We start from the raw sequence: 288,358 nt of genomic DNA on the forward strand, positions 1-288,358 counted from the left end.
GTGACCCTCTCCCTTTACCTTTGAAGCCAGTAGCATAGCATGTCTCAGACCTTGCCCCATTATCATATCGCCCTTTCTGACTGCTTCTTCCATTTTTAAGGTTTCTTATGATTACCTTAGGCCTGCCCACACGATCTAGGCTAATCTCTAATTTAAGGTCAGCTGATTAGCAACCTTAATACTATGTGCAACTTTAGTTCCCCTTTGCCATGTGACCTGACATATTCACATGTTCTGGGGAGTAGGACATAACTTAGTTAAGGGCCAGAGAGGTGAATGGAGTTTTGAGTTGCAACTTGTTGCAATTTAACTTTAATCAAATTAATTGCCTACTAAATCACACACACAAAAAAATCAAAATTCACCAGAGATATTTAACAACTCTAGGTATCAAAGACACAGCAATCACAATGAAGAGAATATGATGTAAAGAACCAGAAAAGTCAGTCCTAAGTGGAAAAACAGTCAAAAAAGTCCAATCCTGAGATGAGTTGGATGTTGAAGTTATCAGGCAAGGATTTTTAAACAGCTGGTATAACTATGCTTAAGGATTTCTTTCTTTTAAGGGCTTAAAGTAAAAGAGAAAAATCATACCCAAGAAACAGCATATATGAAAAATAGCCAGGTAGAAATTGTGTAACTAAAAAGCCCAGTATCTAATTTTTTTAAAATGGGCTTAATAGCAAAATGGAACTCATATAAAGAAGAGTTAGTAAAATTTAATATGGATTAATATAAATTAGGCAATTTTTAAAGAGAGAAAACATAATTTAAAAAGAAAGAACAGAGCCTCAGAAATCTTGTAAGAGTATATGAAAATTTCTAATATTTATAATCAGATTCCCAGAAAAAAAAAGGCAGAGAGAAGTGGTAGGAAAAAATCTGAAGAAGTAACGGATACACTTCTCAAGTTTTGTAAAAGTCAGTATTTCACAGGTTCAAGAAGATTTGCACCACCTATCAAAAGAAATATGAAGAAAGTCACACTCTCAACTCATCCTCATCAGATGGCTGAAAGCCAAGGCTAAAGAGAAAATCATGAAAGCAAGCAGAACAGAGAACAACAATACATCACACAGAAGGGAACACAATTCAAGTTTATGGGAAATCTTTAAAAATATTTATAAATTGGAAAGGTGGGAAAATTAAGTATTGACAACCCAGAATTCTATATCCAGCAAAAATATCCCTCATAAGTGAATGCAAAATAGTATATTTTTCAGATAACAGAAAACTAAGAGAATGTGTTGTCCTTGTCCATGCACCAGGAGAGAAGCTGAAAGTTCTGAGGATGAAGAAAAAGTAGGTAGTAGAAAAAAATTCATATATTAAGGAAGAAAGAAAACATCATTATAAATGATAAATATCTGGGTAAATTTAAAATTTTTTTATCTGAATTTAAAATAAATGAATGTGACTATATACATACAACATTTTCTTGTGGGATCTTAATGCGCAAAGAAGCACAAGAAACTTGGGGGTAATTAACATAATTCATACATTGTTTGTCGTGGTGGTTTTATGGATGTATTGGTCTGTTAAAATTAGTTGAATTGTACACTTTAAAAGCTTGCAGTTTTGGGGGGGCATGTAAATCACATATAATAAAGTAACTTAACAGAAGATCCTGAGAAGAAGGTGCATGACAAGTTATAAATGCAATAGTAATAGCAGGTGTGACTCTCATATGCTTTGCTTCCTTATGTTTTTCCTTTTATGGTTCCAGGAACTCTAAATGTAGGGAACTATGTCATAATATATCACTGTGGGAATATTAATCAGAAAAATAATTAGCCCTTCAAATATGAGTACCTTTTTTATTATTATGAGGTAGAATTTAATTTATCCATCTAAAAATTAGAGTATGGTTATTATGTATTTACTAAGCCCAAATATTTTAGAGTCATTCATTCTTGATTCTTCTTTTATTTGGAATTTTAAAAGTGTAAGTTTAATTGTCAAAATATATCTTAAATCCATCCATCTCTACACCCGGTACTCTGACTTGAGTCACCAACATCTGTAGTTGCTGCCTGGTAAACTACAACCACTTCTGAATGGTCTCCTCTTTCCTGTCTCGGCACAACCAATTTATTCATCATTCAGCAGTCACAGAGATCTGCTTTAACTGTGCCTAAACCCCTCCAATGGCTTTCAGTGGACTGCACGTAAAACCCAAACTCTTTATTATTTCTTACAAGGCACTAAGTTGCCTGATCCAGGCCCTGTCATACTGCCTGAGCCACTCTCTTTTACTCACTGGGATCTTGTCACACTAGCTCATGATAAGTTCCAAGATATTATCAACCTATTTCTTCCATCAGGGCCTTTTAGCTTTCTGTTCTCTTGTCTGAAGCGTTCTCTCTCACACTCACCTTCTCATTTTCAGCATGGTCAACTTCTTTTCATTCTTCAAGATTCACTTCAAAAGTTGTTCCCACTAAGAAAACTCCTCTAAGCAGCCTTACCTAATCAGTTCTCCCCGGTAACGTATACGCACAGTACTCTATTTACATCTTTGCTAATATTTATTACAATCTTTCAATTTTTTAACGTATGTGTTTAGTCATTTGCTTCTATTCTTTTTCACTGGAATATAAACTTTATCAGACACACTGTGAGTCTTTTGTGCGTCATTGCATTTTTTATTCTAAACTAAGTTTTCATTGTGTAGTAAATATTCAATAAATATTGAATGAATGAGAATGGAACAATGTTTAAGTAAACTAATAAATACATATTGGATCAATGCTATTTGTAAACTAAATTCTATAATTTTTATTCATGAAATATTAACAATGCTTTTTTAATGAAAATTTCTTATAAGATTCTTCCCTGTTCTTCCTCTTATATCAGTTGCTCAAGAACTGAAAGAAATTATGGTGGAGCTGGAAAAAGTCCAGGAAAATTTAAAACTTGCACATAGCGATCCAAATGCAACAGTATCCCCATGGAAGATGATGTCTTGGGATTTGGATGTAGAAACAGAACAAGAGAATAAAAACAAACTTACAAATGTAATCTTTTCTCATGGCTCTAGAATAACTAAAATAACTCGTAATAACATTAGTCTGGTTACTTCAAGTAAATATCCTTCTGATATTTGAGTTTCTGATGCACAAGGCAGTCCACTAACAAACTGAAACCATCATGTTGATTGATGTTCAGAAGGAATATATTTGAAAACATTTATTTCATAGATACCAAAATGCCTATTTGCCATTTACTTTTAGGGGTCTTTTTTTTTTCACTCATGAGGATTTAAGAATCACTTCATAATGTCATATTGAGATATAGATTCTGGCTGTTAGATAAAGCACATTTTCTAGGTAAGTAACTCACTAGATTCATATTGTGACTTGAGACTCTTCAAAACTGTAGATGCTGTATCATTGAAAGAGGAGACTATTCTCTCTGACTTTTGTAGAAAATAGCCTGACATGTATATTGCAATCTAGAGTTTTATTGAATCAATGATTATAATTAAGATAAAACATGATCTTGAGTGGTAATGATCAGACCAAATTTTAGGGTGAACAGGAGAGGAATAATGCAGTAAATGAAATAAAACCATCATTAACTTCATAAGAACTTTGAGTAGTATTTTGAAAGCTCTCAGAACCTAAAATAATTGTACATATATATTTATATGTGTGTGTGTGTGTGTGTATATATATATATGTGTGTGTGTGTGTGTTTTCATGATACTTGTGGCTAGCCAAGATCTAGGGAAAGAATACAGTGGAAAAGTGTCTTAAAATGTGTGTGTGTCTGTGTGTGTCTGTGTGTGTGTGTGTGTGTGTGTGTTAAGAAACAGGCAAGTTACTTTGCAGATATGGTTCCCTAGCCATCCCTTCCCCATGCAGGCGCTTATAAATAAGTTATCTCCTATTTTAGATTCTTTGAATGGCTGATCCCCATTTGATACCATGTCATAGCAGGCATAACTGACCGTGGAAACCAAAATCCAAATTAACAGACAACATGGGAATATTCCTGTCCATATGTGACTCACTGTTTATTGCTCCTCTACTTGACACTCACTCCAGCTCCATGTCCAGGTACTCCACATTTGCTTTTACCTGTGAGAGACCCAGTCCTGAAGCAATGACACATCGAGTTGGTCCAATTCCATTCATGAGCTCCAATCACCTCTTTCTTTCTTACTGGATTTCTGCTTCCCACTTACCTCTTGGAATGTTCTTTCCCTCAGCGTGAGAAACTACTCTTGCCTGAGGCACCTCTTTATCATGGGTTGAGTCAATACGTAACCACCTCTTCTACCCCATCCAGACCTGCATCCACACCTATGCACGCGCAAACACACACACACACACACACACTTTCTTAGGAGATTAGGATTCAGTTTCCTAGGACCATATTTTTTATTCAGGAGCCTCTAGCTTAGAGTCAGACACATGGTAGATGCACAAGACACACTCATTTGTGGCTCAGCCGTAAAGCCCCATTGGGCTCATAATCACAGGTTATTAATTACTTTTAAGGTAGGATAAAATGTTTTCCATATTTAATTTCACATGAGATAAATTTTCTCTGAGTTTTTTTTTTTTTTCATTTAGAAAAAAGTTGGTAAAAATATGTAAGAAGCATATATCTTAAACAGATCTTGGGATTAAAAGCCAGTAAATAACCCACTTTTTATAGAACACTGCATTTGACCTAAGGGGAAAAAAATCACACAATTATTTTTACTCCCAGTTGAACTACAGGAAATCAGAATGATGGAGGCAAGCAAGCCAGAAGCAATAACCATTTTAATCAAGAGTATCATTTTTAAATCTTGTTCTACTTTTTATTTTATTGGCACATAATATTTTACATGTTCACGGGATATATGTGAGAATTTTTTACATGTATAGAATGTGTAATGATCGAGTCAGGGTAGTTAGGGTATCCATTACTTTGAGTATTTATTCTTTCTATGTGTTGGTAACATTTCTAGTCCTCTTTTCTAGCTACTTTGAAATGTTGATATCCTTTGAGAGTCATGAAAAAAGTGGGAGGACATTTCAGTTGCATTTTCTTCTTCATCAGTGCTTTTTCCCCTTCAATGATAAGTATTATAATTGATCTTAATTACTAGTATCTTGATTTTCAGTGGTGAAATGTAATCATTAGTTGTCGTTTACAAATTGTCATTAATTTTCTTGTTATATTTAAATTTTTAAATTCACTTCAATGTAACAAATATTTACTATAATCTTACTACCACCACCTTCTCAGATTTACTTTATTGCTTACAAGATTCCTGTCTATAAACAGTGTCCTAGTTAGAACCTCAACTGTTCTGTTTCCAACACCTAATGTACTGAATGAATGAGTAGATAGTATGAAGAATGTTCCCTATCTTGGAAATGTAAGATGAGTGTAAATACTTATCTCTGATACAAAAGAAAATATAAAAAGAACTTTAAAGAAGGTAGGCTGGGTGCAGCGGCTCACGCCTGTAATCCCAGCACTTTGGGAGGCCGAGGCAGGTGGATCACGAAGTCAGGAGTTCAAGACCAGCCTGGCCAAGATGATGAAATCCCGTCTCTACTAAAACTACAAAAAATTAGCTGGGCATGGTGGCGGGCACCTGTAATCCCAGCTACTCTGGAGGCTGAGGCAGAGAATTGCTTACACCTGGAGGGGTGGAGGTTGCAGTGAACTGAGATTGCATCACTGCACTCCAGCCTGGGCAACACAGCGAGACTCCATCTCAAAAAATAAATAAATAAATAAAAGTATTGTGAAAAAGTAATCACATTATTTCTGAGAATATTTGTCCCACAAATGCATCTTAAAATGAATTAAATATTTCTCTGCTTTTAAACTCTAAAGCAGCTAATAAATCACCACAGATTCCATAGAAAACATTTCAAGATAACTTGCAAATTCATAAATCAGTAAGCTAGGTTCCTCAAAGCTTAAGTAATCCATGAAAATATTGAGAACACGGAACATTTGACTTTGCAAATCTTGAAAGAGAATTAATTTTATGATAAAATTAAAGTATGTAATTCTAAATATGGATTTTAATTTAACTTACTTTTATCTTCTGTACCCCATGTTCTAGTTCCACAGTTCTTTAGAACACTGATATTTCATAGCAGCATGGCAAATTAAACACAAGAACAGTTAGCTAAAAATCACTTGAACTCGCTATAACAAAATATCAACTGTAGATTTTGACTTCAAGAAGTATAAAACTATGACTCCCATTGACTGTAATATTAATTGTTGAAAATGTTATTAATGTAGAACTTATTATCAATCTAGGCAACTAAAACTTACAGTGATATAGTGATATTCCTCTAACATTCAGACCATTAATTAAAATAATTAATTTTGTGTTCTTTCTGGGAAAATAATTTTATTTTAGAAGACAAATGAATGGTGGACATGGTACACATTTTGTTCTTATGATACTCTTGGACATCCAAGATCTAGGGAAAAAATACAGTGAAAATGTTTCTTAAAATTATGATTGAAAATGCAAAATCTTCAAAGCCATCTTCAAAATCTGAAGTAGTAGACATTGCTATGGCTTAAATATTTGTGCCCTCCAAAGCTCATGTTGAGATTTAATTGTCATTCTAACAGTGTTAAGAGGTGGGGCCTTTCAGATGTGATTAGGCCTTGAGAACTCAATCCTCATAGGTGAGTTTAAAACCTTAATAAAATGGGTTTTGGGGAGTAAGCTCTCTTTCTTGCCCTTCTGTTCCCGGAACCTAGCCAGGTCCGGCTGCAATTTCTCATGGCCCAATAAGGAGAAGCAGAGAAACTAGGAAAGAAGGGAATTTACTGCTGTAACCAGGCTCAGGGAGTAGGTCAGACCAACTCAAACCAACTCAAAGTGTGACTATTTTCTTAGTGCTTATCTAGGTTGGGGTCATGTGCCAACATGTAGCATTCGCCTAAGTCTATTGGTAACTGATTTTGTTTCAACTAGAAGGTCAGAGGCAAAAAAGTACTTGCTAAGTTTGATTAAACAGGTCCCCAGTACCTTCAAGCCCTGTCTACTGTGGTACTGGAGTGATTATCTGTGGTACTATCCTACTCCTTTTCACCTTGGTCCAGAGAGCTGCCTTAGACTCTCCAATAAATCTGTTCAAAGAGCTGCCTCCGTTACCTTGACTCATCTCAGATTTCATCAACCAGAGACGGGTCCTGGAACTAGGAATGTAAGGCTGTCTCTATCATTCTCCCTTGCTCCAGCACGGGAAAAACCCATGCAAACCTCCTACTGACCGTGTGTTTCATTTCTAGCTTTGATGTCTGGGCACCGCTTTCCTTAGGTTTAACTATTCACTCAATGTTAAGGCAGTGCTGTGGAAATTTGTCTGTGTAACTGGGGTGCTAGGCAGGCCTGTCTGTGTGACTGTCATGCAGGCCTGTCTGTGCGATTGCCAGGGAGAACTGGTCTGCCACACTTCCACCTTCGACCATGGGATAGTGGTAAAGTTGCCAGGGGCCAACTCCTCAAGCTTAGACTTCACAGCCTCCAGAACTGTAAGAAAATTAATTTACATTTATTATTAATTACCCAGTCTCAAGTATTCTGTTACAGTAGCACAAAATGGGCAAAGCAAAAAATTGGTGGCCAGATGTGAGGCTGTTGCTAAAATAAATACCTAAAATGTAGAAGTGGCTTAGAACTGAGTAAAGGGGTAAAGCCTGGAAGAATTTGGAGAACAGGCTAGAAAAAGCCTAGATTGATGTAAATAAAGAGTTAAGGACAATTCTTGTGAGTGCTCAGAAAAAGATAATTGTAGAGAAAGACGGAAACTTCTTAGAGATTATAGTTGACCTTCCATGCCCATGGATCGCACATCTGTGGATTCAACCAAACATGGATAAAAAATATTTGGGAAAAAATTCACAATGTTCCAAAACACAAAACTTCAATTTGCAGTGTGCCAAGTACAATGTTGAATACCGTACTGTTGAAGTAATGTGTAAGCTTTGTATTAGGTAGTATAAGTAATCTAGAGATGATTTAAAGTATGCATATGAAAGGATGTGCATAGATTTTATGCAAATACTATGACATTTTACATAAGAAACTTGAGCACTCATGAATTTTGGTATCAATTGAGGGTCTTGGAACCAATTCTTTATAGATACTGAGGGACAGCTCTACTTAGTGATCATGACCAGAATGTTGCTAGAAATACAGACAGTAAAGGTAATTCTGATGAGGTCTCAGATGGAAATGAGGAACAAGGTATTGCGAACTGGAGAAAGAATATCCTTATTATAAAGTGGCAAAGAACTTGGCTGAATTATGTCCCTGTTCGAGTGGCAGAATTTATGAGCCATGTACTAGGATATCTGGCTGAAGAAATCTATCAGTTGCAAAGCATTGATGGAGCTGCATGATATCTTCCAACAGCATATTGCAAAATTCAATAAGAGAGAAATCATTGAAAGACAGAATTCATAATTAAAAGGGAAGCAGGCTGGGTGCAGTGGCTCATGGCTGTACTACCAACACTTTGGGAGGCTGTGGCAGAAGAATTGCTTGAGCGCATGAGTTCAAGACCAGCCTGGGCATCATGGAAAAACCCTGTCTCTACTCAAAAACAAAACAAAATGCAACAAAAATTATCCAGGTGTGATGGTGTACACCTGTGGTCGCAGCTACTCAGGAGACTGAGAAGGGAGGATTGCTTGAGCCCAGGTAGTCTAAGCTGCAGTGAGCCATATTCATGCCACTGCACTCAAGTGAGACCCTGTCTCAAATAAATAAATAAATAAATAGGAATCAGATATATATAAAAAAAATTGAAGCATCCCCAGCCTGGCCATGTAAAGAATAAAAATATGTTTGGGAGAGAATACAAAGGGTATTCAAAGGCCAAGTAACTCTTTGATGAGATTAGTATGAATAGAAGAAAGATTCTGAAGGCATTTCAGAGATATTTTAGGCTGTCCTTCCTATCTCAAGCTTAGAGTTCTAGAGCCTTGAGGGTAGAATGGCTTCAGGGGATAATCATGGGGAGCCAATGGGGCCTCAGGCCTTGCTGCCTTGACCACTCCAGTTATGGCTCAAGTAGACCCAGATGTAGCTTCACCTGCTACTCCAGAATGTATAAGCTGTAAATCTTGGCAGCGTCCACCTGGTGCTAATTTTCAGGTGCACAGTACAAGAGCTGTAGAAGCATGGCTACCTCCAACTAGATTTTAAAGTACATACTAAATAGGCTGGAGGCCCAGACAAAAAACTGCAGCAGCAGTTGGAGTCATTCCAAAGAGTCTCCACTGAGGCAGTGCCTAGTGGAGCCAGCTCCAAATCCCAGAACGATGGAGCTACCAGAGTGCAAAGCCAACCTGGGAAAGCCACAGGCATTCCACTCCAATATACAAAAGCAGCTATGTGGGCTATAGTCAGCAAAGCCACGGGAGCGGGGCTCCCTAGGACCCCAAAGGCTCAGCCCCTTCCACAGTGTGTCCAGGAGGTGAGACATAGAGTCAAGAAAGGTTATTCTGGAGGCTTAACACTATCAAGCAACCTGTTTCATGTTGTTTGCCCTGTTTGGTTTTAGACTTACTTGGGATCTGTTTGTTACTTCTTCCTTCTTGCCTATGAGAATGTCTATCCTATGCCCATCCCACCACTATATTTTGGAAGCATATAACTTACTTAATTTACAGGTTCACAGCTGAAGGGGATTTGCTTCAGGATAAATTATGCCTTGAGTCTCACTCATGTCTCATTTAGATGAGACTCTGGACTTCGAACTTATGAGTTGGTGCTGGAACAAGTTAAGACATTTAGGGATGAAATAAATCTATCTTGTATGTGAGAAGGACATGAGTTTTGGGGGGCCAAGCACAGAATGCTATGGTTTGAATGTTTTTCCCCTCCAAAATTGATGTTGAGATTTGATTGCCATTGTAACAGTACTAAGAGGTGTGGCTTGTAAGAAGTCACTAAGCCATGAGGACTCCAGCCCAATAGGTAGGTTTAATGCCTTAATGAAAGTGTTGTCAGGAGTTGGACTTTCTCCTTTGCCCCCCTGCCTTCTGCCATGGAAAGATGAAGCAAGAAGGCTCGCTCCAGATGCCAGCCCCTCAATCTTGAACTTGCCAGCCTTCAGAAAATAAATTTCTCTTCTTTATAAATTACCCAGTCTCAAGTATTCTGTTATAGCAGCACAAAACAGACTAAAGCAGATGCTTACCCATCTATTCATTCCACAATTATTTATTAAGTTAATGTTGACTATTCCCTAGGAACATTGTAGTTAATAAAATGTTCCTTTTGTATTTACCTCGTTTTGTCTTTTGCTTATTTAGAGTGCAGGTAGAAATTGTGAAACATACTTCCAATTACCCTTTAAAAGCATCTATTGTGTTTTGTAAAGTAACTCTTAAAGGTTTTCTCCTTCCCTCAAATAGGCACTCAGTTACGTTAAAGAATTAATGACAACAGAAACAAACTCTTCAATTTAAAGTTTCAAACAATTTACCCCAACATTTCTGGAGCAGTTTAAAAATATATATATTTTCAAAACACCTATCAGAATTTAAGTATTTGATATTTTTACATACTTAGCTTTTCATAAGTCCATTTTAGTGGTGCTTTTTATCATATGATAGGATGATACTGTTTGCTCTACTTCATAGATTAAAAGACCAAAACATTATTATCCAGAAATTAAAACTAAACTTGTATTCTTTTTGTCCAGGCTATTAGCCCAGTGGAGGAAAGAAAGAATATTCTGTTAGAACAACACATAACAGGGTCCTCTGTCACACTGGAAGAAATGAAATAGGCTTTATCCAAATAAGAAAGTGCTATTAAAGATATCTTACAAAGTGAAAGTGAACCTAGGAGATTGAATGGTCCTCAAGAAACAATCCACTGCTGCAAATTTTAGTTAGCACAGTAAATATTGGTGATATTTTCCATATGAAACTGGTGATTAAGGAGACGAGAGGGAAGGTGTTTTATACATTTTCTTTTTAATTTCCTGGATCCAGTGTGCTGGGGCAAATGGCTCATCAAATCAGAATAAACCAGAACAGAGAATTAGTGAACTAGAAACAGTGCAGCTGCTATCTCGGACCAGTGGTTTTCAAAACCTTTTTATAAATTAGAGGCTTCTTTCTTCTAAGAAAATCTTATCCCTAAAACCGCAAAGGTAAAACATATTGAAAAAAATAATAATGATAAAAAACAGAGATGCTTCGTTGATGCTTTAGATAGAGTAATTGGAGGTCTCAAAAGGACAAATGCTTGAAAATTCATTAGGAAACCAAGCCCTTTGGGGTTCACTTTGCAAGATGCTCATGGGGTCCAATCCTCTTATTCTATTCAGGGAAAAGCAATGAGCTTACGTGACATCACCCACAGTCCTGTAGCTGGTGAGTGGTGAACTAGGTTTCCTCACCTGTGAACTAGGGTTCCTGAACTTTCCATCTCATGTCTTTTCAGTACCTCTGATTTCATCCTCTCTCTCCAGAGTAGACAGGTGTTGTAAGAAAACATTTAACTGATATGCAGACAGCCCACATTTGCCTTCACAAATTCAAATTCAATTTATAGCAAGAAAAATAATCAAGAATAAACGTTCTTCTTATCTTTTATAAGAGGAAAGCATTGTTAATACAATAATGTGTTTATTGGAAGGAATGATCCATAGCAGGGTCACAGGCAAATAATTGTAATACAGACTTTTTTTCTGTGTTCTTCACCATCATTAAGACTGTGGTTTATGCTACAGTGCAGTTAATTAAAACATTGAGATAATCATAGGTTTGATTTTTGTGTGGATTGCATTGCATGTTCCTCTTTGGCCTTTAATTAAAGGAGCTATTATCTTTCAGATACTAAAGACAAGAGACTGTTGATGGATTGGTATCTTAAATATTGAAAGCCTGTTAAAAACAGATACTGTAATTATGATGGCTGTTATCAACTTTACATATAAAGTATTTATATAGTATCCTGTTGTTACCGTGAATAATAAATACTTAATAAACAGTTAAATGTCATGATTCTATTTCAATTTTTATGCATTTTTAGCCCCCTCTTTTCTCTTCTTTATTTTTCTGGCAATACTTTTAAAGTTGGTCGTGTTAATGCCAAGTTAATGGTCAAGTTTATTCTCAGAGTTAGTATTTATTACTCTAATTACCTAAGTACAGGAGTGGTGAGTTCTGGAGCCTGAATAATTTAAATGATTGGGGCCTGGAGGACAGCCATAGACAAAATGATACTTATTTAGAAAATGTCAATAATAGGCGTATCTTAAAATAAAATTATTGAATTATTTATTAAAACAATATGTCTGTATGTATTTGCAAAAATTATTCACTGTGTAATAAGAGAAAATGCAAGGAAGTTAAAATACACAATACAAATTTTTTACAGCTTACAAGAAAGAAAAATGAAATTTTAGAAAAGACGTCCACTATTTACAAAATGTAAATATTTTGCTACAAAAAAAGTCATGGAAATAAAAATTGTATTATAACAATGCATAACTGAATCAGAAAAAAACACAGCACTTCCCTGAAGTTCCATGGGGTGAGTACAAAAAGCTTGTTGTTTCTATAGCACCAAGAGGTGCGTAAACCAGGGTGGAGCATTAAACAAACAGTCTTAGCTCACCTGTTTGGATTTATTTAAAAATTTATAAGCCAGTATTTAAGTGCTACGTAAATATGAAATATAATTAGTCAGTTTTATATGCACATTGAGTTGGGAAGATTAAAAACGCATTCTGAAATCAGAATCTGCAGAATCATAGCATCTCCAGCCACAATGAACTTTAAACGGCATTTAATCCGATGGCCCCTGATTCTCAAATCCTTCTCATAACTTACCAGCCTATTGAGCATTTAACCATTGTCCGAAAACCTCTAATGGTGGAATAGAACAGTTAAATAGAGGCAAGTGCAGGGTTTAAAGTTTCTGTCAATAAAATTATCTAATCTTCATTTTTTATCAGGTCCATATTATATACTGTGATATTCCAGCTGCATAGCAAAGAATCCATCATCTGCTCACAAAAAAAAAAAAAAAAAAAAAAAGATGCTGAGAGGTTTGAGCACAATAAAGTAGATAATTATACAAACACTTTTTCCCATGAAGCATTCTTTAAGGATATGCCAGAGGATCTTGAAAGATCTTTGAAGAGCTATGAATTGATAGAAATACAATTTTGGATTTATTTTTTAATCATTTACTAGTTAATACAATTACTGCTTTCAATGTAGAATTACAGCTTTTAATTGATCCTACTTTATTGTAGATTTGCATAAAGAAGAAGACAATCTAATGTAATATCTGAAAGCAAAACAAAGAGAATAATAATAGTTTGAGGTCTGAATTATATTCCTCTGCATTTTGATATGCATTGCCAAATTTCCTGTAAGATATCCTAATATATTTATTTAGAATCTGCAATTCTATGTAAATATTAACTTTCTTAATGTTGTGATTTACTTTTAAGAATCTGGCAACTTAAATTCATGACTACTTAAAGAATCACTTTATCCTTATGTATCTAAAGACATGAAAGTCTTATTTCCTAAGGAATAATGGGACAAAAATTTTTTCAAGCCACTTTACTTAAGTCATTATTTTCCCTGTAACTCAGAATACATTACCTCCAGTATCAAAATGTAACCATTATGATTCTTCATGTCTTCATGACTCTCTAAACTGTGTTGTTAATCATTTTGTGGTAAATCTTTTCAACAAGACTATAATGACCAAAGTTCATTAAAATCATCAAGATGTGGAAAAAAATAACACTGGGTTGCATTAAAAATGGAAAACACCCCAAGTTAACTCTTGCAGATAGCCTATTGTCAAAGAGATGTGAGATAAATAATTTAGGATATTCATTTTACATTTTCAAATTAGTAATGTATATTCTGTGGCTTTCTATTTATATAGAGATCCATATGGGCTACTGTGAAAAATACATTTGTTAAAATACATTATCAAATTATTTAAATAATAAAATTGACTTTAAGTCAAGTTTTGCTCATTCACACGTATTTATTGAATGTTTCACTATATACCAGCTACTGTTTTGTTAATCAGCTTTTTTGAGGTATATGTTACATTCACTAAAATAAACTCATTTTTAGTGTGTAGTTCAATGAATTTTGACAGATGTATAAACTTGTGTGACAACCACCACAATCAAGAGACAACACATTTCTAAAATACTTTTCACCCCCACCCTCTGCTCCAAGCAATCATTGATTTACATTCTCTTACATGTTAGTCTAGTCTATTCTAGAATTTCATAGAAATAAAATTATTCAGGTGGTGTTATTTTATACATGGCCTTTTTCTATATTTCTCTTTCCAAGCATAATATTTCTGAAATTAATCCATAGTTTTGCATTTTGGGAGCTCATTTCTCTCTGTTGCTGAGTACTCCCATCCTATGAAGTTCTCTATTCATCTGTTTTAAGATATTTTAATTGTTTCCAATTTTAAGCTATCATGAACAAAGTGTTATGAATATTTGTGAATATATCTTTGTGTGATCATATGTTTGCATTCTCTCGATAAATACTTAGATTGCTGAGTCATATAATAAACTTGCTTTTAGCTTCCAGTCACTGCTTTAAGCTCCTAAAGTGCAGGGGTTTATTTGTTTGTTTTTAAGAAAAAGCCGATGTTTCCGCTCTTATTCAACTTACATGAAAACTTAATTGAACTTACATAAAAAAATTATCCAATGCTTTATATATATATGTGTGTTTGTATGTGTATATACATATATATAAATACACTCAGACATATGCTATATCAGTAATAAAATACTGAGCCTAGGCTAACTCAACATAGCCTTTGCTTTTTCTAATTGAATGAAATACAAGGTATATTCATTTTTTTTTTTTTTTTGAGATGGAGTCTCACTGTATCACCAGGCTGGAGTGCAGTGGCGCTATCTCGGCTCACTGCAACCTCCGCCTCCCAGGTTCAAGCAATTCTCCAGCCTCCTCCTGAGTAGCTGGGACCACAGGCGAGTGCTACCATGCCCAGCTAATTTTTGTACTTTTAGTAGAGACCGGGTTTCACCATGTTGGCCAAAATGCTCTCAATCTCTTGACTTCGTGATCTGCCCCCCTCAGCCTCCCATAGTGCTGGGATTACAGGCGTGAGCCACCACACCTGGAGGGTATTTTAATTTTTTTATTGCTCCATAATAAACTACCACAAATTCAATAGTTTAAAGCAACACATATTTAACATCTCAGTTTCTGTGAGTCTAGATACAACGTAGCTTGAGTTTCTTCTCAGGATCTAATAAAGTTTAAGGTGTTTACCAGCCTGCATGTCTTTCTAGAGCTTGGGATGCCCTTCCAAGTTTATGTGGCTGTTGACAGAAATTAGTTCCTTGTGGTTGGAGGACTGCATTCCCCATTGTCTTGCTGGCTGACACCTAGGGACTGAGTTCAACTACTAGAGGGTGCTCACGGCTCCTTGCCACATGGCACTCACAGGACAAGGCAGTTCACTTTCTAGAGATCAGTATGAGAATCTCTCTGACCCCAGGGAGGGCCCCAATCCCTCTCTTTAAATTACTCACCGGAGTAGGCCAAGCCTACCCAGGATAATCTCCCTTTTAATATACTCAAAATCAACTGATTAGAGATGTTAATTTTATCTCAAAATGTCCTTTGCCATAAAATGTATCATAATTATGCCAGTCACACCCTATCATATTTACAATCCTACCTATATCCAAGGAGAAAAAAATCATACAGGGCATATACATCCAGGGGCGGGTATCCCAGGGATCATATTACAATTCTGCCTGCCACCCAAGGTAATACGTTGAACTTATTCAAGTTGGTTTACCCTATTCTCTCCACTTTTTCTCTTAGTTTGAATGGTTACATTTCTGAGGTGAACCAAACAGAGTGGTAAGTTTGCCACACAGGTGAAGGACTTAAACTTCCATTGACCTAGAAGGATCATGCCACACATGTCCTTATTCTGTTTTTAGGGTGTTCATTGTAATCACTTCAACCAACCATCTTAAGAAAAGCCTTTTGAAAATATATATGAGTCATTTTCTAGTTATAGTAATAATGTTTTATGACATTAAATTTATTTTGGGGGGTTGTTCCTTTTGGCTTGTCCTCTGAAAGTTATTGAAATGAGTTTAAATCCACTCTTAGTCATCTGCTACATTAATAATATTGTCCTCCTTTATGGCATATTTATTACACACATATCAAGAGACACAAGTCACTCTGGATGAACCAGCAGGCTACAAAAGAAATAGCAAGTAGCTAAAAGAAGACTGAAAAGATGAACCATAAAGAAGTCTCTGTCTCTCTTTCTTTCTCAATACTAAACATAAACCAAGTAAAACTCCGCCTAATTTGAAACGTGATTAGATGGTTTATTTCATAAGCAAAATCCTTAATATCATCTGGTTAAACACATACATAAAATTCTGAAGCATGTCTAGGGAGTCTTCATTGGGTCCAAGAGATACAGTTTATCCCAAATAAATTCTGCACATTGGTAGAGATTTGGAAGTGGCTTCTTTAATCTATCCAACGAATCATAAATGCTATGCTAGGCCTTAATGTTAGGTTTTTGGATCATAGCAAGCACTCTGTTTGGTCTGTCCATATCTGCTTCTGTTCCTAGTTTGGGAATAAGTTTCAGGTGTTGTGTGTGAAAAAGAAAAAGAGATAACAACCTCCAAAATTATCTGGCACCAAGATACAGTTTCAGAAAAAAAAGAAAGTCAAGTCTTTTCAATACAATTAATAACCTCTTCTGATATAACTCTTACAACGTATTATATTATTAAAAATAACCTGATCTAAAACACTGAAAACTGACTTCTATTGGGAAATTATGAGTATGTGAGGAAAGAGGTATAAGGAAGAAAAGAGAATCTAATCATTTTACCACAAAATGTTAGAAATTCAAAACAATTATGAATGGAAAGACCCAACTTCATAACGAATGCCCAGGAATCGTTTTAGAGACCCCCTTTTTTTTAACTTAAGTGTTCTGAACTCTTCAAAATTGAATCAACAATGGAGGCCACGTATATGTCTGACCTTTTGAAAGTGTAACCAAAATTATTCAACCAGGAACGAAAGATTTCACTATGGCAGACTGATAAGAATGTTGGCTTCCCAGTCTTGCACATCTGCTCCTTATGACCCCATGCACATCCCATCCTGCCTATGTTCCAAAACATCATCACAAAGATTCTTTCTGCGCCTAGTAAATTTGGCACAAATTGAGACAAAGAATTTAAAAAGTACTTTTTTTACTTTTATTTTATTCCTTTTGTCTATTACATGAAAAATAGTCAACGGGCAAACAGAGACTATCAATAACAAAAGAAAACAAATATAAAACAAAAACAATAAACCACCAAATCAAAGCAGAATTACCTAAACTGAATGGACATGATCTAAAAGGACTGTTAAAGGAATGTCTATGGTTAATTGAAATTTGATTTTAATTTTCCTAATTTTCAAATACCTACAAATTATAATGCCACAGGAATTAAAACACATGTAAACTGAATCCAAAGTATGCATCTGAAAACCAGTTCCATCACTTCCTAATTACGTAACCTCAAATGAGTTTGATCCTTTTGTGTCACAATATTCTCATTCTAAAATGAGAGTAAAAGAAACCTACATTACAGGATTGTTTTATAATAATATATAGAAAGATCAAGGGAATACCTGGTTGACACTGCATATCAGTGCATACATTTTAGCTATATTATTTTTTAAACATAAACTTAGAACTGTATTAAAAACATTCTAAGAATTGTTAAATGTTGGCTTTTAATATGTTTTCAGAGTTTAGAAATAGATGTATTCATGCCCTTTTAATTTCTTTCCTAATGAATAAACATATTTCTTATATATCTAATTATAATTTTATTAAAAACTCATGCATTACTTTAAACTTGTATTTTTGTAAAAATAAATACATTTCATAAAATTTGGAAAATGGAGAAAAAATATGATCATCTTATATTCTAATGAAGATAGTGGGAGACAGAAAAGACATGTTCTCTTGCAAGGTCTGACAGGAGCTAGTTTTCCTGGCACAGTATTCCCTCTTTTTAAGGGGTGTCACTAGCTAACGAGAGTGCTGCCCATCTCTTTAGGTTGAGTGTAGGAATATGTAAAGAAAAACCAAGTAGAACTTCTAGAAATAGAAAAATATTGTCTCTAATCATAAAAATTAATTGAGTGGATTAAACAGCAGGTTACACAACAGTAAGTAGAGTGAGAGTACTTGGAGGTACAGCCAAAGAAGCCATCCAGATTACAGAGAGATAGAGGGATACAATCTATAAAAGAGAAGTTAATAAAAAAGGACAATAGAGTAGAATAGAATAACAGAGTGATAAAATTGGAGTGTCCAAGAAAAAAGAGTAGGTAAAGGACCTCATAAGAAGATATAATGACTCAAAAATTGCCAAAATTTATGAAAAATATAAATCTTTAGATCCAAACATCAGTCAAATCTAAAACAATATTAAAATACATGTATTTAAAGATAAATTATATAGCTCTATATATATTATAAATAGATTAAATTCATCTGTATACACCACTATATTACGTATGATACATTGCATTTCGCAGATTGTATCCTATATAAAAAAGAGATCAGAATCAAACTACCATACTTCAAAGATAGTATCTCTCTGAAAGAAAAGAAGACTACCCAAAAGAACATGGTACAATTATCACAAAGATACGCTAAAGGTACCTCAGGAAAATGAAAACTGAATGAGTACCCAGAAAAATCTCGCTAACATACCTTCTCAAGGATAAACCACAGGAAAAAAAAAAAATCTGACCCCAAAGGAGACACTGAAATTCAAGAGGTAACATCAGCCAAAGTAATTAGTAAATCTATGGATAATTTTAAGTAAGCATTGAATATATAATAATAATAAATAAAGTTGGAGAATCATAACGGGATTAAAATACTGGATAATATTGACTTGCCAGTCAGGCGGCATCTGATCGGAGTTAGTATGCTTGGGGTTTTGTTTAATTAATTTATACACTTTAAGTTACATGCGTTCATTTAATTTTAAGTTCAGGGAACAAAAAATTCAGTATATTATTTCCAAACCAATAGAGAAAATATGTAGTAGTACAATCATCATTAATTTAAAAGAAAGGAGAAGGGGAAGAATGAACAAACATCAACAAAGCAGGACAAATACAAGATAAAATGATTTAAATAAGTCTAAATATACCAGTAATGAAAAGAAATTAAATAGACATGTTCATTCCTCTTGTATTTGAGAGTAGAGAAAAATGTGTAAAATGTTATATTACCAATGGCATTGTTAAATGATCTACACTTTGGAAGAAGGCAGTTAGTAATTTGACAAAGCAATTTGACAACTCTTCTGATAGTTTATTTGATAGAAAGACCCTAAAACACAGAGAAAGCCATAAATACAATGCATTATTTAAAATTCTGAAAGAGGAAGGAAGGAAGGAAAGGAAGGAAGGAAGGAAGGAAGGAAGGAAGGAAGGAAGGAAGGAAGGAAGGAAGGAAAGAGGGAGGGAGGGAGGGAGGGAGGGAGAAGAAGGGAGGGAGGGAAAGCACAGAAGGAAAGAAGGGAGAGAGAGAGGGAGGGTGGTAAGGAGAGAAAGGGAAAAATGTAATGCTCAATGATATAGATGGATGTTAAAATAAATTATATGATCATTTGCTAGATAAATTTGCAAGCATTTGATGCCTATAGAGATCATGTAACAATATGCCAAACTGTAATCAAATAATAAAACTAATTCATGCATACTATGATTACTATATATATATATGCATAGAAAAATATGCATAGTAAGAAATATTTTTAACTATCAAAGCATTCGTTTAGTGTCATGTAATTATGGGTGACTTTTTCATATTATTTTCAAGTTTTCTACAATGTAATTTAAATTTAGACTTAAATAAAAAGGAAAGAGGATTCTTGTTTTGAAAATCCCTCCATTATGCTATACCTCAGAATATTTCTGAGGATGCATGTTATAAGCTAGATGATCTTAGCCTTTTTAGATTTGCTGAGGTCTACACCAAATCTAATATTGTGGATTTTCTTAGGTTGTTATTTGTGATATGTATATACTTACTCATATTTTTACTGCCACACTATATTCTCCTTTGTTTCTATCCTGGAGAAACTAAGTATACAAAATCCAGGTGTGCCAGCTCTTCCAAATTTTCTGGGCTAAACTCTTAATATTGGTACATCTAGTATTAGGATATTGCGCAGAAAATATTTCACCTTTCTGTGTGTGTTTGTTTGTTTTAATTTTGCTTACCTGTGAATGGAGGTTGGCTAGATGACCTCTGATACCTCTTGTTCTAGTTATCCATAATTCTTGTTTCTTTCATTTTAAAATGGAAAGAAACAGAATCCCAGCCAGTATAATTGCTGGATCATACCCAAATCTAATTTTAAGGCTGGTACAATTATAGTAAAGATAATAGAGCTGAAAGAAATTTTAGAGATGGTATAGCCCACTTCTTACTGAAGAAAACTAAGCCCTTGGGAGGAGTGCTCAAATTTTACCTAGAGAGTTAGTTATAAAATGGAGTGATACGGTTTTGCTCTGTGTCTACACCCAAATCTCATCTTGAATTATAATCCCCACATGTTGAGGGAGAGACCTGGTGAGAGGTGATTACATTATGGGGGCAGTTTCCCCCTGCTCTTCTTGTGATAGTAAGGGAGTTCTCACAAGATCTGGTGAGATGGTTTAAAAGAGGCACTTTCCCCTGATGTCTCTCTCTGTCTCCTGCCACCTTGTGAAGAAGGTAATGCCTTCTACCATGATTGTAAGTTTTCTGAGGCCTCCCCAACCATGTGGAACTGTGGGTCAATTAAACCTCTTTTCTTTAAAAATTACCCAGTCTCAGGTAGTATCTTTACAGCAGTGTGAAAACAGACTAATACACTGGAGAGTGGAAAAAAAAATCAAGATTCTGTATCCTCTATCCAGTGAATGAAATGACACCCACAAAGTGCATAGCAGAGTAGCTAGCTCATAGTTGTGGCAATAATGGTTTATTTTCTTCTACCGTACTCTACACATTTACTTTTCCAGTATATATCAAGACATCGAAGGTAATATATAAACCCTCTATTATTATGCACTCTGAACTACAGGGATGAATGAAAACATGAACTTTGTCCTCAGAAGAGTAATTATAATGGAAAACATTTATTGTGCATTTACTGCATGAAGGGTGCTCTGCTGAAGTATGCATACATCACATACCTTTGAGAATCACATAATTCTCAAAGCATTCCTATCCAACATGTATTATTAGCATTGCTTTTTTATCAAGTGAGCAAATAAAGACTTAGGGAGGTTATACAGCCTCCTAGCTAGTTAGTGGAAGAATTATGATTCAATGGATTCTTGAGAATATTAAATATTAATATTAAGTATATTAAGTATTAATGTTTAACATGTAAGATAATGCATTATGAATTTAATATCCATGAATCATCATTTATGGTGAAGACATATGACCTAAAATAGACCTGGTTTTTTTTCATCTCCAACCTTTCCATGTGCTATAAAAGCAGTTGTTTTAGGCAATTGTTTTAGACAGTTGTGTATGAGAATTCATTGAGAAAGTTGGAGTATTTATACTAGAGAAAGGGAAACAAATAAAAATGAATAGAAAATCAACAGAAAATAAAAGAATAGGAAAAGAAGAAAAAGCAGGAAAATAAATGAAAGTTTTGAGAGAAAGCATCAGATTTTGAGTTTGGGTTTCTTGTAATTTGGGGGACTCTAAACCATTTCCCAGTAGGTGGTGCTAGAGTATATCAGTTCCAAAATCCAAAAAGGCTGGCTTGGACCTTTTACTACACTCCACATACAGAAATAAAACAAAGCAAAACCCCTCACAAACAAATACCGGAAGTTGAGCATTGACTGACTTTTTGCAGTGATGTCAACTTTAGAATAAATTATACTTTCCTCTGTATTACACACAAAAAGAGACTATTTGAAATGCAGTCCCCTTGTGAGGAAATACTGTAATGCCAGCAAGAGTTGAAACCTTTCATTCAGTATTTTTCCTCTGAGATTTTGTCTTACATTCACGAAAGATGTTTTCTATAGCCACTTAGTAAGTACAAAGTAAAAGGAGTTTCAGAGAGTCCCAGTTCCACATAATAAACGCAATATAAAAAGAAGTTTGCAAATGCTCACCTCCCCAACAATTTTCTCATAATGAAAGGAAATATGAGAATAATAAAATGTCAATATGAGTTAAGAATACACTGAAGGAAAACCCTTTAATTTCTCAACGAAATAATACAGAGTTATACATACCCAGGAAACTAAAGACCTGATGGAACTAGCAGAGCCTTTTCCATTCTCAGCCTGGGCTAGTTCCCCCCTGGCCCCCAAAAAAATACATTTATTAAAGTATAGTCTCTTCCTGACCCATGGATACACTGAGATAGACTTTCTTGTATGTTGAGAAATTATCACTTGTCATTTTCATTCCAACATCTTTAGTTTAATTATAAATGTGTCACTGAAGACATGTATAAAAACGAGGTATATAGGTCAGCTGGATGCAGTGGCTCACTCCTGTAATCCCAGCACTTTGGGAGGCCGAGGTGGGAGGGCCACGAGGTCAGGAAATAGAGACCATCCTGGCTAACACGGTGAAATTCCATCTCTACTAAACACACACACACACACACACACACACACACACACACACACATATACATATTAGCTGGGCGTGGTGGCGGGCTCCTGTGGTCCCAGCTACACTGGAGGCTGAGGCAGGAGGATGGTGTGAACCTGGGAGGCAGAGCTTGCAGTGAGCCGAGATTGTGCCACCACACTCCAGCCTGGGCAACAGAGCGAGACTCTGTTTCAAAAAAAAAAAGAAAAGAAAAGAAAAGAAAAAGAAAAAGAAAAACTGTGTGAAGAGACTGGGCATGGTGGCTCACGCCTGTAATCCCAGCACTTTGGGAAGCCGAGGTGGGCGGATCACGAGGTCAGGAAATCGAGACCGTCTTGGCTAACACGGAAATCCCGTCTCTACTAAAAATACAAAAAAAGAAAAAAGAAAAAAGAAAAAAAAGTAACAGGGCGAGGTGGCGGGTTCCTGTGGTCCCAGCTACTCGGTAGGCTGAGGCAGGAGAATGACGTGAACCCGGGAGGCGGAGCTTGCAGTGAGCCGAGATTGCGCCACTGCACTCCAGCCTGGGCGACAGAGCAAGACTCCGTCTCAAAAAAAAAAAAAAGAAAAGAAAAGAAAAGAAAGTAGAAAGAAAGCAGGTATAGCTCTATCGGTTTCTTCTCTAAAGCAACATTCCTCTGCCTATTATGCCCAGCAGTATCTTGCCATTTCCATCTTACCTGTCCATGGGAGTCAAGAAATGATTTTATTTCTTTAATGTGCTAAAGAATACAGCTAGTGCAAAGGGCTTGGAAAGATTGCAAGAGAATATGAAGCATCTGCATATACAGAAGGAGATAATTTTTTCAGTAAATGAGTGATGACTTTGTAATTTAAGTTTTCTCCTTCGGGTTTAGATTTCAGGAATAAAACACTGTGAGTGTAAGATTATAAAGGCCAGACCACCGATGGAGGTTTGGGGCACTCCTTCAACCACTCACAAATTGGACAGTATGTTTTGATGGAGCATGCCCTCCTTTACCAGGTATTTCAGGTTATGAGGAGAGGCTGCAAGCTGTGAATCAGCATAACTAATCAAGACAGAATTTGTGTTTTGTACTTCATGGATCTTTTTTCCATTCATGTCCGCTTCAAGAAGGCAGCCAGCTCCTTCATGCTTTTAACCTCACAGGAGGTTTGTGCTGTAGGACAGAAAGGCTAATTATCCAGCAGATGATCTGCCTTCCTGGCACTCCTTGAGGGAATTATGCCAGATAGGGGAAAGGGAGACATGTGCCTTGTGGAAAAGAGAAGGTGGGAGGGGAGGAATGGCGCAGAAGACCAGGATGGGAAGAGAGATCTGCAGACTCCCAGGGAACCTACAGCTTGCTCCTTCACAGCATTGCAGGAGGTGAGCAGAGTTTGGGATTAGGTGGGAGGGGTGTGGCTGCCTAGTATGCCTGAGGGGCTGGAGATTAGGCTGTTTCACAGCCTTTGCAAAATTTACTGGGCTTCCAGATGACACTAAAACCCAAGGCTCTCAGATTTTAGTAGCCCTTATAAGTTCAGACAAGGCATCTCAGTGGTAACCGGATGGGTAAAAGACCCCCAAATGCTTTGGTTTTCATAAGATGGATGTGAGTGAGAGAGCACCAAAATAAATTGAGATTGAATTTTCACGGGATTTGAGCTTAAAAAAAGATCTAAACTTACTTTAAATAAATACATTTGATTTCTCAGATTTTTTACTAAGACTTATATTTATTTTAGTTCAAGTTTAGTTTCTTATTCTGAGATTTTTCCCTAAAAATGTAACTAACTGTCCATGCCAAAAAAAGGCAAATAACATTTTTGTTCCAAAGAAAATAAAAAATGCAAGAAGTGGGGAGAATTGTGTAAGAACACCTTTTTAAAATAATGTTCTTTTCTGGGTAAACATACTACTTAATAAAAAGTCAAGGAAATATCTTTATTATATAACAGGCCAATTTTTGCAAGATGAGAATTAGGGAGGGGTGGGATGCGTAGATTTTAATATCCTTGTGCCTACAAGTGTGCATGGCAACAAAAGAATAATGTTTGGGCTTTTGTGATGTGAATCAAGAGAGAGCCTCGTGGCTGAATTATCCAGTGAAATAGAGAAGTTATTGTTCACCACCTTTTATGTTAGGGTAGCAAGGAATTGACAGCCGAGACCTAACTAAAGTCATACCACAATTCTTCCGGTTCAGTGTTCTGGCCACATCTGCTGTATCTCAGTTCTTCAACAAACAAGGTGTGTGCCACCTTGTGGTTAGAAATTCTCAGCCGATAATTGTTCATCTTTTATTCTGGCTTATCTAGAGCTAAGTTCCGGACAGCAAATATTTCCGACATCTCCATTTTAAAGCAAAGTCAGGTTTTTGCCTTGAGATTTTGCCACTCCCGGCATTATGCTGGGGATCCCACCAGAGCTCTAGTCTCAAGCTTTGTTTCCTGTCCCAAGAGCTCATGACCCTCCACATTAGCAGATCCAGTACTCACTCACCCCTCTGGATTGCCCTCTTATTTTATTTTATTTATTTATTTATTTTTGTGAAAGAGTGTCATTCTATCGCCCAGGCTGGAATGCAGTGGCGCAATCTTGGCTCACTGCAACCTCCACCCCCCGGTTCAAGCGATTCTTGTGCCTCACCCTCCCAAGTAGCTGAGATTATAGGCGTGCACCACCACACCTGGCTAATAACTGTATTTTTAGTAGAGACAAGGTTTTGCCATGTTGGCCAGACTGATCTCAAACTCCTAGCCTCAAGTGATCCTTCCACCTCGGCCTCCCAAAATGCTGGGATTGCAGGCTTGAGGGACCGCACCAGGCCTAGATTGCCTTCTTATATCAAGCTTCTAGATTCCCTTACTTTTACTTTCCTACCATAATTTAAAAAATTGCTAAAGTGTGTTGAGATTTTTCAATGTGCTTTTACCAAAAAAGGTTTTTCTGAATATCAAATTAACCATCTTGACCCCATTTTCCATTTTCTGTCAAGTACATCTGAGCCAGTCTTTTGCCCACATCACCACACCAATGCTAATGTTAAAAGATAATTTTCAGAAAAAGGTGAAATCATGACCGTAATGCAGATATGAAAATGAACATGTGTTAAATAATTTTACTTACATAATATGAGGGAGCCAGGGAGATGTTATAACCGATTCAAAGGAAAAGTCAAACAGCACTAATTTATCTAGAGCACAGGAATGTTGAAATTAATTGGAAATGCAGACAAAACTAATTTTTCCACATTCATTTAGATCACTACCAAACTGGACACAGAAAGTCAATTAACATCACTACCCGACAAGTCAGAATTTGTTTATCAGTTACCTACTACTTACAAAGATTTGCAAAATAGCTCAAAGACAGTGAGCAGGAGTAGAATCTGATACCCTAAAAGAGCTGTCAGACTATGTATAGTTGCCCACTGAAACACAAAATGTTTTTCATACACTGATCTTGTCAAGGTCATTAATGACTTCTACACTGAAAAATTCAGTGTCCTTTCTTCATAATCATCTTGCTTAAGCTATTAATAGCTTTTGATATAACTAATGACTTGCTTTCTTTTTGGAAAAAAAAATTATGTGCTGTCCCCTTTGCTGATTTCTCTTTATTTTCATAAACTCTTCTCCATCTGTACTCATTGTGTAGGTGACTTCATCCAATTCCAAGTATTTAATACCAACTATATGCTTGAAATTCCTAAGATTATATCTTTAGTCCCAACATCTCCTGGATATACCTGACTAGACACTTTTTTGGCTCACATCTATTGTCAAGTTGCCATCTTAAATTTCTGTTGTCTGAAACTGGACTTTGATTTATTTTAATCTAACCCTTTTCAACACACACTCTCTCACACACACACGCAAACACCCACGCCCACAAACACACGCACACACACACCCCTGATCTTCATGCAGTTCTAGTTACTCAAGCCAAATCTGCAGAGTCATTCTGAGTATCTTCAATTTGTCCATCCAGGTTCATTCTCTTCTCTAAACCCTGATTCATGACACCAAACTAAACTGAATGCCATTTCTCAGTAAACATCTTGCAAGCGTGTAATAACGTTTTACACTTGCCTTTCTATAATCTATTCTCATATGCAAACAGAGTAAACTTTTAAAACAAATATCATATCCCGCCCTTCAGACCTTCTTGCTATTCTTTGAATATACTTAGAATATTCTTGTTTCAGGGTACTTACTTGCCTGGAAAATATGTCCCTTAGATACTCAGTTTGATTTCTCCTTCACTACAACTTCATGAATAAATGTGACCTTATTAGAGATTTTCCTGACTCTCATATGAAAGGGCATCCGTCCCCCTCTCCATGATCATTCTCTATCCCCCTTACTCTACTTCACATTACTTCACAGCACTTACCACCACTTTACATAATTTTTATATCTGTAGTGTATTTATATTTGTTTAGGGTTTATTTGATATCTTTCCTTCTCAGAATCTAAGTTCCATGAGAGCAAGAATTTTGTCTGTTTTTTCCAGTGATGTTTGTGCTGTGTATATAAACATGTCTGCATCATAGTCACGCCATACTGGTGTGGAGTGAAATGAAAGATTGAATAAATGAACTGACCAATGATGCAGAAGTTATGTTACAGCACCCTGAGTGATACATGGTCAGTCCTACTTTTATTTGAGTCCCAACCATTTTTCAACAGGAAGAAAAGAAGTTCCCTACGTATAATCACAAATATAATCAAATACTTGAAAGATGTTCTTTGGCCTCAATGTGACTTTAAAGCTGAAACACAAACAAAATCAGAGTTGAGCAATGATTTCTTAAGAAGCCAATAATGAAGAAACAAGTCAGCAGGATAAACAAAGATCTATATGGAAGAAACTTCACATCACTGTGGGTTCAAGTTATATTTTCTTTGAGTGAAAAATCACAGTTATACTATTGATAGTATAATTAACATCTTGTTTAATTCATAAAATTGCCTTGAATAAAGTAATGATTGTCTAGTGAATTTCTAAGTTCTCCATGGGAAAAGAAATATAAATATATCAAATCCATAATATGTAAATTTGATATAGAATATAAATTTGATATATTTATATTTCACAAGCAATAGAGTAAATGTTCTTCACTTTCCTTTCACACAATTACCTTATTTCATTTTTATAGTTTTGCATTTAGAGCCTTCTATACTTTTATTGTATCAGTAACTATTAAAATTCAGCTCTTTAATGAAGCAATTTCAGCTTTATCCGATACATCTCTGATAACATTGAAGCAACTCTCTTATGGTCAACTCTATACCATTAAATTATTTTTCAAAATATTCTCATGATAGTAATAGAGTGTATTGGTCCTGGTATTTTTTTCTGAAGATTACTGGCATAAGAATTATCCGGGGAAGCCAAATTGAAATTTCCATACCATCTTATTTGGTGAACAATGAGAAATAAAACCTATTTAAACCTACTTTTTTTTTTTTTTTTTGAGATGGAGTTTTGCTCTCATTGCCCAGGCTGGAGTGCAATGGCATGATCGTGGCTCACTACATTCTCTGCCTTCAGGTTCAAGTGATTCTCCTGTCTCAGCCTCCTGAGTAGCTGGAATTACAGGCATGCACCACTGCACCCAGCTAATTTTTTTTTTCTTTCTTTTTTTTAAGTAGAGATGGAGTTTCACCATGTTTGCCAGGCTGGTCTTGAACTCCTGACCTCAGGTGATCTACCCACTTCAGCTTCCCAAAGTGCTGGGATTACAAGTGTGAGCCACTGTTCCCAGCCTAAACCTATGTAAATTAAATGAACACAGGGAATATTGTAAAGGATAACTGGTAATGGTTTCAAATATGGCTTATTCTAGGAGTTCAAATAATAGCTCCAGAACCTGCCATGTCTCCACCTTTAGATTCTACTTTCCTTCATGTTGAGTGAGTCTCAGACTCCTTAAGACAAGATGTTTGCCAAAATCTCTGTTCCAGGGATAAAGAATGTCTACGTCTCTTTCCAGCAGCTCTTGAAAAGCCTTAGAATTAACTTTGTATACCTTAAGCAAATCAGTAACTTTTTCTCTGTCAATAGCAAGGTTGAAGCAAAAGAAAAAAAAAGAAAGATTCATCTATAATAGGGACTAAACATGAAAATTCTTAGACTTAAATATAGCAAGAGTAGCATGAGATTTATATAAAAGTTAATTTATAAAATCCAAATGAAATACATAAAATATTCCTAATGATATGACTATTATAGAAATGTCATTACTTCTAAAATTAATATAGAAAGGTTATGCAACTTAAATTACAATCTTGATAAGCTTTTCTGTTGAACAATATAAAGTGATTCTAGAATGTATGTGGAAAAATATATCTCTAGAAATAGTCAAGAAATTTATGAATACTGAATAATAATAAGAAGGCAAAGTAGGAGACTTCCAGATACTAAAATAACTGTGAAGTAACTGTAATCAAAGGTAAGTGTATAATATTAGCACAGGAATAGGTAAATATATTAGTCACATATGCCTGAGCATCCATAGAAAGATTTAGTAGTTATAGGATTTTAATCAAACTTAGTGAGAGTGTCTAATTTAATAAACGATGCTTGTATGTTTGATTATCCATGTAGAAGAAAACTGAATCCTTGCTCTAAGAAAAACATTGAAAGAAAATTTAGAAGGCTATTTGTATAAATTTGAGATGGGAAAGATATTCCCAAGTTTAACAGAAACCACAGAAACCATAAAGGAAAAGCTAGATATATTTGGCTATTTTAAAATTACATATTTCTGCAAGGCAAAAGATAGCAGAAACAAAATGAAGAAACAAATTTAAAGATATTTAAAGTGTTAAAAATTAAATTAAGTGTAGAAAAGGTTTATTTTTCTAGGGCACTAGTTATTAAAGGATCATTACATGTGAATTCCTTCTGTAGAATTCATAGGATTATCAAACTGTAAAAGCAACAGAAAGAGAAATTACAAATTTTATCAATAAAACTATTTTACAGTTAACACTTAAGCTTTTATTGTCCAGAAATACCTTTCTAATGAAATGGTATTTCTAGAAAAGCATGAAAAATCACTCCAATTCTTTATTTTAAAACTAAGTAAATAAGAAGCAGAATGGTTCTCATTCGAAAAGATACAGAATAAAACAGAGCAAAAGAAACACAAAGGCGATGAAAAATCATTAATAAGAACTCAAAAATGTCCCTTTCAAACAAAAGTTGAAAGGGTCAACAGACTTGCACTTTTGACCAAGAAGGAATTTTAGAAATGTGAGTCAATAGAAAAAAAATCCTGTTTTTCAGTCCAATCATGGCAATGAAAAATAGGATTCTCAAAAACATAAAAGACGCATACCACGATAAACATAAGTTATTACTCTTAGATGACTCTTAAATGATGAACAAAATGTAGACATTGTGATCATGGAAATGTATTTCAGATGTAGAGTTTGATCTGATTAATGGAGAAAATCCCACAGCATCTCTACTGAAAGAAACTATAAAAAGGAAGTACTGGTAAAACAGCTTTCTCGGGGGCCATGGTAACCGTGAGCTAATATCATTTGTATTTGGTAGGAGGTGGGGAAGAATGGGAGATCATTAACTTTTGAAGGACTTCAGTGGATGAATGCACTCAATCTGTCCCAGATGCATTTCATTAAGAAAGAATAAACTAGCTAACATTGCCAAAATTAAGTTCACTTAAGGTAGCAGGTCAGGGATGTTTTTCATGATCTGTGTCTTTAATAAGGAAATGTTTTCCATCAAAGTGGCTCAAATGGGAAAGACAGAAAATATCAAACGTTGAAGAAGGTGTGGAACAACCAGAAAGCTGTTTTATGGCACTGGTAGGAGTGTAAATTGGTACAACAACACTGAAAAACTAGCTGGCAGTTCAAAAATTAAACAAATGAGTGTTCGTGACTCAGTGGTTCCAGCCTTAGGTTTATATGGTCAACAGAAATGTGTACCAAAGAATGTTCACCAAAGAATGTGCACAAGAATGCCTAAGCAACGCTATTCATAATAGAACCAAACTAGAAACTGTCCAAGTGATTACTAGTAGCAGAACAAACTCATAAATTGCTTTATTCACCTAATGGGACACTACAACAATGAGAAGAAATGAAGTGCAACTATGCAACAAAACAGGTCTTGCAAACACAACATGGATGAATCTTCAAATGCAGTGTGGCACAAAGAAGTCAGGCACAAAGAGCATGTGTTGTTTACTTCCCTTTATATACAATCAAAAAACAAGCTAAACTATGGGCATTGAAGTTCAGGATAATGGCTGTCTTTGGAGCACAGAAACCAGAGACTGTAAGGGGAATCAGAGGCCAGAGGGTTCTGGGCTGCTGATAGTTCTCAGTTTGTAAAAATTCATCAAGCTATATAGTTATGTTTTGTATGCTCTTCTGTATGTATGTTATTTTTTAATAAAGATTCCCAACACAGTTTTATGTGTGTAGTACAGAGCTGGAAGCAATAAGTAGGAGAAGTGAGCAAGTTAATTTTCCTTAAATAGAGGGAATCATTTATAAAAATTTATAACTAAAATGCAAACAGCAACTTTCTCTTTATAGGATAACGGACTTCATATATATGTTGTCCAATAGCCTGGAAAAAACAACATCTTTGGTTCTTATCTCAAAGCCAAAGGCTAATATTACACCTGCTTCAAATAATAGTTTTCATACACTCGATTCTATTATGTAAAATAAGAATATTGCTGTATTAGTCTGTTTGCATTGCTATAAAGGAATATCTAAGACTGGGTAATTTGTAAATAAAAGAGATTTAATTGGCTCACAGTTCTGCAGGGTGTACAGAAAGCATGGCATCTGCCTCTGCTCCTGGTGAGGGTTTCAGGAAGCTTACAATCATGGCGGACGGCAAAAGGGAAGCTGGTACATCACATGGTGAGAGAGAGCAAGAGAGAGCAAGGAGGAGGTGGCAAGCTCCTCTATTTTTTTTTTATTTTTTAATGTGTATTTTTATTTATTTATTATTATTATTTATTTTTCATTTATTTATTTTCTATCTCAACAGGTTTTTGGGGGACAGGTGGTGTTTGGTTACATGAATAAGTTCTTTAGTGGTGATTTCTGACATTTTGGTGCACTCATCACCTAAGCAATGTACACTGTACCCCACATGTAGTCTGTTATCCCTAACCACCCCCAACTTTTTCCCCTGAGTCCCCAAAGTCCAATGTATCATTCTTATGCCTTTGCTTCCTCATAGCTTAGCTCCCACAGATGAGTGAGAACATATGATATTTGATTTTCCATTTTTAAGTTACTTCGTTTAGATTAATAGCCTCCAATTCCATCCAGGTTGCTGCAAATGTCATTATTTCATTCCTTTCTATGGCTGAGTATTATTCTATGGGGTGGGTGTGTGTGTGTGTGTGTGTGTGTGTGTGTGTATCACATTTTTTTATCCACTCATTGATTGATTGGCATTTGTGCTAGTTCCATGTTTTTGCAATTGCAAATTGTGCTGCTATAAACATGTGTGTGCAATATCTTTTTCGTATCATTACTTCCTTCCCTCTGGGTAGATACTCAGTCATAGAATTGCTGGATCAAATGGTAGATCTACCTTTAGTTTTTAAGGAATCTCCACACTGTTTTCCAAGATGGTTGTACTAGTTTACATTCCCACCAACACTATAAAAGTGTTCCCTTTTCACTGCATCCCCACTAACAGCTATCTTTTTTTTATTCTTTAATTATGGCCATTCTTGGAGGAGTGAAGTGGTATTACATTGTGGTTTTGATTTGCGTTTCCCTGGTGATCAGTGATGTTGAGCACTTTTCCATATGCTTGTTGGTCATTTGTATATCTTCTTTTGAAGATGGTCTATTCATGTTTTAGTCCACTTTTTGATGGGATTGTTTGTTTTTTCTTACTGATTGGTTTGAGTTCTTTGTAGATTCTGGATATTAGTCCTTTGTCAGGGGTATAGATTGCAAAGATTTTCTCCCACTCTGTGGGTTGTCTGTTAACTCTGCTGATTATTTCTTTTGCTGTGCAGAGCTTTTTAGTTTAATTAACTCCCATCTATTTACTTTTGTTTTAGTTGCATTTGCTTTTGGGTTTTTGGTCATGAAGTCTGCCTAAGCCAATGTCCAGAAGGGTTTTTCCCACCTCATCTTCCAGAATCATTATGACTTCATGTCTTAGATTTAAGTCTTTGATCCATTTTGAGTTGATTTTTGTATAGAGTGAGAAATGAGTATCCAATTTCATTCTTCTATATGTGGGTTGCCAATTATCCCAGCACCATTTGTTGAATAGGGTGTCCATTTCCCACTTTATTATTTGTTTGCTTTATTGAAGTTCAGCTGGCTGTAAGTATTTGGGTTTACTTCTGGGTTCTCTATTCTATTGTATTGGTCTGTGTGCGTATTTTTATGCCAATACTATGCTATTTGGTGACTAAGGCCTTATGGTATAGTTTGAAGTCGGGTAATGTGATGTCTCCAGATTTGTTCTTTTTGCTTAGTCTTGCTTTGGCTATGTGTGCTCTTTTTTGGTTCCATATGATTTTACCATGTTTTTTTCTAGTTCTGTGAGGAATGATAGTGATATTTTGATAGGGATTGCACTGAATTTGTAGATTGCTTTTGGCAGTATGGACATTTTTACAATATTGATTCTACCCGTCTGTGAGCATGAGGTGTGTTTCCATTTGTTTGTCTTGTCTATGATTTCTTTCAGTAGTGTTTCGTGGTTTTCCTTGTAGATGTCTTGCACATTGTTGGTTGGGTATATTCCTAAGTATTTTAATTTTGTGCAGCTATTGCAAAAGGGGTTGAGTTCTTGATTTGATTCTCAACTTGGTTGCTGTTGGTGTATAGCAGAGCTACTGATTTGTGTACATTAATTTTGTATCCTGAAACTTTGCTGAGTTCATTTACCAGTTCTAGGAGCTTTTCGGATAAGTCGTTAGGGTTTTATAGGTATATGATCATATAATCAGCAAAGAGCAACAGTTTGACTTCTCTTCATCAACTTGGATGCCCTTTTTTTCTTTCTCTTGTCTGATTGCTCTGGCTAGGACCTCCAGTACTACGTCAAATAGAAGTGGTGAAAATGGACATCCTTGTCTTGTTCCAGTTCTCAGGGGGAATGCTTTCAACATTTCCCCATTCAGTATAATGTTGGTTGTGGGTTTGTCATAGATGGCTTTTATGACCTTAATATATGCCAGCTTTGCTGACGGTTTTAGTCATAAAGGGATGCTGGATTTTGTCAAATGATTGTTTACATCTATTGAGATGATTGTGTGATTTTTGTTCTTAATTCTGTTTGTGTGGTGTATCTCATTTATTGATTTACCTGTGTTAAATTTTCCCTGCATCCCTGGTATGAAACCCATTTGATCATGGTGGATTATCTTTTTGATATGTTGTTGGATTTGGTTTGCTAGGATTTTGTTGAGGATTTTTGCAGCCATGATAATCATGGATATTGGTCTATAGTTTTCTTATTTTGTTATGTCCTTATTTTGTTATGTCCTTTCCTGGTTTTGGTATTAGGATGATACTGATATTAGGATTATAGAATGATTTAGGAAGGATTCCCTTTTTCTCTATCTTTTGGAATAGTGTCAATAGGATTTATGCCAATTCCTCTTTGAATGTCTGACAGAATTCAGCTGTGAATCCATCTGGTCCTGGACATCTTTTGTTGGCAATTTTTTTATTACCATTTCAATCTTGCTGTTTGTTATTGGTCTGCTCAGAGATTCTATATATTCCTGGCTTAATCTAGGAGGGTTGTATATTTCCAGGAATTTATTCATCTCCTCTAAGTTTTCTAGTTTATGCGCATAAAGGTGTTCATGGTAGTCTTGAATAATCTTTTGTATTTCTGTGGTATTAGCTGTAATGTCTCCCATTTCCTTTCTAATTGAGCTTATTTGGATTATCGCTCTTCTTGGTTAATCTTGCTAATGGTAAATCAATTTTATTTATCTTTTCAAAGAACCAGCTTTTTGTTTTGTTTATCTTTTGTATTTTATTTTGTTATTGTTTCAATTTGATTTAGTCCTGCTCTGATCTTTCTTGTTTCTTTTCTTCTTCTGGGTTTGGGTTTGGATTGTTCTTTCTCCAGTTCTGTGAGGTGTGACCTTAGATTGTCTATTTGTCCTTTTTCAGACTTCCTGATGTAGGCATTTAATGCTATGAACTTTCCTGTTAACACCACTTTTGCTGTATCGCAGAGGTTTTGATAGGTGGTGTCACTACCATCGTTCAGTTCAAACAATCTTTTAATTTCCATCTTGATTTTGTTGTTGATCCAACAATCATTTAGGAGCAGGTTATTTAATTTCCATATACTTGCATGGTATTGAGGATTCCTTTTGGAATTGATTTCCAATTTTATTTTACTATGATCTAAGAGAATACTTGATATAATTTTGATCTTCTTAAATTTACTGAGACTGGTTTTGTGGCCTATCATATGGTCTACCTTACAGAATGTTCCATGTGCTGATGAATAGAATGTATATTCTGGGGTAGTTGGGTAGAATGTTCTATAAGTATCTGTTAAGTCCATTTGTTCTAGGGTGTAGTTTAATTCCATTGTTTCTTTGTTGACTTTCTATCTTAATGACCTGTCTAGTGCTGTCAGGGGAGTATTGAAGTCCCCCACTATTATTGTGTTGCCATCTATCTCATCTCTTAGGTCTAGTAGTAATTATTGTATAAATTTGAGAGCTCCAGTATTAGGTGCATATATATTTAGAATTGTGATATTCTTCTGTTGGACTAGTCCTTTTATTATTATATAATGTCCCTCTTTGTCTTTTTAACCGTTGTTGCTTTAAAGTTTGTTTTGTCTGATATAAGAATAGCTACTCCTGCTCACTTTTGGTGTCCATTTGCATGGACTATCTCTTTCCACCCCTTTACCTTAAGTTTATGTGAGTCCTTATGTTGTAGGTGAGTCTTCTGAAGACAGCAGAAACTTGATTGGTGAATTCTTATCCATTCTGCAGTTCTGTATCTTTTAAGTGGAGCATTTAGGCCATTTACATTCAGTGTTGGTATTGAGATGTGAAGTACTATTCTATTCATCATATTATTTGCTGCCTGAATACCTTGGTTTTTTTCACTGCATTATTGTTATATAGGTCCTATGAGATGTATGCCTTGAGGAGGTTCTATTTTGATGTATTTTGAGGATTTGTTTCAAGATTTAGAGCTCCTTTTAGCAGTTCTTGTAGTGGCACATTCTCTCAGTATTTGTTTTTCTAGAAAAAACTGTATCTTTCCTTCATTTACGAAGTTTAGTTTCACTGGATACAAAATTCTTGACTGATAATTGTTTTGTTTAAGGAGGCTAAAAATAGGACCACTATCCCTTCTAGCTTTTAGGGTTTCTGCTGAGAAATCTGCTGTTAATCTGACAGATTTTTCTTTATAGGTTACCTGATACTTTCGCCTCACAGCTCTTAAGATTCTTTCCTTTCTCTTGACTTTAGATAGCCTGATGACTATGTGCCTAAGCAATGATCTTTTTGTGATTAATTTCCCAGGTGTTCTTGGAGCTTCTTATATTTGGATGTTTAGATCTCTAGCAAGGCTGGGGAAGTTTTCTTTGGTTATCCTCTCAAATGTGTTTTCCAAACTTTTAGATATCTCATCTTCCTCAGGAATACAAATTATTCTTAGGTTTGGGATATTTAACACAGTCCTAAAATTCCTGGAGGCTTTGTTCATTATTTAATATTCTTTTTTCTTTGTCTTTGATGGATTGGGTTAATTCAAAAGCCTTATGTTCGAGCTCTGAGATTCTTTCTTCTGCTTGTTTGATTCTACTTCTGAGGCTTTTCCAGTGCATTTTGCATTTCTCTAAGTGCCTCCTTGACCAGAAGTTGTGGTTGTTTTTATTTATACTCTCTATTTCAGTGAAGACTTTTCCTTTCATATCCTGTATCATGCTGTTTATTTCTTTAAGTTCGACGTCACCTTTCTCTGGTGCCTCCTTGATTCTTCCTCTGGCAATTCAGAGATTTCATCTTGGTTGGGATCCATTGCTGGTGAGCTGGTATGATCTTTTGGGAGTATCAAAGAACCTTGTTTTTCATATTACCAGAATTGTTTTTCTGGTTCCTTCTCATAGTCTGGGATAGACTATGTCAGAGGGAAGATCTGGGATTCAAGGACTGCTGTTCAGTTTCTTTTGTCCCACAGGATGCTCCCTCTACGTGGTGTTCTCCCCCTTCCCCAAGGGATGTGGCTTCCTAGGAGCCAAACTACAGTGATTGTTTTTGCTCTTCTGGTTCTAGTCACTCAGTTGAGCTACTGGGCTCCAGGCTGTTACTGGAGAGTATCTGCAAATAGTCCTGTGATGTGATCTGTCTTCAGGTCTTGCAGCCCTGGATACCAGTGCCTGCTCTGGTAGAGGTAGCAGGGGAGTGAAGTGGACTCTCTGAGTTTGTGTTGTGTTTTTGTTTAGTGCACTGATTTTGTGTTGGTTGGCCTCCAGCCAGGAGGTGGCGCTTTCAAGAGTGTATCAGCTGTGGTCCTATAGGGAGGATGCAGACCTTCCCTAGGGACACCTGGTTGAGTATTCAGTTTTCTCAGGCAGTGGGCAGAGCCATAGAGCTCCAGATTATGACTTTTGTCTTCAGCTACCAGGATCTCTAGAGAAAGACTACCAGGTAGGGGAAGAAATAGGCATGTCTGAGCTCAGCCTTTCCTTGGGCAGGGCTTGCTGTGGCTGCCGTGGGGAATGGGGGTGTGGTTCCCAGGCCAATGGAGTTATATTCTCATGGGAATTATGGCTGCCTTTGCTGAGTCATATAGGTCACGGGGGAAGTCGGAAAAAGCCAGTAGTCACAGGCCTCACTCTGTTCCCACACCACCCACAGTCTTAAAGGCCAGTCTCACTCCTACTGTGCCCCCCAACAGCACTGAGTCTATTTTCAGGCAGCCAGTTACCAGGGCTGAGAACTTGCTCCAGACCACCAGCCTCGCTGTTGAGAAAGCAAGCCGATTCACAGTTTTTCAGTGTCTCATGCAGCCTCCAGCAGTGATCCAGTTCCTTCAAAAGGTCTGTGGTTTCTCTCAGCTTTGCTGGTATGTTCCTGCAGTAGTTTTTGGAGCAAGTCTGTGATATGAATCTCCACACACTGGTGTGTCCGTCTGAGAAGGAGCTGCAAGCTAGCCCTGCTCCTATCCACCATCTTAATCCCCTCTCTTGCAAGCTCCTTTCAACAACCAGCTCTCATCATCACCAAGGGAATGGCACCAAGCCATTCATGAGAGATGTGCTCCCATGACCCAAACACCTCCCACCAGGCTCCACCTCCAGCATTGAGAATGACATTTCAACATGAGATTGCGAGGAAACACACATTCAAACCATATCAATTGTTAAATCAAGAGATACCATCTTCTAAATCATTTCACTGCCCATGGCAATTTTACCCTTGGAAGCCTTTACAAGCAATATTATTCTATGACCCACAAAGGCCTATTGAAGTAGATTGCCAATCAATACATATTTTAAATGGTCATGAATTATCCAGTACATGTTCAATGACTTTACACTTAAGTCACTTAGCTAAGTACTGCTAAGACAATAGGTGACATTCTGCCTTTCACATGTGTTAAACTCTCTTCCTAATCTGCTGGATTTCTAAACTACCCTGTTTTCACCTACTCTGAGATGGCAAAAGCCTTTAGCAATGCTAAACAGATAGACAAAAGTCAAAATGCCAGGCAGAATGGTAAGAGGCACACTGAGGCCCAATGAGGACTGCAAGTATGGAATGCTAGGAAATAGTGTAAGCTAGGTGAAGTTGGCATGGAGGAGTCAAGGAATGAAGACTCTAGAAAAGTGACCATCTGTGCAAAGAGGTAAATTGGTAGAGCTATACAAATATGCTTATCAAAGAAAAACCATCTATCATGTTGAGACGGTATAATTCCCTTGACCCCCTTCGCCAGTTGGAACTGAAGTGGCTCATTTCCCTCAGGCTGCCACTGGCTACTCCTTGCGCGAAGAAGCATGCGAGCGAGGAAGTGAGGGAACCGGAGTGAATGAACTCTAGCACCAGTCAGTTGCTCCTCTCTGGAGGGGGCAGGATCTGTGTGGGCCCCACAATGGTGTCAAATCATGTTGCAACCAATGGTCTTTCAGAGCTGCAGACCGGCGACTGCCAAGTGCCAACCAGCTCAGTGGAAGGTCAGAGTGGCAGCTTCTGTCCTCTTAGCACTCAGGTTCTTGTCCGGCATCCAGGAAGAAATCAGGTCACACAAACTGAAAGGTGATAAACGCAGAAGACTTTATTGAGCGGTAGGTGGCTCTCAGTGGAAAGGGAGGCGAGAAAGGGAATGGGAAGGTGATCTTTCCCTTAAACCCAGCCATATCCGGCTGGGCCCATCTCTGAAACTGCACTGTCTGAAGCTAGCCACGTTTATCTGTTGTCTCTGACGCTTAGGTGCTTCTCTGTTCGTCACTCAGCTGCTTGTATCCTTGATACTCAACTGCTTGTGTTGCTCTGCCAGCTGAAGTATTTTATGGGCACAGGATAGGGGTGGGGCAGGCCAAAAAGGCAACATTTGGGTGGGAAAAATGGGGTTAGCTGTTTTCACTTAGGGCTGAGATTCCAGCCTTAAGGGTGGAGTTCAGCCGGGAGCCCAGCCCTACTGTACCAATGTCAAGGTCTGTTTTACAAAAAGAGGTTATTGCAAAGCAATTGTCAAATGCATACCCCATTTATATGTGTAAGGAGGGTAGGAGGAAGCTTGAATATTTATGACCAGTCTTAGAAAGAACAACTAAAATATGTGTATGTAACTGTAAGACTATATATACACATTAGGTACATGTATCTGTATATATAAATGCATATATATATAATTGTATTATCATTATTTATGTCTACTGTAAGGAGTTTTGCAACTTAGGGATAATATTTTAGTCATCTTTTTTTTTTTTTTTTTTTTGAGATGGAGTCTTGCTCTGTTGCTCAGACTGGAGTGCAGTGGCGCCATCTCGACTCACTGCAAGCTCTGCCTCCCGAATTCACACCATTCTCCTGCCTCAGCTTCCCCGCCACCACGCCCAGCTAATTTTTTATATTTTTAGTAGGGACGGGGTTTCACCGTATTAGCCAGGATGGTCTCGATCTCCTGACCGCGTGACCCACACGCCTTGGCCTCCCAAAGTGCTGGGATTACATTAGTCATCTTTTTTATGCTTGGCACCTAAAGTGCCTGGCTTAGACTAGGGGCCTGAAAACACTCATTAACACAAAATAAAAGTGTTTTGGAGGTATGCAGAGTTTCTTGACGGATCAATGAATAATCTCAAATATCTAAGGTTTCATACTTAACAGTTTTTTTGTCTTCCTGTATTCTCAGTTGCCAGCTTTTGTTTTAATTTAATTAATGCAAAACTTCTATATCCTGCAGTTTCAACTCACAGTTTGGTTGCCTAGTCTGAGAGTCTGAAGATTCATTCTCCCTCTAGACCAGCTCCACTAACTCTATGACAGATACTTGCCACCCTTAAACATTTCTTTACCATATACATGAGTTCACAGATGTGAAGGGAACGTATAATCTTAAATAAACACCATATGCTCTATATTAGGCTTATGCTCTAAATATAGAACTGTATTTATAGTATTACGTTTTTTGAAAAAAATCATAGTTTTGTCAGCATTCTATTTACAACACATTGCTACATCTTTCTCTTTTCCTATATTTTTAACAAAATCAATGAAAGTGTACACACAGTATTTTACACTTGCTATTTGTAATATATTATCCCTTCATTCCAAAAAATAAACTTCCACAACAATCATTAAATAGCAGGAAATATTAACCATCTGCATGCATGCATCACACTTTAGTTTTAAATTTTAGTTTGGGATATTTCAAACATAGAGAAAACTAGAATAAAAAATGTGATGAACAGCCTTCAACTCATCATCAAGTTCCATGAAATTACATACTATATCATTGAAACTCTGTGATACCCTCTCCGTCTTAAATCCTTTCTCCACAGAATACTGGATTTTGTGTTTATCATCCTCATTTAAGCATTTATTCCCATAGTGTAAACACTTGAATATGTCCACACAAAATACAGCATGATTTTTCAGGTGTTAAAAAAATTTATGTAGGCCGAGCATGGTGACTCACTCCTGTAATCCCAGCACTTTGGGAGGCTGAGGTGGGCGGATCACCTGAGGTCAGGAGTTGGAGACTAGCCTGGAAAACATGGCAAAACCCCATCTCTACTAAAAGTACAAAAAATAGCCGGGCATGGTGGCAGGCATTTGTAATCCAAGCTACTCAGGAGGCTGAGGCAGGAGGATTACTTGAACCCGGAAGGCAGAGGTTGCAGTGAGCCAAGATGGTGCCACTGTACTCCAGCCTGGGTGACAAGAGCAACACTCCATCTCAAAAAAAAAAAAAAGTAAATATTGTAATATCTTGCTCCATATGTACTTCTGCAATGTACTTTTTTACTGAATGTTTCAGCAATGTATTCATGTTGATTTACATAACACTAGCATGCTTGTTTACACTACTGAATTCCATTATATGACTACAACATAATTATGTATATCCAGCATCTTACTTATGAGCAGTGGGTTGTTTCTAGTTTTTCACTTTTATAAAAAGCTGGAATGGATAATGCATGCCTTCTTTTGCACATGTGTGAGGATTTCTCTAATGGAATTGCTAAATCCCAAGCAAGTCATCTTCAAGTTTATTAAAAATGTTCAAATGTTTCTTCATATTTACATACCCAATCAGAGTAAATGCAAGTTCTCATGTCTCCGAATACTTAGCAGTATTTGTATTGCCCTATTTGTAAATTGTAGATTGTTTGCCAACCTGCTATGTGCAAAATGGTATTGTAGGTTGCTTTAATGTGTATGTCACTGATTATTACTGCGGTAGGTACCTTTTCATGCTTGTTGGCCCTTCCTATTTTCACCTATTTATAAGCCTTTCCCACTTATTGGGATGGAGATTGGTGACTTTTTCCTTATTAAATTGAATAAAGTCTTCTTAATTCTGGATACTACTCTTCTGTCTGCTCTATGTGTTCCAAATATCGTTTTTCACTCTGTAGCTTCTTTTGCTTTTGTGTATTATGCCTTTTTTTGAGTGGAAATTTAAAATTTCAATGTAGAAAATGAATTATTTTCTTATGGATTACATTTTCAGTATCTTGTTTAAGAAAGTTTTCTTTATTCTTCTAAACATTTAAGGCTTGACTTTTCTTATGAAGGTCTTTAACCTACCTGAAATTGATTTCCTGAATGGTATAACTTTGGAACGTACTACAAACACAACTTTATATTTTGATATGTTGCCAGAATTTCTTTTAAATTAAGGCATATAGTGTTGAAACCATTGCCATTATGGAAACTACATAAGTATTGAGTTGAGTTTGATGTAGATTTTAACTCTGCAGTAAGCCTTACCTGAAGAGTATCTTGAGCATATTCATCTTTCTGAGCCTCTTTTTCTGTGAAAAGTTAGTACTAGGCCAGGCGCGGTGGCTCATGCCTGTAATCCCAGCACCTTGGGAGCCTGAGGTGGGTGGATCACTTGAGCTCAGGAGTTTGAGACCAGCTTGGCCAACATGGTGAAGCCCTGTCTGTACTAAAAACACAAAAATTACCCAGGTGTGGTGGCACATGCCTGTAGTCCCAGCTACTCAGGAGGCTGAGGCAGGAGAATCACTTGAACCTGGGAGGCGGAGGTTGCCATGAGCTGAAATGGCACCACCTCACTCCAGCCTAGACAACAGAATGAGATTCTGTCTCAAAAAAAAAAAAAAAAAATTGGTACTAATGCCTGTTCCATGGTTTGTGTTAAAATTAGTAATTCAGAAATATCCACTGTATTGCCTGACACACAGAGTATACTGTTAGGGACTTGATCTCTGGCAGTGAAAGGAAATAGCAATAGCTTGAGAGAACCAGAACAAATCAAGATGAATGCTTGCTTATCTAATTTTGGCATAACAAGATGATGACAAATAAAAATGAATATCCTACATTTTGGAAACTAATAATATGAATATCTGTTGAGGTTATAGGATCAGACTTTCCCTCTGTGAGTCCTAGATAATCCTAGGTCAGGAAGTGAAGATTCAGAGTTCTGCCCAGGACAAGGGCCAGAAGAGACAGTTCTCTGGGGCTGAGAGAAGGCTCCTTTGTTTCTTTATTTTACCAACCTCAAAGTGTTCATCAGTTGGAGTGAACAGCTCTAGTGGGGATTGTATTGGCCAGCATAGGGAGTGGGTCGGGGAACCTATTCACAGGGAGAAAAGAATGCAAGGAACGGTTCCAGGATGCAGTCTGGGAAGAGTCTGTGCTTAAGCAGTAGGCTACAGAACTTTTTCGTTTTTCTGGAGTCATCCTTTCCAATAGCCCCAAACCTGCAAGTAAATTTTCTTCAAAATTACAGGTAAATCTCAGTTACACCCTTGAAAAACAGGTAAATCCCAATACCCGTGCTTAGATACAAACTGTCCAGGGAGAGAACAGGGATCCTTCTCTCCTTCAGAATAGACAGAAGACGTGGCAGATGCCATCAGACAACAACGTTTCTGGTGGAGCTGATGACACTGTCAGCTACCCATGGATTGGTGTTGGCAAGATGCAGTGGGAAGAGAGGGAGAAGTTCAGTGACATTTTGGAACGCACTTGAGATGCTGGCTTTGGAAAGTTTCCTAAATACCAAGGACATACTTTGATTATGGTTCTGGAAAGACACATGAGGGCTAATTTCCATTAAAATGTGCCATAAAAATGAAAGGAAGAGCGACAGATCCTGGAGCAGTAGTGTGCACTTGTAATCCCCAGGAGGCTGCGGTGAGGGCATCACTTGAGGCCAGGAGTTTGAGATCCGCTTGGGCAACGTAGCGAGACACTGCCTCTAAAAAAAAATAAAAATAAAAATAGCTGGGTGTAGTGGCACACACCTGTAGTCTCAGCTTCTTGGGAGGCTGAGGCAGTAGGATCACTTGAGTCCAAGACTTTGAGGCTGCAGTGAGCTACAATTGTGCCACTGCACTCCAGCCTAGGTGACAAAGTGAGATCCCATCTTTAAAATAATAATAACAAAAAACATTTTAAAAAATTAAGGATTTCTTTGATGAGACTTGGACCTTGGATCTTGTAGATTAAAAAAGTGTGAGAAGACTGAACAGACTTTTAGGCCAAGGAGTTGCAAGCAACACAGTAGAAATTAAAATGTGAGCAGAGATATCAGAAATACTATCTTTACCAGACATTCTTAGACACTTCCTTTTTGCTAAAGCTTTTCCTGTTCTCTCACTAGATCCACTCCCTCAATCCAATGTGAATGGATTGAATGTTCGGCCTCCTTGTAGCCAATTCAATCCAATTAAATGTGTACTACATGCCTCAAATAGTGCTAGATACTGGGGATACAATGGGAAGCAAAACAGACTTGGTCCCTGCATTTGCGGAGCTTGCAAGGTGGTAGAGATCAGCCTTAAAATAATAAATGGAACCAAGTATTGGGGCAGGGATGGAGGATGTAATCAAGAGATCATCAAATGATTACACTCCAGTGCAGTACCTTATAAAAATGAATGGCACTATATTGTCTGGAAAAGAGAAAATTATGTTTAATAAAGGAATCTTAAAACATTAGAAACTCAGGAAGACTTTTAAGAGCCATTAAAATGAACATTTCGTAAGTTGATCATCTCACTATGCTGGGAAATGTATTCACGCACCATGCATCAGTACACGGGGATAGCAGATGAAAACAATACTTTTGTGTGTAGAGTTTACTCTTTGTGGGGCCTGAGAGTCAAACTCAGTGGAAGTACACTATTCTCTGGAAAGAATTTGAAGGATAAAAGACCTATAAACTTTTATTATTTTTATGTATTTTGACTCTTCCAGTGTTAACAATGTAGATGATAGAAAATATGTTGCCTGCATCCTGCATTTTTTGTTTATCTAAAGAGAAATGCAGTGGAGGTGTCCCTCACAGGGAATTTGTTTTTATAGCTTCTTAAACCATAAAAACAACTCCCTTTAGCTATTTCTCATTTAAAGTGCATGTAGCATAGTGGTTTTTTTTTTATTTGTTTATTTAAAGCATGACTTGAATTTTGTGAGGAGATCCCATGTGAATCTGAAATATTAAATTGTGTATCTACACTTCCAGAGTCCTGGAACCATCTGCAAACCAGGACAGATTTCACAGCCTAATTAATAATTATGTAGATAGTAAAATCCCCAAAGACCCCTTCTGCCTTTCTTTAAAATAGTTCAGATTTCTTCTTGTGTTAATATGGGTTGATATTTCATCTGAATTATAGGTTTAACTGGGAATAAATTAGAGAATTTCAATGTAGGAGGCGATCCTGTTCTTTTAAATTTTGGGTGCAAGTTTTCTTCTTTAAAAGACTTGAGAACAGGCACATCCTGCACTCATTTGCATCATGGAGTGGATAATGTTTCCAGACTGATCTTTGTCTTTATAATGTTACTAAGAACCCCCAGGGGTTGTGGCTACAAGGAGGCCTAGGAGATATGTGTCTGCATATACTTGTGTGAAGCAGGGTATTTAATACCTATAACTCTGCTTTTGTACTTCATATATGTTGACTCTAAGACTTCGCTCGTCTTGGATTCTCAGTGGATGCATATATCCATATATTATAAACTTCTCTATAGTCATAATGATTTCTGTGAATGGTTTCCAGATTATTATTCAATGTATCTTTGTTAGTACAAGTATATATATATACACACACACACAGAGAGAGAGTTATACTATGTTGTTTCTGATTACATGTTACATGAAATAAATTATTACTTTAGGATAAGCATGTACACATAATTAAAATGAACTTATCATTACATATTAAATGACAAAGAAAAGCTATTCTTATTTTACTTTCACACTTTCTTTCCCTAGTTTTATTCTCATCCTTGTTTCTAAAGATACATAAAATACAAACATAAATTATACAAAAAGCCCAATAGTATACTATTTAATTATGCCTTAGGAGCAGAGGAAGAATGCAAATAAGCATTTTACAATACAAGGTGTTGAAATTCTATGCTTTGTTTATTTATATATAAGGTGGTTAGAAAAATGCAATTCCTTAAAGAAAATATCAGATAAATAGATACCAAGATTTTTAGTTTCTAGCCACTCCCATTTTTCTTGAGTATACAGAAAATTTCACAAGTTTCTTATGGTAAGAATATAAGAATAGTTTCATTTTTGACACACTGCCATAAGGGTAATACAAATAATTTCAAAAGTTCTTAGAGAAGCACAAGCAATTCAGTTATTCATTTGCAAGGAGAATGTTGAATTTATTTATATTGGAAAAAAGACAAGCATTGACTTTAATTTTTTTTTTTTTTTTTTTTGAGATGGAGTCTCACTCTGTCGCCAGGCTGGAGTGCAGTGGCATGATATCGGCTCACTGCAAACTCCACCTCCCAGGTTCAAGGGATTCTCCTGCCTCAGCCTCCCAAGTAGCTGCGACTACAGGCGTGCACCACCAAGCCCAGCTAATTTTTGTATTTTTAGTAGAGACAGGGTTTCACCATGTTGGCCAGGATGGTCTTGATCTCTTGACCTTGTGATCCACCCGTCTCGGCCTCCCAAAGTACTGGAATTACAGGCATGAGCCACCACACCTGGCCCTGACTTTAATTTTCATTGTCTCTGAATGGCTTAAAAGTTCTCTACTTCCATTGTCACATCTTGGCCAAGATCATCATTATCTAGAGAGGCACACCTTGAATTAGACCCCAGATGTTCTCTTATCTCCTAGCTTGTATTGCACATCCTTTATGATGCAACTCCACCTCAAACCTTCAATCTGAAATACTAGTTCTTTCACTGTCCGTTTTAAGTTCACTTATATGCCTTAGCTCATTAACAAATTCACTGAATAAAGCATATACTTAGTGCTGAGTCTTACATTTAAAAGCATTTTTAAAAAATCAACATGTAGTTTTATTTTCATTACATGCTATTATGGGCTCAATTGTGTCCCCCACCCCCTCGACTCTGAAATTTATGTGTTGACATCCCAACCTTTAGTACTTCAGAATGTGATTGTATTGGGAGATAAGGTCTTTAAAGAATAATGAAGTTGGCCAGGTGCAGTGGCTTGTGCCTATAATCCCAGTACTTTGGGAGGCTGAAGCGGGTGGATCACGAGGTCAGGAGTTCAAGACTAGCCTGACCAACATGATGAAACACCACATCTCTACTAAAAATACAAAAATTAGCTGGGTGTGGTGGTGCACACCTGTAATCCCAGCTACTTAGGAGGCTGAGGCAGGAGAATCACTTGAACCCTGGAGGTGGAGGTTGCAGTGAGCCGAGATCGTGCCACTGCACTCCAGCCTGGGTCATAGAGCAAGACTCCATCTCAAAAAAGTAAAGAAATAAAAATAAAAAAAATTTTAAAAGGAATAATGAAGTTAAAATGAGACTCGTAGGGTGGGGCCTTAATACATTATGACTATTGTTCTTATAAAAAGAGGGAGAGACCCCAGAGTTGTGTGCACACAGAGAAAAGGCCCTGTGAGGACACAGCGAGAAGGCAGCTGTCTGCAAGCCAAGGAGGGAGACCTCAGGAGAAACTAAGTCAGCTAGCACCTTGATCTTGCATTATCTGCCTTGAGAACTGTGAGAAAGTAAATTTCTGTTGTTTATACTACCTGGCCTCTGGTATTCTCTTATTATCACAGTCCTGGTAAACTATTAATAATACAAATATATATATATATATTTAGTATGTACCAAAAGAAGTTGGTAACATTGTGAAAACACCAATTTGCCTTACAATTAAAAATTTAATACACAAAAATACGTAATCTGATACAAAAATGGGCTTGAGGCAATCCCTGTCATCTCCTTTTCTCTACTCCTCTAACTCTAGCCCAGCTCATCTACTATGACCATGCAATGCTCTCTGCTAGGCTACTCTAGCTCCCTTCTCTGGCCCTCCTGAGCATCTATGCCCAAGATCACTGAAAATATCTAACATCAGAACCTTGCTCTTATTCTGAACCCTATATTTAAAGCAACGATGAGTATGTCTGTTTATCTGAAGCTAGCGTAAAAGGAAGGTAGACAGAGTCCTCTTGTCCGTCTGGTCAATCTGCCACTCACTTTCCCTTCCACTCACATCCACATGACACCTGGGACACCACTGTGTGAGATCTGGATTTAAACCCCCTGATTTACGTCACACTTCATTATTATCTTAAAATATGCTCACACGACATTAAGTCTCATATTGGAACTAAAGCTATACCACATACTTTATAAAACACGTCACAGAGTTGAATTCATAGCATAGCTCAGGGGAATAAACTACACATTGCTAGTTAAGTAAATTCAAATCATCTATTTTTCTGAATTGAGTAAGGAGCCCTCCCCTCAGTCTGAGAATCTAGGCAGATGCACTCCCTGAGGAGCGGAGTTCCGCTTGAAGTTGGTATGGTTTTGGCCTCATGACTAACCCGTATGTAGGAGTCAGGTCTAGTTTGGCTCTGGGGCATTTTTTCAGCTTGAGCTGCTGCAGAACAGCAGTGATGAAAATGAATATCTCATTGCGTGCAACATCTTCTCCCAGACACTTCCGGATGCCCATTCCAAATATCAAAACTTTCTCCACGAGGCTTTTATTCAGTTCTCTGTTTTCGTTTAGAAATCTGTCAGGTCTAAATAAGCTAGGATTATCCCAAATAGTTCTGCATAAAATAGACAAAAACAACATGTAAAAAGAAATTATTTTCTCATTTTTGCTATTGTTGGCAACTTTTCCACAATAATTTTGTTTTGCATAAACTACTTTAAGTTCAGAATATTCCTTATAAATTATATATAGAGAAAGGAAGTATACATAAATGAAGTATATATACACCTATATGTATAAGTACTTATGGAGACATATGATTATATATAATTATGAATATGTCACTTTTTCCTTTAATATTTGACAAATCTAGTTATGATAAAGATTTAGTACAATTACACCTAATTTTCACTGAAATGACTACCAATTCATTAGTGAATAAAATACTTGAAAATCTATTTCATCAATTTTTCTGAATTAAATAAGAAACCTTCCACTCAGTCTGAGAATCTAAGCAGGTGAACTACCTGAGGAGTGAAGCTCTGCTTGGAGTTGGGATGGTTTTGGCTTCATGGCTAACCCGTACACAGGAGCCAGTTCTAGCTCGGCTCTCCTGCAAGCTAACTTCAAGGTATGGGTTAGCCATGAATTTAATTATTTTAAATGAAGAATTCCATAAAATTCTCATAAGAATATTCCAAAATGGTGACATAAATAAAAAGTAATACATATTCAATATATTTTGCTTTAAGCAGAATGAATAAGAATGATGAGACTGGGCCACATCTCTCACTCTGGTAAAAAACATGTTTAGGAAATGGCCTTTGTACAACAATACAGAGAGGATCTGGGTCTCCAGAAAGCAGCTCTAATTGAGGGATTGCCCACAGTTCCCAAATCACTGTGTACCTGATTCTTTCTTCTATCTCTATCTTTTGTTACATGCACCATATTTGGCTTATTTATGACGACCAATGCTAGCATGTTTTCTGTAGGCCTAAACCGTATATCAGGGACCCACCTGGCTTTACAAAGAACTGGCCCTGTTTGTGTGTAGATGTCATCATCTCTCTAGAAGGAAAAACTGGTTTCTGTCTGTACCAGAGGCCACAGACCTAGAGGATTAGTTCTCTCCACAGTCCTCCAACACATTTTGGTTTTCTCTCATAATCTTTTAAAAATAATTCATTGTCGCTAACATTTAAAAATCAGATTTCACATGAAAATGTGCATTTCCAAGTTCTCTTTTATAATCATAAAAGCTGACAACATTGGGACAATGTCCTGTTTGCCAACAGTTTACTGAGCTGAGTTAAATGTGGCAGATGACCTCCCCTCTTCACAATGCTTCACCAAGTGCAATTCACTTATTTTTGGTATTTTTTATTGCTCAATAGGTGCTTGAGTTTGTGACCTATGCTTTAGATTAATTAAATATGAAGAATTTTTCCATAATATCAAGTCTTAAATTACATACTCATTCAGCTTAAACAAGTGCCTCCATACAAATGGTATTTCTTTAGTAGCACTCATGTTAACTCAGTTTGTTTGCACATTACTCAATACTCTTTATAATCACCAGTTCTTAGGATATTATTAATAGAATACTTAGGATTATACTAAGAAAGAATAAATGTTATTAAATATACATTTGCAGTATTTCTTCTTATAATGGTTTTAAAATGCCTAGGTGTGGAGAATGGAAGTGTCAATCTCCGTGACAGTAAGTGTTGCAGTGGGACAGCATATGCATTGTCTTCTACCACCTTTCTGTTCACAGAGATTGTGAAGCTGCCATTAGGTACACAGGATAATCACTTCCCTCTCTAACAGCTTGCAGCCTGAAACATCAGTCAGATGAGATCTTGGGTGAAGAGAAAAGACTGTGTAACCTATTTACTGTCTGCTGAGTGCATAAGAATGCAGTCTCTGCCAGTTACTGGAGACATCAAGCCCTGACCATGACAGGAAGCGCTTGGTTTCCATTATATAAAATTTACACATTTGGATTTCAGTCCTACCTCTGCCACCTTCTGAACATGTGACCTTAGGCAACGTGTTTAACCTGGTTGAGGGTTTGTTTATCTGTAAAATGGAGATTGTGATAGCACCAATGCATTGTGATCAATTATCAATAATAATTGAGGCTCAGGAAAGATACTGCAAGGTTTTGTGCCTTGCCCACAGTAGGAGTCTATAAATATTAGGTGTAATCATCATTCTCACCACCACCACCACCATCACCACTGTGATTATCCTCACTTTCACTGCATTAGATACTCTCATCTCAGCCCTCTCTTTCACAGCTGAAATGGATGAACTTCTAACTTTATTTTATTCAACAAATATTTATTGTGTGCCAACTATGTGTGAAGCAGTGATCCAGGTGCTGGGGTAGAGGAACAAGTAAACAAACAAAGAAAAAAAAAATCCCTGCTTGGTGGCTTACATTGCAGTGGGGGATTTCAGACTCCATTTCAATGTACTAGCCATGACTATGCAAAGTCCTCGGCCCAAATCTCTCCTAATGAGCTCATTTTTGAAATTGGAATTGCCCTATATTGAATTTTTCCTCAATTTGTGTCAATATATCACCATTTGCATTATAGATAAGGAGAGAAACTGAGGAGAGAAACTTTCCAATATCTTTCAAGAGAAACAGGAGTGAAGGTTGGCTAAGAAGATTGTAAATCTTTTCCAGATTAATAAACAGTAAACAACCAAGCAAGCAAGCAGATTTATCCAAAGATTAATTCTGGTGACTTACTCATCGTGGTTTACTTGATACATGTTAATAAAGGTGCACGTTTTCCGGGGAATGAAATAGCCATTCAGAGTGGTGTCCGCTGTAGTACTAAGAAAGCAAAAAACAGCATTACAGCATATCCTGTCAGTTCAAATTACCCATCTCTAAACTGCCACCTGCAACTCACAGACTATTTTTATTTATGTCTTTTTTTACTATAATAATACATCTTTATACATCTTCATTCTTTCATTAATTAAAACAATTTCCACTTCTTGTCAAATTAGTAATTTATTTTTCTTGCATGTGTTAAGCACATTGTGCACTTAATATATTCAAAGCACTTCTATGAGCTACACATTTCCATAGAAAATTATCTCAATATTTCTGTGACAGAGCTGACCATAAGCAGGCAGATCAAATTACATCAGGAAACGATTAAGAGAATTATTCAGTACTTCTGTGTGCTCACTGTGTTTGTGTCTATTATTAATAAATTAGAAAGACAATGTCACACCTTTGAGTACTGGGTAGAAGGAACAATGGAATTGAAGCAAGGAAATCTGAACTTTGGATGCTGCCCTTAGTGGGATATTGGGCAAATTATCTATTCTGTGACTCCATTTCCTAGCTATGAAATGAAGGTGTTGGTTGTGTTGGATGGTCTCTAAGTTGCCTCTAAAGAAAATACTCTATTTTTCTAGTCTGATACTCAAACTCCTTCCTGAAACCTGTTTGCCTTTCCCCTTTATGCCTCTATAATTATTCATGGATTGGATTCAATCATTTTATGTTTCCCTGTGGCACTCCCTACCTTGCTAATCTTCTCTCACACTTACTTCCCCAAGAGAAACAGAAACATTTCAATTTGATGAGTTTGAGAGAAGGCATTGTTTCACTACTTCTGGGTTCTCTCTTCAGATTAGCCAATTTGTAATGGAGATACATCTTATCTACAATCGGAAAGAGGCTGAGCTTAGAGGGTCAGATTTTGTCCTTCCACAGGAGACCTGAAAGTGTTCAACCTAGCCGGAGACTGAGTAGAGAAGTATGTCAGTTTCGAGGTCTACTTGAACTAGTTCTAAGCCACATTGTGAAAACTAGCTCTGATTATTTAAAAAGCTAATAATGTAATTTCTATTTTACCTGTGTCTATTTTGTGGCTGGTACTGAGCCTTGTCAAATAATATGAATGTTATTTATTGAGTTGCTCAAAACCCAACAAGGGGGAAGACCATACAAGCAATAGACTCGCTTTTTGGAAGGGTTACCTTTTCTCATGCATAGCCACTTGCCTATCTCAACACATCCCAGTCCACACTCCCTCTGTGGATTCAGCTGCTCAGATGCTACTCACAGAAGTTACATGCTTCTATTTTATGGAAACCTGGTATGTAAAATTTTATTTCATTGGTATTAAAACATGAGTGAATTATACAGTTTCTCTTTCTCCTTTTATGTCCCTTAAATTTCATGTGCATATGTGGTTTTCCACACAACTTTTAAGAAATGCACATGCAATAAATATTTATTAGGATATGGTTTGGTCTTTCCTGTGTGTTTTTGTATGTGTGTATATATGTTATATGTAATAGCAAACTTTTGCTGCTTTTACTTAAGTTTATTTCATTTTGTTTGTTTAGATTTATTTTATCATATTTTGTGCCTTTTCATTTTAAATGAAAAACAATAAACGTCCAAGTGTAATAGAATACATCAGTCCTGAACAATATAAGTAAGATAGCTCCTTTATGTGCACAAAATTCCCGGTTCGTATCACTCCGCTTTCGTTAGCCAATGCAGTAGTTCTTTTAATTTCACATTTTAATGTATTTCCTTACTTTTAATAATACAATGAATATCTATGTCCTAATACATATTTCTCCTTATCACTTAGACCCTCAGATGAGTTTACAGGGCCCTAATTAGATGACCACTTTCATTCCAAATGATGCCTATAAACTTAGCAGAGCCTCTCTGTTCCTGGGTACTTAGCGGAAGTGTGGATAATACTCTTATGAAGCACCAAAGTCACCTAATAAAAGTTATTGGGACAGAAGAGTTGCTTTTAAATAGGTAGGGATTTTTAATTTCTTTAAAAACTTACGTTAAAATGAAATTTGCTTTAACTGAGAGAGGATCTGACATAGCAGCTAGAAAACAAAATGGATCACTTGAAAAAATAGCAAATAGCCACTGTGTGTGAATAAAGAGAGCAAACAAGGGGCAAAATACAGGGAACTGTCACTTGCTGTCTGGCCTTGACTCTGCTCAGCTGGCGATCTTGCCCTTTGGGACACTTAGCTAAGGACACTGCATGCTGTCACACCAATTACTAAACGATTACATCAGTTTCCTGGGAAGAGAGATATTCCCACTCCTTCACTATTTAAAGGGAGAGAGAAGAACAAACACTGAGAATTCCAGGTGTTGTTGTTTTTTTTTTTTTTAAATAATTTTTAATTGTGTGGAATAAAAACAGAACAAACTACTGGAACTTTGGTTCCCCACATATGTATTTAATGAAGCTATCTACCTAATCTATGCTGGCATGCATTTGTGTGCTGGAGATTCTGGAATAAGATTCAGTAAAGTTTCAAGTATCTGCAAATGAATACTCTGTTTAATCTCATTGTGATAGCATTAGCTTCCTTAGTTTACTGTCCAGCAAAATTCTGGGCTACTAAAAACAAATCCATACCAGAAGGAAGCTAATTCTGCTCCTCAGATGAAATTAAGCAAGTTTGCATGACTTTTCGTAGCCAAATACATATTATGGTTGGATTATCTGTTGTTTGGACTTTCCATATCTTTCTGACACTGTGATTAGTGCACATAAAATAAAAGTTAATGACAAGATAGTTTAGTAATGAAAAATGTTCACAAAATATGCTTTTGCTGAACACAAAAATTTTATTATAGTGTTTAAAAATAAACTAAGATTTAAAGTAATATTAAAACAATAATACAATGTACATTTTTAAGTACTTAAAGTATTCCAATGTCTAAGATTCTTCAATGTCTCCACCCCACCACTAGTGGCTGTTTTAAAGGAGAATTATATGCTTACCAATGTGGAATAGTAAATGGAAGAAAAGAGGCATGTCTGAATACTTCACTTATGAAAGCTTCTGTGTATGGCAAAATTTTCCTGTCTTCAAATCTGGGTGGTTTCAGCCCAATGTTTCCATCTTTAAAGAAAATTATTTTTGATTTAATAAGAAAAATGATAATTGTAAGAATTATATTTTTCATTTGAAAGCATATTACCAATTTCTCCTTGAATTTTGGCTTGAATTTCTGGATAGTGTATCAAATAAAGAAAGCTCCAATATAGACATGTTGATACTGTTTCAAACCCTAAAAAAGAACCAAGAGACCAAGTGTCATGGAAAAAAGCATAGTTAAATCAGTTTGCTCACTTTATTTCCTATTTGACTGCTAAGAATTAGCAGAAAGAAATCTAAAGAAATTAGATTAAGAATGTAGAAGTCAGATAAAGAATAAGAATGAACAGAAAGAAATCTAGCCAAAAAACAATAGAATCACTATAAAATTATTATTAAGTTTAATTTCAAACTGTAGTGGTAACTTCTCACCCATTAGGATAGTGCAAAATGGTGTGGCTACTATAGAAAACAGTATGGAAGTTTAAGTTTAAAAAATTAAAAATAGTATTTATATATTATCTAGCAATCCTACTTCTGGGTTATATATCCAAAAACAATTTAAAGCAAGATCTGTAAGCTACATTTGCACATTCATGGTCATTGCAGCATTATACACAATAGCTAAGAGGTAGAGGCAACCCAAATGTCCATTGATGGATGAATAGATAAAGAAACTGTGATGTATACATTGTGGAATATTATGTCGTCTTAAGAAAGTAGATTCTGTCACATGCCACCACATGAATAAACCTTGAGGACATTAGGCTCAGTGAAATAAGGTAATCACAAAAGGACAAATACTATATGACTTCACTCACAAGAGGGTTCTAAAGTAGTCAAAATCATAGAAACAAAGCATAAAGGAAATTGTCAAGGGCAAGAAAGGATAGGGGAAATTAGTGTTTAATGGGCACAGGATTTCAGTTTTGCAAGATGAAGAAGTTCTAGAGATCGGTTGCACAACCATGTGAATATGCTCAATAGTAGTAAACTATATCACTTAAAAATGTTGTATATTTGTGAACATGACTAAAAATAAATTAAAATTTTAAAAATATGTATGTACTATTTACAAGACTAGTGAAAACATAGGAAGCATTGTATTACATAATAAACACCATTGATGTAGATAATAATAATGGCTATTATCTGTAATAAAAATAAGAAGTTATTGAGTACTTACTCTAATCCAAAAGTGTGTGCTCTCTCTCTCTCTCTCTTTCTCTCTCTCTCTGTGTATGTGTGTGTGTGTATACATACACTATATAACATAATATATGATACATTGACACACATATATAACATATTTTATAAATTATAATATAGATACGCAATGTATAACTAACTATGTTGATTTTACTGAGCCTCAAAGACATTATGGGTTTTGCTCAAGGTGAATGAACTCATAAAAGGCAGAGCCAATACTTAAACTTGGACATCATATGAGCACATAATGAAGGATTGACCAGATTCAATTTATCTGAATAAGTTTTAATGTATATTTTATAGTTTCAATTTCACTCTTTAAACAGAGCATCTTTCTTTTTGAGATTATCCATACCTCAGCTAAATGGTTTCATTACTGAAAATAAAAGCAAAGAACTCTGTATGCCAAACTTCATCTTTTTTCAAGGACTGCTTTATGATTACTACATCGAAGAATGTACTCAATCAATTCTTGAAACCTAAAACTCAGAAATGCCACATTACAAACTCTTCTAGACTGTTTCAATTGTAAATTCACCTCTATGATGACCTAATGCTAAAAGCAATGTTATTTGTGTTTTCTACTCAAATCTTATAAAACTAGTAGCAAAAGATGAGTTTTTAAATCAATATATTTAATTTCTAGATTTTCCTGATGATGATGACAACACAGGTAATGGTGAATATGTTTACCAAACATTGACCACTTAAATGCATTGTCATCTGAGATGAGGGCCACAATTAGCGTCACATTAAAAATGAGAAACTTGCATCATAGAAATGGTAAAATATTTTACATGGGTCACACAAGAGACAAAGGTAGTTGTTTTATAAATAACTTGCAACACAATGTGCACAATAAGTATACCCAGATATAGCTGCAGAACAGAGTTAGTTCCTTTCCAAACTTCACTTCTTAAGTTTATTTTCACATCTGTTGAACATGGCAGTCTCTCATAGTGAGCCAGTGGCTTCTTCAGTTCTTAACTCAGAGAATTTCTAATATGACTTCATACTGTAATAATTTAATGTAAAAGTAAACTGTTCAAATAAAGTTACTGACCATGATGTCTACAGCAGAGTACAGTGTAGTGTGAAAATTTGGACTTCTATGTGGAATATATCAACTCTATTCTCTAGCATAAAGAACTTTATTCTCTAAAATAAACAACATGCCATGAATAGTACATGCAAAACACTGCTTTCACTCACGGTAGAGCAATGGACCTTATATCCAAGATCTTTAACTATCTGTATGAATATCAGGATCTATATTTTGATTATCATAAATTTTGCTTTTTATATCAAGGCTTAAGCAATCAGCAGTTAAGTTATCTATCTTGGTAGATTATTGAAACATTGAGGGTAAAATCAATGATTTTTGGGAAAACCTTACTATACCCAGAGAAGAAACTAAATTATTTCTACAATCAATTTCAAAAGTTAAATATGGAAATATAAATCTTAATAATATAGTAGATATGATGGAACAGAGTGCTTGCAAATTTTATCCACTAAAATATATGGTTTACAGCTCATTGATTTATTCTAATAAAATATTTTATTACATCTCACTAGTGAGGTAGCAGGTACCTGTGGAAGCTTATGGTTTTATTAATTTTCATTATTTCTCTATTTACATTAAAATATACACTCCATGAGATACGTTTATTTAGCAAATAAATGTTTTATGTAGTAATCCATTCTACTGAATACTGTTTTGTACACATTTTACCCAAACTATTTTTTAACTGTGTTGTACATGTCAGATGGTTTTATTCTCCATCCTAGACATTTTTGTCATCTGCCATAATTTTATATTTGCTGATTACTTGATAATCTTGGAAGTATTACATATTTCTGAAATATGTTCAGATATTATCTCACTGAATCAAGATCAAAATAAATTATAATTAAACAGGAGGAATAAGTTCAAGAGATCTATTGCAGTGTGATGACTATAGTTAATGATTATATATTGCGTTCTTAAAAAATGCTGAGACTGGATTTTAAGTGTTCTCACCACAAAAATGATGACTACGTGAGGTAATGCATATTTTAGTTAGCTAGATTTAGCCATTTCACAATGTATACATACTTTAAAACATCATGTTGCATATTATAAATACATACAATTTTATGTGCCAATTTAAAAATAAACAAATAAGAAAATAAAACTCACTTGATGTATTTATCACACCCACACACACCCAGTCTTTAGTACTCACTAATGTTCAGGCATTTTAAAATGTTCTGACAAATACTCATATTTGTACATAGCATTATTTAGATTGTCAGAAGAAAATACAAAGTACAGCCTGGTCACATTTTTATGATGAATAATCAGATGAAATAATCCATCAAATTGAAGTCATGATTAAAATAATAAATACACACATACACACATATAGGGGGCTCGTGCATTTGCATGAGAAAAAATAATACAAATCAAAACAAATGCCTCTATTTGCAGAGAGAATTCATGATCACAAATGCATAGATCCTAGAAACAAGTGAACCCAATTACCAATAAATATAGTATAAAGAAGAAAAATACATTTGAAGAGTATTCCACATAAAATGAAACTGCTAAAACATTTATAATATTTTGTATTTTCTTATACTGAGAATTGGCTTCCTGCAGTTTAGCATCTTAGAGGAACTCTAATAAATGTGATAGATAAAAATGACTTTTAAAGAAAACTATAAAATTTAAGAATGAGAGTAATATGGTAGCAGTACAAATTGGTACAGTCTTTGTGAAATGAATTTAGCAGTGTGTATCAAAACTCAATCATTCTTTCATTAGTTGACCCAGAAATTCTGCTTCTTAGCATAAGGTGGTATTTCAAAAGGAGGCAAAACTCATGTACAAGAGTGGTCATCTTAGCTTTAGCCCAACATTCAATATCCGCATTTTCTGTGCAAGCCAGGAGGTGCAAACAGTTAGGGTATCCACATGAGATGGGTAAAATATGGGGGGTGCCAGACATCGAATATTACATGAACTTTAGAAGCAGCAAATTGGAAATACACCTGACAATCATGGTTGGATTGTAAGAGAGTACAGAGCTTCGTGAGAAAAGTTAGAAACAGATTTAGATGTACGTAGCAATTATATTTACAAAGTACATGATAATACAAAAAGCCTATTTTATGAGAATACACAAAATGAAAACAATAACACTTTAAATAGTTTCAGAATAAATGTCAATGGATTGGGTGAAGGGACTGGAAGTGAAAGTAATAAACAAGGACAGTCATTTCATGGACAATAATGTGAAGGTACCATTAATTGTGGGCAATGATTAACTCAAGTCTCTACTCCTGAGATCAAAATAAAGTTTTCTGAATGACATAAGAAGGTAGAATAACAAATTTATACGATGTGAGATCAACTAGATAAAATGGCCGATATAGGAAGAGCAAAGTCCTCTAAACTGTAAACAATAGATAACAACAAATTGCAGCTAATTTGTATTGGTCTTACATGTTGCTAAATTCTGTCACATACCAGCTCCAAAGAGGTCGTTCACAGTGCTTATGATTTCACTGTCATTCAAAGTGTCTGTTTTGGTAGCAGCATATTTGTTGTGGCATACATTAATCAGAGCATCAGTAATGTCTCGGATATGATCCTGAGGAGACAAACCTTAGCATGACTACTCACCCCTGTCTATGTTGTATATCAATTTAAATCCCACGCAGAAAGAGCCATATCACCATATAACTTGAAGGGAACCCATTGAGTCTTGGAATATAAGGAATGTAAATAGATCATCTTAAACCTTGCAACCATTTTTGCTTAAAATTTACAATGCTTAATCTTGATAGCGTGGAATAGAAAACCAAGTTACCAAACTCAATTTTCTCCTCAGAACTTCTTTCAATAAATACAAAAGAGTTCCTGTCTCTATAAGCACAACTTGAAAATATCAGCATTCTCCCTATAACTTATTACAGAGAAATTGCTTGGCAATGAATAGAAAGTTTATTAATTAATTTATTTTATTTTTATTTTTGAGACACAGTCTCATTCTGTTGCCCAGGCTGGAGTGCATGGTGCCATCTCCACTCACTGCAACTTCTGCCTCCTGGGTTCAAGTGATCCTCCTGCTTCAGCCTCCCGAGTAGCTGGGATTATAGGCATGCACCACTACACCTGGCTAATTTTTGTATTTTTAATAGAGATGGGGTTTCACCATGTTGGCCAAGCTGGTCTCAAACTCCTCTGCCCACTTTGACCTCCCAAAGTGCTGGGATTACAGGTATCAGCCACCGTACCTTGCCAATAAAAGGTTTTTAAATCTATTGGAAGGATTTTGTGTTCACTTCAGGCACCATGGAGAAAGAGATAGGGCTGGGGTATTTGAGAGAATGGGAATAAAAGTTTATACACCTTACAAATGCTGATACTTACTATACCTGATCTAGAATTCCCTTCTGGTACCTTGAAACAGATTGTCTTCTGCCTCTTCTTTTTCATTGGAAGGAACTTAACTACTTACACCTTTTCATTTGCTTAATGATCCCACCTCTTCATGTTTTATTTTTTTGTTGATGACTTCATCTCAGCAAATTGCCCTTGTGAACTAGGATTCTTCCTAGTACATACATATTTCAAGACGGAAATCTATTCTTCTGCCGACCATCAAAGTGGGCCCCAAATCATTTAATAGCCTCAAAAGAAAGGTCCACTCTGCCACCTGCAGAAACTTAATACATGTGTGGTCATCTTGAAATTCATGTCTGTATAACAAAGAAACTCAAGAAGAAAATGAAGGTAATTTGAAAGCTTCCTACAGAATATCTTTTATATTATTCAAAAATACTATCTGATAAAAAATATGCTAATATTTGTGATACCTATAAATCTGAGATCATGGTGACAGATATGAAATTGGAGAGATGAAATTATTGCTTTGTTTCTTCAAGGAACTGACTTATTCTTCATCATTTATCAGGCAATCACTTAGTTTTATCAAAATATTCAATATCTGCACTTTCTATGCAAGCCAGGAGTTGCAAACAATCAGGGTATCCACATGAGATGGGTGAAATATATGGGGCTGGGGGGTCACGTCGTGAAATATTAAACAACCTTTAGAAGCAGCAAGTTGGAAATACATCAGAGAACCATAGTTGGATTTTAAAAGTATAAACCTTCATGAAAAAAAGTTAGAAACAGATTTAGATTAAATAACAATTATATTTATGTTCATAATACAAGCATATGCCTTACCCACACACTGAGAAAATTTATGTTTCTGGGGAAATTTTTTAAGGATTAAAGAATTCAGAACTTTTCTTAGGGTTTTATGAGAACTGAGTAATGCTGTCATGTAATCTCACTGTCTGGACCTCAAATTTACTAATAGCTTGGGTACAGGTCATTGTGGCAAAATGTAGTAAAAAGAACCAATAATATTCAAAGCATTTCACCATTATCTTTTGTTTCTCACCAAAGCCCTTGTCCCGGCATAAGATTAAATCCTTACCTTATCATATGTAGCAAGATGGTCTTGTACGTGTAGTGCAATAAACCCATTCAGGGCCCGATAAAACTCCCGAGGAGCGTTTATAATCTGCAGTGGAAGGTAGCGGAGACATGGTATGAAATCGGCAGGGTTAGCGGCACTGGAGGCCTTGAGTAAGTCGTCATTCGTTTTAACTATCTTAAGAAATTCCTCATCACTGTGATCATATCTCTTGCCAAAGCAGAGGGCACAGACAACGTTGGCCACCGCACAGGTGACCGCGTTTCTGGGGTCAAAGCCGCCATTCTTGGAAGACAACTCTACAAAGACTGTCACCAGCTCAGAAACTTCCTCAGTGACATGCTCCTCCAGTAAGCAAGAGCAAGTGGAGGATTTTGCTTCTGCGTTAGAAAGAGTTCGTAAGGCCTTAGAGGCAATTTTTTTATGCAGTTTCCAACTCTCTCCGTAATTCACTGAAAATGAAAGACTCTTTCCTTCTGCCAGGAAAGAGAATGTGTACATGTTAGGTCTGCCTGCAAAATGCTCCCCATCCTTAAGTAGTACTTGTTTCACCATTTCCATTCCATTTACCACCAAGACAGGCACCATGCCAAGTTTGAGGAGAAAGACATCTCCATATTTCTTCCTCATCTCCATTAACGTAAGGTAAGGATGCTCTCCAAGCTGGAGAAGATTCCCTATGATGGGGAAGGACCAAGGGCCAGGAGGAGACAGCTGCTTTCTGCCCTTGCTCCTGAGAGCTCTCACAAAAACAAAAACCATCACCAAAATGATGAGAGAAGTGGTCACCTCTCCAGGAGTGACTGCTAGGTTGAGAATCATTTCCAGGAATATATCACCTAAAACAGAAAAATGTCTATTTTATTTTTGTAGTGTTAGACATAGACTAAGTAGCCTCTCTTCCCTTCAACATTTAGGGGGAGAGTACAGACTTTTTGAGATTAGTTGAAAGCCCTTTTTACCTGATGCACTGAGAGGGCAAAATCAAATTCTTGCAAAATGAATGGCACTTTTATCCTAATTTGATTCTTTTCACAGTTCTAACCACCAGACTGAAATCCTGCGAGGTGAGTCACTGACCATAGACAGAAGAAGACGAAAGTCAATGGAGAAAGCAGTCTGGTGACTTGGAAAAGGAATGAGGCTCCAGCAGCTGACTTTACATTCATTTGCAGGGCCTCAGTGCCTCCACTTAACCTCAGTGAATCCCAGTTTTCTCCTCTAACTATCCTACCTCACAGATTTAGTCACATTCTTTCAGTAACCACACCCCCTAATATCAAGCACTAAGAATACAAAACAAAAATTCACAGACTAATGAGGAAACTAGGTAAATAAAAATAAGATTAGAAAGTGGAAAGTGTTATAAGAGAACTGTGTGCAGAGTAGTTTGCCATTGTTTGTGGATCAAATCAGATTATTATTTTTTAAAAAGTACTTGGGGCCAGGTGCAGTGGCTCACACCTGTAATCCCAGAACTTTGGAAGGCCAAAGCGGGTGGATTGCTTGAGGTCAGCAGTTCAAGACGAGCCTGGCCAACATGGTGAAACCTAGTTTCTCCTAAAAATATAAAAATTAGCCAGGCATGGTGGTGCATGCCTGTAATCCCAGCTACTCAGGAGGCCAAGGCAGGAGAATGACTTGAACCCGGGAGGTAGAGCTTGCAGTGAGCAGAGATCACACCATTGCACTCCAGCCTGCGCGACAGAGCGAAACTCCGTCTCAATAGAGAAAAAAAAAAAGTACTCGGTGAATTACAAGCCATGTAATGGATATCTAATTGGTTATTTGCCTCCTCCCTCTGTTCTTGGACTTCCCAGGCTGTTTATTAGGGTGACTTTCTCAATTCTTTCTGCTCTATGACCATGGGTGGTTAATCCAAGAATGGGCCACTAGCCCAGGATCAATCCTCCTTAAGAATAGGGTGGGGGACTGTGAAAGATCATCCTTTCTCTGGACAGCTAGATCTATAAAATCTAAGTTCCGAAGATATGATTTGTTGGTCTTTCATTCATCAGGTGGACCTAAGAAAGCACGTTGGAAAGATGAATGAAGTAGAAAGGAAAGAAAAGATAAAGAGAGGCCTCACGATCTTACATTCACCATTTCTACCTTCAGGAGACCTAGGTACACTCGTGTCTCTAGGTTGAATTATTTCTCACTTAAACTAACTAGAACTGGTTTCCGTTACTTGTGACCAAGAGGATCCTAACCAAAATAATAATAATAATAATGCTTTATACACATGCAGAATATTTTTATTAACTATCGTATTTTATGGTAACTGTAGACAGACGAAGAGGAAAGTCGATAGAGAAAGCAGTCTAGTGACTTAGAAAGGAAAATTTAGTATTTCCTCTCTCTTATAAAAAAACACAAACTGTTCACACTTCTCAAATTACAGAGACAAATAGCATTGATGGATGTACTCATTGGCTAGTGTAAATGTCCAGCTCTCTTTGATTTTTGAGAAGACCAACACTTCGTTTCTTCTCAGTTTTAAAAATAATAAATTTTAATAAACTGAAAGATTATTGTGCAAATAGCAATGAATTTGTCTTCCAGTTCAGATGAAAGTGACAGGGTGGTAAAAACCATTCCAATCTGTTCTCCTAGAAAAAGAACCAAGGGTCAAAGGCAGATTTATCTTAAAGCCCTTACTCAGCATAAATAACTCCCACTGTTAACATTCAAGAAAACACATTGTCATTCATGTGTCACCTTTCTTTTTTCTTTTTTTCTTTTTTTTTTGGAGATGGAGTTTCGCTCTTGTCACCCAGGCTGGAGTACAATGGCCCAATCTCAGCTTACTGCAAGCTCCGCTCACTGCAACCTCCATCTGCCAGGTTCAAGCGATTCTCCTGCTTCAGCCTCCTGAGTAGCTAGGATTACAGGTGTACACCACCACGTCTGGCTAATTTATGTATTATTAGTAGAGATGGGGTTTCACCATGTTGGCCAGGCTGGTCTTGAACTCCTGACCTCAGGTGATCCACCCGTCTTTGCCTCCCAAAGTGCTGGGATTACAGGCATGAGCCACTGTGCTGGGCCTTATTTCATCTTTCTAAACTTCATGGATAAAATGTGGCTAAGTACACCAATTTGCTTGGCATTATTTTTTAAGGGATAAATTTTGGAGTTAAAATTGAGAGATAAATATTTTTATGGGAAACAAAAAACCCTGAATATGCATTTAAACTTAGAAAAAATATGCTGAGTACCTAATCAATGTAACATCCACAATTTGAAAAACTACTATTAATTGCAGTCTTACCAAGTGGCAGATATAGCAGTAAACAAAGCCTGCACTGTCTTTCAAAACTCACATCCCTGGGAGGTAATAAGTCATCCTGCTATGGGGAGACTTGGAGAGATAAAGTCATTTTTTCCCAGTTATTTCCAACCTTGAGCTTAACAACGAATCACCAATTATTTACATCTAGTGCTTTCCCAGGAGAAAATTCAATTTCTCTTGAGCATACACAAAAAACTGCAGTTTCTACACCAACAAAAACCAGTTTCATTTCCAAAGCTGAGTAGTGAATAGGTGGGAGGTATGTATGGCTGGAAAAACACTGGACTCAGAAAGATGACTGTGTTTCCAGCCTGTCTCTTCCTCTATTTAGCTCTGGAATTTCTGTTAAATTACAATCTCTCTTAGCCTCAGTTTCCTCATCTGTAAAATGGTCATGTCAGAGCAGAAGAGTAGAAGAGGTCTAAGGGTAGCTCCAACCTTCAATAATGAAAGCTAAAAGGAGAAAAAAGGCAGAAGCAAGTGTGATGTACATTGTCAACTGCTCAACAATACTATTTTTCCAGAGTCTCTGGAACAGTTAGCAGTCCATCAACAAATGTAAGTAACTGTGTGATTACCCTGGATTTTTTTTTTCTTTCTTCTCAGCCTGGGCCCTTCTCGTTTCTTTTACTAAATTCTGTTTGGCGATCTACCAGGCTCAGATGCTTTGCCAACTTTCTCAGCAACATTCTTGGAAAGCACTGAAGCACATTCTGTTCCTGGTGTTTTGAGGATAAATTCAGGCAGAGGACAGGGGATGTGAGGCTCCCTAAGGGTGCACTCCTACACCACTGAGGATTCAAAGTGAACTTTAAGCAATTTTTTTTTTAAAGCCTGATGAGAAAGACATACATAGGTTGAAGGTCTCTATAGTGATTCTGAAGTCTAGACATACACATTAGATTTCCCTCAGGAGGTGTTAAACATAGCAGTGTCCACATGGACCAATTGCATCAAAATCTCTAGGGATGGATGCATTTTTCAAAAGCTTTTCTTTTTTTTTCTTTTTTTTCTTTTTTTTATTTTTATTATTATTATACTTTAAGTTCTAGGGTACATGTGCATAACGTGCAGGTTTGTTACATATGTATACTTGTGCCATGTTGCTGTGCTGCACCCATCAACTCATCAGCACCCATCAACTCGTCATTTACATCAGGTATAACTCCCAATGCAATCCCTCCCCCCTCCACCCTCACCCCTCCCCATGATAGGCCTGGTGTGTGATGTTCCCCTTCCCGAGTCCAAGTGATCTCATTGTTCAGTTCCCACCTATGAGTGAGAACATGCGGTGTTTGGTTTTCTGTTCTTGTGATAGTTTTCAAAAGCTTTTCAATGTGACTATGGGGCATTTCAAATTGAGGACCTTTTTTAAGGGAAAACTACTTGCCAGGATAATCATCCAACAGTCTCAACAAACCCCCTCAACCCAGTTACTGCTTGGAAGGCTCACCTGTGCCCAGAAATCTTGCGGGTCAGTGTGAGGAACCTGGTGCAGGAACCAGAAGACAGAGAAGGATTTTGGCGAAGCTGTGTGTGTCCTAAGAAACACCAACAGTCTCTTCCACAGCAGCAGCGGGCAGGGGCAGAATCTTGCCTGGAGGGAAAGGCCTGGTGAGAACACCCTTTCCTGGAAGACAGGGGAGGGGCGGACCTTTGACCTGTGTGGGGAGGAGTTTGGAGCTTGATCAAGGGCACTGGGAGCAGGAGAGAGGGGTGGAGAGGCTTTTGTGGCCAGGATTGGGTCTGGGAAGCTGGGAGATTCCACTGTGAGTGGAGTCAGAGGGAAGGCATTTGGAGCTAAGGCTTCTGTAGGAGGGAGTAGGATGGAAATTGATCTTTGAAGAAAGCAAGACAGAAGAAGGGAGATGGAAAGACGAAATCATTTTAAAATTGCTGGTGACAAATGAAGGTAGGATAGAAAGATGTATAACAAGGAACAGGGAGGGAGAAACAGGGAGGAGCTGTACGGAGAGGTTGCTGTGATGTTAGTTTTGAATTCCTTTTCTCCAAACTGGACTTCGGCACCAGGAAAATGCGCGCAGTTCTCTGAGTGGTCAGCAAGTGCAGGGACAGGAGGATCGATGAAACACAAAATAAAGGGATCGTAGGTCCACCTTCTCAGATGAGCTTGGTAGATTCATCGCGAGTCTTCACCGACCAGACAGACCTGCACTTCCACAACTAGAACAGTTAACTTCTGAGTGCAATATTGGTAGCTTTGGTTTGAGAAAATATTCCCATCTGCGCTAAGGCATTTTTGCCCAATCTGGATAAATGCCAGTTTTTCGACATAATGCAAGTTATTCTGTGTAACTGGGTAAATGACCTGTGGTTTTTGGACCACCTTCTTGTCAGGGTGTCTGCAAATTATTACATAATAGACTTTTCTTTAGCATTGAAGTTTTTGGCTTCCTAAATATTCTGAGTTTCAAGGTCAGATTTAATGAGAGTGCCAAGAATAATCAATGATAGTCAGTACTTTCTCCTAAAGGGGAGAAAGCCAGCCCCCAAGGGAAGTGCTCAACCTAATATATTCCTTCAACAGTAACTTTCAGGCCATGACCCACTGTGTTACTGTGGTGTCAGGTTCAAAAAAATATCATGGGTTTCTAAATAGCTAGACTTCAAAAGTCACACAACCAAAAAAATCTGACAAGCGCCTACAAACCACAGGAATTTTCTGACCCGCTGGCAGATGTTTTGGTAATTGACATTTAATCATGTCATACTTAGCTACTGCTAAAAAAAAAAAAAAAAAAAAAAAAAAAAATTTTACTTCTAATGTTTTTTCATGAAGTTTCTCCTTCTCTAATGTAACTAACTGCACATTGGATTAATGTATTAGGTAGCTCTATCAAATTATTTATGCAAGTACCCATTTTATAGACAGTTGATAGTAGCTGACTAATAATGTGTTATTTAAAAGGTTTGATCGAAGGGGGTAATGAGAATTGCCATGTATTCCCGTTGGTTAAGAGGAAAATCTATTCCACGATAATAATTGTTACAGTTCGTGTTTATTGTGTGCTTACAAGGATAAGGCATTTTAAAGTCATTTGTATTTCAGTTATTTCTCATAGCCAACCTTTGAAGGGGTTGCAATTATTTTTCTCATTTTACATATGATGAGCTCTGAGGCCCAGGGAACTTAAAAATTTGCTCAGGCTAACAGTGTGTGAGTGGTGGAAAAAAAGATTTAAAACCAAATATTTTTAATATCTGTGCCCTTTGCCTTTGATTGTGCCACCTTCTAGTGGAGAATTCTTCAACTGAAACCTGAAGCTTCTACTGTAAACAATAACCATCCTCACTGATGTGACTTCATATAAGAAATTGTCATATAAGATACATCTAGCAGTACCTGCCTCAGAGAGTAGTTAAAAGAATAAAAATTACTTGATCTCTGTAAAGCATTTAATATCTGGCACAATGATAATCATCCAAAAATAGTAGTTTTGTCCACAGAAGAGGAATATTCTATTTTTAGGGATTAGGTGGGCAGTACTTTAAGGAGAAGGTGATATTTAAAGTAAATTTAAAGTATAAATGGGAGCTTACTAGGTGAAGTTGGAATGAAGCAATGTAGCAGAGAAGAACATTTTAAAAGGAAGAGAGGTTCAAAAGAACTAAATATGGTTAAGAAATAAAGTGAGATACAAGATGGCAGGAGGTGAACATGGAAAAAAATCTTCTTAAATCAGAATCTCAGTGATTCCTGAGTCTTCAGTCTCCCTTGTCACCCACAGCAAGTGACTTGGTCCTGTGGATTCAGCCATCTACATGTTTCTCATTGTCCTGGCATTTCTATTCCCAATTGTTGTTACCTAGATCTGGTCCCCATCAAATATTTTCTGGACTATTTTAATAGCTTTGTATATTACACTCAGCAGCCAGTAAGAACAAATGGCTTAAATGCACACAATTTATCTTTCTTATATAACAAAATACCTACATGTGGGTGACTGCTTCCATCGGTTCGGTACCTTTGTGACACATGGGGTGACATCTCTGCCATTCTTTAGGCCTTTCCCTTTGGTTGCTATATGGCTGCTGCAGCTCTAGCCATCACATCTGTGTTCCAAACAAAAAAAGGGGGAAATGTCCATGTCAGCCCCATCTGTATCATTCTATCACTTAAGACACTTGAGCTTTCCCCGAAGCCACCAGTAGAGTTTTGCTTAAGTTTTATCGTATCAGAGAGGATGATAAAGTATTTGGCTTGTAATACTGCCACTGCAAAGAAAAGAAAGGGCAGTTAGGAAGGAAGGCAGGTAGACTGGATATTGGGAGTAACTAACATGCCTGCCGTGCTTCAGATCTAGTGGGTTTGTTGCTAGTCTGTCCCCCAGTCATACTCCACTCTGCTGGGCTAATCAGTTTTCAGATGAACAAGTCCGGTCACATTGCTTATTCACTTCCTGCAGGATGCACAGTGCTTTGAGTTTCATTCATTATCATCTGTGACTGACTCTTATCTGCCTTTCCAGTGTCATCTTTTGCTATTGGGTCCCTTTCATTTTGTACTATCTGCTTTGATTCTCTCTCCTTCCTCTTAGTCAGTACAGACCTAGAATTTTGCCCACATTTTTAAGTTTTACCAGTCCTTATGCTGTAGTATTCAATGTTTTCTTTGCCTAGGATGTCCTTACACTCTACATTGTAGACCTGAAAACACCAGTCTTCAAGACACACTTGATTCTATGAAACCTAGCCCTGCTTTCTCCCTTTTTCCTTCCTTGGCTGTTGGAATGGATACTGTGGTGTCTTGCCCAGATCTGCTCTTCAGGGTCAACACATACATCCAGGCAGCTGATGGGAATTTCTGCTGCTGATGGTTCTTAACTGCATCTCAGGAAATTTTGCTCTTGGTTTTAGGACACTCCCTCCCTCGAGATGTTCCTTCTTTTCAGGTGGCCTACAGTCAGCAATTGATGAATGTAGAGACACAAAGGCCCTGATGTTTTGATCTAGTCCAAGGAAGCTGTGAAGCCTCATTCCAGCTCCAGAGCTCCTTAGAAGATGGATTAAGACTTTGGTTGCACCCACATACACCTTGTGGATTGTGTTCCCCTTCGGCCCAAATTGGCTTTCTCTATTTCCTCGAAAGTGTATCTTTTGATAGTTCTCAATAAAATGTTGACATAAAAATTTCCATTCTGGATATATTTCCAGAACACCCAATAAAAACAGCTCTCTTGGCATCTGTGCCAAACTAAATATATTCTTCTGGACGATGCTGCCGTGTAATGATATTTAGCATATTTATAAACTGACTGCCCCCTGCAGTCAGCTCTGCTACGGAAGTCTGGACTCCCACGATACTAGAAGGATTTTATATATCTTGCATTTAAAATAGGAAGAAAGATTTTCTAGAGAAGATGCTGTTAGGAAGACTTGCCACTACCTCTCCCCACAAAATAGAAACTTTAATATTTCTCCTTTTGTCTTATCAAAATGGCAATCATAAAAGCCACAACTCTATAGACACAAATGTCTGTATCAGAATGTACCAAATTTCTGTGCACAGAAGACTTGCATTGTTTATTAGCATTGCCCCTCCATCCTTTGCACATGTGTCCAAATCCACCCCTCTACCACCACACACATAAATACTTCTCACATATATACACAGCAATGTTCTTGACAGTGAGTAGGAGATACTTATAAAGTCTCAAATATAGACCACCCGTATTGGTTCCTTTTAGAAAAGCAGCTTAAATCTCTTTTGCTTGATATGCATATAGAAAAAAAACCATTTGCTACAATTCTGATAACTGAAATAGAGTTTGATGCAAGAACTTGAAGATAATCCTATGTGACTGAAGTATGACAGATGTTAGCTGCCTTTGTTTCTTTGCCTTTGCTGCAATCCAACCATTTTTTTTATTCTTAAAAATCAGGTTGTGGAATGATGAAAGCTAAGCCTCATGATAACTATTTGGGGTCCGAGATACAGGAAAAGAAAGCAATAAAATATGAGTTTCATGCTACTGTTTTGATGCTCAGGCTAGATTCCTCAGATTGATACCTTTTTGGAAGAATGTGCCAAGAATATTTGTCAACAAAAACTTCCTCTGAAAGTTATTTCAATCTGGCTATCTACATCTGGGATCAGGAACTAATGAGCCCGTGAATAACTTTTCTGGCCTACCATTCTGTTAGTGTCTGATATGTCTGAATTGAGGAAGTATGGAATTTATACTTTGTTGGTGGATTATTGTGACTTCTATCAGGAACTTCTGAGAACAGTTATAATTGTGCCTCTTAAACTTGGTGCCTGTGTTAGACAACAATGTCAGTAGCAAAAAAGGATCACAAAGCCTTGAGAGAATGTTATTCTGTTCAGGAAAAATCAATAATTACTCAGAAATACCTCATAGAAAAATAAAAATGGACTTATTCCTTACATGTTAGAGGTATTTGTATATACAGGTTGGCAAATCTATACAAGTAGCTAAACAACATATTTCTACTTTTCTAACCAAGTAGCTTACAGGTTTATACTGTAACATCATGCTTCTACCCTTAGACCCAAATATCCAACATCTTGGAATTTATCTTGAAGAGATCATTAGCCAAGGGAATTAAAATGCATGCACAAAAAAGCTAATCATAGCATTGATTATGACAGTGAAATTTTAAAACCATCTATGTTTCCTTTAATATAGCATTTTACATAAAGAATACTTTGCATCTATTAAAAATGATAGCACTATCTCAATATTTATAACCACGAAGATGTCCCTGCCACATTGCTGAGTAAAAAAGTAGACACCACACCACATGCATAGGAAGGAATTATCTATATAAAATTATACACGTGCCCAAACACATACACATATATCTGTAAAGAGATGATATCTGGAGGCATATTCTCATGTGTTCATGAAGAGATTTGGGAAGATATTTACCTTCTCTTCATACTTTGCTGTGTTGATTATTTTCTTACATGAAGCATATATTATTCTGTTAAGAAAATGTTAATCTACTTTGATTTTTAAATCATGCTTCTATAAATCAAAATTTTTATCAGTATTTCTGTACTTAAAATGGTTCTTATGTTTCCTTATTGTAATATTGTTTGTGTTGTTCTCATAGTTCAATGCTAAAACTCTTAACATTATTTGAAGATACAAAGTTAGTAGTATGCAAACCTTCCCAGGAAATGGTACTGACACACATAGATTCCCAGGAAATGCTACTGACACACAATGGATTCTGACATGACTAGCGTCTATATTAAGGAGGAAAATGTGGTCCCTATACACTAGCTTTCGAACCAATGAGAAAATACAAATGGGACCAACAAGCTTGTCTTGTCATGCTTGTGTGATAGACATGCTGGTGTCAAAAGGAAATAGGGGATTACTAATGCCAAAGTATATAGAAGAGGAAAGATAGCTTGGTACTAGCCAATTGTCTTTGGGAAGCTCCCCTGTCTTTTCTGAACCTCTTCATTTTTCTCATTTGCAGTTTGCTGTGATGACTAGAAAAGTATATGTCAAATGCAGACTTATAGGAGGATCTCAATTAATGAAGTTATGGTTGCTATTATTATTAATATTGTTGCTGCTGCTACATCAGGAAAGGTAATATTGAAAATCACATGATGAGTTTTATCAATGTACTCATTTGAAACAGATAATTCATGTAAGGAAAAAAGTATTCTTATTCTACAACACATCTTATTCTACAACACAGGAAATTCTCACTTTTCTTTTTTTTTTTTTGAGATGGCATCTTGCTCTGTTGCCCAGGCTGGACTGCAGTGGCACAAACTCAACTCATTGCAACCTCCGCCTCCTGGGCTCAAGCAATTCTCCTGCTTCAGCCTCTAAGTAGCTGGGACTACAGGTGCATACCACCATGCCCAGTTAATTTTAGTAGAGATGGCGTTTCGCCATGTTGGCCAGGCTGGTCTTGAACTCCTGACCTCAAGTGATCCATCCGCCTTCGACTCCCAATGTGCTGAGATTACAGACGTGAGCAACTACACCCAGCCACTTTTCTTAAAAATGTAAAATATTACCAATTTTTTACTTTGTAAGTTATAAAGATTCACCTCGAGAATAAGAACTTGTTCTTTTATGTCACTTATCTACGATGTGATATAAATTTTAATTTAACATTCCCTAGCTCATTCCTTGGAGACTCCAATTTTCCATTGCAGAAATCACACAAATAATTTTGCCTTCAGATAAACAACACTTGATTTGTGGCATATGTTCTACTGTGCTAAACTTTTTACTCGGTCTCAATTTCTACAAACCACAAACATTTTCTTTCAAACATTTTTTATTTTTTTATAATATAATTTTTTATAAATATTTTTTATTTTGGTAAATTTCACATTAGTAATGTGAAAAATTACCATTGAGCATCGTACACATTGAAAGTGAAGACAAAAACAATAACAACAGGGAGTTCACTGAATGTTCATTTACATTTTAAATAATAAACAATATGCATGACATGTCATTTTTAAAAAGGGAAGGCCATACTAATAAATTCCTCTTTAATTTTTCATGTGTGTATGTTCAGGCTTGTCAAGTAAATCATAATCACGTGTTGTTTTGTGATGCAGTTTATTAGCTTAATGTGCTCTGTATCTAATACATGGGTCCACAGCAAAGAGAATAACAATTCTATTCTATTTTACAATAGCACTGGAAAGAATTAAATGCTTAGGAATAAACATAACTAAGCAGATGAAGAACTTACACATTGAAAACTGTAAAACATTGCTAAAAGAAATTAAATAAGAAAAAAATAAATGGCAAGACATCTCATGTTCATGTATCAAAATCCCAAAGGTGTTTTTGCAGAATTAGAAAAATCCATCCTGAAATTCATATGAAATCACAAAGGACCCTGAAGAGCTAAAACACTTGAAACAGAAGAATTAAGTTGGAAGTCTCACACTTCCTGTTTTCAAAAAGTACAAAAACCTACGCTAGTCAAAACAGTGTGGTACTGGCACAAAGACTGATGTAGACCAATGGAATAGAAGAGAGAGTCATGAAATAAACTCTCACATACATGGTCAAATGATTTTTGACAAGAATGCCAACAGTATTCAATGGGGAAAAGAAAGTCTTTTTAGCAAATGGTGCTGAGGAAATTGAATATTCACATACAAAAGGATAAATTTGGACCCTTATACCATGTACAGAAATTAAAACTTAAACATAACAGCTAAAACTATAAAACTTTTATAAGAAAACATAGTTAAAAATTTTCATGACAGTGGGTTTAGCAATGAATTCTTGAATGTGACACCAAAAGCACAGGGAACAAAATTTTAAAAAGATCAATTTGTCCTTTGCCAATATTTACAAACTTTGTTGTATTAAAGGACACTCTCAACAGAGTAAAAAGGCAGCTCACATAATGAGAGAAAAGATTTGCAAATCATATGTCCGATAAGAAATTCACATCCAGAATATAAAAAGAACTCCTAACAACTCAATAACAACAACAAAAACTTGGTTTAAAAACAGATTAAGATCTGAATAAGCATTTCTTCAAGGAAGGTATACAAATGGTTAACAGGCCCATGGAAAAAAATGCTCAACAACACTAATCACGGAAACGCAAATCAAAATTGCAACAATGAGATATTGCTTCACACCCATTAAGATTGCTATTAAAAATCAAAACAAAAGAAAAACAAGACAGGAAATAAATGATGCTGGCAAGGATATGGAGAAACTGGAACTTTTGTTTATTCCTGTTGGGATGTAAAATGATGCAGCTGCTGTGGAAAACAGTATGGTGGTTCCTCAAAAAATAAAACACTGAATTGCGTACAATCGACGAGACTCTCTCTCTCTGACCTAACTTTAGTTAGTCTCTCTTCAGCCCTCTTTTTAACTAGCTCTCATCTTTGGGGCCCTGTCTTAGGCCTGCGTAGTCCAACTACAACAGGAGTCCTGCTAAGTCCCTTTAGAGAAAATCCCCCACCCTTGATATCTGATCACCCTTGGGATCAGATCAAGTTCCTCATCCCCCACATTTGATGTCAAATCACCACAGTCTGGCTTCAGCAAGAATTCTGTTAAGTCAGGTTAGAAAGAACCATCTTACCTTCATGTGTCCTCTTAGTAATTTTCTGTCCACTGACTCAGTCACTCTGCTGATTGCCTCTAGACCCCCAGCTGTCCTTGCTGTATTCTCTCTCCCCTAAGGCGATAGTCTTGCCACCTATCACAACAGTCCAAAATTTTCTTTACCTTTTTCATCAGTTTTAGAATGATTTTTTTCTTTAACATGATCCAACAATTTTACTTCTGGGCATTATCTTAAAGAATTGAAAACAGGATTTGAACAGATAATTTGTACACCCATGTTCAACCAATCTGAATGCCTACTGAATGATAAATGGATAAACAAAATATGGTGTCCATAAGCCATGAAACATTATTTGACCTTCAAAAGGAAGAAAATTTGGACACATGCTACAACATGAATGATGCTTCAAAACCCTATGCTAAGTGAAAAAGCCAATCACAGGACAAATATTGTATGATTCTGCTAATATAAGGTCTCTAGAGTAGTCAAATTCATGGAGACAAAAAGTAGAATGACGGTTGCCAGAACTGGGTACAGGGGCAAATGGGAAATTATTATTTAATGGGTACAGAGCTTCAGTTTGAGAAAATGAAAAAAGTTCTGGAGATGGATGGTGATGCCTATATCACTATGTGAGTGTACTTCATGCTACTTTAATGCCACTGCCCTGTACACTTGAAAATATTAAAATGGCAAATTTTATGTTAAGTATACATTACCACAATTAGAAAATGACTGAAACTCTCAACTGAAAAAAAATCTGCACACATTGGGCTTCCTTTTCAGTTTATAACATCATAATACAGTTCCATGTTACATATTATATGTTTCTCATTCAGCTGTTCCTGTGGAATAACTAGAAAAACTGGACATGTGGTTAAACTTCTTTTCCAAGCATCTCCTCTTGCTGATTGCAAAAACATTTCTTTTTAGCTTAATCCTTTATTCATGTATTACTGCTAAACATTTGAGAGCTAAGTAAACCAAGACCCTTTTTTAATTCTTTATTTTAAAATGGCAGCACTAGAATATTTGAAATTTTCTTAAATGAATATAAAAGCTTCTCTTCTTTTATAAAGACAATTTTAAAGAATACTTGACCCTGGGAGCACTTACTGTTGCTATACTAAGAAGTCTGGATTTCACTTGAAAATACAGTGAATTGGTTTAGAAGGCTGGAAACAAACTCAAGAAGACGTCTAATTTGTCTGTTCTAAGAAGGACTCACTCATTTCAGGAAAAGATGGTCCATTATTATTTTATTTTTTCTAAGACTCTAATTAGAGCATATTCTACTTCTTAATAATACTATTCCAGTTTCAAAATACCCATGTTTAACCATGTGCTCTTAATAAAATGTGTGCTTTTTATTCTTCCTACTTAGGAAATAATACAGTCTGTTAACATAAAACATATTTCCATAAATTTGCTTATATCTGCTAGGGGAACTGTACTTTTTTTAAAGAAGAAGTCAGGTTCACTGAATTTGTGATTTCCACTAATGTATTACTGTTTTGAAGTAAGCAGGGGTAAACTTTTTCTCAGTTAAAGAGAATCACCATCAGTATATGACCATGTAAAGGAGGGGGGGAAGCTTAAATCCTGAAAATCCTCAAAAAGCCTGCTGTCCACCTAGTTAGCTATTTGGTGAAACCAAGAGTGCACATGAAGACTCTCCAAAAACAGTTACTCTTGTGGTTTAAAATTTTAAAAGTGTTGATTAAGAAGTCTTTTTTTTTATTTTGAAGAAACTGTTCCATAAAAAATGAAGGCCCTCTTTGAGTTACATTTGGAGGAGAAACCATGAGCCCACGGTAAAAGGCTGCAAAGGGTGAAACTGCCACTGGAGGTTTAACTGTTGAAATTTTTATTGGAATTTTAAATTTTGTACATTAGTACTCTGCTTACAAAGAAGAATACCTTTGCAATGGCCTTCCACTTGCCCTGTTTCCCCACCCCTACCACCAATAAGCCCTTTAGTGCACCTTTTCGAAAAGGTTTACAATTCTCAGCATTACACACATTATCTCGTTTAAGTTCAGAATAACTATGCCCTTTTTTTTTTTTTTTTTTTTTTTTTTTTTTTTTTTTGAGTCAGAGTCTCACTCTGTCTCCCAGGCTAGAGTGCAGTGGCACCATCACTGCAACCTCTGCCTCCCAGGTTCAAGCAATTCTTCTGCCTTCTAAGTAGCTGGGATTACAGGGGCCCACCACCATGCCTGGCGAATTTTTTTTTTTTTTGGTAGAGACAAGGTTTCCCCATGTCGGCCAGGCTGGTTTTGAACTCCTGACCTCAAGTGATCCTCCTGCCTCAGCCTCCCAAAGTGCTAGGATTACAGGTGTGAACCACCATGCCGGCCTGCCCCAATGTTTTTTACCACTGTCACCATCTTCCCATGCACATAGTCTTGCAGCCTCAGCAATTTGACATTCTTCTTTCTTCCTCATCAGCCATATTCAGTGAGTTATTAAGTCTAGGTTATTCAGTCTTCAAAATATTGAATGTCTCTTTTTTATCCTCATTTCCTTCCTCTCTCCAAGAGCAAATTTTATCATCTTGATAAACAGACGATTGTTCTTCCTGCCTCAAGCCTCTTGTTTTTCAATATATATTTATTTCTAATATTAACAAATATTTATCAAATGTCCATTTATTAATCAAATATCCTATCTTAGAAGTTAGGGTTACACTAGTAAACACAAGCAACAGAGCCCCTACCCTCATGAAACTTACAGCCAGTTATGGATACAAGCAAACAGAAAAATGCATGTATAATAATATAATGTCAGGTAGTAATAAATTATATGAAAAAAGCAGAGTAAGGGAATAGGGAATGATGGACTAGAGAGGTACGACTTTATTTTTTGATCATACCTCTTTTAAACATTTAAATTCACATGCACTTAAGAGAAATTTATTGCATACATTTTCCCAGATTAAACTTCCTGAAACATTTGACCATATGCCACTTCTCTATTCATCTATACAATCATTCATCTATAAAATAAATGGGATAAAATCTAAAGCACTTAGTGCAAGGTTGCTTAATCTGACCCTAGGTACTCTTTCTTGCTTTTAGTCTATACAGACAAAACTCTAGCAATATTGACTATTTTCCGGCTTATTATGCTTTTCTACTTGATATATTAAAAGCCTCTCTCTGTAACCACAATAATCCCTCTATTCTAAGCCATTCGGTATGGTACAGAATCTACCCCCTTATAATTAACTGTCTCCTTGTGGCTGTTTTATATTTTATCTTTCCAGTTGAGTGGCACACTTTTGAAAAATGACTGTTTAATATTACCTTGTACTATTCTCAGTACTGACTCTTCCAAAACTTACAAAATTGTTGACATTAACTTAACACATATTTGTTAAGTAGGTGTTGACTAACCAGTTACAATGTGTTGACCACAGTCAGCCTTTGTGGTCTCTCTAGCCACAACGTAACATCCTCTGTCCTTTTCTTTTGGTGACATTAAGCCTATACCTGCGATAGAATCATTACTTGAGTTGCGTACATATGCCATTTATTTCCCCCTTCAAAGCAGCGTGTCACTATAATTCAAACGTATCTTGTATCATTTTGCGTTAGAATGAAATACTTTTTTTAACAGCATGCCAGCTTTTCACACTTGCCACAAGGGGGAGCAGCAGTTCTTTTCCAGGAAGCAGAATGACGCCATAGTTTCATTCCCCAGCAATTGCTACCCAAACATTTTATTCTCCCACATATTATTTCCATACGTTTTTTATTTCTGTTTTTTTCCACCTGCATGTATTTGCCACAACTAAAGGGACATTCCCTCTTCACTTCAAACATAAATTTTTATTTTAGTTCACTTGATTTTATCCCTCAAACTATTTGTACTTTAATTTCTACTCAGGTTCTTAATTTCTTTATTTTAAATTGAACTCAATATCTAAAATGGTGCCAGTACTTTTTGGGAAATATTTATTGTTGGAGGTAATCATTGAAGAAGATACCAGAAAAAATAATTTCCCAATGAATATCTGACATGCACAACCGATAACATATATTGTTGTTACTCAGTTTGTCCATAGTTTGAGTGAAGGCAGGTATTTAAGACTTTCCAAATAGGAAATGTTCTTAATGAAAACTAGGAATTCCAATACTGTACATATACACCATTCTAGGGTTAGCAGGACTATTGAAAAAAATCTGGACCAACATCTTCTAGTTTGCAAATAAGGACAGTAAATCCCAGAAGGTCAAATGACTAAGTTAGTTCAAGGGCTCATTCTGGTCCAATGGTCTTTCTATTAAGTTCCACTGTATCTCTTGTGATATTAATTATAAAAAGCAGTCTGTAGTTTCAACATACAGCTAAAATAGTTATTTCCAAAGGCCTGCCAATATTATGCTAAATATTATTATAAAAATGTTATTTTGGGTTCTAAATACTGCAAAACATCTTGTGTTCACACAGTACTAAATATTACCTTGCAGTTGTTGCAGTTAACCAAGCAGTTCTATATGTGCCAATTTAGAGGCTTAGGTGGAGTCAAAAAAGCAAGTTAAATAAAAATAGTACCAAGGGAAATAATGAAAATATTAGTACTATGTAGTATGATTTTCCATATGTTAGAAAAGTTACATAAATGTGTAAATGCATGAATAAAGTTCTGTAAAGGTATACTGTGGGAATTGTGAATTATGATACTCTGGAGAAAGAGAGGAGAAGGTGAAATGCCCTCTAGAAGGTGCAAAAACTGGCCGCATGGGATTCACTCCAGCCAGTGGGTCACACCAACACTCCCAGAAGCTAGCCCACTGTCTGAGCTACTATACAGCCACTGTCATGAGATGTTTTAGAATAAGGTGTCGGTGGAGATGGAGAGAAGCGGCTGGTACTAAGTTCTGAATACCACACAGTATTCTGATGCTATGTCTACCTTCATAATGTTTGAGTTTTAACAACAAATATGCATACCTTTTGAGTTTATGAACAACTAGAAGGCAAAAATTAAAATTATAAAAGAAAATTCCCCATTAGCATTACTAACAAAAGATATTACTTATATAAAAGGCTGTTTAACTTTGTAACAAGATATCTATTATTTTCCCACCGAAAATATAGTCAATCAGTGATTAACCAGCATAGTAGTAAGAGCTCAAAATTTAGCTCTATAGTAGCTCTGTATGGAATAATAGCTAAGTAAGAGTGGAACTGTTTTGCAGCTGTACTTAAAAAAGTCTTGTAAGATATTTCCTAGTAGACCAATTACATTAAATCTGCTATTCACCACAGTGAATATCTTCAAGAGATAAAACATTTAGGCTTTGTTATTGTTGGTTAAGTTCAGGCTGTGGAGGTTTTCTCTTTCCATGAACACTTGGCTCATGACAATGGCCAAGCCCTGGAAAGCTACTTCTAGGCAGCCATCTGTAGGCTTTTTATAATACCTTTTTATGTACACTAATATACCATCATCTTTGCTTATTAAAAATGTAATTATGTTAATTATTTTCTTTTATATAAACTTAGCTCCATAGTTTCTCCTTTCTAAAATTAGAATATAACAAAATAATTTTGAACTCAAATTCTTGTTCTTTGTTCTTTACATGATTTTGGTTTATTTTATTAAAGGGAAACCTTTAGCCACTCAACTTCACCCTATCACAATGCCTCACATTGTCATAAAAGAAATGGTATTTCAGCCTCCATTCCCTAACACAGAACAGTATGAGAACAAACGCTTCTGGTTCCTCCCTCTACCTTGCCATTTCTCCCTTGGATAGAGAAATAGTTTGCCTGTTTGGTAAATTCAGTGAGAATCTGGCATTCACTGGTGATAGCTTCCTCTATTGGGGGAGATAATTGGTGTTGAAGTTCTTGCTCATGAATAGCCCTGCATCTTGTCTGTTTCTTTTTCTCTTGGAGTAGTCCATCATCAGTGGAATATGTTTTCCTCCTCCAGCTCTTCTGTGTCCATTTGATACCTGCCTATAGAGGATTCCTGCCATTCTCTAGTTTCTCCCTTACGTTGGGGGAGATAGAATCCCAATGAGAAGAGATCTTCATATCTAATATTTTCAGAATAATTCTGATCCTGGACTTTCATATTTATTTATCTCTTAGGTTTGGTTCGAAATTTTTCAATAACCCATAGGAGAAGATGTATATGAAATTAGAATTCTTCTTTAAATACCAGAATTGTATATCCAAGTGTCTAATATATATCTTCTTTTGGATATTTAAAAGTAACTTCAAAATGGGTACATCCAAACTTAACTGATAATCTCCTCCCCAGAGTGAAAATCAATAAGCAATACACTTGTCGTCCTTTAGGCATTCTCTAACTCAGTGGATGATATTGCTTTCTCTCTGGTTGCATGAGCCAGAAATCACAAGTCTTCTCTGACCTCTTTTCTCCTTCATTTCATATATCCAATTCATCACGAAATCTTTTATTTTTCCTCTTAAACAAACCTCAAGCCAGTCACTTTTCTCCATCACTACCACAACACCTTATTCTAAAACACCTTCAGGACAGTGGCCATAGTAGCTCAGATGGTGGTCTGGCCCTTAGGAGTGTGGTTGTGACTCACTGGCTGGGGTGAATCCCATGGGGCCAAGAAGAGAAAGAGTCATTGGCCCAGCCATGACACACAACATAAAACTGGACAATTAAGGACTCATAAATTGAGCAAAGACTACAAATTGGTGGTTAAAAGAATTACCAAAGAATATGAATGGTTTGTATGCCAAAATATTAGATAATCTAGATTAAATAAATAAATTCCTAGAAACATACATGCTATTAAGCCCGAATCATGAAGAAAAAGAAAATTTGAACAGAAGTATGACTAGTAAGGAGATTGAATCAATAATCAGTATTCTCCCAACAAAGAAAAACCCAGCACTAGATGTCTTCACTGGTGCGTTCTACCATACATTTAAAGAATAATTAACACCAGTTCTTTTCAAACGCTTCCAGAAACTGAAGAGGAGGGAACACTTCCAAACTCATTGTATGAGGCTAACATTATCCTAATAACAAAACCAGACAAAGACACTATAAGAAAACTACAGATCAATATCCCTGATGAACATTGGTGCAGAAATTCTCGACAAAATATTAGCAAACTGAATTCAATGGTGTAGGTAAAGGATTGTACACTGCAATAATTTGGTTTGTTTGTCCCCTCCAAATCTCAGGTTAAAATTTAATCCCCAATGTTGGAAGTGAATCCTAGTTAGGAGGTCTTTGGGTCATGGGGGTGGATTATTCATGAATGGCTTAATGCCATCTTTGTGGTAATGAGTGAATTCTTGCTCTGCTAGTTCCCACAAGAGCTGGTTGCTAAAAGGAGCCTGATACCTCTTTCTCCTCTCTCTCTTGTCTTTCTAGCCATGTGAGCTCTGCACATGGGCTTCCCTTCACCTTTTTCTATGCGTGAAAGCAGCCTTAACCCCTCATCAGAAACAGATGCTGGCACTATGCTTCTTACACAGCCTGCCAAACCCTGAGCCAAATTTTCTTTATAAATTAACCTAGCCTCAAATATTCCTTTATAGCAGCACAAATGGACTAAGAAATATACCGTGACCAATTAGAATTTATCCCTGCAATGGAACAATATTTCAATATACAAAAATCAAACAATGTAATCCACCACATGAATGTAATGACAGACAAAAATTTACTGATCATCTCAATTGTTATAGAAAATGCACTTGACAAGATTCAACATGATTTTATTAAAAACTATGCAGTAAACTAGGAATAAAAGCAAACTACCTCAACATAATAAAGTTCATATATAAAAAACCTATAGCCAATGTTATACTTACTGGTAGAAGACTGAAGATTTTTCCTCCAAGATCAGAAAGAAGACAAGAATGCCCACTTTTACCACTTCTGTTTAACATAGCGCTGGAAGGTCTAGCCAGAGCAATTAGGCAAGACAAAGAAATCAAAGGCAACCAATTGGAAAAGAAAAAGTAAAATTATCTCTGTTCACTGATATGATTTTGCATGTAGAAAACCCTAAAGATTCCACCAAAAAGAAACTGTTAGAACTAATAAATGAAATCAGCTCAGTGGCAGGATACAAAATCAACATGCAAAAATTAGTTGTGTTTCTATGCATTAATAAAGAACAACCTGAAAAGGAAATTTTAAAAATTCTGTTTACAATAGCATCAAAAAAAAAAAAAAAAAAAAAAAGAACAAAAAGAAACACGACAAAACCTAGCAGTGAGGTGAAAGACTTGACTTGCATGCCAAAAGCCACAAAATGTTGCTGAAAGAAATTAAAGAGGATACAAATAAATGGAAAGACAGCTCATGTTCATGGATTGGAATATTTGGTATTGTTGAGAAGTCAATATTACCAAAAGTAATCCACAAGTTTAGTGTAATCTCTGTCAAAATCCTAAAGGTATTATTTGCATAAAGAGAAAAATCCATCCTGAAATTCATTTGAGATTGAAGGGACCTAAATAAACAAAGCAGTATTGAAAAGAAAAAAGTTGGAGACCTCACACTTCCTGCTTTCACAACTTATTACAAAGCTATAGTAATCAAAACAGTATGGTTCTATTTAGCATAAGGCAGATATGTAAGCCAATGGAATCAAATAGAAAGTTCGGAAATAAACAGTTGAATATGTAGTCAAATGATTTTAGACCAGCATGCCAGGATGATTCAATGAGGAAAAGACAGTCTTTTCAGCAAATGGTGTTGGAAAAATCGAATATTCACCTGCAAAAGAATGAACTTGGATCCTTACATTATATCATATATCAAAATTCAAAATGGATCAAAGGGCCTAAATGGAAGAGATAAAAACATAAAATTCTTAGAAGGAAGTATAGCAGAAAACTTTATGAGATTGGATTTGGCAATTATTTCTTGTGTATGACATGAAAATTTCAGGATACAAAAGAAAAAATTGATAAATTGTACTATATTATTCTTAATAACTTCTGTGCATCAAAGGACACTGTCAACAGAGTGAAAATGTAACCTACAGAATGAGAGAAAATATTTGCAAATCATGTATCTGACAAGGGGTAAATATCAAAAATACACAAAGTGCTCCTACACCTCAACATAAAAAAAAAAAAAAACAATTAAAAATGAGCAGAGGAACTGAAGACATTTCTTCAAAGAAGATTCACAAGTAACCAATAAGCATATGAAAATGCTCAGGATCACTAATCATTAGTGAAATGCAGATCAAAACCACAGTGAGATACCACCTAATACATCTTCATCTCTCACCTGAACTACTGCCTCATGGCTTTATAATCAATCTACTGATTGTTCAGTGAGTTCACCACATTATAACAAGAGGCATCTTTCCCACACAGATGATGGCATTCTATTACTTTTTCACAAAGGCAAAACTCCTAGCACAGCCTATAACAGGGGTCAACAAACTTTCTCTAAAAATGATAAATATATTAGGTTGTGGTGAGCCTTATGCTCTCTGTTGCAAGTGTTCAACACAGCTATCATAATAAAAATGCATCCAGAGGCAATAGGCAAACAAATAGTTTTTATTAAGCAATGAAAATGGCTCTTAGCAGAGAGGGGAGCTGGAGAGGGGATAGGATGGGCAGGTCATCTTCCCCTGAAGTCAGGTAATCTCTTCCATAGTTTGGCTGTCTCTTCCCCGAAGTTTGGCCATCTATTCCCCAAATTCCAGTTTTCTCCATGAAGTCCAGCAATCTTCCCTTTTGTTGACTGAGTCTGGAGTCTTTATAGGCACAGGATGGGGATGGGGTGGGCAGTAGGTAGTTTTGGAAAAGGCAACATTCTCTTGGTAAAAGGGCATTATTCAGAAAAAATCAGTCAGGAGAGGGTGAGCAAATAGGAATAGAAGTTCTCACTTTTGGCCACTTTTTTTTTTTTTGGCTTAAAGCTTTGGTTTCACTGGTCACACACCCCTGTCTGACTAGAATTTCTCTTCCTCCTACCTCTATTAACATATTGTAAACAAGAAGCTACAGGTAAAGGCTAGATGGATTATAAGTTAATCATTTGGGTGCGATAAAATAATATGAGCAGTATTATGCTGACTTTTGGTATAAAGTATATAACACAAATATGTGTGTGTGTATATATATAACTGAGGGTGTCTATATGGATGTTTAAGTTTGTCAAATGCCTTTAGAGGTGATTATATAAGTTATTTTCTAATATTTATTAATATTATCCTAATAATGAAGCACTTTTGCATTCCAAGAGTAAACCAAATCTGATTGGGATATATTAATGATGTAAGATTCTACTTGCTAATATTTTATTTAAGATGTTGACATCAATATTAATGTGTTATCCTATAATTTATTTTTTCAATTATTAATTTTAAAAATTATTACTCTTGTTTCATAAAACAAATTTGGACATTTGTATTTCTTTCCTATGCTCTGAAACTATTTAAGTACCACTAGTATTTTCTTTTCTTTAAGGTTGGTGAAATTTTTCTGTAAGCATTGTTTTTGCTGCATCTTATAAATTCTGGCATATAATGTCTTAATTATTATTTTTTCTATTGTTTCTATGCTGAAATTTTGTTTGTACTTCCCTTTTGACTCAATGATCATTTAATAGAAATGCTTATTTCCAAGTGGAAATTAATTGATCCTTTCTAATTAGTTGAACTGTGTTCAGGGAATGTTATTTGCATTGTCTATTCTTTGGAATGTAATGAGGTCTTTTATGTGATCTAATAGAAGACCAATTTGGGTGAATGTTTTCATAAATACTTAAAAATCAGATATATTTGTTATTATTGAAGTAACTATTTTATCTTTATTATAACTTGTAGACTTCTTAAGCATCCTAACGTTTTCTTCTTAATCTTGTTAAATTATTTTTAGGTGGAATTATACCTTGAAGTGTTATCAATCTAGTAGTGTTATCAACAATGTGACATTTTGCTATGTTTTCCTGGAAATATATTGCCCATCCTTTCATTTTAAACTTTCTGAATTACTTTTTTAAAACCATGTTTCACATTACAATGTGAGTTTTGTTTCTGTTTTGTGAACCAATCTAAATATCTGCCTTTAGTAAGTTAAAAACAAGTCCATTTATATATTGTTATAACTTACATATTTTAACTGGGTTCCACCATTTTATATTATATTGACTATAAACATATATATGATACATTTCTTTTGCTCCTTTTTGGCAGTTCTGGTATTTTGGAAGATTTTCATTTTCTTTCTTTTCTTTATGTTTTGAAGTTTTTTATTTTTTTCTTTAGGTCACATTTCCAAAAATGACTTGTCTAACCTAGCTGGGACATTCTATGCCATGACTCTCAATCATTTATTCCTTTTACGTTTTCTCATATTATAATAAGTATCTGAAGTTACCTCATTGGTTATTCATTTAATAATTTATTGGTTCTGGCTGGGCGAGATGGCTCACGCCTATAATCCCAGCACTTTGGGAGGTCGAGGCAGGCAGATCATGAGGTTAGGAGTTCAAGACCAACCTGGCCAACATAATGAAACCCCATTTCTACTGAAAACACAACAACTTAGCCGGGCATAGTGGTGGGCACGTAATTCCAGCTACTCGGGAGACTGAAGCAGGAGAATTGCTTGAATCTGGGAGGCAGAGGTTGCAGTAAACAAAGATCGTGCCACTGCACTCTAGCCTGAGCAATAGAATGAGATTCCGTCTCCAAAAAAAAAAAAAAGAAAGAAAAATTTTTGGTTCCTTTCTACTATAAATTTCTTTTTATCAGAACTTCTCTCTCTCTCTTTCTCACTCACTCTTGCTCTGACTCTTTCTTCATGGTATAATTAGAGCTTGCAAGAGTACACATTGTGTAACAGAAGATAGTTAATAAATATTATGACTGTTAATTGAAACTACTTTTTAAATGTCTTTCAGCATACTTTTCCTAGTAGTGCCTCACTCATTTTAGGCACTCAGTAAGGATTTGTTACCACTAAACTGAAACTGTGAAGACTATAGCCTTATGTAAAATGTAAAATATGATTATGATAATGATAGCTAATACTCATGGAGAATTTACTGTCTGCAAGGCACTGCTCTAAGCCCTGCACTTATTAACTCATTAATCCTCACAATAACTGAGTCACAGAGTGGTTAAGTAACTTTTCCAAAGTCACCGAGCTGGTAGATTTGTTGGTATTAGAAGGGGTAAAGGCTATAACCATACTGAAGATGAGAAATGTCAGAAATAACGTCATCTTAAAAGTAGAAGATTAATACTATACTAATACATTTTTGTTACTATTGTGTCTTATGTATAATTCTTATCTCCTGTATTATATTTTAAGCTTTCTTGGAAGCAGGCATTTTTAAAGTCCTCATAGAGCATAGAAGGGTGCTAAGTTAATAATAACCAGAAAAGTAGCTTATATTTTCATGGCACTTACTATATGCCAGACTTAGTACTTTAAATATATTAGCTCATTTAATTCTTACAAGAGCAGGTACTATTATTTTTCCCATTTTACACATGATAAGTTAAAGCACAAAGAGACTGAATAACTTTCCTGAGGTTATACAGCTTGTAAATGACAAAAACAAAATTTGAAGCCAGCCAATCTAGTCCAATGTCAGTGTTTTAAATCATTATGCTGTGCTACTCACTGAGTTCTTGTGACTGATTAAAGACTCCAATGGTATACATTTCATTATAGGTATATATGATTCTAGGCATGATTTCTCCACAGGCTTATCTATCTAAGTCCCAGATTTACACTTTTAGATAAGCCACAAAAAAACAACTTTGAGGTGTTAGTGAATCATACTAGGTGCATTAGGAGGTACATTCACAAACATTTACAAGTCTCAGAGACTATGATTTATCTTTAGATAACATTGATCATTTAAGTAAGGTCAAATTTTAGATTGTTTTTGAAAATGACAGCAACGCTTTGCACTTATTCAATATTGTTCTTTAACCATTCTTCCCCAGATACAACGTAGGCAGGAGATTACTAAAAACGACGACAAATTTGGAAACGTTAATATTTTGAAAGCATACTTGCCAAAATAAACATCCCAAATTAGATATAGCTATTTTACTAAACAACATTATAATTCCTCTTCAGAAGTATTATTGTTTAAACCACTACAAATTTCTTTTATTTCCTATAGAATATTAATTGCATATTTCAGAAAAAGAAAATAAGAGATGATTAAGTGCAAATCTCAAGGCAAAACTTGTAATTTTGCCCATATTCATGACCACAGCTATATTAAGAAACAACAACATAAAATGTTTTCCAAAGAAACAGAAGCAAGTGTTTAAAACAATAACCACAATTACACACTACTGTTGAATCAAGCACATTTATAATGGAGCAAAAATACATTACAGCCACCAAAATACATATTTCGTTGTTTCTGACTTACTGGATCACCACAAATAGACCTATTAATATGGCATTGGATTCACATAAGAAACTAGTACTACTCTTTAAAATTAAATGAAAAAATTATTTTCTTATCTATATATATATATTGCATATGTAGTATGACACACAGTATTTACATATACATAGAATACATGTAGTATTTCAGATCAATAGCATTTTACATATTTTATATATAGTTTTTGCATAGAAATATATAAAAATCATAGAGTATAACATAGAAGAATATAAAAAATTGTTACTAGAGAAAAAGAAAGATATTTTGTAATGATCAAAAGGGTCAAAGATAGTTAAAAACTAGAAGGAAATTAACCTTTTGTATCTTTGAATGTTGCAAATGCAGAATAACTTTTTTCTCTTAAGTGTTTCTAATGTTTCCTTAATTTCTAGTATCAGCTGGTATAACGTTTAAATCATTACACAGTGTTACAAAATTCTGCTACAAAAAATCAGATAAATAATTATTTATTTGAGAAGATTAGCAATTTGAAATAGCAAACATCTCCTAAATAACCTGAAAACAATAACCCATATAATTCCAAGTTTAGTATTTGTTTTGGCATGAAATAAGTTTCAGCACCCCAGTAACATAAATAATAAATTCATAGTAGATGTACTGAAACACTTTTATAAAATTCAAAAAATTACATCAAATAATGTTCTACAATGGCACACTAAAGGAATACAGGAGTATCATATCATTTCTATAAGTTGACATAATAACTAACAATAACAGGTTAACAATATTGCCCTATCATATATAAGCAATGTACACACAAATTTATAATAGCTAGTCCAAACACCATAACTTAACCTTATAGAAAATAACTATATATGTCTGAATGGGAGACGAAGAATAAAAAGTAAAGGGTCCTACCTTCTCAAAGACTAAAACCCAAAAGTATTTTCCATGTTTAATTACATTCTTTTGGTAGATAACAGACCTTCCCTACTGGGTTAAATCCAATCACAACTTTCTAGGCCAACAATTAACAGATGCTGACATCTTCATTCAAGAACAGCCATGAAAGGTGCATGCATTCCAAAAAAAAATTGTAAAGATATAAATCAATTTGCAGAAGTTAATATCATTATCCATTCTACTCTTCTTATTCTCGTCAGAGAGGAGAAGGGCTTTCTTCTGGGCTGTCTCCGTCAATTCTCTTTCTTAACTCCTTAGGAAATCAAGGCTTAAAGTTCTTTGGCTTTTAAATAAACATATGTCTTCATAGGCGGGGAGGAGGCCCAACTAGCAATTTCAAATCATTTTCTTACCATTCTCAGAAGTTCCACTTTGGCCAGACTCATTAAAGAGAATGACAAATTTCTATCATTTTAGGACAGTTCTTTTGGGGCAGGGAAAACAAGATAAAAGAAAAAAATAACTGCAAATGGAACTGATATTTGAACAAGGAAGGAAAGAAATATTGGAATTTAAATGGAACATTTCCAGGAACAAGAGCACAAGCACACTTTCTCATCCTCTTCTTGCTCTTCAGTCTGATGTGGTGATCCAGACGGGACACCCACTTCCCAGTTAGTCGATTCTAGCCACGGGTTTCCATCCTCTGAATAAGGGCATGGGTTTCTAGTCTCTGCATGTGGAGGTGATCCTCTCATTTCAATGTGTGGACCTTCATAGGATGGACTAGGATACATTTTGTCTCCTTCATTATGTCTGATTTGGGGACCACTGAGTTGAGGTGTAAGAGTTTGCATTGCAAAAGAAAGGCAAAATATCCTGAAGATAATTTCATCCTCGTGAGATACTTTTTGGGCTCCCTACAAATTCTTCCTGAAATAGCTGATGCTGACTCACTTGCTCTGGGAACACATTTATTGTGGCCAAATTTTTCACGGCACTTGATTGTGAGATCTTAGATTAGTAATGTTGCTTGGCAACACAACAGCATCCCTAGACTTTTTCAATTTGACTTACCTAAATTCAAGTTTCAAACTTTCAGAAAGAGCACAGATGGTTTTAAGATTTAGCATTTTATATTTATAAGAAAGAATATATATATATATATATATTTGATTCAAATTTATGCTCCTAGCACAAGAAACTCCAAGTTTATCTGCTAAGCAATTCCATTTATATCTATGTTGAATGTCCTTGCCATTTCCTGCAGTCTACATCCCAGCTGTTCTCGTCACTACCCACAGTCAAAAACTCTCTCCTCATATGCATTTTTCATTATAATTTCTGCTCCAGAAAGGAATGTGCAATAATCCTATAATGTCTTCATATTCACACCATAACATGATAAAAGACGGAAAGAATAAAGGAAAGAAGAAAGGGAGGGAGGAGAAAGACAAGAAGGAAGGAAGGGAGGGAAAGAGACAGGAAGGGATAGAGAAGGAGGAAGTTTGCATCTAAACTTCTATTCAAGAAATTGCTTTCTTTAAATGTGGCCAACACTACCTTTAAAATAATTTATATAGAGTGTAAACATCTCGAAGATTTTGCTTTTCTTATATAGAGAGTAAATATCTCTAAGAAATTGCTTTTCTTTATGTGGCAAATACTACTTTTGGAAGAATTTATATAGAGAGTAAATATCTCTAAGATTCAAACACAGTGTAATAAGGGTAGAGTAGACATTTCTTCATAATTTAGCATATCACTAACTGCAAACAATTTTCAACAAAAGTATTTATTTATTAATGCAAGTTATTTAAAACATTTAAAACATTCCAAATGTGTCAATGTGTGTATAACAAGGGCAGTAGAAGCTAAATTTAGAAAAAGTGTGATCGTGAATAATTTTTATTTTATTCTTTTTAATTTTCCACAATAAATACACACAACTTCTGTAATATGAAAAATAAGCCAGTGTAAGATGCTTTTATAAATGTTGTGCAGTAGAGTAAGTCGATGATCAGTTTCATTCTGTGCTGATTATTAAGTTATTCCGTGTCATCTGCTATCTTACCCTTTTGGCTTAGTTTTCTGACACTGAGGTGACAACTCTGCAAATAATCTTGCTCCCTTCTAGCTGCTTTCCTGTTAAAGTCTACCAATGAAGGAGCTAAGGGAAATTTAAAGACAGAAATAAGAGAAGGAACATGGTCTTCCTATTTGCTTGTTGTTTCTGTAGGTTTTGTCCCGGCAGTGCCCCGGCTTCCTTCAGCACTCCCAGAGCAAGCCTTCTCATACCCCATTGGTAGTACTAGCATGAAGCAAGTATCCTTTCTTCAGAGATCTGATTCCCAGCTACCATTTCCATTTATTGAGTCACATCTAACACTGCCAAATTTGAGTGGAGACCAGAGCAAGTGAAGGCTCTCCAGCAAGTGCAGACTGTAGTGCAAGCTACACTTCCCCTTGAAGATCAGCAACAGTTCCTAAGATCGTAAGTATCTATGGTATACAGGGGCACCACATGGAGTCTTTTGCAAGCCCTCATAGGAGGATTACAATGCAGACCTCTAGGGTTTGGGAGCAAATCTATGTCTTCAACATACTCGCTTCTTTTTTTGAGAAACAGTTACTGGAATGCTTGTGATAATTGTAGAGCCTGAAAGCCTGACCAAGGAACATCAAAATAACTGTGCAATCTGAACTGCCCCTCATAAACTGGGTGTTATATGGTCCACCAAGCCGTAAGTTTGGTAAGCAATTAATCATCAAGTGGACATGCTTGCTAGAGATGCACATGAGAAGGTGGTTCAATGCCTCAATTTGTCCTTCACGTCCTTTGAGACCTACTCCATCTTCATTGTCTTCTCTCACTCAATCCAAGGGAATTCCTTATAACTGAGAAAGAAAACCTTGAGCTTAGTGTACAAATGGTTAGATCCCAAGGAAGGAATGTACACACAGACACCAAAAACTCCATTAAACTGGAAGTTAAAACTGTAGCCTGGACACCTTGGGCTCACGCCATTGGGTCAACACTTGAAGGAGGTTGTTGTATGGAGAAGAGCAATTGATGTTCATATTTACCAAAGGGAACCTGAGTAGCTTCCCAACAGCGAGGGAGGCAGAGGGCACACTGACTGGATTCTCTGAGCACCTATTAACACTTTATGTCCAGGCCAGGCACGGCGGCTCATGCCTGTAATCCCAGAACTTTGGGAGGCCAAGTTGGGTGGATCACTTGAGTTCAGGCGTTCAAGACCAGCCTTAGCAACATGGAGAAACCCTGCTTCTACCAAAAACAAAACAACAACAAAAAAATGCAAAAATTAGCTGAGCATAGGGCATGCACCTGTAGTCCCAGCTACTCAGGAGGCTGAGGTGGGAGGATTGCTTGAGCCCTGGAGGTTGAGGCTGCAGTGAGCTAAGATCGTGCCACTGCACTTAGAAAACTAAGCAACTACACAAAAGTCTGTTATTGAGGATTCAGATCCTTCAGAAACAAAAGTTGAGATAAGCCCACTAGTAAAGAAATCTAGTCAGCTGAGGACAAGGCGGGCATGGTATAGACATCAAAAGAAGAAAGTCAGAGATGTTAACCATGCTCCTGTGATTAGTTTCAGAAATGAGGACAAGAGCAGTGATATAAACTTTCTGCCTTCTTGTTACTTACAGGTATATTTGTAGTAATACAAATTAGCTAATTTATATTTATTTTCTTTCGTTTTTCACTCCTTATTTTACATATAACTCATTGGATCATGGCACTTTTACACTTTAGACTTTATATTACCAATTTCCAGGTGGGACTGTGATAGAATTTGAGGAGTAATGAACATCACTGAGAAATTGATACCATGACTTTTTCTGGAAATTGTTACTGTGGTTGGGACTTTATGGCTCTCTCTTTCAGAGAGAGGAGAGAGCAAAGGATGGATCGTTGCTTCATCTTTCTAGACAATAGCATAGCTTTTGCTTTATGGAAATTCAAAAATTAATAGAAAGGTATATAGATGTAGAAATGGTCAAAGGAGTGAACTATGCCAGTTTATTAGACTGGTTTTTCTCAGTACCAAACTCTTCATTCTATGCTCAGCGGAGACTCTGCGATCTACTTTTCTCCCTTGCCAGATTATGTCTTTCTAGGTTCTGTTAGTAGAAGGCACTGGCGGGAGAACGGAAGGCAGAAAGGAGGAAGGCAGACTCCATCCTATTTGCTTACTGTTCCTTCAACATTTCCCTACTCAGATCCTTTTCCTAGCAGCAGCAAAAACAACATCTTAAAAGACAACAGAGTAAGACAAGCAGAATCTTTCCCTGAACTGTCTGGATCTCGCTCTGTGGGAACCCCTCCCAACGTCTGGGCTCTGATAACCCACCCCAACACCTTCCTGTTTCCCTCAGCCCTACTGGCAAATCTACTTCCTGCAGTTAATTTATCTGTTCCCTTCATGTTCCTTTTTTACTTCTTTAGCTATTCCCCATACTAAATTCTTTCTGTTATTATAATTAGTGTGGTTTCTGATTTCCTGACTGATATGAGTACTTATTACATTGGCCAGATACTGTATTTTACATATATTGTTTTACTTAATCTTCACAAACCCTGTGAGGTCTAGTGTGTGTGTGTGTGTGTGTGTGTGTGTGTATTCCAGTGTATTGGATATATAATATTCAATCTCATATATATGTATATATGCATAATTCAGTGTATTGAGGCTGATAGAATTGAATTTAAACTTTTTTCTTTTAACATACCCATCTTCAAAAAGGAAATCAATGTTAAAACTTGGATTTGAACCAAGATTAGATTGACCCGAAAGCCTACCAACTGATAAATAAACAAATGTGGTATAGCCGTACAATGAAATATAATTGAGCAACAAAAAAAAAAGAAGAAGAATTTATACATGCTACAAAATGGACGAAACTTGAAATTATCATGTGAAAGAAAGCAGACACAAAAAGTAACGTTTTGTATGACTTCCTTTATGTATGAAATGTTCAGAATAGGCAAGTATACAGACACAGAAATTTGATTAGTGTTTGTCAGGGGCTTAAGGTGATTAACTCCTTAGTTTTTACTCCAGGAAAATGGTTATTTTACTTTTGTTAACCAACTTCAAATCAATTCAGAGAATGGTCTAGAGTTTTGTGAGTAAACCACTATTTTACGTATAGTGCTTGTATTTTCCCCAAAATGCTGCCTCACAGAGAGCACTTTAATTTTCCATGCTATTGCTACGTTGATCTCAACCTTGAAAAGAAAAGTAGTTTTGATCCCGGACTGAAAAGAAGAGGAGGTGGTGCATTTCACAGAAGAGGAATTATGGACGGCTAACAACATTAGTAAGATGCTCAACTTCACTAACAGAATGTAAACGAATGTAACAATAGAATATCACCACACACACACACTCAGACAGGCAAACATGAGCATGGTAGCAAGAGAGGAAGGAAACTCTCATCTATCACTGATGGAAGTATAAACAGATATAGCCTTTTAGAAAAGCATTCTGGTGCTATGTGTTAAAATTAATAATCCACATAGCCTCTTATTTAGTAACCCTACTCTTAGTATTCTATACCATAAAAATAAAAGTTTCAATGCATAAGGATATAGTGACAAAGAGATATTTGACAATTTTGGAAACAAAGTAAATGTCTACACAATGAGGCATAATTTAATATATTGTGATAATTTCATACATTATCACCTAGCCATTTGAAAGAATGACCCAGATCTATATATATTTCCCTGGAAATATGTTCTTGATAAACACCAAAGGAAAAAAGCAAGTATGGAGAAACAGATACAATATTCCATTTATGTAAAAGAAAGTGGCAAAATGTGTTTCATAGGTACCATGCATATTTGTATGTATGTGTATGTGAATCTAAGATAATGGAGAAAGTTATAGAAAGACATACACCAGGTAGTTAACTTTTGTTGCATAATTGATGAGTGGGGGACGAGGTAGGGAGGGTAGGATTGAGTACAGGGAGAAGATACGTCAGTTCACAAAAACAACAGTATTTATTAAATATGTGTCCCAGTATGTAAGATATTTTTCCATTTATGCTGTTTTATACGTAAGTGTGATATTACATAAAAATACATCAATGAATTTAACCAAAATACTACAAATCAGTATATATAAGAGTAGCAGGATTTCAAAGGACTTTTTTCATCCTTCCCTATAATTTGGTGTATTCTTTGAAGTTTTACAAAGATTATGCATTGCTTATATAATCATACAATCAATGGAGTGTGGGCCTCCCCCTATGACTTAGTACCCCTGCATGTTTTAGCTCTCAGACTTGTTCACATTGAGACTCCAACAATTTGTTAATTACAACTTAGATTTTCCTAGCCTGGAATTGATTCCCATGGAGGTTTCTGGTACAGTAAGTTGTAATTCTCTTTATCTGCCTGTCTGTCTCTAAAATTTTGGAGTAGCAGTTTTTCCTATGGCCTCACCTCTCTGATGGATTTGGAAGAGTTGATTTTTAAGTTTGTCCAGCTTGTTACTTGTTGTTACAATAAAGTGGTAACAACATGCTATTGCTATATTGATCTCAGACCTTGAAAAGAAAAGTAGCTCTGATCCTGGACTGAAAAGAAGAAGAGGTGCTGCATTTCACAGAAGAGGAATTATGGATGGCCAACAACATTAATAAGATGCTCAACTTCACTAACAGAATGTAAACAAATGAATGTAACAATAGAATATCACCATACACACACTCAGACAGGCAAACATGAGCATGGTAAGCTCCTTGCATGCTGAATCAGAAACCAGAAGTCTGAGCAGGTAGATTTTCCAATGGGTTTATCACTGGCAATGAATATTTAATTGACTACATTGTATTTTCAGCTCTATGAAAATTAGAAAATAAGAGAAGACACGTATTATATGAATAAACTCTAATAAGTTGAAGATTATAAGGCACTTTCTCTAAAGCCCATAATAAATGTTTGTCTTTTTTTATTATTATTTTATTTTATTTTTGAGTTGAAATCTTGCTTTGTCATCCAGGCTGGAGTGCAGTGGTGCCATCTCGGCTCACTGCAACCTCTGCCTCCCATGTTCAAGCAATTCTCCTGCCTCAGCCTCCTAAGTAGCTGGGACTACAGGCGCCTGCCACCACTCCCGACTAATTTTTGTAATTTTAGTAGAGACGGGTTTCACCATATTGGTCAGGCTGGTCTCAAACTCCTAACCTCAGGTGATCCACCCACCTCGGCCTCCAAAAGTGCTGGGATTACAGGTGTGAACCACTGCGCCCAGCCAAATTTTTATCTTTATGTGGGATTTAGAACATATATTTAGAATACATAAAGCAGTAAGAAGAATATATATTTTTCCTTTTGAAACACACAATTTGCTAGATCCTTTAGACCTTTAACAAAAGTGATTTAATTTGACTTACAATAAGTTTCAGAATGTAATTTGTATACATTCTTTTGCTTATAACAGAATATCTAAAATTGGGTGATTTATAAAGAAAAGGAATTACCTTCTTATAGGAAAAAAAAAAGCTTTCCTATTCTGAAATTATTGAATAGGTAACAGTTTGCTCAAGGGTTACATCTGGTGAGAGCATTCTTTTTTAGTGGGGACGCTGCGGCATCCTGAGGTAGTTCAGAACATCATGTGGTGAGGGGCTAAGCATGCCAACATGCTAGCACAGGTCTCTCTTCCTGTTCTTATAAAGCCACCGGTTACCCTCCCAGGATAAGCCATTAATCCATTCATGGATAAATGCACTCATGATCCAGTCACCTCTTAAAGGCCCTGCCTTTCAATACTGCCACATTGGGGATTATGTTTCAACATGAGTTTTGGAGGGAACATTCAAAATATGGCAGAGACTTAATAGAAACAATGAACAACCTTCAAAAACAGATAGATCATGTAAGCAGAAAGATGCAAATTCTAAGAAAGCATCAAAAAGATACGCCTTAGATCAGAAACAATGAAACAGAAATGAATTCCTTTGACGGGTTTATTAGTAGATTGGACACAGCTGAAGAAAGAATCACTGAGCTTCTGGATATAACAATAGAAACTTCCAAATTGAAAAGCAAACAGAAGAAAGATTGAAAAATACAGAACACAATATCGGAGAACTGTGGGACAATTCAGAGGGTATAACATACAGATAATGGGAAAAAAAACTGAAAGAAAAAAAGGAGAAGGAATATTTGAAACAATAATGACAGAATTTCCCCAAATTAATCTCAGACACCAAACCAAACCAAAGATCTAGGAAACCGAGGGAATAATAAGCAGAATAAATTCCAAAAACCCTACACCTAGGTATACCATATTCAAACAACAAAATGAAAGGCAAGGGAAAAATCTTGAAAGAAGCCAGATGGAAAGAACACCTTACCTATAGAGGAATAAAGAGAATTACATTTGACTAAGTCGACTATTTAAGCACTGGAAAGGGGCTCAGAGCTATCTGGACAGGGAATTCAGGCTTCTGCTACCCAGATCATGGTCTAGGAGGGAAAAACATTTTCCTTGGTCCCAAGGACAACTTGCCCCTTGACTTACTAAGGCAAGGATTCCTTCTCTCTGGGTGTAGGGCAGGTCTTCTATTAGATTACCTGCCACACACAGACCTCAACAAATCATGATTGAATGAACCATGCAAGCAAGAAGAAAGTGGAGTAAATTATTCAAAGTGTTGAGAGAAAATAAATCCACCAACTTAGAATTATATAATCTGTGAAATAATCCTTCAAAAGTGAAGGAGAGGCCAGGCATGGTGGCTCATGCCTGTAATCCCAGCACTTTGGGAGGCTGAGGTGGGCAGATGACCTGAAGTCAGGAGTTCAAGACCAGCCTGGCCAACATGGTGAAACCTAGTCTCTACTAAAACTGCAAAACAAATTAGCCAGGCATGGTGGCGGGCGTTTTTAATCCCAGTTACGCAGGAGGCTGAGGCAGGAGAATCGCTTGAAACCGGGAGGCAGAGGCTGCAGTGAGACAAGATCACGCCATTGCACTCCAGCCTGGGCTACAAGAATGAAACTCTGTCAAAAGAAAAAAAAGGAAGGAGAAATAAAAACTTATAAAAAAAAGAAAATGGAGGAAACTTGTTGCCCGTAGACCTGTCTTATAAGAAATTTAAGAGATGTTCTTCAGAGAGAAGGAAAGCAATATAGGTCAAAAACTCAGGTATTCACAAAAAATGAAAAACATCAGAGAATAATTGAAAGTAAAAAACGTTTTCTAGTATTAATTGATCAAATAGTTAACAGTTTACTGAAAATAATAATGACAGCAATATATTTGATTATATATGCATATAAATGTGTATGTGTGTGTATATATGTTCTTATGTATAAATGAAATGAATGACAATTATAGAAGGTACAGGAGTAAGGAATTAGGAACATTTCATTTTTATAAAATATTTGCACTATCCATGAAGCAGTACGGTGTTATTTGAAAATAGATTTGTTGTAAACGTATATTGCAAACTCTATGGCAACCACTAAAAAGGGTTAAAAAAAAGAAGTATAATTAATATGATAAGAAAGGAGAGAAAATCATATAAAAGGTTGAACTAAAACCACAAAATGTGGAAAAGGCGTGGAAGACCAAAATAGCAACAGAGAACAAGGATAACAAAATACAGTAAAAAATATAGTAGATATTAATTCAACTTTATCACTTTAAACATCAGTGATCTAAATATAGCAGTTATAAAACAGAGATTGTGTGGATGAATCAAAAAAACAAGACTTCAATATATATTATCTACAAAAAACTAAGTTAAAGACGAATACAAATTAAAAGTAAATAATAATGGAGAAAAGTATATCATGCTAACACTAATCAAAAGAAAGTGGGAGTAGCTACATTATTTTTAGACAGATCACATTTTAGAGCAAGAAAAGTTATCAGGGGTAAAGAGAGGCATTATATAATAGTAAAGGAATCAATACTCCAAGAGCACATAGCAATTGTTCATGTGTATGTACCTAACAACCAAGTGTCAAAATATATGAGGCAAAAACTAATAGAACTTTATTGAGAAATAGATGAATCAACTAGTATATTTGGAGACTTTAACACCCGTCTGTCAGAGCTATATGTCAGATAGATTTAGCAGGCAGAAAATCAGTAAGGATATAATTGAATTCAACAGCACTGTCAATCAACTGAATAAAATTGACATCTAAAGGCTACATCTAACAATAGCAGAATACATATTCTTCTTAAGCTAACATGGAACATTCACCAACATAGGCCACATTTTTGACCATAAAACATACCCGAACAAGTTTAATAAAAATCACACTCCTTGGTATTTACCTAAATGAACTACAAACATGTCCACACAATAGCTAGAAAGTTCCAAAATACTTAAAGATTAAGCCATACCTTTCAAAATAACACGTGTCCAAAAATAAATCCCAATAGTAATTTAACAATATTTCAACTAAAACAAAAAGAAAATTCAATGTATCAAAATGTGTGAAAAACATTAAAGCAGCGCTTAGAGAAAGATATATAGATTGAATGCATATATTAGAAAAGAAGAAAGATCTAAAATTAGTCATCTAAAGTTTCACCTTAGAAAACTATAAAAAAAAAAAACAAATTAAACCCAAAGTAGCAGAAGAAAAAAAAAAAATTAGAGAAAAAAATTAATGAAATTGAAAACAGGAAATCAATGGAGAAAATCAACAAAACCAAAAATTAATTCTTTGAAAAGATAAATAAACTTGATAAGCCTCTAGCCAGGCTAGCTTTAAAAAAAAATAAGGCAGACATTACTTACATGAAAAATTAAAGATGGGACTGGGTGCAGTGGCTCATACCTGTAATCCCAGAGCGTTGGGAGGCTGAGGTGGGAGGATCACTTGAATCCAAGAGTTCAAAACTAGCCTGGGCAGCATAGTAAGACCACATCTCTACAAATATATATTTTTAAATAGTCAGGATTGGTGATCTATGCCTGTGGTCCCAGCTGCTGAGGAGGCTGAGGCAGGAGGATTGAGCCCAGGAGGTCGAGGCTGCAGTGAGACATGATTGTGCTACTGCACTCCAGCCTGGGTAATAGAGTGAGATACTGTCTTAAAAAAAAAAAAAACCAACAAATAAATAAGTAAATATATAAAATTAAAATTACAGATGGCACATCAATGTAGAACCTATGAACATTAAAGAAAACAAAGGAATATTATGAACAACTCTATACCCCAAAATTCTACCAATTTCTTAGAAGACACAATGTGCCAAAATGTACACAAGAATAAATAGACAATATGAATAGGCCTATATGTAAAAAGAAATTGAATCAATAGTTAATAACCTTCCAAAACACACAACACCCTAGGTTGGTTCCCTAGTGAATTCTGTCAAACATTTAAGGCAGAAATTGTATCAATTTTCTACATCTCTTCCAGAAGATAGAAGCAGAGAGAATACTCCATGCCTCATTTTATGAGGCCAGCATTATCTCAGTATCAAAACCAGAAAAAGACATTATAATAATCAAAAAAATTTTTAGAACTAATTAGTGATTATAGCAATGTTGCAGGATATGAGGTTAACATACAAAAATCAATTGCATTCTTATATACCAGCGATAAGCAAGTGGAATTTCAGACTAGAAACATGTTAGCATTTACATTAGCACTCCAGAAAAATGGAATACTTTCCATTAAATGTAAACAAAATATATACAAGATCTATATGAGGAAAACTGCAGAACACTTATGAAAGATAACAAAAAGAACGGAACAAACGGAGAGATATTTCAGTTTTATAGCTACAAAGACTCAATATTATCAAGATATAAATTCTCCCAAATTGATTTATACAGTGAATAAAATTACAAACAAAAATTCCAACAAGTTATTTTGTGGATTTTGATAAACTATTTCGAACGTTTATATGGAGTGGCAAAAGACCCAGAATAGCCAACTTTATGTTGAAGAAGAGAAACAAAGTAGGAGAACCTGCACTACCAGAATTCAAGACTTACTGTAAAGCTTCAGTAATCAAGACAGTATGGCATTGGCAAAACGATAGACAAATACATTAATGAAACACAATAGAGAGCCCAGAAATAGACCCACATACATAGAGTCAACTAATCTTAGACAAGGGAACAAAGGCCTTTACAAGGGAGCAAAGATATAAGGGAGCAAAGATAGTCTTTTCAACAAATGGTGCTGGGACAACTGGAAGTCCACATGACAAAAAATAAGTCTAGGTATATGCCTTACAGCCTTCACAAAAAATAGCTCATTATGGACCGTAGATCTAAATGTAAGAAGACAAAACTATAAAACTCCTAGAAGGTAACATAGGAGAAAACCTTGATGATCTTGGGTATAACACTGACTTTTTACATACACCCTTAAAGGCATGGCCCATAAAATAAATAAATAATAAGCTGAACTTTATTAAAATTAAAAACTTCTGGTCTGCCAAAGAAAATGTTTTTAAAAATGAGATGGCAAGCCACAGACTGAAGAAAATATTTGCAAAAGATACATCTGATGAAGGATGATTATCCAAAATATACCAAAATACTTTTAAAACTCAACAATAAGATAACGGACAAATTTATTAAAATATGGACAGAAGACCTGAACAGACAAGTCACCAAATAAAATTGACAGATGGTAATAAACATAGGATAAAAAGTTCAATATTCTATGTTAGTAGGAAATTGAGAATTAAAACAACAATGCGATACCACGACATACCTATTCGAATGTCCAAAATTCAAAACACTGATAATACCAAATGCTGGCAAAGGTGTGGAAGAGGAAGGGCTCTTGTTTATTGCTAGTGGGAATGCAACATGGTACCGACACTTGGGAAGATAGTTTAGCAATTTCTTATAAAACATACTTTTACCATATGATCCAGAAATCACACTCCTTGGTATTTACCCAAATGAATTGAAAACTAGTCCACACAGAAATCTGCATATGGATGTTTACAGCAGATTTACTCACAATTGCCAACACCTGGAAGCAACCATGTTGTTCTTTGGTAAGTAAATAAGTACACATGGTACATTCGGACAATGGACTATTACTCAGTGCTGAAAAGAAATGAGTTATCAAGCCATAAAAAGGCATAGAGAAAGCTTAAATGCCTATCATTAAGTGAAAAAGTCAGTCTGAAAATGCTACATTCTGTATAACTCCAACTATAGGGAAATCTGGAAAAGGCTAAATTTTGCAGTAAAATGATGAGTGGTTGCCAGGGTTTGCAGGAGGAGAGAAGAATCGTCACAGCACAGAGGATTTTTAGGGCAGTGAAACTGTTCTGTATGACAGTGCAATAATGGAGCCGTGTCATCATATATTTGCCCAAACCCACAGAATGCGCAACACCAAGAGTGAACTCTAGTGTGAACTATGGACTTCGGGTGATAGTGATTTGACAGTGCAGGTTCATCAGTTGTAACCAATGCACCCTTCTGGTGTGGGAGGTCAAATAGTTGGCAGTTGTGCCTCTGTGGAGAAAGAGGGTATATGGAAATTCTCTATACTTTCCATTTAGTTTTGCTATGATGTTAAAATTTATTGTATATCCTTAATTAAGAACCTATTATTCCCCCCAAATTTTGCTAGATGCTGAAAATTCGAGGATGAGCAAGATATCGTTCATATTTCCCTAGATCTTGGATTCATTTGGAACAGAGTTCACATAAACAAAGAACTGTAAAAAAAAGTGACGAAATTGCCACAATAGAGGTATATAAAAATGTTCACCTCATTTATATGTTCTCATTTTTCAATTTTTCTTTATATAATAAAATACAACAATATATTTAAATGTTTTGATGCATTTGTCTACCTTCAGTCATCAAGTAAAATGTATTTTAATGTTATTTCTGATATTGTTTTTCCAAGAAAGGTAGCTTATAAAAATGATGAGTTAAATGAATTGTCAGTATTAGTATTAGTATTTTAAAATGAAGAATAACTTGTAGAATTTTATGTATATGTTATACTTGATAATACAAAGAATCTTCTATATATAATATTTAATATAATACGCTTAATAATACATTATATTTAAGAATATGATTATACATACCTAATTACATTTTATATTTCTATTGGAAAAGTTTTTTTAAAAATGCTTTGTGGAATTTTCCTCTCTCTTCTCACTCTTATACCTTCCTTTCCTCAGTATCAAAGCAAGTAAAGTCTTACGTTTTTAAAAATAGAAATAATAACAATAACAAAAAAGGAAAGGAAAGAAAGTCAGAAACACAACATTAACAGAATGCATATTTAACCAAGTCTGGGAGATCAAGCCAGACAGCACTTGGTAAATACTCTTTGGAGACAGTAATGCTCAAAGGTTGTGTTTGCTGTTGTGCTTGACGTTTGTTTTGCGTGTGATCTAAGACACCAGATGACCAGTAATCTCACTTGCCCTTTCTTTCTCTACTCTCTGTGGGCTCCGCATACACCTCCTTCCCCTGCAACCTTGCCTGCCCCTGGCCATCGCCCAGCTCACTGTTCTTCCAAAGATGTCTGGGATGGTTAGGATTCAGCAGGTCACACCTTAGCCTGTCAGGACCTGGCGCCTCCTGTGCCCAGCATTAGTCCATCGCTTCATTTCACCTCCAAAGAGCCCAGCGACAAGTCTGCCTTGTTAGACACAGATCTCAGTGAGCCCAAGGCAGCCAGCAGTTTCCCGTTTGGTTTCCTGTCATATCTCCTTATGTTTTGGCAGTCTGAGATATCCACAGTCCCTATTAACCTTAGCAAGGGCCATGCCAAGGAGGATGAATTGCTGGGGTAGGTGACTTCACTCAAGGGCTGTTAGATTTAGTCTGCACAAGGTCAGCATTTACAAACTGAGTATGGTTGGGTTTTAGTTTAGTTTATTTCAAATCTCCAGCCTTTTACTTAAGTTATGCAAGTTAAGGGAAACTGTCCATGGCACTTAGGTTTACAAGGTTTCATTTCACTTATCACACATTATCAGTTTTGAGCTTCACGACAATCCTGCAAGATAGATGGGTAAATATTTCCTGTGTTCCACTGGATTTCATTTATTTGTTATCCATTCATTCGTTTAACAAACTTCTTTGAGAATCTGCTCTGTATCTAGCACTGTACTTGGAGTGGAGCTACATACTAACGTGTTCTTATTCTCCATGGACTACTAGTCTTACAAGAGAAGCAAAGAATCAGGTAAACACTGCACAAAATGCTATTACAGATATAAGCAAAAAACAGAGAAGAGTGTACCCAGTAAGGTGGGTAAGAGGGTACATTTAGGAGATAGATGCTCAGAGGAGGTTTTGCTGAGTTGGAATCTGAAGAAATAAGACCTTTCCAGGAAAACAAATACAAGACCCTAACATATTTTGCCCCTATTTAGTACTCCCATGAACCCTAAAACATTCTAATTCATATGACTGCCTCTTTTCAGATTCAATCTAGGTTTAATGCAGTTATGAGAATGAAGCAGTCAATTAGCAAATAACTGGCACAAATAAGACAAAAACTCATTCCATATGACTTGTATGTAGCGTGTTTTTGTGAATCAAGAGTATTTTCCTCGGAGGAGCTAATTCTGTTTTAAAGAAAGCATTGAAGGTAGAGAAGAAATACATTATAAACTAAGACAATTTCAACCTAGTTATCTCCCAGATAGCAAAAATGGACAAGATTTCCCACTTATATTTTAAGTGAGGCTTATTATATGGTGAAGGTTTTGAGTTTTGTGAAGCACAGGCTTCAAATTTTGCTAAATAAAAATGGTGCTCGATTTATAGTTAAATTTCATCCTGAAGAAATTTTTTTTTTTCAGGAAGCATTAAAGAACTTCTACCCAGCCAAAAGTATGTTTTAAAGTCATTTTATTGGATAATGAAAGGAAGTGAAACATGTAAAAGAATATCAATGCGTTCCTCTTGTAGACTTTCCTGGAAAAACAGTTGAAAAAACTTCACAAAAGATCACTAAGAAAGATGACTCATTGGAAAACCGTGGTCTGTCTCAATAGACCATGCCAGGTCTGTCACGATTTGCTGTGTGGCTCTGGTAAAAAAGATTTTACCAGAGTGAGTCCTTGTGTCTTCTTTCGTATGATAAAGGTACTGGTCACCATTGTATTCCAATTTACAGTGTTTTAGTCACTAAATTAAATGATGTATGGGAAATAATTTGAAACACAATATACGATGCATAATAAAGTACTAAAAAGAATGTTTGCATTTATTATTATACATTAAATATGTTGTGTAATTAAAGAAGAATGATGCGTTTATTAGTAGACATTTGAGGGAAAGATTTGATGTAGACATCTCAGTAAAACTTAATGTTTTCTTATGGGTAGATTACAACAACTCCTGTCATGTTACCTGCAATTCACTTTAAATATTTCATCATAGATTGTATGACACAGGCATAGCCTGGAGATATTGTGGGTTTGGTTCCAGACCACCACAATAAAGTGAGTCACGCAAATTTTTTTATTTCCTAGTGCACGTAAAAGTTATGTTTACACTTTCCGGTAGTCTATTAAGTGTGGGATAACATTATGTCTACCAAATAATTATACATACCTTAATTAAAAACACTTTATTACAAAAAAGAAAAATAAAAAGCTCTTTTCATTAAAAAGAGTTAGGACTTTTCTCTGGATTGGGCTTTGGTTTTAGGAAACATTTTGGTCAGTTTGATCTTCTTTCCAAAACACTAAAACTTTCTCCTTATCAGCAATAAGGCTGTTTGCTTTCTTATCATTCGCGTGTTCACTGGAGCAGCACTTTCAATTTCCTTCAAGGACATTTTCTTTGCATTCACAGCTTGGCTAACCGTTTGGCCCAAGAGGCCTAGCCATTGGCCTATCTTGACTTCTGACACGCCTTCCTCACTAAGCTTAATCATTCTAACTTCTCGTTTAAAGTGAGAGATGTGCAACATTTGGTTTCACTTGAACACTTAAAGCCCATTGTAGGTTTATACGTTGGCCTAATTTCAATATTGTCATGTCTCGGAGAACAGGGAAGCTTGAGGAGAAGGAGAGAGACGGGGGAATGGCTGTTCGGTGGAGCAGAACACACACAACATTTATCAATTAAGTTCACCCTGTTACATTTGCATGGCTCATAGCACTCCAAAACAATTACAGTAGAAACATCAAAGATCACTGATCACAGATCTTCATAACAGCGATGAAATAATACAAAAGTTTGAAATATTGCAAGAATTACTAAAATGTGACATGGAGACATGAAGTGGGCACATGCTGTTGGAAAAGTGGTGCCCATAGACCTACTTGAAGCAGAGTTGTCACAAACCTTCAGTTTGTACAAAATGCAGTATCTGTGACATACAATGAAGTGAAGTGCAGGAAAACAAAGTATGCCATAGATGAGTGAATAAGTTAACTGTACTCTACTTGCTAAAGTGAATTGTTAGCATTTGAAGTATTATAATTAGAGATCTACCCTCCAGGAATGGTTAGAGCATTTGAAAGATCATGGCAGGGTACTGTGGCTCACGGCTGTAATCCCAGCACTTTGGGAGGCTGAGACGGGTAGATCACGAGGTCAGGAGTTCGAGACCAGCCTGGTCAACATAGTGAAATCCTGTTTCTACCAAAACAAAAACAAAAATTAGCCAGGTCTGGTGGCACGCCCCTGTAGTCCCAGCTACTCAGGAGGCTGAGGCAGGAGAATCACTTGAACCCGGGAGGCAGAGGTTGCAATGAGCCGAGATGGCACCATTGTACTCCAGCATGGGTGAAGAGCAAGACTGTCTCAAAAATAAAAACAAAAACAAAAAAACAAAGATCACAATCATTATTTCATAACGGAGGTTATTCCAAGTGCAATGCCTTCATATCACAATGACTGTAATATCACTACCTCCATCTGCATTTGAACAGAAGAGCTCTTTGAAACACATTTTTCCATTTTGAGAACCTGAGGAGCCAGGATCCTAACATCCTTAAAAGCTGTGTCCTAGTCTTAGGACTCCTGTTCTCGTCTGTGGGCCATTGGCGTAATAAAGGATTCACCTAATTACGGCTAGATGACTAGCACATTTTTCCTCAAGACTATTGTCCCTGGGCTTCCAGAGAATATTTTGTGCAAAGTACTGGTCAGTGCTTGAAGGGCAGAGAGATGGAATTTCACTTACTTGAAAGAACCGATTGTTTGAATGTTTTTGTACCTACTTGACAACAAATCTGTCATATGCTAAATTTTGTCAGAAACCAGCTGTCATGTAACATCCCACCTGGTATGTTAGAGAGAGAGGAAATAGAGCTTATAGCTACTTCTAATGTGGAGAAAGAGGGAGAAAAGCGAGGGTACTAGAAAATCAACTGAAAGAGCCTAAAAACGGTGAATGGAAAAACTGCCTAAATGCACTTTACCAAAATTCTCTTTTTAGTATTATTTGGAATATCAATCCAATTTTTTCTTACAAATGTGCCAAGCATCTACTATAAACTGCAGGTGTTGAAGGAATGATTACTTAGTGTCCCACATACGAGTTCCTGTTCTAAAGACTTCAAATATTTCTTGAAAGCACTGAGGAATTAATGATATTCCACTTTTATAAATCCTGAGTCATGTAGCTTACTTTACCTCCTTTTTTACTTTGGCTTCCAGAGAAGTCTGTGTTAAGTTTGATGTTCAATTATACGTCCTCTGATATCATCCAAACAGCTTTTATTTTCATTTTCTTCCCTTATGGGGCCTTTATTTTTAATTCTGATAATATTGCTCTATATTTTATATAATGCTTAATTTGTATTTAAGTTTTGCTGCCTTATATCCTTTGTAGAACCACAATAATTAATTCAAAATACAAACATATACTTACAAGTAAACTTATATATAAAATGGATTTCAAACCAGACTGCTGTAGAATTCTGTAACACTAAATAAGATTATCTCTTCTCTATCAGTTTATTTTCATAGTAAATAATTGAAAATTCAGAGAAATGAGTGAACATTAGAAGCAACAGTATAAAAGCTGAGTGCTCATTGTAAAAGAAATACATTTTAATGAGTTGTAAATCATAGGAAAATAGAAAGTGTGAACATTTCAAATAAGAAACCTCCTTAATGCACGTGTATAATTAAGGGTTTCCTCAAACAATAAAATTAAAAGTTCTCATTATACTTTTACATAATGTCTTTCAAAATATATTGTAATACTTTAGTTTTTTCTAAATTTTCTATACTTGGAAAAAACTTGCTGAGCACAGATTTTTAAATCAATAAGTTATTTTTCTATTCCTGCCACCTCCACTCCTCCCATCTCCAAGCTAATGATAAATAGAGAATTAAATATAAGAAAACGCTTTAATAACGTTATGAAACTTGGTCTGCTCTTCTGTAGGTGCTGAAATTCTTCCTTCTAGAAAGTCAGAAATTCAAATGGGCTACAGCCATTGATTGGTTAGTCTTGCTTTCAACATTTATGAAGCAGTGGCCCAATTTGTCCTTTTAACATTTATTTCCTTTGTGCCCAACATCTTGGAGGTTTCAAATTAGGATTAATTTCTTAATCTTCATGTTGTAGTACTTATCATCTCTCTCATTAGTCTAATTTGAGTTAATTAGAGTCTGTGGTTAGTTCTCCATCTGTGTTATAGTGGAACAATTGAAAAGAGAAGCACAGACACAATTATGCCATTGTATTGTCTGGAGGAGACAGAAAGCCAGTGGGGCTTCCCTTATTAGGTTAACATCTACCTGACTTCAAAATGATTCAATGATATAAATAGCAATGGGAGCCATTGGGAATTCCAAATCCCACCCCTTTTTCCTTTACCCACCCTTACAATCCAATTAATTCAAAGGTGATGGAGGAAGAGAAATGTTCTACATGTCAAAATGACAATGTCCATTAAATGATTTACCAAATGAGTAGTGTGTGTGATAGTTGTGTGTGAATTCACATTTTTACATTTAAAATAAATTTCCGTTTTGTCATGTTTTATTAAAATTCCCCTTCAAATCCATGTGGATGAAGTATATGCCTGAATAATCTTTTGGTGACCACAAGGGTTTGATAAACATGAGAATGAAATAAACATAAAATATTAGTGTTTCCATTATATTGAAAACCTGGCAGCTGTGGTATGGTTTGATACCCCAAAAGGAAACTTTGCTTAGGGGTATAGATTTTGGGAGGCAACTTTTGTTTTAAACGTAAGACATTCTTCAAAATCTATGTGAGGTAGACCAGTTCTGAATCTCAGTGCACAAATATATCTATAAAAACACCAAAAGAGGCATAATATTTGATATAATTAAATATACTTGCCATTTACTGCATTCAAGTAACGATAAGCTTCCAATTTAGTGGTTTAAAATTAGTAACTATTAAAAGTATAATCAATGAGTCATCACTATTTAGAAAATACAGATATCTTTTTAAATATATAGGTACCAACAATACTATTGTATAGGGAGAAAGATCTTAAAACTCATTCCTTAAGAAAATTCTAATTGAAAATCACTAGGAGCCATTAGAACATGAATAAATGTAAAACAAATAAAAAACAGATTTTAAGGTACCAAGATCAGGTGGTAGGAAATAAAATAAATGTCAGCTACTTAAGAAATCTACATTGAATAAGAAACTACTAATACTCTTCCAAAAGGGATATTAAGGAATTATCCTAAAGATATTCTCTTTAGAGCCCTCTAGATTCATAAAAGCACCAGCTAAGTTGTTTCCCTTATCTTTAAGTAAAATATATAGCATGAAAACATTGTTTATTTTTAACAATGTTAAAAATAAATAGGTTTTAATTGACTGTAATGCAAAGTTGTTTCTTAAAGGTAGCTATTATTTGCAGGAACATTTTCAAGGGAGAACTTTTATTCATGGATTCAGGTAGATAAGTTATATAGAAGTAATTATAAAAATATGTTAACTTTGGGGAGATACTATATATACTCTTTGGGTCTTTTAATTAAAACACATAAATTAAATAATAAAATATGATTACATGTTTTTATTGGAAACCAAAATTCAGTGAGACATATGGTTGGGTCTGTTCTTAGCCTATAAATGTTATATTCAATTTTAGTTGCAATGTTTATGTCTATGAGACTGCTTCACAAGCTATAGGAGCTATAATTTTATTGCAAAGGGCAAATGTGATTATTCTGAATTCTATACCAATCCAAAGAGACATTTCAATTCCAGTTTCTTGGCTGTAAAATGAGGACAATATCTGCTTAACATCTCCTTGTATTACTACAAGAACATTGATAAAATGTATGTGATAGTTGGGGGAATAGTAAAACCTTTGGCAAATGTAAGGTGGTCCCAGAATTTTCACTGCATCTTACTTTCAGTAATACACTCCACCTGGATGATTTGGGCAGAAAACAATCATCTGAAAATGTTTTTTATAATATTGCATGTTGATGAAAACATGCAGAGTTAGCTAGCCTGTATGCTGTCTTTGTGCCAATTAGGAAAGAAGCTCCTTATGCCAGACAAATGCAGGTTTTTGCCAGGGGCAAGGTTTCATGAGCGTAGTACAAACTGGGTCTTTTAGTCGGCAGTCCTCTGTTATAAATAACCTTTCCAACTGTACACTGTGACCCTGCAAAGATGCTTGGATATTATAAACTCAGGTTTTTACTAAAAATAAAAACTAACCTAATATGGGGCTCCCAGCACTTTACTAGCAATTGAAATGGTCCCACAAGTTAAGGAGAAATTTTTGCCCTGTGTGATTAGATTAGCTGTGGCTATTATGAAAACCTGATCTTTAGTCAGTTTTAATAGATATGCTCAAAAATACATATAATGATAATTGGCGACAGATTTTATAAACTGCAAAGATTGGTGAGTTTTAATTTCTATCTACAATGTAGATCAATGTTGTCCAGTTTAAAATATAATAAGCCATGTATGTAATTTAAATTTTTCTAGGAGTCACTTTTTAAAAAAATTAAAAAGGTGAATTTTAAAGAATTTCAATAATATATTTTATTTAATCCCACATATCCAAAATATTATTAATCCAACTCATAAACAATATTGAAAACCAATAACTGTTTCCCTTTCTTTCTTTGTTTTTCATAATTGTGTGTCTTATACTTAAAACAAATCTCAATCCAAAGGCTAAATTTTCATCAGATATACTTTATCTGTATTTACATTTTTTTTTTTTTTTTTTTTTTTTTGAGACGGAGTCTCGCTCTGTCACCCAGGCTGGAGTGCAGTGGCCGGATCTCAGCTCACTGCAAGCTCCGCCTCCCGGGTTTACGCCATTCTCCTGCCTCAGCCTCCCTAGTAGCTGGGACTACAGGCGCCCGTCACCTCGCCCGGCTAGTTTTTTTTGTATTTTTTAATAGAGACAGGGTTTCACCATGTTAGCCAGGATGGTCTCGATCTCCTGACCTTGTGATCCGCCTGTCTCGGCCTCCCAAAGTGCTGGGATTACAGGCTTGAGCCACCGCGCCCGGCGTTATTCCAAGTTTATTTAACTTTTTTCTTCTCTTGGGAAAGGGTCTCAGTCTGTCACCCAGGCTGGAGTGCAGTGGCGCGATCACGGCTCACCACAGTCTTGCTTTCCCAGGTCAAGTGATTCTCCCACCTCGGCCTCCTGAGCAGCTGGGACTACAGGCATGCACCACCACACCAGCTAATTTTTGTATTTTTTGTAGAGATGGGGTTTCTCCCTGTTGCTCAGGCTGGTCTCAAACTCCTGGGCTCAAGGGATCTGCCCGCCTCGGCCTCCAAAAGTGTTGGTACTACAGGTATGAGCCACTGTGTCCAGCCTTAACATTTTTTTAAAGTAAAATTTAAAAATCAGTTCTTGAGTCATACTTTCCATGTTTCATGTGCTCAGCACTTATATGTGGCCTGCGGCTACTATGTAGGATGGTGCAGTTAGTTTATATAGCTACTATAAAATTTTTCAAATATTTATTTAGTAATCATCAGATATGCTTTTAGATTTTCTAAAGATATGATATCTGACTACATGGCAAACATTTTTAAAATGATATTCATATAAAGAAGTTATTAATCAGATTTCAGCTACTTGAGAGGCTGACGCAGGAGGATTGTTTGAGGCCAGGAGTTCTAGACCAGCCTGAGCAACATAGCAAGACTCACTTTATGTTTTAAAAAAATAAGTTATTAATCAAATACAAAAAAGTAATAATTTCAATAAAATATATGAGGTTTATAGAAAAGATTTTGTAGAGTAATAGAAGTCAACCTTATTAAAATATTAGTTTCCCTGTATTTGCTTATTAACTTTGCGACTATCATCTTTTTGTCAAAAAGTGACGTTTATATTTACAATAGTTACATTCACAATTTTCTGCTCAAAATATGAATAACTCAGATGCTGCCTCAGTAACAAAAAAGTATTTTCAAATCTTCTAACATGATCAAACTTTGCCTGCCTGTTTTTACTTTCAAGAAAAAAAGTGAAAAACTCAGCTTATTTCTTTGATAATAAGAGTGGTTTTTTGATGTAGAGGAAAGAGACAGGAAAAATTTGATGCTTTATATATGTTTTTAAAGCTGCAACTTGAAAAATAAAATTATGAACACAATTTAGAATATTCACTCTTCACCACTAACTCTGCTAGCCCCTGGCACAAGAGAAGAATTGCAAAAATATACCAAACTTTTTTTTAAAACTCAATGTTTGTTCCAAGTTATGTTATACAATTTTTCTACTTTTATATTCCTTCTATATATTCTGAAGACTGTTCAACTTTTAGAGACAAGATGCATTATTTTTATGGAAGAAAGTCTTGAAAATTTATTATATTATTTATACTATTATTGTCACCATTATGTGAGAAGCAAAATCAAATATAATAATCTTTCCTCTCCAAGTAAATGGATACATATTATTCAAATTCTCGATGTGCTTTTACTTAATTGAACTTAAATTTTTGAACATAAAGTTTGCATTAATTTAATATGTAAAAATATCTGTCAAATCTGTGTACCTATTTCAGAAATTAAATATTTTCATTAATCATAATTTTATTTGTTCAAATTATTTTTACCTTTAAAATATATATATCTTAAACTAACTTCCTTTTGTTTGACACATTGATAAGGTGAAAAAGACCAAATTTTTATAACAGAAAATCATATAAAATTGTTTTCCTTATAAATTTTGTTGTTTTAAAAGTATATACTGAAAACATCATACTATAAGCTTTTCTTGTCTAGTGCTTTATATAAATTTTCCTACCCAAGGCCAGTCACTAAAAAACTGTCTAAAGTCCTGAGGGCCAATTAATTATTTAAAAATTGCAAGTCTTTCTCTTACTGAATCTTTTGAGTTTGCAAAATCTGTACAGACAACTACATGTCAAATGTACATGTAGTTGTCTGTACACAGACAACTTCATGTCTGGACTTTAGTTGGTATGAACTTGAATGACTTTTATGGGTAAATGACACAAACCTGTTCTAGGTTATCAAAGTGTTCTCTTTCTCATTGAAAATTACACAGAGTGCTCATGCAATTTCCTTCAGAGGAAGCAGATGTCTTGTTATGTTTCTGTTCATGACGTCCACAGAATAGGGCGGCATTGTAATACTTATTTCAGTAATGTAATTCATGGCACTATAAATATGCTGAATTGTCTGGTAATTCCATGAAGAGGCAGTGAATTGCAGTGACAAAGGAGAATTCTATGCAGAAAGTGATGTGCGAATAAGAAAAGCATGCAGCCTCATCTCTTGAAGAGACAATAGCTTTTCTAAGACAAATCCAAGCCAGGCGCCATGACTCATGCCTGTAATCCCAGCACTTCGAGAGGCCGAGGCAAGTGGATCACTTGAGGTCAGGAGTTCGAGACCAGGCTGGCCAACATGGCGAAAACCTCGTCTCTCCTAAAGATACAAAAATTAGCTGGGTTTGGTGGTGTATGCTTGGAATCCCAGCTACTCAGGAGGCTGAGGCAGGAGAGTTAATTGAATCCAGTAGGCAGAGTTTGCAGTGAGATGAGATGGCACCACTGCACTCCAGCCTGGGCGACAGAGCGAGACTCTGCTAAAAAAAAAAAAAAAAAAAAAACCCTTTGCGAACACTTTTTATACTAACATTTTATTGTGTTTAATGCTGCTTGTAATAATACACCAGTTAAAGCGTAGAAAAAAAATTCTTTCACATACATTTACTTAATTACAATAGTAACAGAGGGATTTACACTCCAGAATTTAAAAAGGGAGCTCCATCTTGATATCACTTACAAGCTTATGAACTAACTAAATCTTTTCTTATTTTGGTGTTCCTACTAGAAAATACGTTTTTCATAAATTTATAATGCCATATTTAGCCACATAAAGGTGAATATGTATTTATATGTATCATGAAGAACATGTCTACTTTTGTTTAAATTTAAACATAGTCTAGTTAAAACACAGTAATTCTTCACATTCTGTTTAAAAAAATACATCCAACCTTGTTGTTCTTCTTTAAATACAAAGCTGATGAGAGTTGTCACTTCGTGTGTAAGGAAAGACCTTTGATTCCCCCCAGGAGGATAACTGTTGGTTGGCTTTGCCCCTTTACACTCATGTATAATTTTGGATTTTTAAGCTCCAGGATATAAGTACGGGCAAGGACAGAGCTAGTGAATGTGCTTAGAATGTTCTGACACATTCTTCACTCTTCTCTCGTCTACTCTGGGTTTTTGAACGTGGTTGCAATTCATTTCCCATGTTCTTTTTGCTAAAATAAACTGAGAATATTGGGAGTTAGATCCAAAGTTTCTTCCTCCCTCCTTTCATGACTCCATTCCCATGAAAGCACGCTACTCCCACGTTGTCATCTAAAGATCATTCTACAATGCTACGTCTGTCACCCCTCTGCTGCCCTCTTGTAAAGAAGAGCAAGTTGTGACATGTGTTTATTGCCCTGGTTTTCAAAATATGTCCCATAGCAGAAGCATTAGTAATTATCTGCGAATTTGTTAGGAAATCCAGATTCTTGGACACCACTCCAATCTACTAAATTAGAAACTCTGGGGCTAGGAGACCTCAATTCTTATTTTAACAAGTTGCCCAGGTGATTACGAGTTTGAGAACCATTGACTAGCGAAAGGCAAAACAGAATTGCCCCAGGTCGGTAGAATCAGCCTAGAATGCAAGTGCCTAGACTCAGCTTAGATCTAATCGCCCAAGACCCTACATTTGTGTGATCATCAAGCTCCTCTTACACCTGTATTTAAAGATTATTTGGGTAATACTTGAAACAGAACTTCTCCAGGACTTTATTAACTTGAAGAAATTAATGACAGCATAGTCATATTTTAATAATGCAAAAAATAAATGAGAATATGAGTAATGAATAATTTTTATTAAATATTTCTTGTCTTTAAAGATGATATAGAAATTATTGGCCCTCTGATTACTGGCTCTACAAATGGGCACATCTGAATGCCAAAGAGTGATCAACAAAATCTTTGTGAAATTAGCTTTAGCACTTCTGTTTGAGAAGTAAAATATCTCTTGTAGGACATTGGTGAACTAAACCACACTGATGTACTCAAATACCATTGTTACTTCCCTTCATCTTGTTATCAAAAAATTTATCTGAAGTACACCTGTGAAATGGTACTCAGTTCTTTTGGCACTTTCAGACAGTTGAATGCATTAGTGCTCTGTTTTCATTAGCCTGTAAATTTGTGCAAACGTAAATGAACTGTGAGCACTATCATAATTGTTTTATAGTTTGCAGACAAGATTTACTGTGTATCCCTTTACTCAGAGCATTACTTCTTTCTCAGTTTACTTCTGGTAATTTCTTTGTATTTTCATTTGATACATTTTTTTTTTTTAAAGTTAACATGGTGGCCTGTCTTATCTTTAAAAATATTTAGAGATCTAATAAGCACCATCATTTCAGGAAAAAAAAAAAAATTGAACCATCTTTCCTCTCAAAGCCAGTATTTCACAAGTGATCACAGTGATAGTTTGGCGTGAGTATAAAGTTTTCAAAGGGGGCTGACACTGGAACCATCTTATTGAAATAGGTAAGTTTTAAATACCCTAGATGAGAATGCATGTCTAAAAGCACAAGTTGTTGAAAGGTGACAAGTTATCAAGGGTGATTATGCTTAGCAGGCTTGATTTCTCTATACCTCAGGTATCCTCTCCCCCAGTTCCCACTGTCTCTGGGGAGACTTTGTGTTAAGTACAATGAAATTATCATCACTTGGGGGCTTGCACTGCCAGACATAATCCAGGTAAAACATTCGTGTGATGCAGCCAAGTATATGGCTTAGTGTACTCATGATGGGATTCCTTTTGCTCTGTAAAATGATAGGCACAGGCAGAAGGATTATGTAAATTATAAAGGGAATGAAATGTAATGCAGAGGGTGTAACTCTATGCTGGGCTGCCAAACAAGAGATGGCATGTACCTGGCACCATGCTGAAGGGAGATGTCTAAAAATGGAAGCACAGTTACTTTTTATAGGCATACTCCTCCCAGGGACTTACTCTACGTAGTTATATTAAACCATCTCCTCACAATTCCAATGTTACTGCCAGAGAGTCTCTAAATAATTCCATATTTTGCTGCCCACAGCTCTCTTGGAACAAACCTTAGGCTTTGGAATCATGGTGATTAACAATTTAATGTACTTTGTCTTCAGAACAATTTTTGTAAAAATCTGTCATGAACATGGTACACAAAGAAAATGTTTTCCTGCATCTCCCCCTAGGACCATGATATGTGTTACTCTTATATTTAATAATTATGTATTGAACAGACTTACTTTAAGTCACGTGCTGTATTAGTTTCTGGGGATACAGTGCTAGCAAGACACAGTCCTGTAATAGCTGAGTGCATATGACAGATTCATAGACACCATAGTGTGGTAAGTTCCATGATCAGAAGTCATTAGATGCTTTGAATCAAGCATCTATTAGACCACATGAAGCAAAGACACTGACCCCCACTCCTAAGGAGCCATGGAAGGTTTCCTAGAATACCGTCATATCAAGGTTGAGACCTGAAATAGTAATTAACCAAATGAAGAGAGAGAGAGAGGCAAGATGGGCAAGAAGAAAAAAAGAGAGAGAGAGGAAAAGATATAGATAGAGAAAATATCATATTCTAATTTCCATAAGCCAAAGAGGGAGTTCTATTCAGGGTGCTAAAGTAACATGATGAAGCTCAATTTATGGGCAAGGAAGTACAGAGGTGAGGCTGTTAGAGGTGGTAAGCTAGGCCTACAACATGAAGGAAGTTTAACACAGCACACTAAGGAGTTTGAATTTTATCAGCCAGAGTACAACAGGGAGACACTGAACAGGTTTGTGCATTTGCAGTGGCATGATGACTAAATTTGTGTTTTACAAGGAATGGACTGCCTCTGTAAAGAAAAAATTAGAAGGGCCAAGATTGGCAGAATATTTAGTGATCTATTCAACATTTTCTTTCCCTTATATGTAAAGCACAATGCCAGGAATGTTTCAGATGCTCAATAAATATCAGATGAAATATTATTTAAAATAATTTCCTCTTGTACTATACAGTCTAGTATAAGTATAGAAAAACAACGAATCCTTCTAGTAAATTTCTGTTACAGTCATTAGCTTTCTCCTAAGGCTACGGAACTTTCTTTAGGGAACTCAAATCATTAACGATGACATCCTATCACCAAGCATTCAGGCAGGGGAGGGGGTGGTTTAAAGAGTAACTTTTCTCTTATCTATGAACTTTACCATCAAACTAATGTAACCCCAGTTGTAATAGAATGACTTAGCACTTTGCATATGGTCTTTTGAAATGATATATAGGCAAAAGCTTTCACCATAAAGCAATTCTTTCTTGTTATTATGTAACTACATTTGTGTAGTCAGTTCTCCTCTTTACCTCTCTCAAAATGCAGCGTCATCAGTGTGATGCCTAACTGCAAAAATATTTATCTATAGATTTACTGCCCACGTATCCAACATGTAAAAATCAAGCGGCTATCTGAATCTTGACCTTGAAACAGATTGCTGCAGTGAAAGTTGAAAGCTGTTCAACCACAATTGCTTTTAACAGTGCAAGTTGATGATTAACAACTTTATCTACAACCTGATGTGGTGATAAGGATTTTTTTTTGTATTTATAGTATATTTAATAGAGAAAACTTAAGTCAGCTATTCCTTAAATATTTGCATGCAAAATAGTTTAATTTTAAGGTTGGAAAACTTCATGTTAATGTTAAATTTGTTCTCTATAGATACATAATTTGAATTTCCATGGCAAATAAGTACCTTAATGAGCAGCCTGAGAGAATAAAGTGGACGTGGAATCATGTAGCACAGAGCTTGAAAGGCAGGCCCATCTGCTCTAAAGCACTGTGTTCCAGTTAGGAACAGAGGTCTTGAGAGCCTGGCACCTCTCCTTGTCCAGGCCTACATCGTTGACTTTCGGATGGCTGGAACTGAGACACTGACTCTTGACTGGAATCAGGATCCTCTCCACTTAATCCAGTGTTTTAATTTTTTTGTGAGAATTTTCCAAATTGCAGCTGTCAATAGACTGTGAAAAATTATTTAAAATGATTTTTGTATTTCTGCACCTATTTTTATACTTATCTCAATGATTCGTCTCTATGGGGGATATTTTAGTCAGTTATTCTGCTTTTGGCTTCCCATTGCCAATATTTAGCTTAAATTTCATAAATGCAGGCAAACTTTACATATAATGTTGTGTTCTTTAGTAGGTACATAAAATCAAATTAACTCTTTTGGAACAATTTTGAGGATAATTCTTAATAACTGACTAACATTCCCAGGGACATTATCTGATTTCTGGTAACTCCTGTGATGTATTAACCAAAAGGTGTCTGTTAAGTCATTTTGTAACCCCAGAAGACATCTAGATTAGATTCACTGTTTTCTTTCAAAGCATTTTTTTTTAACAGACTGGCTTGATTTACAATAGGCTTAAGAAAAACAGTTTATGCTTCACAGTCTCCTAAAACATACAGCAAACTAGATTTTTCAAACATCACAAAGTTGCCTAGGAAGACGATTTACAAAGGTAGGTCCTCTACACCATCATTATGAAGTGGGTGGGGGTAAAGAATTGAAAAGAGTTTGAGATTCTGAACTTGGGACTACTGCTAAGAAACTTTAATCCTGATAAGAATTCTCTGCATTGAGTGCTCTCACTGTAAGATTTGTGGACCCAGCGGATCATTGCCCAACTTTGGCTATGATGGCCAGATTTGAAAAGAAACCTGGGCAGAATGTCCTGCTGATAACAGAAGCCTAGATTCCTCCTTAGAAGTGTGTTCCTTTGAATGAGTCATGCTGCTTAACTTTCAAAAATCTGCTTAGGTACCCTATCCCCATGACACAGTTATTTCTCAGAGATAGTACATTCAGAAACTTGCATCATTTCCAGCAAATATTGAGGTAATGTACAATGTGATATGATATTTATATGGCATATTTAATATAGTTTATACTTGTAATGTAATATATTACATATGGTTACATAAGCATCATTTGTTTTTAAGTTCATGAATAATACTGACTCTTTCTACATGCAGCACACACTAACATATTCCACTGCATTTTATTTTTGTAAATGCTGGTCTCAACTTACTGAATTGACATTACATTTTAGTTTGACAATTAATTTGACTGATTTTCTGATTTGTCAGTTGAAAAATACTGTTTAAGCCATATTAAAGATATATATATATATATATGCCATTTAAAAAATAGTTGTAATCCTTGTCAAGAATTTTATGCTTTAGCCTACAAGTAAGAGTAAATTTTTGAAGAGTTTTTTTTTTCTCTCTTTTTATTTTTTTTTAATTATACTTTAAGTTCTAGGGTACATGTGCACAATGTGCAGGTTTGTTACGTATGTATACATGTGCCATGTTGGTGTGCTGCACCCATTAACTCACCATTGACATTAGGTATATCTCCTAATGCTATCCTTCCCCCCTCCCCGCTCCCCACAATAGGACGCGGTGTGTGATGTTCCCCTTCCTGTGTTCAAGTGATCTCATTGTTCAATTCCCACCTTTGAGTGAGAACATGCGGTATTTGGTTTTCTGAGCAAAGGAATGGAGTGATCCTTTTGGTATTTTGAAAGACTATTCTGCCTGCACCGTAGGGCATGGGTTGGTGGAGATGGAGACATTCAGGGTGTCATCTGTCTGTTCAACAGCCTGGAGCCTCCTTGAGCAGCAGAATAGGATCCGCCTCTCCTCACCATGGCTTTGCCTGCATGTCCAGGAGGCAACTGAAGGGTAAGGGTTTTAAGATAGTGATCTCCACTTCTCCAGAGGCCAGACCTAGGAAACAAGAAAGCAAAGCAAGGGGATTATAAAATTAGTCCAGTCTTTCGGGGCAGTGGTTTAGAAACTTAAAGAATCTACTTGCACGCTAGCCATGGGTACTCTGTTATCCAGATTACTCACATATTTTAGTCACTGGAATGTTCATTAATTCAAGATATAAAACAGTTGTTATGTGTCAAGATTTGTCCTAAGTGTCAGGGATTTAGAGAAATAAGGCTAATTCCTGGCCCTGAAGGAGATCTACATATCTTTCGCTAAAAGAAAGTCCATCATGTATTTTCTGCATTTATTTCCTTTTTGTTCTTTGTATATAAAAGTCTCTGAAAATCTAGCCTGGCTTAGGTGTACTGAGAGGAAAAAAAATAACGTAAAATGTAGAAAGAACTTTCTCCCCTACCACCAGCACCATGGGAAAGTGGAAACTCCAGAGAACAAGGTTGGAGTCACTTTGTTCAAAATGGACGTCTCCGTGGGGACTCTGCTTCCAGTGAGAAATCCTTTGAAGTTCTGGATTTTGTTTGAGAGAGTCAGCATTTCCTTAATCCTTCAGCATAGTCTTTTCATATGTCTTTTCAAAACACGTGAGGTTAACTATTAAGAAAATCGGTTGTTTATCATGAAAAGCCCAAAGATGAATGGAAGACACTCTCCATTGTTCATAAACACATCTCCCATCATGTAGTTAAGCTATCAGCGAGTAATGCTGGCAACAGCTGAAAAGGGTTTACAAAATACTAAGGGACGTGAGATAAAGATCTGAGCAGTAACATAGAACAGAGGTAGGGTTATTGAAAGCACACTTTTCCCCGAACCCCAGCATACACAATAACTCCCTCTGTGGGTAGCAGGCTTCGGTAGAAGATCAAAGAACTAACACTTGAGACTATATCAAGAAATCTACTCGTTAAAGAGCCAAAAATGTAGATCAGAATCTTCTTTCAGATTAACTCAGGATACGAAGCAGAAGAAAATGGACAAAATATCTTTCCAGTGAAGTGAAAAAGAAAAAGAAAACAATCATCTACAGTTCAAAGTGGACCACTGAAGTGGGGGGGCCCTAAAATGTTGTGTCTATTTGGATACCTGCAGACAATTTCATCACTGCCCCCGCCACCACTGAGTGGCCAACTATTTGTCTCACATTTCTGAAAATTATGAAACCGCTATAGAAAATGTAAAGCCCTAAATGAGAAACAAGGCATTTTGGAAAACTGTTCAATAATTACGGTAAATTATCACTGCAGGGGGACTGGATGCATTGGCAAATCATTAATAGGCTCCCACTTGGCCTAAATAATTGGTATTCGGTATTTTGTAGCTAGTTTGTAATACCTAATGAATATTTCTTTATTACTCCTTTAACCTGCAAAATGAAACAGTGAAACTAGATGATCTCTAAGTCAGTTCCTAGTCTTAAGACCTTATACCCTAATACCTTGGGTAAAGATAAACCTATTAGTCTAGAATATATATTATTTACAAATGTGTGTGTGTATATGTAAAAGAATGATTCTGATAATAAAGAGCACACCTGAACTGTGGCATCTCTGCTAGATGGCACCATTAGGTGCATCTCATAGGGTTCTGAATGTTACCGTCATCTTGATGATAATTTAATACATGAAATAAAAATCACTAATGGGCATATGACTTCATACAGCATCTTTTGACGAAGACCATGTCTTTCATCTGAGGAAAGTTCAGTTTTCTTTGGATTGAATCTATATGTTAGAGTTTGACCTTTAATTTCTTGCACAGTAAGTCAGCATTTGCTGATAAAGATAATAAACTAACTTTCATATCACTGTTATATAATCCACAAAAAGAAAATCTACACCTTTATCTTTTCCCATGGCATTCGCATAACTTTGCACCTCATTACAACACAAAAGGCCCTTGTGTATGGTCTTTTGCAACAGGGCATACTCCTTGTGTATACACCTGGAATCTTGTTTATATTTGGTGTGGTGGTACCCATAAGAGCATTTTTGTGGTAGGTGTTGCTGTTTGCACCACAATTCTACTTCTAGCTTGACTTACAGACATCAGAACCTAGTAAACACAAGTGAATTTCATGTGACTACATTGTTTTATGTGTGAATAGTGTCTCCCAGAATTCTGTGACTCTGATGCCCTTGTCTTAGTGAAAATAATCACTTCTTTGGTAAGGACTTGAGGGGGTCAGTAGAAAAGAAAGCAGTAATCTACAGTTGCTCTGAGAAAGAGGCCACATAGTGAAAAGTTTCAGGGTATGCTTGATCATAATAGTTCACGTCTTGCTAAAATGGTTGTCTTCTGTTCTTTAATAACCATTTTGTAGATATCCATGAGAGGGAAACATACCAAAAATTAAAATGTATTCAAACATATATTTCATGAACACATACTATGCCCTGTCTTATCTAAAATGTGTGAGTCTTAAAGCAACTGTTCACATATACGTAGTTAGAAATGCAGAGTACTGGATGGGAGCCAGGGGATCCAAGTCCCAGAAGGAAATACTTTTAATATACTGCATTATTCAGGCCTTTAATCTCTTGGATTGTTATATAATGTTTCACTGCACTATTTGGAAATGCTTCCAAACCGCAGAATGTCTTCAGCATTGCAAATAAATTACTGTGCCAACATGTTTCTGCCACCCTGTTGAGCCACATTATTAGATGAGGTCCCTCAGCACAAATTACTTTTTGAGCAACTAGATTCATTTGGTTGGAAACATCAGACCTTCAATAACCTTTTAACACAAAAATCTGGGATCTTATTTCATGCATGCATTCAGTTAATCAACATGTATTTGTTCAGGCATTAGCTAGGAGCTATAGTACAGAGTTTGGCGGAGAAAGTAGACAATTAAAATGATTTCTGCCTTCAAATTGCTCAAAATCTAGGAGAGAAAAGATAGCTAATCATAATTATAAAACAGTATGATTAAGATTATAAGCAAAAGTGTCAGAAAGTAGAACTGAGGATTAATAGAGAAACAGAATCCTGATGGCATCATCTGAGCCCCTGTATCCAGCTATATTTGAAGCCAACTCTCTTACTGCAATTCTTTGGTTCCATAAGTTCTGTTGGTTTAATTTTGTTTTGTTAGCGTAGTTGGAGTTTCTGTATTTGTAGTTTAAAATCTTCTCACTAATATCAGAAGCAAAAGTCAGAAAAAAATGGAAGCAGAGAGCTGTACTGAGGAATCAAAGTAATCCAGATGAGTGATAACAATATAGCTAAAGAAGAGAGGATATACCCAAAGTGTGTGAATCCTGAATGAGCAAGACTCACTAGCTGTGTGAGGGTGGGGAGAGGGAGAATGAGGGGCCATGATGTTATCTGTAAAACACTTTCCACCATGAAACCTAGACTAGTGAAAGGGGTACATTTTAGCTAAAATGAGTGAAAGAAGCATGAGATCTTTTAGTTCTTCTTGGGGTTCAGTCCAAGGAAACTTTTGTGGTTTATTGTGTGCTGGTGAATAACCAATGTGAAGAAGTAAAGGCTGCGTGTGCGTCTCCTCCCAGGTAGTACAGGAGTCACGTTCTGAGCTTGGTGTAATTAACTAACATAGCACTTGATGTTCCTTCACCTAAAAGCTGAGCACTGTCAGATGTGAGTACCAGCTAAGCTGGGTGCTCAGAAAAGGATGATGATGACTCACTGTGCTCTACTTCCATGCCTGCCACTGCTGTGAATGGGATAAAACTTAAACCCTCATCTTTGAAGCCAGTCTTTGCGGGTAACTCCAAGCAGAGCAGTAATTCAATCTCCAGTTCCCAGCGGTATAAGTGACAGTGGTTTCAGAGAGATGATGCCATGTCTGTGCCAAAATGCAGCTGAAAAAAGCATCCATTACCTCTATTCAAAAATTCAAGATTAATCTTGAGTGATGGGTTCCTTTTGATGAAATGAAAAAAAAAAAAAAAAAAAAGAAAAGCTAGGTAGGAGCTTAAAATAAATTTGGTTCTTAAAAAATTGAATTATATATTATCTAGTATAAACCTATCGCCTATAGAGAGCTCATTCAAATCTGCATGTGAACATTAAGACTTCAGTATAAAGAGAATGAGCAGGAGGCCCACTCATGAAGAGAAAGGCACAATAAAGAGACTTGTGGAGACTTGTTTAGCTTTATAGGCAATCAAATAAATTTAAATTAAAACTCAGCTAACATATCATTTATTACTAACAACTTGGAAGCAGGGACTTAAAAATATTAAAGTGAAATCATCATTTGGAATGGAGTATGGCAATATTTCATTTATAATATTCAAAACCATAAAATATCTTTGATCTTACCCAGTATTTCTATCCTTATGATTATAATCTAAGGATATTATTCAGCAGAGTAAAAAGATATATGCATGAAATAATCATTTAGCATTCTCCATAATATCAAATATATTGAGAAAAGCTTAACTGGCCAACAGTAAGCAAATGGATAGAACACATGTTGTAAAAATGTACGTAGGCATAAATATTATAGTTACAAAACTGTGGAAATCTGGAAAGTGGTTTTGTAACTTTTGAAATAAACTGTATACAAAATTGTATGCATATTATGTAAACTAATTGTATATATTTGGAAAAGACTGAGTTCAATCAAATAAAGAAAACAGAAACAAAGTAATATATGTATTAAAAATTAATTTATGGCAGAATGGAAGAGGGACAGAAGAGGAACTATTCAATAAATTGTGTTAGGACAAAGTCAATTAAGTCATTTAAGACAAAAAAATTGTGTTAAGACAAAGTCCTTAAGACAAAGTCAATTCTGGGCAAATAAAAAACTCATAGGTAAAAGGTGAAACTGATAAATATTTATTTATTTATTTATTTATTTATTTATTTATTTATTTATTTTATTATGTTTTAAATTCTGGGACACATGTACAGAACGTGCAGGTTTGTTACATAGGTATACATGTGCCATGGTGGTTTGCTGCACTCATCAACCCATCATCTACATTAGGTGTTTCACCTAATACTCTCCCTCCCCTAGCCTCCAATGCCCTGACAGGTTCTGGTTGTGTGATGTTCCCCTCCCTGTGTCCATGTGTTCCCATTATTCAACTCCCAATTATGAGTGAGAACATGTGGCGTTTGGTTTTCTGTTCTTGTGTTAGTGCTATAATCCCTGTAGTATGGGGATATCCACTCACAGACTGGGTGTATTTGTCAGGATAAGACTAAACTACTGTAAATGATGTCCAACATCCAGTGGCCTATTGATCAGAGCAGCCCATGCCTTTCTCCCATAAAGGTCCACATGAGTTCACGCCAGGTTTTCAGGAAAACCTTATTCTTTGAGATCATTCATAGACCAAATTCCTTCTATATCCTTGGCACTGTCACTATTTATATGATCAGACCTGAATTTCCACCTCATCTAGCTTCCTGCTGGTGGGAAAGCGGGAGAACATGGAGGAGGTACAGTCAATGTCTAAAATCACAGACCAAGAAGTGGCATGCTAAACTTCTGGAAACGTGCTGTGCAGTAATGTGCCAGCCTCGGTATTATTGCTATGGAAGATGAGGGTCATCGATTTTGGTGGGAAAGTAGCAGTCTCTCCCTCAGAGGGAGTAACAGTTGTCTACCTAGCAGAAGAACACCAGCCCAATCCACACTAAACAGAGATGTAAAGAACATGCTTCCAAATGTGGAGATGATCAAATAACACACTAACGATATCTTCTTGGAAGAAAAGTCCATAAAAATTCTTTGGGGCTTTCTACTTTCAAACTGAATTATGAACGATTCTCATAATTTCTCTCTCTTTCACTAGAGATGAGAGAAGGAAATATAATCTTTTTCTAGTCACCAAAATATCTGTATATTTAGTTATTATATGAGAACAAAGTTGGCAGAATAACAATGTGATCACAGAATACATTAACCTCAAACTAAGAGGGGGAAAAAAAAAAAAAACTAGTGACACAAAATTGCCACAGATTAAGAACACCGGTGAGGTGATATGGTCATGGTCTCCTTGTCTCCCAAGGCAAATAAATATAAAGTTTTGTGGGAATAGCCTCGTATATTAATCATAAAAAATCCTCACCAGGTCTCTTGTTTTCTTAAGCAGTTTATGCATAGTTTTGTAAATGAAAAATTGGTATTAATGACTTTCTAAATGACCTTTTCTAATGACTTTCATACTTTGGACCAAGTGTGCTGGTTGGGAATCTTGTTTCTAAACTATAATATGAGTATCCTATCTGTGCCAACTCAAGTTGAACTATTGCTTGGGAAACTTAGAACTAATAAATCATTAGCTATTCATTGAATAGATACTGGGTGGTCTACACCCAAATCTAGGTACTTTTCTTTAACATCAATGTCAGTAATTTTCAAAATGTGAAAATAATTATGAAAGATTCTATCATATGCAAAGCATTTCCCTCTGCACCACATTTGGTACAAAGCTGAGTGACGCAGGCCATTCCCTCAATTTATACTAGAATGATGAGCCAGAGTATTTATGGGAGCTAGATGAAGAGATATATCAAAATAAGATTATCAAATTTCTGTAGTGGGTGGCCAGTCACAGGAGGTAGGGACTAAATTGACTTGGAATGGCTAGGAGGTCAGTAGAACTCTGGGGGTATTATTGACCTCACCAAACGTTAGTGTTCTCATCTGTACAATGGAAGATCTAATAATACTTTGGACACAGACCTATAAAGCATTTAGAGCAGAATCACGCTCACAATAGCTAGAAATAATTGCCAGTTGTCATTGTCACTGTTTGTGTTTTAGTTAACATAATTCTTTGAAAGTTTGATTTGGGATGATGAACAAGATTCCAACAATTGAAAACACTGGAGTGTAGGATGCCAGGCACATGGAATAGAATCATCAGCTGCTGGATATTTCATTGGTATGAATCCAGAATGCCACAGGACTTATTATGGATTTACTGAGTGAAATGCCTTTTCTATGCCAGATGCCTACAAGAGACTGAGGCACCAAGGTTTTTCTGTCCTTGGTTTATATTTAGAAGGAATTATTTTATGAACCCAATTTTATGAATTTCCCATTTTACACTTTTGAGGAAGAACTCCACTGGCCACTTTCTATATGTTGACTAGGATAAAATAATTTTTCCATGCACATATCAATGACAGCTCAGATATGAAGAAACATAAAAAGCATTTCTAAAGAGTCAGTCATCAGATGACCTCAAATGGTAGTTGAATTAAGAATAGTTACATAATGTCAATTTCAATTCCCTGAGACATCTACTTGAGTCAAGTGGTAAGGAATGAGTAATTTGCAATTCTGTAGAGCAAAGTAGAATCTATGAACATGGATGCTTCTTAAAATCCAAACAACAACAACAACGAAAGTATTTTTGGCATTAGTTGGGTGCTTCTTAGAATTTTGCAGTTTGGAGGGATTGGATTCAAGACAATTTCTTCTTTTTTTTTTTTTTATTATACTTTAAGTTCTAGGGTACATGTGCACAACGTGCAGGTTTGTTACATATGTATACATGTGCCATGTTGGTGTGCTGCACCCATTAACTCGTCATTTACATTAGGTATATCTCCTAATGCTATCCCTCCCCTCTCCCTCCACCCCACAACAGACCCTAGTGTGTGGTGATCCCCTTCCTGTGTCCAAGTGTTCTCATTGTTCATTTCCCACCTATGAGTGAGAACATGTGGCATTTGGTTTTCTGTTCTTGCGATAGTTTGCTGAGAATGATGGTTTCCAGCTGCATCCATGTCCCTACAAAGGACACGAACTCATCCTTTTTTATGGCTGCATAGTATTCCATGGTGTATACGTGCCAGTCTGTCACTGATGGACTTTTGGGTTGATTCCAAGTCTTTGCTATTGTGAATAGTGCCACAATAAACATACGTGTGCGTGTGTCTTTATAGCAGCATGACTTATAATCCTTTGGGTATATCCCCCGTAGTGGGATGGCTGGATCAAATGGTATTTCTAGTTCTAGATCCTTGAGGAATCGCCACACTGTTTTCCACAGTGGTTGAACTAGTTTACAGTCCCACCAACAATGTAAAAGTGTTCCTATTTCTCTACATCCTCTCCAGCACCTGTTGTTTCCTGATTTTTTAATGATTGCCATTCTAACTGGTGTGAGATGGTATCTCATTGTGGTTTTGATTTGCATTTCTCTGATGGTGAGTGATAATAAGCATTTTTTCATGTGTCTGTTGGCTGTATGAATGTCTTCTTTTGAGAAGTGTCTGTTCATATCTTTTGCCCACTTTTTGATGGGGTTGTTTGTTTTTTTCTTTTGCTTATTTGGAAATGGAAAATAAACTTGCTAATGCTAAGTGAAACTAAATGAACCATAGCCTTTCCAAGACTTTGAATTGTTGACATCCATTTTCTTGAAGATATGGTTTGGAGTGACTGCAGATAATTTTAGGGGATAATACGTGTTTATGGAGTTTATGACCCATCTATTTAAGAAATCAGTCTTCATATCGGAATATATGGGAAAGAAATGTTCCATTACTTTTTTGGCTAGGAAAGTTAGATCATAGGATAAATATCTCACAATGGTTTAGAGGGAGGCTTTGAAATCTGTGTCCAGGACAGACCATGATACTATCACCTGAGGGAAACTATTTCTTAAGTTCATATACCATTTGTTTTTTAAATGTTTGAATCCCATATTCTACATTGATGTTCCTTGCTATAAAGCTGTTGTAATCTGACTTTAGAGAGAAATGAGTTTCTAATTATCAGGATCTTGTACAGGTCATTCCTAAAACTAATGAGGATGACATATTAATATTATAAATTAATATCTACTTTTGTGTTAGTCTTTAAATGAGGGAGAACATAAGATAAATCATCTTTAGTTTTTCAGAAAATGATCAGAAATAACAAAAAATATATACAAAAGTTACCCTTTTAGAATATTCCTGAAGATCTATCCAATACATGCTAATCATTATTTATATCATCACAGTATCTAAGACTTGCAATGGAACCAATATAACATAGGAACAAACTATTTTAAATGGTATGAAATGTACATTTCCCCAGTGCATCCATTGCTGAGTCAGTTTCAAAATAATAAAAACTATGTTTCTTGGGCTTTTAATATCTCTGATGTTGGAAAGTCTCTATCCCCTATCAAAAAATCATCCATTATTTGGGGTAGGTCTTGGGTTATTATACTTGAAAGAGTATTTCTCTGCTTCTCTTTTATATTTTCAAAATAATTTATTGAAGTGAAATTCAGATAACATAAAACTAACCATGTTAAAGTGAGCAGCTCAGTGGCATTTAGTACATTCTCAAAGTGTTACAGCCACTACCCTTATCTAGTTCCAAAACATTTCTATCACTCCAAAGTAAAACCCCTAACCTATCAAGCAGTTTCTCTCTATTCCCGCTCTCCGCAGCCCCTGGCAATCGCCAATCTGTGTGATGTCTCATCTGCTTCTCCTTTCTTGATTCATTCTTTTTCATTCTTTTTAGCGAGGGTTCTTACCATGGCTTTTGCTTCCATAAAGTCATCTGACAGTACCTCGCTGCCACCATTTACAACGTAAGAAAGCTGATACTAGAGCCAAGGGTACAATCTCACTTTTGTTGGTTATTAAGCTGCAATATCCCCCTGCAGCCTGGCTGCTATCAAATATCCCTGGTTACCCTATCTCCTGTGAATTTTTGCTGCCATGAGCAATATACAAGAATCTTCAAAAATGCCAGCGATAATGTATTTTCTGGATTCATTAATGCCCCTAAGCCACTGGGGGTAGAATATGTCTCTCTTCCCTTTTGCATTTTTCTTTATCATGTGGATAATAAAAATGAATCACTTACCCCTGTAATTTCTCTGCCTATGATGGAGAATGACTTTTCATTAATGAAGCACTTTTTTATTTATTAATTTCAGCCTACTTTGTTTCTACCATTATAATTAGAGACCGTCTTTCTGAGAGAGGGTGCTGGGTCAGAAAGAAAATCTCAATAGCAAATGGCCAGTTGAGATCAGATACAACTCTCATCCCCGACAATCAAAGCATATTACAGACCCAAATTTACTTATGTGCTGCTGTCTTCATTAAGAGAGTGGTATTTCCAAGAAGATCTCATCCCATCCTTTAAAGATGCTCCTGATAGGCCATGTGTAATTATTCCTCCAGACACACTCAAAAATGTCTCAACAGGAGTGGATTTTAGCTTGAATTTAGGTTCAATGTGGAACTCTATCTAAATACAAATATAAAACTTTATATTGGAAAAATAACAAACTGAGATAATTTTGTAATGTTTAACAGTAAATTAACCAAGAGTGTCTATAAAAGGGAAAGGGTGAAAGAACCTACTCAAATTAGGAAAGATCTTCCAACACACATGAATTTGTGTATCTACATGACAGTTAAGCAAAAATAAAACTATAATGTAAGAAAGAACATCTTCTAATATCAATTGGTTTCATAAGAAAAAGCTTCACAAAATAAATACTAACTCAAAATGAAGACCTATAAAAATCTAGCAGATTTATTGCTCAGTGGATTTTTTTCTTTAAATGACTGTGACTGTTTTTCTCTTCTGACTGAAAAAAAATTCCATTTCACTCAGTATAGCAAGCTAAATAATGTGAAAATTCTTCTTCTAAAAGCAACTAAAAATGCAAGATACAAATATAATAAGTAGCCATCAAATGCATACTTTGCTAGATAAGAAAGGAAGAAAATCTCAAGAAGTCCAAAGAACAAAGAGGAAACTAAGAATTGGGCGGTAAACAAACTATTCCTGCCCTTGAGAATTTTCAGCTTTAATAGCCAAATAGCTTAATAGCCAACTAAGGGGAGCAGTCAGGGTTGCATGAAGAGGAAGCAGGAACTGAGAGGTCACATCTTTGAATAGCTTACAGTCACGAAAGAGTATAATAGAAAAATATGTTCTCTGAATGCCTGGATGGGAAGGCAACATGATCATAGCTCTTAACCTGGGCTGTGGTGTGGGTGGGGAAAAAAGTTATTCCTTCCATATTCATTGTCAGTGTTTCAGCACTTAGACTTAAAACTACAGCCCCTCCCAAATGCCTATCAAAGGAATATCAGAAAGATAGAATAAAATGTTCCTTGGTCCTCCAAGGTAACAAAGGAACAGATACAATTTTATATCTTGCATTTAGTTCTGATTATGTGGTAAATTGAGAACATTTACAAAATCATCTCAATATGATTCTTCTTTCCCATATAGAGATTTGTATAAGTGTATAATCCTGTTCTATTCCATAGCACATCCTTGGAAGTGTTATTTAAACAAACAAGCCTTTTAAGACATTCAGACTTTGAAGATTATTGCTGTGTTTTATGCAATGTATCTTCCAAATGTTCTTGCATGTGTTTTGCCTAACTAATACTATTTAAATTGGTAAATTACTTTGAGATATTTATAGTAAGTCCAGAAGAATAACTTTAGAATTTCTTCTTTCATTTATGCACAAAGACATAATCCATCTTATAATTCTGTTGACTTATTTAGTTAAACAGTGATTTGAGACTATTTTTTTAATTGAAGTCAACACAAGACAATACCAAAAAGAGCACAATGGTTTTTTAAAAGATCAAAATAAGTTCTACAAAATAAAGTCACTGAAATTAAAAACTCAATGGGTAAAACAAACAGCAAATTTAAAAATAGCTGAATGGAGACTAAGTAGACTAGAGTACAGATATGAGAAATTTATCTAGGATGCAGCAGAGGAGATCAAGATACAGGAATCCTGAAATAGATGAAAAAACACAGAGGTTAGAGTGAGAAGGTTCAATGTACGTCTAATAAAAATAAAGGCTAAGAAATCTTCAAAACTAATGAAAACAATGAAACCCATATTAAGGTATCAGACTGAATCCACAAAAGAATAAACATTTAGAAATATCATAGCAAAAACAATATCATGGAAAAGGAAGAGAGAAGATGACATGTATAAATGACTGACAGAAAAAAATAAGCTGATTACATAGAAATATTATTTAATCCAAATTTTTAATGAAGAAAATGTCAAAAGAAAAAAGGAAAGTTTCCCAACTTCTGATTATGGTAATGGCAAAACAAATAATTCGGACTGAAGCCTTTCATGAAGAACAACTATAATATCTGGACAAGATATTTATATAAACAAATATCTTAAACACATAAAATTGCTAACCAGATGGTGACACACTATTGGGCTAGATTCTAGGGCAAGATGGAAGTCCTGGAAAGGAATCCCAGTGTTTGGGTTAACTTTACTTTGGGGGAATTTTCTGAGTACCGAAGGTATACCTGAATATCTGAGAGGCTGTGCTACACAATTTCCAACTTCATGGTACTTAGCCCAGAGCATGCAGAGAAGCGGTGGGAATAATCCTGATGAAAGCCACTTACTTTGATGCCAGAATACTAGAGTCCAGTGTTAGTTTGGAAAAGCTAGAGACACCAGGAGCTTAACAGTAGCAAATACACATATTCTTTGAAAGAATATAATATTGTCATAGGTCTGTGCTTATTTCTATACACAAAATTTTAAATTCAATGCCTAGGACATAATGTCTAGCAGGATTATAAAAAAAGAAATCTTGAACAAAATTCTGAGGAAACAACTGACAATATGAAGAGAAATGGAAAGGTTTCATATATTGGATTTATCAAATATAGACTTTAAAGTATCTATGTTTAAAAGACAAAACTGAAAATTTCAGAAGAGGCTTGGAAACCAAAAAAGAGTAACAAAAAAAAAATTTATTAAACTAACAAGGACCTATATGAAGAATTCACTGGATAAACTGTTTAATAGGAATTGGACATAGTTGAAGGAAGAATTAATACATTGGTTAGGGTGGAAGAAAATTCCAATAATGAATCACAAAGAGATACAATAGTAAAAAATAGAGAAGAGAGGATGAATGACTAAAGGATGCAGTGACATAATCTAATAAAGCATAACTTGAGTTCTTAAAGAAAAGGAGAGGAAGAATAGAACACAAGTTATATCTCAGAACTTTCCCAAACTTATGAATGGCATAAAGACTCACATTCAATCATAGATGACACAGACACGTGGAAAAACATTCCATCTCATGGACTGGAAGAATCAATATTGTTAAAATGGCCATACTCCCCAAAGCACTTTGCAGATTCAATACTATTCCAATCAAACTACCAACATCATTTTACACAGAACTAGAAAAAAATATTCTAAAATTTACGTGAAGCCATAAAAGAGCTCATATAGTCAAAGTGATCCTAAGCAAAAAGAACAAAACTGGAAGCATCACATTACCCAACTTCAAACTATACTGCAAGACTACAGTAATCAAAACAGTATGATACTTGTACAGAAACAGACGCATAGACCAATGGAACAGAATAGAGAACTCAGAAATAGAGCCACACACCTACAGCTGTCTGATCTTTGATACGCTGACAAAAATAAGCAATGGGAAAAGGACTCTCTAGTCAATAAATGATGCTGAGATAGTGGCCTAGCTATATGCAGAAGAATAAAACTGGACCCCTATCTTTCACCACATACGAAAATTAACTTAAGATGGATTAAAGATTTAAATGTAGGACCTCAAATTATAAGATTCCTAGAAGAAAACCCAGGAAATTCCATTCTGGACATTAGCCTTGGGAGGAAGTTTATGACTACATCCTCAAAAGCAATTGCAACAAAAATGAAAGTTGACAAATGGGACCTTATTAAACTAAAGAGCTTCTGCAGGGCAAAATAAACTATCAACAGAGTAAACGAACAACCTAAAGAATGGGAGAAAATATCTGCAAACTTTGCATCTGACAAAGGTCTAATTTCCAGAATCTATAAGGAACTTAAACAATTCAACAAGTGAAAAATAACCCCATTAAAAAGTGGGCAAAAGACAGGAGCAACACTTCTCAAATGAAGACATACAAACAGCCAACAAACAAATGAAAAAATGCTCCACATGACTAATCATCAGAAAATGCAAATTAAGACCACAATGAGACACTATCTTACACAGGTCAAAATGGCTATCATTAAAAAGTGAAAAACAGCAGATACTGGTGAGGCTGCAGAGAAAAATGGAAGATTTACACACTGTTGGTGGAAATGTAAATTAGTTCAGCCACTGTGGAAAGCAGTTTTGGAGATTTCTTAAAGAACTTAGAACTATCATTTGACCCAGCAATCCTGTTACTTGGTATATGCCCACAGAAAAATAAATAATTCTACCTAAAAGACATATGCACTTGTACATTTACTGCAGCATTATTCTCAATAACAAATACATGGAATCAACTTAGGTGCCCAACAATGGCGTATTGGATGAAGAAAAAGTGGTACATATACACCATGGAATACTACACAGACATAAAAAGGAAGAAAATTATGTCCTTTGCAGCAACATGGATGCAGCTGAAAGCCATTATCCTAGGCAAATTAATGCAGAAACAGAAAAATAAATACATGTTCTCACTTACAAGTGGGAGCTAAGCATTGGTTACACATGGACATGAAGATGGGAATAGTAGACACTGGAGACTACTAGAGAGTGCATGAGGGATAAGGGCTGAAAAACTATCGACTGGATACCATTCTCAGTACCTGAGTGACAGAATCATTTATACCCCAAACCTCAGCTTCACATAATATACCCATGTAACAAACCTGCATATGTACCCCCTAAATCTAAAATAAAAGTTTATTTTTTATTAAAAAAAAAAAAAAAAGACTCAGATTCAAGAAGCCCTATGAAGCCGGACAAATACAAAGAAATCCCGGCTGAGGTAGGAGGATTTCTTGAGCCCAGGAGTTCCAGGCCAGCCTGGACAACATAGAAAGACCCCATCTATTTTTTTTTTTTTTTTAAAGGAAGAATAAAAGAAAATCAAAAGAAATCCAGTCCCAGGAACATCAGTGAAGCTGAAGAAAAAGAAAAAGAGAAAAAGAAGAAAACACTTTTATTAACAAGAACAACCAAAAAGACAAATTTTCTTCAAAGGAACAACCATTAGGTTGACAGTTGACGGGACAATATAAGCAAATGAAATAGATGGCATTGGAATAGTATCTTCAAAGTGCTAACATAATGGCCCACCTAGAAGGTCTTTTCCAGCCAAAATATACTCCAGAAATGAAGGTAAAACAAAGCCATCTTTAGACCAGAAAAAAAAAAAAAAAGAAAATCTGGTAGAATTCATCACCAGCAAACTTTCACTAAAAGAAATAAAATGAATCACTAAAGGGCATTTTTCAGGTAGAGATAAAATTATTCTAGGTATGAGTTTGGAGGTGCAGGAATAAAGAACAATGGAAAGGAAAAATATGTCAATATATCTAAACAAATGTATAAAACAATATAAATATAATGTCTGGTTGTATTTAAAATATCTATTTAAGATCTACTTGAATTTTTATGCTATGTATATGTATAAATGATTTTTAAAACATTTAAAAGAAATCAAAAGAACAGATTTCTGCTCCCAGCCAAGAGGAAATTAAAAAGACTGGATTTGCCTCCAAACCTGTAACTACAAAATCTACAAAAACTCTTCCAAAAAATCAAAGAAAAAGAAATGCTTTGAACTCATTCTATGAAGTCAGGATTATCCTGGTAACAAAACTGAACAAAAACATTTAAAAAATTGTAGATGATATCCTTCAGAAACAGAGGTGCAAAAATTCTTAAAATTTTAGCAATCAAATCCAAAAGGTATAGACAAAGTTGCTATTTCACCACCAAGTATGAATTATCCCAGGAGTGGAACACTGGCTTAACTTTTAAAAAGCAGTCAATGGCGGGGCACGGGGCTCACACCTATAATCTCAGCACTTCGGGAGGCTGAGGCAAGCAGATCACTTCAGGTCAGGAATTCGAGACCAGCCTGGCCAACCATGGCCAAGATGGTGAAACCCCATTTCTAGTGAAAATACAAAAATTAGCCTGATACAGTGGTGGGCATCTGTAATCCCAGCTACTCAGGTGGTTGAGGCAAGAGAATTGCTTGAACCTGGGAAGTGGAGGTTGCAGTGAGCAGAGATCAGGCTACTGTACTCTAGCCTGGGCAACAGAGCAAGACTCCATCAAAAAAAAAAAAAAAAAAAAAGCAGTCAGTGCAATTCACCATTTGATTGTCTCAATATATGAAGGAAAAGCATTTGGCAAAGTCACCATCCATTCCTGATTTAAATGAAAGAACTCTCAGCAAACTAAGAGTAGGAACACTTTCTACCTGGTAAAGGGTCTCTAAGACGGATCAACAGCTAACATTATAATGAAGATTTAAGACGTTGTCCCATGGTGAGAAAGAAGATGGACATTTGCCTCTCACTACTTCTATTCAACATTTTACTGCATATTCTATACAACATGATCCAGCAAGAAAAATAAATGAAATGGGGCATGGATTGAAAAGGAAGAAGTAAAATAGTCTTTATTTGCAGATGACTTGTTTACGTATGTAGAAAATCTAAATAAATCTACCAGGAAAACAAAAGATAATAAGAGTAACAAGTGGGTTTGGCAAGGTTTCAGGGTATAAGATCGATATACAAAAATCAATTGCATTTTACAGACTAGCAACAAACTATAGAAAATTGAAATTTAAAATGCCATTTACAAGAGCATAGGAAACTGAAATACTTAGGAATAGACGTGACAAAAGATCAGGTACAAGACATGCACAATAAAAACCACAAAATGTTACTAAGAGTTAGTATATAATCCAGCAATCTCACTTCTAGGTATAGAGCAGGTCCTCCAATAACATTGCTTTGTTAAACATCTTTTCATTATAACATTGCTGAGGAAAAAAAAAAATCGATTTCCAGCTGGGACCACTGTCTATGAGGAGTTTGCAGATTCTCCCCATGTCTGTGTGGGCTTTCTCTGGGCGCTCTGGTTTCTTCTCACATCTCACATCTGTGCATGTTAGGTTAGGTGAACAGGCATGCCTACGTGGTCCCAGCCTGCAAGAGTATAGGTGTGTTTGTGTGAGTTTGCCCTGCAATGGGATGGCACCCTGGTCAAGATTAGTTACTACCCGGTGTGCTGAGCTGCTTGATAGGCTTGGCGACCCACAATCCTGAAATGGAATCAGCAGGTAAATAATCATATTGTTTGTACTAATCTTTCTTAAATGTATGTATAGCTCACATTTATTTCAATGTTTAATATTAGAAGTGTTTTGGTCCTTACTCAGAAGTTTGGTGATGTTTTTGTGACCAGAAACATGCTATAGGAATTTAACTCTTTTTTGTATCAATTTGTCTATGGTAAAATGGGTTTGGTTACATGCTATTCCTCCTAAAATTGCTGTTTCAAGAACCTATCAATGACATTAAGTGAGGACTTACTATTTATCCAAAGGAATTAAAATCAGTATCATTAAGAGATATCTGCACCCTCATGTTTATCGCAGCATTATTCACAAGAGCCAATTATGGAAACAACCTAAGTATCCATAGATAGATGAATGAATAACACAATGTGGGATGCATATACAGTAGAATATTATTCAGCCTTTAAGAGGAAGGAAATCTGCCATTTGCAATAACATAAATGAATCTCGAAGACATTGCACTACGTAAAATAAGACAGACACAGAACGACATGCATGACCTGACTTACATGCAGAATCTAAAAAAGTGGAACTCGTAAAAGCAAAGAGAAAAGTGTTGGTTACCAGGTGCGGGAAGTGGGGGCCATGGGGATATGTTGGTCAAAGGGTATGGATATTCAGCTATATGGATGAATAAGTTCTGGAAATCTAATGTACGGCATGGTGAATATAGTCGTTAATACTGTACTGCATACTTGAAATCTGCTGAGAGTGGATTTGAAGTGTTCTCACCCCAAAAAAAGGTGAAATAAATCTAGAGTAAAAAATAGATGGGTGACAGAGCGAGACTCCATCTCAAAAAAAAAAAAAAAATAGAATATCCAGTAATATTAGTATATATTCAAACATTTAAGTAAATACCCAGCAACAATGATGTTGCAATGATATATGTTGGGAGAGATGTAAATAGAATTTAAAATGTTCTATTGTGTTTGGATTCGCTGAGGAAAAGAGTAAAAGTACTAATTAATTTTAGTCTTTGATAAATTAAAAAATACATGCAATTTCTAGAATAACCACAAAAAAATAGTAAAGATAACATATAATTCCAAACTAATACAACAAGGAATTGTAATCATAACTATGAGAGATGATTGATGTGATAGTTTGTACTAGTAATCATTTTGCAATGTATAAATATATCAAATTATAAAGCTGTATACCTTTAATATATACAATTTTTATTTGTCAAGTATACCTCAGTAAGTCTGGAAAAGCTTAGAAAGATCCAAGTCAAGTTTATCACTTATACTAAATATAAAAAGTACCAAAAAAAAGACTGTGAAAAATTAAAGAAGAAACAAATGGAATGTATATGTCACATTTGTGTTGTATTTATTTATTTATTCTAAACTTGTAAGCACATAAAAAGCAGCCTTACTCTTATAAGCTACAAAGATTTTGAGGTTGTTTATTACTAACCAATAGAGAAATTTTAAAGTGCGCATCAAAATAACCCATGAATCAAGGAAAAGATCATAATGGGAGTTAAAAAGTACTTTGAATTGAGTAAAAGAGAAAATGCTATACAGAAATTTATGGATGCTGCTAAGGAATGCTTAGGGGGAAATTTAGGGCTTTAAATGAAAAAAAAAAGAAAAGCTGGAAAATTATATTATCTAAGTATCAAGAAGTTAGAGAAGGAATGTCAAAATAACGTAAAGAAAATAGAATGAAGGAAACAATAAGAACAGAAATTAATAAAAACAAACAAACATATAGTAGAAAGGATCAACAAAGCCCAAAATTCTTTGAAAAACTAGGCCAGTAATCCCAGCAACTTTGGGAGGCCGAGGCAGGCGGATCTCAAGGTCAGGAGATGGAGACCATCCTGGCCAACATGGTGAAACCACATCTCTACTAAAAATACAAAAATTACCTGGGTGTTGTGGCATGTGCCTGTAGGCCCAGCTACTTGGGAGGCTGAGGCAAAAGAATCGCTTGAACCCGGAAGGCAGAGCTTGCAGTGAGCTGAGATCCAGCCACTGCACTCCAGCCTGGCAACAGAGCGAGACTCTGTCTCAAAAAAAAAAAAAACAAAAAAACAAAAAAACAAACAAAAAAAACCCCAAAAACTAGCAAAGTTCACAATCTCCTGACAAGACTGGTCAAGAATGTGAACCTCTACAGATTCCCAAAGAGTGAAATTAAACCAAGAAGGAAATACTGAGATTAAATAATGAATAATAGGTGAAGAAAATTTAATAAACAAGTAAAGTAAAATAGGAATTGAGTGAATAAAATAATAATCATATAATTATGACTCATTGGGGTGCTATAAATCAAGGTGGAACAAAAATTTATAACAGATAACTATAACATGTAGAATAGGACAATGAGAGTGTTCAAAAATCCCTGAATTCTTTGTAAGAAAAAAATGGCAATTAAATTTACATGCAAGTTTGTTACAATTTTTAGGTTACAAAAAGCATTTCTTCCCAATAAGAACAAAAGTGAAAAAGTAGGAATAAATAAATTACTATTATTGTTAATATTATTTTTATTTGAGATGGAGTCTCCCTCTGTCGCCCAGGCTGGAGTGCAGTGGCACAATCTCAGCTCACTGCAACCTCTGCCTCCCAGGTTCAAGTGATTCTCCTGCCTCAGCCTCCTGAGTAGTTGGGACTACAGGCATGTGCCCCCACGTCTGGCTAACTTTTGTATTTTTAATAGAGATGGAGTTTCACCATGTTGGCCAGTCTGGTCTCAAACCCCTGACCTCAAGTGATCTGCCCACCTCGGCCTCCCAAAGTGCTGGGATTACAGGCATGAGCCACCACGCCTGGCCAGAAATAAATAAATTATAATCAGTAAAACAGAAGATAGGCAAGAAGAAGAGTATGGGGCAGAAACTGCTAGTTACCTCTGCAATAGTCATTCTCCCCATTTTTAATAAAACAAGCACTGAATTCTTTTTTATATGTATACTTTAAGTTCTGGGATGCATGTGTAGAATGTGCAGGTTTGTTATATAGGTATACACATGCCATGGTGGTTTGCTGCACCCATCAATCCATAATCTACATTAGGTATTTCTCCTAATGCTATCCCTCCCCTAGCCCCCCTACCCCCTAATAGCCCCTAATGTGTGATGTTCCCCCTCCCTGTGTCCATGTGTTCTCATTGTTCATCTCCCACTTATGAGTGAGAACATGCGGTGTTTGGTTTTCTGTTCGTGTGTTAGTGTGCTGAGAACGATGGTTTCCAGCTTCATCCCTGTCCCTGCAAAGGACATGAACTCATCCTTTTTTATGGATGCATAGTATTCCATGGTGTATATGTGCCACATTTTCTTTATCTAATCTATCATTGATGGGCATTTGGATTGGTTCCAAGTCTTTGCTATTGTGAATAGTGCTGCAATAAACATATGTATGAATATGTCCTTATAGTAGAATGATTTATAATCCTTTGGGTATATACTCAGTAATGAGATTGCTGGGTCAAATGATATTTCTGGTTCTAGATCCTTGAGGAATCGCCACACTGTCTTCCACAACGGTTGAACTAATTTACACTCCCACCAACAGTGTAAAAGCGTTCCTGTTTCTCCACATCCTATCCAGCATCTGTTGTTTCCTGACTTTTTAATGATCCCCGTTCTAACTGGCATGAGATGGTATCTCATTGTGGTTTTGATTTGCATTCCTCTAATGACAGTGATGATGAGCTTTTCCTCATATGTTTCTTGGCCACATAAATGTCTTCTTTGGAGAAGTGTCTGTTCATATTCTTCGCCCACTTTTTGATGGGGTTGTTCTTGTAAATTTAAGTTCTTTGTAAATTCTGGATATTAGCCCTTACAAGCACTGATTTTTAACCATGAACCAGGCTACCTAGAGAAAGTTTACAATCTTTATTTACCCTTATGGGTAGGTATTAGGATATGAGAATAAGCTAAGGTCAATGAGCTCCAAGCTTCAGGGAAACCTCCTCAAAATGTAGATGAACCCCTAGACCTTTGTCACTTTCCTCTGAATCCTGGAATTTAAATGTAATAGTTGGAGTTCTAGCAGTCTTCTCTTATCAGGAGGTAAAGAGCCATACCATAGGGATGTTAGAGCAGTGAACTGGAAGCAGCTTCTGTCTTTCCATTCTGACACCATGGCAGCCATAGACAACCTACTTACAATCTGTTTATGTGAGAGAAGAATCCATTTCCATCTTGAATATTTATTTTGGGTTTTCCATCAGAGGCAGCCAAATTTAATCCTAACTGATCTAAAGACAAAAAGAAACCACAAATTTATATCTATTACAATAGATATAAAGAAAGGAGTAAATATATACACATTAAATGCATATTAAACATAAACATTACATAAAGACAGATTGGATTAAAACAGTCCAGCTATATGCTCTTTAAAATCTAAATCTAAAATATAAGGACACTGGGAAGTTGAAAGTGTTAATTTGTTTCATTAAATAAGATTAATATTTTAACAGAAAAAAAAAAAAAAGTTAAGAAACTGCCAAAGCCTGAAGTTTGGTTGGTGTTGTTTTGTTCTAATCAGAGACAGGAAGTTCAAGAAAAAGATTATGTTTGCAAAAATGATAATGAGTTCCTTTAGTGGTCTTAAAATATAAAATAAAGGACTAGGTAGTAACCTAAGTGAAAGTAGACTAGAATAAATAATAGAGATAGATCGAGGTCTGTGTTGGAGTGCAGTCATTCTCAAACTTGACCATGAATCAGAATCACCTGGCGGGTTTGTTCCACCACAAATTGCTGGGCCCCACCCCAGAGTTTCTGATTCAGTAGGTCTAAGATGGGGTCAGACACTGCATTTCTAAAAGGTTTCCAGTGGATGTAGATGTTGCTCCAACTTTGGAAACCTTTACTACTCAGCTTCATGGTTCCACTATGAGGAAATGGAACCCAGAACTGCCTCAATGGTTCTGACAGCTGAGCACACATTAGAATTACCTAAGGCACTTTAAACACACCTGGGCTCAAACTGTTCTTACAGAATCAGAATCTTTTATTTTTTGTTTGTTTTGAATTCCCCAGGTGATTTTAATGGGTAGCAGACAGGCTAAAACTATTCTGCAGGTCTTCTGACAGTTGAAGAAGTTAAAATCTGGGGTTTTAAATGTTTCTAATTTGTACAGCATTGCACAGTCCACATAAAACAAATATGCAGGCTCTCAGGTTTGCAAACCCAGCTACATGATGAGGTGTGGCATTTAGCTTAGTTATCTGACAAGCAGTTGAAATGTAAAGCCAGGGCCTGGAAGATAAATTTGGATTGTGGTTATAGATCTGGATATGTATGTATAACTCTAAAATGTGAAAACAAATTCAAGCAAGCAAATGCAAACCAAAAGTTTTGTATTCTCCAAATACAATAATTACTTTAAAAAGCAATAGCTTTCAGAGAAATCATTACTTACTGCATAATACTTTTACAGTGTAATAAATATTTATAATGCAACCAAAACTAGAAGGGTTTTAAGACGTAACTCTTTCTCCCTCTCTCACCATATAACATATTTGCTCCTTCTTTGCCTTCTGCCATGAGTAAAACCTTTCCGAGGCTTCAACAGAAGCAGAGCAGATGCTGGTGCCATGCTTGTACAGCCTGCAGAATTGTCAGCCAAATAAACCTCTTTAAAAAAGTGTATTTAGTTTATCTAGCCTCAGGTATTTCTTTATAGCAACATAAAATGGATTAACATCAAAAATTGGTACCAAGGAGTGAGGCATTTCTATAAAGATACTTGAAAATGTGAGCAGCTTTGGAACTGGGTAACAGGAGGAAATTCGAAGAATTTGTTGAGGAGGGGGTACTCAGAAGAGGACAGAAAGACGAGAGAAAGTTTGGAACTTCTTGGAAACTGGTTAAGTGATTGTGACCAAAATGGTGATAGAAATAGGGACAGTGAAGACCAAGCTGATGAGGTCTCAGACGGAAATAAGGAATTTATTGGAAACTGGAGCAAAGGTTACCTTTGTTATGCCCTAGCAAAGAACCTGGCTGCATTGTGTCCATGCCCTAGGGATTTATAGAAGTTTAAACTTAAGTGTAATGACTTAGAATCTGGCAGGAAACATTTCTAAGCAGCAAAGCACTTAAGATGTGGCATGGCTGCTTCTAACAACGTGTGATCAGATTTGGGAGCAAAGGAAAAACTTAAAGTCTTAACTTAAAATTAAAAGCAAAGCAGAGTGTAAAAATTCAGAAAATTTTCAGCCTGCACATGTGGTAGAGAAGGAAAGAGCATTTTCGGGAGACAAATCCACCAAATGGAGGAACAACCACTTGCTAGAAAGATTTGCTTAACTAAAAGGGAGCCAGGTGCTGATATTCAAGACAATGAGAGAAAGGCCTCAAAGCCATTTCAAAGCCCTCCCATCACTGACCCAGAGGCTTAGGAAGGAAGAGTGGTTCTCGGGGTCAGATTCAGAGCCCTGCTGCCCTGCACAGCCTTGGGACATTGCTCCCCATACCAGGCCTCTGGCTCTAGCCTTGGCTCAAAAGGCCATAGACGCTGCTCTGGTCACTGCTTCAGAGGATGAAAGTCATAAGGCTTGGCAGCTTCCATGTAATGTGCAGTCTGCAGGTATTCAGACTGGTGCCCAGGCAGGAACCTGCTGCAGGGGCAGAGTGCCACAGAGGACTTCTACTAGAGCAGTGCTAAGTGGAAGTGTGAGGTTAGAGCCCCAAACACAGAGTCCTCACCAAGGCATTGCCTAGTGGAGCTGTGGGAATGGGGCCACTGCTCTCCAGGCCCAGACTGGGAGCGCCACCGGCAGCCTGTACTCTGAGCCTGTAAATGCTGCAGGCATTCACCTCCAGCCCTTGCGAACAGCCATGTGGGCTGTGCTCAGCAAAGCCACAGGGACAGGACTACCAGAGGCCTCAGGACCACATTCCTCACACCAGAATGCAGAACATGGAGTCAAGGATTAAGTTGGAGCTTTAAGGTTTAATGACTACCCTGATGGATTTTGAACTTGTGTGGGTCCTGTTGCCCCTTTCTTTTGGCCAGTTTCTCGCTTTTGGAATGGGAATGTTTACCAAGTGCCTGCACTATCATTGTATATTGGAAGTAAATAACTTGTTTTTTATTTTATAGACTCACAGGTAAAAGGAGTTTGCCTTGAGTCTCAGATGAGACTTGAGACTTTGAACTTTTGAGTTGATGCTGGAACAAGCTAGGATTTTGGAGGACTATTGGAAAAGAATGATGTATTTTGCCATGTGAGAAGAACATCAGATTTGGGGGACCTGGGGCAAAGTAACATAGTTTGGATGTTTTTCCTCTACAAATCTTATGTTGAAACGTGACCTCCAGTGCTGAAGGTGGGACCCAGTGGGAGGTGTTTGTGTCATGCAGATGGATCCCTCGTGAATGACTTGGTGCCCTCCCCATGGTAATAAATTTATAGGATAGCTGGTTATGTAAGAGCCTGACAGTTTCCCCCTCTCTCTTGCTCCATGTCTCTCATGTGACATATATGCTCCCCCTTTGCCTTCTGCCATGAGTAAAAGCTTCCTGAGGCTTCACCAGAAGCTGAACAGATGCTGGTGCCATGCTTGTACAGCCCATAGAAACATAAGCCAAATAAACGTCTTTCCCATCTTTACTCTGTGTGTGTGTGTGTGTGTGTGTGTGTGTGTATATATACATATAAAATATATAAAACACCTGATGAGTTTTTCATTGTAAGGTACAGATAGAAAGCTTACCTTTATTTAAATGAGAATATTTAGATAGTAACAATAAACCTGAATGACACGAAGAATGACTGGCACATGGTCAATGACAACATATACATTTTGACATCTATGAACTTGAACTTTTATTGATTAGTGCATTAGTTTCCAATGGCTGCTTTAACAATTATAAACTCGATGGTTTAAAACAACACTTTTAGAAGGCAGAGATCTGAAATCAGTTTCACTGGCCAATATCAAAGGAGTGGATATGTCAGGCTCGCTCCAGAGATTCTAGGAAAGAATTCATTGTCTTCTCTTTTCCAGTTTATAGAGCTTTATTCTTTAATTCTTTGTCTGCTGGTCCCCTTCAACAGCTTCAGAGTCAGCAGCAAAGCATCTTACTTCAAATATTGATTCATTGCCAGGGCAGGGGTGGTAAGAAAAGTTATTTATATGAAAACTAAACTGAATACATTACAAACAATATCATCAAATTTCTAAACACATGGTTGGATAATCTGCATAAGAATTGTTAAAAAAAAAAAAAGAGAAAAAATTGTAGAAATCTCAAAGTAGTCTACATTTTGTTTGACTCATTGATGTCTTTCATGTCTTTCTTTCTACACATTAAGGAAACAAACTGGAAACTGTAGACAAAACACTATGAGCACTATTTATGCAAGATTATTTCAAACTCCAAGCAGCAAATCCAGTTCCAAGAAATGGCCTCAACCCATAAGGTTTAGCAAAAACCTATTTAAACTCAAATAATTATCTTACAGAGGCTTTAATGTACTGTTTCTTTTAGTGACCTTACTAATCAGTTAGTGTCCTGGTTAGACCAGATAAGAGGGTCATCTATCCTATCTCAGTAACACAAGCCAAAGAGAAGAACAATGAAAGGATATGTAAGGAGCAGGAGAAATCAGAGGTGAATAAATTTTTCTAATTGGAGAAGAATGGCATGTGAACAGGAATTAGCCAACAAATACATATGTTTGTATACTTGAAGTCTACCTTCCACTTCCATTTTTTAACATCAACTTGCCAACTAAGTACAGACTCTCTCACTACATACAAGATCCACTTTTCCCAAATTATTAAAGCTCAGATAAGCATAAGAGCAAGGTGGTATCTGATAAAAATGTAGTAATCAAAAGCATAGGGATAGATTTCTTGCTAGGTTTACCAACAGGCAGACACATGCAGACATGCTAAGGCAACAGAGAATAGTTAGAGGAGTGGTCATGTAACTGGAGTAGGAGAGGTTCACCTTCAACAAATAGTTCCAGGATCTTGAAATCAGGAAATATGAAAAGAAGCTGTCTTAGTTGATTCGGGCTGCTATAACAAAAATGGCATAGACTGAGTGGCATATAAGCAACAGGCATTGATTTCTTACAGTTCTGGAAGCTTGAAGTCTGAAATTAAGGTGCCAACATAGTTGAGTTCTGGTGAGAGCTCTCTTCTGGGTTACAGACTGCCAATGTCTCATTGCATCCTCACATGGCAGAAAAAGCAAGAGATCTCTGTGGAGTCCCTTTTATGAAAGCACTGATCCCATTCATGAGGGTCCTACCCTCATAACCTCATTACCTCCTAATATGGTTTGGCTCTGTGTCCCCACCCAAATCTCACCTTGAATTGTAGTTTCCATAATCCCCACATGTCATGGGAGGGATCCAGTGGGAGGTAATTTAATCATGGAGGGGGTTACCCTCATCCTGTTCCCGTGATGATAAATGAATTCTCATGAGATCTGATGGTTTGATAAGGGGGTTTTCCCCCTTTTGCTGAGCACTTCTCCTTGCTGCCACCATGTGAAGAAGGATGTGTTTGCCTCCCCTTCCACCATGATTGTAAGTTTCCTAAGGCCTTCCCAGCCATGCTGAACTGTGAGTCAATTAAACGTCTTTCCTTTATAAGTTACCCAGTCTCAGGTATGTCTTTATTAGTAGCATGGGAATGGACTAATACACCTCCCAAAGGCTCCATCTCCTAATACCATCACATTGGGGGTTAGGATTTCAACATGTGCATTGTGACTGAACAAAAAACATTCAGTCCATGCAGAAGCTATTTTTAATTCATCACATGACTTTTTTCAACATTTTTTTTTTTATTTTAAGTACTGGGTGGCAGATTAGGTTCCTTTTATCTTTTCAGGAACTAAGGATTGGACAGAGTTCTGGAGATGTTTGCTGTAAAATGAAAGAGTAGTTTCAAGAATGGTTGAAGTCATAATCTATATGTTTCTTGGTATAATGAAAGCTTTCACAAATGGCTGGAGAAGTCAAATTCAAGAGATGAATAAACTATCCTCTTACATTTCTTGCTTCTCTCTCTGTATGTGCGTGCATGACTGTGTGTGTGTGTGTGATTTAGTTTGTTCATAAGGAGGAAAAAGAAGATTAAACATCCTTTGTCGATCACTCTCAAGTTAAAGGACCAGCTCCTCCTCTGCTGCATAGTCCTGGCATACCATAAAATTGTACAATCCTGGGTCCAGTCCTAAAATGTGCAACCTTGGTCCCTAGGTTCTCACAAAAGCCATTATTTCCTCTGTAAGCGATAGTAGTCTGATGAAATCTTTTCCTCATATGCAGCCATTCCCAGAAATATGCTGTTCTACAAAATAAGCTCTCAGGGCAGGATAATGCTTACCTCAAAAATAGAGGTCTCAGGCCCTGTGGTTTCTAGGCAGAATAGATCTGCTTAAGTGAAGTTAGGGCTGAAGAATTATGGATGCGTAAATGATACTTAGTAAATATTTGCTGAAATTAAATGGGCAGGTGTGGTAACCTGTCTCCAAAGCAACTCCTTTTGCCTACATTCAGGAATGCCTGGTATAAAGGGACTGTTCTTACATAATTATCCAATAAAATACAATTGAGAATGATCATATAAGAAGTGAGATGACAAGCCAACTATGTTATGAAGCCTTAAGCTTTCATCGCCTGGACATCAAATAAACCAGTATTTGAATCCACAAACAACTGTGACTCTGGGAGAAGAAAGCAGCAAAACACAGCTGTTTGGGCATGGCCAGAGCGCCACGCTCAAGTTATGTAACAGCTGTTGTGTAATTGTGCATTTAACTGAAAACACATTTTTGAGAGAGAAAACAATTAGACTTTCCAAAAAGAAAGAAATAGAAAGAGAAATGTTGAAAGAACACAGAAGTTTCTATCTGGTCTTCAAGCATGAGACACGGGGGAGTCAAAGGCATTGGGAATGATATTGCCTTAGAATCTAGGGAGTTGGCCCATGCACCAAATCTGGCCTGCCTCCCATCTTTTTAAATAAAGTTCTACAGGAAAACAACTACACCCATTAATTTACCTATCATCTAGAGTTTCTTTTAAGCAGAGTCAAGTAAATTATATCAGAAACCATCCAGCCCAGAGGCTGAAAATATTTACAGAAAAAGTTTGTAAACCCTTGTCTTAGATGAATACAAAGTTATGTTTAAATGCCTGTAAGGGTGACTATTCACTGAGAAAACCAAAGCAGTTGATGCTTGAACCCATGTAGGAGTTCTCTTGTGGAGAAGAGGGCAGAAATAATAAACAGAAATAAGAGCCCAGGTTTGGAAGTCAGACTGGCCTGAAATGAAATTCTGGTTCTGCACTAATAGATCTGTGACCATAACTAAGCTACTCACCCTCTCTATGTCTCTAAAATGGGGATATGAAATGAGAGTAGAAACGGAAACAAGTGCTGCATGTGATTTGGGCAAACAATTCAGAAATTGTTAGTTTCCCTATGTAAGTCCCATATTCAGGGGAATTGGCAAGTTTCACTAGAAAAAAAAAATTGGTTAATTCCTCATAATCAGAGCATCCAAAGTATTTTATCTTGTTCCTATTGTAACGTTTGCTAGAGCTACAATACAATAAAGTATTGTACTTAAAATGGGAGTAACGCTGTTTAAAAAATTGTCCTTCAGCTAAACATTAATTTAAGAACTTGAATTGTTTGGAAGCCCTGCTTAAATTTAGTCTTTGTACACTGCCTCTTGATAAATACAGACAACTTCCAAAACCAGGATTACTTTCATTTTAAATGAGTTTTAATAGATGACATTGCCATATTTCTAACTGTGATTGTGTGTGACAGTGTGTTCCGAATTCCCTAAAAGTCCTGCTGGCTTTTCTGTTCACATATAGAAAATAAAGATAATTTAGGGCTTCTGAGATCACAGTAGGTCGACTTACCCAGCACTGAAAATACACGTGACTGTTAGGATATTTTAAAATAACTTAGGGTAGGGTGTAGATAAAGGGCCTTTCTTCCCCAGACAGCACCCCCGATTTTCTGGGAAAATTTCTGGACTGATTTCCTGAAAGCCTTGTCCTGAAGACACCTGGCCAGGGTTCTCTCCTCACCAGCTTCTACTGAGAACAAGTGTCCTTTTAGACTCTTTTCAATCCTCAAATTCTCTGTTTCCAAGTCTGTCAGAGAACAGAAAGTTACATAGTAGCATTAAAAAGCATGAAAAGTCAAAAAAATAATAACTGGTCTTAGTGGCCAGAGCAGCTGCTGCATACACTTATCACAGGTTTCGGCTTTGTAAATTAATTCATCTGCAAATAGTGCACTGTCTCCAGGTGCAACTTCGATGCTGGAGCACTGGTTTCTTAAGGATTTAAGTTTAAAGTCAAAGGCTTCCTGCCCTAGGTGTTACAAATAAGTAGTGTCGTTTTCTTTTTTTTGCTCTGAGTTTGTTCATCCAATCGTATCCGAGTATGCAAATAAACTTTAGCCCGTGCAGATAAAAAAGGAACAAATAAAGCCAAGTGCTCTATCAGAACCAAATTGCTGAGCCAGTCACCTGTGTTCCAGGAGCCGAATCAGAAATGTCATCCTCAGGCAAGCCAGACTTACCTGTCCTACTCACCGATTTGAAGATTCAATATACTAAGGTGAGTAAAACTTCTATTTTCTGCTTTAACTTGGGTGTGCAAAAACTACATTTATGTAAAACATTAAAGGTCAATTTAAGTAAACTTATGTAAAGAGCCCTTTGCAAATATAAAAATAAAAGGCATGCAAAACAGGTCTCAGTTTAGTGTCCTGATCAAATATGATCTAAATCATATCAGACTATCTTTCATAAATTTATTTCTTAAAAGATTTCCAAGTGAAAGGAATTCTCTTCTGTGTGAAAGGATTCTCATACCAGGATTCAGAGGACTTTACTAAGCAGTTCTATTAACTTCACTATAGCTGGCATGTATGATAAGATAGCAAAATATTCTCTAGAGAAGCTTACTGAAAAGAACCAAATGAGTAGGAACAATAGAAAGCAAACAAAGAGAAAGACAGCATACTGAAATAACATAACTTTCCAATATGTTTAATAAAATGAGTGTTAAAATAAGGGGACTTAAGTCTGATAATTGGGTTCAAAAATCTTCAGATGGACTTGCATTATTTTGCATATTGCGGGGAGGGGAGAAAAGCATTATTTCTTCGGCCAAGTTTGTTGCCATTGGAGCAGATGTGTAATTGTTAACTGATAAATATTTAGAGAAACAAGAGCAGGAGCTAGATCCAGACTTTAAAATCCGCAGCTGGGGGGAACTAGGAAATGGATTCTGCTTGAGTCGTTCTGAGAGTAACTCTGAACTTTGCGTGTTTCACACTGCTTTCCTGTCAGATCCTAGAACTCCAAAACAAACAAATAAATAAAACACAGTCTAACCAAAATTCCTTCAAGTTATCTTTACGGTGTGATGCAGAAAGTATGGTAAGAAATTAACTCCTGCAACTCAAGGGAGAGCCATTTTGCTGTCTGAATGAGCCAACAGAAAAACAAAGGGCATTCTAATTTAATGATAAAGTAAAAGTCTCCACTGGTATACATTTATTTCCTTACTTGGAACCATGGATGGCTTTGAAATCCTAAAGTCTGTTGCATTTTCATTTTCATAAAGCACAACGAATGAGGAAGTTGCTCAGCTGATTGGCTCTTTTCCTCAGGAAAGTAGCAGCAGAGATGAGATTGTGCCTTTAACATGGTTGACCAGCAGCTATGAAGTGTATTTTAAGGTATTGTTATCACGAGGTTTTATTAAAGGGGAAAGATTTTTCCATTTAATTTGACTACAAATGGTGGCATGAAAAATGCAGTAAATCCATACCCTCAAACAATTTACATTTGGCAAAGGTATGCCCAAAAGATTGCAAGAGTCCAGTCTCCCTCATTTTCTTATTCCAAGTTTGTCAGTCACAAGAAATTTCCATTGAAAGTACGTACATTTAAAAATACACTTCATGCAGCTCAAAATTGTTGGCAATGCTTAGATTATTCTATTACTATTATTAATGGGATTTGTTTTTTTAATGATATTACCTAGGAGGATATTTTAGTAGTCTGGATGCCCCTGTCTCCCCACTCCTTTGGCTTTGCAGAAGTTTGCAAAGCCTTCCTTGTGTGTGTATTTCAAGGAAGCTCTAATGTAAATAACCTGCCTGCTGAATTAAGCTTCACTTAGTCGTCATTAACTAAGCATGTAAGAAGCGGTACTAGACAAATGAGATGGTCCTCAAAATCTAACATACAAGCACAGACCTAATGATCCCCTAACACAGAGAGATGATTTTGAGATTGAAACCTATTCACTTCGAAGTCACTGTGCAACAACTCCCCTCTAGGGAAAATGACTGACCTAAGTGTCCAAAAGAAGGCAAGACTCAAAGAGCAGGCGTTTTGCTCTGTGTTTAAGAATTTTTCTGGGTAAAAATACCCCAAACAAGTCAGTGAATTTTGATTTCTCATGCATCTCCTATATAAATCTGTTCTGCTCAGATAGGATTTTATTGTTTGATTTATTGGTTATAGCATTTTCACACTTGGGAGGACACCAGTTATGTATGTAATTAAATCTAAATGGGTGAGCTTTTTCAAATGCCTTTGCATTTTTTTTACTATGTCCCAGTGAAGAATTGGATTGAATTTGCACTTGCAAGAGGAGTTAAAAAAAAAAAAAATGATGGTTATTAACTATAATAAGTTCCCTGGTTACAAACCAAGTAAGCAAGGAGTTTATAGTGTCTGAGGAATTATCTTCTATTACCATCCCCTAAAGTCTTGTGTTATTTTTCTGTCCTTTTTATTATTATTATTATTATTATAACTAGAAGTATATTGGTTGTTAGGACCAGTTGGAGAGAACAGAGAGGGTTGAGTAACAAAAAAAAAAAAAAAAATTACAACTACGATAGAAAAGCTACATGCTCTCAAGCTTCGGACTGCTTTCCACCCAAACAAAAGAATTTATTGATGCATATCTTTTTATGACTTTTTTCTAGTACAGTCTGATTATTTCTTTGTTGGGGTAGATTAAAGAGAGATTACAGTTTAAGAAATGCTTTCTAAAATTATACAAAAGCTTTCGGAATTTAAAACCTCCAAAAACATCCTTATAAATTCACTAATATGAACTCATATCCCATCCTTATCCTCATTACTCCTCTTTCCAACTCTAAATGAACCCCACATTTTCCATTGTATTTAGCCTTTAAATGAAGAGCTTCTTTGAAAGTTATGTGGTCATTGGGCAAGCTACATTACCTCTCTCTGCCTCGGTTTTCTTATGTTTAAAATGAGGACGATAAAGGCACCTATTTTCTAAGGTGGATGAAAGTATTAAATGAACTTAATGCATAAAAAGCCCTTGAAATAATGCCTGGCACATGGGAAATGATTTAATGTTAGTGATCCTAGTCCTATTTTTCTGAATCCTTTCCAGTGTTTCCAGAATTTTCTTTTTTACTCAACCTTTCCTAGACCTGTTTCCCACAAGCATTCCTCATGTCTTCTCCTAGCTTTTCTGTCACTCTTTTTCGTACAGTCATGTCCCATCTGACAAAGATTGCATCAGAGTGAAGTTCCAAGGGTTTTCCTAGATTTCAGGGATCAAAAATTTTCTCTTACAGGATTTGGTAACTTTGTTTGCCATTCTCCCTTCTCAATACTGTTGTTTTACCTTTTCTTTTTCTTTTTCTTTTTTTTAATAAAAAGGAAATAGGAAATTCAAGAAGACAAGCATTCTCAGACAGAATTCAAACCCCAAAATGTTTAACTTAATTAGTAAGCTTAACTCATTAAACCATAGTTTGTTCATGCTACAAAAGATCTTTATCGGCTAATGACATTTTACACATACATACATACATACACACACACACACACAAAATAAATAACTATAGGTAAATTTTATTGTGCTTACTCTGCCATGACTGTTTAAGTTCTTGACAATGATTTTATTTAATCCTCATAATAACCCTATGAGGAGGTTACTATTCCTGTTTCACAGTTGAGGGAACTGAGGAACAGAGCAGCTACGTAACTTACTAAAGTTACACAGCAAGTAAGTGACAAAGCTACACTGCCAATGCTGGCAGTTTGAGCTATCACGCTAGCAAGTGACTTGTCTAAGGTCAATTCCACTACTCTGGGACACTGACTTGCCAGAATCCTCTTGTATCCTTCTTTATCCTGACTTTCGTTTGCCCATTGCTGATTACCATGGCCTTTCCAGCTGCTGTTCGGCTGCTCCCAGGCCAACAGGAGAAAGTTTGCAGCCAACTTAGAAAAAGAGAACAATAGGGAAAATTGGAAGGAAATAGGTTTTCTGCTTTGATTGAAAATGTGACGTTTGGGCTGGGAGAGGCTATGAGGCAGAGGACTTTGATGTGGATGTGAAATGTCTCTGTGAACTACATTTCTTCAACTCCTATGGAATCCATTTTTGGTTAGAGTAGGAGATTGCTTTCCTAGATTGCTGGTTTGCTTAACCCTTCTGGGTTAAAGAGATATTTTCAATGGAGAAGAGTTATGAATCATTGAATAATATGTTCCAGGCATGATTTGAAGTGCTTTTTTTCCCCCATGATTATCTCTTTAAATTCTTACAACAAACAAATTCAGCTACATGAACTTCCAAATACCTCCTTTGTCCCCTTTGCTTGTTTCTCCCTTTTGCTTTTCTTTTCTACCATATTTCCCTTCCTCTTATTTAACAAGGCCTTGAATGAGTGCCCTATGCTAGTTCTCATGATCTAAGAGAGCTAATATGGTTCATGTCTCATGGAGCTTCTATTCCTGGAAGGTGTGTGGAATAGTGGAATAGTGTGGGGCAGAAAATAAGAATACTTTAATCAGAAATTATGAGAAGTGTTTAAAGCAAAATAACTGAAAGCTGAAAGAATATGAGGAGAAGGGCTTTTGATGAGGATTTTTTAGGACGAGAGTCTTTAAGAAAAGTGCTTTAAAGGTAAGCCTGAGGGATGTAGAGAATAAGGTGGCCAAGACTGGGGAAGAACAAAGATCTGGAGGTCATACCACATACAAAGACCCTAAGGACAAGAGCGTGTTATGCTCAAAGAACTGTCCAAAGGCTAATCTGGCTGGAGTAAAGGGAATAAGGGAGAGAATGGATGAGATGAAACTGAAATACAGGCTGGGGCCAGATTGGCTGGCAGATTTTGAGGGAAATCACTGAGAGGTGCTTAAAACAGGAAAGGACTTATGTTCAAGGCAAAGCTGATTGTGCTGTGATGCCGCTTTCACTTGGGAAATGTTTTTAACTTCCTTCTAACTGAAGCAATATTTTGTTTGCTTTGGGCTTGGAAGCAGGTGAAAAAATAGCTGATTGGCTGCAAGGTACAGTGATAGAACAAGCTAAACCTGGCTTCAATTTCCAGCTGTTCTATGTATTTAATTATATGACCTTGGCCAAGCTTCTCATCCCCTGGAGCTTCAGTTCCTCTGTGAACTGGGAAGGAATGACTACCTTGGGAAGTGGCTGTGAGAATTCAGTGAGGTAATCTGTGGAACGTGGCTGGCACTTATTAACTACTTGGTCCTTTCCCTGATTCTCTTTCCCAAGATGACTCCTAGAATTATATCATTGTGTTGTCAATGTAAGTTATATTTATATTGCTTATCACAGTTCAAAACTGATTTCATATCTTTTTCTCATTTGAGGCTCATCGTTAACCACTGGGAAGAGCTAGGAAAGATGTTAGCAGAGTCCCATTTCAAAACTGAGGAGCCTGAACTCAGAGATCTTGACTGACTTAAGGTCACATAGCTCTTAAAATGCAAAAGCAGAATAAACTGGATTCTGAATCTTTTTATCTTGGATCTGATGCTTTCTCACACGATATCCTTTTTTCCTTAAATATCAAAACCAATAGTACTAGAATCTCACTCAAGAAAACCTAATCAAGAAAGAAATCTGAAGTAAATAACACATATCCTAGGAGAAGAGGGTATTATCCCCCTTTCCCAATTAGCCCTAACAACTGCTTTCACACCTATCACTGAGTTTTTATCATTCGTTCCTTACTCTGATTGAAAGAATAGATCTGGGCTGAAGTCTGAGATTCTGTATTCTTAACAGTCTTTCAGCTTTTGCTGATGCTACCAAAATGTCTGTTGACCAATAGCAAGGGTCTAAAAGTTTTAAGTGAGTGAGCCTTATACCTTCAACGCAGCAATGACCTTCCAGTTACTTCAGGATAGAGCTTCCAGTTGCTCCCAGAAACTCACACTCAGCCACATCAGAAACCTTCCTTTCAGAAAGTGCCAGAGCTAAGCAGAAACAGGATCATGGCCTCAAACCACTGACAAAACCAATCATTGATTTTAATGGTGGTAGATAATCATTTACTAATATTTAGAATGCAGTATCCTAGCTCATCTCTGAGGACTGCTGTCTTGGCCGGTTGTTCTGTTTTCTGGCACCTGCCTGACTGTAAGAAAACGGAATGAACAATTCTAAAGTAAAGAACACATGTCCTAAGAGAGGGTATTGTCCCCATTTCATAAGGACTCTCAGTACAACTCTTTATATAACTTTTTAACTGGGACTTTAACCTATTGAATTTGTCACTACATACTTGCCAGAATTAGGGAAACACTCTTAGAGAATATGAAAAATAACTCATTTGAAGACCAACCCAAAGTAAAGGTAATGACTCTGAAATGGCTTGGATAATCTATAGGACGATATGTTGCAAATCAGCATAAAATAAATCTCAGAAATACAGACATCAAATGGAGATATCTGAAAATAGCAATTATCTGACTTGGGATGGTGGTGGTTGGGGTGCAGTTTGGTTTGATTTATCATGATACTATTATAACTATAGCCAAGGGATACGTTATATGTTTACCAAGTGTAAGTGACAACATAGAACCATGTTCAAAAGAATTTGAGCAAGGATTCCTTCACAAACCCTTACTTAAAATCTAATAAATCAGAAAAGTAAATTTCTGTAATATTGGTTTTCCTGATGCTGACGTGTTTTGGATGAGTGTGTGTGTATAGATGTATATAGCAAAAGTTTCCACAAATGTAGAAGTATTGCTTGAGAAGGATGTGAAGTGTTGCTAGTATTTGATTTTATGATATTATCTCTACCTGATTGACTGTAATGTTTGAATTGCTAATGGAAATTTGTTCTCTGAAGAGTTTGCACAAATCTCACATCTCTGAAAACTTTGCCTGAACCCTTCCCTGCCCCAACCCAGGTCCCATTTTCACTCACTATTTCCACTGCTCTATCAATACTTTTTTAGATGTCAAAGGCATACAAATAACTACTGAATTATGCTTTATATTTCGCATTCTTTTAGAAGGAAGAGGGCTTACATGAAAGCAATTGTATTACTGGGTCTTGATACTGCTAAAAATGGGCAGAACTTTCTGTCGCTTCTACATCTTAACTCTTTGATACAGAAAGTATATGATGTACAGAAGTTGCTGACAAGTATTGTCATCTGTAGAACACAGTGATGATGTCACTCAAAACAAATGCCATGTCATCTTTTCTCTTGCTCTGACTAAATTGAAAAGGCTGAAGGGGTTTTGCAAACAACAAGAAGAAAGAGTATATACTCATGTTACTAAAGTCAGACTATAATTTAAAACAAATGAAAGGAAAATTTTATTTCTCCTATTTTTTGTTTTGGTCATTCTCTCATTTTGTTTTCATTCCTTTGACGGCAGTTAAAAATTTTCCTCTCCTTTGTTATTTCCTCCTTAATTTCCTTTTACATTCTCTAACTTTGAGTCTCAATGTTTTGCTTTCCTGCCTCGGGGTTAGGGTGAAAAGCAGTTGCCAGAGATCTAGCTTTGATTCTTTTAAATGTTTAACACTCCACCTGACTTTTGTTCAGTCTCTCCTCCTCATTATTCATCCCTGATCTCATTCTCCCTGACTGCCAGCAGTCTTTAGTACTTTGGTAGGTTCCTAAGCTGAGAAAAGGTTGACACATTTACAGCACACACCACTCTCCACAGGTTCACACCACCACCCGTGCACCCTGTGCTGTGACTCAGCTCTCAGGTTTGCAAATTCACATGGATGACATTAAATGGGGACTATCATCACCCTCCCTCTCCTCTGGAAAATCTTAAAAGAATTTCTTTGTGCATCGAAAATGTGATCTGTTAAAATCTCTCTCCCACCAAGAAAGTGTTGGCTTCCCTCACAGAGTCTAGAGCTGCTGGCCCAGTTGCTGCTCTGCTGAGATAATATTAATTTAAGGCACTCTGAGTATCTTTTGCAAGGAGTCAGGGGCCCTCCACTTTAGCCCACAGGCTCCAAAATCTCACATCAGCAGATAAGGCAAACAGGGCTTTATTTTGCCCACGAGTCAAATCCAACTTTGTCCAAGCCAGAAATATTTTGAGAAAAATGCTTATTTATTTAGAGCTGTAGCTTTATACAGGATACATTAAGACATAATAACTTTTACTCTGGAAAGGCAATTTTTTTTCCCACAATTATGACTAATTCTTGGACACCAATTGAATCCAGGAAATGGCTACTTGTTTATCAAAGGTAAAATGATACATTTCTTAAAATGTGGCATATCTAAAATCTAAAGTGTAACAAGCAATGTCTGAGTTGCCTCAACATTTCTATTGATTGCTTCCCCATATAGAAAGTACTTGAAGTCCAAGAGTATGCATAGGCATTTATAATTTCCAGTCAACATTGCAAACTGAAAGTTGAAGTCTACTTTACATATATATTATTCAAAAGTAACCTAAGTCCAAAATTCATAATTGGAAATGAGTTAATAAATAATGGTTCCATAGAACCCAAGAATATTTTACTTTTATAGTATCATCTCTTTTCCTCTAAGCTGGCTAAAGGCAAACAACCAATGGAAAATAAGATTGCCACCATTATAGAACATTTCAACAAGTCTAATGTAAATTTTATAGTTAATATAACAAACATTCATTAGCCTAGACTTCTCCATCTAACCATTAAATATAACTATAGGAGCAGGGATTATACAAAAACATTTGGTCACACAGTTAGCTGGAAGGCAAATGCCAAATGTAAAGCTCCTATAATTAAAACAGAGAAAAAAGGTATTTGAGGTAGGTCCTATGAATAAATTATCTGTAGCTAAGGGGAAGAAAAAGGCTGGGCAATACCTGGCCTTCTAACAATCTAGGTCATCACATTACCTATGCCAAGTTCCCTTTTCATGCTGAAATTACTCTGTTTGTGGGAGAATGGCATAATTCATAATTTGTAGACTGTACTGTTACATCACTCTCCTTCAAAACCTTGTGAGCTTATGATAGAATTATGAAATTACTCTCAAGGCTAATTTCTGGGACTCTGGTCGGTCTACTTCAAATCCATTTGGGGTACTTTAAAATCAGTATTCCTAAACATCCATTTGATCTGGTCTCTCTCCCTTTTTATACCCAGAATAGAGCCTAAACTTTCTCTGGGGATCAGGATCTACCACAAACTGACTTTATTTTCAATGTCAGGCCTTATCTGTGACTTGTGTCCACTGCAACTCCATTCTGTTGGGAGCTGCTCTGTTTACTGCATTACAAACCTCCAAAGATTTGTCCCCCCCCTTTTCTCTTTTTTTTTTTTTTCCTCCTTTCCACCAATCCAGTCCCATCCTTCAAAGAAGCATTCTTCCAGCCTATGCCCCTCTACACCATTTATTGACAACACCACTGCTTTGGCCATTTCGCTCCACAGCCTTTAATTCTGTACTGGCTGCTCTTGATATGAATACATTCTCCTCTTACATTATAAGCCCCTGAGAACAGAGGCCATGGCTAATTCATCTCTCATTTTTCCACAATAACTGCCAGACTATGTCTCAAGTATTTGCTCGTTATTGGACAAACACTTTTCTGATAAAACAAAAGTTACTAATCATGATTATATAAATGTCAGCACAAGTTCATACACAAGTTGGGCTCACGGTGTCCTCCTGTCTTAAAGGTTAAAACTGAATAATGCAAAACAGCGCTGGTAATTTGGGGTCCTCTACAGCTGATCTCTTCAGTTGCCTGCGGGCTGCCAGATAAACGTGTGTTATTACTTCAGGTTAATGCTCATTTACAAAACATTCACTGGCTTTAATCTGAAGTGGCAGTTTTATGTACAGCTTAGATGTAAATTTTGATCATGGCACTAGATGGTACATATCCATTGTAATAATTCTTTTACCAAAAAGTATGTAAAGTGAGTAAAATAAGCTATAATACATTGAGAGCATGTTACTGAGAACTTGAAACCACAGATTATCACAGACCTAAGGATAAGAGGACTCGAGCGAGAACTAGAAAGTCCGACCACAGGCCTAGCAAAATGTAATTGATTCTGTATGCTGTTTTATTTCATTTTTAATGAAATTAAATTGTAGAAGTATGAAATTCTGGATCTCTGCCAGAATGAGATCTGTGTTCCCTTAGTTTAGAGGTACAAAATCTAAGGCAGTAATACAATCTTTAGGCAGAGAGAAGGCAGAATTCGCAAGTGAATAAATCTGATGCAGGTTTTGAAAGACTGATTTAAAAGTCTACGGCAGGTATTGCAATATCTTTAGCTTTTTGTTTGGAATTTCACGGGCTGATATGTAGATATCTGACATTAACACAAAGCAGAATGTAAATAATTTATCAGTAGGATACTAATATGTTATATTAGAAAGAAGAAAAAGGAGGTTAAATTCAACTGGAGCAACTAGTGAAATCTTCATGAGATGACACAGTAAGCTAGATTTTGAAGTTAAAATAGAAGAAAACAGTGGAACTCTAGTCTAAAGAACAGTGTGTTTTTTGCAGTATGCTGCAAAAAAACGGCATGGAGTTTGAGGCAGTAGAATGAGGTTGGAACAAAGGGTAAACTGAGGGAATGGTAGAGCAAAAGACTGGAAAAGCATGTTGGGACAAGATCGTTAACCACCTCCAGTGCATGTTAAGCAGTCTGACAATAGATGATCACTAAAGTATTCTGAGGAGGACTGTAGACAGAATCTGAGGAAGATTATGATGACAAGGTGAAATTAAAATTTAATTAGGCAGAGGTAGGGGGCAAAGAGAACAGGAAAAGCTTTTTTTATAATTGTGTAGAACAAAGTGATACAAAAGGGTACCTAGGGATTATTTGTGTCATTAACAGAAGACGGAAAGTGTGTGTGAGAGAGGACTGGGAGACAGTGTGCATGAGCAAGCTTTAGAACTTTGGGGTGAGAGCAGCATAAAGCTAGAGATGACAGTAAGCTGAGTTTGGGACAAGTTGATTAAGTTCTTTTCCAGCCATCCCTTGGGAAGAAAAATACTGAGACTAAGCTGTAAGGGCATAAATGGAAACACTCTAAGAATAATTATGGGATTCTGTAAAATGTGTTTCTGATAGCTAGAGTGTTGATTCACTCCAAGAGACATTGGGCAAATCAGAGCTTTCATCTGAATTTATGTTTCCTCAAGTTGATCTAAAAGCCTAGTGTTTTTTACCAAAAAAGAATATGATGAATTTTATGGTCTTCATCTGTATTCAATTAATCTTGTTTCTGTAATGTGATAGGGTTTCTTGATACTTCTTCCATCTTTCTCATACCCCCGTATATGTATATTTGTACATCTAGTCTCTTCATCTGAACAGCTTTGGGCCCCTTTTCCCTTTATTTAGGCATGCCCATGTGTTTTACCATCAATTTCAGGCTAGCACTGCAATTCCTTTGAGCGCTTCTACTATACAGGATAATTTTCTTGTATGGAAATAATGCTGTTTTCTTGTATGGAAAATTATATTGGCATGAATGGGCAAAAGAGACGGCTTATCCTCTTCCCCATTTTGTAGGAAATCACAAGTGTCATAGAGTATTCATTTGCAGAATATTATAGATCTTATCCATGAGTAGCTGATCGATTATAGATCTTTGATTCAATTAAGTTATTCAAGAATTTTTTACTGAGGCTAAAATCGCTTGAGGGCTGAGATTGTGTTGGACACTGAAGATAAACCAGAAAAATGTACACAGTCCCTGATGGAAAGCAGACACTTAAAAATGACTATTTAAAAAGTGACAAATTGTCCAATGGAAGTATAGAAGAGACCGGGGAAGTATATTTTGTCTAAATAATAAATCACCGAATATAGAATGAATTATATTCAGACATTTAGGGATACATAGTAATACACATTTTAATACTCTGATAGAATTTTAAGCTATGCTAGTGATTTCTGAGGAATTTTTAATAAAGAAGTAATTTGCATTTAGCATAGTAGCTAATTTAAACCTTGGAGGAGTGTTTCATTACATTCTCCCTTTGGGTTGAACTATTAATAACTTATCTTTAAATATCAAGTAAGAAGGGATGTCTGAATTAGGATATATGTTATAATCCAGCACATATGTCACCTTCCTTTACTCCCTGTGTTAGCTACTTCTGATTCAAAATCGAATAAACTAGTCCATCTTGTCATAAGTCTAACAGAAAGTTATATACTATCCAAGACTGTATTTATGATTGTTTTCATATTTCAAATAATAAGAAATGTCAAAGCTGGCTCCTCAAGAAAAGGCAAATTCAGTGACATGAAAGTTGAAACTGAGATGTTTTAAATGACATACTGACACTTTTAAGTATTTCTATTTTATAGTACACACAGACAGAATTCCATATTTTTTAATGCTTACTGTTTCGTTAGTTGCATGTCTCTTTCTCATAGTTATCATTAAGAAATCTTGTTCCTGATTTTGTCCGAAGACAATGAAATTACCAGGTAATCTTTCGAAAAGGAGAATAAAACCATATGCTTTTAAAAAGCCAATGAAACAATGTGACTAGCTAATTTTCTCTAAGTGAATCTCTTTTAAAATCCTTTACTTTAGCAAAATTCTTTTTTTTTAGCTTTAAAACATTAAAGGATTAGAAAATAGTCTCTTTTGATTCCAAATCACAAGTAGCCCAAAATGAGGATGTTCAGAATTTAAAGTGGAAAATAGAAGCAATCATTAATAAAGACCAAGCCCACAAAAGCCTTTGCTTTTTGCCTCAAATTCATGGCCATTTCAGGTAAAAGCATTGTTTTCTAGATTGTTTTCTCCAGTATGTATTTTCTAGTGTTGAAATGACTGCATACCTTAAACTTAAAAGCATGATGTACTTCATTTTAGTACATGTGTATGCATGTGAACACAAAATGTCTTAAACAGCCAGAAGTTTTGGGGGGGTGAAGAGATGCGCATCATGTACGCATTGTGAAATGCTTTAGTTTAACTTTATGAAAATTTCCAAAATTTGCTGCATATTTATGTGCCTTTTATGTATTTTCTCTTCATCTCTACAGATCTTCATAAACAATGAATGGCATGATTCAGTGAGCGGCAAGAAATTTCCTGTCTTTAATCCTGCAACTGAGGAGGAGCTCTGCCAGGTAGAAGAAGGAGATAAGGTGAGTTTCTGAACACTAGTTTCATTTTATGCCAGGTTTCTTGTTTTTTTTTTTTTGCCATTCTGAGCTCCTGAACCCCACTGCAAGTTCCAAAAGACATGCCATGAAAATATGGTTTCTGGGGCAGCTTAGGAAAATTGTCTAAGTTGTCCTTGTTACAAAAAAAAAAATGCTCTGTAGTTATGTAATAATGATAAACCTATGCTTCTGGGTGTCATGGTGATTTTTTTTCACATCATTTTCCTTTATTTTCAATTGAAATAGTATATAGATTTATTTTACAGACTATATAAAAAGGGATTGATCATATGTTATAAAGGAGAGAAATCCTCGGCCGGGTGCTGTGGCTCACATCTGTAATCCCAGCACTTTGTGAGAGGGATCACTTGGAGGTCAGGAGTTCGAGACCAGCCTGGCCAACATGGGGAAATATCATCTCTACTAAAAATACAAAAATTAGCCATGCATGGTGGCACATGCCTCTAATCCCAGCTATTCAGGAGGCCGAGGCAGGAGAATCTCTTTAGCCCGTGAGGCAGAGATTGCAGTGAGCCGAGATCATACCACTGCACTCCAGCCTAAAAAAAAAAGAAAAGGAAAAATGAGAGAAATCTTTATTCATATGAAATTGTTCTTTTTATGTTGCTAGATAAAACTAAAAGTTATTATAGGACTTTTAGAACAATATATTACCAAGTTATTTTATTAAAAATCACTGCATTAATATTATTCAACACCTTTAAAAATTAAATTGTAGAATAACTTAAATTGACTAACAAATGAAAAGGGTTGTTATTTTCCAGCTAATAATGGAAACAACAACAAAAACCAATTTTTATTCAGTGAAAATTGTTCTCAAGTTCTAAATGCTGTCTTCATTTAAAACTTAAAGCAACCCTATAGGGGAGGTACTATTTTGAGTCATTTTTACAAATAATGATGAAATGGCAGAGTAGAAAGGCTGAGTAATTTACTGAAAGTGACATCACTAATAAATAATGACATCAATATTAAAATGCTGTTCCTCTGACACTATAACCTGTGCCTAGCAGGGCTACTACTTCACCTTATGATTATTATGCAAGTAAGAGAGGGTTGGCTGGGTACAGTGGCTCACGCTTGTAATCCCAGCACTTCGGGAGGCCGAGGTGGGCAGATCACCTGAGGTCAGGAGTTTGAGACCAGCCTGACCAACATGGTGAAACCCCATCTCTACTAAAAATACAAAAATTAGCTGGGCGTGGTGGTGGTGTTACCGGGGGGGCCTTGCTCCCAGAGCTCCCAAGACGGTGGCAGGCGGCTTCCAAGATGGCGCTGGGCCACTTCCAAGATGGCAGCAAGTCTCACATTCTCTGACCTGGGGTTCTTGGCCTCACAGATTCCAAGGAATGGAATCTTGGGCCATGCAGTGAGTGTTATAGCTCTATTAGAAGCCGTGGGTCACGGAAGAGAACCGTGGAACCCAGTGACTGGTGTTCAGCTCGATCAGGACGAACCCAGGCACTTAGCCATGCAGGAACAATGGCAAGCCTTTAGCCCGATCGGGAGTGGCAATGGGCACCACGCTGGTTCAGGAGCACAGCGGACACCCTGCTGGATCTGGAGGGATGGAAGTCAGTGGCAGGTGTGCAATGGTGGCAAACAGCAGTGGTGGATGGCGATCGAAAGCTCAGCTCGAGCCGTAACAAAACATGGACCAGAAGAGTGCAGTTGCAAGATTTAATCTAGTGAAATGGAGTGAAAACAGACCTCCCATATAAGGGGAGGGGACCCAAAGGACGTTGCCATTGCCAGCTCCAATGCCTGGGTTTATATCCTGATCCTTGTCCCTCCTGCTATGCTCTCAGGCAATAGATGATTGGCTATTTCTTTACCTCCTGTGTTTGCCTAATTAGCATTTTAGTGAGCTCTCTGATTGGTCAGGTGTGGGTTAAGTTGCAAGCTTGTGTTTAAAGGTGGATGTGGTCACCTTCCCAGCTAGACTTAGGGATTCTTAGTTGGCCTAGGAAATTCCAGCTAGTCCTGTATCTCAGTCCCCCCCTCTCAACAGGAAAACCCAAGTGCTGTTGGGGAGGTTGGCCGACGACTGCTCTGACTGCTTCCTGCTGAATTGGGGCATAGTAGGGGTTGTACAGTTGAGATTTCCTCGGGAGGGGTGCCTTCAATGTCATTAACATTGGAGCATGGGCTAGCAGGCTGGTTTAGGGGTCCGCAGTAGATCTCACTCATGGACTGCATCTGGGGCTCCATTTGAAGAATCATTTGTAGTTTTACAGCTTCAATTCTGGAAGAGACAGACTTAATAAGGAGGTTAAAGATACAGGGATTGAAATGTATGGCCTGCAGTGCAGGGGGTTATTTCTTTGGAATACTTTACAGGCCCCGACTATCTGCTTGATAGTTTTGGAAAGGCCCGGTCCAGTAAATAATAATTTGGCCATCTGATGGGTGCTACCAATGCCTAAGTGAAAGGTTTGGTGAAGGGTTTTAAGTAATTTCCATTGGTTAGCTTCAGGCAAAAGTATTTTCCCTTCTTCAGTGGCTAGCCATCCTGAGGGGAGAAAATTATGTCTTCATGAGGTTCCCTATTCTATTTCTCCTGCTGAGTACTGGGGCTTGGTTTCCCGGAGGGGATTACCTCAGACTAGGGGTCCTTTTATAAGCATTTCTAATGCAGGGTCCTGCCTTGTGGCTCTTTTGGTTTCAATATCTACTTGGCGGTTCCCTTCTATTTCCCTTTACTTTCCTTTCTGATGACCCTGGCAGTGTAAGACTGCCACCTCTTTAGGTTTTTGTACAGTCAATAATAATTTCCTAATGGCTTCCTGATGTTTGATAGGTGTTCCCTCGGAAGTTAGGAATTCCCTTCCTTTCCATATTGCTACATGGACATGGAGGGCTAGGTAAGCATACTTAGAGTCTGTATATATATTTACCTTTTTTTCTTCTCCTAATTCTATGCCCGAGTGAGGGCTATTAGTTCTGCCAGCTGAGCACTAGTTCCTGAAGTGAGGGGATTACTTTCAAGTATTCCATTTTCACTGACCACTACATACCCCGCTTTTCGAAGTCCTTTTTCTACAAAGGAACTTCCATCAGTATACAAGTTGAGGTCGGGATCAGTCAAGGGAACCTCTAAAAGGTCCCCTCGAGCGGCGTAGGTTTGAGCAATTACTTGTTGACAGTTATGTTCTATCTTTTCTTCATTGTCTGGAAGAAATGTGGCTGGTTAAGAGTTGCACAAGTGCGTAGTCGCAGCACTGGCCCTTCAAGTAATAGAGCCTGATATTTAAGTAAACAGTTGCTGACAGCCACAAGTCTCCCTTAGCAGTGAGTATGCCATTCATACCATGAGATGTCCGCACAGTAAGATCTCTTCCCTGTATTATTTTAACTGCTTCAGATACTAAGAGTGCTACTGCTGCCACTACCCATAAACAGTGAAGCCAACCCTTTGCCACTACATCAGTTTCCTTACTCAGGTATGCCACGGGTTGCAAGCTTGTCCCTTGGACCTGTATAAGGACTGCTAGAGCTATTCCTGTTTATTTTCTGTGACATATAAAGAAAAGTCTTGTCCTGTTGGCAAGCTTAACACTAGGGCTTGGGTTAGGGCCTTCTTTAGGGCCTGGAAAGCCACTTCTGCTTCATGTATCCATCTTACTAAATGGGTATTGGCTTTCTGAGTTTCCTTAATTAGTGTATATAATGGTCTGGCTATTTCGCCATATCTGGGAATCCATATTCGGCAGAAACCTGTTATGCCAAGGAATCCTCTTAGTTGCTTTAGGGTTTTGGGATGAGGATAAGCCAGTATAGGCTGGATACATTCCTCACTGAGGGCCCTGGTGCCTTTGGATAATTTTGGCCCTAAGTATTTAACCTGCTGTAAGAGGAGCCGAGCCTTTGGTTTGGAAAACCTTGTAGCCACAGGTGGCGAGGAAATTTAAGAGCGCTTGGGTGGCTTGACGGCACAAGGTTTCTGAATGGGTGGCCAAAAGTAAATCATCCACATACCGAAGATCAAGAGTGTCCAGGTGTGAGAACTGGCTCAAGTCTTGGGCTAATGCCTGGCCAAATAGATGGGGGCTATCCCTGAACCCTTGGGGGAAAACAGTCCAGGTGAGTTGAGATGTTGGGTTTGAAGGATCTTCAAAGGCAAATAAGAATTGAGAGTCAGGATGTACAGGGATGCAGAAAAAGGCATCCCTAAGGTCCAGGACTGTAAGCCACTCTGCTTCCTCTGGTATTTGGGAAAGCAGAGTATAAGGGTTAGGTATAGCTGGGTATAGAGGGACAATGGCCTCATTGATAATCCTGAGATCTTGCACTAATCTCCACTGTCCATTGGGTTTCTGTACTCCTAAAATTGGAGTATTGCATGGTTTTACTAGGCCTTGGGCTTTTAGGTCCTTAACAATCCTTTGGAGTCCTGGTTGGGCCTCGGGTCTGAGGGGGTACAGCCTTTGGTAAGGAAAGGAGGCGGAATCCTTAAGTTTAACTTGAACAGGATGGGCATTTTTTGCTTGTCCATATTGTCCTTCTGTTGCCCAGACTTCAGGATTAATTCCTTCTTCAAGCAGGGGACAACAAACAGGTGTTCCTTCTCCTATGTTCAGGTGTATAACGGCTCCTGCTTTTGCTAGAATGTCTCCCCCTAACAAGGGAGTGGGGCTTTCAGGCATCATTAGAAAAGCATGTGAAAAGACTAAAGTTCCCCAGTCACAACTTAATGGCTGGGAGACGTATCTAGTGACTGGCTGTCCTAACACCCCTCAGATAGTGACAGATCTGGAGGATGGTTGTCCAGGACAGGAGAGTAAGACTGAAAAGGCTGCTCCAGTGTCCAGGAGACAGTTAACCTTCTGGCCCTCAATGGTCAAACATACCTGGGGCTCTGTGAGGGTGATGGCATGGACTGGCACTTGCCCCGGACACCCTCACTTCTGCTGCTGGATCATCTGGTTAGTGGCTTCTGACTCAGAGGACCTTCGTCCGCTGGGGCAGTGGGCCTTCCAGTGATTCCCTTGACATAAGGGGCGTGGACGAGGGGGCAGCTTACTTCTACTTGGACAATCTTTTCTAAAGTATCCTTGTTGACCACACTGGAAGCAAGCCCTATTAGGCTTTCAATTTTGCTCAGTTTATCCCTTTTCCAGAGCCTCCGAAGTCCACTTGCCTGAGGGCCATGACTAAAGCAGTTACCTCTTTTTAATCCCGTTTGTCCCGTTCTACCCGCTCCTCCTGATCTCTATTATAAAAAACCAAAGTTTCCAAGTTCAATAGGGTTTCTAAGTTTTTCTCTGGGCCTAAGGCAGACTTTTGAAGTTTTTTCCTAATGTCTGAGTGATAAACTTATCCTTTAAGATTAGTTGGCCTTCAATAGGGTCAGGTGACAGGGAGGTATGCCTCCTCAATGCTTCCTTTAGTCTCTCCAGAAAGGCAGTAGGATTTTCTTCCTTTCCCTGTGTTATAGTGGACATCATTGGATAATTCATAGGCTTCTTCCTAGTTTTCCTTAGTCCTCCTTCTAGCACACAAGTTAGCAAATGTCCGTGGCACCAATCTCCATGTTCTGATTCTGTGTCCCAGTGAGGTTCTACACTGGGAACTGCCTGCTGGCCTGTGGGGAATCATTCTCTTTCCTCTGTTGTCATCCTGTCATTGACCTGACTGAGATACCGGAGATCACCAAACTCTCGGACGGCAATGATGGCAGCATTTCTCTCATTTGGGGTTAGTGTCTGATTTAGCAGTAACATTACATCTTCTATGTCAGATCAAAGGATTTTCCTAACCCTTGTAAAACATCAATATAGCCATTAGGGTTAACTGAGAATTTACCTAGGTCTATCTTAATTTGCTTTAAGTCTGAGAGAGAAAACAGTGAATGCACTCTGACTGGGCCGAATTCTCCTCCTCCCACTGTTGGAGGGGGCATAATTGGGGAATATTGGCATTCTTTGGTTCACTGTTTACCCCTTTGTCTATCTCCTTTTGGACTGAATGGGTTGAATGGGGGTCCTTATTAGTTGGGGAAGGAGTCGAGGGTACGCCGGGGTTGGAGGTAGACTCTGAGGGCTTCCTGTAGGGCATAAATAACACTTTTCACATAATTACGAGTTGTCTCTTAATGAAAAGAAAGTTTGTACGTATGGCACTTCACTCCATTTGCCTTCTTTTCTACAAAAGAGGTCTAGCTGTAAGATGCTGTTATAATTTATACTTCCCTGAAGTATATTTTATACTTCAGGAGGCCAGGTTTCTCCCCCTTGAAGAGGATATCGTAGCCAGGCGGTACTGCAGAAGAATGTAAGTCATTTCTTAGCGTCTGAGGGTCAAATTGGTCCCAATTCTCCAGAATACATCTTAGGGGCGTTTTGCCTTGGGGAGAACGTTTCCCATCTGAAAAAAGAACATAGCCAGCACCCCTAGTCATTTTCCAATGAACATTAGTCCTAGAGCATCCTCTGTTGTCCTAATGCTTATTCCTTTCCAGGGTGCGTAACCACCTATGGACCTCTGCTTATCAGATTAGTTACGCTCACCGATGTAGCAGTCCTGCACCTGTTTTCCCACCTCTCTTGACCACAGAAAAAGGGGTCCGGGGTGCTGGATTCTAGTGGTCCTTTACCAGCATGCCCAACATTGCCTTTGCACTCAGGGGTGAATTCCTTTCCAGGGTGCGGAACCACCCATGGGCCTCTGCTTACCGGATTAGTTACGCTCACCAATGTAGCAGTCCTGCACCTGTTTTCCCGCCTTTCTTGACCACAAAGGAAGAGGTCCGGGATGCTGGATTCTAGTTGTCCTTTACCAGTGTGCCCAATAATGCCTGTGCACTCAGGGGTGAGTCCTAGAGCTGGACTGGGTTCCTGAGTATTTCATAACAACCCAGCTGCCCTATCAAGATGCATTCCTATAAACAGCAGTTCTTATGCAAATTCATTTCAGAGAGGGTGTAGCTAACCTTTTGAGTCGGGATTGAGATAGTCTTTTGATTCTCTAAGTACTTTAAGGCTTGGCTGAGTGCAAACAGCTCACACATTTGAGGAGAACAATTATTAGGCAATTTTTTTTAACACTGCTTCCACAAAAGTCTCCGTATCAATTACTGAAGAAAATACTGGGTTTTCTTCTCAATCACCTGGGAGGAACCATCTGTCATCCTGTCCTGAAGGGAGTTCCTCCTAGGTCTGGTCAGATCTTTGTATGGTAATTAAGATTTAAATCCTCTGTTAGGAAATCTGCTGGGTTAAGGATTTTTTGATAGGAAAAATCCCGGTTGTCCGGTTGTCCGGTTGCCCGTGGCCTCAGTGTTCTCAGGCTATGCCCTTGTTTACACTGACAACAAGGTAATATCGGAGTGTTATAGGGTCATGGAGAAGACCTTCAATAATTAATTACAGATTTTTAATTAACCTGACTTTTAAAGGAATAGGGCACAATTTTTACTATTTCTATCTTTTTCTTTCTTTTTCTCCTTGACTCCCTCTTTGTTTCTCTCTCATCTCTCTCTCTCCATGTCTCCCTCTCTCCCTCAGTCTCTCCTTTTCCCTCCATCTCTCTCTCTCCCTCCATCTCTCTCTCTCCCTCCATCTCTCTCTCTCCCTCCATCTCTCTCTCTCCTTCCATCTTTCTCTCTCAGCCATTACAAACTTGGGGCCCTGGCAAGGGTGGTGGGGAACGGGTCCTACATGTTGACAGCTGTATACCTAAATTGGGAGGTACACCAGGGATAAGACTCCCTGGGTTTATAGCCTAGATGCCTAAGGATGCGGCCTTGAGCTTCCTTAGATCCCTTTCGAGGTACAACTTGCTAGAGGAAATGAAAGTCTGAACCATTAGTACCTAGGAGGCAGGGATCAGAGGAAGTAGATTCAGAGGTAAGGAGAATCTGGGGGCTATGCTTTCAAGAAAATCGTGGTCGGGACCCAGGAGGTATGGGTCAGAAGGGAAGGTAGGGGCACATGCATGGGCAACTGTTGAGTGGAGACTTCTGGCTGTGCCATGATCTCAACTGGCTACTGCCAGGAGTTTGGGACAACAGCTTTCTGCCTAGTCAGCCCTCAGCTTCCCCAAGAAAACTGAAAGTGGAAGCTGGCTCCAGGCAGACCAACGTCCTCCAATATTACTCATCGCTTTGGAGGTCCCTTCGTGGTCACCAAAATGTTACCGGGGATCCTTGCTCCCAGAGCTCCCAAGATGGTGGTGGGCCGCTTTCAAGATGGCGGTGGGCCACTTCAAGATGGCAGCAAGCCTTGTGTTCTCTCACCTGGGGTTCTTGGCCTCACAGATTCCAAGGAATGGAATCTTGGGCCATGCGGTGAGTGTTATAGGTCTATTAGAAGCCGTGGGTCACAGAAGAGAGCCATGGAACCCAGTGACTAGTGTTCAGCTTGATTAGGATGAACCCAGGCACTTAGCCATGTAGGAACAATGGCAAGCCTTTAGCCCAATCGGGAGTGGGCGCTGGATCAGGAGCACAGCAGACACCCTGCTGGATCTGGAGGGATGGAAGTCAGAGGCAGGTCTGCAATGGCAACAAACAGCAGTGGTGGACGGCGAGCGAAAGCTCAGTTGGAGCCATAACAAAACACGGACCAGAAGAGTGCAGTTGCAAGATTTAATAGAGTGAAATGGAGTGAAAACATTCCCCTATATAATGGGAGGTTGCCATTGCTGGCTCGAATGCCTGGGTTTATATCCTGATCCTTGTCCCTCCTGCTGTGCTCTCAGGCAATAGATGATTGGCTATTTCTTTACCTCCTGTGTTTGCCTAATTAGCATTTTAGTGAGCTCTCTGATTGGTTGGGTGTGGGTTAAGTTGCAAGCTTGTGTTTAAAGGTGGATGTGGTCACCTTCCCATCTAGGCTTAGGGATTCTTAGTCGGCCTAGGAAATTCCAGCTAGTCCTGTCTCTCAGTGGGTTCCTGTAATCCCAGCTACTCGGGAGGCTGAGGCAGGAGAATTGCTTGAACCCGGGGGTCAGAGGTTGCAGTGAGCCAAGATAGTGCCCTTGCACTCCAGCCTGGGCAACAAAGAGTGAAGCTCCATTGAAAAAATAACAATAAATTCTTTCTTATTATGAAAGTAAGATATCCCAGCACTTTGGGAGGCTGAAGTGGGCAGATCACAAGGTCAAGAGATTGAGACCATCCTGGCCAACATGGTGAAACCCCGTCTCTACTAAAAATACAAAAATTAGCTGGGCATGGTGGCGCATGCCTGTAATTTCAGCTACTTGGGAGGCTGAGGTAGGAGAATCACTTGAACCCAGGAGGGTTTAAGTAAGCCAAGTTGCAGTGAGCTGAGATCGCACCACTGCCCTCCAGCTGGGTGACAAGAGCAAAACTCTGACTCAAAAGAAAAAAGAAAAGAAAAGAAATGAAGATAGCATAATATTAAATAAACTTTTTATTCTCCCCCTGGGTGAGAAATCTAAAAAACTTAAGAATTTTTATCTGAACACGTAAGTGTTTCTAAGTCTAATTTGAAATGATTTTTTTGTTCTTTAGTTGCCCAGGGGTTACCAAGCTTTAAATTTCTGTAATGTGAAGAGATAATGTTTTATTTTATTTTACTTTCTTTAATTCAATTTAATTTAATTAATTTATTTATTTGCTGCAGGAAAAGACTACTGGGAAATTAAAGTCAGCAACACCCAAGGATAATATTATTCATGACAATGTGTTTCAGTTACTTGTAGCAAGCACAGGTTCCTGCCAGTCTCCTGCCCAGTCTTTTCCATTACTTTAGCCCCAGTAAATGAGATCACAAATCTCAATGTACTGGGCCATGAAGACAGACTTTTTCCAAGATAGTGACAGACCTGAGGGGGCCCTTTTGGATTTAGGAGAGGCCCTGGGTTCAGATTTCAGTAGGATGAGAACAAGTAAGACCGAAGTCTCAAGCCACAGGAGTACAGAGGTCAACCACAGGGGTTAACAATTTGAGAAGTAGAAACAAAATAGAATGATGACAAATGTCACTGGCTTTCAGATTCAGATTTTCTCTTTATACCAAAGAGTTCACCAAAGCATGAATTCTCCATTCTGCTTCTCACTGTCTCTGGGGAAAAGTCCACAAACAAAGGTCCTTTATAATATTACTCAACCTTTGTCTATGGCCTCTTTCCCAGACCACCCCATCAACTTAAGAGTTTCAACTTTGTCATGCCCAGTGTCCCTCTCCAACCATTGCTTGCTAGTCACCGCCTCTGTGCATGTCCACAGTGTAGTCCTCAGGACCTAGTTCAAGTCACCATCTATAGTAAGAGCATAGATTTGCAATGTTTGTACTTAACCTTCTTTGAGATTCTGTTCCTTTTCATGTAAAATGAGGAGATAGAAAATTCTTGAGGAGTTAAATATATAGAGCTCTTCAATTGTGCCAGGCATATCCTAAAACTTCAGTCATGCTAGGGTTTTATATTTCTTTAAAGCCTTCTCTAACCTTCTCAAGCAGTCTTACTCTCTTCTGTGTGGTTATAGGACATTGTATTTGCCTGTATTAAAACCTTTGTATTATACAGCTATAGGTTAATTTGTCTGAGACAATATGCTTCTTGTAGAGATCAACACTACACCTCTCATTTATATCCTTGGTTTCTGGATATAGCATATCCTATAGGTATGCTATACTGTATCTGATAGATATACTGTACTATAGATATAGTATATTCTACAAATCTATGAAATATTTTTCTTTTTCATCAAACGTCGAATTTCCATATATTCCACATTCCTCACCTTAGGAATTTAGTACTAACCTGACTATTGACTATGGCAGACATTCTCAAAATTTAGCCTGCATCAGAATGTCCAGGAAGGCTTGTTAAAACACAGATAGGTGAGTCCCACCTGCCCCCAGATTTCATTGCAATAATCTTAGAATGGGACCTGAAAATGTTCATTTCTTATCAATTCTTTGGTAATGCTGATGTTGTTGGTTGGGAGGGAGGTGGGGGAATGCATTTTGAACCACTGAACTAAAGTGTTAAGCGGTGAAGTTGTATCTCCTCTCAAGCGTTAGCATTTAACAGGGGTCATGGAGTTTTGACACCTAAGAAAGTTAGTGATTGGAAACTGTACTGTGGTGATCACTCTGCACCTCTCTGAAATGCTACCAAACCAAAATTGGGCAGAGAAATACTGACCATCCCTGGCAAGGTCTATAGGAGCCCCAGAAGCCTGTGCCCTTAATATAAGCCATTCACAGAAATAAGAGAGAACTTTATTCTTCACCTTTCAAGGAAGAATGAACGCCTTTTATCAGAGACTTAAAGAAATCCACACACCACCACCTCAAATGTTCCTCTAGTTGCTTGAGTGGCTCTAGCAGGCCTGGGAAGGTGAGAAAAACAATAAAGGGCAAGGACAGAGTGAACCTTAAGATCTATATACTTTCTTTCTGTTCAAGAGGGAGACCAGATCTGTTTGCAGTTTGCAACTAACAAACCGAAAAATATTCTTGATGTTTTAGTTCTGGAGCCTTGAACATTGACCTTTGCCACTGGCATTAGTTTTATTAGGAAAACAAATCTCCATGCCTAAAGTTCCAGTTGAAACCTTGTCAGGCAGTCTGAGGACTTTTCTTAGTGAAGTTATGGGATTTACCTCCTTCCTAAAGCACAGTAAGGGAAAGCTGATGATCATACTGGAAGCCTTAGAAATGTTTGCCACTGATTTGCTCTGTGCTTCTTGACAATTACCCAATTACTTCTTGACTGCTCACCCAAGAGATCAAGAATGCTTATTAACATCTACCCAAGCTTCAAATCAGGTCACAATGCCAATTGAGTTGGCTGGTCATCTGATCACTGAAACTAAAATGTTTATGGTATAAACTGTTCATGGTAAACCACTGTTTGAACATCTAGCACTCTTATATTCTTTTTTAGAATTAGTTTAAAACTTATTTTTAAATAATTATTGCTGTTCTCACAATTTTGCCGACAAATGTATAGTAAACTCTGACATTGCTTAGTGAAAGGTACAAATCTAGTAAATTACATAGTCACAGTAAACCTAATATTCTGTATCTGACTCTTTAGATAATGAGCCAAGAGGTTTTAGGGATTTAATTTATAAGTAGAATGGCGCTAATAATGGGCTATATACCGCCTTTCAATGGTACTATAAAGAAAAGAGGAAGGGCAAGAACAAATGGAGGTTACAAAGCAAAGTACAGATGTGGGTGGGAACTGTTTTCTTTTCACTTCAGTGGTTCTTTTAGGCTATATTGACTAATCCTGAAAACTGCTTTTAATACTAAGGCATGACCTAACAAATAATTGGTGGGGATAAAAGTAAATGTCCATTAAAGTAAGTGCCTATGACAGGTGTAAAAGTAAAACTGGTCTGATAACTATTTTCTCCATCTCTGAATGAATTTAATATGGAAATGTACCATCTGAGAGTGATCGAAGAGTTCAGTCCTTCCTTAACTATGCTTTAGGAGACATTTGATATCTCATCATCATTTGAAGTGTCTTTTTACATTCAGCTTGTGGCCCTTACTTCAAAAAAGGAGCATTTTCAGTGCTATAAGCAAAAGTGTTATTGATGGTGGCAAATCTGAGTTAATGCACCAAATTGTTTTCTGTTTGAATTAAAGAATTATATCCCTGAAAATTCCAGTTCTGAAATTACAAAAAAAAAAAAAATGCTAGTCCTGAAATTAAGAAAACAATAACTCTTATGTCTAATAGTTTTTGAATAATGTATAAGTTTTGTTATATCATGGAATCTATTAGAATATTATTTATTATTTATTATGTAAATGCCAATGTAGTTAGATTTATGTAAGGCATATATATATATATATATATATATATATATATATATATATATAATCAGTACAACATGATGAGTTTATAAAACAGGTAACCAAATTATTGAAAATTTATTTACTGCCTATTGTAGACCCAGAATTATAAGAAATATTATAGCTTATAAAACAAATAGCAGTATATAATTATTGCAAAGGAGGTCATTATTAGGGCAGCCTTGCAGAGATGTAAGAACTAGATTTTGTAGTCAGATGTGGGATCAAAGTTTGATTCTACTGTCTGCTAGATTTCATATCCATGAGCCATAGTCTACTCATTTATAAACCAAGGTCCATGATACTTAATAATAAGAGTAACTATAAGGCTTTAAAGAACTTTCCTTAGTGTCTGGAGCTTAGTAGGCTCTTAGCTAGTAGCCATCATCAAGCTGGATTAGTCTGGCAAGGGTTTTAGGTAGCTTGATATTTGAGCTGGGTCTTAAAGTATATATAGGATTTTGAAAGTAAGGGAGTATACTGGGAGAATATTCTAGGCAAGGAGAACTACAGACACAAAGGTAAGAAGGAGTTGGGTCAGACAGAGTACAAAAAATGTAAACACTAAGTTTGGATAGGTGAGATGTGCTCTGAAAATCCTGGGCCTTGAAAACCAGGTAGAGGACTTTGACTTGGAGACTGTAGACAAAAGGGAACAGTTGTAAACATTTGAAAGACAAAGTGATAAGATAAAATTATTTGCAGAAGATTAGCCTGGTGATAGTAGCCAAGATAGTTTGAGGAGAGAAGGGAGTGAATTTGAGAAAGTATTGATGATATGAAATAATAGGGCCTAAAATTGTTCAGGGCAGTGAAAACTGAAAGGAAGGATTAAAATACATTAGAACTTGCTGGACGCGGCGATCCCTGCATGCCTGTAATCCCACCACGTTGGAAGGCAGAGGCAGCCAGGTTGCTTGAACCCAGGAATTTGAGAACAGCTTTGACAACATGGCAAAGCCCCATCTCTACAAAAAAATTAGGCACACAGTGGCTCATACCTGTAATCATAGCACTTTGGAAGATCAAGGTGAGAGGATCACTTGAGCCCAGGGGTCCGAGACCAGCCTGGGCAACATAGCAAGACCTCGTCTCTACTAAAAATAAACAATTAGCTGGGCATGGTGATGCACTCCTGTAGTCCCAGCTACTCCGGAGACTGAGGTGGGAGGATCACCTGAGGCTCATCAGGAGGTCTAGGCTTTGGTGAGTCATGTTTGTGCCACTGCACACTAGCCTAGGCAACAGAGTGAATCTCTCTCTATTGAGAGGGAGAGAAATTTCTGAAAGTTATATTAAAATTTAAAATTTTGACTACTAGGACTACAGTAACAATTGCCACCATTGAATAATACATAATGTTCTAACATAGAAAATGCTGAAGTGTTATCTTATTAATCTTCATTACAGCCCTGTGAGGTAACATACCCCAATTTCTTTTTTTCTTTTTTTTTTCTTTTCTTTTTTTTTTTTTTTTTGAGATGAGGATCTTACTCTATTACCCAGGCTGGAGTGCAGTGGCGCAATCTCAGCTCACTGCAACCTCCACCTCTTAGGTTCAAGCGATCCTCCCACTTCAGCCTCCTGGGTAGCTAGGACTACAGGCACATGCCACCACACCCAGCAACATACCTTGATTTTAAAGAAAAGAAAGCTGAACCTTAGAGAAGTCATGGGTTATATAACCCATTTCATGGGTTATAATAATGTTTTGGGGTAGTGATTTGATTGTATGTCTCTCCCATTTGATTGAATATTCCAAAAGAACAATCTTCTTACTTCACTCGGCTGTCTTTGGCAGAGGGACGATGAGAATGCTGCAGAGTAGAATATTTATCAAATCTTTAGCTAGATGGATGGATGGTTAGATGCCTCAAGGTTTACATAGCTAATGAAGAGGAATCAGAACTCAAATCTGGATTGTTTTCATATCAAACTGTATATTAACTAACATTACTCTATTTCTGCATCTGCAAGATTACATATAAGATGTGAGGAAAGTGGGGGCATGATCCAAAGGACATAATCACAAGAACATCTTTATTTATAGCAGCATTCTTTAGGGATGTGCTTTCCATATAGGAGAGTTACTTATCTTGAAACCAGTTCTCCATATCCCTTTGGGAGGCCAAGATGCCTATGATAGCCCATATTTGGCTAAGACCAATAGCAGGACACTGAACAGAGAGATCCAAATGAAAGCTGTGTCATACAGATCTGTTTAAACACAGAGCAGCATGTATTTTATAAGCTCTGGTATCCACAGATCATGCTGACAATCTCAGATTTTTGTGGTTTGCTTTTTCTTTTTTCAAACAGTGCTCTGTAAATTTAGGAAAAGGTTAGAACGTGTAGCATGAAACAATGTCTAAATATAAGCAATCAGTGTGATTAACTGAATGCCCCAAATATGCACTGTATATGTATTTCTCAGGAAAGGCAGGCAATAAATACATATATTTTGTATATATCATCATTCTCTGAAAAGTTAGACAGTGAGATATACCAATGTGTGATATATTACACTGAAAGAATCTTTGCTTGTAGTCAGTAAATATTATTACTTAATCAGACCAGATCAAGCTTCTAAAATATCTCCCTTGTCCCAGATCATCTTATTTTGGTGATAAATATTAGAAAAATCGTGGTTTTTTTGTATTTTAATTCACAGACTTGTAAGTGTGGGTCTTCTTGATTGAATACAGCCTAAAGAGGAGGATGTTAATTTGAGGTTCTTTTGAGGGGAGGATATCATCCTTAGATGGGATTTAGCTTAATTGTGTACAACTTTAAAAAAAAAAAATTTAGGGTCATTACTTTTTATCTCCCCAAATTCTTAAAGGGAATCGTGTCTCCTGCAAAATATTGCAACCTACTGGCCTGTGATGTAGCCACGATTTGTGGAGCTATACAATTCCATGCAGTGGCCAGTCCTATGTACAAAAAAATGCTGGAATGATATATGCCTTTATGGTGTTTGCAGTAGTGGCAGGTATGTTTTGTAAGAGCTCCGAAGAGGTCTGAACAGAGATCTGCAGGGGAATGGAGTGGTCAGGGCAATATTTGTAACTGAGGTGGATTGCAAAAGAACCAGAGAATATACCTGGTGTAGAAAAACACAACAGAGAAAGAAGAAATTGAGTGAAGGCACTATGAGAGTGAAGGCAAGGAGTCTAGACTGAGTGTGGAGTCACTTTACTCTGTGACTTTTGCTTGAATTAATGTAGGTTTAAGCCATGCATCTTTAATAAGAAACTGACTTCTTTACCGGATTAGGGATTTAAAAGGATCTCTTTGTACCCAGTTGGGAAATGAGAGGTTGTCACATGCACATCCTACTCTATTAGTTCCACTATCTCTATGCCCTTTTCCCTCTGCACAAGAGGAATGAGCACATGTTTGTAAGGTTTACTCTTCAACAGCAAAGAAAAGTTCTTATTCACCCTTCAATAGGCTCTTCATGAAAGTGGACAAGCTGTTGAGTCAGCAGAGACCAAGGAAGATACTCACTATTTTGGATCTTGAGTTTGACCTGGAGCTCCTGTAACCCAGTCACTAAGAAAGTATAACACGTGGTGAACAGCAAAGATTCTACAGTCAGATGGGCTCCGTTTAAAACTCAGTTCAGCCACTTTTAGTTATTGACCTTGGGCAAAGCTCCCCTCTCTCTTTGCTTTAGTTTATTCATCTGTAAAACAGGGAACATATTTGTGCCATAAGAGTATTGAGAATTAAATGAGCTAATAGGTATAAAGTCATCAGAACATTACTTGAAACAGGGCAAGCACTCAGATGAGAGCAACTATTAAAACCATAAAACATTTATACTCTAGGAAATCCAGCATGTGGTGGGTGTTTGGAGATCATCATGGTAAAGATTATTCAGCAGGAGTAATTCCAACATACAGTAGTTGAATGTGTACAGTGTGTTAGACTTTGGGATAATGGAGACACAGTGTCCGCTTACGAGGCACTACATTCTATTTTACAGGGTTATTGGCATTAAATTTGCTTTCCTAATATGTTTAGCTTACTGAATTGAATTCCCTTTGACTTACAGGCGGATGTTGACAAGGCAGTGAAGGCTGCAAGACAGGCTTTTCAGATTGGATCTCCATGGCGTACTATGGATGCTTCTGAGAGGGGACGACTATTATACAAGTTGGCTGATTTAATCGAAAGAGATCGTCTGCTCCTGGCGGTGAGTATTATCCAAGCTGGATGGGTAGCTAGAGCTCTCAAAAGCATTCAGTGTTTGAAATGGCAGGTTGTTTTGGTTTTAGTGATCCCTATATGCTCTCTACAAACAAAATGAAAACATTTGTTGTCCCAATGTATCGCCCCCTTAACATTGAACTTATTCTCAAATACTAATCTGCACTTCAATTCTGGATGATGTTAATTTCTGTTCCCATAATAGATTCTACGGTCTAAACTTTGGCAAACCCAGGTTAAACCAAATTTTAAAAATTTCTTTACCTTAAAACTTCTCAGAGGCTTTAATAAGATCACATGAAGTTTGAGTCTCCTAAAATGATATATTAGGTTTATTCAAGCATTTGACCACTGAACTCTTTTGATGGAAAAACTCAAGTTTGTTAAGGGTGCCCAAAATATTTCTCTAAAATAAATCTTAATTCTCATTAGTCTAGCTTACTAAGATATTTAATAAATTGTTACATTTTTTCTTCCTGAAATGTGTCTGTTCACAAGGGTCATAATTAAATGATGTTCTTTTTACAGGTGAAAAAGGCAAAGAATTAAAAAAATCCAATTATTAATGTGGTTTATCAAAATTATGTTTTTATGAATACTATTTTTGTTTGTTTGTATTTTAGCAGTTAGATGAGTCAGAGCATTATATAGTTGGGGGAGGGTATTTCCTTGTTTTTTTCATCTCAATTTGGCATTATGATGAAGCCGATTTAACATAAACCAATACCAAGATCAGGTTTCAGAGCAAATTTCATCTTTAGAATCTGAAAGTGTCTGTAACAAAGAAGTCTACATTTTTAAAAATCAACATTAGCATGTATGGTTAATAGCAAGTATGGTTAATCAAAGAACCACTTATTACTCAAATATTCAACATAATTTGAAATACGCAAAAATTCAGAATGAGCAACTATGTGCAATAAAACTATAGTAATAAAAATGGCCTGTAGGAAGAAAGCAGAAAATGCTAAAACTTGGTTTTTCGCAATTAATCTGATTTGCTGACTGCCTGTCAGCATAAGATCCTATGGGGGGAAAAGTACAGGCATACAAAAGTCACGTTTGGTTAAATTTTGACATGGTAGAGAGTGTAGTACAGAAGCAAATAGCTTTAACAGTTCATCACCTGTGCATTTCTGCCTGGTAACCATCCCAGCAGAATATTAGATCTCAAAGAGCTTAAGGTCCTCCTTAAGAGGAGAAGCCAAAGGGGAGATAGGTCATCTTATAATGGTTAGGGCACATGACTAGAAAATGTTGAACTTTACCTGACTATTCAAATGGCAATTATGACAATAATGGCAACACTGGTAGTTTCCTAATTAAAATTCTGCTAAAGGAAATTCATGGATGAAAAATCCACGAGTTACTTAAGTTTGTGTGGGTAGACTGTGTATATCCAGATGGAATGCATAAATTAAAAATGAATACTGAGGCATCATTAATAGACAGGGACACTAAATTGTCACCCACAGTTGATTACAAAATAAGAGAAATCTTGTTGGAATTCTGATATGAGTTAGAAAACTAGGTTTCATTCTCACATGCTATGTATATATCAAATTGTGACCAATTCCTAGAAAGTTGGTTAGCAGGAGAACATTCAAAATGAGACAGAAAGAGCACTAGGGTTTAGAAATCAGAATCTCGCTCCCCTTTGTGCCCAGATCTTGCTATTTAACCTCAAGGAAGTCATTTTAACTCTTAAAAAGTGGAAGTTAGACAAGATGTCAAGATTTCTTCTATTTCAAAAATTCTCTAGCACATGATTACTCAAAATATTTACTACATATTTTTAATCTAAAACTTTTATGGAATTTTAGATTTGGTGTTTGATGTGTTTTTCAGACAATGGAGTCAATGAATGGTGGAAAACTCTATTCCAATGCATATCTGAATGATTTAGCAGGCTGCATCAAAACATTGCGCTACTGTGCAGGTTGGGCTGACAAGATCCAGGGCCGTACAATACCAATTGGTAAGTATCTTTGAGAAACCACTAATGGTAAGGATAGGAGTGAGGAGTTTACTATAGAGCTGAATAATTTCAAACTCTCCCTTTTAAAGATGTCAGCCAAATAAGGCAAAATTATTTTCCTCTTGACTTTGAGACAACACAGTTTTCGACTTAGACGTTCTATTAAAATTCGTAAAATGTATTTTAAACTTGTTTCAGCATAATCATGAAGATAACATTATAGATATTTTAGACAATGTTAAAGTAAGATCATTCCTATGGCCATAATTACTGATCTGAGGCATGCCTCTCTAAGGTCCCAAACTTTTTAAAACTGGCTTCTGAAATTATTTATTTGGGTTTTATTCCAATACTGACGTTTATATCCTTTCTGTAATGTAATTATTTAAGCTTCTTTACATGTTCCATTATAAGTCAGTTATGGTCATCTGTGCCTGGTCAAACTCAGTATAGTTAGACCAGACTATTCAAACAAGCCAGTTCACACTGACTCATTTCAAATATCTTCAAAGCAAGATGGGACTGTGTTTGCAGCCTGAGTTAAGGGTTTGCATGTGTGTGTGTGAGAATCTGTATGTATGTGTTATTTTAGTGGGGTATGCACATAATGTAGTAGAAACACTAAACATATTTCATGTGAAACATGAAAACACACACATTTAGGAAACAGTATGGGTAGAATTTAATTCACACAAACCTACCAACTTTAGGAATACAATACCCTCCAGGACTGGCCCTGATGTGCACTTCCAATCTAATTGGAGCATCCAGGAGGTCAGAAGTGATAGCAGAAAGTTGAGAGGAGAGTAAGACCTCGGTAGTACTAAGAAATGTGGCTACTTTAGAACTGTCTGACTTTACTCTGGGACAAAATGGAGAAGTCACTTAAAACACAAATAGATCTTTATGAAGAGACTTCTTGCTGAAGCCAGGAAGCTTCTGTGGGAACTAGAACAGAAATGAATGTAAAGCATAATGTATCTCTCCGAATGACCACATTAACTTCAGGGCACATAAATTGGTCAAATTTAGACTGAAAATAAATGTCTTATACTCCTGTCATTTTCTTCATGTATTGAGAGAATTTGCTTTTATTGTTTGGTAGGCAAATAAAATACATTTTAGAATAAGTCAGCGGGAAAGGTTTATTACTTATAGGGAGATTTTCTTTTTAATTGTACTGTTTTTAATTTTACTATTTCTAAAAATTATATTACACCCTTTAAAAAGAATTCTCTTTTTAGTAGAACTCTGAGCTACCATAAACAAATGTGGTTCTTCTCTTAGCCAGAGACCTCCTACTTCCTTTCTTGTCCCTTTTTTATAAAACTTTGAGAATAAGGATAATTTTCAAATCAGGCCTCCTAGATGATGAAAGGTAGAATTAATTATCTTTCCGATTTTTTCCAGTTTTGCATCTTTGGTTTCACCTAACTCAATTTTATGGTTCCTATCATTTCAAATTACTATTTTAGGGCTTCACTTACCATTTTGTGAATAATTGGAGATATGGATGGTCTCGATCTCTTGACCTTGTGATCTGCCTGCCTTGGCTTCCTAAAGTACTGGAATTACAGGCATGAGTCACCACGCCCTGCCAGATATATGTTTTTAAAATTATTGTCTACACCTTTCTCTCACATCAGCCCCAAACCACCATTTTGTGAATGTCAAATACATTCATTTATATGTGATTATGTGTGTTTTGTTTTTCAGATGGAAACTTTTTTACATATACAAGACATGAACCTATTGGTGTATGTGGCCAAATCATTCCTGTAAGTTTTTCTCCTATATAATTCTCAATTTTTAAAAAGAAGAGTTCTTATTCAATCTACTGATGAAGCTTTCTCTAACACAGATGGATGCTTATGTATTTGTTAAATGTGGAGTAAATGTAAGATTTGTTGAACTTGGTCTCCCTGTGACTAAACTTCTTGGATATGAATATAGATAGAAAACCTATCTATATTCTGGCATATCTCTTGAGAAAGTTTTACTGCTACATCATCTACAAATGTTATGGTTGTTTTTTAAAAGTTGTATTATGTACTCTTTATAAGAGCCATGCTTTACACGTATATGGCAAGGTGCTCTCCACTGCACATCTGCAGGATAGCATTTTAGTGAAAGGTAGTAGGGCCTACTATTCTCCAATGCACTTTCTCATTGAGACATCTCATCATGGAGAACAGTAGCTACCAGAGTGTTCAACTCACGACAGACATTTTTTAATCAAAATCAAAAAAAGAATACCAGAGGCATTTGAAGCACTGCATGGAATATATTTTAGCTTTAGATAAGAGGTTCAGATACTCCATATTCCTCTTAGAGAAGGTAGCCTTTTTAAGAGAATTGTGAAGCTATTTTAAGCCCAACAAACAGGAGACTATCTAAATGATTTTATTTTAACTGACATGCTTTAAAAGGCCAAGCAAAAAAATGGTGGCGAAGTCCTTATGTGAAGAAATGGTCATGACTTATCTTTTGCTCCAATGAGACTGAAATATATTCATATCAATATTTTAACGGAATTGCTTATTAATTCAAAAATCCTGATAAATTGATAAAAACTATATAATTATGAACACTGATAGTAGCTACTATGTACTACGTGTCTATGCTAGACCAGTTATTGCATTGAGCACCTGGCCCTCTTTCTTGATTAATCCTCAAGACAACCTTCTGAGGCAGAGAGGACTATTATCAGCACCCACAGATTATGAAATCGGATACAGAGAGAACGTAACTTGTGTAAGTTCACATGGCTGGTCAGTGATTGAGCTGAGATTTGAACCCGTGTACTTGGCCTCTGGACCCTGGACATCTTTGTCTTAAGCAAGATATTTTTCCTGGAAATAAAAGCTACTGAATAATATTATTGGGTAAATAATTACAATAAATGACCTATGGAGAAGGAGAGTAATCATCCTTTTTAAACATTTTTAGATAACTTACAATGTGTTTCATAATAAGCCAAACCATGCGGTGATTTTGTTTTTCCTGGTAGATAAAGAACTCAACAGCACTTGATTAAATTTTGAGGTCCTCTCCCACTTCCTTCTCATATCTCATATCTGGTTTATTCAGAGCATTTTAGCATTTACTAGTTGCTTTTAGCAATGAAGTATAATATGCCAGATGATTTCACAAAACTACTGTAATTATTACATAACATCTACAAGGGGTGTATAATGTGGAAGTTGGATTAGCAAATATGCATTTTGCAATACAAAGAATCTATTGTTACATATTGCTTTCTAGTGGAATTTCCCGTTGGTTATGCTCATTTGGAAGATAGGGCCTGCACTGAGCTGTGGAAACACAGTGGTTGTCAAACCAGCAGAGCAAACTCCTCTCACTGCTCTCCACGTGGCATCTTTAATAAAAGAGGTAAGTTTCCCTAAATTAAAATAAGCACAAGAACTCAAGAGTCCTAACTTACAATAGGAAGACCTCATTTGGTGCTACTATAAAGTACATTATTTACAGATGGCTCCTGTCCAGTCGGGGGAATACATTTAGCATGACTGCTGGCTGCAATTTCTGGCAGTCACCCCGATTTCATCTCTGCCCAAATGCGGACAGAAAGCCAAACACAAAGGCTTGGTATCAGTCATCTTGGGATCACATTTTTGCTTCTTTGTCCAACTCTCATGAACATAAATTCATGTTGAAATTAATGTAGCATTCTTTCAAACGTTGAAACATTAAGTTAGTTTGTACCTGCCACTGATGGCCTAGTGTTTTCTGCAAAATTGTGTAAACTAATCTATGTAAGATTGAAAGGGCCTCTATGCCAACATGCTTGTTTGTAATATTAGGCCACATTATTTCAAAATACTTTTCAGTCTACTCATCAGTGGATATGTTTATATTCAGTGTTCTATTATGGTTTCCTCTGCATTTATCTTCCTGTTCAAAAACAGTAAAAGAGCGCGTAAAACTTATTTTCATCAACTAACTAGATTATGTTAATATACTTGCAAACAATTCATTGTCCTTTTTTCTTCATCTTACCAAATCTTAAAAAACAAATGTTAGTCATTAGAAACTTAAAGTTACAAAACTGAACTTATCTTTTAAAAATATACTTATTCAAATTAAAAACAGGGAAAAGAGATGTCAGAATGAAACATTTTAATGCAAATAACAGGAAATTGTAATGTGCCAACTCAGTTCCCATGCCTTCTACCTGAATTCTTTAATGAAGATTGAAATCAACTTGTGATGTTGAATCATGAATGGGATGACAGTACTTACTTAACAATTTACTGACTAAGTAATCCCAGTGGGAATTTGCAACTCAGCAGTTATGCCCTCAACAATCAACCACAGCTAGGAACTAAAAAATATGAGATCCCTTCAGCTTCTTATTTTTGTTGATGGGAATAATAAACATGTTACTTTCTTTCTACATAAGTAACTTACCAAACACTTTTTACATACAATCTTTTTGAGTTAGCATTATGCAATTTGAAACAGCCGTCACTGGGGCAATGATTCATAGAGTATGGACTTACCCTGACAAGCAATTGTCCCTCAATAATGTAACCCTTGAAGTTATTTTTTATGTGTGCTTAGAAATGACATAATAAGACTAAAGAATAGAACCAGTTGGGTGAATTTTTTTTTCTAGAGCATCTCATAAGGTTGGCATTAAGAGACAATCTCAATCCCCTACTCTCCTCTTTTTTAAATTAAATTCTTATATTGTAACTTTTAAACTTTTTACCTTTTAGGCAGGGTTTCCTCCTGGAGTAGTGAATATTGTTCCTGGTTATGGGCCTACAGCAGGGGCAGCCATTTCTTCCCACATGGATATAGACAAAGTAGCCTTCACAGGATCGACAGAGGTAATATTATTTACTCAGGGCAAAAGTTAAGAATGCTTTTATTGCCAGCTATGAAGTATGCTTTATGTAACTATTTTTGAGCCAACAATTTTAAAACAAAAACTCTTTTTAATGACTTGTTATTTCTTTTAACCTTCAAATATATGCATAGAATATAAGCAGATGTAGTCTGAATGACGTGATACACCTATTTAAAAATCAGAATGAGAGTAAACTGTTTTTAGTATGTTCATTACTTTTTTCTGATGAGAAATATGGCTGCTGAGACCTTGTCATATTATTGGGAAGATTTATAATAGAAAATTAGGCCATAGTGATTTGTATGAATGAATATGATTTTATCCTGTAGATTATGAAAATTAAATAGTAGAGCCTCACCCTTTGCACCTCATTTGGGGGTGTCTTTCTCCTGGACATTCTGAAAGAGAGCCAGAAACTCTTAGCTTCCCTCAGTGGTACTTTAGCCTAGACTAACTTTTCTGCCTCTCTGCCTTGAACTTGACCATCCTAAAGGTGAAAGAAAAAGACCCCAACCACAAAGGAGAAGTGGCAGGCAGGAGGGAGGGCAGACTAGAAGGTGAAGTTTGGGGAAATAGATCCCCATTTATTCATGATGTTCTATCCTAAGCAAAAGAAAGCAGTGGAAGCATACTGTACCATGAAAAAAAAAATTCTTGAGTCATTCTATTAGATTATGTGACTTTGTTAGGTGCTCAATGCAAAAAATAATGTGTGCTATTCATTGGTACACAGCGTAGACAGTGAAGAGTGAGCTTCACTCCATCTTAGAAAGCTGCTGACAACAAGAGACAAGGCAGGGTGTGATAAGGTACTAAGGTATGTACAAAGTGCTGTAAAAAGGTTCACAGGAAGGAATGATGATGTCCAAGTGGGTACTAGAACTAGCTCTGGGTTTTGAGGAACTGTTACTTTTTTAACTTCCTGGAAGTTGAGAAGCAAAAAAGACATTCCAGATAGTGTGGTGAGCATAATTTGATTATTTTATAATCTTAATTATTTACTCCAATATAAAGGCAAATTTACATGCAAACAGAAATGGTGGAAAATCAAACTTGATTTTTCTTGATCTTTTTAAAATGAAGTAAATAAATATATATATGTCTTCTTTGTTTTTCACAGACATAGAGTAGAAAAAGTTCACATTCTGCAAGTCCCTAATTAAGATAGGGAAAAGCAAACCCCACATTCAAGATTTATTGTAGACAAAACAAATGGGAATGTTCAAGACATGGCAATACATTTAAAACTGGTGACACCACAGGTTGAAATCATACCAGAGGAATAAAGGTGAAAATTCCTCAGCCTTGAATTCTAGATCTTCCCCAATAGGGAATCCATGTACCCGTTGAGGTCTAGATCAAGCCTGTTCAACCCATGGCCAGGAATGGCTTTGAATGTGGCCCGACACATTTTTTTTTTTTTTTCATTCTCATCAGCTATCTTTACTGTTAGTGTATTTTGTGTGTGGCCCAAGACAATTCTTCTTCCAGTGTGGCCCAGGGAAGCCAAAAGATTGAACAACCCTGGTCTAGATCCTATGCCTACTCATTCTCCAGGTCATCTGGACCAGGTGCTACTGTTTGCTGATCTCATCTTCAGCATCAGTTTGTCTTTGCTCATCCATGATCCCCTATAACATTGGGGGAGCACTTTACCTACCTTAAAAAAAAACCCTGGAGATTAAAAGTCTAGAAAATATCTTAGTTTAAATTCTGACTCTACCGCTCCTAGCAGTGTGTCTTTAAAAAGTTAAGTAGCCTTACTAAATTTGAGTTTCTTCATTTGTAAAATGGAGATGAGATCAACCTTACTGAGTTGTACAGAATAAAATTAAATGAGCTAATGAGTAAAACATTTATCACCCTACTGAGCACTCAGTACATATTTCCTCTTTCCTCCTATACTTTTTAATTTCTCACACTAGTTTACACAGTGTGAGAAAAAAGCTTCCAGTCGAATATTTCTTTTTCTCCATCTCTGTCACTCTGCCCCATCTCTTCCCGATTATTCCATATATCTTTTCATTCCCCCCTGCTTTTAGTTCATACTTGGCCATAAGCTACTCTCAACTTGCTCCCACACGTTCCCTCTCTGGCTTTCTCCTTGCCTCTACAGTTCCAAGAGCAGAGCAGCCTAAATTTTAAAACACCCCATCTGAGTTCCCATTGTTCACCACATATAATAACAGTGCATGCTCATTGCCTTGTTACGTGTCTCTCTCTGTCTCGCTGATTATCCTCAAAGACAGTCTTATTCATGGTTATCTCCAGAAACCATCACAGTAAGAAATTCTACATAAGTATTAAAGAATTAAATGTGAATAACACAATTTTAGGAGCCACACAGAAAAACCCATTTTCCTTCCAACTCCTGGAACTTAGTTCCACGCTCCCTGGAACTTCTTTCTGGATTTTCTTGTAACTTCACATTTGTTGCTTGGCAGATATTAAGGAACTTGATAAATGTCATGAAAGAGGCAAACAAGGCAAACGATAGACTGTATCCTTTGTGTTCATTGTAACAGTGACCCCCATTCTAACAACACTTTTGGCAAGGTAAGAATTTTTTTTTTTTTTTTGAGATGGAGTCTTGCTCTGTTGCCCAGGCTGGAGTGCAGTGGCACGATCTCGGCTCACTGCAAGCTCTACCCTCCAGGTTCACGCCATTCTCCTGCCTCAGCCTCCTGAGTAGCTGGGACTACAGATGCCCACCACCACGCCCGGCTAATTTTTTGTACTTTCAGTAGAGAGAGAGTTTCACCATGTTAGCCAGGATGGTCTCGATCTCCTGACCTCATGATCTGCCCACCTCAGCCTCCCAAAGTGCTGAGATTACAGGCGTGAGCCACTGCAATGTCCCATTATGTTCATATAAAATAGAACTCTACCCACATTGTGCAAGACGTAATAAGTTAGACCATTTTCATGAGCATTTGCTACTTCTGCTCCACATGGCAATGCCACAGTATCATGGAATACACTGTTTACCCATAGTCTTAATAGTTCTCATCTTTTCTTCATTGCATACTCCTTTGACAAAAATGATGAATGTAAGGGAATGAAATATAAGGGAATGAAATCATGATATAAAAATTAATGTCTCCTTGTTTTGACTTTAGCTAGACTTTTGGGAAAACTCAAGCCTTTTATTTGCCATCTAAACTTGTGCCAAGCAAAAGCGTAGCCTTTCTTTCTCATTAATACTTCTAACCATTCTTTATGCTAGTTCTTTTGATGTCTGTTGCTTTTACAAAAATATCTCTGATTTTATTCCCTTCTCCAAGACAAAAGTTATCTACTTTAATGGAGTTTCTCCAGTAAACCTAAATTAAACAAATAAAAAATTCAGAAAGAATTTGGAGAAATTAAAGGGTGATAGGAAGTAAGTTTTTTATCTACAAAATTAAAAACTCTTTAACACCTTAAATGAAAATTCAGTTTCTGAAAGTGGTCATAAGAAGTGTATTATGGAATGGCATATAAGAGAAATTTCAGACAGGATTTCCCTAGTGCAAATCTCCTTTTAGTTTAGTTTTTATTAATCTACTTTTAGGGGTTTGATTTAGAAACATAAAATATTTAATTGAGATGAAAACATTAGCATATTAATGCCCTATTCTGTAATGCACAGTAGCAGTTAGTTCAGTAACCACATAAAATCTAAACACTCATTAAACATCGATTTCTCTCTTGTTCAGTTGGGATAGAAATTTTTTATTAAAATCTGACATGTGGAGTAAAAAAAAGAAATTTAGAAAATAAAAGAAGCAAAATAGTGAATTTCCTTTACAAAAGAAAGGCAAAGAAGATGTTGGTGGATTAAGGCTGCCATACAAATAATAAAAAAGAAATAATTGTAGAATCAGCCAAGTTTTTAGAGATAGAAAAACCAGAAACAACTATAGTAAATAATCTTGATGGGAAGTGATCCACAAAGGAAAAAATAATTGAAAACAGTCTTCCTCTGAAAAAAGCAAACTAGCATTAAAGAAAAAACCAGAACTGTAGGATTCCAGCTAACTGAAGTAGCTGCACAGATCCCATTTCTTTCATCCAGTTCCACTGTTCAAAGGTGTGTGTGTTGGGTGGGAACACAGAGAAAGAAAGAAATAGAGAGACTGTCAATCCACAGTTAAATGAGCCTTCTGTCATAGATACAAATGAGGAGAGGTATGCAGTGATACGTTATTGTTACTGCTACGGTGGAGTTAATCTATTTGGGAAATGTATTTCTATACAGATGATACAATCTGAATCAGACTCTGAAGGAGCCTTCATGAGGGTATTTGGGAGACTAGGAAAAGAAATGGTCGTATCATTTCTTCTAGTATCTGACCTAGTGTCATCAGAGAAGGATTTAAGGAGAAGCTAAGATATCAGCTGGACCCCTAAGAAGAATAGAACTTGAAGGCAGTCCAAGTTGGGGTGGACAAATGATGAGAAGAAGGATGAGATTCAAGAGGTAGTGAATATGTCGGTTTGACTGGATAGAGTTATCTGGATGCCAGAAGAGGGATAAAAAATGAAATAGCTAAGTTGCGACTGGCTCATGATAAGTCTGGTCAATCTGTACAGAGATGAAATTCTGATTAAAATTAAAAATAACCTGTGTAGCCATCAATATGACTTATGTTCTATATCTCTGCTTTCTTGCTGATGAAGAAAAATCAGCATTTTTCTGATTCCTTTTATGTCTGTATGCTTGGACGAGGGGCCTTTTTATATCTAAAGTGCCAAATCTTTAAAAATGCCATTTTGCCAGAGAATCGCTTGAACCCGGGAGGCGGAGGTTACAGTGAGCCAAGATCGCACCACTTCACTGCAGCCCGGGTGACAGTGTGAGACTCCGTCTCAAAAAAAAAAAAATGCCATTTGGTGTTTCTCCCAAATGAAATTTTACCGTGGCACACACATCACATAAATTTAGAATGCTAAATCAACCTGTGTTCATGAGAGCTGGGTAAGCCTCCTCCTTTGTAATGCTCCCTTTCAGGTCGGCAAGTTGATCAAAGAAGCTGCTGGGAAAAGCAATCTGAAGAGGGTGACCCTGGAGCTGGGAGGAAAGAGCCCTTGCATTGTGTTAGCTGATGCTGACTGTGAGTAGAAGCCACTTTGTTAACTTTTCATCCTTCATCGTTTTTGGTGTCTGATAATGCCAAAAGTGAACTTGAACTTTCAGAAAAAAAAGCATTTGCTTCTAACATCAAAGTGTAAGGAATTAGAGTCCAGAATTACTCTTGAAAATCTCTTAAATCATCCTAAAGTTATAACACATAGATAATAGACACAATTTCTTCCTGGTTTAGAATAGATTGCTATTTCCTCAGCTGAACCCTAGATGATGTAAACATTTTGCATTTAAGTGCCATGGTGTATTTTTAAAATCCTGTATCAGTGATTATTAACATTTCATTGAGCTAATGAAATACTCCAGAATGGGACTTGGATTGAGACCAACTGAGAAGACAGCAGTTTCACATTTGCCCTCTCCCTTCACTCTGGGTCATACATTCATTAAATGAAATGACCAGAAGAAAATTATACCTAAAATTTAAATATTTTTTTCTAGCAAGTATAGTGGAGTTTATGTATATTAAACCTACAAATTTGATGTAACTCCACTATATAATATTTTAGGTTCATTCTGATTATATTACCAAGTAGAATCTCCCAATTATATCCTAAATAGAAGTTAATTAGGAGAAATGCATGGTCAAACATTCTTTTTACTTTCACAACTGCATAATCTGTTTGAGGCTGTAAATACAAGTGGTTCATGGAATTAGCCTATGTCACTGTTTTGATCTTAATTGAAGTATTTTAGAACACACTACCTTATGAAATAGTCTATAAACATGACAGGTTTCTAATTTTACTAAGACAGTCTGAAAACTGCTGCTGCTACAACTTAAGCAGATGTAATTAGTTCACAAAATAAATAATAATAATAACCAGTTGCTATAACATTGAATTGAATCTTCAGCATTTAGAAAATTAAAATGCAAAGAAAATTTTATTCTTGTTTAGAGTCTACTAATGAAGCAACCTATTTCCTCCTTTTAATGCACGTTTTATCATGTAAAATAAGAGTTTATAGGCGCATATGAAATAATACGGTATACTTTACATAAATTTTGAAAATGTCTTTGCTGGAATAAAATCATAAGGTGAGTGAGTGATTCTAAGTTTAGTGTTTTTTATTTTTTTAGTTATTTTTATTTTGTTTTTCTTTCCCACAGAGATCACATTTCCTATTGAGTAGAGTATTTAAGATATTTTGAAATTATTTAATTCAATAGAAATGTCAGGTTTATTTATTATCTGTTTAAAATCTGGGGCCTGAAAGAAATAATCTCAGTCATCTAATTGTATAAGTGGAGATATTTATATAAATCATTTCCAATGATTTATATCATTGATCTCATGATCAAATCTCATGATCAAATCTACATTCTTGGTGATGTCCATATTAAAGTTGTAATAGTAACCACTATTTTTTCAGATTCTGTATGTTGCTCTTTTTTCCATGGTAAATGGAGGATCAGAAAGATTAATTTGCCACCTGGCTGGTAGGAGGCAAACTATATTGAGCCCATGTCTGACTCTACCACTCATAATTTTTCTTTATCTCCATGTGCCTCTGAGAAATATAGAAAATACATAATTTTTAGAAAGTATATCTTTAATGTGAATGTCTTCTTTGCAGTGGACAATGCTGTTGAATTTGCACACCATGGGGTGTTCTACCACCAGGGCCAGTGTTGTATAGCGGCATCCAGGATTTTTGTGGAAGAATCAATTTATGATGAGTTTGTTCGAAGGAGTGTTGAGCGGGCTAAGAAGTATATCCTTGGAAATCCTCTGACCCCAGGAGTCACTCAAGGCCCTCAGGTAAGTATAAAATAGAAAGGATAGCATTTTCAGGGCAGAGGAATAAAGTATCCTCTTTAGACCTAGATTTTATTGAATAAGATTACTTCCTATCTGAACACCTTCCTAGGTAAGAATGCTGTGCCAGTTTGGTGATTAAAAGCAATCTAACTCCCAATGAAAATGGAATCATCCTGTTTTTGTGTTGCCCAGTTTTCATCCTAGAAACAGTTTACCAGCCATGCTGGGAATTAAATACATGAGGAAAAATAACAAATGTTCTAATTTTTTTGCTTTCCTCAATCTGCACACCTCTTGATTCCTATATACAGTTCTCTGTCCGCTTTGAAGTTCTTATACCTTCCTACCGTTTTTTCCTCCTCAATCCTTCATCTCAGCTGCCATCCTAAATCCTCTGCAAGTCATCAGTTACTCTGAGTCCCTAATGGCAGTCTGGGGTCCTAAAAGGTCCTGAGTTTCCTTTGTGGCAAACTTTATTTCAGTTGTTAAAGCCCAGTTATTCCCTTAGGCACTCAGTTTTCTTTGTAGTCTTTATTATCAATAAAGGTCTCTCTCTTTCTTATCCAAAGATCACCTTTCCCTCTTCCTTGCGTAGTTCTCTGTTCATTGTTTGTTTAAGCTTCTGGATCTTTGGTTGTGAATTTCTTCCTGCCCTTTGGGGTCTTGTTCTAGAGCAGTAATTCTAAACTAGGGGCAATTTTGCTCCCTTGCCCAGGGAACATTTGGCAATGTTTAGGGACATTTTAAGTTGTCATTACCTTGGTGAGAAGGGATGGAGTCAGTAGGATAAGTAGGTATGTTCGAATTTGGAGAAACAAGACTAAAAAGCTCTGGGCTCCTCTACCATTAAATATTTATCTGTTGTTAGGAGAAAGAACTTATGCAAAGGGGACACTCATTCACTAAGCTTTAGCCTATTGCCTCATCCAGGGATCGTTGAGTGAACTGAGGCTTTTAAATACAGTTATACAATCTTCCTCATTAAATATAACATCAAAACAGTTATAGAAAAAATAATGGTCAAAGAGATTTGTTTTGGGGAAAAAAATTAAAGTTTAAAAAAAATTTGAAGATTACAAATTTAAAGTATTTGGGGGTTAGAGCAATTACAAAATACATATGTATACTTTGTATATTTGTTTTGTATCTGTGCATTCATGTGTGTATATTTTTTCATATTTCAAGTGATTTTCCTATTTGATTTTATAGAAAAAAATATATATTGTCTTAAACTTGGAAAAATTAGTATTTTCATTTGAAAAAGAAATTGTGATATCCACATAAACTGTATTAAAATTATCACAGAGTTGCACCTTATAATAGTGTGGAAAGATGGACCTTTGAGTTACAGGCTAGATTTAAAATCCAACCTCCCTGAAACTATTGTCTTATGTGTAGAATGGGCATAGAAACCTCAATCTTCTGCAGTGCAATTGGATAATCTATAAAATGCATCCATCAGAGTGCTTGGTCCACATGCTCAAATGTCTAGTAAATAAATAAAAATTACATGCTTCCATTTATACCTATAGTGACAATTATCATACAGATCAATGACTTCTATATCTATTCATTGCTTTTGTTGATACATGGTTTCTGAATAATTTTAGAACATCTAAGTGCTTTTTCTCAATTCATCTTCTTTAACCCATTAAGCCTAAGGAATTAAAGAATTTACCCATTCAAACACATTAAAATGTTTCCTTTGAGACTGCTACAATATCATGACCTACCTATTATATTTCATAGACTAGCCCATAGGCCAATGGCCCATCACATAAAAGAGCCCCAGCTACATCCTAACATTATTGAACACTCCCTGGTGTCCAGAAAGAAGGTCAAGTTTATATATCGTCAATCTGATGCCTTCTGAAGAAGGTTTGTATTTGTGGTGAATCAAAATTAGCCAGATAAAACTGACCAGTCCCTAAGTAGAGCTTAATTTTTTGTTTGTAGTCCCAAGCTCCATCACAGTGTTCCTCAGTCTTTCCTGTGCCTGGGGATTCAGTAGATCTGAGGTGGGGTGAAAGAAGCACATTTGGCTACCAAATGATGCTGCAGTTGCTGGTTGTAGGACCACATTGTCACTAGCAAGGCACAGAAGTACGAAGGCCTGTAGTTTTATAAGTTAGTGACCATCTAAGTTTTCCGACAAATAAGTCTTTTCAGCCCTTTTCTCCAGTATGTATGCAGGGATTGGATTGGCACCGGTTATTCAATGTGGTCACAGGCAGGAAAACATGATGACTTGAAATAAAAACCAAATATCATGATGTTGAGGGCATAGTCAGATTAATATGTTCTAATAAGACAGAAAGCTTTATATAGAGGTACATGGACCCTTGACTATTTATTGAGAAACTAGAGTATCTTACCCAGGCAGAATTTATCTCACCCCACCCCTTATTCTGCTACTATTCAACCTATGTAGTAATTTAAATATTTCTTCTTAACACTACAATTTCCTTAATCTGCTAGAAATGAACGAGTATTTTCCTTCTGGGATATTATATTAAATATTGCACTAAAGACCGTTGAGCAACATTGTACCAAATATTGTGCCAAATTTTAGAAAATAGTTTCTAGTTTCAAACAGCGCTTAATCTAGTTAGATATGGGGGCTGGACTGTGTCCAGTGAGAAATAACTTTATGGAAGCCTTTTCTTGGCTTTGGAAGGTAGAGAAGATTTGCAGAATCAGAGAAAGTGAAACATAAAATTTTCAAGTAGTGGGAAGTTAAACCTACAAGAGCTTCCACCTTCCAACCCATCTTAGCTCCTAGATCTCCTGTTTTTCCTTTAATCCTTAACCCCTGCTACACCTGAGATAGGCAGCCCTCAGCAGTGACTTGGAATCCAAGAGTCACCCAGTCATTCAACATCACAAAATAGAAATTGAGACAAAAATGAGCCCCCGATTTCAGTGCTTGAAGGAAAGGTATGTGTTCCTGGTGTTCACAACCACAACTCTGAACTCGTTTATTTTCCTTTTAAAAATAGTGTAAATAAAGACCATTTAAGTTCTGTAATACCTGGCATCTATTTAGATGTGGCTCATTTAATAAAGCAGAATGGTGACATTCAGGACAGGTCAGAATTCGAAGCAAACCTACCTACTGTCCCAGTGGGACCAGAACTGGGAAGGGTGCCCAGACTATGGTCAGAATGGGATATCCAAGGGCATCGGACAGGTCAGAGGGGGTGATTCAGAAATGGGGAGATCAAACAGAGGCTCGGGAGTCTTCTAAGAACAGTCTTAAAGCATCTGTTTCCCAACAGATCTAATTAAACCCAGTATCAAAGTTCTCTTTTTCTCTTTTCCCTCCTTTCATTTCAGCCAGGACAATAGTTTCCCAGTAAATGTATTTAGATTAACAGGCATGTCTACCAGAGAGAATAAATGATGATTGTGTAAAAGGTTTTTATGTGTTTGCAGTGCTGAATGCTTTTCCTATATAACTATAAAACAAATGTTAAATACAAATATCTATCTTCAAGAGACTTTTCCCTTAAAAGTCATGAGAAGAAAATGTATCCAAAGAATGAATCTGAGCCTCTGTTAGCTGTTTTGATTCAATATCTGGTTTAATTGCAATATTTTAGCATTTTGAAGCCTTTGTTAACAGGCCCAGTAATGTGTTATCTTTACAAGTGACTACTTTTTTTCTTTTCATGTGATATTTTTCAAATAGATTGACAAGGAACAATATGATAAAATACTTGACCTCATTGAGAGTGGGAAGAAAGAAGGGGCCAAACTGGAATGTGGAGGAGGCCCGTGGGGGAATAAAGGCTATTTTGTCCAGCCCACGGTGTTCTCTAATGTTACAGATGAGATGCGCATTGCCAAAGAGGAGGTAAATGGTTTCATTCTGTTCTGTTCTTTTCGTTGCCATGTTTCATCTGTATGTGTGTATACAAGTGTCCCTTTAAAATTCCCAGCACTTTGGAACATCTTTCTCTGTCAGTGTTACTCTTTATTCTGTTCTTGATAGAGGTTTAAGTTATTTGTGATAGAGACTAAAAAATACTAAGGGATCTATGGGGCCAGCCACAATTGTCCAGCCAACACAGTTCTGGATGCTTAACAATTTTTAGGTGCTGCGTTCACAACTTTAAAAAAAAATGGAAAAGAATCCTGTCATTTGCAACAACAACCTGGAAAATTCATGCTCCATGAAATATGACAGGCGTAAAAGGACAAATAGTGCATTATCTCACTTATATGTGGGATCTCAAAGAGTAGAACTCATAGAAGCAGAGATTGGAATGGTGGTTACCAGAGGCTTGGGGGAGTGGAGGATGAGGGTTGGGAAATGTTGGTCAAAGGATTCAAAATTTCAATTAGGAGGAATAAGTTCAAGAGAGCTATCATAAATATCCTGACTGTAATTCATAACAATGCATTATATACTTGAATATTGCTAAGAGAGTCAATTTTAAGTGTTCTCATCACAAAAGAGATAATTATATAGGTTCTACTTTCTGGTTCCATGTTTGCCCTATAGCCTTTTTCTACATAACAGCCATCCATGTATTTGAAAACAGCATTTGTCTCCTCTATCACTCCCTACCTTCTGTGTGTTCTTGGTCCTTTCATTCTTGCATATCTTGATTAATACCAGATAAGAGGTGGAAAACAATCTTCAATTAAGGAAACATTTATTGTGTTCCTATAATAGGTTAATATATAGGAGAACAGCTAGCTTACTACTTCAAAGTAGGAGCCTGGAGCTATGTGCTGTGTTCAATTAAAATTATGTAAAATATGAACACAATTATTAGAGTAGCAGCTGTGTATATGGTTCCTACATTCAAATATGATTCGATTTATAATGTTAAGATTTGCACTCAACCTCTATTGAGCAGTAGCCCCTCCCTTCTGACACTTAAATCAGTGGTGAACACCAGAAAACCGTTTATCATTTCTGGTTTTTGTCTCCCTTCATTCACATTTCCCAGAACATTCTGGTAATTTCACAGGAGTCTTTATTTGATCTTAATAGATCAAATACAGGAGCTATATGGAATTTTTTTTTCCATATGGATATACAGGAGCTTAATTTTAAAGAGAAAATCCAGTTGTTTTTCTTCTACCTGAGGCTGAGATACAGGGTGAATTGAGTTTGGGCTGCAGTAACCAGGGACTTAGTGAAAGCAAAAGAGTAATTTAGGCTAGAGTAAGCAAATTGTGATTTTTGTTTTCTGTCCTGCAGTTATAGTGATTACCAATGAACTCATGCTTTGATTAGAATAGGATGGTTTAGCATGTATAAGCTCTTGCAGTAATGAACAATTCTGTTTGATATATTTAAGTTGCCTAAGACTTTGCTACAGAGTAGACTAAAAGTTCATGATGTTTACCTAACTTGGCTAATTATGAAAAGTAATTAGTAATTATTCTACTGAGTATACTAGAATAGTTAATATTTTACCAATGACATACAGGTGTTTAAAGCATTATTATTATTAATCATTGCCTGTTCATTTATCCAGTAGATTGCTTTCTGGGGCTTGTAATTATATGTAGTGACTTAGAAGATAAGAAAAACTAGAGAGTGAATTTAAAATATTCCCAAGTGAAAAAGAAATTCTGAAGTTAATGATTTGTTGCACAATCATAAGTTCTTGAAAGCTTAATTCCAACATCTAGAAACTTAATATTGCCTTAATTATTTGTACCCTTTCTTCTTCCAAGGAAATTTAACAACTGATAGTTAAACTGAAATTTATCTATCTGTTTTCACCTACCATTTTTGCAGTTAACTATTTGGATTCTCACACATAGGTTTGAGATGAGCAACAAAATCTTAATCAATTTAGGATAGTGTATAGGAAAAAAACGTCTACAATATCATTTTTCATTTTAACCTATTATTTTTACTTATTTATTTCTTGTGGTATAGATTTTTGGACCAGTGCAGCAAATCATGAAGTTTAAATCTTTAGATGACGTGATCAAAAGAGCAAACAATACTTTCTATGGCTTATCGGCAGGAGTCTTTACCAATGACATTGATAAAGCCGTAACCATCTCCTCTGCTCTGCAGGCAGGAACAGTGTGGTAAGTCCAACCTAAGTAATGTAGTCTTTTCAGTGATAACCACATTAATGGATTACTACCTTGAACCTTTTCAGACTTGGATTTTTCATTTGGAATTACCTATCCTTCTCTAGAAAAGCAGTTGCTGCCTTGAAAAACAAACAAAAGGCTGGGCGCGGTGGCTCACGTCTGTAATCCCAGCACTTTGGGAGGCTGAGGTGGGTGGATCACCTGAGGTCAGAAGTTTGAGACCAGCCTGGCCAACATGGTGAAGCACCATGTCTACTAAAAATACAAAAAGTAACTGGGTGTGGTGCCTGTAATCCCAGCTACGTGGAGGATGAGGCAGGAGAATTGCTTGAGCCCGGGAGGCAGAGGTTGCGGTTGCAGTGAGCCGAGATCATGCCATTGTACTCTAGCCGCAGCAACAAGAGCAAAACTCTGTCTCAAAAAAAAAGAAGAAGTTTTATTGGAAGAACTTTAGGGAGGATATTCTCTTTAACTTTATCTAGCTTCTTGAAATTGCTTACCAAAAATATTGTATTGATGTTTGGTTAACACAATATAAGAACTGCTAAGTAATTTCTGGGCACTTGGTACTATGCTGTATACAGGGAGGTAAAAGAATAAGTTCTGTTTGACCAGTAAGCAATACTTACTTCGTACCCTTGTGTATGCAAATATTTAATTCTTGTATCAGCCTTCTTACTCTAGGATTAGAGATAATTGAAGTTATTTTTAAAAAATTGAATTTTGAAGATCCCCTCCCTCTCCCATTTTTGACCTAGTTTATATCTCTTATTTTTATACTTTAATCAAGAGACTATAAACATGAAGTCTATACCTCTCAAACTGTTGCATTCTATACTCAACCGTCAGTCTCCAGACTATGTCTTTGGTCACTTTGGCCCCATTAGCCTCATTTTGGCCCCTTGGTCCTGGCAATAGCCCAAGATTATTTTCCTTCCCAACACTAAGTCACACCTAGATCAGACCTATGCAGTTCGTTCGTTCTTTCTTTCTTTCTTTCTTTCTTTCTTTCTTTCTTTCTTTCTTTCTTTCTTTCTTTCTCTCTCTCTCTTTCTCTCTCTCTTTCTCCTTCTCTCTCTCTCTTTCTCTTTCTCTCTCTCTTTATTTATTTATTTATCTATTTATTTGATGGAGTCTCGCTCTGTCACCCAGGCTGGAGTGCAGTGGTGCAATATTGGGTTACTGCAACCTCTGCCTCCTGGGTTCAAATGATTCTCCTGCCTCAGCCTCCCAAGTAGCTGGGACTACAGACATGCACCACCAAGCTCAGCTAATCTTTGTATTTTGTTTTATTCTTTTTTTAGTAGAGACGGGGTTTCACCATGTTGGCCAGGCTGGTCTCAAACTCCTGACCTCAAGTGATCCACCCACCTTGGCCTCCCAAAGGGCTGGGATTACAGGCCTGAGCCACCATGATGGCCTGGACCTATACTATATTCTAAGGCTGTGGTTCTCAGTCCTGGCTGTTCGTTAGAATAATCTCGGGGGCTTTAAAAGTGTATAAACGGATTTGGGGCAGGGGAGGGTGTACATTAACACAAATTATATCAATGCTATAGTTTGAATTTCTCCTTCAAAGCTCATGTGGCAATTTAATTGCCATTGTAACAGCAATAAGAAGTGGGCCTAATGGGAGGCTCTTAAATAAAATTCAGCAAGTTCTTCTTGAATAGTCAGTATAGCTAGCGATAAATATAGAATTTGCCTATGATAAAAGCATTAATAAAATTCAGCATAGTGACTGTGTGTATGTATATTATCGTCATTTACTGAAGATATACATACCAAGTACTACAACAGGAATACGCTTCATGCAATCTTACGCATACTTTGAAACAATCCTATTAAATATTATCATCTCCACTTTACACATGAGGAAACACTTGCTTACAGATGACAGATAACATTTTGAACTCAAAGTTTTTGCCAAGTGAACATTTCTCAGTTCTCTGTTAATTCACAGTAAAAACAGTTTCATTTCTAGTCTACGGTAAAATGAGCAAACTTATTCTCTGCACTTTTTAACAAAGACAAATTTCAGGTTTTGTATTTTTGACTAGCAGAATGTTCCATGCTTGCTTGATGAAGCTTGTTATGACATCACCCCACTGAGGGTCTTGGGAATCCCCAATCAGGAATTTCCTCTATTAGGAAAAGCAGAGGGGACCATCTTGTTACTATATATCCTAGAAGATAATAATTTTCTGGCATTGTCCCAGACCTAATAGCTGCTTGGTGTTTTCAGGAAAATTATTGAACTCCAGAGTTACAGTAATTTTACTCATAATTTCAAAGTAGGTATTTGATTTTGCAATTTAAAGGGCAGTTAAACAAATCTGAGACAATACTGCCTTTTATAAGTGTAAATTTATTAAAGGAATTATCCCTCCAGGATGAGAGACATAATTAAGAACTCTACGGTCCAGTGAGAATGTGGAACTTTGGAAACTGGGATAGTGTTTTAACAAAGAAAACATCTGAATGTTATCTCAGGATAAAAGTAATGACCAAAGTCTTCAAAGTATCATACAATTTATCTGGAAGCCACCCTGGTTTTTTTGTTTGTTTGTTTGGTTGGTTGGTTTTCTAAATTTTTTTTGTAGAGGCAAGGATTTGCTATGTTGCCCAGGCTGGTCTCGAACTCTTGGGCTCAAGTGATCCTCCTGCCTCAGTCTCCAGCTACTAACCTAGGCTCTTGAAGCCACATTGTTGTCCACCTATTAAAATAGCATGAAGGGAAAGAAAAGTATAAACATAAATCTCCTTTAAAAAGTGTTTTTCTCTTGTGTATAATGAGAATCATGTACGTAATTAGATTTTGCTAACTTTGGCCACCAGTAAATTTAAAGCTAAACATATTGTTTATGGTCTGCAAAACTGCATTCTAATTTTCCCCATCTTGATCTTCTATTGTAATATTTTGTTGGACTCTAATTACTCCCATTCATGTAATTATGTTTGTTTATACAAGTATCTTCAAACACTTTATGAAACATGACAGAGAATAAATAATAATTAAACCCAACTCCTGCCAAGGCCTCTGTTTAAGCAATTTATTTAACCAATTAATGCAATTAATGGGGAAAAAATTAACTGAGTAATATAATACATATTACAATTGAAAGAAAATTGATTCTAGCCTGTTAAGTACAGAAATATCAAGAGAATTACAAGCTGATCCATATATAGGCAGTAATGAATACCGATCCAACAACTTCTAGCTTCTAGCAAACCATATCCTTCCCCCTACAGCATAGTGACTATTCTATCTTTTATAAATTCAGACTATCACTTCTCAGGGACACAATGTATGACCAAAATGGCTGTCTACATATGCGGTTGCACTATTCATTTGTTTCTAGGTAGTGTGTATCCAAATATGTCTGCATTCTAATTTATAGTGCTGCTTTTTATATCAAGATGAGTATGTTATATTGAAATTAATGGAGTTTGTAAGGAGCTTTCTAAATTTCTAAAACTGCCAAAAAGGAGGTTTCTTTTCACACATTAAGTATTGTCTATAATGCACTTTTCTTTCTCTTCAGGGTGAATTGCTATGGCGTGGTAAGTGCCCAGTGTCCCTTTGGTGGATTCAAGATGTCTGGAAATGGACGAGAACTGTAAGATTAACGTTCTATTAAGATAAATATTTATTTTTATGAAAATGATTTTCATTCCCAGGGAATTAACTCATAGTTTTCACCTTAAATAAAACCTGCCTCTGTTCTTTCCTGGAGATTCATAGCACCAAATAGCTTATTAAATGTTGGATGCAGTCCATAGTGCAAAAGGTGATTGCAGAAGACAACATAATTTACTAAGTTCCTACTATATTTTAGGGACTATATTAAGCAACTTACATTGGTGATTGTAATGTTGCTTGCTTTTACAATTGCTGCTGTATATATGAATGTAATCCATTTGGGAAACATTTCCAGAAAAGAGGTGGAAGCTATGAATTGGTGATTGTAAGAAAGGTGCAAATGTAAACACTGTAGTTATTTGAATAAACCATTTACATAAGTAAATTAGGTGACTTATGTAAAGGAAATTTCAGTGTAAGAGGAATGATTCCCATTTGTTGAGATATTATTGATGTAGACTTTAAAATTTTTAATTACCATAAGGAGTTATTTTTAGTACTAAAATTTAAACCTAAAAAGAAATTTGAGGAAAACATGTTTTATAGTAGTGACTAGATTAAGAATATTTATATATAAATGCATTTATGAAATTTCAATTACTTTTGAAACCAGGGTATATAGACTTTTTAAGAATGCACATATATATGTAAATACAGAAAGTAGTGGCAATATACTTAGTTGATTCTAAGCAATTTTAATCATTTTATTTCTTAAAACTTTTTATATGTATTAATGTAAACATTTATGAAGAAAAAATAGAAATCTTATAGTATCAAACATAGATTGTAAACTTGCTCATTTTATAATTAGCAAATGAAAATGTGTGTTTCTCAATTTCTAAATGCAGTAAATAGTTGAGTACTGTACTCTAATGAATCAGCAAAATCACAAGGAAACAAATATCTCCGGGGAGTCAGTGAAATGAGAAAATTATGAAATGACCAGTCTACTTTCTTAATATGTTTTCATTCATTAAGCACTTGCTATGTGTAAGGTCCTAGCAACCCCGGAGACATGACACTGCATTCCATCCTCTACATAACTGTGGTGGCAGGAGGAATATGTAAAAAGACATGCAAAATAACCTACATACACTATGAAATAAGTAGTAATACACTGGGACTCCATATCCTATGGAGGTAGAGAAGCAATTAAAGTACAGAGCAAAGTACTGAAGAAAACCTAGACACTACCAGAGTGTAAGAGTCAGGATGGCATCTCTCTAACCATCGCTATTTTCATCTGTCAGACAAGGCCAAGGATTGTGAGTGTGGATAAGAATGGAAGAAGCAAATAGATCTTTTAACCTCTATTCCATGCTTAAGATTCTATAGTTCTGACCCCAGTGGAAATCCAGTGGTTGAAAACTTAATGGCAGTTGATGGAGAAGAAAACTTCTCCTAACAGAAGAGATGAAACTTCCTCTAGGGCAGAAAGCAAGTGTAGGATATCAGTTAGCAGAGAAGAGAGCTTTCTTGCATGGAACATTACATGTGGTATGTTGAGGGGCTAGTTAATTTGGTTGATTGGTATGGATTTATGGGGATGAAAAATATGATTTCAGAGTTACATATGATACAGATTAAGAAGTCCTGCACTTAAGAAATTTGACTTAGATTTTATTAGTGGAGTAGTGAAAAGCCATGGATATATTTAGAATGTTGCTAAGGTAGAACAAAAGATTAACCCATCAAAAATGCATGGTGTAGCTGAGAAAATATTACTGGAGTCTGACCAGCTGAATTTGATTCCTGATTCTGCCACTTGCTAGCCATGCACCCCAGTTCAAGCTACCTAACTTCTGAGCCTCTACTTTCTCATATTTCATGAAGATGTTCCCATTCCACTTAAGATGGAATGAGAGTTCTTGTGAGAGTTAAATGACATACTGAATATTAAATCCCTAACCACGTAACTGCCACAAAGTGTAAATTCAACAAATGGGTTTCTTCCTTCCCTTGTTTCTTCTCTTTCTATTACTGGAGAATATCTTGGCAAAACTAATTACTTTGTACAAAAAGTAGGAACAAAGGTTGGATTTCTCTGAAGGGCAGTTGGTTCGTTGCTGGCCTGGTTATCTAACAACACATTTCACTGAGAACATTAAAGATAAAATAATCAAAAGGAATGCACGACTAAAGTAGACCAAACATGTCAATTTCGTTGAACATAATTTGGTCAGACTTTAAAGTGAAGGCATAAAGAAATCAAATAAGAGAAGGACTGAAAACAGGAATCAACCATCAGTAATTTCCTAAAAATCTAGAACGTGGGTATAGATAATTTCTTTCAAAGACAAATGACAAAGTTGTGTGTGTGTGGTTTTTTTAACTTCAAAAATTCAACTTGAGAATGCTACAGTTAAAGTCTACCTGAAACCAAATTTGGTGAACTTAATAAGCAAGTCATTTGCTGCAAGATGTTCCAAGAGTTACAAGTTATTACTCAGGTGATAACCTCAAATGACTCCCAAGAGTTAATTTACAAATTTTCCGCAACAATAGAAAGACAGAATTGATCAGTTGAGAACAGAGTCCTCAAAGAGCCAAAAATGGTGTTATGAGGACCCCAATGTGTTTGAAGGTGATACAGAGTATGCAAACCTTGATTTTGCATCTCTGATCATAGTGTTGGCACTGGGATTAGAGAAAAGACAGAAATTTCTCCCTTTGTGTAATTGTACTCAGTTTCACTTAGGTTAGCATAGATCCTTTAAGACTTTGCTAGTATGCTGTTTTAAACTTAATTGGCTCTCAGCACCTCACATGATATTTTTTTCCTGCTGTTCCATAGAAAAGGGGAACAAGGAAGGTAAACTAATGGTTGTATAGTGAGAACACAAATGAATTTTTTTTTTCTTGAGGATATTTACCAAGTCTGTTCAGCAAACAGTTCTTCTGTGCCTACTTAATTAGTGCCAGTCTCAATCCTGGGTACAGAGAGGAAATCAGATGTAATGTGGTGCTAGTACCTTTTTTTTTATTCCCAGTGTGAACCCTGGAGAAGCAGCATAGGTTGATATCACTTGCAAGTTTATTACCAATAAATGAATCTATGTAAGGTTGAAAGGGCCTCTATGCCAGTATGCTTGTTTGTAATATTGGGTCACATTATTTCCAAACACTTATTACCAGTGCCAACTCAGGCTTCACTCGAGACCTACTAAATCAGAATCAGTATTTGAATAAGGTCCCAGGTGATTTGTACACTGAAGATTTTAGAAGTCTACAAACAGTAATTCACAGACACAGTAAGATGAAGAGAAATGCAAACAGATGTTTGGGGCTATGTTGTAGATGCAGTATAGGCATAGGAATTCTAAGGAGCAGGACATATTTCAGCCTGAATATGACAATAATCCCACTTATTACTCTCCTGAGAGCTTCAAGTGTCTATGTGACCCAAAATATAATAGAAAACCTATTGGTGAAAGTCATGGGTTGATTGATCTAACCCTGAGATAAAATACTTATTAAAATATTATATTTTAATGGATTTCAGACAATTGAGGCTAAGCCCTTTCATTACTTTAAGGAACATGCTCACTGAAGCTTTTAAAAGGTATTTTCAAAAGCTTAATTGCCCAAGAAAATAATCAGTGTAAGAGTATTAGGTTACCCAGCAGAAAATGATGTCTTCCACATACCTGTCTATATCACAAGAAGGGAGGGGTAAAAAAGGATCAAGATCTTATTCTTCTGTAAGCCTACATGTGCGTGAGTGTTATGATTTTGAGACTACTCTTACATACATGTAATTTGATCCTCTCATCAAAACAATATAGAGAATAACTGAGCCCAGTCTTTTTAGTCATCTCTTCAACAAGTCATCTCTTCAGTCAGTTTCTAAACCTGGTGGGAGGTCCCCATAAACCTGATAACAAGGTCCCAGAGTCCAAACTGATTGACTCACGTTAATTCCTGATCGTTTGGGTTGAACTTAAGAGTTATACAAGAAAATGTTGGGGGATAGAGGAGGTTGCATAAAGGGGAAAAACCAAGAACTACAAAAAAGCCCAAGAGCCTGAATTTAGACCAATCTATCATCTTCCTCCTCTTAAAAGAAAACAATTAAAAAAAAAAAAAAAAAAAAACTTCAAACAACAAAGGTCAGGTTTTTGTTTTGCCAAGAATCAAAAGATTTTGCTGAAACTACTGCTGCAAAATATTTTGTTTCAAGCCATGTTAGGGCACCTTAGACTAGAAATGAAACCATGTTCAATTTCTATCCCCTTCCCACTTCTGTGACAATCACACATGGTGAATACAAGCTCTACTCTAGTTCTACAGTAAAACTACAGCAAAACTGTAGAACTAGAGTAGAACTTGTAGTGATCATATATTGCTACTTCTCCTCTTGTCGTATGTCCGTCTTATTTCAATCTAAACTAGAAATGACAAAATTCTTGTTGAGTTGAATTGTCTTTTGAGTAGTTTTAGAGCTTTTTGTTTTCTTTTCATTTTTCCAAGATGACATTGTTGCATCTGCAGTTAGAGTTTTTAAAATCAAGTAGAATAATGTCAAAAGGGGACTATTTCTGTGAGAAATCAACTGAAAGTTTTAAAGAAAATTTTCCCCACAAGGGAATCTGTGTAAGACCAGAAAGCTGACGATTGGCTAGCTACTATATGAGATGCTCTGTACACAAGAAATACTTTCTATTGTCCCTAGCCAGTAAAACAAGAACAAACTTGTACAAACATGAACTATAGCATATATACATTGCTGTGCTAAACGGTGTTTGTGGGTTTGTTTTCCTTCTCTCTAGGGGAGAGTACGGTTTCCATGAATACACAGAGGTCAAAACAGTCACGGTGAAAATCTCTCAGAAGAACTCATAAAGAAAATACAAGAGTGGAGAGAAGCTCTTCAATAGCTAAGCATCTCCTACAGTCACTAATATAGTAGATTTTAAAGACAAAATTTTTCTTTTCTTGATTTTTTTAAACATAAGCTAAATCATATTAGTATTAATACTACCCATAGAAAACTTGACATGTAGCTTGTTCTGAAAGAATTATTTGCCTTCTGAAATGTGACCCCCAAGTCCCATCCTAAATAAAAAGACAAATTTGGATGTATGCTCTCTCTAGCTTTGCCATAGTTATGTGGTTTTTCTTTGTAGCTGCTTTTCCAGGATAATCATTTTATAGAAAGGGAACAGTTGCATTTAGCTTCTTTCCCTTAGTGACTCCTTGAAGTACTTAACATACATGTTAACTGCAGAGTAAATTGCTCTGTTCCCAGTAGTTATAAAGTCCTTGGACTGTTTTGAAAAATTTCCTAGGATGTCAGTCTGCTTGTCAAATGAAATAATCCCTGTAATATGTAGCTGTAAACTGAATATAAAGCTTAATAAAAACAACCTTGCATGATTCTTGTTACTTTTGAATTTTTTTAAGTACAAGTTTTGGTTACAGTGATTTCTTCTTGTCACTTAAAAACAGTATTAAACTGAGCATAAAGGTACATTTAAAAGTAAAAGTCTAATCCACCCATTCTCAAATGCGTAAAGAAACATGTTGTATTTTCCAGAAGAATTCTTGAAATCAATACATTTTATTGGAAATAGATGGCCTCAGTCCTTCAGTAAGAAATTATTGAGTTCCTACAAAGTTTTGGATGTGTTAAGTGTTGTAGAAAAGAGGTGAATAAGGAATGGTCCATTATCTGAAGATCTTTAATTTAGTGGTTAATAATGACACAATCCCTGCATCACAGAAAGGAGGGGTCATTAAAAAATGAGGATTTTAGAAACTTGCAGTGACTTGCAGAAGTGGCTATGATGAAGGCTAACTGAGGGAATTGGGAATGGCCTCAGGTAGGAAATTTAACTGAATGTAAACCTTAATAATGAGCAACTTTGCAATGAATAAAAGGGAAAGAGGTTCAACAAAATTTATTGGAACATGTTCCATTGAAAAAACATTTGGAAAAATTATATACAATATATTTTCCTCTCTTGGAATTTCAAATTGCACATCGGCAGCATATGATGGGTTCTGAGAAGTCCTGCAACCTTTTTAGTTTTAATAGGGCCCTTTCTTTTCCAAATTAGCAGAGACCTTGCCTTCCCTCCCTCACCTCCTCAGTTACCACCAATTAACATTAAGAAACCAATGCTGGGCTGGATACAGTGGCTCACTCCTGTAATCCCAGCACTGTGGGATGCTACAGCAGGTGGATCAGTTGAGCCCAGGAGTTTGAGACCAGTCTGGGCAATGGGCGAAAACCCATCTTTATAAAACACACACACACACACACACACGCATTAGCCGGGCATAGGGGCACATGCCTGTGGTCCTACCTACTTGAGAGACTGAGGTAGGAGGATGACTTGAGCCTGCGAGGTCGAGGCTGCAGTGAGCCATGATCATACCACTGCACTCTAGCCTCGGTGACAGAGTGGGACCCTGTCTAAAAAGAAAAAAAAACAAAACAAAACAAAAAACAAAACAAAAAAACCCTTGCTGTCCTATGCGATGATGGAACAGTTAGAGTTCTAAGGAAAGATCTGGGAATCAAAAGAGAGCAACTGAAAAAGTGTTCTCTGCATAAAACTACACCAAGCTGGCACATTTACCCTCTCATAACAAAGAATTGGTGCTTGTGTTCTCATTCTTCTGTTGAGTTTCCATATACGAAGTGACTTAGGCCCAAATGAAGTGAACATTTGTGTATAATTAGACACATTCTAAAAGTTTTTTAGTTTAGCAACTTAGGATAACATTTTTTCAGATTTTATATAAGTTTATCATTTTACATTAACATTAACAGACACTTCAGTGCCTCTGTTATTAGGACACTACTGGCTGCTGCAGTCAAGTGTAACAAGGTAAGAACAAATGAAGTTCATTGGCTTCTTATACAGGAAATAATTTAACTCCCATTTGAAGAGTTTCCAAACTTATGTTGGCCTATAAAATCTGCAATTTGGACTACCTCGTAAGATTTGGGACATGTTTACCCTTTTCAAAACTGAAGAAACCAAAGTACTGGGGAGAACTGAAAGGTCTTTGGACAATGAGAAGGAAAAGTATCCAAACACAGAGGGAGTTGTGTTTTCCTAAAGCCAGACGGTGTCTACATTTTAAAAGATGTGTTTAAAACCACGTGTAAATAAATTAATAGGTAGACAAGTTAATATTGTAATGGCATGCAACCAGAACATTTTAAAATGTGTAACAAAGAAAGCTGAGGACAGAACAAGACAAAAGCCAGAAGCAAGTTTAAATATTTGAAAATTTTCATAGTATAAATAAGACATTACAGGATTAAACAGAAAATATCTGTTTTATATTGGCTCGTTCTGAGTCTCTAGACATTATTTGTATTATATTTCATTATTTGTATTAAAGCTGTACTGGTAGTAATTCTTAAAACCTTGAAAAGTTAAAAGGTATCTTATTAGCTCATGTGCTACAGGAATTCCAGTAAGAAATTTCATCTTGAAAAATTCAGTTTTGCGGTCATAACTATAATCTTGTCCTCAATGTCCAAATAGCAAAGAGTATTTTTATCTCCAGGAATACCAAACTAAGTGACAGAGGTTGGAATTCACTTTTTAGGCAGAGACAATGTCAGGTATCAGATACTCATTCACAAATGTCTAATCTAGTTGGGTTTTCTTCTTTTTCTTTTTCCTGCTTTTTTTGTTGTTGTTGTTGTTTGTTTGTTTGGTCTTTTTGTTGTTGTGATTTTCTAAGGATACCTACCTCTGGCTTTATTTTGAAACAGCCAAGAAGAAATTGAGGGCAGGATAAACGTTTTTCTTAAATTCCTGTGACCAACTCAAATAGAACCAACTCAAAATAGAGAATTTTAGCCATTTCTTCACGTAATTCAGGAGGGAGCAATGAACTCAAAAGATCTTTTCTCTGGGCAATATGTGTAACGTTTTGAGTGTCGAATTTCACTTGAACACTTAGAAGTGCAATTCGGCAAATTAGTTCTCCTGGCTTTTTCAGAGTATAGTACATGACCAGGTTACATTTTCACATGAAACACATTTCCTATTAGAATTTCATTTACTGGTTTATCCTGGGATTTTTTAAAATTTTATTTTATTTTAAGTTCCATGATACATGTGCAGGATGTGAAATACCATTTGACCCACTAATCCCATTACTGGGTGTATACCTAAAGGAATATAAATCATTCTAATATAAAGATACTTGCACATGTATGTTCATTGCAGCACTATTCACAATAGTAAAGACATGGAATCAACCCAACTGCTCATCGATGATAGACTAGATTTAAAAAAAATGTACATATACACCATAGGATACTATGCAGCCATAAAAGGGAATGAGATCATGTCCTTTGCATGGACATGGATGGAGCTGGAAGCCATTATCCTCAGCAAACTAACACAAGAACTGAGTACCCTGGGATTTTTTAATGTTCTCTAGAGATGTGTTGGAGCTTTTCCAGTCTGATGGTGAAAGAATATACTGAAAGGGAAATTAGAGATGAGAACTAAATTTTCTAGATACCTAAATTTAGTGACTGCCAGGAATGCAGGAAAGATTTCTGTTGTGGAACACAAGGACTGTGGCATCCTGGAGGATATCCTGAGTCAAGACACAAGGGAGGGAAAACAGCTCATTTATCATTCTGACATTCTGTGGAAGAGTAGAGGTGGTGTCTCTTTGAAGACCAAACCACAGAATTCTCTGTAGGGGCTTGAGACAAGTCAAGATCATGTCTCTTAATTGGCCCTTAGATTCTGGGTGGTGGATTTATCCCAGAGAAAATGAGTCTCATCCATAAATATCTAGGTTAATTCCCAATTCCCTAGAAAGTCAAGTTTATCACCTAAAGAAATACCAAAGGAATAACAATGCTTTTTGGACATTTACTTTAGTGCTGGCTGGATGCAGTGGCTTATACATATAATCCCAGGACTTTGGGAGGCTGAGGTAGCTGGATCATTTAAGTCCAGGAGTTTGAGACCAGCCTGGGCAACATGGTGAAAACCCCTCTCTACAAAAAAAAATACAAAAATTAGCCATGTGTGGTGGTGTGCACCTGTAGTCCCAGCTACTCAGGAGGCTGAGGTGGGGAGATCACCTGAGCCTGGGAGGTCGAGGCTGCAGTGAGTGGTGATGGCGCCACTACAGCCTGGGTAACAGAGTGAGACGCTATCTCAAAAACAAAAAAAAGAAAAAGAAAATAAAATACTTTAGTGCCATGTGCTCATGTGCTGAATAGTTTCACAAGAATTTAGTTTTTTAAAAATGTACATCTCTGAGTTTTATTGACATGTTCATAGGAGGCTGCCATAGTGCTATGCTGAAGTATTTCACCAGAGTTTTAGGACTTTGTTTGCTTTTTGTCAAGTCACTTATGTAAAGATTCACCAGTCCTAGAAAAATACACTAAATATGAAAACACAAAATGGATTTAGGTAGGCAACTGATTTTCCTTTAACTTTTTATTTTAAAATAATTTCAACCATTTAGAGGAGGTGCTACAGCATGCCAAGAACTCCTGTATAGCCTTTGTTCCTTATTTTTAAATATTCTTCTTTCTTGACATTATCATTCTCATTTGTTTTTTTAATTGGGACAAACTTGACAACAATTTTTAGACATCATGTCCTTTTACCCCCAAATTCTGCAATCGGGCCATTATTTTACAAAACCACAGCACAATTTTCTAATTTAGGAAATTTAACATTGACAAAATGCTAGTATCTAATACATGACCTATTTGAAACTATTTAACATTTTCTCAAATTGTTCTACTAATGTCTTTTTTTTTTGAAACATAGTCTCGCTCTGTCGCCCAGGCTGGAGTGCAATGGCACGATCTCAGCTCACTGCAGCCTCTGCCTCCTGGGTTCATGCAACTCTCCTGCTTCAGCCTCCTGAGTAGCTGGGATTACAGGGGCCCACCACCACACCCAGCTAATTTTTTGTATTTCTAGTAGAGACACGGTTTCACCATGTTGGTCAGGCTGGTCACGAACTCCTGACCTCAAGTGATCCACCCGCCTTGACCTCCCAAAATGTTGGGATTACAGGCGTGAGCCACCGCGTCTGGCCTACTAATGTCTTTTATGGCATTTTCCCTCATGATCTAAAACTTAATTCTGAATCATGTATTACATTTAGTTACTGTGGTTTCCGCTTGTCTTATTATTCCTTAATAATGACAATACAACTTGTAAGCACATCTAATATTCAATCAGGTTGCTAATACTGTCTTGGCTTGGGAAGGAAATGTAGGGGACACACAAAACTCAGAGAGTTACTGAGTTAACACGAATCTGCCAAAAGGAGGTGGATGGTTTTAGAGAGTAAATAGTTCAGAATATGATGCACAGAGTGTTATAAGATTGACATTCTCCATGATAAACCAGATGACAGTATTTATGCAGGCTGGAAAATGTTCCTTCTTTCTTGGACAATTGTAAAGAAAAGTTGAAAGTTCCCTTGAGGATCTTAGTGTCTGCTCTTGGTGTGTATTATTACAATATTGCCCTTTGTTAGTTCATTTCCTAGCTTATTTGAATATTTTTCCTTAATAACAGGTTGCCTACGTTCTGATATCATCTGGGTAGATACCTACATATGAATTAGTTACAAATCCTTTAGTCACATAAAACATTTTAAACGACTTTCCTTTAAAAGTCCAATTACGCTAGAAAGATCTTGATTTTTAGAGTCAAGTAGATGCTGCATTCTGATTCTGCCATGCACTAGTAGTATGGTCTTAGGTCACTTATTAAACCTTTCTCCTATAGTAATCACTCAGCAGATCAGGGTGGCTACTAATATTTGTGAAACAGTACAATGTTCTACATAATCACACGGGCCCTTGGAGCCCAGCAATCTGGTTTCCAATTCCTTTCCTGCACTCAGTGGCTTTGGGATTTGGAAAAAATTATCCAATCTTCCTAAATTCCAGTTTTATTTTACGTAAAAAAAAGATTTAATAACGATATCTATTTAATTGGAATATTCTATTAAATGAAACAACATTTGTAAAATGCTTGGCAGGCTTCTTAATACATAACAAGTGCCTGATACATGTTATCTAGCTACTAAATGGATGTCTGGGCACTGACCATCATTTCATCAAAAATAATATGTGTCCTGTACACACCAAGGTCACCCTTTTGGCCTTGACTTTGAATCTTCCTTCTACATCCTCTTTCTCTCGGTCTTCCTTTGTCCTAGCTGTTAGACCAATCTGTTACTCCTTCATAATTGTGATGCTTTGCCCATTCCTTCCATTCTTTTTTGTTGCTGTTGTTTAATCATTCCCTTCAGATAAAGGCTAAAATTCTCCATCAAAGAAATAACAGGGCGGAAAAGAATGTGAGCCAAAAACTCGGCTTAGAGTTGAGATTAGAAATTTAAATACATCTAATACCAAAGCAGGGCTAGTTCTAATTAAATGAACTCAACTGCCTTTCACCCCAGAGTTACCAGTCATCGTGGCTAATCTTTACACTAATAGTCAGGGACAGCAGGACTAAGGGAACAACAAACAGAGGAGGCTGGTTTCAAATGCAGCATAGGAACCCACAATGATGTTGGTCACCCGATGACTGATTCGAAGACTCAGCCCACATGAATTCAATGGGAAGGATTAGTGGACGGAAAAGCACATGGCTTAGCATTTGTGCCCAATGCTCAGTCATCCAACATTCTTATAACCACAAAATGTCAGAACTAGGAAAGAACCTAGTGTTCTTCTAGCCCAATAACTTCATCTCACAGAGGCATAAAGAAATCAAGCGACACTTGAAACGCTATTAAATTATCAGTGGCAGAGTTTAGTTAATACGCTTTGTCTTCTAACTCCTACTTCTGTACTATTGCCTTTATTCCATGTGGCACAGCAAACATTTAACTGATATTTGATTAAATAGGTAACATCCGTCGTTGCATTTTATTTGTATATATCTTATTTACTATATTTTATTTCTTTTGTCTAAAAAAGAAAAAGTTATATAATGCCTATGCTCCATTTCATTTGCATGTATTATATTTATTGAAATGTATCCCTTTTGTCTAAAAAGGAAAAGCTCTAAATGATAGCTTTTATAAGTCCTCAGCAGTGCAAATTAGTTTCAATCATCTGCAAAACAGTGTACTGATAATTTAGCTACAAAGGTAAAATTGCTAATTTAGATATGTAAAAATAAAAATATATTTATTTAACAGCCATTGAAGGGTCAAAATATTGTGGAAAAAATACGGAGAACTGCAAAAGGAATAATGGGCATTATGTTCTTGTTCTCTGCAAGCACAGTGCTGAGTCCTGCACAGAAGTCATTTGCTTCTGTGAAAGCAAATGAAAATCCTGCTCTTGTAATGTTTAAATATAATAGAGGAAATGAGAAACACACACACAATCATGGAAATAAAAGACAGAATGCACAGAGTGTTATAAGATTGACAGCAATAAAAACCTGCAATTGTTTGGAGGGAGAAAAATGGCTCCTCCCTACAGTGACTTCCATGGACTAGGCAGCGTTTGGCCTCGCCTCTGACATGGAGAAGGACCAGAACATGTTCAGAACGTGTGCAGGCAGAAGGGACATTCTGGCCTGAAAAGGAATATAAGTGGAAAAAATCCAGGTTTATATGATGAAGGTTCTGTTTCATTGGAAGATAAGGCTGGACAGCATTTCAAGACTTTTACCTGTAAAATGAAGAAAGTACTACTGGTCTCACATAGCTATCGAGAGGAGAAAATGAGGTAACGCTTAAGTCTAGAGCTCTCAGATGACCTCTGTTGTCAAAACAGAGGAAACCTTGAATTCCAAGTGAAGCCATAAAAAATCAGACAAGGAGGAACTTTAAAAATGAATGGTAAATTCACTGGAGTTGAATTTTTTATTACATATTTACTTTTAAATAATTGTAGATTCACATGTAATTGTTAGATATAATAGAAAGAGACTTCATGTACCCTTTACCCAGTTTCCCACAATGGTAACATCTTGTGAAACTCTAACACTGTATCACAACCAGAACATTGATGGGATTACAGCCAAGATATAGAACATTTCCATCATCACATGAACCCCTCATGTTGCCCTTTTATTGCCATGACTATATCCCTCCCACTCTTACCCCTTCCTTAACTCCTGGCAATCTGTTCTCTATTTCTAGAATTTTGTCATTTGAAGAATCATATAGTGTGTAATTTTTTGTGATTGGCTTTTTTTCCCCCAGTAAGTATAATTCTCTGCAGATTCATCCAAGTTGTTGCACATATTGAATCATAACAAAGACTCACACATAATTGATTGCATTTTTCCACTTGCAATGGGAATTGTTTTGACAGGTTCTAAGACAGATATCTTTGGAGTCATGTTTATTTCTTTTCTTCTTTAATAACATCTGGGAGTAGCTGAAGTGTCTTACCATGCCCTAGTCAAGTATGTAAACAGAATGGCAATGCAAAGGTGGGCTAGTGGGAGGAGAATCTGTTGACAGAAACATGGAATATTCTATTTCCCTACTTCTGTAGGTGTCACTGAATCTCCTCTGAAGTTCTGAGTTATATTTGAGAAAACAGAAGGGACAGTTCTTGCAACTTCCTTGTTAAAAATGAAACAAAGCCTTGAAGGATATGAAGTAGGGCCTCCATGTGAGAGAATGTACCTCGTGTTCTTAGACAGGCATAAATGGAGATTTGTGCTAGGGGATTTTCAACCTTACGAGTCTCCATTCATGAATCCTCCTCAGAAAGCCTGAGGCACAAAACGTGGCTTTTCCCTTAGGACTTTTGGACATATTAGTCCCCACCCTGCCAAACAGACTGGTCCCCACCAACATCTCCCACATCCAAAAGAAGTTATATTGTCCTCATATGAACTTGGCTCTGTCTTTACTCCCCCAGCTGCTGAGTTGGGCTAAGACTACCCCAGCCCTCAGCAGCACTCCAGGCCCCTTCCTGCTGAATGAAAGGGCCAATTTGGATTGGCCAATTTGGATTGTTCTTCTGGAACAATCCAGAAGAGCTGCATCCCTTACTGGACGTGAGTAAGCTCCAGGCACTATTCTAAGGGCACTCAAGCATTACCTCATTTTCTCCTCTCAACAACCATTTGAGACCAGCAGTACATTCTCCATTTTACAGGTGAGGAAACTGAGGCTCAGAAAACTTAATCAACTTGACAAAGTTACAGGGCTAGCAATTAACAGCTTGGGAATTCAAAGCCAGGCAGTCTAACTATATAATCGCCCTCATTCTTAGACATTAAACTGTAATAACTGAATGTCAGGCCCAGTCAAGCAATTGCAAATATAGAATATCACTAGCAAAACTTAATTTTGTTCTTTTTCATTCATAGTTCGAGTCCTAAGAACATTTTGTTTTTTTGCATTCATGTTTCATAAAAGGTCACTGAGGATTTTCAGATTTCAAATATATTCTATTTTTCTCCTCTTTTTAATATTTAAATCTAGATCTCTCAGAAAACCTCTGTTGGCAAAAAGATCCATAGACAGTGGCCTCGATGGAAGGTAATCCTCTGAAAACAAAACTGTTGGAGAAATCCTTTCATGTCTCTTTATTGCCCATTTTCACAAAGGAACGCATGAAGGAAATTGTCATCTCTCTTACACATTGGCCCTACCCAGCCAAAAATGTACCCAAGTGTTCCTCTGCAATGAAAACAGCGGTCTCCACAACTCTAGTGCCCAAGGTCTTAGGCCAAGTGAAGTGATTATGGGGTCTCTATAACATTTCAAGACTTTTAGGCTACTCTTAGTTAATTTTCAAGGATTGAAGGATTTTATTAGGACTTACTTCCTCCAAAAACCAAGAAAGTGCCAGTTTTTAGGCAATTCAAGTCTTCCGGAAAAGGGTGGAGGAACAAGTCCTCAGATTTAAGAATTTTCTCATACTCAAACTATGACTAGGTGAAAAGTCAGGGTAGGGTTTGGGGGAAATAAGGAATGAAGGCATAAGATTTGAAGGCACAGATACTACAGGGGGAGGAGGCACTATATTTTATATATAGTGTACATATATAGTGTGTATATATATACACACTATAGTGTGTGTGTATATATATATATACACTATATCGTATAGTATATAATTTATTATACATAGGTGCTGCTTTAACATTTGAGTTAGTGAAGATCTCCACCCCGAAGCCTTTCCTCCTGCCCTCTTTTTTCTATCCCTCTAGTCAGTTGGCACTCCCACATGTCCTGTAGCACACTCAGTTCATCTCTCACCTCGAACTTAACTGCTGTCAGCTGTAACTCTGTTTATCTGCCTGCTTCACACACTAGAACTGAGAAATGACAGCCCAAGACCTGAGACCACACTTTTATTTTATGCTCCTGGATTCGGCACGGAGTTTAGTACTTGTTAGCAGTTCTTTCCTTTATTTTATTTGTAGAGATTTAACTTAATTTAATTTGTAGAGATGAGGTCTCACTATGTTGCCCAGGCTGGTCTCAAACTCCTGAGCTCAAGTGTTCCTCCCGCCTTGGCCTCCCAAAGTGATTGGATAACAGGTATGAGCCACTAAGCCTGACCTTATTAGCAGTTCTAATACAACTTATAGAGTGAATTTATACTCTGGCATTCTGGTCTTTTGAAAATTCTTGGTTACACATCCAAAAAATATTTTATATGTCAAGTATATATGTTGGATGTGCTGTGACTCTAATTTTTGCCATTTGTTCTTCTCAAACCTTTAAATCTAGAGATAATGAAACTATATGGATATCAACGATCAGGGAGTGGAGGCTAAGAAGGAGCCAGATCCACTGGATATCTTGGTGTCTTTCTTCTCATCATTGCACATAAAAGAAATACTATAGAGACATTTCAAAGAAGAGCTAACTTTAGCATCACACAGATTTGCTTCAAAGAACCAGCTCTTACTCTGATGTCAATAGCTGTGCTACTTTGGGTAAAATAGCAATTCTAGGTTTCACTTTCTTTATCTTGTCAGTGAAATAGGGATACAATAGTGAAAATTTCAGAGGGTTGTGAGAATTAATCTATGTAAGTATTTAATTGATGTAACTAACTTGAAAGAATATAACTAACTTGGCACATAGTATGACTCATAAAAGTTAGCTGCTCGATCATTCATGATAGTAACATTGCTGCATAGTACATGGCAATTTCACACACATTATTTATTTGATTCTTGTAACCATCTCATGGGTTGAGCTGGGAAGGTCATGTTATCACACCGGATATATGAGAAATTTTAAGTTCTAAAAGATTTACTGACTTGCTTAAGTTCACCCAGAAAAGAAGTGATGGTACAAAGATTGTGCTGGAACCTTCTGATTTTATTACTCCAGGCTGCTAGCAGTGCCCTCACAGCTCTCACTATGCTTTTCAAGTCAGAGCATACCAGGGAAGCAGCTATGGCAAAGAACAGCAGTTCAGTGGTGGGGAAGAGGAGGCTGCAGAAAAGTAAGAAGGAAGGTGGTACAGAGGGAGGGTGACATTTCTCTTTCATATTGCCCCTCAATTTCAAAGGAAGGTTGCAGGGGGAAGAAATGCAGATAAGGAATACTGCACTTACTGATAACAGAATGAAGACCAAGCAACATCAATCCCAAAAGGATGCTCTCTTTTCATAAGATCTGTTTTCCATTCAGAAATCCATGGTTTGACCTTCTAATGCTTATGTGTTCCTTTACAATTTTTAATACTAAGTCGAGCATAGAACAGGATGGGTAGAGACAGTGCAAAAATGGAAGGAGTAGGTTGGAGAGTACACTTACACATCACTCAGAATGCTCCCTGCTTGGGGCCTGAGAATCTGATCCCAACTCTCTTTATATCTAACAGATGAACAAAAGCCTCAAAATAAAATCTGAATGGTGATGGAGGTGGGGCACTACAGAAATTTCTGAAGCTTTCATGCAAACAAATATTGGAAGTAAAAGAATCATTATGAAGGGGCCAGAAAGCTTCCCTAGAGCAAGATTTGTAGCACTGGACATTCTGAAAGGTAAAAGCTCTGAACCTTGCAAATCTAGGCACCTTTGCGTATAACTGAAACTGAGAGGTATGTCATATCCTACCCCCAGGCAGAAAGGGCTGGGGACAGATGAAAATGCTTAGCTACAACCTGCCTTTGAGATAATTGCATGTTCCAAGCAACATCAAACAAAAAGACAGTCCTGACTTTATTGGTATGAAGTGCTATTAGGTTGTCAAGAATCCTGTGATCTCAAACTGCAAGAATAGTCAGAAAATGACTTTCTGTGCAGGGGATAGTAAGGGATTGCAGAACATTTTACCCAAAGTTGCATTATCACTTTTTTTCTCTCCAATCTTTTTGAGTCACATTCCGGAAGAAAATAAACCAGGTAAGATTTTCCCACAAGGCAGATGGTACAATTTGAAGAAAAAGGTGTGTTTTGTGGGGCTTATGAAAGTTCCATCTGAACTTCCCCTGATCCATAAGATTTTTAGAAGCAAAGAAATGTAGGCAGTTATGCCATGATTATATCCAGCATGTAAAAGAGAAGCACTGAAATTACGTTTCTGTAAATCACCTACATTTCAATGAACTTTCCAGGTCATTTTGGTTGTGGCAGGTTGTTTGCCATAGATTTAAAAAGAAAGTCAGAATAAATGACCCCATAGTCAAACTCCTCCCTCTAGAGACAGATAAAACCTTTCTATGCCTGCCATACGGTTCTAAATTGAAAAGGATCTAGTACACATTTTCGCCTGGACCTATAAATATATGGATAGTGAGGCTCCAAGGGGTTAAGTGGTATGGCTTCTGTCACATAGCTACTTAGAGGCAATGTCATGACTAGAATTCAGGATTGTGGATTTTTAGAATTAGACTTTTCCCAAGATCACGCTACTTGTCACTTTTAAAATATTTGCATCTTCAGATTAGAAATGACCCAAGACTTTCCAGTACACATATTATTGATAGTTGTTTTATCTTGTCAGTTTAGCATGTGTCTGGGGAATTAGTTTTTTACCATTCTCACTCCATATGGTTTGGGAAAGTCAGAATCCTTCTCTAACTTCAGGGCAAATGATTCATATCTGGCAAATCTGAGTTCTTATCTCTCTGGGATTGAGGACTGGTATAGGGTTGGGCACATAACCACAGCTCAGCTAGTCAGAACACACTATTCAAGACTATTACTGGAACTAGCAGGAATGATTGCTAATACATCCGGCATATAGAACAAATGAGACCCAAAGGTTCTAGTTAATATACAGCTTTATTTTTATCTCCTGTTGTCCCATGAAAATATATTTAGTGGGAGAAGTACTTCTGACCCAGCATTAAAATTCCCACAGACTTATAAATTTCTTTTCACTCTAGGCAAATAAAAAGTTCTTTATACCTTTGTTGACAAAAAAAAAAAAATTCTGTAAAATATTTGAAGAAATTTATTCTCAGCCAAATGTGAAGACCATGGTCCATGACACAGCCTCAAGACGACCTGAGAACATGTGTCCCAGGTGATTGGGTTACAGCTTGGTTTTATACATTTTATGGAGATAAGACAGTAATCAATACATGTGAGGTATACACTGGTTTGGTCTGGAAAAGCAGAACAATTTGATGGTGGGGGGAGGGTTGCTTACAGGTCAATTTGAAGATTAGGTAAATTCAAAGATTTTATGATTGGCATTTGGTTGAAAGAGTTGAGTCATTATCTAAATACATGAAGTCAGCAGAAAGAAATGCTTGGGGCTAACACAAAGGGAGTGGTGGAAGCCAAGGTTTTGTTATGTACATAAAGCCTCCAGTTAGTAGACTTCAGAGAAAATAGATGATGAATGTTTCTTATCAGACATTAAAAGGTATCAGACTCTTAGATAAATATTTCCCAAATCAAGAAAAGACCTGAAAAGGAAAAGGAATTCTCTACAGAATGTAGATTTTCCCCACAAGAGACACCTGTGCAGGACTATATTAGTCCATTCTCACACTGCTGATAAAGACATACTCAAGACTGGGTTTATAAAGAAAAGAGGCTTAATTGACTCACAGTTCAGCATGCCTGGGGAGGCCTCAGGAAACTTACAATCATGGCAGAAGGGGAAGCAAACATGTCCTTCTTCACATGACAGCAAGAAGGAAAAGAATGAGTGCCCAGCAAAGGGAGAAGCCCCCCATAAAACCATCAGATCTCATCAGAACTCACTATCATGAGAACAGGATGGGGGAAACCACCCTCATGATTCAATTATCTCCACCTGGTCCCTCTCATGACACATGGGGATTATGGGAACTACAATTTAAGATGATATTTAGGTGGGGACACAGCCAAATCATATCATTCTATCCCTGGCCCCTCCCAAATCTCATGCCCTTACAATTTAAAACATAATCATGCCCTTCCAAAAGTTCCCCGAAGTTTTAACTCATTCCAGCATTAATTCAAAAGTACAAGTCCAAAGTCTGAGACAAGGCAAGTCCCTTCTACTTGTGAGCCTGTAAAATCAAAAGCAAGTTAGTTTATTTCTAGATACAATGGGGGTGCAACTGGCATTGGATAAATCACCCACTCCAAATGGGAGAAATTGGCCAAAACAAAGGAACCACAGGCCCAATGCAAGTATGAAATCTAATAGGACAATCATTCAGCCTTAAAGTTCCAAAATGATCTCCTTTAATGCCATGTCTCACATCCAGGTCACACTGATGCAAGAGGTAGGCTCCCACAGCATTGGGCAGCTCTGCCCCTGTGGCTCTGCAGGGTATAGCTCCCCTCCTGGCTGCTTTTATGGACTGGCATTGAATGCCTGCAGCTTTTCCAGGGGCACTACATAAACTGTCAGTGAATCTACCATTCTGGGGTCTGGAGGATGGTGGTCCTCTTCTAACAGGTCAACTAGGTTGTGCCTCAGTAGGTACTCTGTTTGGAGGCTCCAACTCCACACTTACCTTGCGCACTGCCCCAGCAGAGGTTCTCCATGAGGGCCCTGCCCCTGCAGCAAACTTCTCCCAGGGCATCCAGGTGTTTCCATACATCCTCTGAGATCTAGTTGGAGGTTCCCAAACCTCAATTATTGATTTCTGTGCACTGGCAGGCTCAACACCACATGAAAGTTGCACCTTCTGCAGCAACAGCCTGAGCTGTACCTTGGCCCTTTTTAGTCATGACTAGAGCAGCTGGGATTCAGGGCACCAAGTCCCTAGGCTGCATACAGCATGGGCACCTTGGGCCTGGCCCATTAAACCACTTTTTCCTCCTAGGCCTCCAGGCCTGTGATGGGATGGGCTGCCACAAAGTTCTCTAACATGCCCTGGAGACATTTTCCCCATTGTCTTGAGGATTAACATTGGGCAACTTGTTACTTATGCAAATTTCTGCAGCCAGCTTGAATTTCTCCTCAGAAAATGGGACTTTTTTTCTATTGCATTGTCAGACTGCAAATTTTCCAAACTTTTATGTTCTGCTTCCCTTATAAAACTGAATACCCTTAACAGCACTCAAGTCACCTCTTGAATGATTTGTCATTTAGAAATTTCTTCCACCAGATACACTAAATCATCTCTCTTAAGTTCAAGTTCCACAAATCTCTAGGGCAGTGGCAAAATGCTGCCAGTCTCTTTGCTAAAACATAACAAGAGCCACCTTTGCTCCAGTTCCCGAGAAGTTCCTCATCTCCATCTGAGACCACTTCACCCTGGACCTTATTGTTCATATCACTTTCAGCATTTTTGTCAAAACCATTCAACAAGTCTCTAGGAAGTTTCAAACTTTCCCACATCTTCCTATCTTCTTCTGAGCCCTCCAAAACATTCCAACTTCTGCCTGCTACCCAGTTCCAAAGTCACTTCCACATTTTCAGGTATCTTTTTAGCAATGTCCCAATCCTGGTATCAATTTACTGTATTAGTCTGTATTAATGCTGCTGATGAAGACATACCGGTGACTGGGCAATTTACAAAAGAAAGAGGTTTATTGGGCTTATAGTTACACAAGGCTGAAGAGGCCTCACAATCATGGTGGAAGGCAAGAAGGAGCAAGTCACATCTTATATGGATGGCGGCACACAGAGAAAGAGATTGTGCAGAGAAACTCCTGTTTTTAAAATTATCAGATCTCATGAGACCCATTTACTACCACGAGAACAGCATGGGAAAGACCTGACCCCGTGATTCAATCATCTCCCGCTAGCTCCCTCCCACAGCAAGTGGGAATTATGAGAGTTCCATGATGAGATTTAGGTGGGGACACAGAGCCAAATTATATCAGAGCTCATACACGGCAAAAGAAACAGTCAGCAGAGTAAACAGACAACCCACAGAGTGGGAGACAATCTTCACAATCTAACATATCTGATAAAGGACTAATATCCAGAATCTACAATGAACTCAAACAAATCAGTAAGAAAAGAACAAACAATCCCATCACAAAGTAGGCTAAGGATGTAAATAGACAATTCTCAAAAAAAGATATCAAATAGCCAACAAACATATGAAAAAAATGCTCAATATCACTAATGATCAGGGAAATGCAAATCAAAACCACAATGTGATACCACCTTACTTCTGCAAGAATGGCCATAATATTTTAGAAAATCAAAAAACAGTAGATGTTGGCATGGATGCAGTGATTAGGGAATATTTCTACACTGCTGATGGAGATGTAAACTAGTACAGCCACTATGGAAAACAGTGTGGATATTCCTTAAAGAACCAAAAGTGGAACTACCATTTGATCCAGCAATCCCACTGCTGGGTATCTACCCAGAGGAAAAGAAGTCATTATATGAAAAATATACTTGCACATGCCTGTTTATAGCAGCATAATTCACAATTGCAAAATCATGGAACCAACCCAAATGCCCATCAATCAACAAGCAGATAAAGAAACTGTGATATACATATATGATGGAATACTACGCAGCCATAAAAAGGAATTAATTCACAGCACTTGCAGTGACCTGAATGAGATTAGAGACTATTATTCTAAGTGAAGTAACTCAGGAATGGAAAACTGAACATTGTATGTTCTCACTGATATGTGGGAGCTAAGCTATAAGAATGCAAAGGCAGAAGAATAATACAATGGACTTTGGGGACTTGGGCAGAAGAGTGGGAGGGAGGCAAGGGATAAAAGACTCCAAATATGGTGCAGTGTATACTGCTTGAGTGATGGGTGCATCAAAATCTCACAAATCAGCACTGAAGAACTTACTCATGTAACCAAATACCACCTGTATCCCAATAACTTATGGAAAAACAAGAAAAAAAGAAAAAAAATTTTAAAAGACATAATACAGTATTTAAAATACCAAGTCTCATTTATTAGTCAAGATTCACCTTTCTTCAGAGATACAGCTATTTGTTCTCCCGTAACTGAAGCTTATAACAGACAAAAACTTACAGCATGAAAAAGAGTGAAAACTTGTCTTTATTTCTTATTTCTCTCTTTTCCCAACTTACACCTTTACTTCCTTCTTCCCCACCTGGCTAAGCAAATTTCTGCCCATTTAGGGTCAAATCTAAGGTAGAGGAAGAGTCAGCTGGGAGGGGAGGAAGTAGTGAAGTGGCAGAAAGTTTTTACTTGACTGGGACTGTTGTGGTCTGGCCTTATGCACTCTGCTTGATTTGCTCTCTTGGGCAATTTCATAGGTTTCTTGGAGATCTCCAGTCTTGGGATTCTCATACCATTCATGCCCTCAACCAGACGAATATTTCTTTATTAAGCCGGGAAGCTTATTCCTACCACAGCCATAAAACATCTGCACTTCAGTCTTTCTATTTGACAAGATCTAAGACAGCAACCCTGACAACCCTCTCATAGATATTTCCCATACACAGTCTGTTATAAGTTAAATTGCATCGCCTCAAAAGTCATATGTTGAAGTACTAACCCCCTGCACCTCAGAATGTGATAGTATTCATTCGAAGATAAGGCCCTTAAAAAGGTAATTAAGATAAAATGAGGGGATATGGCTAAACCCTAATCCAACAGAGCTGACATTCATAGAGGAAGAGATTAGGTCCCAGATACGTGTATGTGTACACAGAGGAAATACTTTGTGAGGACACAGCAAGAAGGTGGTCCTCTATAAACCAAGAAAAGGGTCTTCAAAGAAACCAAACCTGCTAACACATTGATCATGGACTTCCAGCCTGCAGAATTGTGAGAAAATTAATTTCTGATGTTTAAGCCACCCGGTCTGATATATTTTGTTATGGCAACTGTAGCAAATGAATACATGGTCTAAGGTAAGCACACGGGGATCACGCTTAATGTCAAACTTTGGAAGTGCAAGCCTGACAGCAGCAAATCCCTGTCACTCTACTTGTAGGGTAGCCAATCAAGGTTTCTCTCATCTGCTAGATTTCTCAGGAGTGGATCAAATACTAGCTAACTGCAGGGGAACCAATTGTAGGGGGCACACATCAAGCTCTCAGAGTAAATCCTTTAAACTTCTCCACCCACCCCTTCTCAAGAATAGTTTTGTTCAAATAAATCCTTCTCCTGATTCATCCTTAATATCACCCAAGCTAATCTTTCAATAAAGGTGAAAGAATTGTATGGTTTGTTTTTGGTTAACTTTTATAAATTCTACATATGGTTTAGCACCTCCTTTGTAATAACAGATGAACCTCAGTGACTCAGCCGAAACTTTTATTTACCAGCCATACCTAAATATGTTCTATCTTTACACATTTCAGTTAAGTGAGCTAACTTCAGAGCCAGTGCTTTTATTGCTTACATCCTCATTTCTAAAGTTCCAATTGAAATAAAGCAAATATATTGGCAAGGAGCTTTTCGAGTGTTTTATTATTGATTGATTTAGTCTCATTATCCTGTAACAAAACTGGCTGTAGCAGTCACATTATCTGGGGATCTGGGTGTGGTAGGGTAGACCTACAGTCTTCATTACTCAGAGGGTGGGGCAGAAATATTCCTGAGAGCTCAGGGGACCCTCTAGGTGTGGATGCTTTATTAAGGAGGGTGAAAAGCAGTCTAAAGTATGACAACGACCATAGCCAAGAACCTTTGAGCTTTGACTGTTGCAAATTTCCTGTGTGACTAAGTTATTCCAATATTGTGCTTCACAATAATCTAATCAGTCTTCATTTATTGACAATACTTTCGCTATAATATATTTTATTTCTAAATGTGATTTTCCATTCTGTTATGGTCTGTTATCCCAAGTGAGGCTCTCAATAACTCTTACCTGGAATTCAATATATTTAGACAAATGCACATTTCTTTATACACGTAATTTTGCATACAATTGCATAAGGCTTACTATCCTCTAAAATCCATCTGTGGGTCTTACGAGTGAAGAACTTCTCTTTTGTAGACACTAAATTGGCTTTGACTGACATCTTGAGCAAGGCAAGATTATATTCAGTATTTTTTAAAATCACTTTATATTTTTGTATTATTTTATATGCTTAAATTTAAGATGTTATTAAAACATTTTATTAAGTGCTTATTTTACACCAGGAACTAGGCAAAGCACTTTGACTTTGCATAAATGATCTCGTTTGTTCTTACCACAATCTTCTGAAGTACACCTGAAGTAAACAACAATAAAAATATGAAGTGCATATTTGTATTCCCGTTTTACAGATGAGGAAACAAGTTTAGTGGTATTGTGTGAAGTCCACTTCACAGTCTGTGGCGACCTGGACTAAAACTCGAGTCCATCTCTTAAGGATGACATTTCATTGCCTGTGGGCTTTATCTTAACAGCATATTCCTAATCTCCTTGATTTAGTCAGAATAGGCTATGTATCATGTGCAGTAACAGAAGATAAACCTCCAAATTTCAGTGGCTTTGCACATTGAAGGTTTATTACTCTTTCACATAAAAGCTCATGTGGGGACTATGCCTTTCCTGCATCTTACAGCTACGCCATCCGGAACGTGTGGCCTTAAAAGTCGATGCTTCAAGTGGAGGGGAGAGAAATGGAAGAAGCACACCAGCCTTTACCTGCCTCAGCCCAGATGTAATACATTATACATACAATTTGGCTTACGGAACCTTAAGAAATTTTATCAACTTTATAACTCTGGCTACCATCACAGGACAATGCATTCTATTTCAATGCCAGCTCAAAGAAATATATTTTCCTAAATGTTATATAAGCTTAGCCATTTTTTTCTGTATAATATTTTTCAATCTTTTCACCTCTATAGCAACCCACGTCTCATGACCTACAGACAGAATTGTTATCAGAGGTGTGAGAAAAGGAAAGTTTTCGGTGGTTGATTCTAATTTGGGCACAATGGATATTCACTTCTTCTTCTTGTGAATATTTGGCTTCTTGTAAGGTATGATACCTGCAATGAACCCAAGAGACACTTGTGTGCTTCTGCCACCTCAGTGCCAAATGAGACACCTAAATCTGTGAATAACCATCCCCATGTCCAGCATCTACACATCAAAATCACAAGATTCTATAAATCCACCAAAGCAATTTGAGAAAAAGTTAAACCTCTGTAACAATACACCTGGACAGCAACCACAAAAAGATACTACAAAAAGCCCAAAGGTAAAAACAAAATATAGAAGCGATCAAATGGTCCTATCCTTCAATAAGAAAATACCTGATGTTGGAAAACTGCCTTGCCCAAATATAAGCGAGAGAGAAAGACAAGCTGCTACTTTGGAAATGCTTTGCCTGTATTAATCATGACAATTCTATTGGGATTTTTATCCCACTGCCTTTTGTTTTTTTCTTTCCAATCCTACTAAATGACAGCTATATTTATTGAGCAATAGGCATCGAATTAGGGTGTGTGGGGTGGGGGCGGGGGTGTGTGGATATGTATTCCACACAATTTCTCAGTGTCCTAGTAACATGGCAGATGTTCTCAGATCAAAGAATCTCCATTTGAAGATTCAGTGAAGGAAACTTAAGTTTAAGGAGTGTAAGTTATTCGTTCATAAACCTATTAAGTTGTGAAGCTAACATTCAAACCCTGTTTGGAATCACCTCAAAGGAAGCCAACTTCACCAAATTCAAAAGGAGTGCACAAGACCTCCTGCAACTCTTCTTAAAGCATTTAAAATAGACACATCTGACTCTTCTCCATTTGGAACAGTCAATATATGGCAGAAATAACCAAGGAGAATGGGGAGACACGAGCCTTGAGGTTTTTTTTTTTTCTCTTTGTTAGAGTCTTGAATGACAATCCGGCCAGGTTACCAAGGATCACACAATGTACTCTTCGTGTTCTTGCATGCTTTCACTTCACCAACTAATTCATTCATTTATCTTTTGGTGGGTTTGTTTGTTAATTTATTAACTCAATTTTTTTTCTTTTATTGTTTGCCCTACTTCTGAATGCTCTGATGTTTGCTGCTTCCTTAGACAAACCTCCACACCCAGAGGGACTATATTCAAAAGAGGATTCCTTCCCAGTTCTCTGAGTAATGAGACCCACCCCACCACACCCAGTTCTCCACTTACTGTGACCACTGCTAGTTTTATCACAGGACCATAAGGCAAAACCAACTGACAATAAAACACGTGAAAAAAATTGTTTCATCAACAGATCGGTTTTATTTCAATGGCAATTTTGCAAAGGGAAGAAGTAGGCTTGAACTCCTGAAGGCTCTAAAGGTAGAAAGCTCTGAGTTCAAATCCTAGTTCTACCAAGTCTCATTGTGGGATCTTGAGCAAACTGTTTAAATACAAGGTTGTCACTTGTAATGGGAGGATAAAGATGGAACCCAGCCCATAGGTTGAAAGAGGGTTCTACGGGATCATGTAAAATACTTAGAACACATGACAAGACACATATCAGTCACTGTTAGGCTCCAGTGAGAGGAGGAGGTGGAGACATACAGAGCAGATTGATGTTAAGGGTAGCGATTGGGTTACTCTTGAGGGAATGTAGGGGAGAAAACTTATCCTTTTCTTCTGCCCATATTGGGTTCATTGGCTGGCACCCCTGTAATAAAAGACAGATTACAAAGAGAAAAGCATGCATACTTAAGTTTTATGTAACAAGGGAGGCTTTGTTAGGAAGTGAAGACCCAAATAAATAGTTAAACCTGAATGTTTTGTAGTGAGGTGGATGAAGAATGGAGAGTTGTAGGAAAATATGAGAGGAGGAAAATAAAGAGTAGGAACTAAGAGTAATAAGCTGGGGGAAAAGCAAGACCTGTTCATTCAGATTCCTCTTGGTGTCCCTCGTCTTGGAGTCAAGGATGTTCCTTTCCTCCCGGTATAAGAAGGGCATTTCTCATATGAGGGTCTTAGGACCTGCTTCAGGGGAGAAGGAAGGGGAAAGGTCAGAGAGACCCTCTTGCACATGCTGTTTCTCAATTTCCTTCAGCCTAAAATATTAAATATGCCAAGGTGCCATGTGTTAGGGTAGGCTGTCCTGAACCCCCTGAGGGACATGGAGTGAGAGACATAGAGTGATTCCCAGTACGCCTGCTCCAAACTGATTTGGAAAGTCGGGCCTTGCTGTGTATCCCCTAAAACTGGTAGTCTCCTTGTAGAGAAGAGACATTCAGCATCTCTACCATAAAATGAAGTAAAAGTTTGTCAATTGCTCCTTGCTCACTTTTTTCCTGTATGAACAAGACTTACCAAAAATCCCTGAATCTTTCTGGCTGGATATTTTTTGTTTGACAAATTTTGGACCAAACTCACTCTTTCATCCAAATTTAGTAGCTTGCAAAACCCAGGCTACATTCATGATAGAAAGCGCTTGAGGGCTTGAGGGTTTGAAGCCTTCATAGCCTCACGCTTTATTCTCATCTTTCTAAGTCCAAGGCTACATGCAGCAACAATCCTGAGCTAGGATGTTCAGAGGACCATCCTTTCATACTGCTGGAGAAAGTGACTTTCCCATGTTTGTCATTGCTGTGTCATGATAGCCAGCTTGGGCTTTTGCCCATACAACTGCTCACTGCTTGTGCTTGACCACTTGCCCTCTTTTACAAGGCTGTGATTTGCCCAATCAACACCCTGCTTAATTTAGACCCCACTGAAGTAACAGCTTCACATGGAACTACTCTCTCTTTGTGTTATGGCTTTTTAAGCTCAATCTTGATGTGCTGACTTCTGAGAGAGTCTCATTCTTTAACAGGCTAGAAGCCGCCATGTTTAAAGTAACAACTGCTGGTTCTTGTTTTGCAAACTGCCCCCACATAGCTCTCCAAATGGAGCAGGGTAGGGAGTGTGTGTGAGGCAAGGCAAGGTGTGAGCAGACCAGCTGAGGGGAGCCCCCTCTTCCTCCCTCCGTCCCAATCAGAACGGCTCCTTCTTTATCTGTTTACATATTGTGCTTCCAAACAGGTTTTTAGTTGAAAGGGAGTAATAGAAAAGATTGACTACTTCTGGCCTGCACTGACTCCCCTATTAAATAGGCCTAAAAGTTTCAGAGTGGTATGCCTTGGTGCTCTGGGGAATCCTTTGCCTACCAACATTGTTTCTCAAATGGGAGGCCATGAATTTGGCTTCACCCCATCTTCCTTTATTCAAAAGGTGATTACTAAGAATAGATTCCATGGAAGTGAATCTAAGCATAACAGGACACCTCCAAACAAGAATGAGTAATATAGATCCGCCTTATGCTTCGTGAATGTCTTAATCCTGGATTCCAGGTGCCAGATTTAGACCTCCAAGATCCTGTAAAAAGTATCTTCCAGGAGGTTTTATGGGTCTCATATCTGCCTTGGCAGCCCAGAAATCCCTGAGGCAGGCTTGCTCTATATGTTAGACTCTGAAAAACCCTCAGGGTTATGAACAACAACTTGGTCATGCCATTTAGTAAATGTAACACTAAGCAGATGTTTTCCCCATTCACCAATAGATTATCACATTTTTTAAATTTCCCATTTCTCTCAAAGAAGGATAGGCCCCATGGAAGAGGTAATAAGTGCAATTTCATACTCCACTACAATTACGAAAAAAGAGAGAGAGGGCATGCAGAGCGATAGCTTAATAAAATTAATAAGCACATGACCTTTTCCTGATTTCTGCCCATCCATTCCCTCAACACAGATAAATTCCAGTGATTTTCTGTTTTTTTTAGAGATAGGTTTTCACTCTGTCACCCAGGCTGGAGTGAAGTGGCATGACCTCGGCTCACTGCAGCCTCGAACTCTTGGGCTCAAGTCATCCTCACACCTCAGCCTCCTGAATAGCTGGGACTACAGGCACATGCCACCACATTAGGCTAACTTTTGTATTAATTTGTAGAGATGGTGTCTCACTATGTTGTGCAGGCTAGTCTCAGACTTCTATACTCCAGTGATTCTTATGTCTTGACCCTCCAGCATGCCACGATTATTGGTGTGAGCCACGACACCCAGCTGCCAGCAATGTTAATGAGCCCTCAATATACCACTAGTCTCCTCTACCTTCAAGTCACCCTGATTTTAGCAATGGTTCTCAATTATCCAGTGATTGGGAAGAAGGTTAAACAATTGGCAACGTCTGGAGACATTTTTGGCGGCCACAATTGGATGAGGAATGCTATTGGCATTTAGTGGGTCAAGGCCAGGGATGCTGCAAAAACATCCTCTAAAGCACAGGACTGTCCCAAACAACAAAGACTTATTTGGCCCAAAATTTCACTAGTGCCAAAGTTAAGAAACCTTGCTTTAAAGGAAAGAAGCCTGAAAGGTGGTTTCTATGGCCTTGTGCTGTCAAGTTTGACTTTAATTACCAAGTTGTTCACCCTCTGCATGCATAACTTTGACTTTCTTCATAAAGGCTTTCATAATGAATCTCAGCCAGAACAAGCCATTGTTCCTTTCACTGGATTTCATAGAACTTTTAAAGTGATTAATGTTAGTATTATAATCATTATTATCTCCATTGAGTGCTAAATATTTTACATTGTCATTTATTCTAAAACCTTTTTGTATACCTTTAACCTTTTTCTTATGCCTGCTATGTATGAGAAAAAGTACTCAGAGATGGGACTATAGAGATCCAGATGATGAGTTTCCTGATCTTAAGAAACTTAAGGCCTAGAGGCAAATAGATACTGTATTAGTTTACTATGGCTGCAGTAACAAATTGCCACAAATTGGATGGTTCAAACAGAAATTTATTGTCTCTCAGTCCTGGAGGCTGGAAGTTCAAGATCAAGGTGTTGACAGGGTTAGTTCCTCCACAGAGCTGTGAGGGAGAATTGGTTCCAGGACCCCTCCTAGCTTCTGGTGGTTCACTGGCAAGCTTTTGTGTTCCTTGGCTTGTGGAAGCATCACCCCAATCTTTGCCTTCTTCTAAGGCCACAGTCATATTGGATTGGGGCCTAGCCTAATGAATGACTTCATCTAATCTTAACTAATATCATCTGCAATGGTCCTGTTTCCAAATATGGTCACATTCTGAGGTGCTAGGGTATAAGAATTCAGCATATGATTTTGGAAGGGGATGCACAATTTATTTATTTATTTATGTTTAATTTTTAATTTTATTTTGTTTTTCCATAAGTTATTGGGGTACAGGTAGTATTTGGTTACATGAGTAAGTTCTTTAGTGGTGATCTGTGAGATTTTGGTGCACCCATCACCCAAGCAGTATACACTGAACCATATTTGTAGTCCTTTATCCGTCACCCCCTCTCACTCTTCCCCTCAAGCCCTCAAAGTCCATTGTATCATTCTTATGCCTTTGTGTCCTCATAGCTTAGCTCTCACATATCAGTGAGAACATATATCTTTTGTTTTCCATTCCTGAGTTGCTTCACTTAGAATAATAGCCTCTAATCTCATCCAGGTCACTACAAATGCTGTTAATTCATTCCTTTTTATGGCTGAGTGGTAGTCCATTGTGTATATATATATATATATCACAGTTTCTTTATCCACTTATTGATTGATGGGCCTTTGGATTGGTTCCGCAATGCAATTATGAGTTGTGCTGCTATAAACATGCATGTGCAATTATCTTTTTCTACTAATGACTTCTTTTCCTCTGGGTAGATAGCCAGTAGTGGGATTGCTGGATCAAATGGTAGTTCTACTCTTAGTTCTTTAAGGATTCTCCACACTGTTTTCCACAGTGGCTGTACTAGTTTACATTCCTATCAGCGGTGTAGATAGGAATATAGCGGTGTAGATAGCGGTGGATCACTGCATCCATGACAACATCTACTGTTTTTCAGTTTTTTTATTATGGTGATTCTTGCAGAAGTAAGGTAGTATCACATTGTGGTTTTGATTTGCATTTCCCTGATCATTAGTGATGTTGAGCATTTTTTCATATGTTTGTTGGCCATTTGTATATTTTCTTTTGAGAATTGTCTATTCATGTCCTTAGCCCACTTTTTGATGGGATTGTTTGTTTTTTTCTTACTGACTTGTTTGAGTTTGTTGTAGATTCTGGATATTAGTCCTTTGTCAGTGTATAGATTGTGAAGATTTTCTCCCATTCTATGGGTTGTCTGTTTACTCTGCTGACTGTTCCTTTTGCCATGCAAAAGCTCTTTAGTTTAATTAGGTCCCAGCTATTTATCTTTGTTTTTATTGCATTTGCTTTTGGGTTCTTGGTCACGAAATCCTTGCCTAAGCCAATGCCCAGAAGGGTTTTTCCAATGCTATCTTCTAGAATTTTTATAGTTTCAGGTCTTAGGTTTAAGTCGTTAATCCATCTTGAGTTGATTTTTGTATAAGGTAAGAGATGAGGATCCAGATTCATTCTCCTACATGTGTCTAGCCAATTATTCCCAGCACCACGTGTTGAAAAGGATGTCCTTTCCCCACTTTATGTTTTTATTTGCTTTGTTGAAGATCAGTTGGCTGCTAAGTATTTGGGTTTATTTCTGGGTGCTCTATTCTGTTTCATTATGCCTATTTTATACCAGTACCATGCTGTTTTGGTGACTATGGCCTTATAGTATAGTTTGAAATCAGATAGTGTGATGCTTCCAGATTTATTCGTTTTGCTTAGTCTTGCTTTGGCCGTGTGGGCTCTTTCTTGGTTCCATATGAGTTTTCAAATTGTTTTTTCTAACTCTGTGAAGAATTATGGTAGTATTTTGATGAGGATTGTGATGAATTTGTAGATTGCTTTTGGCAGTATAGTCATTTTCACAATATTGATTCTACCCATCTATGAGCATGGGATGTGTTTCCATTTGTCTATGTCATCTATGATTTCTTTCAGCAGTGTTTTGTAGTTTTCCTTGTAGAGGTCTTTTGACTCTTTGGTGAGGTATATTCCTAAGTTTGCTGTTGTTGTTGTTGTTGTTTTGCAGCAATTGTAAAAAGGAGTTGAGTTCTTTATTTGATTCCTCACTTGGTTGCTGTTGGTGTATAGAAGAGCTAATAATTTTGTGTACACTAATCTTGTATCTGGAAATTTTGCTGAATTCTTTTATCAGTTCTAGGAGCTTTCTGGAGGAGTCCTTAGGGTTTTCAAGGTAAACAATCATATCGTCAGCAAATAGGGATGGTTTGACTTCCTCTTTACTGATTCGAATGCCCTTTATTTCTTTCTCTTGTCTGATTGCTCTGGCTAGGACTTTCAGTACTATGTTGAAGAGGAGTGGTGAGTGTGGGCATCCTTGTCTTGTTCCCGTTCTCAGAGGGAATCCTTTCAGCTTTTTCTCATTCAGTGTTATGTTGGCTGTGGGTTTGTCATAGATGGCTTTTATTACATTAAAGTATGTCCCTTGTATGCCAATTTTGCTAAGGGTTTTAATTATGAAGGGATGCTGGATTTGGTTGAATGCTTTTCCTGTATCTATCAAGATGATCATGTGATTTTTGTTTTTAATTCTGTTTACGTGGTGTCTCACATTTATTGACTTTATTGACTTGTGTATGTTAAACCATCCCTGCATGAAATCCACTTGATCTTGGTGGATTATCTTTTTGATATGTTGTTGGATTCTGTTTGCTAGTATTTTGTTAAGGATTTTAGCATCTATGTTCATCAAGGATATTGGTCTGTAGTTTTCTTTCTTGGTTGTGTCTTTTCCTGGTTTTGGTATTAGGGTGATGCTGGCTTCATAGAATGAATTAGGGAGGGTTCCTTCCTAATTGTGATATCTATCTTGTGATATAGGGGACACACAATTTAATCCACAGCAGATGGGTAAACTGACTATTGTAGTTCTGTAATTATAACTTCTGTGAAAGAGGGCAATATGAAGCATGGAGGAGGGGTGCCTAATTCAGACTTATCCCACAGGGTTAGGATTATGAGAGGGGCCTGAATTCTGCTAAGATGTTGGTGTTGTTAAATGATAACCAGCCATTGTTCTGGAGGTCACTAGATTGGTAACTTCCGCAATGACTCCTGTAGATAACATGACTATAGAACCAGAGATTAACTTTTTGAGGTGTCTTTTCAGACTTTTTCCTTTCTGAGGACTGGCTAACTCCACCCAAATCCACAACTCATGACTTAACCGGTCCTGTGGCCCAGAGGCTGACTCAGTGAACATTTTCCACACCCCTAAGGTTGCATTCCCAACCAATCATCATTCCCCATTCCCTATCCGCCTGCCCACCAAACTATCCTTGAAAAGTCCTAGCCTCTGAGTCTTTGGGGAGATTGGTTTGAGTAATAACTCCATCTCCTACATGGCCAGCCTCATGTCTATTAAACTCTTTCTTTACTGCAATACCACTGAAATTGAACCAATTCAATTCTCAGTGAATTAATTTTGGCTGTGCAGTACACAGGAAGAACCCATCAGATGATTGCAGAAGAAAGAAAAAGAAAAAATTTAGAAGGATATGATTTGGGGGAACCTCTTCCTGTGGGGCCTGTAATCATAGTATACAACTCTCTGGACACAAAGGTGAACTCCAGTGTCTTGCTTGGAGAAAAACAATTGCCCATCCTTCTTATTCAATGTTTTTCCTAGGTTTGGACACAGAATTCAGTCCAGCATAGAGTTCATCCTAAGGCATGATTCAGTGAGCAAATAAAGTTTGCTTCTGTGTCTCTGATCCTCAGATACACCAAAAAAATCCTAATTCTCCTCCCTCCCCAACTGCACAGACACACTCAAATAGGAAAATTCCCTTATTTTATATATTTCATTTTATATTATATATATTATATTATATATTTTATATATTTTTATTTTATTTTATGTAATATACATCATTATGCATATACAATATATATTACATATTATATATAATATAAGTATATAATATATAAGTATATTATATATTATACATTTTTCTATTTATATATTTCTATAATTTATATTCTATAAATATATATTTATTTTGTATAATATAATATATATATATATATATATATAGGGTTTTTTTGAGACAGAGTCTCACACTATCACCCGGGCTAGAGTGCAGTGGCGTTATCTCAGCTCACTGCAACCTCTGCTTCCTGGATTCAAGAGATTCTCCTGCCTCAGCTCCCTGAGTAGCTGGGATTACAGGTGCCTGCCATCACGTCCAGCTAATTTTTTGTTTTTTTAGTAGAGACAGGGTTTTGCCATATTGGCAAGGCTGGTCTCGAACTCCTGACCTCGTGATTTGCCCACCTCGGCCTCCCAAAGTGCTGGGATTACAGATGTGAGCCACCACACCCGGCCTATATATATATACACACACACACATATATATATATTCTATATATATATTCCATATATATATATTCTATATATATATTCCATATATATATATTCTATATATATATTCCATATATATATATGGAAGTATAGGCTCCAAAGTTCCCATACTATTTCCTCTCCCTTACACTGCTGCATGTTTGATGTACACAACTTTTCAAGGTTTTGGCAGCCTCACCTATGATTTTTTTGGGAAAAAAAAAAAAAAAGAAGGGGCAGGAGGTGACAGTAATCATCACAATTTATTTTTTCTTGTCACAAGAAAAGAAATAAATCTTTGTGAAATAATGTAATACTTTGAAGGGTGACCCAGAAGCACAAGTAATGGCTATCAGTGCCTCTTCCAGTCAATGAGGCTACAAGAACAGGGGTGTCCAATGCTTCTTTTGAAGAAAGCTTTAAATTCATCTCGCTATTTTAGAATATGAGAAAAATATTTTAAAATGCATTTCTTGGCCTCTCTTGTTTTGTTTCCTTCCTGCTGCTCTTGGGGAGTATTAATAAAGGAGATGGGATAAGTGAAAAACACAAGACAGAGAACTATTTTTTTTCAGTATTTTTGCCACTGAAATGAAAAGATTATGATAATAATAGTCACCATTTATTAAAGTCTGCTAAGCACATCATGGCCTGATTCAATCCTTTTAGCATTATACAAGGAAGTTATTATCTCCCCTTTGCAGAGAAGGCTGTGGCTGGGGAGGTGGGCGTTGAGAACTTGCCTGGAGTCATAGCACATCCTAGCTGCTAGGAACTATTTTCTGAAGTAGGCACTTCACACTGACCATCTTAAAGAGTCTCTCACAGCATCCCTGGAATAAATGCATTATTGTCAACATTTTTATAACTTACAAAAGGCTAAGTGGTAAATGGAGGGTAGAATTCAAAATGAGGTCTTTCCAACTCCAAAACATGTGCTCTGATGACTGTACCATAAACTTTCTCGTACCTTGTCAGAACAAACGTACTGAAACTACCATAGTTTCAGAACTGTAAATAATCAATGCATAGTCCCCATTGGTAGATTTAGTGTTTTACAATAGAGTTTCTGAAAAGCGGTTTTAAAATATCCTTCAGCAAGCATTTACCAAGGCCTCGTCTAGGCTAGGCCTTGGGCTGGTCATTGCAGGCATGGCCACAGTAACGATGACTCAGAACTTGCCCCCAAGGAGTTCACAGTCTGGGAGCATTGGGGAAAGGAGCAGAAAGTAAATTAGAGAGCACAACACACAAAGTCACACACTTGCATAAATACACTCAGTAAAAAGGAGGCCCACTAACCCCTACAGCAAGGTTTCACAACCTCAGCACTATTGCATTTGGGGCTATCTGAGTCTTGTTGTGGGGGCTGCGTGTGCATTATGGGGTATTAGCAGCATCTCTGAATTCTACTCAGTAGATACCAGTAGCACCCCCACAACCAAAGATGTCTCTGGACATTGCCAAATGTCTCCTGAGGTAGGGGGAGTGAGAATCACTGCCCCACAGTTACATTCTGGTAGAGAAAAGCAATGAAACAAAATCACTGGCCATTAATAATACTATATGATTTTTCAATTAAGAGCTTATTTACACACCAAGTACCTTAGAAACCTGATCTCAACCCATCCTCATCAAAACCTTATGGTGTCTACAAGCTGGAATGATGCCTGTTTTATAGGTTAGGGCACTGAGGCACAAAGAGTTTAGTGGATGCCTAGCTGCACAATAGTGACTGATGGAGCTGGCATTTGAATCCTGGCCTGCCATCTTAGTCAGTGCACTGAGATTTGAAAAGCATTTTTAAAGTGTGCTAGGCTCTTTCATTTTCATTACATGTCCACTGATATGGTTTGGCTTTGTGTCCCCACCCAAATCTCATGTCGAAATGCAATCCCCACAGGTTGGAAGAGGGACCTGGTGGGAAGTGATTGGATCATGGAGATGGATTTCCCTCTTGCTGTTCTCATGATAGTGAGTAAGTTCTTATGAGATCCAATGGCTTAAAAGTGTGTGGCACTTCCCCCCTTCACTCTTTCTCTCTGTGACCACCATATGAAGATATGCTTGCTTCCCCTTAACTCTTCTGCTGTGATTGTAAGTTTCCTGAGGCTTCCCCAGCCATGCCTCCTGTACAGCCTGTGGAACTGTGCATCAAACCTCTTTTCTTCACAAATTACCCAATCTCAGGCATTTGTTTATATCAGTGTGAGAACAGACGAATATATCCACAGGCTGACCTAATCTAAAACTAGCAACATAAAGGAATGAATATTTATAATTGTACACAGGGTTATCCTTTGTGAATATTCTATCTTATCCATTCTGGACCTAATTAATCTAATTTATTTTGGATGATTTGGTTATGGGAGTCTTGCTTAAACCAGGGAAAATATTTATGAATTCTGAAGAATGTAATGTTTCATATCTTGATTTATATTTTGGCAGTTCAACCATGCACTGTGTGGGGGCCAAAAAAATCCCTAAAAATAATCATACGATATTGGCTAAGACCAAATGCAGCCAGTTATTTCTGTTGGTATGTCTTAATGAGGGAAAAAGGCAGAGCTGGATGCCTCTTCTTTCTTAAGTTAAAAACAAAACAAAATAAACAAACAAAAAAAAACTTCAAGAGACCTCAAAGGTCGGTAGAAAGTTTTTGTTTAAATTGTCAATTGTATCATTCAAGCAATGCAAGTAAACTGCCCTCAAATAACTTTCCTAGGTATTTTTCAAAAAATTCTAAGTGGAATATTTGCTTTCTAGGCAGGGTTTTTAAGTATTTCATTGTCTAGGCTTAGATAGCTGGGATAGAATAGTTATTATTTGATATTCGATCTTTTACTTTAGCAGACGATTAGGATATGCTCCTTGTGACTCAGTTTTTTGTATCTACTGTCTATTGGTTTATTACCCAAATCCTGTAAGTAAACATCAACCTAGGAAGCTTTACTGTCACTGAAGCTTTATTCAATAAATGAGTTTAATTGTGGATTGTTATCTGTGAAGTCAGGGCCTGGGAGAGAAAAACGCTACCAGTAACATTCAGACTGAGAGAGGCCAAAAGACTAATCCATAATTAGCCTGGTACATATGAAGGATCAAAAAGAACAGGACTGTATGTCTGACCTCTGACAGGTATGTATCAGTGTACGCAACCATGTCAGATGATGTCAGGTCGTGTGTTGTGGTCTCACATACTTGATTTGAAGGAAGAATCCCTTGTAGGTTGGACATTGTTTATATGCCTGGTTCAAGTTTGCCCTTGTACCATTTAAGTAGAAACAAAGGAGAACCAGATCTGCTAGTTAGGGTAATAAACCTCCCACAAGAAGAAGGGAGACTGGCCAACTTAAAATGCAAGGCAAGTTATTTTCATGCACTTGTAAATTACATTATGAATAAGTGTTGGGAAACACTGGGCTGATAAAAACTTTACAACTGATATCTTCAATTACTACATGAAGCAAATATGAAGTAAAGAACCAATCTGAATGTAATCAAACTATAGATATTTCACATATTTCCACAACTGTTTTCACTAATTCTGGTAGAATGTCCCCCATTCATCACAAATATGTTTGCCCTATATTAAAATAATAAGCTATTTAAATAATAAGCCTTGTGTTCCTGTATGCATAGGAAATGGTTCAATTCTTTCTGGTTCAGATCCTTTATAAGCAATCAGACGTCCTACCCCACTGTCAATCTGGCCATCTCCTACTCATCTTTTTAGGTTTATACTTAAATGTCACTTTGATAATGGTTTATTCCCTAACCTCCTAATTGTAATTAAGTTCCCATGTACATTCCCTCTTCAAATTTGCACATTTTATTCCTAGCATTTGTAGCAATTTATAATTTTTTGTGCGTGCTTATTTCTTTAATGCCTGTCTTCTCATTTAATATCTTTTCTACCCCTGTATATCCAAGCCCGAGCACCACAATAGAGACTCAGTATGTATACTTAATGAAGGAATAATGAATACATCAGCAAGAGAAATAAGAGTGACCATATGTTCCTTAAGAGAAGCAAAGAGCAGCTCCTGTTCCTGGTGAGCCCTGGCTGTATTTTGTTTCTTTTCCAAAAATGTCTGTGATAGTCCTTGTTGTATATTTATAATAACATTCTTTTTTTCTTGAGCCAGCTGGAATGAGTCTCTGTTCCTTGCAACAGAAGTGTCCTAAGTTACAGCCAGAGGATAGGGGCACATTGACAAAACATAAAGCGGATATGATAATAACAAGGTAACATTCCAGCAAGAACATCTGAAGAAAGAAGCAGTGCCTCAGTATTGTTTATCTTTCCTCCATCTATCCTGAAACTAAAACCCATAACCAAATTTATTTCCGAAGTTTAACCCTTTAGTAAACTGGCCTCTGACTCCACCTGGTGGAGATACATAAATCTGTGAAAATAAACCAATCGAAATGAAAATTTTAAAGTCCTAAGATCTCTTTCATGTCTCAAAAAGAAAAAGCACATATCCCAAAATTCAAATAGATGACCTTCTGGGGTGTGTTATAGGCACTCAGAAGCCCCGAAGAAAAAATAGTTTGAGTTGATCATTTGACTGTTGCTCTCAGTCTTTATTTCTGCCTTTCTAGGTCGTGTCGGGCATTTTGAGTGTCCAGGGGTCCTGCATATTCTGTTTTCCTAGTTACTTGCTGCTAAGGTTTGAATATTTGTCCCCCTCCCAAACTCATGTTGGAACTTAATCCCAAACGTGGCAGTATTGAGAAGTGGGGCTTTTCAGAGGTGATTGGGTCATGAGAGCTCTGTTCTCATGAGTGGATTAATCCATTCATGGATTAATGGAATAATGGGCTAATGAATTAATGGATTAATGAGTGATCATAGGAGTGGGACTGGTGCCTTTATAAGAAGAGGAAGAGAGAACTGAGCTAGCACAGTCACCCTCTTCACCACGTGAGGTCCCGTGCCACTGTGGGACTCTGCAGAGTCTCATCAGCAAGAAGCCACTTCCCTGATGTGGCCCCTTGACCTTGGACTTCTCGGCTTCCATAACAGTAAGAAATCAAGTTCTTTGTAACGTTTCCAGTTTCAGGTATTCTGTTATAAGCAACTGAAAATGGACTAAAATACTTGTCAATTGGCTTCTGGTTAGTTTCTACCAATAAGAAATACTGGCAGAAGTTTGAAAGGTAGGAGTGAAGAGATGGTACCTTTTTTATTTTAGCTTCTGTTAGCATTTTCCAGCAGCAAGGAATACCGGGCATTTCATCATCCTCTTTTAGCATTTCCAGCACCCACAGCAAGGAGTCCCTTCACCTGCTTAGTAGTAGCCCTTCGGTAATCTTAGCATCTATTTTAGGTGGTGTTTCATTTGTGGTTTCAGGACTGGCCCAGATAGTTATCTTCTCCATGATTCTGGGCTCTGGTTATATCATCACTTCCACATACTCCTTCAGCCAGAAGGACTGTTGCTGTTCCCAGCAGCCGTTTAGCATAGAGTTACCTAAGTTAACCAAATTCCTGTATTATATTCCCTTGTTTGAAAAACCTTGAGTGATTTCTGATCCACTTCTGTCTCAAGGCCTGAATATTCTGATTCAGATGAATTTCAGAAAATGGAAAAAAAACAACTTAGTGAATAAAAAAGATTAAATAGTTTTTAGAAAACCATAGGAGACAAAAAAGCAACTGGAAGTCTCACACACACACACACACACACACACTCTTTTAACTTTATAAGTTATAATAAATTATGGTAAAAGAGTGACAAGTTTACCTACATGAATATTGAAGCCTTTGAAAAATTTTTAATCTAAAGAAAAAAATGTAACAATACAGCAGAAGATTTCAGACTGGAAAAATATTGGTAGTCGTCGTCTTAGTTTGAGCATTTATCAATTGCATTACAGCAAAACCCTCCAAACTGCTCTCTCTGCTTTGATTCTCTTTTTTTTCCAAAGCGTTTCTGCGTATTGTCAAAGTTACGTTTCTAAGGAGCAAATTAAATGCTGTCACTATGCTCTTTGAATTATGAGTCAACAAAGAGATTTTTAAAACTAATTAATTTATAATTATCCACAGAAATGCATATTAAAAGGGCAGTGAGGTGTCTGCTAACTCTTTGCTCTCTTGGATGCAGCTTAATTTCTTCTTCTAGGGATGCTTTTCTGACAATCTTGGTCTTATACAATTATAGCTTTTTTTTTTTTTTTTTTTTTTTGAGACAGGGTCTCACTCTGTCACCCAGGCTGGAGTGCAGTGGCATGATCTTGGCTCACTGCAACCTCTGCTTCCTGGGTTCAGGCAGTTCTCATGCCTCAGCCTCCAAAGTAGCTGGGATTACAGGCATGCACCATCACACTCAGCTCATTTTTTTTTTTTTCCTGTATTTTCAGTAGAGACAGGGTTTCACCATGTTGGCCAGGCTGGTCTTGAACTCCTGACCTCAAATGATCCGCCCACCTCGGCCTCCCAAAGTGCTGGGATTACAGGCGTGAGTCACCACACCTGGCCAGTTATAGCAATTTTGAAAACAATATTCTAATCACGTTCTTTGCAGCAACATGGATGAAGCTGAAGGCCATTATCCTAAGTGAGTTGACACAGGAATAGAAAACCAAATACCACATGTTCTCACTTATAAGTGTGAGTTAAGCAGTAAGTAAACATGGACATAGAGATGGGAACAGTAGACACTGGGGACTACTAGAAAGAGGAGAGAGGGTGGGGATTAGAGCTGAAAAACTAGTTATTTGGTACTATGCTCACTACCTGGATGATGGGATCATTTGAATCCCTAAATCTCACTGAACTTATAAAATAAAAAGTTTTTTAAAAAATAAAGGAAATTATGGTAAATCCTTTAGAAATAAAACAATATTCTAAATAAACAAAATAGAGAATAGAGAAAATTAATGAAAACAAAAATTGATTTATTGAAAATATTTTTAAATGACAAATCTTTAACTAGATTGATAAAAAGAGAGAAAAGTCTCAAATAACTAAAATCAGAAGTGTGACATTACTACCTATTTACATAAATAAAAGGATTATAAGAGCATTATGAACAATTGTGCTCCAACAAATTGAATAATGTAGACAAAATGAGCACATTTCTAGAAACACACAATCTGCCAAGACTGAATCAGGAAGAAATATAAATTCCGAATAGAATTATAACTAGTAACTGAGTCAGTAGTCAAAAAACCCCCCAAAAGATGAAAGCCCAGAACTTGATGGCTTCACTGGTGAATTCTATCAAACATTTAAAGAAAAATTAACACCAATCCTCCTCAAACTCTTTCAAAAAAAAATTAAGAGGAAGAAACATTTTTAAATCATTCTGTGAAGCTAACATTACCCAATACCAAAATTAGACAAAGACACTACAAGAAAAAAAAAAAGCAGACCAGTATCACTGATGAATATTGATGCAAAAATCTTGAACAAAATACTAGCAAACTAACTCCAACAGCACGTTAAATGCATCACATGCCAGGCCAAGTGGAATTTATTAATGAAATGCAAGGAAGGTTCAACATATAAAAATCAATTAACACAAAACACCACATTAACAGAATGAAGGAGAAAAAAATATGATTTTCTTAATTGGTGCAGAAAAAGCATCTGACAAAATTAAATTTCTTTTCATTATAAAAGTACTAAGCAAGTTAGGAATAAAAGGAAACTACCCCAACATAATAAAGGCCATATATGAAAAATCCACAGCTAACATCATACTCAATGATAACAAACTGAAAGTCTTTCTCTATGCTCGGGAACAAGGCAAAGATGCCTCCTGCTATTGACACAGTAGTAGAAGTTCTAGCCAAAGCAATTTGGGGAGAGAAAAGAAAGAAAAGAAAAAAGGAAAGGAAAGGAAAAAGGAAACGGAAAGGGAAAGGAAAGGAGAACGGGAAGGGGAAATGTAGGGAGACCCCCTAAAACTACTGCTACGGAATAAAAGATGAAATGCTCCTGATTATTGTAAATACAAAATTGCATGCAGGATTGTGTAAAGACAATGCCAGGTTGGACTGCCAGAATGAACCAACAGCACGTGATGTCCTCCCTGCTGCAGAGACCCTATGAACGGATGTGCAGTTAGGGAGGTTTCACATCACCAAGATTCCTATCCCAGAAAAGCAGATATTCATAGCTCTGGGAATGGAATGTGACCCTTGTGGAGAGCCTATAGGGGGCGCCTGTCCATAGGGATAAGATAGGGCTATAAATGCCCTCATCTTGCCATGGCTCTTCTAGGCCTCTTTAGGGTTAAGGCACACTCCCTTCTGAGAATTTCTGGTCTAACCGGTTGTCTAGCTTCATATCCTGTTACTATGGATTGTTTGTAACCAGCTCTTGCTGCAACTGTTACTGCTGATTAATATCTTGCTAATCATAGGTTATGGAAAGACTGTGTTTCCGTTTTAAGGCTCTGTTAGAAATTGCTGATGCACACACTATATTGTAAATTCTTACCTCTGTATACTGTACTTCTGCATACAGATGTTATGTTAAACAATTACTTCATCCACATGTGACCATCTCACCTCATAATCAAATGACCCTAAATCCCTCACTAACCTACCCCGGCCCTCACTAAACTTAATAATAAATGCTGGCATATCCAGTGCATTGTTGGCACTACAGGACCAGAAGGCGGTGACCCCCCTGGACCCAGCTTTCACCATCTTGTGTGTGTCTATTATTTCTCGACCTGCCGATCCACCTGGGAACAAAGAGAGCCCCATTGCATTGCAGGCTGCTGGCCAGATCCCACAATAGGGAAGAGTATGGGGAAGAGGATTAGTCTGTTCTCACAGTGCTATGAAGAACTACCTGAGACTGGGTAATTTACAAAAAAAAAAAAAAAAAGTTTAACTCACAGTTCCACAGGCTCTACAGGAAGCATGGTTGGGAGGCCTCAGAAAACTTACAATCATGGCAGAAGCCTGAAGGGGAAACAAGACCTTCTTCACATGGTAGAGCAGGAGAGAGCATGAAGGGGGAAGTGTTACATACTTTTAAACAACTAGATCTCATGATAAACCACTTACTATATCATAAGAACAGCAAGGGGAAAATCCACCCCCACGGTCCAATCACCTTCCACCAGGCCTCTCCTCCAACACTGAGAATCATAATTCAACATGAGATTTGGGTAGTGTCACAGAGCCAAACCATATCAAAGGAAGAGGAAGAAATAGAAGGCATCAAAGTTGGAAAGGAAGAAGTGAAATGATCTCTGTTCACAGACTACTTGACCTTGTATGTAGAAAACCTGAAGATTCCACCACCAAAAAAAAAAAACCATCAGAATTAATAAATACATTCAGCAAAGTTGCAGCATGCAAAATCAACATGCAAATATCAGTTGTATTTCTATACACTAACAATTAATAATCCAAAAAGAAAATTAAGAAGACAATTCCATTTACCATAGCATCAAAAAGAATAAAATAGTTAGAAATTAACTTAATCGAGGAGGGAAAAAAATGTGCCCTGAAAACTACACAATATTGCCAAAAGAAACTAAATAAGGAACAAATAAATAGAAATATGTCCCATGTTCATGGATTAGAACACTTAGTATTGTTAAGATATTACTACTACCAAAACCAATTTACAGATTTAATGCAATCCCTATCAAAATCTCAATGACTATTTTTGCAGAAATAGAAGAATCAATCCTAAAATTTACACGGTATCTAAAGGGACCCCAGAAAAGCCAAAACAGTCCTGAAAAAGAAGAACAAATTTGGAGGTACATTTTTATTTTAAAACTTACTACAAAGCTACAGTAACCAAAACTGTATAGTACTGGCATAAAGACAGACATACAGAGCAGTGGAATAGAATAGAGACTCCAGACATAAACCATCACATGTATGGTCAAATGAATTTCTACAAGGGTACCAAGACCATTCAGTGAGAAAAAGGTGGTCTTTGTAAACAAAATACTGTTAGGAAGATGGTTATTCACATGCAAATGAATGGATTTGGATCCTCATCTTTTACCATATATAAAAGTTAACTCAGAATGGACTAAGTTAACAGCAATGTATTGTATATTTCAAAATAGCTAATAGACAGGACTTGAAATGTTCTCAATACATAGAAATGATAAATACTTGTGGTGATGGATACCCTAAATACCCTGACTCGATCATTACACAGTCTATGCAAGTAATAAAATTTCACAGGTAACCCACAAATATGTATACATATTATGTATCAATAAAAAATGGACCAAAAACCTAAATGTAAGAGCCAAAATGATAAAACTTTTAGAAAGAAATATAGGGAGATCTCATCTAAGATTACATTCATGTTGGTTAATCTAATATTAGATTTGATAATGATGTGTTGGGTATGACATCAAAAGCTCAGATAACAACAAAAAAAAATGTTGGACAACATCAACATGAAAAACTATTGTGCATCAAAACACACTACTAACAGAATGAAAATTTTCTCCCACAAAATGGGAGAAAATAGCACAAACCATATATCTGATAAGCATTTAATACTCAGAATATACAAAGAACTCCTACACTCAACCACAACCTAATAGTCAAAGCACTTGAATAGACATTTCTCCATAAAAAGAGATATAAATTTCTGAAAAGCACATGAAATGACATTCAACATTACTAATTATTAGGGAAATGAAAATCAAACCCACAATGAGAAACTGCTTCTCACCCATTAGTGTAGCTATTATTTAAAAAGACAAAAATGAAATAGAAAATAATGGTCTGTGGAGATATAGAGAAATTTCCATCCTTGTGCGCTGCTGTGGAAATGTAAAAAAATGAAAATGGTGCAGTCACTAGGGAAAAACTGTATGGTGGTTCTTCAAAAATTAAACATAAAGTGCCATATGATCTAGCAACTCCACTCCTGGGTATATAGCCAAAAGAGTTGAAAGCAGAGATTGTAATATATATTTGTATACTCATTTTTGTAGCAGCATTATTTGCAACAGCCAAAATGTGAAAGCAATCTGTGATCTGTGTCCCTTCATGGAAGAGTAGATAAACAAACAAACAGATATATGTATAGTATTATTTAGCCTTAAAAAGGAAAGACATTCTGACACATCCTACAAAATGGTTGAACCTTGAAGACACTTGAAAATGGTTAAAATGGTTAATTTTTTATGAATATTTTGCCATAATAAAAAATTTGTCTTGAAAGGATCAGTGAAATGATCAACTTATTACTGTAACATTTTATATGATTGTTAACAAATTTCAATGTAAAATTTTTCTGCCACTGGAATAAGAAGAGATAAATGTATTTTTCAGTGATGTAATTTACAGAAATGCTTATAAATTCTGGAAAGTAATACTTGATGAGTATGTAACTTGCATGCATCTCTCATTGTTAGCTTGTCTTTTAACTTTGTTCCAAATATCTTTTGATAACAGAAATCTTTAAATGTAGTCAGTTTCATCGATATTTGTTCTTGTATTGTTCTTAAGAAATATTTTCTTGCTTATTATCATCAACGTATTGTTTTTTATTCATTTAATTTTTTTTTTTTTTTGGAAACAGAGTCTTGCTCTGTCATCCAGGTTCGAGTACAGTGGTGCAATCTCTGCTCGCTGCAACCACCTCCCAGGTTCAAGCAATTCTTCTGCCTCAGTCTCCCAAGTAGCTGGAATTAAAGGCATGCACTGCCACACCTGGCTAATTTTTGTATTTTTAGTATAGACAGGGTTTCACCATGTTGCCCAGGCTGGTCTCAAACTCCTGGGCTCAAGCAATTCTCCCACCATGGCCTCCCTAAGTGCTGGGATTACAGGCAAGAGCCACCAGAAAATCTTTGAAAACAGCTACGACCTGTAAGCCCCCTGCTTCAAGACGTCTCACCTCTTTAGGCTGAACCAATGTACATCTTCCATGTGTTGATCTATGATTTTACCTATAATTCCTGACTCTCTAAAAATGTATAAAACCAAATGTATAAAACCAAAATGTAGCCTGACTGCCTCAGGCAAACTTTCTCAGGACCTGTAGAGACTGTTCCCCAGGGCCATGGTTACTCATAATTGGCTCAGTATAAACCTCTTTATATATTTTGCAGGGCTTGGTTTTTCCATTAACAAATTCCAGTATGAACATACTAAAGTCAAGGACTTCTGGAGTCCCCTCCCCTTTCTCATGGGGAAGTTAATTTATAGCTGCTGTAAACCAAGGCTAATGGAAACTGCTGTTGGGGATGGAGGAGGGGCATGGAGGGAGATTCTTCTCTCTCACTAATTCTGTTCCTTTTCCTGTAAAGCCTTCATTGCACAAATACAAACATAATAACAAAGAAGTAGGTATCATAAGAACATTAGGATTGAAGCCTAAGTTGAATATTCTAACAATTACCTGTTAATTGGAGGAGTCCAGATCAGGTATAAGCAGTTGACAGATTCGAAGTAAGATTTGCTTATCATAGGACATTTGTCTCTAATCATACAGACTGTCATTTCAATAGCACAGTACAATGAAATGTAGCATTCAATCAGAAAGCACTGATTAATATATTAAAGCCATTATTGCAATAAGAATGGTTCATTTATATACAGATTAAAAAGATGAAAAATCAAACCATTGCTTATCAAATTGCTTATCCCCCTGGCACAGACTAAAGGAACAGCTGAATATAACACCGTTTATCTATAAAGCAGGTGAGAATCCTGAGGCTCCTTCTTTCCAACACTGTATTGATAAAGGGCTTCTTCTTATCTCCTTATTGCAGTAATGGAGTTTTAAAATGGAAATGCTAAACTTTCATTTCAAGATAGCATAAAGGACATGATCTTTTCCTCTCATACCAAAACCCTAACAATAACAGAAAACATATTTTAAGAGATATTCAGCCATGCTGAAAGATAAAAAGGAGAACCTAGATAATAAACTGGGAGAAATGCTGGAAACACAAGAGGCCAACAGATTGGATTTATGAGGAAACTCAGAGCTCAAGATAAGTGTGAGAAAGTTCCAGCAGAGAAGATGGCAGCAGCCACAAGGGTTTTCCACGTGAGTATTTCAATGTGAAAATTCTTTCCTGGTATTTCTTGGGAAATTTGTTTTTCAGAATCTTAAGAAAAATCAAGAAACCAAGTTGAGAAACTAAGAAGAAAAGAAAAACTGTTTACTGCTCCCATAATTATTAAAGACTAACAATCAACATGGAGGCATTACTGGTTAGAAGGAGTTCACTGATGTGTAGCTGAAAGCAAGACATTTGGTGGCTGAATTAAGGCCAACATTTCCAGGAACCTAAACAGGACACAGAGGAGAAAAGCAAGAACTGTTTCATCAGTCAGTCTTGCTATGGCTGTTGTGTTGTTATGAAATGTTGCTCTTGACCCTGTCTGCTGCTACTGGTAAGTTCTTGCAAATAAAATAAATACTAACAAGTTTATTTGTATAGTGTACTTTAAACAAATCATATGACTGATGTGCCCAGAAATAACAAGTTTGGAAAGCAAAATAAGTCCTTTAATTAACAACTTCAACTGGTGATTCTGTGCAGTATTGTTAACCTTGCTAGCAGATTCTAATATTACTATATGTATGTATGTATGTATGTGTGTGTGTGTATATATGTGTATATATGAATATATATGTATTTGTTTGTTTTTTGCCCAGGCTAGAGTACAGTGGCACCATCTCAACTCATTGGAACCTCCACCTCCCGGGTTCAAGCGATTATCCTGCCTCAGCCTCCTGAGTAGCTGGGGATACAGGCGCCATCCACCATGTCCAGCTAATTTTTTTGTATTTTTAGTAGAGACAGGGTTTCACCATGTTGGCCAGGCTGGTGTCAAATTCCTGACCTCAAGTGATCCGCCCACCTCGGCCTCCCAAAGTGCTGGGATTACAGGCGTGAGCCACCGCGCTGGGCAGAATTATGATATTTGAATATTGCCCAGGAATATTTTCTGGCATTTTTCAGGTCTGATTATTTGCTGTAGGTTACAATTCTTTACAAATACGTGAAGAGACGAAATGAAAAGAAGAAGAAGATGTGAATATTTATCGAAGACGTCTCCCTTAGGAAATCAAAAACTCTTCTAAAATCTGAATTAGTAAAAGCAATATTGATTTCAATAGAAAAAAACTAAAATTATTAAAAAAGGAAACGAGTTTATATGAAGCTACATGTATCCTAATGCCCAGCTTGAATATAGTTTTGGATACATTCTTAAAAAATGAACAAACATCAATGTGAAATAAAAGCAGCAGTTTTTGTCACAAAACAAAGATCGAGATTGTTGGATAAGATGGCTAGTGCTTTGTGTTTTAAAATTCAGTAGAAAATTCAGAAATAAAGCCAAATACTTATAGCCAGCTTATCTTTGACAAAGTATACAAGAACATAAATTGGGGAAAGGACACCCTATTCAACAAATGGTGTTGGAAAAGCTGGCAAGTCACATGTAGAAGAATGAAATTGGATCCTCATCTCTCTCCTTATACAAAAACCAACTCAAGATGGATCAAAGACTTAAATCTAAGACCCAAAACTATAAAAATTCTAAAAGATAACATTGCTTGTTTCCTATTTTCTTCTTCTGTTTTTTTTTTTTTTTTTTTTGGAAATGCAGTTTCCACTGTCACCCAAGCTGGAGTGCAATGGCACGATCTCGGGTCACTGCAACCTCCACCTCCTGGGTTCAAGTGATTCTCCTGCCTCAGCCTCCTGATTAGCTGGGATTACAAGCACCTGCCACCACACCCAGCTAATTTTTGTATTTTTAGTAGAGATGGGGTTTGGCCATGTTGGCCAGGCTGGTTTTGAACTCCTGACCTCAAGTGCTGGGATTACAGGCATGAGCCACAGCTCCCGGCCTTTAAAAGATAACATTGGAAAAACTCTTCTAGACATTGACTTAGGCAAATTCATGACAAAGACCACAAAAGCAAATGCAACAAACACAAAAATAAATAAATTGAATAAATTAGACCTAATTCAACTAAAAAGCTTCTGCAAAGCAAAAGAAATAATCAGCACATTAAACAGACAACCCACAGAGTGGAAGAAAATATTCACAAAGTATGCATCCAACAAAGGACTAGTATCCAGAATCTACAAGAAACTCAAACAAATCAGCAAGAAAATGACAAATAATTCCATCAAAAAGTGGGCAAAAGACTTTTTGCCCACTTTTCAAAAGAAGATATACAAACAGCCAACAAACATATGAAAAATGTTCAACATCAGTGAAATACAAACTCAAACCACAATGAGATACCACCTAACTCCTGCAAGAATGGCTATAATTAAAAAGTTAAAACAATAGATGTTGGCGTGAATGTGGTGAAAAGGGAACACTTATACACTGCTGTGTGAACGTAAATTAGTACAACCTCTATGAAAAACAGTATGGTGATTCCTTAAAGAACTAAAAGTAGATCTACCATTTGATCCAGCAATCCCACTGCTGGGTATCTACCCAAAGGAAAAGAAGTCATTACATGAAAAAGACACATGTACATGCATGTTTACAGCAGCACAATTCGCAGTTGCAGAGATATGGAACTGGCCTAAATGCCCGTCAACCAATGACTGGATAAAGAAAATGTGTATATATACACCATGGAATACTACTCAGCCATAAAAAAGAATGAAATAATTTCTTTTGCAGCAACTTGGATGGAACTGGAGGCCATTATTCTAAATGAAGTAACTCAGGAATAAAGAACCAAATGCAGCATGTTCTCACTTATCAGTGGGAGCTAAGCTTTGAGGACACATACACGTACAAAGTGATATAATGGACTTTGATGACTGCAGGGTGGGAAGCTGGGAGTGGGGTGAGGGATAAAAGACAAATATTGAGTGGGCACAGTGTACACTGGTTGAGGGACAGATGCACTAAAATCTCAGAATTCACCACTGAAGAACTCATCCATGTAACAAAAAACCACCTGTACCCCCAAAACTATTAAAATTTTTAAAAATAAAAAGTTAACTTTTAAACATTAAATATACATAATATAATGTTTACATTTTAAAATTATTTTTACTCAGCAATTGTTTTGTTTTTACGCCCCCTTCTTTCAATGTTTTCTATTATAAAATGTCATGTCAGTTAAAGATCATTTTAACATGTCATTTTAAAACATATCATTTTGTCCCAATAGATTGATTTATAATAATAATTTTAAATAAACTTTCTGTAAAATCTTATAGTAGAAAAATGATTCATAGTTTAATATTATCACTTGTTACTAATTAAAAACATAATTATGTATTTTTAAAAATAGAGAATAATATCATTTCAGGAATTCTGATTATTTGTTCTGAAATTTCAAAAATTACTATCTGTTGGGAATTTGGAAACCCTATAATAATCTAAACCCAGTGACAGTGAAAACCAGGAGGCAGATAGAGCCCAAAGGAAGTGGTGGAAGGGTCACTCTTGTGTGGCACCTTCCTCTCCTGGCCAGGTGGCAGTGCCTGGGGTGGTCGAAGGGAGCAGCAGTGAGGATGAGACCTTCATTTAGAGAAAGGAAAAGAAGAGAACGTGGGAAAACCCACACTTGGCCCCACTTTGGTCAATCCTCCTTAGTTTCCTTGTAAACTATTAAGGCGGTTGAATTTTCAACTGCTTGAATTTACCTATTCTAAATATTCAGCTTTTCACTTGACTTTGATTGGTCACCAAGAAAATATAAGTATTATAGCCATGTTATTTTCAAAGAGGAAAGCACGCCAGTCACCAGAACAGTGACTGGTATGTAGCAAGCACTCAGTAAACATGTGTGATATGGGTTGATCTGAGTCCCTGCCCAAATCTCATGTCGAATTGTAATCGCCAATGTTGGAGGTCGGGCCTGGAGGAAGGTGATTGGATCATGGGGGCAGATTTCTGCCTTTGGTGCTGTTCTCATGGTAGAGTTTTCATGAGGCCTGATTGTTTAAAAGCGTGTAGCACCTCCCTTCTCTCTGTCTGGCACCTGCTCTGGCCATGTAATATGTGCCAGCTTCCCCTTCACCCTTCACTGTTATTGTATGTTTCCTGAGGCCTCCCCGGAAATGGAGCAGATGCCAGAACCATGCCTCTTCTACAGCCTGCAGATCCATGAACAATGAAACCTCTTTTCTTTATAAATTACCCAGTGTCAGGTATTTCTTTATAGCAATACAAGAAGGACTAATACAATGTGTTAAACTAATTACTGGATAATGCAATTTACAGAGGAAGAGAGAATCCTTTTACTTGGGACTGGCCAGTTTCCTGTAAGTCAAAATTATGCAAATCCAATCAAATTTTCCATAAAGAAAATATTGTGATTGAAAATTAGATTCTTTATCACAACCTTGATATCCATACAACCCTCTGTAAAGTTTTAAAAGGTTGTGTCTTTTTTAGCTTCAATGAATTGGAGAGTGAAGCATCTGCTTTAACGGGAAATTTCAAATTTCTTCAGTGATATCGTGAGAATAATCTCAGCAGAAGTTAGTAGGAGACTCAGAAGCATAAGAATACCTCCTAGAATTTAAATATAAGAAACACAGATTAAAGTCTTATTTTCTCATTGTAAAGTTGCCTGCTCATCTTACTGTGTATAAAATTGAGATCCAGTTATTCAAAATCAGTGTGTTTTGTGTGTGTTACTCAGCAGAGTATTTACCAGGTTTACACGTGTAGATCGCACATCTAAGTCAAGGCCTGCCTTATCACTGCTGGTCACCAACTAATCCTTAAACTTTTTTTATTCTAAAAATAATTGGGAGTAAAACATTAACAAGTTAGCTGGACAATGTGTTTAAAGCTTTAAGAGCTGCCTTGAAAGCTGTGATACATCAGTGTGAATGCCAGGACTGTCGATTCAAAGTGCCAAATGTCTGCTGTAATAATCCCTAGCACGTAGGGAGTTCTATGAGCCAGACTCTGCATCTCAAGCACTTCACAGATTTTAACTCAACCACTTTTCACAAAACCTTGTGGAAGAAGTGCAGTTGCTTTCCATATTTTACAGGGGAGGACACTAAGTCTCAGGGACATGCATCTTTTCCAGGCCCCATGGCTAACACGTGGCAAAGCGAGGTCACTTGGACCTTGGCCTCCAGAGTCATTGAACCGTAACCCTTCCCCTCCTGCATGGACAGCCCCGGAGCCAGTACTGCTGAGTCACAGTGACAAGACTTACCCTCTGGCCTTGAACAGCTCAAACTCTAATAGAGTAAATAGACAAATAAGCCACTGTGATGATAATAATAATAATAAACAGTTAAAAATGGTAAGATAAGACCATGAGGCATGTACTGTAATGATTCAGGGAGATGCCATAACCTAGCAGAGAAGAGCACAGACTCAGGACTGACATGAATCTCACTCCAGTGCCAGCTCCAGAGGCTCGGCTGCATCACTCTCCCTGCTCTTCAGGGGTCTTGGCTGTAAAACGAGGATGTTCTTCATGGGAATTCAGAGAATGGGCGCGTCAGATATTCAGAGCAGTCCTGTAGCCCAGAAAGCCTAAGTCAGTACTATCATGATCGTGGAAGAGTAGATTATTGAAGCCAACTCAGAAGACCTGGAAAGACTTCTTAAAGGGGGCTTTAGATTTCAGCTGAGCCTTGAAACAACAGTTGTTATTTTAAAACAGAAACGAGAAAGAAAAACTCCAATAGTCTGGGTGCAGCCAACAAAGCATCTTCCAGACAACAGAAGCAACTGGGAAATGAAACAACAAACAAACAAGGCAAAGCCACGTCTCAGAACAGGGCACGTTGTGTGGACTGATATACTTGGAGAGTGAGGTTCAGGGAAATTCCAAGTGAATGGAAGGAAATAAAGCTGGAAACCTAAGAAAGGACCCTAAGGCAGAGAGAGATTCTTTAAGTACCTCAGCCCACAGGGACAAATCATTGGTTTTCCTTTTACCTAAACGGAAACATGTTTCTTGTCTTAGAGAATCCTGTTTTCTTTGGGGTTTATTTTCTATTTTACATTTAAAATTTGAATTGTAAGCCTATAGGATCCCAAGAGTTCCAAACTCTATATTTTTCTTACACCTTTAACTCTGCCTTCAGCATATGTCATGGGAAAAAGTAAATTAACCTAAATCTATACAATAAAAATTAAAAAAGATTGTTTGCTGTTTGTTTTTGCAGCTAGTAATTCTGAACGAAACCAAAGCACATAAGCAATCTCAGCAGGAGATAAACTAAGCTGTCATAGAATCATAGTTTCAGTTATTGCATTAATCAGCACTAATTTCATGTAAAACTTGACAAAAAAGAAAAATGTTTGAGCTCCACCTTGTGGTAGCATATCTGAGCCAAGCTCAAGTTCCAGGTTCTTTGTGCAGGAAAAGCATGTCTTAGTGAACTCACAAAAAAACCCTGCGTTATTTAAAGAAGAAAAAGACTAGGAAAGCTTTGAAAAAATTGTTTCAGAATGTGCAGATAAAGGCTGCTTATTTATAGGGTTTCTACTATTAGAAATTGCACAGTGTACACTGATGGCCCTTGGACAGCATCCTGCCAACAGATTGTGTGTGTGTGTGTGTGTGTGTGTGTGTATTAATTTGTGCTAATTACTAACATTTAAATATTATAGTACGTGACATAAAAATCAAGGTTTCCAGCTTCTCCTTAGACACCAGAAGATCTGGGAGCCCTGTGTCTGCAATAATTAGCTAGAACTGAGCATTTGATGCCCCCTAAAAATAGTGAATGTTGTCTACATTTTATTGGCTATAAACCAACAGAGGAGGCAACAGAGAAGTGGCAACGTGCATTTCTGTCAATACTTCCTCCATCTTCACTGTGCCCCATACCCTCACCCAGAGGACCTAGGCAAGACACCATGAGCACGCTGCCTGCTGTTTGAAACAACACAGAAAACCTGGTGTGCCATTGCTCTCAAACAACTTTTATGTTTAAAGACTTTTATGTTGCTTTGCTAAAAAAAAATAAAATAAAAACTTTCCTTGATCTCACTGGCCTTTGGTACAGAGAAGGTATTTATCAACATTAAGATCCCATATTTTTAGTCCTAGACATTGGTACTATGCAAATCTCACCTGATTATGTCTGAGAGTCCAGAGTTTATAAATTGATCTATCAGGTTCTCTCACTGTGTGGCCTGCTCTGTTCTCTTACTTCACTCCTTCAGGCCAATACCTGAGAAGTGCCTGCTGTGCCTGTCATGAGGATAGCAGACTCCCAGACTCCTTTGAAGTGGGCTGTCACCAGTGCTCCCCAAATAGCCAGCTGATGGTAGTATCACAGTGATTTCCTACCTCATTCACAGGTGGACTTGCAGAGCTTTATTTCCCGAGAACCAAAAGTGCATTACATTTACTCCACCGTCGCAGACTCCCCACTCCATGAACAGCTCCATTGGATTCCGGCTGCAGTCTGTGTCTCCACTGGACTCTAATCTCATCCATTCCCCTTCCCTTCTCCTACTTCCTCAAAGGCTACATCTCTGCATATCCATGCAAATCAACTGCTGCCGTCAGATGGAGGAAGAACCACCAACACTATCTACTTATCAGAAGTTTCCCAGAAGATCTGAATTCTAGCTCTGGGTATGATTTAATTGGAACCCTCACTAAAACTTATTTCATAAACTCAGAGAATTCTTAGAACAACACTGTCCAATAGAGATGAAGTGCCCACCACGAATGTAAGCCACATGGCATCTTAACTTTCCTAGTGACTGCGTAAAAAAGAAACAGGTGAAATTAATATTACTAATATATTTTACTTAGCCAAATATATTCAAAATAGTATTTTTTTCAACATGTAAGCACAAAGAAAAGATATTAATGATACATCTTACATTAGCTTTTTCCTATGGAGTCTTCCAAATCCAGTGTATATTTTACATCTTAATTTCCTGCCATGTTGCGTGTGCTCAATAGTCACATATGGCTAGTGGCTGCCATATTGGACTGCTCAGGTTTACAGCATAGGAAGAAATTTTAGAATCATGTTATGCAACCTCCTTGTCTTGCAAATAATTGAGACTTGGGCAACCTCCTTGTCTTGCAAATAATCGAGACTTGGAGAGGTTACATAATTTCCAAGAGGTCAAACAACTTATCAGTAGCAGAGACAGGCCTGAAACACTGGGCCATTAATGCTCAATCACATGCATTTCTATTCATTTAATGCTGCTTATCTTAAATTTGCTAAGCCAGTCTACTATTAAGACGTTACCATCTAGAAATAACTAAGAATGTACCAAAATAATCCAGACAGTTGTTTTTATTGGATATGTAAATGATGAGGTTTTTCCAATTGAGGGAAACCTTCTTTAAAAATAATTAAAATAATTTTTCATTAATAACTCTCTGAATTAGATCAATTAAAGTATATCTTTTTTTTTTTTTTTTTTTTGGAGATAGAGTCTTGTTCTATCGCCCAGGCTGGTGTGTAATGATGTAGTAGCACGATCTGGGCTCACTGCAACCTTCGTCTCCTGGGTTCAAGCAATTCTCCTGCGTCAGCCTCCCAAGTAGCTGGGACTATAGGCGCCCGCCACCATGCCTGGCTACTTTTTTTTGGTAGTTTTAGTAGAGATGAGGTTTCACCATGTTGGCCAGGCTGGTCTCGAACTCCTGACCTCAGATGATCCTCCTGCCTTGGCCTCTCAAACTGCTGGGATTACACATGTGAGCCACGGCACCTGACCAGATACATTAAAATAATTCTAAATTTTTAACTAGAATGTGACAAAATTTTTTCAAATAAAAATATTTGATTGACAAAAAAGTGGAATTGTGGGTAACGTGTATCCAGCCCTTAAATGTGTGCTAAGTGCACTGCTCAGTGGTTTTCAACATCATCTCATGTAATCCCTTCAGAAACTACAGTGGAGATGATTATAGTCCATTTTAAAGATGAGGTCATTGAAGCTTAGTGAGTGCAATTAGCCCATGTCAAAAGGATAATAGTGGTAATACAAATATCACATGGCTAGCAAGTGACACTTGTAGTCAGGAACAGAACCCATACTCGTACCTTGGCGGTGACTCTCAAGCCAAGGCTCCTTCCCCCACCACTTAGCCACCACAATTACCTTGTAGTCTATTAAGCTGAGGTACATGGAGCCTTTTCTGTCACACAAATGCAATACTCTGAGTATTTTCACTCAGTCTTATCTATTATCCACTAGCGACAAACATCACCCATGGAATCAACTCATCGCATGTTTTGTCAAGACCAGTTGTAATTCCAGCCCATGGCTCTTTTTGCAATAGTCTCATTTATCATCTGCTGAGGGGCTATTCCTTGGTCATTTGTGCAATATTGAATTCCACTGCAAATGTATTTGTTAATTCCATGGTCACCTTGCCCTTCAGACCTGCTACTCTATTTTTCAGGGTTATCCTCACACCATGTACAGCAATGTGACATCACATCAAATTTTTTTTAATGAATATTATACAGTTGGACCTGCCTTAACACATAGATTTATTCCTAAAAATTTATACTAAATTAATTTTCCCCATTTACTTCTGCTATTAAATCTGACCTATATCAATATTGGAAAAAAGGTTTGATTCCAAAAGAAACAAAAACAAAAGAGATTTAGGATTTTAGCACTCACTTCCATGACACTGTTGACTCACAGTTCTTATGCATTTAGCCCACGTATATAATTACTGCAAGATACTAACCATGGCTATAGAACAGTACACTCTATAATTTATGAGAACATAATCACTACAAGTTGTTAATTCCATGGCTGGATTACATAATAGGAGAAGTAAGCAGTCGTTTAGAGGATCAACAAAACAGTTTTGTTTTTGTTTTTCCAGAAAGAAACATCTGACTTCAGTATGCATGTACGTTTAGTGTTGTTAGGCTTTTAAAAAAATAGAAATAGGGTCTGGCTCTATTGACCATGCTGGTCTCAAACTCCTGGCCTCAAGTGATCTTTGCTCCTTGACCTCCCAAAGAGCTGGGATTATAGGCATGAGTCACTGCACCCAGCTTGCTAATATGTTTTGTTTTAAATCAGATGTTGGAGAGTACCATGATATTTGCAGTGTTCAGTCCTGTAAAAATCATGATCAGGCTTTGCTTCACTCTCATTTCAATGGTGTTTTCAAATGCTTCGCAGAGTTTATATGTATGACCAAGCAGAGAAATTAATTACATCACAATGCAAATATTTAGAACTCCATGAAAACAAGGATGACAATCTTAACTATTATTGAGTACTATGTGTCAAGCATAGTACTATGTACTTTGCATGCATTATCTCATTTAATCCCAAATGAAAACTTCATGAGGTAGGACTGTTATTATCCCCATGTTTAGAGGTAAGAAACACGAGATTTTGAAAGGTTGAATAATTTTCTTAAAGCCACATGTCAATTTTTGCCTGCTTTGAACGATCATGAACATTCCCATTTTGGAGGATGTGACTGGCTAATATATAAACCAAACAATCCAAGCATACAAAAAGTCCAAGCATACTCAACACAAGAAAGAGGGAACGAATAACAAAATGAATAATATTCTGGTGACTTCTAAGCTGCATTATTGAAGAAAACAGTAGATAACTTCTGTAGCTCCATTTGAACACATTGTCCACTAATATTGCAGGCTAGCACTGAGCCCCAAGCCCAGCTGAGCCAATCAGATATGTTGGTATGAACTTATACTACATGAGAATGAGCTGGATAAGTTTATACTGCATCTAGCTCCAAAAGGCCCAAAGGTTTTCAGAGACCCCAGCAGTTGTGTTGGCCAATTTCTTTTTTAGTTGCAAATATTTTATTCCTATTTTCAATAGAAACAATACCACACAGATAATAAAGCTAGGAAGTTCTAACTTTTGAGCTAGTGTTCTGTTGAGTACAATGTTATCCCCCTCTCCAGGTTCTGAGCTGAAAAGTAACTCTAGGATCCTCCAAATTCTCATCCATTTGCACCTGCTTCCATTTCTTTCTACATAAAATAAGCACAATTATATTCTATCTTAATGGAGATCATAAATTTAGAACTTGTTTTGTCTTTAGAGATAATCAATCTAAAATAGCTACCAATAATTCTCTGGCAAATTGGAGAAAATGTTTTCTTGTCTGGAGCACGAAACAATCTCTTAATTCTCTTTCCAGTTTATTGTCATCACTCCTTAGACATAATGTATTGGCTGTTACAGAATATTTTGGTGTACCTAAAGGAAAGTCAACTCAGAAGGTGGACTATAATAACGTGATCTTACACTGTCTAGACCTTTTCATTCACTACTGTTAAATATTCTCTCAGTAATGGTTTTGGTGATAAGGAAATAATTGAACCTGATCAGTTATTCTCAACTGATTTATGAAGAGTTACAATTTTAGAGTTTTCAGGGAACATGGATATTCTAATCTGCTTTTATGATGTTATTTTTCCCTTAAAATTCCCTTAATGTTGGCAAAATCTAAAGATGGTCAGTTAAGGTTTTCAGTAGCTAAATCACCTTATGAATTCAAGTTGGATATATTGAATATGTCATGGTCCACTTGACATTACCAATTACTAATTTGATACATTATGGATAATTCTATGGCTGTATTTGAATTTAGGTTTCTATTAGTTCATATCTGATGCAAAGTGAATGATCCAGAAAAGAATGGACTGTTATCTTACTGGTGATAGAAAAGATGCCAAGGTCACGCATCCTGGGCTTTACTTTAAAGATATATACATTATTATTCTTTATTTCAATAGATTTTGAGGAACAGGTGGAGTTTTGTTACAAGGATAAGTTCTTTAGTGGTGACTTCTGAGATTTTGGTGCGCCCACCACTCAAGCAGTGTACACTGTACCCAATGTATAGTCCTTTATCCCTCAACCACCTCCCCCCCTTTCCCTTGAGTCCCTGAAGTCCATTGTATCATTTTTATGACTTTGTGTCCTCAAGCTTTGCTCCCACTTATGAGTGAGAATATATGATGTTTGGTTTTCCATTCCTGAGTTAGAATAATGGTATTCAAATAAGACCATTATTGGTCTCCAATTACATCCAGGTTGCTGTGAATGCCATATTTCATTTCTTTTTATGGCTGAGTAGTATTCCATGGTGTATATACACCTAATTTTATTTATCCACTTGTTGATTGATGGGCATTTGTGCTAGTTCCATAATTTTGCAGTTGCAAATTGTGCTGCTATAGACATGCATGTGCAGGTATCTTTTTTGTATGACTTCTTTCCTTCTGAGTAGATACCCACCAGTGAAATTGCTGAATCAAATGGTAGATCTACTTTCAGTTCTTTAAGGAATCTCCACATTGTTTTCCATAGTGGTTGTACTAGTTTATATTCCCACCAGCAGTGTAGAAGTGTTCCCTTTCACCACATCCCTGCCAACATTTATTATTTTTTTTTATTTTCATTTAGGTCATTCTTGCAGGAGTAAGGTGATATCGATTGTTTTGATTTGTATTTCCCTGATAATTAGTGATGTTGAACATTTTTTCATGTTTGTTGGCCATTTGTATATTTTCTTTTGAGAATTATCTGTTCATGTCCTTAGCTCACCTTTTGATGGGATTGTTTGCTTTTTTCTGGCTGATTTGTTTGAGTTCCCCATAGATTCTGGATATTAGTCCTTTGTCAGATGCATATTTTGCAAAGATTTTCTCCCACTGTGTGAGTTGTCTGTTTATTCTGATGATTATTTCCTTGCTGTGCAGAAGCTTTTTAGTTTAAGTCCCACCTTAAAAACAATTTATTCTTGTTTTTGTTGCATTTGCTTTTGGGTTCTTGGTCATGAATTCTTTGCCTAAGCCAATTTCCAGAAGGGTTTTCCCAATGTTATCCTCTAGAATTTTTATTGTTTCGGGTCTTAGATTTAAGTCTTTGATCCATCTTGAGTCGATTTTTGTATAAGGTGAGAGATGAGAATCCAGTTTCATTTTTCTACATGTGGCTTGTCAATTATCCCAGCACCATTTGCTGAATAAGGTGCCCTTTCCCCACTTTATGTTTTTGTTTGCTTTGTTGAAGATTAATTGGCTGTAAGTATTTGGATTTATTTCTGTGTTCTCTATTCTGTTCCATTGGTTTCTGTGCCTATTTTTATACTAGTGATGTGTTGTTTTGGTGACTATAGCCTTATACTATACTTAGAAGTGGAGAAATGTGATGCCTCCAGATGCAGTTTTTGCTTGTGATTTTTTGTTTATTTATTTTGCTTAGTCTTGCCTTGGCTATGTGGGCTCTGTTTTGGTTCCATATGCAATTTTGGATTTGTTGTTGTTGTTGTTGTTGTTGTTCTCTGAAGAATGATAGTGGTATTTTGATGGGAACTGCATTGAATTGGTAGATTGGTTTTGGCAGTATGGTCATTTTCACAATATTGATTCTACCCATCGATGACCATGGGATGTGTTTTCATTTGTTAGTGTTGTCTATTATTTCTTTCAGCAGCATTTTGTAGTTTTCCTTGTAGAGGTATTTCATCTCCGTGGTTTGGTGTATTCCTAAGTATTTTATAATTTTTGTGGGTAAAAGAGTTTCAGTTCTTGATTTAAATCTCAGCTTGGTTTCTGATGATATATAGCAGTGCTACTGATTTGTGTACATTAATTTTATATCCTGAAACTTTGCAACAGTTTGACTTCCTCTTTATCAATCTGAATGCCCTTTATTTCTTTCTCTTGTCTGACTGCTCTGGCTAGGACTTCCAGTACATGTTGAATAAAAGTGATGAAAGTGGGCATCCTTGTCTTGTTCCAGTTCTCAAAGGGAATGCTTTCAATTTTTCCCCATTCAGTATAATGTTGGCTTTGAGTTTGTCATGGATGACTTTCATTACTTGAAGGTAATAATTTATTAGTTGAAGGTAATAAAATTCTATGCTGAATTTGCTGAGTGTTTTAATCATAAAGAGATGCTGGATTTTGACAAATGCTTTTTCTGCATCTATTGAGATGATCACGTGACTTTTGTTTTTAATTCTATTTATGTGATGTGTCACATTTATTGACTGACATTACTAAATCATCCCTGCATCCCTGCATCCCTAGTATGAAACCACCTTGATCATGGTGGATTATCTTTTTAATATGCTGTTGGATTCTGTTAGCCAGTATTTTGTTAAAGATTTCTACATCTATGTTCATCAAGGATATTGGTTTGTAGTTTTCTTTTTTTGTGATGCCCTTTCCTGGTTTTGATATTAGGGTGATATTGGCTTCATAGATTTATTTAGAGAAGATTCTCTTTCTCTATCTTGTGAAATAGTGTCAATAGGATTTGTACCAATTCTTCTTTGAATGTCTGATAGAATTCACGTGTGAATCCCTCTGGTCCTGGACATTGTTTTGTTGTAATTTTTTAAATTAACATTTCAATCTCATTGCTTGTTATTGGTCTGTTCAGGGTTTCTATTTCTTCCTGGTTTAATCTAGGAGGGTTGTATATTTCCAGGAATTTATCCATCTCCTTTAGATTTTCTAGTTGGTGTGCATAAAAGTGTTCATAGTAACCTTGAATAATCTTTTGTATTTCTGTGGTATTAGTTGTAATATCTCCCATTTCATTTCTAATTGAGCTTGTTTGCATCTTATCTCTTCTTTTCTTGGTTAGTCTTGCTAAAGGTCTATCAATTTTGTTTATCTCTTCACAGGACCAGCTTTTTGTTTTATTTATCTTCTATTTTTTTTGGTTTTAGATTCCCTTAGTTTGCTCTGATCTTTGTTATTTCTTCTCTTTTGCTGGATTTGGGTTTGGTTTGTTCTTGTTTCTCTGGTTTCTTGAGGTGTGACCATAGATTGTCTATTTATGCTCTTTTAGACTTTTTGACGTAGGCATTTAATGCTATGAACTTTCCTCTTAGCACCACTTTTACTGTATCCCAGAGGTTTTGATAGGTCGTGTCACTATTATTGTTCAGTTCAAAGAATTTTTTCATTTCCATCTTGATTTTATTGTTGATCCCACAATCAGTCAGGAGCATGTTGTATAATTCCCATGTATTTGCTTGGTTTTGAGAGTTCCTTTTGGAGTTGATTTCCAATTTTATTCCACTGTTTCCAATTTTATTCCTTTATACCAAGTATTCTAAGAATACTTAGTATAATTTTGATTTTCTTAAATTTATTGAAGCTTGTTTTGTGGTTTATTGAAGCTTGTTTTGTGGTTTTTCATATGGTCTATCTTAGAAAATATTCCACATGCTGGTGTGTAGAATGTATATTCTGCAGTTGTTGGATAGAACATTCTGAATATATCTGTTAAGTCCATTTGTTCTAGATATAGTTTTAAGTCCATTGTTATTTTGTTGATTTTCTGTCTTGATGACCTGTCTAGTGCTGTCAGTGGAGTATTAAAGTCCCCCACAGTTATTGTGTTGCCATCTACTTCATTTCTTAGGTCTAGTAGTAATTGCTTTATAAATTTGGGAGTTCTGTGTTAGGTGCGTATATATTTAGGATTCTGACATTTTCCTGTTTGGCTAGCCCTTTTATCATTGTAAAATCTCTCTTTGTCTTTTTTAACTGTTGTTGCTTTAAAATCTGTTTTGTTTGATATAAGAATAGCTACTCCTGCTCACTTTCAGTGTTCAATTGCATGAAATATCTTTTTCTACCCTTTACCTTAAGTTTATGTGAGTCCTTCTGTGTTAGGTGAGTCTCTTGAAAACAGCAAACACTTGGTTGGTGAAATCTTATCTCCTCTGCCATTCTGTGTCTTGTAAGTGGAGCATTTAAGCCATTTACATTCAATGTTAGTATTGAAATGTGAGGTACTACTCTATTTGTCATGCCAGTTGTTGCCTGAATATCTTTTTGTTTGTTTGTTTGTTCGTTTTGTTTTTTTAATTATGTTATGGTTTTATAGATCCTGTGAGATTTATGCTTTAAGAAAGTTCTGTTTTGGTGTATTTCCAGGATTTTTTTTTCAAGATTTAGAGCTATTTTCAGCAGTTCTTCTAGTATTGGCTTGGCAGTGTTGAATTCTCTTGGCATTTGTTTATCTGAAAAACACTGTATCTTTTCTTCATTTGTGAAGCTTAGTTTTTGCTGGACACAAAATTCTTGTCTGCTAAATGTTTTATTTAAGTAGGCTAAAGGTGGGTCCCTGTCTAGATTGTAAGTGATCCCTTCTTGTAACTTGTAGGAAACCCTTCTAGCTTGTAGGGTTTCTGCTGAGAAATCTGCTGTTAATCCAATAGGTTTTCCTTTATAAGTTAACTGATGCTTTTGCTACACAGCTCTTAAGATTGTTTCCTTTATCTTGACTGTAGATAACCTGATGACTATGTGCCTAGGCAATAATCTTTACACGATGAATTTCCTGGGTGTTTTATGAGCTTCTTGTGTTTGGATATCTAGATCTCTAGCAAGGTCAGGGAAATTTTCCTGGATTATTTTCTCAAATATGTTTTCCAAAGTTTTAGATTTCTCTTCTTCATTGGGCACACCCCTTATTCTTAGGTTTGGTCATTTAACATAATCCCAAACTTCTTGGAGGCTTTGTTCATTTTTAATCCTTTTTCTTCATCTTTGTCACATTGGGTTAATTAAAAAGCCTGGTCTTTTAACACTGACGTTCTTTCTTCTACTTGTTTAATTCTATTGCTGAGGTTTTCCAGTGCATTTTACATTTCTCTAAGTGTGTTTTTCATTTCCAGAAGTTGTGATTGTTTTTTATTTATGCTATCTATTTCACTGGAGATTTTTCCAATCATATATTGGATTCTGTTAGCCAGTATTTTGTTAAAGATTTCTACATCTATGTTCATCAAGGATATCATATCTTATTGATTGTATCAATAAGATACAATTATATCCTGTATCTTATTTTTTTTAATGTCTTTAAGTTGAACTTCAACTTATTAAGCTAATTAAGGTGCCTCCTTAATTAGCTTAATAAGAGACCTCTGAATTCTGTTTCTGGCAATTCAGAGATTTCTTCTTGGTTTGGATCCATTGCTGATGAGCTAGTGTGCTCTTTGGGGGGTGTTAAAGAACCTTGTTTTGTCATATTATCAGAATTGTTTTTCTGTTTCTTCTCATTTGAGGAGATTATTTCAGAGGGAAGATCTGGGGCTCACGGGCTGCTGGTCTGATTCTTTTGTACTACAGGGTGCTCCCTTGATGGGTGCTCTCCCATTTTCCCTAGGGATGGGCTTACTGAGAGCCAAACTGCAGTGATTGTTATTTCTCTTCTGGGTCTAGCCACCTAGCAGAACTGCTGGGCTCTAGGCTGGTACTGGGAGGTGTCTACAAAGTCCTGTGATGTGATTCATCTTCAGGTTTCTCAGCCATGGATATCAGCAACTGCTCTAGTGGAGGCAGCAGGGGAGTGAAGTGGATTCTGTGAGGGTCCTTAGTTGTGGTTTTGTTTATCATGCTGATTTTGTGTTAGTTGGCCTCTGGCCAGGAGGTGGCATTTTCAAGAGAGCAACAGCTGTGGTAGTACAGGGAGAATACAAGTTTGCCCTAAGGTGGCCTGGATAAGTATTTGGGTTTCTCAGGCCATGGGTGGGACTGTAGAGTTCCCAATGGATGATATCCATTGTCTTTGGCTACCAGAGTGGGTAGAGAAAGACCCTCAGGTAGGGACAGGATTAGGTATGCCTAGCCCAGACTCTCCTTGGGTGAGGCTTGCTGTGGCTGCTGTGGGAATGGAGGTGTGGTTCCCAGGCCAATGAAGTTATGTTTTCAGGGGGATTATAGCTGCCTCTGCTGCATCATATGGGTCACCAGGGAAGTGGGGAAAGGACAGCAGTGACAGGTCTCACTCAGATCTCATGCAGTCTGAAAAGCCAATCTCTCTCCCACTGTGCCCCACCAACAGCACCGAGTTTATTTCCAGGTAGCTGGTGAGCAAGGCTGAGAACTTGCCCTAGGATACAAGCCTCCCTGGTGAGAAAGCAAGCAGAGCTTTCAGGTTTCACACCTCCCTACCTGCTGTAACTTTACTGGTACCCGCACTCCAGTTCGCCCCCTCCCTCAGATTATGTCTGAGGAACTTTGTGTTCAGTCAAAATTGTTACAAAGTGCAGCTGGAAAGTTCCTTCTCCCTGTGGTCTTTCCTCAATTTTACTGGCAGTCCTCCCCAAGGGCCCCTGCAAGACAAAGTCAGAAATGGCTTCCCTTGGGACCAAGAGTGCCCACAGGGCTCTTTCCACTGCTTCCTCTATCCATTTATTTTGCTTGATTCTCTAAATTTATCTCATCTCCAAGTGAGGCTAATCCTTCTCCAGTGATCTGGACCTGAAGGTTCTCCAGTGAGTATGTGTGATTGGGAGCAGATATTACCCCTCATATTTTGCACACTCCATTTTTTGGCTGTCTCACAGAGCCTGCAGAGGCAAGTTGCTTCCTCTGAAGAGTCTGTGGATTCTCTTGGCTTTCCTGGTATGTTCCTGCAGTATTTATTTATCTCTTGGAGCAAAAGTTCACAATGTGAATCTCCACATGCTGTTCTGTTTGTCTGAGTGAGACCTGCAAGTTAGTCCTGCCATTTTCCCCTATTGCCCCCTGGGCTCTATTTTTGAACCATGATAGTAACCTGAGAAACATGACCTTAGGAAAGTGACAATAAAAAATTCAAATCACAATAAAATATCAGGGACTCTCTCTATTTTCATTGAGGGAGTGAATAATTTTGGACCAGTTATTTTTAATAAAATCAAAACATAAATGTAACTGATACCAAAGTTTTCTAAATCAAACAGAAAAAAAGTTAATTTCACAGGTGGCACTTCGGGTTGGTTATCAGATGTAGATGAAACTTGATTTTACACAGCATGTGAGATTTGGCTTCCAAATAAATATTTTATTTATTGGTTTTAAATATTTTCCTTAAACTTAAAATTGCTTTAAAAGAAAAAGAGATAATTCCTATAGAGAGTTTATGTAACCACAAATAAAATAGTACAAAGAGAAAAATTTAGTGACTTCTAAGGTTCATTGCTATGAAATAGAAAACCTATTAAGTGGTAGTAAGTAATATAATTGATCCATATGTTGACCACAGCTGTGTTGAAATGTGTATATATTGATTTAAAAGGCTATATTGACAATGAATGTCTTGGCACAAAAATGTGTTCCAAAAGGAGTCAAATTTAAAGTTAATCTTTCTATTTTAATATAAAGTTAATCTTTGTAATTTAATCTTTAACTTATCTAAGTGTACAAAGTAGAATCGTTAAACAAATTATGCTATATTAATGTAGAGGAATATTTCATACCTAGTAAGATGTCCTAAAGTAATTTTTGTGACATAGGAAAATGTTTAATTAAAAAGTGGGATAAAACTAGATATATCTTATGATCCATACTTTTTTATTGAGTGTGTGCATATATAATTGTGAATCTGAAAAAAAAAACATTAACAGAAGTTATTTTGAGTGGTGGAATTGTGGGACTTCTACATTTTTATTTTATTAACATTTTCCAAACGTGCTGTCATTAATATATACCTTTTTATAAATTTTTAAATACCTATAGGATTTGTATGGAAACTTCTTTGTGGTAAGAAAATGTGTGTAATACAACAACTACCTTGTCAGAAGAGGACAAGTATTTTATGTACACATTTTTTCATTATTTGTAACTGCTGAGTCATCAAAATCAGTCCTGGAAAAGGCAGCTGGACCATTGGAGGCCAAATAGCCAAAGTGATCTGTTACAAAAGAACTTCGAGAAAAGGCTATCTCATGAAGGGGCTTGAGAACTCCTGATGTCATCATGTAATGGCATTTCCTTCTTATAGGAGTTATATGGGAATAAAGGCTAGGACTACAGTTTTATGCGTTTTTTTTTTGTTTGTTTGTGTGTTTGTTTTAACATCAAGGTTAGGTCTCAAAGTCTCCTCCAAGAATGCACAGGCATATGTGCATTGAGAGCTCAGAACACATGCCAATCTCATTCTTGAGTCTCTTGTTTTTGAAACCCTGCTTACTTATTCTTTTGGTTATATTTCTGGCTCTCATACTTGTAGAGATCCATCAAGATAGGCAAACACAGCTCAGGTCAAAGTTTTGTTACTATAAATCCCTTGATAAAGCTTAAACTATGTGTTCCTCTGAGATGCCTAAATAAATAATTCAAAGAATGTGTTGAAATGCAGTTTCTTAGTTTTTCAAGTGAACAGCAAAGTTCTTTAGATAAGCAAATCTAGTTTTTGCACATATTTCTCAGAGCTTTTTTATTTTTCTCAGAAAGAATAAAAGGTGAAGTTTAGATTTTTGTTTGCTTCTTTGCCTTCTAAATTTCTCCAATAGCTTTGATTATTAGATATGCAAATGAAGATACAAAAATAAATAATAGCTATCAGATCATCCTAGTGGAAGGCTGTTCTCTGAATAGCCGTAAAACGGCTTTGGCTTTGGAAGTGGTCTTCACTGTTTCAGATTCTTGTCCATATAGTAATATGAAAATATTTTCAACAATTCTCTGGAGACTGAAAGGATTAAATTTTCTAAAGCTGCTTAACTAAATCAGATGAGTATTTAGGTGCTATAAAAATCCAACGTATTTTTTAATTTATGGAAATATTGAAACTCGGTATATCATGTCTGAATGTCTATAACGTGAACATTTGTTCTAAAAGTACATTGCCTTTAGGAGATGAATGTCTTTGGGGAACAGTTTGTCATCTGGCATCATCCTTTTGATCCAGACCAAGAGAAGGAAGTGTAATCCACATTGTAAATGTGACAAAACAATAAATCAATTTGCTAATCTTACTATTACACAATGCAGAAATGATCCAAGTAGAGATAAACACTAGCTTTATTTACTCACCTGCGTTATAACCTAATTAAATAATAAACTCAGCCTATAACAGATAATCCATTTCTTACATCATAGTAACATTTTTCATGTAGATAACAGAAGATTTTGTCTCATAACACAATTGCTGTAAGTTAAATTGATTCAATTTAATTAACAAGCATTTATTCAGTACCTAATTGTGCACAGCACTATACTAGGCATACAAAAGAGTTAGAAGATATAACCCCTACTCACAGAGAATTTACAATCAGGACAAGAAAGATAATCCATGCATTCAAAAAATAATAAAGAACCATTATAAATCACATGAAAATCAATATAAATAATAGACTCTGAATTAAAGACATAAGAGCCCAAGGAATCCTAAAAAGGGAGTGATAAGATTGAGAATGGAAGTTAATCTGAAAAAGATAACCAGAGGAATAAAGTTCAGAATTGGCAGGGAAACAGTGCAATTATTCTATGGCAACCTTTTGATGATCGAAAAGAAGGAGAAACTCAGAGACAGGATAATAAAAATCAGCAAGTCAACTGCAGGGAATGGCAGGCAAATTGGCTTAGCTTTGGAAAGGCACACTGAGTTGGGACATGCAATTAAAGTCACACAACAAGGCTAGTGAGGGCATTGAGTGTTACCACTTAAAGTCAATTCAAACTGTAAATCCATAATAATGTTAAAACATATCTATAAATTAAGGCCTCCAATAGAAGTATGTTTTCCTAACCTTAACAAAAAAGCAAAGAAAAAATTATAGAATATTAGAATCTAAGCTTACAGGATATGATTGTTAGAGTAGGTAGTTAGGCAAACATAAAAACATAAGCAGGGCAAGAGCGGGTCCCCCTCCCCCCGCCACCCGTCCCACAGGAATGTCAGGTGACCATCAGGTGATGGTCAGGTGGTTGTTAAACTCTCACTCTCAAATAGTAATTGGTGGCAGCCAGTGCCAGTGAAAGACAGTGTCCCAATAGATAGGAAACACCTGAGCTGGAGATCTTAGAGGTTGGGCAAGTGGGCTCAAGCATGCCCACTAAGCAAAATGGCAGTTTAACTGGTATATGACCTTCCTCTAGGAACGCTGGAATGGTAAGGGAAAACGTCACAAGTGAGCATGCACACAACTTCAGTAACACATTGTACACATAGCTCATTCCAACTGTTGGCAGGCCACCGTTCACATAGACAGCCCATCCCCCTGAAAAATCAAGGGGGTAGAGATGCAAACCCCAGAATCATGCCAATGTGTAAAACCCCAGGTCAAAGGCTGAACAGGGCACTTGGAACTCTCAAGTTGCCCTCTTGGCCCTCTTCCAAGTATACTTTATTTCCTTTTGTTCCTGCTCTAAAACCTTTTAATAAACCTTCACTCCTGCTCTAAAACTTGCCTCAGTCTCTCCCTCTGCCTTAAACCTACTTCTGACCCTCAGCTGAATTCTTCCCTCCAAGGAGGCAAGAATCGTATGGAGTTTGATGCAGACCTGTATGGATTCACCTCTGATAACATGATCATTGGAAGACAAATGAGCAGACTGTGAGAGAACAACAATCATTTATGATGTCTTTCCTTTTTTTTAATTTTAATTCATAAAAAGCTAGGTTGTATAAGACTCATGTACCTTCTCAAAGTAAGAGATCTTCAACTCAGTGCTATTCAGGTGCCAATTCACATAGGATTTTTTTTTCTTCTAAAAAGCCGATTTCTTTTCATACTGAATCCAGCACCACATACGAAGGTTTTAGGTATATATTTGTGGGGGGCATGGTTGGGGAGACGGGTAGAAAAAAAGAGAAAATAAGGTATTGGTTTCAAAAAGTGAGTCAATGAATGATTACAATGAGTACTTTTTGCAGATACTTCTGAACTTACAGGAAAAAGGGTAAAATATTTCTGCTCTCAGTTTAAGGAAACTAAGGCAAAAGAAATATATAAAATGAAAGTTCATATGAGCAAATTTTTTTAATTAACCCACCAACTAAGCCAGTAAACTCTATTGCTGGATTACACCCACTTCTAAACACAATTTGTTTTTTTTTTTTAAAAAAAAAAAAAGTCACGAAATGAAGCAGGGGAGAGAGTGGCTGCGCAGAAACAGTTCCTGACTTGGAATAAGGTGAAGATTCTTGTTGCTCAGATTGATGATACCTTGATTGGCCAGCATGACCTTGAAAATCCATCAGGGGTAGAACAGGAAAATAGCAGCTCCACAGTGCTTGTTCTCTGGGCCTTCACATATTGCATTACTTTTAAACAGCAAGGCAAAGTGTACCTTTTCTGGACTCTCAGGATACTTATTACTGGCCACCAGCAGCTGCAGCTGTTCACAAAAAAGAAAAACAGGGAGAGAGAGAGAGAGAAGATGAAGAGAAGACAAGTAAAAATGTAGCTTTCAGTGTGCTTAATGGTTCTGAACGAGGTGGCCAGAAATCTGTATTGTCCAAATGTGCTCATTTTCCCATAATATTTAGCATTTTAATGTTCAAAATTTTTCCATGTTTCTTAGTTTGCAAAGGTTTCAAATTCTAAACAAGGGAGAATGAATGTACTACGCTTTTTTGTAACATTTATACATTATTGCTTATGTGATGAATAGATAAATGCATTCCTTTTATATTTTTTCAATAAAAGAGTTCCTCATTTTTCAGTAGATATTCAGTAGGTGTTTACTGGGTGGCCATACACGTTATGGAAAAATATCAGATGAATAGTATGCTATAGCATTATATTATCATTTAAAATAATAAAGATAACAATAAGCTTTAATTAGAATTTGCATCTTACAAGTCAGAATTTTCCATTCTTAAGCACTAATTTGATAATATTAAATTATACAAAAGCACTGCTGGTATATGTGATGTATGTGCTTCAACCACCTCATCTTCTGCAAAGACTAGACAATTCTAATCAGTTCTCACTAAGGTAGACTCCATCCCAGACTCTATTTCAAAACAATACCCCAAGTAAGCACTGTGGGATGAACAGAGTGAAGATGGAGATAAAACCATTGCTCTCCCAGTAGGAAATACAAAGGTTTGCCTAAACTGCGGAGGTAAATACATTGAATTGAACTTTCACTCTTTCACAAACCAGACAGTCAAGAAATTTCTGGAGGGTTGGGGAGGAGGATGGAGAAGGTTGCGTAAACCTACAAGGAGGGGGAGAATAGGGGAAGAGACAACAATGATGAAATTTTAAAAGCTGGAAAGCAGACACATTAATGATAATGACTTATCAATTCTAACAAACTGAAAAGCTAAGCCAGGGGAGGAAAAAGATAGTAAGCAACATAATTTACACATAAAATCTCGAAAATGTTCAGTAACTTGCAGCAACAGGTACCTCTGGAAGTAAGGAACCAACACAAAGAGGACGTTTTAGCTGTCTATTTAAGAAGCAGTCAAGCTTGGTGGGGCGAAGGGGTGGGGGTTATTAAAAAATGAAGCAGCAGCAGTTAGAGCCTGAGATGGGCTTCACTTGGTACAAATGAATAATTGCTCCCCACTCCCCACCGCCTTTCATCTGGCAGAAGACAGGAACAATTTTTTCTAAAAAGAGTAAAACAGAGATGCTTCTGGGCTAGAAGACCAGAAGGAGTGCCACAGTAAAAATAGAGGGCAAAGTGAGCATTTGTAGGCTGAAAGCTGAGCCCCACTGGTGTCGTCTTTCCCACTCAGGTGCTACCGGTTTGCCAAGCAAATCTTTACTCTCCGGGCAGGAGTTCAGAAGTAATTTTTCTGAGGAATCTAATCAGCCTAAGAGAAAAAGCCTAAAAATACTGACATTGGGGTTCAGCAGCAGCCCAGGCAGAGTCCTCCAATGAGGATCTGCCCACAAGCTCCATCCATGTGCTTAGAGCTTCAAAACCCACCTTTGCATCCTACCCTGAAATATGAGCTGAGGGTCACAAAGCAGGGGATCACCAAGCAGGGAAAAAAGAAAGGACAAAACAGCTTAGAGAAAACAGACTATCAAAGGCAAAGAAACATCAAAAAGAGTTATTAATATTCTCATAAAGACAAAACAAGCCATTACAGTCATTAAATAAGAACAGCATGCTGTTTAAAAAAGAATTAAAGAACAAAATAGCTTGCGGAAACTAAAATTATGATAGCAAAAGCGAAAAGGCCGAGAGAAATGTTAAAATTTAAAGATAAGGAAATGTTCATGGGTAAAACAAAGAGACAAAGGGAATTTAAGGATGAAAAATAAACTAGAAATTCCACATCCAAAAAAAAAAAAAACCAGAAAATGGATGGAAAGAATTGGTAAACAATTCAAGAAAATTCCCTTCAACCAAAGAGCAAAAGAATCCATTGATGAGTACACAAGGAATAAAAATAGATCCGTGCAAGACACACCATCATGAAATTCTGAACATGCAGATAAGGAGACCCTAGAACTTTTCAGATTGGAAAACTAAACAGATAATCAAAAATACAAGTTGTTCAAGAAAGACTAAGAATCACAATGACTTTAAACTTCTCAAGAGCAAGTGTGGAATCTAAAAGGCAATGGGAAACCTCTGAAAAAATATTATTTTGAAGGGATATTATTTCTAATATAATTAGATGAGTATTTTTGACACCGACACTATCAATCAAAAGGGAGAGCAAGAGAAGAGCAATTTCAGATATGCATGGTCTCAGAAAACTTGCCTCTCACATACCCTTTCTTACCTGCAAAATGTGAGCAAACCAAAAGATAGGAAGTTGGAGAAAATGGAAAACACGATATCCAAAACAGGATAAAGTGACATTCATCCTGCTGAATGACAGTGAAGAAAAATGAAAGGATAATAGCTATATCCCAGACACTCACCAGTTGAAATTGGAGAAGTTCAGAAGATTCTGGGAAAGATTTCTCCAAGGAAATGAAATGGATAGATAACCCAATATGTCTGAATATATTGAGAGTATAATTCAATAAATAGCAGAAATTTGGAAATTAAATGAATCACTGACAAATATATAAAAAATAAGAAAATGTTTAAAAAGGGAAATGATGACTTATGAATCCTGAGAAAATTTTAAAGTATGCACAAGTACCATAGTTTACTACTTGGCTCAGCTGTGAAGACTGTGTGACCATAATCATGTATACTGGCCTAACGAAAATAATAATATAACTACATAGGTAGAATACATAGAGAGAATACATAGAGCAAGAGTATAAAAAAATGTTTAAGTATTATCTATTAAAATTATTATATCTATTGTAGTTAATAATTTTAATAGATAATACTTAAAACTAAAAAGTCAAGAAATTACAACAAAATCAGGTAATTTGGAGATAAATATGTAAAAATCAACTAAAAAAATAGTATTTGGATGCCTGGTTCTGTAGATGATCATTGTCCTGCCCAACCTTCAGAAGAAGGAACCCCTTTCAATATCACTTTAGGTTTTAGGTATCCACCTTTGTGCCTGGGACCCACTAATGGATGTCTCTCATTAGATATTCAAACTTGGGTGGTCACACTACCATCTGGTCACTCTGTCCCTCCTTTAGGACACTTGGAATCAGGGCTCTCGTTAAAACCTCTAAGGCAGGTCAAAACAGGAATCACTGATTATATTCACACATCCCAATATAAGCCTTTAGGACCTACATGTCCTCTCAACTTGTCTTCAAATGCTGACAAATTAATATGGAAGGATTGCGTTAGTTCAGAAGGAACTGTGTTGTCTAATTCTCTCTACACCATTGTTGACTGGGCTCCTAAAGGTCATATTACTAATGATTGCTCTCAGGGTCACAGAGATTGGCAACATTTTCTCTATGATATTACTTATCAAAAAAGTAGTGACAACCCTCCCCTATTATATGGGAGATTTAACTCCTTTTTTCCTTTTAAGTGGAAAGGGGCAGGGGTTGCCCCTCCAAATCCAAGCCTCATTGTTCCCCACTTAGGACCTGAACATTCAGAATTATGGAGGTTAACCATAGCTATGACTGGTATGAGAGTTTGGGCTGGAGAAAGTGTTATAAGTAAATCCACCTCGTCACCTCAAAAACTAAGACAATAGATTGATTTACACTACTATTTCCACACAGCCAAAAATATCACTATGGCAATCATCAAAAGGTCAATTCAAAGATGGGATAGTAAAGATTATGAGGACTTATACCCCCCTGTTGTTAATGTCCCACCACCACCTCTCATACAACCTATTCCCCCCACCCCATATTCACAAAAAAGAATATCATCCCAAAATATATATACTATCTATATGGAATCCAACAAAACTATACCACTTAAAAGTTGTGTTAAACCACCATATATGTTATTAGTAGGAAAGATGCATATTAGTTCAAAAACCAACATAATTACCTGTGTTAATTGTTACTTGTATACTTGTATTGACTCATCCTTTAATCAATATCATAGTAGATATTACTATGTCAGAGCCAGAGAAGGTATTTGGCTCCCCATAGCCTTACATAGGCCTTGGGAATCTTCCCCTTCTATCCAAGTTATTAATAACATTCTACAGAAAATTCTTAAAAGGAGTAAATGATTTATTTTTACGTTAATTGCAGTAATAATGAGCTTGATTGCTGTTACTGTGACTGCTGCTACTGCTGGAGTTACATTGATGTAACTACATTGTAGTTAATATATAGTTAATTATCTATTAAAATTATTAACTATAATGTAGTTACATCAATCTATTCAAACTGCTCATTTTGTGGATAAATGGCAAAAAACAATTCTACTCAGATGTGGAATTCTCAGTCAAGTATTGATCAAAAATTGGCCAATCAAATTAATGAACTAAGACAAACTGTTACATGGATGGGAGACAGAATTATGAGTTTAGAACATAGATTACAAATGCAATGTGATTGGAATACTTCTGATTTTTGTATAATTCTGTTCCAATATAATGAGTCTGTTCACAATTGGGAATCAATAAAACACCATTTACGAGGAAGTGAAGATAATCTAAGTGTAGACATAAGCAAGCTAAAAGAACAGATTTTTGAGGCCTCTCAAGCACACTTAACTGCTTTACCCGGTGCTAAAGTTTTAGATGGTATCTCTAAGGGGTTATCTAATCTCAACCCCATTCAATGGATAAATCTTTGGGAGTACCCACTATCATTAATTTTGTTCTGTGTATAATTTGTGCTATTGGTTTATTGTTCCTGTGTAAAATTGGAAAAAATATTCTTCAATCCAATCATAATCAGCGCCAAGCTATGATTGCTATGGTTCATTTAAATCAGAGAAAAGGGGGAGATGTAGGGAGATCCCTTGAAACTACTGCTAGGGAATAAAAGATGAAATGCTCCTGATTATTGTAAATACAAAATTGTATGCAGGATTGTGTAAAGACAATGCCAGGGTGGACTGCCAGTATGAGCCAACAGCACGTGACATGTTTCCCGTTGCAGAGAGCCTATGAATGGATGTGCAGTCAGGGAGGTTTCACATCACCAAGATTCCTATCCCAGAAAAACAGATGTTCATAGCTCTGGGAATGGAACGCAACCCTTGTGGAGAGCCTATAAACGGACACATGCAGGGGGGCGCTTGTCGATATGGATAAGACAGGGCTATGAATGCCCTCATCTTGCCACGGCTCTTCTAGGCCTCTTTAGGGTTAAGGCATACTCCCTTCTGAGAATTTCTGGTCTAACCAGTTGTCTAGCTTCACATCCTGTTTCTATGGATTGTTTGTAACCAGCTTTTGCTGCAACTGTTACTGCTGATTAATATCTTGCTAATCATAGGTTATGGAAAGACTGTGTTTCCGTTTTAAGGCTCTGTTAGAAATTACTGATGCACACACTATATTGTAAATTCTTACCTCTGTATACTGTACTTCTGCATACAGATGTTATGTTAAGCAATTACTTCATCCTCATGTGACCATCTCACCTCATAATCAAATGACCCTAAATCCCTAACTAGCCTACCCCCGCCCTCACTAAACTTAATAAATGCTGGTATATTCAGTGCATTGTTGGCACTGTGGGACCAGAAGGTGGTGACCCCCCGGACCCAGCTTTCACTATCTTGTGTGTGTCTATTATTTCTTGACCTGCCGATCTGTCTGGGAACAAAGAGAGAGCCCTGCTGCATTGCGGGCTGCTGGCCAGATCCCGCAATACTGAAGGCTGGCCACAGTGGCTCATGCCTGTAATCCTAATACTTTGGGAGGCCAAAAAGAGAAGATCACTTGAGCCCAAGAGTTTGAGAGCAGCCTGGGTAACTTAGTAAGACCTCACTTCTACAAAAAAATGAAAAATTAGCCAGCCATGGTGGTGTGCACCTGTAGTCCCCACTACTCAGGAGACTGAGGAGGAAGGATCACTTCAGCCTGGGAAGCTGGAGCTGCAGTGAGCTGAGAACATACCACTGCCCTCAAGCCTGGGCCACAGAGCCAGACCAGGTCTCAAAAAAAAAAAAAAAAAACACCATTTCCCTATATTTCTATGGTCAAATAAATTGCTATTTCTTAATTAAACCAATTTGAGTGTTTTATTACTTACAGTGGGGACACAGTCCTACTAATATAAAGAGTTTTAAAGTCAGGAGTGAGGAAAAAGTTGGAAAAGGTTTTCACTAAAGTTCTTAGGTATCACCTTTCCATGGGGAACTCAAAGCATATTATTAATTTTGGCAACTAGAAGTTGGCTTTACTCTAGTATTTTAAAAATTAAAGAGGTTTTTCAAAAAAGAAAGTTTAATGGATTAGAAAGAGCTTCTGGCAATCAGTGGTGGAAAGCCCAGAGGACTCTCTTGGGATCTTCTCGCCATATCCTTCCATGTATGAAAATAGTCAACATGGGCAGGAGAGCATCTGCATTTGTGTCTGCTGTTTGTATATGACTATATGGGGGATTTCTTCATTTTCTGCGCATTTTCAAGGTCACTTTTAAAAATCACTACTGCCAAGTTTACACACCCACATTTTCATTTCTCTTTTTTCCCTCCCAACAGAAAGCAACCAAATCCCCTGAATGTGATGCCTGATAAGGGCTAAAAAGGTGGAAGGTAAGGATTGTGGAATGACTTGCTCGTGGCAATAATGCCACTCACCATCCAATGGAGAAAAAGCCAAAAAAAAAAGGAAAAAGAAAAAGAAAAATTACAAATGTAAACATATCTCCAACCTGCTCGTGCAGCTGCCATTTTCTTGTTTCGCATTTTGTTCTCCAAAGCTTGCTACACAGTAAAATATAAGGGAAAAAAATTAGATTTCTCAGTGTTTTCCACTACTTGACATTAATAAAGGTAATATTTCTATGAAATAAATTGTATCTTACCATTTTCATCTTCTTTTTTAGATCCAGATTTGCTGCCTTCTGGCCCTTGGCAGTAGCATTGAGATAATAGATGGTTAAACTAAATTAAAAAGAAAAAAAAAAAATACAATTTAGGGTATATTTCAGTTCCCCAAGATACTTCTTAAATTTACATTAAGTAAATTATGAAATATCAGCATGGGAATGAACATTAAGCTGTTTTCTACTCTAAATCTCTTGTCTTACAGATAAAAGCTGAGGTTCAGAGAGGTAAAGAGACACTCTCAGGATGACACAGGGATGAAGCTGGGGTGAAGTTGGCAAGTTGGGGCCCAAGGCTCCTGATCCACAGCCTGCTCTGTCTGCTATTTCACACTGCCTAATATTAGCTTTTTCCTGGAAATGTATTAACATCAGTTTAAATTGTGATTGAAAGTAGCATTTTAAATGGATGGCAATGACATTCCAGAGAATGGAAAACCTACTGCAGCTTAGGGAATATGTCGAACAAAAAGGAAAATGACTTTCTGCCTTAAATTTCGTCCTTTGGCCTTTGCAGCTAAGAATATAATCCTCATAGGCATAGATAATGAACATGGAATTTTTTTCGGTAGAATGTATTGTTTGCATTTCTTTCTCCCTCAAAAAGAAAATGTTGTATAAAGGAATATTCTTGGATTTTAAATGACATTTACATTCTAGAAAGGGCAAATTCTAGCCAGACAATTCTGTTAAAAATAAATATGCTTATCTTCACTTAAGGCAAAACGAACAAACAAACAAAGAAAAAAATGCAGTAGAAAAGGTAACTTATATCACTCTTTGCTGCAAATAACTGGATATTGAACACATTTCCTTTACTCCCAAAAATGAAAGACAATATCCTTTATGAGCCATCTGGTGCTAGCAACACAATTATTGATATGGTTTGGCAGAGTTTGTTTGTCTCTTACATGAGTGATGGGAGTTTAACTAAAATTACGTACATAAATGCATGCAGGGCAATATCTGGCATGAAATAGGCACTCAATAAAAGTGTGTGTGTGTGTGTGTGTGTGTGTGGTGTATTATAAGGATTTTCTCAGAAAAGTTCCTGGATTCAGAGGATGAACTCAAAGATTTCACAAGTCCTTTCAAGTTCTGGAATTCTCTATTTATCCACCATGATTTTCTGCCTTGTAATGCACATTAAATAAGTATTCCTCGCAAATCTTTTTCTAGTCTCCAAAGGAATGAAACTGCCTGCAGAGAACTAACCTGAATTCTGCTTAGATACCCAAAAGCCATCCAGGTTGATATAATAAAATCCATTGGGGGAAATTCAAAATACTAGTACAGTTCTCTAATTAAAGGTAATAAAAAGCTAAGCCAATTGTATGGGCCTCATAAAGTAGAAGAGGAGATCTCAGAATTTGAAAAAAATCTAATCGGTAATAAGCTAAAATCTGGGTTTCAAATCAGAACCTCAGAGCCACAATCAACCTTTCAGTATACCTATTTGACACGTGCATAGGGCCAGCTTTCCTCCAGGCTGTCCAGATCAAAGCAAACTAGGTCCTGCAGGCTGAAGATGACTGCCAGACTGCTTTGTACGGCCCATGAATTAAGAATGGTTTTTCCGGTTTTTTTAATGGTTATATGAGTAATTACTTAATTAATATCCTCAATTTTGCCTCTTGGCCTAATTTGCCTCTGGCCCTCTAATTAGGAAAAGTGTGCTGACCCTGGGTCTATACCATCTCAGACAAGTGGCTTTCAGCCCATCTGAAATTCCCACTGATTCTGATCCCTGTTTGGTGCTGCAAGTGAGTGTAGGAAATTAGCGTGAAGGAGAAGACACGAGTTTAAATTCCCCTTATTAGTCACTTGACTTGGGGCAGAACTTCAATGTGTTATTGACAGTATGATTAATGAAGCCAACTTCTCAAGGCCGTTATGGGAATTAAACGAGTCAGTGTGTAAATAGTACCTGAAACAAAGGCAGTGTTAATTCCTTTTAAACACTCTTAGGACCGATTGCTAGATCTTTGGATTAAGGCATTTGAACAATGTCACTCCTTCACTTAAAAATAAACATGTCTCTTAATAAATTAAGAATACGGTAACAAAATCTGATGTTTACATTGTGTGTGTGTGTGTCTGTGTGTGTGTGTTTTAAACAACACCTCACTCATACCACTAAAAGGCCTTGACTCTCAAAGGCCACAGGATACTGATTAACATGCTCTCAGAAGCCACTGTATCATGGACATGTAGAGAAAGAAAATCGTTTCAAAGGCCATCTGGTGAAACATGCTGCATTCAGTAGGTCATTTTCTAATGCATCTGTGCCAGAGATTTACTATCAGATTCTTAATAGCACTCCATTATCAAGGTTATGTAATATATAATGGTAATCTGATTTACTGTTTAATTATCCCCACAGGTTATTAGCTCTCCCTCACAGAAAGCCTCGTGGTATAAAGAAGTGAGCACTGGATTTACTGTCAAAGGATCTGCTTTAGGTCCTTCTGTGACCATTTTACTCTCTCTCTCTCTTGCCTAGAGAAAATTGCTTTCCTTCTTTAAATCAAGTTCTTAGGTTATAAAATTGAAGAAGATAAACCTGCCCTCACTACTTTATGTGGCTTGTGATCATGACAATAACTGGGTCAGAATCCCTGTTCATTTACTGCAAACCACTGGGAGTTTTCTCCCTGAGATTTCCTCGTTTTACCTTTATTTAAATGAACCAAATCCTTTGCATCAACTTTGTTCTTAACGTGTTCCTGGGGTTGTTTAATATTTACCCCCTGACTGAGTGGTGGCAGCTCCAGGCATTCTATGTAGGAGGCACTCAGGGACTGAAAGGAAGAGATGGACGCTGCTTTTGGCTCTTCCACAGCAAGTCTATACTTTTACTTAGAATGTCAGTTTATCTGTGGTGGCCAAGAGTCAGAAGCCAGTGAAAGTTATATGAAAACAAAAGTCATCTGACAAGTTCCCCTTTGGAAATCACTTCTGACTTTGAAGGCATAGACTACAGAAACTTCCCAAGATGCTCTGGTCCTCTGATTCTATTATCGTGAACATACTGTTATTGACGGCCCTCTAACAACAAGGACAGGGAAATTTTTAAGACCCTTTAAGCCCTTGACCCTAAAATATAGTTTATAGGGCCCCCAAGGGGCATATTAACTTAGAGGCTCATTATTTCTGTATATTCACAGCCATCTGCTTTATGGAACAAGAGGTGGAGGTCGGGCTGTTGGGGGAAGCTCAACGTACCGATTAGATTTAGCATTTAGCATTTATGTTTTCCTTGCTTTAGCTGTTTACGGATAATTATTGTGGTTACTTGGGAACAAATCTTATAATCCTGGGGAAGCAAAGACAGATGCAGATGGCTGTGAATTACATCCAATAGGATCAGAATATAGCTCATGAATTTTAGCCTCTCACCACCATGTAATCAGTGTTGCATTTGGATAGGTTACAGCACAACCCTTAGGGAGAGTGAGAGAGCTGAAAAAGCTGAAATGTAAAAGCAGCCAGGAAGAACATCACAAAGGCTCTTTCTACGAGGAGGGAAAGCACATACACCATCACCAAAATGACAGCAATGACCAGCCCAGGGTTCGAAAGCTGTCTCAAGATCTTCGCCATCCAGCTTGGGAAATCATGCTCCAGCGTCTCTCCAATGACTTCAAACATTCTATTTTTGCCACTGGGGGAATTAAAAAGGGGGAGAGAAGTTTATCAAGAAGGTATGGAAAAACCATGGTTAAAGCAAGAAAACTGGAAATCTTTCTCAATTACTGCTTACGTCCTCTTTCAGGTTAGGAATCTGATGTTTAGCTACAACTGCTGACACTTTGACCTCATGTAGTCAATATATGGGTAAGATACGATAAATATGATCCCAATATAAACATATAGTCAAAGCAGTTAGGGAAAAAAAAAAAAGATAAGACCATCTATCCTCCCTTCTCCAGCATCTCAGGTCATAGCTGATGAATGTGGTTAGAGTGGGGGATTCAAATTTTATGAAATTATCCCTACCCACATTTCATCTTTTTGGGAGAAGATTTTTTTAAAACTGTATTTCTAAGATTTTTTGATTGAAATATATTTTGTAAATAGCTTATAAGTCTGTCTCTCAGTCAGCTGCTCTTGTAGGAGAACACTCTCTTTGAGCTAAGTAAACAGTGTGCTCAATTTTTAATTAGCCTTGGAAATGAGAACAAGGAATAGCCCAGTGGAATAAAATCCACATATAATCCAATATCTCTTTCCATGCAATAGCTTCCATCTTATTTTCCACCAGACTTCCTTCATCAGATATGTTAATAGGTAAGGTAACCACACCGAATCATGGGTTCTTTCCCTCTCAGTTTCTTCTCCTGGACAGGCCCTAATGAATACCAGCTTAGCTCCACTGCGCAGATCCATGAGGGCAAGTATCAGCTCCTATAAACTAGAAAAACGAGAACAGGATGTCTTGACTTACTAAGGAATAGCTAGAATTGTACCATAATATTCATGATATTCATTACACCATTGTTTTCTCTGTATATGCATACTGATTTTACTATGAAAAGATGTAATTTTCAGAAGAGATTTGGGTTGGGTTTCACCAAATTGTACGCATCATCAGAATAAATGTTGGTGCAACATTTAATACAATGTTTAGTTTTGCTTTTGTATTTTAATCTTTAAGCACTTTCAACTACTAAATAACAACGACACACAAGTCCCAGATCATGGTATTTTTCTCCTGGTCTAACCAATACTATCTTCCAGCAGACAGAGTGACTCCAAGTACTTTGTCAGTAGTCATTGCACTACAGAGGTACAAGGTTTGCTTCACAAATTAAAGATCTACACACTAATTTTCAACACTTATGATACATAAGAGGGAATGAAGCTTACAAGCAATATAAGATTATAACTCCCTATTCCAAAAAGTTTTATTTTTCACCATTCCATTCTAATTGTTCATACCCCTCAACAGCCCCAGCCAGATGGAATACAGGATAAGCAGATAAATTAAAAGTACCAAAAAAGATAAGACCATCTATCCTCCCTTCTCCAGCATCTCAGGTCATAGCTGATGAATGAGGTTAGAGTGGGGGATTCAAATTTTATGAAATTATCCCTACCCACAAAGGCCTTCTCAGCATTCAGTGTGACCCAAAGCAAAGTTACTAGGTCCCTGGGGATTCTTGTGTACCTTTTTCAGGTCAGGCTTTTTACCAAAGAAAGGAGTCCAGATATCTTAATTACATACAAATTATGGAAGCATCTACAAATCCCTGGCAATGCCTTCTCCTGCCAGGTTAGCCAAAGTGTGCTATTACACAATATTCTCAGAATTATTTTTCCAGTTGTCTGTGTCTATCCATAGTCCTGCTGTAGGCATAGCACTACTCTAGATTAGAACAGCTTATGAAGAGGTCTTTTTTCCCAGCTGGGTGGTAAGTGCCACAGGACCAGAATCAATGCTTAGTGCATGGACTTACCCCTGCGTCTCCTCTAGTGCTTAGTGCACAATAAGCAGTCATTATTCATTCATTCATTCAAATTATTGACCAGCACTTTACTGTGTCTAGACCCACAGAGATGGAAATGCTCTATCCCCAACCTCTAGAAGTCAGCTAAACTACTAAGAAAAATAGATGCATAAAACATGATTGCAAATGAGCAATATAATAGCAGCGTCACAATATAATTTTAACTTTTAATACTAAAAACCTGCACCTAGTATACTGATAGCAACACAAGGCAGCCAAATGCCTAGACAGATAGGGGTAGGTACCTGGTGAAATGCCATCTCCAAGCCAAAGACAGTTTAAAGCCTGAAAGCCAAACTCCAAGTTAAATCCTCAGACCGGATTGAGAACTTGTCTTCCTGTTTGGTGCACTTTCCTCTGATTCATCCCCACCCTTCACCTATTTTACATATACCTACCCTTTCCTAATTGGTTTTCTACACTGTCATGTCTACCTTTGAGTGATGTCTTCACTTTAACCTTTTTTGCACACTCACAAACCAATCAGCACACACTGTCCATCTTGTGCCTATAAAGACCACAGACTCAGTTGGTTGGTAGAGGGTAGAGACAGCCTGACTTTAGGGAAGAGACAACCTGATTTTGGGGAAGAGGACCTGCCCTTCCTGGCCCCTCTCCAGCTCCCCTCTCTGCTGAAAGCCAGTTTCATTACTCAATAAAATTATCCGTCTTCACCATCGTTCAATAATCCATGTGACCTCATTCTTCTTGGACGCTGGACAAGAGCTCGGGGCCCACTGAATGTGGGTACCCAGGAAAGGTTGTCACACTGGCCCTTTGCCTTCTATGGTGGAGGGCAGCTGCCCCACGTGATGAGGCAAGGAGCCAACTGAGCTGCTAACACACTGCCATCCATCAGGCTGAGGATGGTGGGACTCAGGAAGCATTGTAACACTGCCTCTGGGGCTTCGGGGTCATAGGCACCCTCACTTGGGCACCATGGCATTCTCCTCAAGGTGACACACCTGGTCTGGCCACAGGCCCCACATGGAGCTTGCTCCTGTGTCAGTACCCGATGTGTCTGGCCAGATCCCGCACTCACTTGCCCACATGCTTCCTCCCACAAGGGGTTTAGCACAGCAGGGCGAGTAGACAGGGCGCCCTCTGTGAGTCCAGCGAAGGGGCTGAGAAACATCCTGTGTCAGTACAAGCTCAGTTATGAAAAATTATGTGTAAAAGGCAAACCAGAATATAAAATGCTAAAACATTGTTATTTCAGGTTTTCGAGATTACGGACCGCGCTTCTTTTCATGTAAAAATATTTCTACAATGTTTAGGTTTTCCAGCATAAACACATATTATCTTTGCAGTAAGATGAAAATACATGAAAAAATAAAATTGTCATAATGTAAGCAGGGATGTGTATAAAAACCTAGAGAACTATAAATTGTTCAGAATTATTGACATAGATGGGAGAAAACATCAAATGTCAGGAAATGCTATAGAACAATTAGAATTGCCTTCATCTGGACATCAAATAAATAGTTTTTAAATTGTCAACTATTTAAGACAAATCCACTCACTAGCCTATTGGAATAGTTTCTTGGAAAATTTACCCTCTCTAGCCAGGTCTTACAAAACCAGACAAACTAGAATATTTCATCACATTGCTTTACTGAATGGATAAATGCACTATAGCCATCTTACCTGAAAACTTCCCTACACTGGAAAGCAACTAGCCATCACTGTGTTACCTCCAGTAACTTGGTTCAAATTTATATTTCCTAAATTGCTGTTTACCCAGGATCCAGATAGAGTCAGACAACCTTCGCTAGGAAGGTTAAGCAAATCACCTAAAACTCAGGGTTCATAAAGATGACATGCTATGAGGCACCTACTAATACAAGCATTCTCACCTCATTTCTACAGCAGGACAATCCTTTCAAACTTTTAAGTCCAGACAAATAAACAATGTAAACATCCTTTGGCTCCAAAGTGAGGAAACTGACATGAAAAAAAAAATCTAAATAGCATAGAGATACCCCTTCCCAGTTGTGTGAATAATTTGCAATTAACTAAAGCCTTTGAATGGCATATTTCTTGAATTTTGTACTCCGAGATTGGTTAGGGATTTATTGAGACAAATGTCTCCATCAAGACTGTAATTTCATATTTAGTCTCCAGATGTCACTGTCTGCATTATTTATTTCAGTCCACTTGGAAACACACACACACCCACCCACACACACACACACACACAATGGAATTAACAGAGCTTCTCAACATCAGTTTGATGACTAGATAGAGCTCCAGCTAGTTTAACTCAATCAGCTGGCTTAACATTTTCTTGTTTTCCGGCAAAGCAATAACTCAGACTACTGTTAGAGTGAAAATGTCTCTTATATACTTAGTCTGTCGGCAATGAACCTTTCGACTTTAATTAAATAACTTAGATCTGACAACATAAAGGGGGAATTATATGTGGG

General features: G+C 36.9%; 3 protein-coding genes across 6 annotated transcripts in view; 1 reads left to right on the plus strand and 2 right to left on the minus strand.

Annotated features, from left to right (window-relative positions):
* The first annotated feature begins 23,948 nt into the window (after positions 1–23,948).
* ALDH1A1 (aldehyde dehydrogenase 1 family member A1) lies at positions 23,949–208,312 on the plus strand. Of its 4 annotated transcripts, none has more exons than XM_017949930.2 (14): positions 24,065–24,083; positions 149,524–149,603; positions 162,328–162,432; positions 179,320–179,460; positions 181,323–181,452; positions 183,169–183,230; positions 184,717–184,845; positions 186,195–186,308; positions 191,322–191,424; positions 193,035–193,219; positions 196,911–197,075; positions 199,125–199,282; positions 202,837–202,911; positions 207,704–208,312. In XM_017949930.2, exons 2-14 carry the CDS (start codon positions 149,538–149,540, stop codon positions 207,774–207,776), a joined length of 1,506 nt encoding a protein of 501 aa, XP_017805419.1. In that variant the 5' UTR covers positions 24,065–24,083; positions 149,524–149,537; the 3' UTR covers positions 207,777–208,312. The 4 variants fall into 4 exon arrangements, with proteins under 4 accessions (XP_017805418.1, XP_017805419.1, XP_017805420.1 ...); XM_017949931.2 differs by lacking the exon at positions 24,065–24,083 and adding an exon at positions 65,999–66,180; XM_009188942.3 differs by lacking the exon at positions 24,065–24,083 and adding an exon at positions 102,340–102,358.
* LOC101010802 (cytochrome P450 1A4-like) lies at positions 47,185–65,807 on the minus strand. The gene is made up of 7 exons (XM_003911811.4): positions 65,722–65,807; positions 60,974–61,812; positions 58,990–59,113; positions 54,370–54,459; positions 54,170–54,290; positions 51,121–51,207; positions 47,185–48,468 (listed from the first exon to the last, which is right to left on the minus strand). Exons 2-7 carry the CDS (start codon positions 61,793–61,795, stop codon positions 48,168–48,170), a joined length of 1,545 nt encoding a protein of 514 aa, XP_003911860.2. The 5' UTR covers positions 61,796–61,812; positions 65,722–65,807; the 3' UTR covers positions 47,185–48,167.
* Positions 208,313–266,267: 57,955 nt separating the features above from the next.
* Positions 266,268–288,358, minus strand: part of TMC1 (transmembrane channel like 1) — a gene marked incomplete at its 5' end in the record, with an annotated part of 220,939 nt that continues 198,848 nt past the window's right edge. The window contains 5 exons of the mRNA XM_031654756.1: positions 266,268–273,442; positions 280,249–280,300; positions 280,402–280,480; positions 283,961–284,115; positions 287,789–287,876. Of these exons, the coding sequence (XP_031510616.1) occupies positions 273,420–273,442; positions 280,249–280,300; positions 280,402–280,480; positions 283,961–284,115; positions 287,789–287,876 (397 nt within the window). The remainder of the gene's footprint in view (positions 273,443–280,248; positions 280,301–280,401; positions 280,481–283,960; positions 284,116–287,788; positions 287,877–288,358) is intronic.

This window comes from Papio anubis, chromosome 13 (assembly GCF_008728515.1).
Source record: "Papio anubis isolate 15944 chromosome 13, Panubis1.0, whole genome shotgun sequence".
Lineage (NCBI taxonomy): Eukaryota > Metazoa > Chordata > Mammalia > Primates > Cercopithecidae > Papio > Papio anubis.

Excerpts from the sequence above, each read along its gene's own strand:
- LOC101010802 (XM_003911811.4), bottom strand. The coding sequence starts at position 61,795 with ATGATTCTCAACCTAGCAGTCACTCCTGGAGAGGTGACCACTTCTCTC. Across the intron at positions 54,460-58,989 it reads GAACGACCTCTTTGGAGCTG|GGTTTGAAACAGTATCAACA; the intron begins GTATGTGACAGA and ends GTTCTTTTTTAG. Across the intron at positions 51,208-54,169 it reads CCATTTACTATTCCACATTG|TACTACAGCGGACACCACTC; the intron begins GTAAGCATATAA and ends TTGCTTTCTTAG.
- ALDH1A1 (XM_017949929.2), top strand. The coding sequence starts at position 23,964 with ATGTGCCTTGTGGAAAAGAGAAGGTGGGAGGGGAGGAATGGCGCAGAA. Across the intron at positions 183,231-184,716 it reads TATGTGGCCAAATCATTCCT|TGGAATTTCCCGTTGGTTAT; the intron begins GTAAGTTTTTCT and ends ATTGCTTTCTAG. Across the intron at positions 186,309-191,321 it reads CCTTCACAGGATCGACAGAG|GTCGGCAAGTTGATCAAAGA; the intron begins GTAATATTATTT and ends GCTCCCTTTCAG.